Source organism: Ambystoma mexicanum, chromosome 2p, assembly GCF_040938575.1.
Source record: "Ambystoma mexicanum isolate Mex_15411 chromosome 2p, UKY_AmexF1_1, whole genome shotgun sequence".
Classification (NCBI taxonomy): domain Eukaryota; kingdom Metazoa; phylum Chordata; class Amphibia; order Caudata; family Ambystomatidae; genus Ambystoma; species Ambystoma mexicanum.
In genome coordinates this window covers 59,392,579-59,680,936 of record NC_090923.1, presented here as the reverse complement: position 1 = coordinate 59,680,936, position 288,358 = coordinate 59,392,579, and the positions used below count along the sequence as shown (strand labels likewise).

Here is a 288,358-nt window from a genome sequence, read left to right as displayed (position 1 = left end):
CCCCCAGCCACCCCCCCACCCCCCCACCACCCTCTCACCCCTCATACTCAACACATTTTAATTATATATATTTTTTTTTTCGAAAAAATTCTAAAAAATGTAGAATAAATTCGACATTATTGTTTTTTGACATTATTGTTTTCTAAAAAAAAAATCTACATTTTGACTTTCTACATTATTGCATTCTACATTATGACTGACCACCGGCATGGATCTATCTCCCTTTTTATAGACAGGGATTATATAGCTCATATTACATGATAATGGAATACATCTAGTATGGCCAATGTCTTCGAAAAGGAGAAAGAGAGTCTTTGACCAAATATCTGGATTCCCCTTAAAGAGAACATTCGATAGCCCATTAGGTCCCGCTGCTTGAGATGAAATAGATCTCATTATCCTCGCTCTGATCATATTAATCGAGAAATTGCCAGGCCATTGTATGGCCGTAGAGTTGTATAGCGCATATCCTGTATCCTCTATGTTTCCATACAGGTTCCCATAATGGTTTTTCCATGTTTGCTCATCAATGGGATTAAGATTATAAATTCTGACAGATTTAGATGATTTATTTATAAGCTGCCAGAAATGTTTAGTAGAATTATTTGTCAGTGAAGACAGCATTTCCTCGTTATCTTTTTGTAGTAACTTACTTTTGTGGTTTTTGGTCCAATTCTTGTATACTTGCTTAATACCTTTGATCCCCCTTCTTTTAAGATCTTCACATATATTTAGTAGATGGGCTTGTCTTAAAGTATGGCGTAATAACATTTTTGCTATATAAACTGTGGGGTCATATTTATGTAGATGACGTTTAGTTGGATAATTTCTCGTCTTTTTTGTGGAATTTTCAATAAGTGTTTTTATATAAGGGCCAAAACGGTCATGTGTAAACCTGACTTTTTTTTCCTCATAAGTAGAATCCGTGTGTTCTTTACAGAATAAATTATTACATGTTAGAACATTCCCAGGGTGCCAACTGATCCTGTTGTTCCCATTATTTATGATTAGATCCTGAAGCTTTTTCTAAGGTTTAGGGTTTCTTGTTGGTATGCAAAGGTTCAATTCAAGCATCTTATGGTCGCTTTTGAGAGAGGGTAATTATCTAAAGCTTTCAACTAGATTAAGAATATCAATGGAAACATATATGTAGTCGATAGCTGATGACTTAACACCCGATGCCCACGTTATATATGGGTCTTCCGAATTCAAATTTTCATGTACAGATTTCAGGCCCCAAGTTTTAAATAACGTTGACCATCCTAGTCGATCACATTTTTTATACATTAATCTTTTCAAATGCTGATCGGTCATTTCTCCGGGTTCCCCCAATAAATTCAGATGGGCTATATTCGTGGTGGCTACTATTTCATTTGTCTTCATTAGTAAGTTAGTATTCAAGTCCCCCATTATGAGGATTTGAAGTCCCGGGTACATGCAAAAATATTTCTCCATTATTTCTTCCATTTTGGAGATTGTTTCATAAAGATTTATTCCAGGTGACCAGTATATATTCCAAATTAGTAGATGATTAAAATTTTCGAATTTAAGGATCACTCCCAGTCCCACAGGTAGGATTGTAAAAATTTCAACTGTGCTAATGCCCGAGTCCAACTTTATTGCTAATAAGAGTCCCCTCTTGGGGCGGCCTATTCTCCCTTGGGATGCTAGAAGGTGGTGACATTCGAAAAACCATCTATCTGGGCAGGAGAGGCCATCCATGTTTCCTGTATACATAAGATGTTTTTTGTTCTTAAGTAGTGGCATAATTCCACACAGAAGGACAAATGAGAATTCCCTCTTGAGTTCCAAGATAGGATGGAAACATGGTTGCTTACAGTTGATTCTACTGTTTTAGGTTTTGCAATCAGACAATAGAGTCTCTCCGACTCAAGGCTAGCCATCTCCAGCTTGAGTCGTGCTCCTGGAGGATCTCTGACTCTTTTTTCTTTTGCTCTTGTTCACCCATGCCTCCCGATCTAAATATTTGAGCAGACTTAGGAATTTCAGATTGCAAGGTACCATCTCCAAAATTTAGAATATCAAAACCCCTCTTATTGAATTGATCCAGTTCTAAAAGGACATTCCGATAGACCAATTTAGAGTAAAATATGATTCTTACATGGTTATAGCAATAGGGATGAATAAAATCCATCCTTTTAATATCTTTCGAAGTCAGGTTAGCTAAATTAGGAATGTCATTAAGCAGCTGCAAAGTTCTGTTTCTGTTCATAGAGGGTTGATAGCCACAATCGAAGAGAGGGTAGATTAGAATACTTGGGGAGTCTAAAAAGCACAGTGTTCTCCAGGGTATGTGTTTAAGGTTGGTATCCATGTAATGTTTGGGTACCCTTCCTTCCGCTGCCTCCCTTTGCCTTCTGAGTGACCCTGCTGGAATAAGGATCGGTGAATCTGTATGTGTGGGCAGTGAATCCAGTGTCGTCGGAATGGGTAAAGTAGATTCCGCCGCCTTAGGGGCGGAGAACATTTCTCTAATCTCTTGCTGATTTTGAGGGGGCACTGCTTTGTCAGTTCCAACAATGGGGATAGGAGCCGGTGCTTCCAGCAAGATTCTGGCCTTCAATGCATCTTCTACCTCCGCACTGATCAATAATTTTACCTCCTTTTCGGTCAAAGAAGAATTGTTGGCGAGATTAATTATTAATTTCTTCGTCTTGACGGGACTCACCGACTCTTCTTCTTTATTTCAGTTCCCCAGCCCAGATTGTTTGCTCATATTTTGTATGTGCGGAGCCAATGGGCCTACATTTGTTTGAAGCTCCATTGTCAGTAACTTTTCAACTTCGGGGGGAGGATTCGAGACTAGGGGCTCATGAGGTTGTCTGGACTTCAATGCCGCTTCTACTGCGGCATTAATTAAGAGTTTTACCTCCATTTCACTCAGTGAGGATTTGCCTGGGGACCTATTTACAAGATCAATCTGCCCTGCCAAACCCTCTGCACAGTTTCCTAGGTCAGTTATTACAGAATCGCTTGGATTTTGGATCTGAGTAACCTGTGGGGTTGTGTTTGTTTGAAACTCATTTGCCAACGGATTCAAGGAAGTAGGAGTATGGACTTGCTTTTGTATTTTGGGTTTTATAAAGAGATCATATGTCTCTTTCGGATCTTTGGTAGCAGATATTTTGGTTTTTCCGGCTACTGTCGTCTTGTTGGGGCCCATGTTTAAGGGAGGATTCTGTCCTTTGTGTGACATTTCATCAGTCAAAGAATTTGTCGCATGACTGTATTCTCCCTCCTGTTGTTTGCTTGGATCTTCCAATAAGTCGATTATTTCAACCTCTTGATCGGATATCTCTCTGTCTTTTCGTCTGTAACTAACTTTCTCCAGGTGTTTTTAGTAATTTTGCTTCTTTTATTGAAGAAGGACGAATGTCCCTTCTTCCTGTTATTTTTATTATTTTGATAGTTTTTGTTTTTGTTAGCCTTATTTTTTGGCCCACTCCCATCTTCTTTCTCCACTGATTTTTTGTTCGTGAGTATAGGTGGAACTTCTGTAGCATTTAAAGCATAAGAACTCATTAAGGATGTGGGAGCAATTTTTGAGGCAGATTTACCAGACTCTTCCTTGCTAGGAAGTAATCCGATGGCCATCAATTTGGTTATGATTTTTGTAGGAAATAGTTTCAATGCTTCTATAAGATTGTTAGTCTGGGAGATCTGTCTTCCCGTCAATATACGTATTTCCATAAAGCCAGTAGAATGAACTTTCAATTTGTGAAGTATATCCCGAAGAAGCCCACCCGTCTCTGATGTATGGGCTAAATGTGGGTCATTAAAGGAGTTAGATGATTCATGTAAGTGCTGAGTTAGGTCTCTCAAATCTGTGTCTGCCAAAAAAAAATCCAGAGGAGTATCTAGGAAGGAGGATTCCGGAACTATTGCCGCCTCCTCCCTTGTCTCTACATCTGACAGGGGAGGATCTGTTACTTCCTCTTGTGGGGCCTGTGTGGGGCCTTTTGAGCACAGAAGAGACGAGTGGGAGATTGCTTCGGAGTCTAGTAGCATAGAGTCACTCGGCTCCAGAGGGGATAACGGTAATGGCATATTCATTGCCATTCTTAGTGTATTTTTTACTGGCGTAAATATTAGTGGGGCTGATAAGATGTCATCATACAGGCTGATTCCCTGTGCAGTAGCGCTCCTAGTAGAGCGCTACTGCCGCGCCCCTAGGTTAAACATACTCAATACTATTTCTACACCTAGACATTGTAAAGGCTGTGTGCAAATCAAATTTTCCCGTGAGTTCCCACAACCTTCAAAAAGTGTGGACGTATTTAAGTTTTATGTATCTAGTAAAAGGGAACGTTATTTGGTATATGCCAATGTATAGGCGTCTCCTAAACTAGGGTGTTTACAAATACGTGGTATCTATCGGGCCATCAGATCCTTTCCAAGTGCAGAAGAATAGTTAGTAGTACTTACTACTCCGGGACCTGTCCAAGGGCTCACAATCTATAATTCTTCCGAAACAAATTTTTATGCATTAAGACACAAGGAGTAATGCACCAACTGCATATGTTTTGTCAAGGCATACAAAGTCAGCACGAGCTGCTTAGTTAATGAGACCGTTCTACTGGATTAGTTATCAATTCTCTTCCAAAGCCCGAGCTAATACATTCCGTAATTCAAACCCACATCGACAGACTTCCGTGAAGTCCCCATTCCTCAGGCCCGCACACCCGCCGCCCACCCGAACAGCCAAACAGCTTTACTTGGCGTCCACTTCGGGTGCACGTGCGGGTGCGCAGGCACACCAGCAGAAGTAGCCGGGCGAGCTGGGAAAAGGGGGCGGGGCCCACGGAAAGTGCCGCGAACTAGGAGCTAAGAAACGGAGAGAGAAGCAGATGGAAAGTCGGGTAAGTTTGGTGAGTGAGTACCACAAACGGCCAGTAATGCAGAGTCCAACAAAAGGGCCAACAAAAAAGTCCAACGAAAAAAGTCCACCTAAGCGGCGGATAGATGTTAAAAAAAAAAAAAAAAAATCAGAAAAGGAATTTACTTCAATGTCCGCATCAATGCAGGTGATCCAGGGAGTTTCGCCACGTCGGCCCACGCAAACTTCCTTTTGCCGACTAGAGATCTCCAACGCTCTGCAGCAATTCAGGAAAGTAGCAAACAGAAGTCCGGACAGCCAAACAGCTTCACTTGGCGTCCACTTCGGGTGCGCGCGCGTGTGCGCTGGTACGCCAGCAGAAGTAGCCAGGCGAGCTGGGAAAAGGGGGCGGGGCCCACGGAAAGTGCCGCGAGCTAGGAGCTAAGAAACAGAGAGAGAAGCAGATGGAAAGTCGTGTAAGTTTGGTGAGTGAGTACCACAAACGGCCAGTAATGCAGAGTCCAACAAAAGGGTCAACAAAAAAGTCCAACAAAAAGTCCACCTACGCGGCGGATAGATGTTAAAAAAATAAAATAGAATAAAAATCAGAAAAGGAATTTACTTCAATGTCCGTATCAATGCAGGTGATCCAGGGAGTTTCGCCACGTCGGCCCACGCAAACTTCCTCTTGCCGACTAGCGATCTCCAACGCTCTGCAGCAATTCATGCAAGTAGCAAACAGAAGTCCGGACAGACAAACAGTTTCACTTGGCATCCACTTCGGGTGCGCGCGCGGGTGCGCAGGCACGCCAGCAGAAGTAGCTGGGCGAGCTGGGAAAAGGGGGTGGGGCCCACGGAAAGTGCCGCGAACTAGGAGTTCAATGTCCGTATCAATGCAGGTGATCCAGGGAGTTTCGCCACGTCGGCCCACGCAAACTTCCTCTTGCCGACTAGTGATCTCCAACGCTTTGCAGCAATTCAGGCAAGTAGCAAACAGAAGTCCGGACAGCCAAACAGCTTCACTTGGCGTCCACTTCGGGTTGGTAAAAAACGGTTGGTAAAAAACGGGTGCTATGTGTAATACCGCATGTTTTTACCGAACGCATTGTTGGGAACCAGGCACCCCTACAGTATATACCCTCTGCACAATGCTTAATGTCTCAGACTCAGTTTGAATTTGATCTTATTTTTTGTTAACTGTATAATTTTAGCTGTCAGTCACAACAAGTGGCATCAGTCTGCACTGGCCATGGTCTCTGCATCCTGGGCTGGCTCGCCGGCATCGGTGTGCACTGGCCAGGGTCTCTGCATCCTGGGCTGGCTCACTGGTCACCGGCATTGGTGTGCACTGGCCATGGTCTCTGCATCCTGGGCTGGCTCACCGGCATCGGTGTGCACTGGCCATGGTCTCTGCATCGTGGGCTGGCTCACCGGCATCGGTGTGCACTGGCCAGGTTCTCTGCATCGTGGGCTGGCTCACCGGCATCGGTGTGAACTGGCCATGGTCTCTGCATCCTGGGCTGGCTCACCGGCATCGGTGTGCACTGGCCATGGTCTCTGCATCCTGGGCTGGCTCACCGGCATTAGTCTGCACTGGCCATGGTCTCTGCATCCTGGGCTGGCTCACCGGCATCGGTGTGCACTGGCCAAGGTCTCTGCATCCTGGGCTGGCTCACTGGCATCGGTGTGCACTTGCCAGGTTCTCTGCATCCTGGGCTGGCTCACCGGGATCAGTGTGCACTGGCCATGGTCTCTGCATCCTGGGCTGGCTCACCGGCATCGGTGTGCACTGGCCAGGTTCTCTGCATCCTGGGCTGGCTCACCGGCATCGGTGTGCACTTGCCAGGTTCTCTGCATCCTGGGCTGGCTCACCGGGATCAGTGTGCACTGGCCATGGTCTCTGCATCCTGGGCTGGCTCACCGGCATTGGTGTGCACTGGCCAAGGTCTCTGCATCCTGGGCTTGCTCACTGGCATCGGTGTGTACTGGCCATGGTCTCTGCATCCTGGGCTGGCTCACCGGCATCGGTGTGCACTGGCCAGATTCTCTGCATCCTGGGCTGGCTCACCGGGATCAGTGTGCACTGGCCATGGTCTCTGCATCCTGGGCTGGCTAACCGGCATCGGTGTGCACTTGCCAGGTTCTCTGCATCCTGGGCTGGCTCACCGGGATCAGTGTGCACTGGCCATGGTCTCTGCATCCTGGGCTGGTTCACCGGCATCGGTGTGCACTTGCCAGGTTCTCTGCATCCTGGGCTGGCTCACCGGGATCAGTGTGCACTGGCCATGGTCTCTGCATCCTGGGCTGGCTCACCGGCATCGGTGTGCACTGGCCATGGTCTCTGCATCTTGGCTCACTGGCATCGGTGTGCACTGGCCATGGTCTCTGCATCCTGGGCTGGCTCACCGGCATCGGTGTGCACTGGCCAAGGTCTCTGCATCCTGGGCTGGCTCACCAGCATCAGTGTGCACTGGCCACGGTCTCTGCATACCGGGCTGGCTCACCGGCATTGGTGTGCCCTGGCCAGGGACTCTGCATCCTGGGCTGGCTCACCGGCATCGGTGTGCACTGGCCAGATTCTCTGCATCATGGGCTGGCTCACCGGGATCAGTGTGCACTGGCCATGGTCTCTGCATCCTGGGCTGGCTCACTGGCATCGGTGTGCACTGGCCAGGGTCTCTGCATCCTGGGCTGGCACACGCCAGTGTCTCTGCATCCTGGGCTGGCTCACTGTGGTTTATGAGCCCGATGACCCAGGTGGGCAGGACAGTACTAGTTATACTTTTTCATGCATTGAAATGAGTTGGAAGGAGACAATGCCTGGTGCTCGTGCTGGCTATTCAGACACACTGCTCCGGGCAGCCTGCATGGCATTGGGTAACAACGAGCAGCAGCACTACTACTGAAGAGTGGGCTGATAACAGGACAGTCACCAGCCAGCAGCACCAACACAGAGGGATTGTCTGGGGCACGTATAAGGCCACTGCTTAAGGAGAGCCCCTGTAATGAGTGCCACCCTATACAAGAAGATATTGCTGCCATGTTGGAAAGGAAAGCTCATCAGATCAATAGGGATTAGTCCTGCACTGGTGCTTCAGTTTCCCATTGGAGGAAAGCAGGTGTTCTCTTCTCTCTGTGGATAGATGGTTTTGCAACCAATAGTATCAGAGCAGAATATTAGCAATGAGGAAGTGTTTGAAGAAGCACCTAAACATTTCTCTTATTTCAAGACACACCTTGTTGTGTAATTTCATGCTTTCCTGGTTGGCACCTGTACATTGCACATCTGCTATGGGTAGTGCATCCATCACCCCCAATGAGCAGGTGGGTATTTCACATTTAACCCTAGTCCTGGGTGGTGTTAACAGGGGTGGGGCACTACAGAGACATCCTAGTCAGCTTTGGAAATGCTACATGGCGTGTTGACATGCTACAGTGTCCGTTTTTTGTGTGCATTTTACTCTTTATTGAAATTTCGAACTAATGAGAATTACCATCAATAAAAAAAACAGCAATCATGTACAGAGTCCAACGGTTGGGGTTCCATCGGTTTCACAATAAAAATGGGCGGACCCACAACCCCAGCACTGGTAAACCACAATCATATAGTGCCTCCTTATTATGATTATTGGTCTAAGCCCACTCGCGTTACACAGAAAACCGCGTTCTATAATGTTCTGATTTTGGGTTAACTTTGCCGCCATTTTAAGACTCATCCGCCATTTTGATTTCATCTCATGTCCCATGTCCTAAAATGGTGGAATGTGTTTTCAACTTGCAGCCAAGCTGAATGACCTTTGAGTTCTGTTAATGTTTAGGCTGACCGAGAGAAGACTGTTTGACCAATGCAAAAAAACCTTGTGCTTCATATGAACTGCCATCCAAGTGTTGTCTGCACCCACAAGCCTCATCCTTGTATAAACACTGAAACAATGTAGAGTAAACGTCGACCGTATGTTCTAGCTAAACTTCTTTGTAGTGACTCTTGAAACAAGGCTTACCGCAGATCCGAGAACCTACAGCACCATTGTATTTTCATGGAAATGTACACCTGTATAATCCTTTGCATAATATTGTAACATCTGTCATGTGAAATAGGCACGAACTCTAGCCAGTGAATGATTCGCTTGGAGAGAGGCTGGACAATGTTCTGAAAATAGTATAAATATGTCTGTTTTTTAGATGTCCAGCACACACACCCCTCACTGTGTTTGCTGGTACACACTGTGAGGTGTTGGGAGCCAGATAGCTATCTGTTTTGCTTTGACTGTACAGAAATAAAAGATACTTGTATCTTTTCAGCCCGTGATTGGTGTATTTCATTTTGTGGTACTAAGCCTCAATATTTATTTGGTCTTTCAGATGGCGCCTGAATATGGACCCTCAAGATTGATGCCACCTCGTTGAAGAGAAGACGCGGCTACCCTACCAGGATCGGACAGTGAGAAAAAGGGGACCCCCTTGTACGAGACGCAACACCTCAACAGTACTGCACCTTCTGATCCCTGGACCGTGAGCATGCGGTCCGAGAAGGCATCTTGACGAGGGTCCACATATCGAGGCGGGCAGTGTTGCTGAAATCACCAACCACGAGGGTCCTTTGTCCTTTGTAATCTGATCGAAACTCCTTTGTCCTTTGCAATCAGGTGAGTCGTGCCCCGATTCCTAAGTATCCTGATATTTGGTTGCAGATTTGCACTCGCGAGACCAAACGACGCCAGGTAACACCAGAGATCTGATATGCATGGAAAATTGACTGCCTGTTTCAGGGGATTATTCAGCAGAGACAGACAATCTTTGGAATTTGGCCGTCCGACGCCACAAGAGGGGTCGCTGGCATTGTCCTATGTACTGTAAGAGAAAAAAACAGGACATGATACATTGCCTCCATAATGTGTTGAGGTCCTCTATTTAGCGACAACAGAAGTATCACACGGTCTCAATGCTGTTAGAGACTTCTAGATGTTGTTGTTGCATGTTGTTCTAACATGATCTCACGCAAATACAACACAATCACGATTGGGACTATTTAAAACAAGACAGTCCAAAAATGAATAATGTTAGCTTTAAATAAGCAAAACATGGAATGTCACACGATAAGCCCATTTATATACCATAGCTAAAAGGATTTCTCCCTGCCATTTGTCAACAGGGAGCACCACAGTTTACAGCAGTGGACCAAAACAAGGAAGGTGTTTACCTTGTACCGTCACTAAATCAAGAGTGGCTCTGAAGATACACCTACACAGAGGGGCCCTCAATAAGTTTCTTAGTCTCTAAGAATCTTCTTTACAAAAGTAACAAACAGACAACTGATCAGGTCTTCATCATTTTGTGCTCCCTCTAATGTAGGGTTCCGGACACTGGAGTACAAATTACATACCCAGCAGTCCAAGCTCAGTGGTCCATATTAAAAAGTGCGGATCACAGGTGGGTGCAGAGCGTTTGTCTAGTATTTAATCAACTAGATATCACCTTTAAACAACCAAACTGGGAAAGATTTTGCTCATATTATAATATATGTATTATTTATGTTGTAGATCTGGCATTTTATGTAAAAGGGGAACGAATTTAAATTTCTAAGAAAAATGAATGTCCTGAAGATGGCCCACTTGTTTGATTGACCACCGCAGACAACGATGGTACTCCAGAAAGGGCCGAAACATATGTCGACCTATCAGGGAAACTAAATGTCTTTTCCTATGTCTTGCATAGTACAAACAATTAATATGCTAGAAGAAAACTTAAATTGTAGAACCCTGTGTTTGTAAAACGTATGAGTGGGATGAAAGGTATGATTGATATGCATAGAAGCTAATAATATGATTTAAAAGATGTTTTTATGAATTAACAATAAAGTGATTTATGATTGTGCTACATTGCATTTAGGTGCAATAATTCTTTCCCATGAGGAGTTCAGTCTGCGTAATAAGTAAGCATTCTCACTGCACCTTAACCTGTGTCTGCACAGGAATACTAGAGAGGGGTAGTCAGTCTGTACTTTATTTTTTCTCTTTGTGGACTCTCCCTTCCATCAGACTTGACCTCCCGATAACAAAAATAAGGGAGTACCCACTCATATAGCCAATGTACTGTAAGTACAGCATTGGTAGTATATTATTCAACGATATTTGGCACATACAAACTAGACATGCTTCCAAATTCCAGTGGCCAGTCAATGGTAGTTTTGAGATTGCCCATATAGAGTATGCACGTCGTCATATGTCAAATTCAGAAAAGGCATTATGGTATGATCAACAGAAACAGTGTGTTAGAAACATAGATAAGGCTTTCCAACTTGGTATACAGAAGATATATCTGTTTAAAGATTTTCATGCCTCAGATGAACTAACTGATACTTTTAAATGAACGTAGGCCTGGTGCCACTGCACCACCTCCTTATGTATCTCTTCCTGCTGTCTTACCTCTTCCCGTTGTTGCACCTCCTCCCATAGCTGTCCCTGTTCTTCCCGTTGCTCTTCCGCCACCAGCTGTTGCTCCTCTTCCTATCGTTGTTTCTCCCTCTGCATCTCCACCCTTACCGATACTTGCCATTCCCGTAATTCCATCTTTACTGCCAGCGGTAGTGTCTCCACATCCTGTTGTACAGGATTTGTCTTAACTCTCTTTCCCAAGTGGCTCTGCTCCACTTGAATCAATTGAAGGGGCGAGTGCCGGATCAAAGGTAGTGACTCGTAGTACAGTTTCTAAAGCTAGAAAGAGGGAATTGTATGTATGGGCTAAGAAATGTATAGATATTCCATTGTCAGGGTAGAATAATGTTTCTGTAGGGTTTTCTGGCATGACAGTGGTCAGTCTGGTTTCTCAGCCGGTACCAATTTTACTGGGGCCATTCACAAAGCATTGTCTATTTCTTCTAACAACGAATTGTGGTGAGAATTCGTTGGGGTTGAATCTGTTGAAAGAATTAAATCTGTGATTCATTGTTCTTCGGATGGAGTACATTTGACAATTTCACCACAGCAATTTGTTGCTTCACAATTTTTGACTAGGCCTTTACCGTCTGAATTTAGTAAAGTTCCAGCATGTCAATGGGCGGTTGATGACAATGATGTTGGCATTTTGTAAATTGAACCTGTTAAAATTGTTTTGAAACCAGGAGTTAAGTTGCCACGTATTCCACAATATAAGATTTCAGTTGATGGTGAGCATGCTTTGAAGAGTATAGTTTCCGATTTTGTACATCGTGGAGTAATTAAAGAAATTGCAGGAAGTTTGTGCAATAGCCCGATTTTACTGGTGTACAAGAAAGGGGATAATGCGATTCCTTTCCGTTTTATCATTGTGTGCTATCAATAAGATTGTTGCTCCACAATTTCCAATTGTGTCTGATGTGACCACAATATTAACGATGATTCCAGCTTCTGCTACTCATTTCAGTGTGGTGGATCTTAATAATGCCTTCTTTAGTATTCCCGTACACGTGAATAGTAGATAGTTGTTTGGTTGCCCTTAGGGTGACTCTCGTTTACATTTACTCATGTGCCACAAAGGCACACGGACAGTCTGAGCATTTACAGTAGGGCTTTGAAAGAGCAGCTTGATACACTTGAGTTGCCTCCCACTTGCACATTATTGCAGTATGTTGACGACCTTCTTTTAGCTGCAGACTCAGAAGTTTCTTGCAAGGAGGGCACCGTGGTGCTGCTTATTCACCTAGCAGAGCATGGGCATAAGCTTCATTGAAAAAGTTTCAATATTACAACAGGAGGTCGCCTATTGAGGCTATCTCCTGTCAAAGGAGGGAAGAAGACTGACACCTGAACGGATAAAAGGCATCTCTAGCATGTCCATCTCAAATACACAGAAATAGGTTAGAGCCTTGATAGGAATGGCTTCTTACTGTAGACAGTGGATTCCAAACTTTTCACTAGTGATAAAACCAATGTTGGCATTGACAAAGAAGGGCATTTCTTTGCCATTACCGTGGAACTTGGAACACCAGAAAGCTTTTGATCTGCTCAAGACTGCACTGTGTTGAGCACCAGTTTTGGGCACACCAAATTATGTTAAGGCCTTCATTTTATATGTGCATGAATGTGATGGATGTGCTTTGGCTGTATTAATGCAGGAACACGGGGGGAAGAATAGACTCTGTGGTTATTTTCCCTCCACGCTTGATCCTGGTGCATGCGCTTTGCCGAGATGCTTGAGAGTTGTCGCTGCTGCTGCTGTGTCCATAAAACAAAGTGAGGGTATGGTTTTTAGGTCACTCTTTAACCGTGATGGTACCCCACTCTGTAGACGTTCTATTGAACAGAAGGCAAATGCAACATCTTACATCAGCACGATTAATAAGATACGAGCTGATTCTATTTGCACCGGATATCAAAATTACAAGATATTGCGCATTAAATCCAGCTGAACTATTGCCTCTTCCGCAAGAAACTGCTTATAGTGAAGAAATGTCACATGACTGCCTCTATACCACAGAGCAAGAAACCAAAGGCAGAATTTACTTAAATGACACACCATTGAAAGATCCACAAGGAGAGCTATTTTGCGATAGCTCCTGCTTCAAACTTCTGGATGGATGCTGCTTATCCCATCACTACATTAAGCACTATTGTGGAAACCAAAAGAATTTCACAAAACTCTGCGCAGGCCGCAGAGATCATCGCATTGACTAGAGCTTGTGAACTTTCCAAAAGGCTTAGAGTAAATACATTTACAGACAACCAGTATGCCTTTGAAGTAGTTCACAACTTCGGTAGACTATGGGCAGAGAGAGGTTTATTGACCTCACACAGAACTAAAATCCAACATGGTACCTTGATAGTTTGGCTACTCTCAGCACTTGCACTTCCTAATCAACTAGAAATCATGAAGTGCACCGCACATCAGAAAGTAACAGACGATGTAGCGAGAGGAAACGCTTTTGCTGACAGGATAGCCAAACAGACTGCCACTGATTCATACTCAGAAATGTATGTCACAAAAGAAACCACGAACACTTGTATGATAGATGAGGGAAATGATTTGATAAAAAACATTCAAGCTGCTGCCACTCCAGAAGAGCTTAAACAATGGGCTGAGGGTTTAGCGAGTTTAGATGATGAAGGTTGTTGGATAGATAATGCTAAGAAAAGATGGATGCTACCCGATGCTTATGTCACCGCTATGGTTACAATGGCTCATGTCCCACTGTTATAGGTGCTAGAAAAATCTGTAAGCTTCTAGAACCTGTCTGGGTAAATGTATATATCTCAAAGACTGCTGAGCGTTTGGTCCAAAACTGTATGGTATGGTTACAGCATAATGTGGGAAAGGGTACATCGACAGTGAGGGGCAGTTTTGGTTCCCCCTCTGTGCCCTTTGAAGTGATACATTTCGACTTCATCAAAATGGAGCGCTGCCAAAATTACAAGTATGTTCTGGTAGTCATTTGTGCCTTTAGCAAGTGGGTTGAAGCCTTCCCTGTGAAAGATTCCACAGCAATGACAACGGCGAAAACCATGCTTAAGGAATATTTTCCTAGGTTTGGTTTGCCGAGGGTCATCTGGTCGGACAATGGTCCACATTTTATCGCTGCTGTTATCCTGCAAGTATGCGCAGGATTACAGATCAATAAACGGTTCCATTCAGCCACACATGCTCAGAGTTCTGGGCTTGTAGAACGTCATAATGGTATCCTGAAGAACAAGCTAGCAAAGGTCTGCGCTAGCAGTAACTTGCAATGGCCAGACGCCTTACCGGTAATTCTACTGTCCATGCACATGACCCAACAGACTAGAACTGGACTCTCCCCCTATGAAATTGTAATGGGGAGACCAGCTAATATTTGGAATTTGCCTAAACCCAAGAAACTAAAAGACATGGAGCATTTGCTTCTTGCTGAATACTGTGACCAGTTAACTCAAAACTTGTATTTGATTTATCAACAGGTGCGAGAAGCCCTCCCAGTTAAATACAAGGGGCCAGGTCACTGAATTCGACCAGGTGACTGGGTGCTTACAAAAGCATTTGAAAGAACATCCAGTCTCACACCGCGTTAGAGAGGACCGTTCCAGGTCCTGTTGGCCACACAGACCGCTGTACGAGTACCAGGAAAGTGACACTGGATCCACACGACACACGTCAAGAAGATACCTTTTCCTTTGCCACTTGACGAAGAAGACAAGGAGACTATTTGTTCTGTTCCGCACAACAAGTTGGTCTTGAACAATACCAAGGGTGTTTCGGAGATTCTTCCTGAGCATGTGGAGCCTGGGGAGACTGCTGCTTTGTTTTCAAATTCTTCCTCAGATCCTTCTGCACCCTTGAACAATCTTGCCTCTGTTTCACCACTTCCATCAGGAAGCCACAACACTTTTTTCGCAGATCATGCCGTACACAGAGTCTTGAGGTACGATCTGCGTCCACAGCACTAGGCTTACAGCACAACACGGCCCTGCCCACAGGAAACGACTGCTGAGCTAGTCCCTTGACACTCTCTCACTGAAACATAAGTGAGTGGCCGGGACCGGCAAAGCTATCTTCTATCAAGAAAAACCACATGGTCAGGAGATCACCAACGAACAAACTTAAGGAGTCTGTCGCAGAAACTTTTCAAAACTAACTTTGAGGAACAATGCCCGTCGCTAACTCTACTCGTACGGAGCAACCGATCAGTGGTGTGGCTAACAAAGACATTGAACATCGAAAATCATGGTCCTTGAGGACTTACTGTTTTCTTGTGATAATGTTTACTGGTCTAGCAGTTGTGATAGCGCATGGGTTTTGGTACATTGAAGGGGTGCTTCCACTTGAGACTTTGTTACCTACTGAAAGTATTCCCACTATGTCTTCACCTTTTTTGCAACTGCACACGCTACCTCCTAGGGATTCCCAACACAGACAGAGTTACCACAATAATACTCTTTTATTTATCATGAATGCGACTCATGCAATTCTCAATAGAACACATTGGTGGATATGTTCGCATTTGCCACAGCACGGGGAAAAAGGGTTGGGCTGGTATATTCATCCTCTTCCTTTGACTACTGCATGCTATGCATCTCTGAGGGCAATATTCTTTGGTCGTTGGAATGATAGCATCTCGGGGAACTTTGATGGGACTAATTTGAATGAATTTGAAAGACGGGTCCTGATGCCTATGGGATGTTCCCTTTTTGCAAATAGGAGCAAAATCAATGTTGCTTCTATTAGGCCTTCCGATAGACTTTTTAGACCTTTGCAATCATTAATTTCTTTCAAGATGGCTCCCGTAGGCAACCGGGATGCCATGCCTCCTTCTTACACTATCAATCATAGCCCCAACTCTGTTTCCTTCTGTATACAAAGGGATGGTTCTCAGCCAATGGGTACTTTTGAGGGTTGTACCAACATTGCAAATCTAACTAGTGAGGACAGACCTCTGTATGTAGGTGATCCTGTCTGTTTGCCTGTTTGTCTGTTGCAATGAAGCTTATCCTTGGCTACCTAGAGATTGGCAGGGAACTTGTTATTAGGATATCGTGCTACCAGGGGTATATGCAGCTAGCACCTCTGAGGTCTCTAGAGCTGGTCCAAGGCGGGACAAGAATGGTGATACTACTTCACAGGTCATGGGTGATGTAGCAAAATCCTCTGTACCATTTTGGGGACAGATCATGAATTCTGAGGATATTAGGAGACTGGCAAGAGTACTGGAGAGAACCATCAACAGAACCACCGATATACTATACAATATGACGTTGGAACAGAAAGCAATCAGATTAGTGGCTCTACAGAACCGGATGGTGTTAGACGTCACCCTGGCTGAGCGTGTTGGAGTATGTAAACTGGTGGCATCTGCTTGTTGTGTTTTCGTACCTCACTCCTCCCCTACCATATTCAAGGCAATACAAAATCTGCATGTCCTAAGTACAGAAGTACATATTCCCGAGGGAAATTGGGATCTTAGTGCTTGGTTCTGGGACTTTCTACATTCATGGGGATGGAAGCTCTTTTCAGTCTTAGTGCTAATCCTTGATATTCTATTGTTCTGTTGTTGTTGCATACAATGTCTTCCTGCCATATGTTCAATGTTAGGGGGATGTTGTGCGCTAACTATAGGTACATTAGGGCCAAAAATACATGCACCTGAGAAAATGACTAATGTCTTTGTAATGAAGGATATCACTATCAAGGATCTAATGGCAATCGACATTTCTGAAGAATGTGATTCAGGATGTACGGACATTGAGACGTGGGGTTTTGAGTAAAACGAATGTTTGGGTAATGCTCTTGGCTTAGGCCAAAAGGAGGGTTTGTTAAACCACAATGATATAGTGCCTCCTTATTATTGGCCTTAGCCCACTCGCGTTACGCAGAAAACCGCGTTCAATGATGTTCCGCTTTTGGGTTAACTTCCCCGCCATTTTAAGACTCATCCGCCCATTTTGATTTCAACTCATGTTCCATGTCCTAAAATGGTGGACTGTGTTTTCAACTTGCAGCCAAACTGAATGACCTTTGAGTTCTGTTAATGTTTAGGCTTACCGAAAGCAGACTGTTTGACCAATGTAAAGAAACCTTGTGCTTCATATGAACTGCCATCCAAGTGTTGTCTGTGCTCACAAGCCTCATCCTTGTATAAACACTGAAACAATGTAGAGTAAACATCGACCGTATGCTCTAGCTGTACTTCATTGTAGTGACTCTTGAAACAAGGTTTACCGCAGATCCGAGAACCTACAGCACCATTGTAGTTTCATGTAAATGTTCACCTGCATAATACTTTGCATGATATTGTAACATCTGTCATGTGAACTAGGCACGAAGTCTTGCCAGCGAATGATTTGCTTGGAGAGAGACTGGACAATGTTCTGAAAATAGTATAAATATGTCTGTGTTTTAGATGTCCAGCACTCACACCCCTCACTGTGTTTGCTGATACACACTGCGAAGAACAGTGGTAGAGAGCCAGATGGGGTCCCCTAATCACTGACCGCCATCGTCATCTACAACTGCACTTTAGGTCAGGGGTCTGCAGCCTATGGGTCTCCAAATGTCTTGCACTACAAATCCCATAATCCTTCACCTTTGACAATGCAGGCTAGAGGTAATGGGGGTTGTAGACATCAGGACATCCAAAGGCTGCAGACCACTGATCGAGGCACAACCGTATTCAAACGGTACAATCCTTTGCGGCACCATCCTTTCATCACGGTGCGTTTTGGTGCGGCTCTTTGGCTGCAGCGCCCATTTCAGCTTGCCCATGTCAGTGCGAAAGCCATTCCAGCCCCATTGATTTAACGCAAAGGGATGTTTAGACACGGGTGATATTGCAGCCGCATCTAAAAGCCCTCAGGCCCATGGGCGTAATTATCAGGGGTAAGGGGGGACAAGTCCCCCAACTTTTATCACATGCCAAATTGTCCCCCCCATCTTTTGGCTGGGGCAGAGCAGGGCCTGGGGGCCACATTGCAGCCGCTGCATCAATTAAGTAATTGGACAGAGCGAGCCTGCCTGTCCATTACATAAAGTGGGCGGCAAGGATACCCTGAGTGGCTCAGTTCCTCACCCTGGCTCAAATTCAGCAGCCACTGCCAGGGTACTGGACTCGGTGGAATTCATAGTATTCATCATTAGTATTCATATGTTTTGCAATTAGTGTGTTAAATGCATTTACTTTTTTGGGGGAAGACTGTATTTGTCAAAACATGCAAAAAGTTACCATTTCACATTATCTTTTGTTATGATTAGGTCTTAAAAGACAGCCTCCAAGCCATTCTTTATAATTTGGCAGAGTTGCATTCTGGTGTTTGTAGTCTTCAGGATGGGGTGAAAATAATGCATTTGTACTCTTATTGTTTCCCATATTTCAATAAGGATTCCTATATTGCTGGAGTGCTTTAAATATTGTGTGTACTTTTCAGGCCTGATTTATAAAACAGAGTATTGCTGAAATCCAAACATCATGGTGAGGAGGGGAAAGGATCAGATGGCACATTTGTTGTGATGATTTACCAAGTCCATGGATGTGGGAAGAGAGGTTGCTGGACTGAAGATGTTCTCCCTAGTCCTGTGTTGATTTTCAGGGTACAGGTTGAGATTACATGTGGGTTGACTGCGTCCGCTCACTTTTTTCATAGTGCCGACTCTATCCCCCATAGGTGTTTTTGAGGCCAGCAAAAAATGTTTTCTCAAGTTTTCGTTCACCCGGATTTGAACCCACAAAACCACACGAAAGTGTCCCCAAAGCACACATATTATATTGCTATTTTGCTTTCCATAAAATATTTCAATATAGAATGTTGGATTAAAAGGTGCTCACCTTTTGCACTTTGCCAGCAGTGTACTAGGAAAATCTCCTCTAGCTGTTTTTCTCTTCGGGTATTGATGGTAAAGGACAATGTTCATTTCTATTTTGAATTTTCTTCCATTAGGAAAGGCCAGTTGAATAAAATGTGCATATTTCACTGTAGGATACGTTCAGTCCCTGTGCATATGTTAATGAACCCACACATTTTTTTCTGGACTTGGCACCTACTTAAGAACTTTGAGAATGAGATGCCTGCTTTCTCCATGTCCTGCTCACTCCTCTGACATGCAAGTATCAAGTAACTTAACATGATTTCAGTTGCCAAAAAATGTATGCATACAAATTCATGTGCTAACAATGAAATGCGCTAAATTATTACTAATTGCCTGGCCTTTGTTAAAAGTGCACCCCTCCCCCAAGCACTGTTTGTCAGGTCCTGTCCTGCTATGGCATTGTAGTTCAGCCAGGTCAAGTCAACGTAGCCCAACATGTTGGTTGTAAGGGCCAGGGGAGGGGATAAAGCATGGTCTGTTCATCGGCTTTGCGCCACTGTTTGCATGTGTTATTGTGTATGTAATGTACATATGAATTGTGTGAGCATACACTGCATTGCCATGGAGATGTGTGTGTGAGTAGGTGAGTGTGTACAAGCATATGTGTGTTGATTTTTGTCTCTGAATGAATGATAAATAAAACATGGTTTGTTTGTTCTGGGTGGAATTAATTTTGTGAATGTTATGTTGTTGTGTCACTAGGTGGGTGGCAGGCAGGAATGAAGATGTCTGGGGACCCATTTTCAACATGATGGCTGGGCCCCAGCTTAGAGCAAAAACAGTCTGAAGGACCCGTGGGGTGCATACATTACAATGGTGACAAAGATAAGGTTAATAGCCACCAATTATCTTGATGCGGTCAGCCAGCTAGATGCCCACTGAAGAGCTCTAAACCCTTCTTTGACAACAAGTGGCTGATGTGGATGAACAAGTGTTAGAAGGCAAAGAGGTGATAACACTTCGGTGTATCACGTGGGAAGAGAAAACGCAGTTTGTAATGCAAGCGCTGCAAAGTGCACATTTTAAGCCCCAGAACTAAAACCGAGAGAAATTAATATAATGCTGTGTTAAAAGACCGCTGAGTGCTGACTGGTAACATGGGGCAGGTGCTGGGGGCCACCCTTAAGGCTCGAGGCCTCTTTTATTTGAAAGGGTTGAAATGCCCTTATGCCCTCCATGGTGAATGGGTGTAAATTGTGTGTGTGTGTATGTATGTAAGTATATGTGTGCACAAGAGGAGCTTGGCAGGTGCGGCACTTGTTTATGGGCATCAATAAGGCAAATATGAAATATTACATGGCTAGACTCAGACTGGGATTTTGGGGCAACCAGTCTAGCCATTTTTTACTGTGACATGACTTTATTCTGGGCATCTTGATAAAGCAAGCATGGTGTGTGTTATTAATTGGCTAGACTGGCATGTGTTACTGTTTTCAATGCAGTGAATTGTAAAGACACACTGTGGTGTTATAATATGTTTTAGAAAACTGGCTTGTCTTTAGAATTACATTTTAACGATGCGGCACAAGTCTTATGCAAGTTATAACAGAGCGTCGGCAAGGGACTCTTGTGGTGTCGTAGTTTAGCATTATCCCTCAGAGCCACCATCCACCGTTCCTCCACCCCGCCCCTTTCCTTCAGTTGTCATGTTCACCCCAACATTTTCAGTAAAGTTATTCCACTGCTCAGGCCATATATAATTGGATTATGGCTTGCAAATGCCGCACATTGACAGGTATTGTGGCACACACAGCCTGTTAATACGCTTCATTTGCAAACAGTAATGCAGCCACAAAGGACGGTTATCCAAATGGGCGGCAAGACCAGCTGCTAAATGCTGAGGTTTAGCAGCTAGTCCTAGAAGCTCTGCCCAAATGAGCGCATACATTAAATTAATTAAATATAAACATTAAAAAAACAGGCAGTTTTGAATCCTGGTTTGCCAGAGTTCTAGGCCCAGCACTTAATCACTAGACCAGAGAGAGGTTCATTTTTCAAGGTGAACCAGTTTTAGACTTGACCAATATCACAAAAATATGGTACTATAGCCCAGGTTTGAAACTTCTGCCTATTGCAACATTAAGCTCTTGTGTCCTTGTGGTTAAGAGCTAGGCCTCAAGGTCTGGTAGTCCAGGGTTCATGACACCACTATAATTTATTTATTTAACTTGGTAATGTTTATATATTTGGAAAATTCAACTGGGGCCGTATTTTTTTAAAATTCATGAACCTGCCCCTGTCACTCATTCACGCTGCAGGGGCAGGTGCATGCGTGCGATGTTGCACTTGCAGCATCTTCATTAATAGTGTAATCGCAGCGCATTGATTAATAGTGCGCTTGCAGTGCAGTTGCAGCATTTTTTTAATTCATGTACCTGCCCCTGTAACTCATTCCTGTTACAGGGGCAGGTTCACATGTGCTAAGTTCAGTGCCAAAACATCCTGGTGCCAAAAGGTCCCTGCGCCCTGCTGGCTGCGGTGAAATGGGCGTACCGAAAATGGTCCTGCGGACAAACAGCCGCGCCGAAAAGTCCCGCGCCGATCTCGTCGCGCCTAAACGTCCTGCTCCATGTGCAGACTCTTTAGGAGCGCTGTTCAACAGACACAACATACATGGTTTACACTTTCATAGCATTACAAAAGATGCTAGCTTTCAAGCCATGCAGGTAAAGGGCCCACGGCCATCCATGTTTGTGGAATAAATGTTCACTTGCCGGATTTCCCTTAACTACTGAGTCTCTCAGCAGCTTTGCTGGATTTCAATGATTTATTTTTTTCACCTGGTAAGAGTGTTAGCCTTTTTTTTCCCACTCGTACATGTGTTTTGCTATGTGTATTTCTACTTTCTGTGTGATCTTGGGCACTGAAGCCTCACCTACTCCAAGGCACCATATTTTGCACCAAAGGTGAAATTGTACTGTCACTTGTAGTCTTAATTGTGTGTAGTGTTCCCAAATGGTACTGCATATAATTCTGCCTACCACTGGTGTACAGCGGTGGGATAAAAGTATAGTAATTACACTTAGAGTGCTGCTATTACCTTGGATCAACTAACCACAAGGCTAACATCACTAAAAAGCAACATTAATCACGTCTGATATGGAAAGCCACAGTCAGGAGACCCTCCTGAGTTACACTGCTGATTATTTAAGAAACATGTGTAAAGAAAGGAAACTCTTTGCCAAAGGCAAAAAGATTGAATTAGTTGAACAGTTGTTAAAGAACCAAAGTCTAGGGAGTGGGTCTGAAATACATGACTCTCCAGCAAATGTGGAAAGCATTGAGGATGATAATGTGTCTGTTAATGACAAGTTGGAAGAAGCAGATATCTCCTAATGTAGGCCTCACTGCTCCCTAGCCTGCTCAACAACCTCAACCCTTGTCCACTGGGACCCCCACAGGCCCTACACTCAGTCCTGAATTCATTGCTCTAGAGAAAATGAGGCTTGAACTGAAATTCAAACGTTTAAATGCTCAAACTGAACAAAAACACCAAGAACTTAAGCTCAGAGAAATGGAGTTGAATCATGAACTTGAAATGAAAAGATTGTCTCTTGAAAATGCTTCTCTCCCAGAGTCTTCTAGGTCTTCCAGTCCTAAGAGACCCTGTATGCCTAAAGAAATTGTGGGTATGTATGAGGTTAAGCTTGATATTTTAGATTGGTTGGCAATGTTTGAATATAACCATGGTATTCAAGGTCTCACAGGGAATCAATTGCTTCCCTGGCTCTTCTCTAGGCTACCCACTGTTGCATCTGATGTTGTAATGGAGTTGGGGGAGGTGGATAGGATGAATTATGAGTGTGTGAAGCCAGCTTTAATTGCTAGATTTGGGAAGACCCCATCCCAGTACCTTAAGAGGTTTAGGACCCTCAAAAAGCATGATGGTACCCCTTGGGCTACCTGGGTATGTGAGTGTTTGAAAACTTAGATGGTTGGATTAAGGGTTACAGAGTAAACACTTATGAGGGAATGAGAAATCGTGTTATGTTGGAGGCTATTTTTGATGTCTGCTCTCCTGAGCTTAGACAGCACTTTGCTGATTCTAAGGAGATAGATCCAAAGAAGCTAGCTAAGGCTGCTGACTTGTGGGTTGCCAACATGGCTACTCACAAGGATTCTGGGGCTACTCAGAAAAAGGATGAGGGGAAACAGCCAAAGACAACGAAAATAATTCTAATACCTTCTATCCAGAAGAGGTCCCCAAAAATAACCAGGGTAAGCCACATGGGAAACCAAATAGGGCTAGTGAACCCTCTGGTGCTCAACCAGAGGGAGGGCAGCAGAAACCCCCATTTCAGAGAGCATTTGGGAGATGCTATGTATGTGAGTGAAGTGACCATGTGAATGGAGACCCCAGGTGCAAGGGCAAACCTGCAGGGATCAGCACTGCCTCCTTAGCCTTCTCCCCAGAGGAAGAAGTACAAATGGCTAGTGCTCACTTTGAACTATCTGCTGTCGCACCCTTGAGTCTTCAGGCAACTGTATACTTAGAGTCCATGGGTCGGGGTAAGAAACAGAAGTTAGATGTCTATAACTCCATTCCAGAAAACTCTAGAGAATATTATATGGACAGTGTTCTTATCAATGGCCAGGATACTCCTGCCAGGAGTGACACTGGGGCCAACAGAACAGTAGTGGATGAAAGCTTTTTCAAGCATGAGGATGTTGCTAAGGCACCCACAGGTCCCACTACATTTTCTGGAGGCCCTGCCCAGTTGGTTCCAATTCTGCCAGCTCTCGTTCAGTGTAATAATATGACAGTGAGGATCCCTGTCAGTGTCCAGAATGAGGTGCCTGGGAGAGTCCAGTAAGACAATGATCTAAAAACTCTAGGGGTAGTATCCAGTACCCCAGGCCTCCCAGTGAGAGAAAACTGAACCAAACCAAATTGGCTAGAGAGGCCACCTTAAGGGACCACTCTATGCCTGTGGGAACCTCTACAGAAAACCCTACTACAAGCCCTGGTGTTAGTAAGTTGACCTCTAACCCAGGCAAATCTGAGGCTAGTATAGTAGGGAAATGGGAGCCCTAACCAAGCTCCATCATTGCCCATCCAATTGTAAAGTCTTGGCCTCCCCCTGCTTCTGAGGAAGAGGTGGATAGACAAGTTGGACCCCTCTCTATGCCTAGGAGAACTGGTAATTCTCAAAGCTGGTGGAAAACCAGGAACAATAGGTCTATGGCTAAAAACCTTAACTGTTGGAGCTTCTACTGGAGACTCCAGTGAAAATCCTAATGTTAGGAGGGAAACTTCTAAAATAGGTAAGGTCAGATCTCAGAGGAAGTGGTAGCATGTACCTTGCTTGACCACAGCCCCTCCAACCAAGATACCTGAGACCCAACCTGCTATTGTAAGAGAGGTGGTGAGGAACCATTACAACTTCTGAGGGACTGTTAGAACAGATCCCCTATACAGTTAAAAAGAGAGATGTACCACAACAGGTTTGTAGGTCATATAGTCTACAAATGAAAAACATGGGGGAAAAAAATCCTTGCAAGGGTTACAAAAGGTTGCTGGTGTACTCAGCAGGCCATTTAACTGACTTGCAACAGGAGATCCATACTGGTGGGGATTAGATCCACCTGTCCCTTAGTCTGGGGGGGAGGGGCGAGTGTTAGGGAGAATTCTCATAAATGGTTAATTTCCCTTACCTACTGAGTCCCTCAGCAGCTTTGCTGGATTTCTAGGATTTATTTTTTTCCACCTTGTAAGAGTGTGAGCCTTTTTTCCCCACTCTTACATGTGTTTTGCTATGTGTATTTCTACTTTCTGTGTGATCTTGGGCACTGGAGCTTCACCTACTCCAGGGCACCATATTGTTCATGTGTTTTACACAGCACCTTCAGTACAGTGACACAGGGTTGTCTTTTAGACTTCCCACCGACTCCATTTTCTGGGCCTGACTACAGTCCCCCAGAAAAGGGTAAAGTTGCCATTAACTTTACTATAGTCACTTTAAACCACAGACCCAGTGCACCCCATCTTACATGGAGTATTGGAAAGGGTTAACTCTTATCCCTTTTTGTCTGTACCTCTTGGGGCATTGTTTCGCTCCCTTAACATTAAGACTTGGCTGGTGGCAGTGGTATCTACCCTAAGTTTTCTACCGCGATTATCTTATATAAACGTGGTAATGTTTTAGGCTATTACATTAGCCTCAAACATAAACCCACTTGACCAAATACATTTTATTTTGGTTCCAGCTGGGTTTATTCGGCATTTCTTTTTGTTAAAGTCTTTCTCGTGTTTCTCTCTGCGCGCCAAACCGGGGATGACTCTTTTGTTCGCTGTCTTTTCACGGGCTTCTGCACAGAAGCCTTCCTTAAGGCGCCTGATAGTCTAGGTAGGCAGGATGTGAGGGAGGGATCTTTGGACCCCTGCCATGGGATCCCTTGGTAACCCAAGTCGTACTCTTGTCTGATTGGCTAAGGGGACTGGCCTTGCCAGGCCAGCCACCGTGCTGTGTGATTGACAGCCAGGCTGTATGAATGGGGGAAAACTGCATAAAAAGCAGGTCTCTGGGACTGGAAGAGCAGAGTTGCCACTGGAATGAAAGAACCAATGAGGAACTGGAAGAAGAGGACCCCTACCATGACTGAACCGCCCGGTGAAGCCCTGCTGCAGATCTGAATCGCCAGAATCCGACAACAGAGAAGATCCTCCAGGAAACTTCTTCCCTTGAGCTGGTGGGACCAACCAGTTCGCCCAAACTACAAGCCAGGGCTCCTCCTCTGGACGAATTCGCTGTACAGAGCTACAGTGGGCCGGATAGCCAGGAAGGTCGGACCCTGCTTGGGTTTTAAGGAGCACAATTTTTATTCATTGTTTTGCTCTGCTTCTGGTTTCTTCCCTGGGTGGCGCAGGACCCTCCAGTCTTCCTACTTCGTGTCAGTCTGACAGTCGCTTCAGGAACCGTAAGCTTGCAGGAACCACCAGGAACATTGGCCTCAGCTACAGCTCCCTCTCCGTTTTAAGGTACTGTGCAAATCCGGTTGTCCGTTTCGTTCAGCCGCGGGGAAAATGTTTGAAATCTTTCTCCAATTCGAGGGCTTGGCCTTCTCTTCTCTTTGAACTAACTTTTCTACCAACCAACCTTGTCCGGAATCTTTGCCACGAACTTTACCGCGAACTACCCTGAACCGTGTGATCTTGAGCAAAAGACTTTTGACCCATTGACTTTGACCCTAAGCCTTTTCTAGCTGATCTCCTCACTGTAGTCTCTCTTGTTCAATTGCCCTGAGTACTTACCTGTTGGTTTTGTCCAATTTCTAATAACATTGTCTTACCACCCTTTTAAATTGCTGGAGTGCCATTTTGCTCCCACTTCATTTTGTGAGCTTAACTTGTCTGGATTTTAAGGGAAGTGGTGTGGTGTATTTATGATTTTTATTTTTACCTGGCTTAGAATAGTGAAATGTTACACAACTGTTGAGTAAATAAATATATATTATTTTACTTAGAAACCTTGAGTCAGTGTTTGCCTGAATCATAGTAATTGCTGTCCTTTGTGTAACTATTTGTACTGCTCACTTTCTCTTAAGATAAGTCTGGCTGCTCCGCTACGGCTACCACTATAACTGTGTAGTACAGGCTTGTACTGTTACTTGTAGTCTTAATTGTGTGTAGTGTTCCAAATGGATACTGCATATAATTCTGCCTAACAGTGCTATATAAAAGTTACTATTATTGAATTTCTACAGCACTCATGCACGACTGCCGGCCTTAACTGAGTGAGAAAACAGTGAGCAAAAAGAGAGATGTTTTAAGAAGCTTTCTGAAGGAAAGGAGCTGAGCTGTAGTATCCATGTGAAAAGGCAGTAGATGCCATACCATGGGAGCCAGCACAGAGAAGGACCTGGTACTCATATGGGCCAAGCGAAATCTGGGAACCTTAAGGAAGTATTGAGTCTAGGGGAGAAGGAAGCAGGAAGGGTGATGTCTGACAAGGAGATTAGAGAGAAACAAAGTGCCCTCCGAGTAGATCACCGAGTGATCATACACAGTGTTTGTATTGGGACTGGTTAATTTAGTGTTGTGCTGCTGAAGCTGGGATTCGAACCTAGGTTGAGACACTTACCCACAAAATAGACCACTTGATCATCTTATCTTTGCGAAATTGCTTATTAACATTGTACTCTGCAAGAAATCAGGAATATGTAGGTGCAGCTTTTTAGGTTTAAAGGATACACATCTTTTATACTTTGCTTGCAACATGATAGGAAAGCTCCTACCTCGGGTTCTTTCCTAGGTGTTCATGGTTAGTCTTCTGAGAGGCAAATGTTTATTGTTGGGTGGGGGGTGAGAATAACCCTTCTGTTTCTGTCTCCTCCCCCGCCCCGTCGCTGGTGGGATCCCACAGTAAAGCAATTCCATTTCCAGCACTGGTCATACAGAATATCTTGAAGAGCACCCACTGGCAGGTAGGTAACCTGAGCACCCTCTGACGGCTAGGTAACCTGAGCACCCTCTGACGGTAGGTAACCGGAGCACCCTCTTGTGGTTAGGTAACCTGAGCACTTTGTGGCGGGTACATAACCTGAGCCTCCTCTGGCGGGTAGGTAACCTGAACACCCTCTGGTGGGTAGGTATCCTGAGCACCCTCTGGCGGGTAGGTAACCTGAGCATCCTCTGGTGGGAAGGTAACCTGAGCATCCTCTGGCAGGTAGGTAACCTGAGCACCCACTGGTGGGTAGGTAACCTGAGCACCATCTGGCGGGTAGGTAACCTGAGCATCCTCTGGCGGGTAGGTCACCAGAGCGCCCTCTGGCGGGTAGGTAACCTGATTAAGTATTACTGTAGTGGGGTTCATGAATAGTGATTTATGCACTAGTCAATGGTGAGGGACCATGACATTCAAAGAACAAAACATATGGAGAGCTGCATGTTACAGACCCCAGAATTGGGCAAAGGCCTGGGGGATCCAGTAAAACCCACATCCGTAACCTCCTCCTGCTGTAACTAAGCCCCACCCATTATGACGGCTCCATTACAAGACAAAGCGTCAGTCTTAGTCAAGTAGGAGAAAAATGACAACCCTGTGCCCTAAGCAGCCAAACACAGCACATTGGCAGCCCATGGGTTCAAGCACCCTAGTAGGAATCTGGCCTCACCTCCCACCACCAACAACACTCAGTATCTACAGTATGGTCCTTTATGAAGTATTAGTGTATTCATTAGTCATTAGCACCTGATGTGCTCCCTCACAGATGGGGCTGGGAAGAGACAGAGAGTCCATTGGTAGAGCTGTGCCAGTGCCAAGTCTTCCATAGTGACAGCATTTATTCTATTTTATAGTTTAAAGAGCAGACCAAGCTCGAGAGCAGCGGAGCGCTTTACAGAGTGTGCATAGCCAGCCTTTGGGCTGCCATCTTTTAACTGTAGCGTAGTACTGTCGGGTCTGTGCGTCAATATGGACGTCCATTGGAATTAGTCCTTGGTCGGGTGTTGTTGAACGAGCCATATTTTGAGAGATTTGCGAAATTGGAGAATTGTGGGGGCATTCCGAGCCGACAACAGGATTGAGTTCCAGGGGCTCTGGGTGTGACAAGAGAAGGATTGTTAACGGGTCCTTTCTTTGCAGACGAGTTGTGATTCAAGCCGGTTGGTCGATTTGCTGCACGAGGAGCGTGTGCCACGAGATATGTGGAGCTCAGCATGGACCAAAGACGTGTGTTATTGTCACTGGATTTATTAGGTATTATGTGCACACGAAACTTAAACATAACTAGGGACTTCACACACAAAACAAACATCACAACAGCTAAAATAACAGACAGGATTGTCTTCTTCACGTAAGTGTCTCCCCTGCCAAGAGCAGGTGTCCAGAACCCTCAGCCTCCAAGGTCAAACTCTCAGTCCCCTGAATCGTCGGGTGATTGCTCCCTCCCTCTCGCTGCCATTGCAGGCACACTGGGTTCCCAAAGCCTTTTCTTCAAAAGTCCTTAGAGTTGAAGGGAGATTACACGACCTCTTCGTTCTCTAGTTCTGCAGGCTCATGGGGTGCCCGTATCCTCTTCTTGGCTCTAGATGCAGGATTTCTGGGGTCCCATAACCCTTGACAAACGCAGTTACCAGACTTCCTGAGGTCATTGGTTGTTGCTGCTTGTAGACCTAGAGAGGGGTTCCTCATGCAGGGGGCCTAAGCCCTACACTTATTCCCCTTCCCCTCTTTGAATTGGCCATACTCTCCCTGCCCCCATCTTGGTTCTATGTGATATTTCCGCATTTTATAGACCGAACACAAAAAAGCCGATTTGTTTCAGGCGTTTTTATGTTGGCTTTAAAATGCCGAAATATCACATACCGTGTCCCTCCCCCCCCTCGCAAGGTGATCCCTTCCCCACTCCCACCCTCCCGCAGGTTATAATTTTAATCTGGGGATTCTCAGCACATCATGTACTTACTACACACACGCATGCACACACTCACATACACACAGACACACACACACACACACACAGACCGACGTACACTCACCGGACACTCCCATACTGTAAGCCCCTGAGCGCACGTGTGTGCGGCAGGGGCGTGACATTCAATTTAGACAGATCACTCTGTGCGGTCACCGAGCGGTCTTTCTAAATCTATCTTTTTGGTATTCGGGAAAAGCGAAAACTCTCTTTTCACTTAATACCCTATCACCTGGGCCTGCCTACAGCTGACCGGGCCCGCAGGAGCCTGCCTATTCTGGCTGGGTAGACCACGGTCATCTTCATGCTCTTCCTCACTCATAGAGCTTCCTCCCTCCGTATCACTCTCTTCTGTTTTACAACTGCTTCTGCATCACTCCCGGGCTCAGCTGTTCACCCATTTTCCTTGCCAATGGATTCTGCCTCCTCCACCTGATCCAGTCTTCCTTTCGATCACACCACCTCCTCCGCTCCACTTCCCCATCTCCATTTCCAGCTCCTCCATAAACCTCTTCCATCACATCTACTTGTCAACGTTGGATTGCAAGTGTGACCTCGTCCTTGACTGCCCCTGCATTCTTCTTCTTCTCACTGATTGGCTGTCTAGTGTGGTGAATAAAAGTGTTCTGCAGCCTATGCATACAGCGTACAGGCTGCACCTTAGGAGGCAGGAGCCTCTACAACTTCCTCGCTAAACCTCCCAAGACCTTTGTGGCAGCATTGGATTTAAGGGGCCACCATTGAAGAAGACTTACTATCTGGTGAGACTTCAACGCGGGCAGACCACTGAGCTGTTTGGAAGTAGACACCTGTAGAATTTGCCCAGAATGGACGATTTGGCTGCGCGGGGTTCAGGAAAGAGGGAACATTTGTCTGATATGTTGAACTATGGCAGGCAATGTTGTGCTTGCCCTCCAGGAAGGGCATACTGCAAGGGATGGCAGATTTGTGGAGACTGGGGAAGCCTTTTAGCTGTGTGAACACTTTTCGGTTAAATGAAATAAATAGCAGTGGGAGGAACCTGGGATCTAGAACTGGTAGGTCAGAGTGGGGGGAAGAAATATTTAGGTGGTCGAAAGGACAGAAGTAAAAGGAAAGGAGGCTTGATAGTCAAGAAGAGGGTCTGATTCGCCCTGTTTCCAAAGTAATGGCCAGTTTATGAGACTGAGAGCCTTTGGAGTGAGAGTTATCCTTATATAGTTTGGAAGCCAGCATTGGCATGGTGCTTCTGGATAGGACCAAGGCGCACTGCACTGGTAGTCATGCATGAGGTATTGATAGAACAGCTACTCTGTAGTGTTTTGCAGAACTAGACGATGCTGGAGAGTTCCAAACCTGCAGTGAGATAGAGTTCTAGAGGGCCGAGGAATGGCAAGAGAAGGACTGACACAGGTATTCTCGTTGCAGACTGGCTTTGACCCCAACCTTTTGATGGATCTGCTACCGGAGGCACGAGAGCCTCCGGGAGGTACCCCGTTCATGACTGGTTTGTATATGATGCAAGCAGTTTTAAATAGAATCCCGGCAGAAGGGGGAGCAAGTGAAGCTTACAAAGTGAGGGAGAGATGTAGTCCAATTTGTGGCCGCTGCAATGAGGCAGGATGCAGCGTGGTGGACAGCCTTGAGGGAGAAAGATGCCGGCATGGCTCCGTTAATATGGGAGAATAGCAGGGATGAAGGGTTTGATTTTGCAGAGTGTGGTAATCTGTAACCAGGCCATTTGTTCTTTCTTGGCTATTTGCTTTTGGAAGGAGAGGCTGCTGTCAACAATGAACCTTACATATCTGACAGCTCTGGGTAGAAATCTTCCATTTGCATGACTGTCGAAATAGAAAGTTTACTGTGCCTCCTATTGTAACCAGGCCATTTGTTCTTTCTTGGCTATTTGCTTTTGGAAGGAGAGGCTGCTGTCAACAATGAACCTTACGTATCTGACAGCTCTGGGTAGAAATCTTCCATTTGCATGACTGTCCAAATAGAAAGTATACTGTGCCTCCTATTGTAATAAATATATTTAATAATGGCCTACGCCAAGCTGCTCGAAAGTCGCTTGCGAAAGAAATCTGTGTTGCAAGGTCCTGACCTTAAATCCATGTAGGCCGCCATTTTAGGTTAAGCCGCCATTTGAGGATTTGTTGTGTAAAAGTCATCCTGTGAGCTAAAATGGTGGACGATGTCATTCCAGAATACAACATGGCCGTCTTGACCTCTGTACATAGCTAATATGTCATTTGCCTGCAGGCCACTTGTTGAGGTCATGAACTGAGACCTTGTCCTTCACTGACCTATGTGTAGAAGGATTACTCGTACAATGAAAACTAATCCACGAGCATATGTTGAGACAATGTATTCAAATACTGAACGAAGAACATCTGTTTAACTACATTGTATTAATGTTTAAGAAAGCCTGTACCGAAAACTTTAGAATACACAGTTATTGCATACGCTTGTTGATACATGTATTAAAGGCAAACCAGTTATATGCGGTTATTTACTTGGCACAAACCCTAGATCGGTGATGTATTAAAAGGAATATTAACCCGAAGTGGGGCTGGGCATCGCGCCCACTAAAATGTATAAAAAGCGAATGCATTCTAATGTACAGGGTCTCTCACTGGACACACTGAACCACGCTGGAGTTCGTTGTGTTGTACTGAGGGCCGATAGCTATCCGATTTTGCTATGTTTTTGTAACTGGATTCAGTATAAAATAAAGTACTTTGTATGTTCCTTTGTAACCCGTGTTCGGTGCATTTCCTTTTGGGGTACTCAGCTTCGATATTCTTTTTCTGTTTTCACAGTTGGCGCCCGAATAAGGACCCTCAAGATTGATGCCGGATTGTTGAAGGTTGACACACGCTATCGGACCGGGATCGGATGGTGTGACATAAGGGGCCCCCTGAACGAGACGTGACACCTCAACAGCGCTGCACGACCCGATCCTTGGACAATAAGCGTGTGGTCCGAGACGGCATCTTGACGAGGGTCCACTTATCGAGGCGGGCAGATTTGCCGAAATCACCATACACAAGTTAAGATTAGTTAGGTAAGATTCTTAGAAGTATTGATCGGTCCTCCTTAGGTTTGGTCAGGTGAGTCATGACCTGATTCTTAATTTAACCCTGACAATTTGAATTTTGGCGCATTGTATCTGCAGACACAATTATTGACCAGGTAACACCAAGAATTTCAGATATGCCTGGGAAATTGTCTACCTGCTTTAGGGCATTATTCCGCAGTGATAGACAATCTTTGGAATTTAGCCGTCCCGCACCACAGGAGGGGTCATCGGCATGTACTATGTACTGTAAGTATGGCATTGGAAGTATAGTATTTAATGATATTTGACACAGACAAACCAGACATGCCTCCAAACTTCAGTGGCCAATCAATGGTAGTTTTGAGATCCCTCGTATTGAATATTTGGAGTCAGTCTTGTTAAAGAAAAAGGCTAGACCTGCAGCATTTGATGTTTTGCAGAATTGTAAAAAAGAAGCGTTGCAACAACTTAAAGGTAGAGAGAAACATGCACGTCGTCATAAAACGAACACTGAAAAAGCATTGTTATATGACCAAAACAAACAGTCTGAGGCGACTAAAAATATGGATAGGGCTTTCTTACTTGGAATTCAGAAAATCTATCCTTCTAAAGATCTTCATATTTCTGTTGAGTTTATTGACAAAATATTAAATGAACGAAGGCCTGGTGCCTCTGCGCCTCCTCCGTATGTTCCTCTTCCCACTGCTGTACCTCTTCCTGCTGTTATTCCTGCTCTTCCTGCTCAACCTGTTGTTCCTATTCCTCTGGTTTTTGTCCCTCCACCTGCTCCTCCGCCTCTTTTTATCGCACCAGTTATAGTACCTCCATCAAATTTGCCTGCTCCCTCTCTTCCAAGTGGTCCGGAGCCGCTTGTAATCGATCGAGGTACAGGAACAAAAGTTGTCACTCGTAATACTGTACCGCCAGAGAAGAAACGCGAGTTAATTGCATGGGCTAAGCATTGTATGGAGAAGGATGATCAAGCTAGTGTTTTTGCCACACTTTGTAATACGGATAATTTTCCTGAGAAAAAATGTTTTTATTGAAGGTTTAGGGATTCAGTTATGTATAATGTGGGGAAGATTAAATAATGTGGATGTACCGCAAGGGTTAAGGGATCTAAATACTCTAGCGCTTTCTAGAGACACTGTGGAGAAGGTAAATGAGCATGTCGAGAGATTATTTGGGTATAGAAAGGAGTTAGAAAAGTTACAGAGTGAGGATGATGAAGAGGAGAATATGTATGTACAGAAACGGTTCCTTCCGTGTCGCAAACCGATATCGGAGGAAATGCGAATTTGTAAGAAAGACGCGATTAGATGGATTTCAGACATAACGATAACTCCAGTTGAGGTATATGACACATATAGTCAATATACGTTGGAAATGCAGAGGAAAGTGATACAGGTAATGGAAGAATACCTGCAGGAAGAATGTGTAAAAAGGAAGATTAGTTGGCCCACAAAGTTATTGAGCATTTATAAGAGAGCTTTTTCACTTGACACTTCTTCGACTGCTTTAGCGCTCGACTTGGCTCTGTTGCTTTGTAAGCGTTCGGATTCGCCTATTTCTCAGTTGCCTATGAGAGAGAGGTTCCTCCGACATTTGTCCCGAAGGTTGAGGTTGCGGCCGATGCTGTAAATAATATAGTCGCTGTGAACATTCCTGCACATTATGTATCACAGTTTGTTCACGTCCCGTTCTCAAGACAGGAAGTGAATACTATTAGGCAATCTATCCCCGATATTAGGAAAAATCCGACAGGGTTCTATAAAGAGATGGAATCCGTTTTGCAGTCCTCAGTGCTCACCTTATGTGACATTGATTTGTTGTTTGCTCTACTCCAGCCCGTAGATATATGAAAACAAGTTAGAACTATTGACGATGTACCGGGGTTGGGAGATACATGGGCGAATATAACCAGACTCGATGGGGAAAGGCCAGCTGGCGAAAGACCGCAACAGGTGATATTAACTCTGCCTGACAGAATCATTGCTAAATTAAAAACCATAATTCCCGAAAAGAGAATTATTTGGGACAAGCTTACGGCCTGTGTCCAAGGAAAGTCTGAAGGTGCTACCGAGTTCTTTAATCGGTTCGAACAGGTATTCCCGGATTTCAGTGGACAAAACTTAGGCACAGAGTCTGGGAAAAGATTATTTGTGGACAAATTTGTACGAGGATTGCTGCCTGACATCCAGTCACAAATTATGTCTTCTAAGAGCGCTTGGCAGGCGAAATCACAATCAGAGGTACTGCACATGGCTCAGTACTATGAGAACCATGTCAATAATGAAAAAGATAGGATTGAAAAACGGAAAGGCGATTTAAAAACTAAAGTGCTATTGCAGAAAATTGTTAGGGGCCCCAGTGGGGATAGTTCTCAGGTTAGAGGTCAGTATGTCTCTCAGGGGAATGTGCCCTTGGGTCCTGTGAATATTAACCAGTGTGCTTATTGTCGTCGAGAGGGTAATTTTCGAGCACAATGCCCCGTCCTTCAACAAAGGTCGAATAATACATTTGGTAATATGGGTAGACGATCTTGAGGTCGCCCGAGCGTAGGGGGCCCTGGTAGAGGTCAGTTTACACAGGACCCTCAACAACCTTTTTCGCAGGACAATCAGACTCCGAGTGCGGACACCAGGAATATATTTGATCATCCTTCCGCTGCATATTTATCTGAAGAGCTTCCTTTTGATGATATTCTCTTTCGTTAGGATTGCCCGCAGCAGGGTTTGGAACGTACATCTATTCCCGTCAATCAGAAAGGCCCCTACGTTGAAATGGTGGTGGGAAATAGGAAACATCAGTGTTCCATTGATCATTTGCGGGTTCCAAACATTCCACTGTCAGGGCAAACCAATGTTTCTGTAGGGTTTTCCGGTACACCAGTTGTTTGTCCGGTTTCTGTGCCGGTACCTATTACCTTTGGGTCCCTTTACAGACCAGTGTCCATTTCTGTTGACTTTGGATTGCAGAGAGAACTTGCTGGGGTTGAATTTGTTAAAAGAATTAAATGCAGTGATTTACTGTTCTTCTGATGGAGTGCGCTTGACGATTTCACCACAGCAATTTTCTGCCTCGCAATTTTTGACTAGACCTTTGCCTCCAGAATTCATTAATAATAATAAATAATAATAATTGATGTACCAGAGAGCTTGTGGGCTGTCGACGACAATGATGTCGGCGTTTTACAGGTTGAGCCTGTTAAGATACTTTTGAAACATGGAATTGAGCTGCCATGCATTCCCCAGTATAAGATTTCGGTTGAGGGCGAGCAAGCTTTGAAATGTATTGTTTCTGATTTTGTGCATCGTGGTGTGATTGAAGAAATTTCAGGAAGTTTGTGTAATAGTCCGATTTTACCCGTGTACAAGAAAGGCGATAATGTAATTCCATTCCGTTTTATAATTGATTTACTTGCCATTAATAAAGTTGTGGCACCACAATTTCCAATTGTGCCTGATGTAACGACAATCCTAACCATGATTCCAGCTACAGCTACTTACTTTAGTGTTGTGGACCTAAAGAATGCGTTCTTTAGTATTCCTATACACAAGGATAGTAGATATTTGTTTGCATTCACCTTAGGGGGACGCTCGTTTACATTTACTCGTGCACCTCAAGGGTACACAGAGAGTCCTAGCATTTATAGTAGGGCTTTGAAAGAATAACTTGATACCCTTGAATTGCCCTCTACCTGTACTTTGCTTCAGTACGTTGACAATTTGCTTCTAGCTGCTGACTCTGAGAGCGCTTGTAAGGAGGGCACTGTGTTATTACTTATTCATCTAGCTAAGCATGGTGACAAAGCTTTGCTTAAATAATTTCAATATTGTTGTCAGGAGGTTGCCTATTTAGGCTATCTCCTGTCAAAGGAGGGAAGAAGATTGACACCTGAAAGAATAAAACACATTTCTGGCATGTCAACCCAAATACACAGAAGGAAGTTAGGGCCTTGATAGGTATGGCTTCTTACTGTAGGTTGTGGATCCCGAATTTCTCACTACTGATCAAACCGATGATGGCTTTGACAAAGAAGGGCATTTCTCCGCCATTGCCATGGAACGCGGTACACCAGCAATCGTTTGACTTGCTTAAGACTGCATTATGCTCTGCACCAGTTTTGGGCACACCAAATGATGAAAAGTCCTTTGTGTTGTTTGTGCATGAATGTGATGGATGTGCTTTGGCTGTATTAACGCAGGAACATAGAGGGAATAATAGGCCGTGCGGTTACTATTCTTCGGCCCTTGATCCTGTAGCATGCGCTTTGCCAAGATGTTTGCGCGCTGTCGCTGCTGCTGTCGCTGCTGCCGCTGCGTCTGTAAAGCAGAGTGACGGAATGGTCCTACGCCATGATCTAACCCTATGGTGCCTCAGTCTGTAGATGAACGAACTCAAATGCAACACCTCACTTCTGCACGGGTGACAAGATATGAATTGATCTTGTTTGCTCCTCACATTCAAATTAAGAGGTGTTGGGTCCTTAATCCGGCTGAACTCCTACCTTAACCGCAAGATACTACTTGCGGCGATGAAGAATCACATGTTTGTTTGTATACGACCGAACAAGAAGCAAAGGGTAGAATTGATTTGAAAGATACTCCTTTGGATAATCCGCAAGGAGAGCTGTTTTGTGACGGCTCCTGCTTTAAACTTCCTGATGGTGCATCCACAGCCGCTTATGCAATCACTACATTGAGCACGATTGTGGAAACTAAGAGAATTACGCATAATTCTACTCAGGCCGCAGAAATTATAGCATTGACCGGAGCTTGTGAACTTTCCAAAGGGCTTGCAGTAAATATATATTTTTTTTTTTTTTTTTTAACATTAGTTTATTACAACAGAAAGAAAAACTTTTTGTTACATTTGCGCCACATCTCCTCAAGACTTTTACTGACTAAAATCACTAATTATGTATCAAGTGTTTAACTGTAGTGCATCCATAAAGTTTATTATTGCGCAGGTTAACTGAGTATTTAGACCTGCGATCAGGTAACACCACCAGGAATCCATGTTTCCTGACGAGGGGGCAAAACGATCCAAATGCAGACTACGCTGCGCTGTAATGGCACCACAGTCCAATATTAGATGTCTCACCGATTCTTGGCCAAATTTACAGAATCTACATTTTGCTGTCTGCACCAGTGGGTCATTTCTCAGGAGCTGTAACTTGTAAATATATATACTGATAGTCAGTATGCGTTTGGGTGGTTCACAACTTTGGGAGGCTTTGGTCAGAAAGAGGGTTCCTAACTTCGCATGGCACCAAGATTCAACATGGCTCCCTAATAGTGCAACTACTCTCAGTGCTTGCGCTCCCTACTCAGTTAGCAGTTATGAAATGTGCAGCACATCAAAAGATTGTAGATGATATTGGAAAAGGGAATGCTTTCTCTGATCAGATAGCTAGACAAACTGCTACAGATCTCTTCACGGAGATGTATGTTTCAAGGGAGACTGTAGATGCCTATGTAATGGATGAGGGTGTTGGGTCTGTGTGGGATATCCAAGCTGATGCCACGTTAGAAGAATCCAAGAGGTGGGCTGAAGGCTTGGGGAAACTTGATGATGATGGGTGTTGGGTGGACATGGTTGAAGGAAAATGGCTGTTACCTGACGCCTATGTCATGATGATGGTTGTCATGGCACATGGCCCTACACATGTTTGTGCCCAACAGGTTACGAAAATGTTAGAAAAAGTTTGGGTAAATGACAAGATTTCGAAAATTGCCCAGCGCTATGTCCAGAACTGCATGATTTGCCTACAACACAATGTGGGAAAGGGGACATCAACTCCAAGGGGAGGGTTTTGGCCCACCTTCTGTCCCCTTCGAAGTGATTCACTTTTATTTCATTGAAATGGAATGATGCAACAATTTAAAGTATGTCCTTGTGGTCATTTGTGCCTTTAGTAAATGGGTTGAAGCTTTCCCTGTTAAAGATGCTACAGCCATGACCACTGCGAAAACCATGTTAAAGGAGTACTTCCCTCGGTTCGGTTTGCCGAGAGTTATCTGGTCGGACAATGGTCCACATTTTGTCGCTGCTGTAATTCTACAGATATGTACAGTGTTACGAATCGACAAACGGTTCCATTCGGCCAGACATCCTCAGAGCACCGGACTAGTAGAAAGACACAACGGTATCATCAAGAACAAGCTTGCTAAGATGTGTGCCGGCACCAAACTAAAATGGCCGGACGCCTTACCGATCGTGTTACTAGCCATGCATACAACCCCTCAAACTAAGACTGGGCTCTCTCCATTTGAGGTGGTAATGGGGAGACCTGCCAATATCTGGAATCTTCCAAAATGTCGAACTTTAAAGAATGTTGAAAATGTACTACTTTCAGATTATTGTAGGCAATTGACTAAAAACCTGTATTTGATTTGTCACCAGGTACGAGAAGCTTTACCTGTACGATACGAGGGCCCGGGCCACGGCATACGGCCTGGGAGTTTGGTGCTCGTCAAATCATTTGAGCGCACCTCCTGCCTCACGCCTCGCTGGCGTGGGCCATTCCAGGTCCTGTTGGTCACCCAGACAGTGGTGCAGGTAACTGGACGAAAGAACTGGATCCACGAGTCACACATCAAGACACTTCCTCGCCCTGTGCCACACGCTACAGAAGAAACAGAACCCCTCGCGGATACTGCAACCAATGATCCCAAAGCAGTAAGCAGCACTGAGAGTGTGTCGGAGAATATCTCTGAGCCCGGGAGGCTTGGGGAAGCTGCCATTTTGTCTCCACACTCTCCACAAATTTTGCACCCGGAAACGGCTCTTTCAGATTCAGCCTCTTCACTTGCCCAGCAGGAAGTGACGACATATTGTTTCCGGATAAATCAGTACCAGGAAAAGTACGATATAATTTGCGACCACGAAGATAGACTTACGGCACGGTTCAGCTGTGCATTTGGAGAAGGAAAAGAGTCATCAAGGGCTTGCTTTTGCCCAAATTTGAGGAAAAAAAGGGATTCTGTTGGCTAGGGTTGTGGAAGGACTAAGAAATTGCGCGACCAGGGGTCGCCAGCAACGAACATTGGGGTTTCCATCCGAAGACTACAATGCCTACTACCGCCACCGCTCATATTGGACTTATAAATAAGGGGGTGACCAACTGGGACAATGGACAAAATGCCTGGGCCCCAAAAACGTATTGCTGTATTGTTATAATGATATTTGGGTTTTTCATAGTCTCTGCCTTGTTTCTTTGTTGCTGTATTCAGTGTCTGCCTGGTATGTGTTCGATACTAGGGGGATGTTGCGCATAAGCGATAGGTTCGATAGGACATAAAGTGTATGCCCCAGATAAGACTTCCAAAGAATACGTATTGAAGGATATTTTAGCAAAAGACCTAATGGCAATAGATATTTCTGATAGTGATTCAGGGTGCATGGACAATGATGCATGGAGTAATTTGCAAGAAGATCCAAAGTAGTTTTAGCACTTGGCATAGGCCAAAAGGAGGGTTTGTCGAAATAGAAAGTATACCGTGCCTTCTATTGTAATAAATATATTTAATATTGGCCTACGCCAAGCTGCTCGAAAGTCGCTTGCAAAAGAAATCTGTGTTGCAAGGTCCTGACCTTAAATCCATGTAGGCCGCCATTTTAGGGCAAGCCGCCATTTTAGTATTCGTTTTGTAAAAGTCACCCTGGGAGCTAAAATGGTGGACGATGTCATTCCAGAATACAACATGGCCGTCTTGACCTCTGTACATAGCTAATATGTAATTTGCCTGCAGGCCACTTGTTGAGGTCATGAACTGAGACCTTGTCCTTCACTGACCTATGTGTAGAAGGATTACTCGTACAATGAAAACTAATCCACAAGCATATGTTGAGACAATGTATTCAAATACTGAACGAAGAACATCTGTTTAACTACATTGTATTAATGTTTAAGAAGGCCTGTACGGAAAACTTTAGAATACACAGTTATTGCATACGCTTGTTGATACATGTATTAAAGGCAAACCAGTTATATGCGGTTATTTGAGACTTGGCACGAACCCTAGATTGCTGATGTATTAAAAGGAATATTAACCCAAAGTGGGGCTGGGCATCGCGCCCACTAAAATGTATAAAAAGCGAATGCATTCTAATGTACAGGGTCTCTCACTGAACACACTGAACCACGCTGGAGTTCGTTGTGTTGTAATGAGGGCCGATAGCTATCCGATTTTGCTCTGTTTTTGTAACTGGATTCAGTATAAAATAAAGTACTTTGTATGTTCCTTTGTAACCCGTCGTCGGTGCATTTCCTTTTGGGCTACTCAGCCTCGATATTCTTTTTCTGTTTTCACATGACGTCAAGTGACCCTTGAACACGCCGTTGTTTGGCAGTGGGGCTGATGAGGATGAATTTGGCCTTGGTGGAATAAATCTTAAGGTAGGCATTGGACATCCAGGTTTGGATGGTGGCCAAGCACACACAGCGGTGGGTGATGACCTGGGAACCTTGTGGTACAGCTAGGTGCCGTCAGCATAGTGATGAATGGCTATGTTGGAGTCTTTTAGGAGAATTCCCAGAGTTTCCTCATAGAGGTTGAAGATGTTTGGGGAAAAGATGGAACCTTGGGGGAATCCACATGTGACTGATAGTCATTCGATTCTGAGAGGACTATATGGCTTGACACCTGCCAGATAGGGAAGAGGCAAACCATTTTAGGATGGTACCAGACAAGCCATCCTGTCAGCGAGGAGGGTGAGGAGTCTGATGGTCGAATTCAGCCAAGATGTCAACGAGGACTATGAGGCATGAGCTGCCCTTTTTCATGAATTGCAATGCGTCATCCACCACTTGGATGGTGGCTGCCTTGGTAATGCATTTGGCACGGAAACTAGACTGGTAGTCATGGACGAAGCAGAGTTCTTTAATTGTAACCAACAGTGTAGATGAGACAGCATTTTGTATGAGTTTATCTGTTAATGGGAGGCTTTGATGGGTCTGCAGTTAATCAAGATCCTCTGGGTCAAGTATTGTCTTCTTTAAGAGGGGTCCTATGAGGCCTGTTTTGAGTGCATTTGAGAAAGAGCCCTCATTGAGGGAAGCGTTCACGGTTCCGAAGACAGCAATGCTCGCTGGGGTTGTGAACTGTTTGATAAGGAATCCCGACACAACATTGTCCGTGCAAGTGATGTGTTTGACGGAGGTGAGTTTAGTGAGAGATCCTTGGGGGAGAAGAACATGAAGTTGGTCCACTGGAGGAGAGTGCTGGAGGCGATGGAAAGTGAACCTTTGTCCAACTAGGAGATGTCGAGGAGAGTTCTGATTTTGTTAATGTTGTTTATGAGGAAGGGATGGATTACGTGGTATTTTACTTATGATTGCAGTACCTCGGGGTCGAGTCTCGGTTGGTGCAGTGCTTGACTACTTTAAATAAGGCTTTTATCCTGTTAGAAGCTGTCTCGTTGGTGGAGATGTAGTAAGGAATCTTAGCCCCAAAGATCATGGGTCTCCCCTGGGTGTGCCAGGATTTGAGGGATGTAAGATCCTCCAATCTGGGGTGTTTGCCCCAACCTTTTTCCAAGGATCTGATCGACCATTTGGATTTGGTGCAGATGCTTTGGCTAGTCATTACGGGCACGTAGGTATTGACTACCTCATTGGTAGGAGTAACTGGATGACGCAAGAATGGCTGCGAAATCCCCCGTGAGGTAGGGGAATGTCAGATATTGCCTCTGGGGGAATTAGTATCTGGTGGGAAGATCTTGAAAGAGTGGCGTCCAGTCACTGGGTGTTTAGCCTGGCATTAATGTGGAAATTATGTGCATGATAAGAGAAGAGGGATTGCAGTGTGGTGCGTCTGGTCGACAGGGAGTGGGTCCATGCAGGAAATGATCTGGGAGAAGGCAAAGCTAAGGATGAGTGTGTGGCATTTGACATGTGTGGTGGGGTATTGGTTTGAGGTCCACGGGTTTAGTCAGGGAGAGTAGTGAGTGATGCAGGTGTTTTTCTGATTGAGACTCGGGATATTGAAGTCTCTGATAAAGATATTATTAGAAGAGGGGGAAATCATTATAGAGGAGAGAAGGTTGGAGAAGTCATTGATGAATTCACCACTAGCCGGAGGGGCCCTGCGGATGAGGTGGAGCTCATCGAATTGTAGTGTGTTAGTAGGTGCAGACACGCATGGGATTGAAAAGAGCTGTTAGCAGGTGTCGAGATTATTGTACACGACCAGTCGATCGTATGGACGTCTGCCACCACAGATATGATATGATATTTATAACGCACTTAATACCCAGTAATTTCTAAGCGCGGACCCAGGGATCAAACCTGTGTTTCTCCATGTCGTCTTACTTCCAAGGCGGACACGTTGCCGCTGAGCTATCCTCCCGAGACAATCCAGATTTACCGACGTGGTCAGTGTGTTGGATAAAGTACCATGGGGTAGGAGGACATGGAAGATGTTGGAGGATTTCTGTGACGAACATGGCATTGAGATCATTGTGGGATGTCGGTGGCATGAGCAACCTCAGAGTTGGTGTTTAGAAGCAGACGGGCAGAGTGCGGGTAGTTGGATCATGTTGTAGGGGTGAACGTGGGATGTTGATGTGGTTGGCCAAGGTATCTGTTCAGGGCTGCCTTGGGTGCTTGGGTGTGTGAAGCCCGGAAAGGATGGCAACGGGTTGTGATAGCTGAAGACACATGGTGTGAGGGGCAGAGTCACTGGTCCTTGGTCCAATCAGACCTGGACAGGCACAAACCGACGAGGTGCTTGTGCTCCTTGGTTCATTCTGAAAATGCTGACGATGAGGAGGCCTAAGGAGTACCGCTGAAATAGGTGGTGGTCGGTGTAGCTGCGTGTCAGGGCCTGGTCCCCTGACCAGCAGTCTTCTCAATGCATTCTGCTTGTAGTTGGCCGAAAGTCCCAAGTACTCACCAGGAAGGTTGGAAACTGGAGGTGGGCGTGGCAGTTGAGTGGCAGGGCCTGGCCACGTGGCCAGTAGTCTCCTCAATGATGGCTGCCTGGCGCTGGCCTTGAGTCACTAAGTAGCTCCCTGGAAGGTGGAAAACTGGTGGTGGGTGTGTGGTAGTGTGTGTCAGGGCCTGGTCACCTGACCAGCGGCCTCCTCAATGTTGTCTGTTAATGTACCATGGCAGTGCACTTTATTGAGAACCAAGATGATGTTGGATGGAGTCAACGTCGCATCAATGTGGTCTTTTATCAAAGTTAGAATCGTGTGCATCTACACATCACACAACTCACTCGGGAGGCCTTTCCCCAGGGACCTGTCTCTGTTGCCATCCTGCCAGTACTCGCGCCCTCAGGACGCGCCGATCCCCGGGTTCCCTGACCCCCACACTCATATTCTCAGCCCCCGTCATCACACACGCCTTTGGCTGATGAACTCTTGCAGCTCTCTGCAGCCCCTGAGCTCGCTCACAGGCTAAACACACTCTTCCCTTCACCCACCCCAGCATCCTGGAACGAAACAATCTTTTTTACCCAGAATCTCCAAGGAGTTTGAAGTGGACGCCTCGGTGCTTACGCTAATCCACATTGTTTTAATCAGAGCTTTCGGGGAGTTTAGTCCCAGGTCTCTCGACCGTGAAGTTTACATTTGCATAATGTTCACAGTTCGTCTCAAGTCGTGCCATCCACTCCCGTCCTTCTGCTGTTTGACTTAGCAGCCAGTCTAATGCTCTCCAGACATGGCCGCTCTCACTGGGGCCTCTGGCTTGCGGTGACTGGGCCAAGGGGTCCCAAAGCTCAACTATTGTCAGAAGCTGCCACCCAAGCAAGGGAGCCTGGGATATGATATGATGTGGCATTTACAAAGTGTTTCTAGGCAAGGCTCAGGAAACATTCGTGCACCGGGAGGTCAACCAGGAAGCCTTTCCATCCCACAGACTCCCTACACTGGGAGGTCACCCAGGAAGCACCTTTCCATCCCACAGACTCCCTGCACCGGGAGGTCACCCAGGAAGCACCTTTCCATCCCACAGACTCCCTGCACCGGGAGGTCACCCAGGAAGCACCTTTCCATCCCACAGACTCCCTGCACTGAGAGGTCACCCTGGAAGCACCTTTCCATCCCACAGACTCCCTGCACCAGGAGGTCATCCTCGAAGCACCTTTCCATCCCACAGACTCCCTACACCGGGAGGTCACCCAGAAAGCACCTTTTCATCCTACAGACTCCGTGCACCGGATGGTCACCCTGGAAGCACCTTTCCATCCCACAGACTCCCTGCACCGGGAGGTCATCCTGGAAGCACCATTCCATCCCATAGACTCCCAACACCGGGAGGTCACCCAGGAAGCACCTTTCAATTCCACAGACTCCCTACACCACTGGGAGGTCACCCAGGAAGCACCTTTCCATCCCACAGACTCCCTACACCGGGAGGTCACCCAGGAAGCACCTTTCCATCCCACAGACTCCCTGCACCAGGAGGTCATCCTCGAAGCACCTTTCCATCCCACAGACTCCCTACACCGGGAGGTCACCCAGAAAGCACCTTTTCATCCTACAGACTCCGTGCACCGGATGGTCACCCTGGAAGCACCTTTCCATCCCACAGACTCCCTGCACCGGGAGGTCATCCTGGAAGCACCATTCCATCCCATAGACTCCCAACACCGGGAGGTCACCCAGGAAGCACCTTTCAATTCCACAGACTCCCTACACCACTGGGAGGTCACCCAGGAAGCACCTTTCCATCCCACAGACTCCCTACACCGGGAGGTCACCCAGGAAGCACCTTTCCATCCCACAGACTCCCTGCACCGGGAGGTCACCCAGGAAGCACCTTTCCATTCCACAGACTCCCTGCACCACTGGGAGGTCACCCAGGAAGCACCTTTCCATCCCACAGACTCCCTACACCGGGAGGTCACCCAGGAAGCACCTTTCCATCCCACAGACTCCCTGAACCGGGAGGTCACCCTGGAAGCACCTTTTCATTCCACAGACTCACTGCACCGAGAGGTCGCCCTGGAAGCACCTTTCCATCCCACAGACTCCCTGCACCGGGAGGTCACCCAGGAAGCACCTTTCCATCCCACAGACTCCGTGCACCGGGTGGTCACCCAGGAAGCACCTTTCCATCCCACAGACTCCGTGCACCGGGAGGTCACCCTGGAAGCACCTTTCCATCCCACAGACTCCCTGCACCGAGAGGTCACCCAGGAAGCACCTTTCCATCCCACAGACTCCGTGCACCGGGTGGTCACCCTGGAAGCACCTTTCCATCCCACAGACTCCCTGCACCAGGAGGTCACCCAGGAAGCACCTTTCCATCCCACAGACTCTGTGCACCGGGTGGTCACCCTGGAAGCACCTTTCCATCCCACAGACTCCCTGCACCGGGGGGGGGGGTCATCCTGGAAGCACCTTTCCATCCCACAGACTCCCTGCACCGGGAGGTCACCCAGGAAGCACCTTTCCATCCCACAGACTCCCTGCACCACTGGGAGGTCGCCCAGGAAACACCTTTCCATCCCACAGACTCCCTCCACGGGGAGGTCCCCCTGGAAGCACCTTTCCATCCCACAGACTCCCTACACCAGGAGGTCATCCTGGAAGCATCTTTCCATCCCACAGACTCCCTGCAACGGGAGGTCACCCTGGAAGCACCTTTCCATCCCACAGACTCCCTGCACCGGGAGGTCATCCAGCAAGCACCTTTCCATCCCACAGACTCCCTGCCCCGGGAGGTCCTCCAGGAAGCACCTTTCCAACCCACAGAGTCCCTGCACGGGGAGGTCACCCTGGAAGCATCTCTCCATCCCACAGACTCCCTGCACCACTGGGAGGTCCCCCAGGAAGCACCTTTCCATCCCACAGACTCCCTGCACGGGAGGTCCCCCTGGAAGCACCTTTCCATCCCACAGAATCCCTGTACCGGGAGGTCCCCCGGGAAGCACCTTTCCATCCCACAGAAGCCCTGTACCGGGAGGTCACCCTGGAAGCACCTTTCCATCCCACAGAATACCTAGCACCGGGAGGTCACCCTGGAAGCACCTTTCCATCCCACAGACTCCCTCCACCGGCAGGTCACCCAGGAAGCACCTTTCAATCCCACAGAATCCCTGTACCAGGAGGTCACCCTCGAAGCACCGTTCCATCACACAGAATACCTGCACCAGGAGATCACCCAGGAAGCACATTTCCATCCCACAGACTCCCTGCACCCGGAAGTAACCCTGGGAGCACTTTTCCATCCCACAGACTCCCTGCACCGGGAGGTCATGCTGGAAGCACCTTTCCATCCCACAGAATCCCTGCACCGGGAGGTCACCCAGGAAGCATCTTGTCATCCCACAGACTCCCTGCACCGGGAGGTCACCCTGGAAGCGCCATTCCATCCCACAGAATCGCTGCACCGGGAGGTCACCCTGGAAGTGCCTTTCCATCCCACAGACTCCCTGCACCGGGAGGTCACCCTGGAAGCGCCTTTCCATCCCACAGAATCGCTGCACCGGGAGGTCACCCTGGAAGTGCCTTTCCATCCCACAGACTCCCTCCACCGGGAGGTCATCCAGCAAGCACATTTCCATCCCACAGACTCCCTGCACCGCGAAGTAACCCTGGAAGCACTTTTCCATCCCACAGACTCCCTGCACCGGGAGGTCAGGCTGGAAGCACCTTTGCATCCCACAGAATCCCTGCGCCGGGAGGTCACCCAGGAAGCGCCTTTCCATCCCACAGACTCCCTGCACCGGGAGGTCACCCTAAAAGTGCCTTTCCATCCCACAGAATCGCTGCACCGGGAGGTCACCCTGGAAGTGCCTTTCCATCCCACAGACTCCCTGCACCGGGAGGTCACCCTGGAAGCACCTTTCCATCCCACAGACTCCCTGCACCGGAAGGTCATCCAGGAAGCACATTTCCATCCCACAGACTCCCTGCACCGGGAGGTCATCCTGGAAGCATCTTTCCATCCCACAGACTCCCTGCACCGGGAGGTCACCCTGGAAGCACCTTTCCATCCCACAGACACCCTGCACCGGGAGGTCACCCAGGAAGCACCTTTCCATCCCACAGACTCCATGCACCGGGAGGTCACCCTGGAAGCACCTTTCCATCCCACAGACTCACTGCACCGGGAGGTCATCCAGGAAGCACCTTTCCATCCCACAGACTCCCTGCACTGGGAGGTCATCCTGGAAGCATCTTACCATCCCACAGACTCCCTGCACCGGGAGGTCACCCTGGAAGCACCTTTCCATCCCACAGACTCCCTGCACCGAGAGGTCACCCTCACCCTGGAAGCACCTTTCCATCCCACAGACTCACTGCACCGGGAGGTCCCCCAGGAAGCACCTTTCTATTCCACAGACTCCCTGCACCACTGGGAGATCACCCAGGAAGCACCTTTCCATCCCACAGACTCCCTGCACCGGGAGGTCCCCCTGGAAGCTCCTTTCCATTCCACAGACTCCCTGCACCGGGTGGTCCCCCTGGAAGCACCTTTCCATCCCACAGAATCCCTGTACCGGGAGGTCACCCTGGAAGCACCTTTGCATCCCACAGACTCCCTGCACCAGGAGGTCATCCAGGAAGCACCTTTCCATCCCACAAACTCCCTGCCCCAGGAGGTCCTCCAGCAAGCACCTTTCCATCCCGCAGACTCCCTGCACCGGGAGGTCACCCTGGAAGCACCTTTCCATCCCACAGACTCCCTGCACCGGGAGGTCACCCAGGAAGCATCTCTCCACCCCACAGACTCTCTGCACCACTGTGAGGTCACCCAGGAAGCACCTTTCCATCCCAAAGACTCCCTGCACCGGGAGGACCCCTGGAAGCACCTTTCCATCCCACAGAATCCCTGTACCGGGAGGTCACCTTGGAAGCACCTTTCCATCCCACAGAATCCCTGTACCGCGAGGTCACCCTGGAAGCACCTTTCCATCCCACAGACTCCCTGCACCGGGAGGTCACCCAGGAAGCACCTTTCCATCCCATAGACTCCCTGCACCGGGAGGTCCCCCTGGAAGCACCTTTCCATCCCACAGAATCCCTGTACCGGGAGGTCACCCTGGAAGCACCTTTCCATCCCAAAGACTCCCTGCACCAGGAGGTCACCCAGGAAGCCTCGTTCCATCCCACAGACTCCCTGCACCACTGGGAGTTCACCCAGGAAGCATCTTTCCATCCCACAGACTCCCTGCACCGGGAGGTCCCCCTGGAAGCACCTTTCCATCCCACAGACTCCCTTAACCGGGAGGTCCCCCTGGAAGCACCTTTCCATCCCACAGAATCCCTGTACCAGGAGGTCACCCTGGAAGCACCTTTACATCACACAGACTCCCTGCACCGGGAGATCACCCAGGAAGCACATTTCCATCCCACAGACTCCCTGCACCGGGAGGTAATCCTGGAAGCACCTTTCCATCCCACAGACTCCCTGCACCGGGAGGTCCCCCTGGAAGCTCCTTTCCATTCCACAGACTCCCTGCACCGGGTGGTCCCCCTGGAAGCACCTTTCCATCCTACAGAATCCCTGTACCGGGAGGTCACCCTGGAAGCACCTTTGCATCCCACAGACTCCCTGCACCAGGAGGTCATCCAGGAAGCACCTTTCCATCCCACAAACTCCCTGCCCCAGGAGGTCCTCCAGCAAGCACCTTTCCATCCCACAGACTCCCTGCACCGGGAGGTAACCCTGGAAGCACCTTTCCATCCCGCAGGCTCCCTGCACCGGGAGGTCACCCTGGAAGCACCTTTCCATCCCACAGACTCCCTGCACCGGGAGGTCACCCAGGAATCATCTCTCCACCCCACAGACTCTCTGCACCACTGTGAGGTCACCCAGGAAGCACCTTTCCATCCCAAAGACTCCCTGCACCGGGAGGACCCCTGGAAGCACCTTTCCATCCCACAGAATCCCTGTACCGGGAGGTCACCTTGGAAGCACCTTTCCATCCCACAGAATCCCTGCACCGCGAGGTCACCCAGGAAGCACCTTTCCATCCCATAGACTCCCTGCACCGGGAGGTCCCCCTGGAAGCACCTTTCCATCCCACAGAATCCCTGTACCGGGAGGTCACCCTGGAAGCACCTTTCCATCCCACAGACTCCCTGCACCAGGAGGTCACCCAGGAAGCATCGTTCCATCCCACAGACTCCCTGCACCACTGGGAGTTCACCCAGGAAGCATCTTTCCATCCCACAGACTCCCTGCACCGGGAGGTCCCCCTGGAAGCACCTTTCCATCCCACAGACTCCCTTAACTGGGAGGTCCCCCTGGAAGCACCTTTCCATCCCACAGAATCCCTGTACCAGGAGGTCACCCTGGAAGCACCTTTCCATCCCACAGACTCCCTGCACCGGGAGGTCACCCTGGAAGCGCCTTTCCATCCCACAGAATCGCTGCACCGGGAGGTCACCCTGGAAGTGCCTTTCCATCCCACAGACTCCCTCCACCGGGAGGTCATCCAGCAAGCACATTTCCATCCCACAGACTCCCTGCACCGCGAAGTAACCCTGGAAGCACTTTTCCATCCCACAGACTCCCTGCACCGGGAGGTCAGGCTGGAAGCACCTTTCCATCCCAAAGAATCCCTGCGCCGGGAGGTCACCCAGGAAGCGCCTTTCCATCCCACAGACTCCCTGCACCGGGAGGTCACCCTGGAAGTGCCTTTCCATCCCACAGAATCGCTGCACCGGGAGGTCACCCTGGAAGTGCCTTTCCATCCCACAGACTCCCTGCACCGGGAGGTCACCCTGGAAGCACCTTTCCATCCCACAGACTCCCTGCACCGGAAGGTCATCCAGGAAGCACATTTCCATCCCACAGACTCCCTGCACCGGGAGGTCATCCTGGAAGCATCTTTCCATCCCACAGACTCCCTGCACCGGGAGGTCACCCTGGAAGCACCTTTCCATCCCACAGACACCCTGCACCGGGAGGTCACCCAGGAAGCACCTTTCCATCCCACAGACTCCATGCACCGGGAGGTCACCCTGGAAGCACCTTTCCATCCCACAGACTCCCTGCACTGGGAGGTCATCCTGGAAGCATCTTACCATCCCACAGACTCCCTGCACCGGGAGGTCACCCTGGAAGCACCTTTCCATCCCACAGACTCCCTGCACCGAGAGGTCACCCTCACCCTGGAAGCACCTTTCCATCCCACAGACTCACTGCACCGGGAGGTCCCCCAGGAAGCACCTTTCTATTCCACAGACTCCCTGCACCACTGGGAGATCACCCAGGAAGCACCTTTCCATCCCACAGACTCCCTGCACCGGGAGGTCCCCCTGGAAGCTCCTTTCCATTCCACAGACTCCCTGCACCGGGTGGTCCCCCTGGAAGCACCTTTCCATCCCACAGAATCCCTGTACCGGGAGGTCACCCTGGAAGCACCTTTGCATCCCACAGACTCCCTGCACCAGGAGGTCATCCAGGAAGCACCTTTCCATCCCACAAACTCCCTGCCCCAGGAGGTCCTCCAGCAAGCACCTTTCCATCCCGCAGACTCCCTGCACCGGGAGGTCACCCTGGAAGCACCTTTCCATCCCACAGACTCCCTGCACCGGGAGGTCACCCAGGAAGCATCTCTCCACCCCACAGACTCTCTGCACCACTGTGAGGTCACCCAGGAAGCACCTTTCCATCCCAAAGACTCCCTGCACCGGGAGGACCCCTGGAAGCACCTTTCCATCCCACAGAATCCCTGTACCGGGAGGTCACCTTGGAAGCACCTTTCCATCCCACAGAATCCCTGTACCGCGAGGTCACCCTGGAAGCACCTTTCCATCCCACAGACTCCCTGCACCGGGAGGTCACCCAGGAAGCACCTTTCCATCCCATAGACTCCCTGCACCGGGAGGTCCCCCTGGAAGCACCTTTCCATCCCACAGAATCCCTGTACCGGGAGGTCACCCTGGAAGCACCTTTCCATCCCACAGACTCCCTGCACCAGGAGGTCACCCAGGAAGCCTCGTTCCATCCCACAGACTCCCTGCACCACTGGGAGTTCACCCAGGAAGCATCTTTCCATCCCACAGACTCCCTGCACCGGGAGGTCCCCCTGGAAGCACCTTTCCATCCTACAGACTCCCTTAACCGGGAGGTCCCCCTGGAAGCACCTTTCCATCCCACAGAATCCCTGTACCAGGAGGTCACCCTGGAAGCACCTTTACATCACACAGACTCCCTGCACCGGGAGATCACCCAGGAAGCACATTTCCATCCCACAGACTCCCTGCACCGGGAGGTAATCCTGGAAGCACCTTTCCATCCCACAGACTCCCTGCACCGGGAGGTCCCCCTGGAAGCTCCTTTCCATTCCACAGACTCCCTGCACCGGGTGGTCCCCCTGGAAGCACCTTTCCATCCTACAGAATCCCTGTACCGGGAGGTCACCCTGGAAGCACCTTTGCATCCCACAGACTCCCTGCACCAGGAGGTCATCCAGGAAGCACCTTTCCATCCCACAAACTCACTGCCCCAGGAGGTCCTCCAGCAAGCACCTTTCCATCCCACAGACTCCCTGCACCGGGAGGTAACCCTGGAAGCACCTTTCCATCCCGCAGACTCCCTGCACCGGGAGGTCACCCTGGAAGCACCTTTCCATCCCACAGACTCCCTGCACCGGGAGGTCACCCAGGAATCATCTCTCCACCCCACAGACTCTCTGCACCACTGTGAGGTCACCCAGGAAGCACCTTTCCATCCCAAAGACTCCCTGCACCGGGAGGACCCCTGGAAGCACCTTTCCATCCCACAGAATCCCTGTACCGGGAGGTCACCTTGGAAGCACCTTTCCATCCCACAGAATCCCTGCACCGCGAGGTCACCCAGGAAGCACCTTTCCATCCCATAGACTCCCTGCACCGGGAGGTCCCCCTGGAAGCACCTTTCCATCCCACAGAATCCCTGTACCGGGAGGTCACCCTGGAAGCACCTTTCCATCCCACAGACTCCCTGCACCAGGAGGTCACCCAGGAAGCATCGTTCCATCCCACAGACTCCCTGCGCCACTGGGAGTTCACCCAGGAAGCATCTTTCCATCCCACAGACTCCCTGCACCGGGAGGTCCCCCTGGAAGCACCTTTCCATCCCACAGACTCCCTTAACCGGGAGGTCCCCCTGGAAGCACCTTTCCATCCCACAGAATCCCTGTACCAGGAGGTCACCCTGGAAGCACCTTTCCATCACACAGACTCCCTGCACCGGGAGATCACCCAGGAAGCACATTTCCATCCCACAGACTCCCTGCACCGGGAGGTAACCCTGGAAGCACCTTTCCATCCCACAGACTCCCTGCACCGGGAGGTCACCCTGGAAGCACCTTTCCATCCCACAGAATCCCTGCACCGGGAGGTCACCCAGAAAGCACCTTTCCATCCCACAGACACCCTGCACCGGGAGGTCACCCTGGAAGCACCCTTCCATCCCACGGAATCGCTGCACCAGGAGGTCACCCTGGAAGTGCCTTTCCATCCCACAGACTCCCATGGACGATTCACTGGAGGGCATGGTGCATGGGCAGGGCCAGTGTAAGCATTCGTGGAAACCTATGCATAATGCCATGTTGGCATCCATACATTCCCTCCCCTGCCCTTCGAGTCAGACCCCGGGCAATGTTTATAGGGCCACCACGGCAGAGTGCAACCTCCAGTGTTCTCTGCTGATGGCGTCATAGGGAACTGCCTAAACCCGGCCCTTGCAGATCAAGAAGAAGGGGGCTCCCTTGCCATAGGCGCCCCAGGGGTGAAAAGTGGGCCAATTGACCTCCCTAATTGTCGATTTACGCTCCTCCCCAATCGGTGCTCTGCTCCCCACCTCTATCTTAGGATGCTTTCAGCAGCCTTAAAGGTGCCCCGTCGACACCCCCCCCCCGCCCCCAGTTGGTGCTGTGCTCCCCACCTTTAGCTAAGGAGGCTTTCAGTACTTTCAAAAGCGTTCCTTTGAACCCCCCCCCCCCTTATTGGTGCTCTGCTCACCACCTCTAGCTAAGGATGCTTTCAGCAGCCTTTAAGGGGCACCTTTCACCCACCCCCCCAAATTGGCACTCTGTGCACACCTCCATTTTAGGAGGGTTTCAGCGCCCTTAAATGGGCTCCTTCGACCCCCCTATTGTTGCTCTGCTCCCCACCTCTGCCTAAGGAGGCTTTCAGTAGTTTTAAAGGTGCTCTTTTGACCAATAGGCAATCACGTTTTTATTTCCCTTTTTGTCTTGATCTATGAGGTTTGCTCTCCATTTGAGTTTTGTGTGCTCATTTTATCATTTCTTTTACCGCAAAAAATGAACCCTAGCAGCTACTGGTAGTCAGAGTAGGTCCTTCCCAACCCTGGACACTTGCTCTCCCCTGGGGAAGTTCTTAAGAATACTAAATGCTTCGTTTTGTAGCCCTTGAAGTCTTTGAATACTGCCTTTACTAGCTCCATACAAATGTGCATTGCAGTAGGCAATTCTGGGCATGATTAGTGCCCTCACTAGTGTTTCACCATTTTTACTGGAGACAAAGGGTTTAATTTGTCTCAACAGTCTTAGCTGATATTGTGAGCACCTTGCAGTATTTTCAGGATGAAGCTCTGTACTCGGGGAAGACTCAAAAAAACACTCCCAGCGGTTTCACATTTTTCAATACTGCTACATTGCTGCCTTCCATATTGAAAATCGAGCACCCGGGGTCATGTTTGGCTCTGACCTGTAAGGATCTGAAAATCATAGGTTTGGTCTTTGAGCCATTCAGACACATCCAATTAGATGACCTCTATCGACCGACAGAGTTATAAATGAGAGTTAATCTATCCAAATCCTTGGTATAGTCCCCACTCAGCTCCATCAGTAACTGAGTATCATCTGCATAGTTAGTGAATTGTACCCCCAGTGAGCATATCACAGAGAGTTTTAATATATATATATTGAAAAGAGCTGGAGGTAAGCATGCACCCTGGGGGACTCCACAAGTTAGTGCCTCTAAATCAGATACAGCATTGCCCCATTACACCCTAGATTTCCTATTATTTAAGAAGGACTGGATACAGCTTACTGCCTTCTCTAGCAGCCTCCTGTTGTATGTCATGTTTCTAGGAGTCCCGCGTGATTGAGGAGATCAACCGCTGCTGATGGGTCGAACAGCCCATTTTTGCTTTTGTGATTGAAAGTCCCCCAAGGGGCTTTCTGTGCCATGATTCGACCGAAACCCGGATTGCTCTGAGTGACGAGTAGAATTACATTCCCGGTGTTCCTGAAATTGTGTGGCGGCCATCTTTTCACCAATTTCCAAAAGAAATGGAACATTTGTAATATGTCTTAAGTTAGTGGCATCTCTAGGGTTCAGATTAGATTTCTTTAGGTGAGTTGTTACCACCACCTCCTTGATGGTGTCTGGTATTGTGTTATGCGCAAACGTAGAATTCCCAAGAAAAGGGGCAAAGATTAGAATTACCTATGACCAGTTTGGATGAGATAGTATCGCCATTGCATGTAGTAGGGTGCACACTTTCCAGTACCTTTGTTACTTCCCTCAAGAGACTGGTTTAAATTCAAAGTTTAACCGAATGCCATTTTCCTGGATTTCTACCGACTGAGGTTGTATGTTGCAACTCGTGTTGCTGGCCTTTCTATTATGTGCCAGTGTGATCTTCTCTTCATTAGTTGGGGACTTTGGAGAATTTGGTCTCTCCAACTTGTTAAATATCTCGCAGAGCTTCCTTGTACTGTTATCTGCACTCCCCCTGTGATTGTTAAAGAATTTCTGTTTAGCCTCAAAGAAATTGCTGATCTACGAGCCTTTTCTATAGTCTTCCATTGTGCCTTGCTTTGGTCGGTTCTGGATTTGATCCATGTACGCTCTGCCTGCCTCTTTTTCTGATTTTCTAATGCAGGGGTAAACCAGCTATTATGGTTAACCCCGTCGCTCACCGTTTTAGTTTTCATAAGGGCTACCTGATGTAAAGGTTTCAGAAGGTAAGTTTTATAGGGGACAGCCAGGGCACATGGGAGAGCTAGGTCTGCAGTGGAGGTCATAGGAGTATCTAGGCAGTCGCTTAAAACATCAGGTGTAACTAAGTTAAGGTTCCCACTGATGACTTTTTCCAGTTTATCAAGTTTGCAGCGGGGGTCTCGCTGGTAAATAGATCCCAAACTACCATAGCATGACTGTATCTCCCTTGACTACTTCTGATTCTTCCTGATCCATGTTTTGTTGTATTGTCTTTGTTGGCGCCCCTATTCCTCCAGGCCTTGCCTTGTGCACGGTATAAAGTAAATAAATAAATAAATAAATAAATAAAACTCCACAAAATGGGGCTCAGGCCAGATGCAAGGCTTGGTTTCTATAGCACCAAGCTTAATCATCCTGGATGCCACCCAGTTCAAGAGGTTTCCCCTGGCATGAGGTGGTCCATTATTATGCACTGTAATATCAATGCTCTTAAGATTGTGTTCTAGGACTGGTGACACCCGATGTGGTAACTCATGATGTCGCCCCTCCCGACTTCCCACATGGACTTCCCCCGAGTCCTCCTGTACCACACCATACAGAATCCTTACTAGTGTTTGTAAATTTAGGTTCGATAAATATATATGTATTTTTTTTATCAAATTTTCAGGTAGGATAAATGCCTTTCATTAAAAAAGAATTCAAATGGAACTTGCCTTAAGTTGCAAGCAGTGTTCCGTGTTCCGCAAAATGATGAAAGCGTCTGGCGGCGCACTAGCTTTAGCATAGGTGCGCATGTGCTGTGCTACTCACAGCGCAGGCACACTCGTCGGATGTGTGTGTTCCTGCCGTGGGAGCAACATCATCTGATACACACGCATTGTTTTGTTGGGATTCATATTTAATAACTGTTTAGATCATTCATCTTGTTTGTGGAAACACATGGTCCTGTAAACACATATTATTGTATAATATATGTAAGCTAGGCTTTGCAAAAAACACGTTTTTGTGGTTATAACTAACAAAACAGATCTTTTCTTAATGATATAGTTCTGCCCCTTGGTTAAAACACTGCACATCAATTTCATAGAGTGACATAGAGAGTCATACTTTGCATGTTGGTGTCACCCCCGGTGATGGTGTCACCCGGTGCGGTCCAGACCCCCCGCCCATCAGCTAGTGACGCCACGGAGATGGCCCACTAGTATAGTGGAGCAGTTGGGTCCATTTGGTGAGGCTAGTAAATGAGTTGTTTCCTTATTAAATCTGGGTGAATCCATAGGGGGCGGCATACCCATAGGGCATTAACACAGCTATTGCTACTAGGGGTGACCTTAAGATGGATGATTTCACAACCACCACAGCTGCTAGGCGATTCAAAGGAGTGCAGGTTTTTTCTAGCAATGACAGCAACCCCTCCCCCATTACCACATTCCCAAATCTTATGGTAGAAGTTATAGTCTACTGGTACAGAAAGATCAATTTTGGGACCACTTGAGTCATTAAGCCATGTTTCGATCAAGCTTAGTACATCAATATTATTAAATCCTCAATGTAATTCCAGAAATCAATTGCATGTTTGTTCCAGGACAATGTATCCAGGAGGGGCATTGTGATGGGTTTGCCATTAGTCATATATGGGGAGGTTATCAGCGGTCGTGGGGCGTTCATCTTCTTCCCTAGCAACCAACGCTTTCGAGGATTTGACGTCAATGTTTGAGCTGCACATGGTATTATTATCCATCGGGCTCTTTAAAGCCATTGTTAATCACATTTCCCAAAGCCATACTTCCGTGTCTATCTTTAGATTGTTATTAAGGATTTGATCATTTATGATACCTGCTTTCTCCAGACTTAGTATGTGCTCTGTTACTAATGGGTGGAAAATAGGAATAAGAATGATATATAGGGGCAGCAGGGGTAATTAAAACCTGACTGTTGCTTGAAATTAGGGATACCGGATCCAAGACCCTTAAATCATACTGCGTGCTATTACTTGCCTCAAGGGGATGAACTATTGGATCAGACATTTTTTGATTCAAGTATCTGCTTACAATTGCCACACGTGCTGTCTTTTGTGCTAGTAACAGGTTAAGGCCAGGGTGTAATCCCATGATTAATGTGAGGAGAGATAATGGATGTCAGACTCCAATATAAGGCTTACTTGTGCTTTCCTGTGTAAAGAGATAGTGGCACCCACACGTCCGTCCAGTGCCCGTCTCACAGCGTCCAACACGGAACACAGCGCAGAATGGCTTCTCGCAGAAGCGCCAGCGCAGATGCGCGTGACATCCGCTTAAATAGCAATACTGGCATATATTGGCACAGCTAACACGGACAGCTTTGCTTATGTGAGTGTGTTATTACGTGGGCCTCCTGGCATATATTGTACAGCTAGCATGGTTATGACTTCTTGCAGTACATTACTGTGTTATAGGCAAAGCTAACATGAGTGTGTTTTTACATGGGTATACTGTCATATATTGGCACGTCCAGCATAGCCATGTCTTCATGCAGGCCATTGAAGGGGCCTTCATACACCTTCAGAATAGTGGCATTATGTTAATGATGCCCCTATGTGCTGTTGGTGACCTGGCACCTATTGTAATTGTTTGTGTTACAAAAACGACAGCAAAACATTTAACATCTACTATTTCAAGCCAATATTTTTTAAAGCTCCTGTTGGAGCCCCTCGTCAGACCCAGACACCCCTTGTTGGCCAGTGTCCCGTCACTATGCTCTGTCACTTTGGCACCTCTGTGAAAAATATTTACACCCTCCCCCGCCCCCCAGGGAAAGAATTTACCAGCCTTCTCTACTCAAATCTAAGCACAGGCGCTTACATGTTGGCCAGTTCTCACAGTGAAGTTTGTATGCAACAAATAAAGCCGAAAACAAATTAACAATTGAAAACACAGGGAAAGGTGACACTCCAGACAGGTTTCACAGCATGAAGACCTACCCCCTAGTTCAGGACTAGCCACAGCAGCATTAGCACAGGCCTCACAGTTGTGTTTTCATGCAGCAATTACAGCTGGGCCCATTGGAGTTTCTGACTACAGCAGGCTTGTGATTGGTGGATTGTGGGTGGCTGCTGATGTGTATGTTGAGCCGAGTCTGGACACTGCCACTTCAGGTGGAAGTACATAGATAAAGTAACAGTATAGGCCCAAGGCCTCTCTTGAGCCACAGCGACATGCCACCATCTGCTGGGGGCAATCAATAAGTGGCTGTCCATTAAATCCGGCACAGTTTCCACTTAGGTACTTGTTCATTTGGTGCATGTCCGTAGTCTATCCACCCCACCTTCCTGTCCAATTCTGGGGGGGGGGATTGGAGTAACTTTGCTGAAAATGCTGGGGGTTGGGAGAGTATGACATCTAAAGGAAAGAGGCCCCTGCCAAATGAGGGGGACAAAATGGTGTGTCAAGAAAATTAGGGGACACAAACACCCTTGCCCACCCCCCCCTAAAATTACGCCCATGCTGCGTTGGGGTGGGGGGGTACCTTTATGCCTTCTGGGCGGTGGGTGGAAAGCTTTGAGATGCAATCCTCATGGAAACTCATCGGATGAAGGTCCCAAGGCAGGACAATTTTACCAACAGTTGGTACCATTTTCCACCTAATTCAACAAATGTATCCTATTAGCACAGGGGCCTTCAACCCATGATTTTCTAGATGTTTTGGACTGCAAATCCCACGGCCCCTCACTATTGACTATGCTCGCGAGGGCTTCTGGGAGTTGTGTCCAAAAGATCTCAAGAGCCAAAGGTTGCAGACCCCAGTGTTAGCAGCAGAGGGGGCAGCTGAATGAGACTGGCATGGCTCAAATAATAGCATCAGCCCTCTTTACAGAATGCTTCTTCCAATGCTTGTGTCCCCTCCTTATCCTGGGGCTCCAGCTGTAGCTGGGGTTCCTCACAGTGGTCAGAGCAATGCATCGACGCTGAGGTCTCCTCCCTTCTGCTACTGAGGCTGGAACATGAACAGTGAGTTGTGCACTCAAGTCTACCTGTATACACCCCTCAGAACCGCTCCAGTGAAGTCCCCCCCACACATTGTATGCCTTGCCTGGCGCTACACCACATTGGGAGAGAAGGTGCGAGAGAGAACCACCAGCAAGGCTGTTTGGCACCCACAACGCTTTGCTCACGTGGCTGTTAATTGAAGTGCACTTGCAGTGATGGCCACTGGGTGGTGCTGTGGCATGTATGACTTGCCTGAAATTACTTATTTCATATGTATATTTTAAATAATCTTTTATAACATGCCTAATACCAGTGACCCAGTCTCCAAGTGCAGGACCGGGATTCAACCCTGTGTTGCTCTGTGTTGTTTTGCTCCCATGACAAACACGTTGCCCCTGAGCTATCCTCCTAAGAGAGAGAAAGAGAGCAAAAGAGCAAGAGAGAGAGAGAGAAGGAGAGAGGGAAAGAACGCAAGAGAGGGAGAGAGAGAGAGCTAGAAAGAGAGAGAGCGAGAAAGAGAGCAATAGAGGGAGAGGGAGAAAGGGAGAGAGAGATGCAGAGAGGGAGAGAAAGCAAGGGAGAGGGAAAGAGAGAGCAACCAAGAGAGGAGGCGAGAGAGTTAGAGAGAGAGCAAGGGAGAGAGAGAGCAACCCAGAGAGGAGGCGAGAGAGTGAGAGAGAGAGCAAGTGAGAGAGAGAGAGAGAGAAAGGGAGAGAGGGATAGAGACACGCAGGTGGCACTTCTCTGAACTTCTCTCAGAAACTCACAACTCAAGGTTTGTTAATGTGGAGGGTCGCGACGAAGCAGTGCAGAGCAGTGTTACGATTTGAGAGCAACAGCTTAAATGAAGTCTTTTATTGCTTTATTCCATTCTCAATTATCTACAGGTATCCGATACACTGCTACATCCATTAGCAAAAAAACACAGACATTGATACAAATCACAAGTCAACCTACTATGCATGCACGTTCTGTAGAGCAGGGAGTGGCTCTGGGTGGCAGCGTGGGCACATGAAATGACATGAGTCACAAGCCAGATACGCAGCCTTCTTCTTGGCACGTGTCCGGTGATGGCCCTATGACAGCGTTTCATCTTTTGCATCCTCTGGAGCAGCCGCTGGCACGTGTTTCGTGATTTCTGGCCATTATATTGGTTTTCAGCCAGTGAGAGCCATTCCCATCGCCTCCATAACGCCCTCTTGTTTCCCGGACACATAAGCACTCATCGTTTAGGTGCTTTTATCAGGCATTGAATCAGGGTCCCCTCCTCTCAGTGGCATCAATGACTTTAATGGGATATGCGAAGCTGGGCCACACCATATTTAAGCAATAAGCCCTGAGCAGGGGGGCCTTGGTGGCCCATAGTTATTGGCCCGAGCAAAGCCAGCGCCTTAATGCAGATCCCGGGCATTATCTGAAGTGGTAATACCCCCCTGTGTGAGGGTAATTGCTATTTGTACTCTGGCCCGTAAGCCTGTTGAACTAATTGTCTTTTTTTCAGTTGCGAGAGCCGTCAGCGTTTCGCAACAAAAAAAACAAAAAAACCTCAAAAATGTCTGCCACACAACGACGAGAAATTACTTCATGGAGTCCCTTCTCCCTTTCCATGGCGGCCATTGAAAAAACAAACAAAAAAAGTTCACAAAAAAATGGCCGCCTTAGAACTCGAGAAGAGACTAGATGTAGTCCCTTTGCCCTTTCCATGACGGCCAATGCAAGCATGAAAAAAAATCAAAACAAATAAAATGGCCGTCATGGAAAGGAGAGAAGGGAATACATGTAGTGCCTTCTCCCTTTCCATGGTGGCCACTCACAGAAGGCAACCCTAGGCCACGACAGTGAGTGGAGCCTTGTCGGGCAGCTAAGGACCCAGAGAGGGCCAATCAGATCATTTGAAACAATCTGATTGTCCGTCGCCGGGTACTAATTTCAAATAAAGCATTACATTTTAGTTCAAATCCCTCACGTCCTGCTCAAGTGTTCTCATAACTTGGATTTTCTTCTCTCTTCACTGGATATAGAGTCACGCATGCCAACAGTACCCATTTCCTTCTGGAGATGCTAATCCAGTCCTGGTTTTAACTTGCATTCTGTGATTTATAGCCCTGGAGTTTGCCATTATAAATCCACGACTAGAAGTCACAGAAAGCAAAGACAGAAGCAGACTGGACAAGCTTCTCCTGAATGCAAGGGATAAGCTTGACGTGTGTGAAGTTACCTCCTTACCACATCCTGGAGCCCATCCTCAGAACAGGATTGGCCTCAATATCAGAGAGGCGATATCAGAAGCACCGGGAGAGGTTAATATAAAACAACAGACTGGATTTGCATTTGGGTTTATTTAGCCCATACTTACATAGGAAGCAACGGAGCTATAGACAAGGATTTGGGGTTAACAACGGTCAGTGGAAGGGTAGGTTACAGGTTATAGTAGCTTGGATATCCAGCACTAGAAGGGTGGTCTATACCTAGGAGTGGCAGGTCCCAAGTGAGCCCTGGGCTCTCTTACTACCCCCATCCCCCATAGACACTGGGATCATTTTAACTCCTTCATTCCCATCTCCCACTTTTGATACGCTTGATGGAATGGTGAAAGACACCATTTTTAAAGGTAGTCCATGTCAAGTTTGTGAAGAGAACTTACAATATCTCGATGCATGTTTCTTTTTTTGCCCTTAAAGATGTTATTTTAGGGGGAAAAGTTCAAAAGCCTGTGACAACAGTGGAAAACATGATGCATACTACAGGCTGAAAGATGTAAAAAGAAATATATATAACCACCCACAGTGGGATCCAGACGAACTGTATACAACTGGCTAGGTTTGAGCAGGCTCCGGCACCACCAGAGCAGAGTATATAAAGAGCATCGCCTTGGGCATTTACAGAAGCGCCCAGAGTCACACAGTTTGAAGAGGCAGTATTGGAACTCACTGACAGCAATGTAACCAATCCTCTCTCAATCACCCTATAAATCCTTCAGGGCGTGTCACTTGTTTGCTCTTTTATGCTGGTCCCCACCAGCTCTAGGGTTGTCTGTGCCGTGGACCTCTTTCTGACTATCCGGTGGAGCGACTGCCATGAAGGCATCAGATGGAGGCTATGAAGGAGACCAGTCCCTTGCCGGGCATTGCGGCTATTGGACCTGTCCGCAATTGAAGGAGGTGTCCATAGGCATTGTTTTTCTTCCCTTCTTAACATGAATATCAAGTGGCCCTCTAAGAGTGGTTGTAGTAGAACACCAGCCAGCAGGCATGTGGAGTCCACCATCACAGCTCTCTATGCGGGGTCTTAGCATGTTCAAGAGACCCTCCTGGCATTCTTGGATGCTTATATTGGCAAGCGGTGCAACCAAGCTTTGCCCAAAAGGCTGCCCCGTGTGAGGGGCTGGGACTAGCACTGACTCTCGGCGCTGGTCCAGTCCAGCGGCCATTCGATAAATGCATTCATTCAGAGATAGCCAAAGTGGTGGTATTTGGCTGCCCTAATCATCAAAGCAAGAAGGGAGTCGGAAGGAGCAAATACAGCTTTATCACTTAAAGGCATTAAACAGGTCTAGTGATACCCATCCCTCAAATTTCAATCTTCTCTAACCAGGATAACTAAGTCACAATGAGAAGCCGGCAGGGGGCAAAACATGTCTGTGATTATTGAGCATCTATAATATGATATGATATGATATGATATGGCATTTATAACGTGCCTATACACAAGTGTTTCAAGGCGCGACAGAGGCATTGCATGGCAATATGACAGACGCATTGCATGGCAATATGTAACCCATGCTTGAGAGTTTTAGGGATTCATATCCGCAAGGAATAAGGATATGTATTGCTAAGAAACATACTTAAGAAGAGTGCATTCAATTGACATTTGAAATAAGTCTTAGTTTCTTAGTTTCTTAGTTTCTATAGATGTTAATTTGCCCCTGGGAGATACCATTGTAGTCACTGTATCATTGTAGCCATTGTATCATTGTAGTCACTGTATCATTGTATCATTTATATCATTAGATTGAGGAACCATTTGGATATTTTGCTTTAAATCATTTGAACTAAAAGTGGAGTTCCTCAGAAAATGGATGCCACCAGCCTCTGCTGGCGCCTTTCCCCTGAAGTAAAGACGAACAAATAAAGGAGTGCAGGGGGGTGGGCGGTAGTTATATCATCCCTGGGAATATTTACTTTCAACAACCCATTGCCCTCTTCTGTAGTGGTGACTCCAAGAGCCGCCAGGAAGCCTGTCTGGCAACCTCTAGCACTACTGTTTTACCGTCGCTGTGTTCTGCAAATAAAGTTAGGAGATTAAGAATGTACCTAACTTTCACTGACGCGCCATGCTCTAAATAATGTACGCGGTACAGGGGTCTGCAACCTGAGGCTCTCCAGATGTTTAGGACTATGACTCCCATGGTCTATCGCCATTCAATAAGATGGCTAGGACACATGGGAGTTGTAGTCCTAAGCTTCTCGAGAGCCAAAGATTGCTGGCCACTGCACTAGAACATCTGATTTATTTCAGGTTAAGTACATTTTTCAATCAGATTATGACACTAATCGAAGAAACTCTTGACGAAGCGGAAGAGATGGGGAAAATCTCGGAAAAAACACATACGTTTCTAAATAACAAACATCCAATCACGCCTGTCTTATACATATTGCCTAAAATCCATAAAAGACTACGGAAACCACCTGGCCGTCCAATAATTGCAGCTACAAACAGCATTTTAGAACCTCTTGCACAGTACCTGGACCGGATCTGACAACCACTGATTCAGAACACAGAAACTTATTTGAAGGACACAACAAGTTTTCTACAGAAACTACAAGTTGTCGAATTTGTAGAGGGTCGCGACATCCTTTTCACCATGGACGTGACATCGCTCTACACTTATATTACACATGAAACGGGTCTGGAGGCAGTAGAATGGATATTGCTAAGAACAGCACATTGCAAAGCAGACAGGGTGTTTGTTTTGACATTACTGAAATTGGTTCTAATGAATAATTTCTTTAAATTTGGAGAGCGCTACTTTTTGCAAGTATCAGGAACCAGCATGGGAGCCGCTATGGCACCATGCTACGCCAACATATTCATGTTCTATCTGGAACATGAGAATATCTTGACCTCCCCCAGATGGTCTCGGCATCTATCACTTTACACACAATATATTGATGACGTGTTTGGAATCTGGACGGGCCCAAGGGAAGAGCTGGAGGAATTCTTTGCCATGATGAACCTGATGAATCCTAGAATCAAGTTCACAACAACTACCAGTGAGTCCAAAATACACTTCCTGGACGTCGAAGTCTACGTGAAAGAAGGGAAATTGCAGACACGTATCTTCACAAAGGAGACAGATAGGAACAGCCTACTTCTAGCCACAAGTTTTCATCCACAAAGAACACTGGATAGTGTACCATTGAGTCAATTCTTACGATACAGACGCAATATATCGGAAATGGGAGAATTCTCGAGGCAATCATTATCCTTACAAACGAAATTCATCGAAAGGGGTTATGACAGAAATGTAATCTCTGAAATCAAAGAGAAAGTGAAATTGACCCAAAGAGAAACTCTCCTGACAACCAGGAGTACCCAGGAACAACTGGTATACGTAACGACTTATTCTACCCAGAGTAAGAGGATAAAAGGGATCTTGCAGAAACACTGGCACCTGCTACAAATGGATCCAAAATTACAACAACTCTTCCCGGAGATCCCAACATTCGCCTACAGGAATAACAAATCTCTACGCAACAGCCTGAACAGCGCAGACATAACAACCATGAGAACCGGAAAAATCACGTTCAAAGAGACGGTCCCATGCCACAACTGCCAACACTGTGGCAATATATTAAAAGGAAACACGATCAGTCACCCATATACAGGGAAAGCCATCCCCCTCAAACACTCCTGCACATGTGATGCATCAAATGTCATCTATGGACTCAAATGCCCTTGCGGCCTATTTTATGTATGCATAACCACCAGAAAAGCTAAAATCCGATGGTCAGAGCATAAATCCAACATTAGAACAAAAAGTCAGAAATCACCTGTTGCAATGCACTTTTCACAAGCCAGACATTCCGTAGCACAACTGAAATGTGTAATACTTGAACATGTGAAACTGGGCCCTAGAGGTGGAGATATTGTAGGAGCTCTCCACCAGAGGGAGATAACATGGATTGATACCCTTGACTGTCTTAGCCCTAGAGGCATGAATATAGAGTTCGATCTGATGTGTTATGTTTGATGTATCACAATGTAAAGTTGATCTGGAGTTCGATCTGATATGTTCTGTTTGTTGGATATGAACGAGAAGTAGATCTCTCTTGATGCCTGACCTTAAGGGCCCTTGACCTAAAGTCATATGATGATCTCTAAAATAATACACACTAAAAAATCCCTGTTACATGTTTCAAAACTTTTTGTTCGGGTTGAATTGTGAAACTAGGGTACAGAAGGAATCGCTGTAGAGTGTGAGCCGGCAGGTCAGCAGGGACAAATGTGAAATGTACATGAAGTAAGACTAAGTTTTGTCGTAATGAGTGAGACAGGAAAAGCCCCTACTAGATGAGAGCATGATACCACATTGGAGCTAGTAAACCCCATGGCCATGTAAAACATTAGGTATACAGTCAACAATGTACCCTCTTCAAAAGCCAGAATTGGAGGGACGGAGAATCATGCACCTTGGCTACAGCATAGGATAGACGGGGACCCAAGCAGACTAACTATCTGCGCTACTCCCCACTCACCTGAGTTGTGGCCCTATGACACGATTCCCCATTTAGCACTCAGAATCTCCTACACCTATTAATAACCCAGAATTAACGAGATGTTGTGGCCCTGAAATCAGGATCAACAGGATTAACAGGCATTTCTAAAAAATCAGGCTTAACAGGCATTGCTATCTGGCACATCGGTCTCCAGGTAGTGGGATAGAATTAACGAGATGTTGTGGCCCTGAAATCAGGATCAACAGGATTAACAGGCATTTCTAAAAAATAAGGCTTAACAGGCATTGCTATCTGGCACATCGGTCTCCAGGTAGTGGAATATGGAAGGGAGACACAGAGTTAGTAGAATTGTCCATGATCATATGGTTACATCAGTAAAAACAGTGGGAGCCCCCAATAGTCCGGTAATTGACATACTATTAGGACCTCTTAGACACCATCAGCATGGATATACTCAACACATTCTCGTTTCCCTGGCAGGAACGAGGAAGAAGCATGCACGCATGCGCAGGTCGGTAGTGTGCGTGCCTCAGGGTGGCGCGCTGCACACTCTGCGCACGCGCAGAAGGAAATGCGATCAGGACATGGGCGTTGCACTGATCAACCGCGCATGCGCAGTGGGTTCTGTTATAAACACCCCACATGCGCATGCGTGATTGGGAAGCGGCCTGGCCAGCCGAAACGCATGCGTAAAAGTACTTAAATAACACCTAACACAGTCTACATTCGCAAGTTCACGAACCGGAGGAAGCACCTCGAGATCCGGACACCTGACAACTCTGGGCACACACGCACCTTGCGTAGAGAGGTGAAGGATAGGTCACTACCCAACCAGCAAACCAGCTCCTTCTTTGCCACAGAGCTATCGAGTTACTCTGAACACTGTTAAGGTTAGAATTACCCCTGCCTAGCTTGCCAACTAAGGAGGGTGTGAGGGATGATTCAGTTCACTCCATTAATATTAAGGGTCTCTTTATAGGAACCAATTTTATAAATGATGGCATGCAAATGTATTTATAATCCCTCTAGAAACATGCACATAACCGACATTCTACTCTGTTTTTTCTCCAGAAGTTCTTCTTGTGAGAGTCTTCTCGAGGTGTAACTGACTACACACACAGCGAGCTACGCACAATCGATCCTACCTACAGGGTGTGTCTAAAGACCAAAGATAAAGGTGCTATTGGCACTATAAAAGAGGTACTTTGAGTATTATGTTTATAATTATTAGAGTTGCAACTCTTAAAGTGATAATTGGCTTAAAGATGAGATTGTCAAGATTGACCCAGCGTAATGACACTGATAGTCGAAAACCTTCTATGTTTTTTGCTTCAGGAACTGAAATCACGAATTTATAGAACTTTTGGAAACAAATAGTATCATTGGCCCTGAAGATGGACTGGCGCAAAGTCCGAAATGCGTTGGCAATACATTGAAATATCCTGATGCTACTTGGGATTGGTGACTTTGAACCAAAGAACTTTATCATATTATTTGATTTTGTTATTATCACATACAGGGAAAAGGGACTTTGCAAATGCAAATTTATGTGCAAATCTATGTGTGAAACAAAACACTTACAAATTGTGAATGTACTAAAACAAATTTTGTGAGACAACCAACTATGGTGGGACTTTGATTATGTTCACTCAAAAAGGTTTTTGTAAATTATACACTTTGGTTGATTAAAATAGCCCACTTAGGGTTTTCTGACTCTCTATGGTGTAAATTATTGTATGAAGGAATTGTTCGTTTCATTTTGTGAACTGAATTAAGTGCATGACAAACAATTAGTTGTCAAACTATAAGTTAACTAGAGGTTATACACCTATCTTAACTTCATTGAACATTTGTATTTTGAAATCCTAATAAAAAGCCTTTATAATAATACGCTAAACTTTGAACAGCAAGCAGTGGGACCTGTTTTTGACCCCACATGCCGGCAACATTAATGTTTTTGGGATTAAACTCCCCTTGGAGTGCACTAAGGGTTGGCATGCAGCAATACATGCCCTTTCCCTAAGGACATTTTTAGGACATTAGGCCCCCATTGGTGGCATTCGAACAGGCAGAAGAGGTTCGGGATGAGAATCACATTACACTTCCGGCAAAGAACTGCAGGACGAAGATGGCCCAATAAAATGACTTTAGTGGCAAGTTCAATTTGGTCCAAGATGGAACTGGGCAAATTGACTACAGCAGCCGGTAAGAAGGAATAGATTACCATCCTCTAATATCTACACTAGCCCCTGAACTGGCGAGGATGTAGACCAGGCTTGAACATTGATTGCCCAGCCCAGTGGCTACCGTGTCTCCCCAAAACACTGGGGTTTCTACCCAACACACTGGGGATATACAATCTCAAACTTTAAACTTCCAAGACTAGGCCTCGTCCAAGCTGCATTGGTTTTCCTAATGAACCCAGTTGGCCATGCCCAATTGCTTGTTGGACGCTTTCTTCCTCTCCTCTCCCTCCCTTGCGGCTTCATGGTGACGAAAACTTTCGCATCCTCCTATTGCCTCCATCTTGGGAGAAGCCTCCACTGATTCACGGTCAGACTTCTTGCATGGCTGGTGTTGTTCATAACACCACCTCCTGGCGGTTGGTCCATCTTTCCTGGTTGCATCACTTTCCCCATTTCCCCATTTACTCCATTTGCTCTTAGTTTGAAGCCAAACTAAGGTGTGCCCGCTGTACCCCGTCCCTCTATCCTTCAGATGATGTCAAACTACGCCTTCCACCCTACGGTCTCCTACCACCTCTTTCCTGCTAGTGTACATCGCTCTGTTGCTCACCAGCTAAGCTTTACATATAAGTTCAAACCAACCTGCATTGCCCATCAATCTCCCCCTCCTTACTTTTGTCCCCTCTTTAATATTTATGAGATTCCGTCGCTCCACCTTTCCATGCTGCCGCATCAGCTCCCCTCCTCCATGACGTACACTCTGGGCCGCTTGGATTGGTTCCTGATCCTCCAATACACCATCAGGAGGACATTGGAGAATTTCTCTCCCAATCAGAGGGCTGGGAAAGCCACTAGGAACTGAATCCTTGCCAATAATGAATGTGGATATTCCATGGTACCTTTGCGATCACTTATGGGGCTGTGTGCCCTAGAATATAACATAACATAAAGGAACATAACATAAGCAAAGTACATTTTTCAAAGCATTCCGAGTACTGCGTATCGCCATCCTTATGCATATAAAATGGATATTAAAGTTTATTGGTTCTTTTTATCATCCGGGAATATGGATTATGTGAGAAATGCTTACGTCCCGCGTAAACCAATCAAGCGCTAGTATTCAGAGTATTGGTTCCAATCCATTCGACATATCAAGTGATCAATGTTAATGAAAGCATTCAATCAACCAATCGGGTATGCCCTCTCTTGCGTCAGCCTCATCCTGCCCCTTCTCTCGACCAATCTTTTCCCAATATGTTGGCAATGCTTTCCTATATCGCCACCATATCCTGGAAGAGTTCCATGCATCCGATCGGCCTGTTTTAGGATACCGTATCCTTTTGCCAGGGGTTCCTTCACAAGCAGGTAGACGATGGGCAGGAAATTGCATACATCATCACGGCATTAAGACCCCTAAGGGGATCCAGTAGAGTTTCGACTGTATCCCCTAGTTCCAGTTTGTGAATGGACTCCTGATTACTATCTTCATATCTGTAGACAGATCCCAGACATACCCAAGTAACTCCACTCAGTGGGCAGATATACAGAGAGCAACCCCTGGTCATGTGATAAGCTTTGCAACAATGTTCGGGTCAGAGAGTTTGGCAGTGGTCCTCTCATGGTGGTTCCAGACACTATAGCGTGTTCTCAATGAGTTTCTTGCCGGGCTTGCCCAAGGCCTTCTTGTGAGTGTCGGGGTTTTGACCTTGCCGTTTCAGGTTCCTCTCCTCGTCCAGGATCCGCTGGGCCAGTAGAGCTTCCCTTTTGCTCTCCACCTTTGCAAGACGGAGGGAGCGCTTCAGCTTCTTCACTTTCTCCCTCAGGTGGCCGTTGGCTTTCTCCAAGATTCGGGCTTTCTGCAAGAGGGTCTTCACCCGCTCCTCCTCTTCGAAGAGGGCCTTTTGCACAGTGGAACACAGGAGCTGCAGAGGGGAACACAAGGAAACATAAGCCAGTTTCGTAAGCTTCAGAAGCAATGCAAACTGTGAAAACTGCACAGCGGGAAGTCATCTTCAACAAAGAGGGACTTTCAAGCAAATAATTCACTGATTTCTATGAATAGAGAGAATGTCACACACACGGCAAATATTTTCAAAATAACTCAACTCCAAATGGAACACCCACATTCCACACCAGCCTTGCGGGCTATTTACACTGTCAATTACTCCCAGAACAGGGTTCTCTTGAACCTGCACAGGGACCCACTGGGGACACTTCTTGCCAACCTCCACTTCAAGATCCACCAGCATCTTTTCTTTTGCACTCGCGTGCTATTGCCATTGTCCTCGCTAGCGTCGTGTGTGAATTGCAGCGGTAAACTTCCATATCTGTTTCAATTGCCTACACTTTCAATTCACTTATTGAGGCGGCTGCTAGGCATTTGCCTGGGAGTTGTGTGTCACTTTAAATTTAGAAGCTCAGCTCATAAATGCACACCATTGCCCGAATAGTCCCCAAATGTGCCCCTGTGATCTGAATAGAACAAAGGGTCAACGGAAGTGTGCCCACTTCGGGGCTCGAGCCCAATCCTCGTCGCCAGTGGCATGAAGAGTGAGGCAGGCTAAATAAACTCTTTATTGAACCTTCCTCACGGCGTCCACAAATAGTTAAGATAGAAAATGCCTTATGTGCAATTATTATAGTCTTAATATTTAAGGGTGACTTAATCTCACCCAGGCTCACAGAGGGGAGGGCAAAGGGGGTTCACTCGGTCGAGATGCCCGAACGCTAACATTATGTTTTCTGGGCCCAGCAATTTTTGTAGTGAACTTTTTAAAAGGAGACTGACGCCTGTCAGTTCTCTGTGGTGGGTATTTTGGTGAGTGCTGGCCATGCATGTCTGAAATCTGGGCGCCATCTTGCCGAGATGGAGGTTGCATTATCCCAGTTATGTGCACAGATGCTCGCCTGCAAGGAGCTAGTTAGCACGGAAAGGAACTTCACGGCCCCGAACGCCAATGCTAACTACCATCTCTGTGAATGCAAAACATATGGGCGGAGCTCGGGCCGAAGGTTTTATTGATCCGTGTATTGCATTACTTTTAGAGCTGATCAAATTATGGAACAACATATTAGAACGTGGACGTGCTGTTGCAAGCGGCTGTCCACCCCAAAAACAGGTCATCTGCACAAACGACTGTTCATGGGCTGCAAGTGGGAGGTCCACCCCAAAACCAGGTAAGCTACACAAACTACTGTTCATGGAACTAGAAAGACAACTTGAACTTGACCCCAGATTCCTTTTTTTTAATTTGCATTGGCTATAGCTTGTAAACAAACCTTACACATATTTTATCAGTACAAAAATACAAAACAATTTAAATATTCAGACAAGATTCATATAAAATGATACTAAATTCCATTGAAACATAGAAACCATCTTTAAGCTCTTGCTTCTCATTCCATCAAAAGTAATGGAACCCCAGAATTGTTCTTAACAGAATTAAAAATATAATTCAGACTTTTAATAGTTTCATGGGAGGGAGGGGGAAATGCCACCTTCTGCTAGTATCTCACTCCAAAAGTGCGATGGAACAGATAAATCCCTTTCCTTGAGAAACCCTCTGAAATATTGACATTGTTGGGGGTTGCTTGCGACCCCCGGCGTCTCCCGTAAGCCCCAGACCCCAAAGGACTCACTCTCACACGTCCTCTCGGTTCGGGCTTCCCGGTCGCTCTGACGTGGCCGGGAAACGCCCAGTTTATTTATGTTTCACGCGGCGGCGTGCAACGTCACGCTGCCGCGTGCGCGCCCTGTCATCAGGCAGCGCCACACTCCTCCTTTTTCGGGGAGAACAATAAACAATACTAACACTAGACACTTCCAACCAAACCAAAATATATGCATAGCATTCCACAAGGCCCCATGTTCAAAACACCCCTTTATTAACATCCCCCCGGGTCCCCTTACTTAACAGTTCTCATCATTAGGATGATCAGCCAGATGACCCAACGCGTAGTCGCTGAGGTGAGCAGGTTTCCCTCGCCCAGCCCTCTGGGGACACCTCCTGCTCACCTCCGGCACGGGTAATCTGTCCACGGGCATGCCCCGGGCCGGTGACTCAGGCAGACAGGGTGTTTCCCCTTCTTCCTCAGGGATCTCTCCTGGGTCTGGATCAGGAGGTGGATCAGTTCTTGGATCCCGCAGCTTCTTGAAGAAACTCACATTGCGAGTTACCGCAGACCGGCTGTCTGATGCAGTCACCATGGATCCCCGGACTGCGACAACGTCTAGCGGTTCCGGCTCATACGGTAGGGAGAGATTTCCATGGGGATGTCTATTTCGAATAAGGACCTCATCACCTGGCTCCAGCCGCTGCGGGCCAAGCCCTCTCCGAACGTTCTCTTGCTCGATTCTTGTTCGTCGGTCCATCTCGACTTGTTGGTCATTGATCACCCATGGTTCTTTCTCTCCTACCTCCGGCAGCAAACCTCGAGGGCACCGCTTAAAAAATGCCTCTGCCGGGGCCACTCCAGTGGATGCATGTTGCGTGGTGCGGTACACCCTCAGAAACTTGTACAGGGCTCTCTGGAGGGACTACCCTTGAGCAATTCTAAAGGTCTTATTTAGAGTCCTCATAAGCCCGGGGCCAGAGAGGCATGATCTTCCTGTGCACCACCCCATAGCTCTCCATCAGCTCCGAGAAGCGTTCGCTCTGGATTGGCGCCCCGTTGTCTGAGTAAAGCGTGCTTGGGAACCCATGGGCCGCAAACACCTTCTCCACGGCGACAACGACGTGCTCAAACACCACAGACTCCACAAACTCCACCTCGGGATACCTTCAGTATTCGTCGACCAGGACCAGGAAGTGGGTGCCCATCGTGGTGGACCGAAAGTCCGCATGAATAAATTCCCAAGGGCGCTTCCCCCTAGGCATCGTCTCTATGGCAGGCTTACGCTGCAGGGGAGATGCCGCCTGGCACCAAACACAGGCCGCCACAAAGTCATCCACCTTGCGCTCCAGCTCGGGGAACCACACCTTCAGCCGTAGGCGTGCCTTGGTCTTGGCGGCGCCCTGGTGACCACGGTGTGCCAGGGCGATCACCTCGTCCACCTTCGATTGGGGCACCACAATCCGATATCCACGGAGTAGAAGGCCGGATGCTGAAAACGACAACTCCTCCCGGACCTTCCATAGCTGCTCAAGTCCGGTCTTGGCCTCCTGAGTGCGCCCGGCCAGAGCCTCCAGAACTGACTTCCAGGAGCCCTGTTGCATAGAGTGCTTCAGGATTTTGAAGCACTCATAATCCGCTGCAGCTGCCTCCAGCTCCTGAAGAGGCATGGCATTCGGCGTGGCCGCATCCACCACCACCCGGACGTGCTCTTTGGCCTCCTCTGCATAGCTGTCATGGTCTTCCCCTCCGGACGCCCCAGGGTGTCTGGAGAGATAGTCTGCCGCGTTGTTCGCCCCCGGCCGGTATACCAAGGTGACTCCATATTCCAAAAGAGCGAGCATCCACCTCTCAATGCAGGCCGGTGGCTTGGATGACGACCCCGCTAGGATGGGAAGCAGTGGCTTGTGGTCTGTCACCACCGTCACCGGGTGTCCAAGGACGTAGAGCCGGAAGTGCCGGCATCCCCAAAGTACTGCCAGCGCCTCGCGTTCGATCTGCGAGTACCGTTGCTCTGCCTCAGATAGGGCTTTGCTGGCATACGCCACCGGGCGGACACCCCCATCACAGTCAATCTGCGTTAACACGGCGCCCAGGCCGAATGGGCTGGCGTTGACGATGATTTCTGATGGTAACGCAGGATCGAAAAATGACATGGTATCCTCAGCTGCCAAGGCACCCTTGATGTCATCAAAAGCTGCCTGTTCAAGCGGGCCCCAGTTCCAGATGGCATCCTTCCTTGTCAGTGCCCTGAGCGGGTCCGACCTGGAGGCAAGACTTTTTATGAACCGTCCACAGTATGTAACCATGCCCAGGAAACTTCGCACCTCAGACACGGACTCCGGAGGCTGCGCCTTCTTTATGTCCTGCACCTTCCTGGGATCAGGAGACGCCCCCCCCCCCCCTCCTTGAATACAAAGCCAAAGAATTCTATCGATGGTCGCAGAAATTCACACTTCTCTTTGTGGAGGGTGAGGCCCAAAGATTGCAGTCTTCCGAACGTCTTCGCCAACCGCCTCAGATGGTCTACCTCCATTCTTGCAAACACCAGGATGTCATTGCTTATATTCAAAACGCCCTCTAGATCAGCCAGGGCGCCCCAAATAATGTTCTGAAACACCTCCGCTGCCGAGGACACACCAAAACTCAGTCTCTTATAGCGGTATAGCCCTCGGTGTGTAGTAAAGGTGGTAATATACCTCGACTCGGGGTGGAGGACAACCTGGTGATAGCCCGCCCGGAGGTCCAGTTTCGAAAAGAAGCGATCACCCTGTACCTCCGCAATGATGTCATCAATTGTCGGTGTGAGGTGTCTCTCTCTCTCTTAATGGCTTTGTTCGGGAGCCTCATGTCGACGCAGATTCTAACAGCATCAGGTTGTTTAGGCTTCCGCGCCACCATGATCGGGGACACCCAGGAGGTCGGGCCCTCAACCTTTTCTATTATGTCAAGATTGACCAAATTGTCCAGCTCCTTGTCGACATGTTCACGGAGGTGAAACGGTACCCTTCGATGTTTCAGGGCAATGGGCTACACCGATTCATCAATGTGCAACCTCACTGGGTCACCGGCCATCTGCCCAATCCCCTTGAACAGTGCGGCATACTTCTCGAGCAAGCCATTAATGTCCTCTAAATAGACAGAGTATGCGAAGCTGACAATGCCGAGGGCCTCTGCTGCAGCACAACTTAACAAAGTATTGGTGCTCACCGGTGTTACATAGAATCGTGCTGTGATTTGGGAGCCCTCGTGTTCTACCTTTGCCACAAACACACCGTCCAGAGAGATAGGGTCCACACCACCAAAGGCAAAGATGCGGGCCTTGGGTTAAGCCAGCTTGGGGGCTGGTCCATAGCATCTTAGTGTCCACAGGCCATTACATTCACCGACGCCCCCGTATCCACGAGGACCGGGACTGGAGATCGATTCACCTCGACCACGCACCTTGGCTGTCTCCTGTTCTTACTTTTCAGGATCCCCACACTCGAGACAAAGAAAATGTTCTCTTCCTCATCTTCTTCCGCTTCCTCCACCTGGGCATCCTCCTCAGTCTGGTCCACCTGAGCGACGTTGGATGGTCGACCCTGCTGAGTGGAACCGGACCGTCCCGGGCCCCTTGGCACCAACACCGGCATTGCCGCCTTGCACACCCTCGAGAAATGATCCGGTAACCCACACCGTCCACAGGTCTTTCCAGCCGCAGGGCATTCTGCTGGGTGGGGCAGGTCATACCCACATTTTTGGCAGATTTCTCCTGCCCTCCCGGCTCTATCCCGGGGACCGCCGCCAGGTCTTCTGGTGCCCCTGCCACCTCCCCACATCGCTCCCACCTCTTCGGTCTTGATGGGGCGTGACCCAGCCTCCATTCTAGCTGCTCTCGCCTCCGACACCTCATGGCACCTCCCCAGTTTAAGGATGCGCTGAAGCGTGATTCCGGGCTCCCTTAATACCTGACGCCTGAGCTTGCCTGATGAACACGCCTGGATAAGCATAGTCCTGATCATGTCCTCTGCATCACCCCAAGCACAGGCCAGCGAGAGACGCCTCAGAAGCCCATAGAAAGTGTCCAGAGTCTCATCGTCTTTCTGTTTGGCAGAGAGCATCACAAAACGCGCATAATCCTCGTTGGCGAGAGGCAGAAAGTACGCCTGCAAAGCAGCCTTCGCCTGATCATAGGATCCATCCCCCGGCGGAAGCGATTCAAAGGTCTCTTGGACAGAGGGACCTGCCGAGTATAGCATGGTTGCCAGCCTAGTGTCATCATCAACCACCTGGGCAGCCCGAAAGTACATGTCCAGGCGGTCCACTCACCTCCTCCATCTGGGCCCCAAACTGGAAGGCGGGCCCGATACATCAAACTCCGGGATGGGCTGCAGAGCCGCCTGTGCACGTACCTGAGCCATGGCAGGGGGAATTTGCTGAACAACAGGTACTGCCGCGGGCTGTGCTGGAGGTAGAGGACCCAGAAGACCTGCCTGACCAACTGAAGGCTGCTGTGGAGGCTGCTGTGCCGGCTGCACTGGAGGCAGCAAACCTTGAAGTGCCACTGGCGCACGTGGAGGTTGCTGCACCGCCGCTCCGTCCAGGTCCTCAGTATCACTCATCAGTTCGAGCGCACAGGCACACCCAGTATGGAAGATAGGGGCCGCAACTCAAACACCAAGTCCAAATGACTCCAGCATGCACCATTGAAGAAACAGCAACTGCAACACACCTCTGTGATGATGAAGAGGATGAAGATTAGTGGGGCCACCAGTCTGATGATGAAGAGGATGAGAAGAAGCCTCAACTTCCAACTGCTCCAAAAATTAGGACAAGAAAGAAATGTGGGCTATGCAGGCCCAGCCATTGTAGCCCTCCTCCTTGCTTGCACTTGACGTAGGAGACCCAGGAAAATGAAAAATCACAAACTGGGCATATCCACGTGCAAGTATAACTGCCTTCTGACAGGATTCCCGAAAATTAGGCCTGGATTCACCGCCCTGCTCAAACCGGAGCACAGAGAAGTTTCACGGCCTGATCTGCAAAATGGCCGCCAGCCGCGTGGGTAACGCATGGCCTGCGGGCCGGAGCGAAGTCTCAGGATGACCGCGCTGCATCAAGAAAAATTGCTGGATAATTCACCGCTGGGCCCAGGCATCGTTTCCCACCTTCGTCGCCACTGTTGGGGGTTGCTTGCGACCCCCGGTGCCTCCCGTAAGCCCCAGACCCCGAAGGACTCACTCTCACACGTCCTCTCGGTTCGGGCTTCCTGGTCGCTCTGACGCGGCCGGGAAACGCCCCGTTTATTTATGTTGCACGCAGCGGCGTGCAACGTCACGCTGCCGCGGGCGCGCCCTGTCATCGGGCAGCGCCACAGACATCTTCAATGGCAGGGATTCAGGCGTTCCCTCAACAGATGTTGTAATGTCTTAATCAACCGCTCCATTTTCTCTTGGGACCCCCAGTTTCACCACTTCACACGCATTTTATGTGTACAAAAACATTAGATTTTATTAATGGAAAAGACACCGTAAGGAGATTGTAACATTTGCAGTTATGCGATAGTCTGTATGTATTAACATGTACCGTCCTGTCTGTTATGTGTGCGCCCTGAGGCCTACAGGCTAGTTGGCGTGTTAGAAAAAATAAAAATAAAAAATATTGCAGGCCTCATTCACAGAACGTTTTCCTATGGGATTGCGCTAAGGGCGAGTTGGCGCGTTAGAAACAGTAAAATAAATAAATAAATATTGCCGGCCTGATTCACAGGCATTTTCCTATGGGATTGCACCATTATAAACTCTTTCTGTGAATCAGGCCCAGTGCTTTCGGAAAAACACAGTTCAGTTCAAAGAATATATTCAGAATTAGAATTCGATTAACATAGTCATAAATAGAAATAACCCGGAAGCGTTATAAAAAAGAAGACATAAATATCCTAACACGCTTTGCCATCTGTTAAAAGCAGCTTTTGCACAGACCACACCCTCGCGCATAAACGGAGGATCCTTCGAAGTGATAACCCTGGAGAACAGACCCTTCTATTCTTTCTGATGAAATGTGGGCGAAGCCATTTCCTCCTTAGATCTAAAAATGTGCTACAAACCCGAAAAACATGCACTAAGTCTTCATCGCAGCCGGCACGCCATGCACATTTTAGATCTACGTGATATTTTCGAAAATAAAATAGCAAATCCCAAAATACTGAAATAATCTTTTTCTTTCACTGCAATTCACTGCCTATATATGAGGGTGGAGAACCCCCCTCACCGCTCCCCTTCCCCATCATACCCGTCCACATTTTCTATTAACTTTACGCCCCAGCCCCACATATATATGCAGTGAAATGGGTCATCCGAAATTCGGCATTTTGGGAGTCAGCATTTATTGCCACGGAATTGTGGGCCGATACATTTTGTATTAGTTTCCAACCGCGTCAGGCGGGCCTTTAGCGCTAGCACGTTTAATCGCATCATTAGCAGGGTCCTCCTGTACTCCGGCCACTTAATTTTCTCTACAGTGATTTTGGGTTCGGCCCCTATGTGCTTGCTGAACCGCTTCAGTAAGGATACATTTTTGGTACGATGCGACACCTCCCTGAACACTATATCAGTTGCCCGGCTTTTTAGCAGTGCCTTGCGTTGGGCTACTGGTAAACCTACAAGCGCTGCTATAGTTGTGATTCCTACACTTGTTTGAAAGAGTTAGAATACTTCTATACCTTGGGTATTTTTTCACTGCCTGTGGGGTCGTCAGCAATTTGTGGGTGCAGGCCAGATTACGGTTAGCATGGGAATCCAAATGAAGTCTCAGGACGAAATTAAGAAATCTCTTCTGGGCATGAATCTTAATACTCGCGATGCCCAGCACATGCCTCAGACCATCTCCCAGGGTGCTTTGGGGCAAGCCTATCAGCAGCCACCTCATACACTGCCAAACTTATAGCTCTAAGTCGTAAATTCTTGACCCCCACAAAATCGAATCACTCTTGCCCGTGCATTAATCTTGTTGAAATTAGATTACTGTAATGTGATCTAGGTTCCTCAAATACAAATTTGGCAAAACTTCAACTCTTACAAAATAAAGCCCTGAGAGCAGCACTTGGCATCAAAAAAACCTGACCATATGTCAAAGACTAGAAGGGAAGTCCATTGGCTTCCTATCAAGGCAAGTATACTCTTCTAAACCCTTTGCATCACACACAAATGTCTCGCCAAGATGGCGCCTATGGACCTCACCAATATAGTCACTCTGAATACCTTGACAAGAACTCTGAGATCTAACAATAGCTCACATCTCTGCATCCCATATTTCAAATTCACACGGGCAGGGGGGAGTAGTTTTCAGGTCTTAGCCCCAAAAACATGGTACTCCCTGCCCGTGATTTTGAGCAATGAGCCATCCCAACCAAGATTCAAGAAAACCCTGAAAACCACCTGGCTTTTCAATAAATAGTAATGCTCAGACGAATTGTACTACCAGATCCATCAAAGTACTAGCACTGCCTCCCCATTCTGTAGGGTTGACACTTTGACTGACAAAGTTATGTCTATCTGTCCTCTAAAATCTACTTTGTTAACCCTTAATCCTTGCTTGTAATGTAATATTTTATCTTTTGCCTGTGTAACAATTGTCTCACTGTAACCAGAGATCAAGTTTCTGTAACTTACGCCGTGATACCCCCGGGTTTGGGCATATAACAAATACAATAAATAAAATTAAAATAAATACAGCCCGCCACCTTCCTCAAGATAATGTTCTGGCCTTTATCCACGGAGCTGCCATTTGCAAGAGCCCAAATCTTACTACAATGGAGGAGTGAAGCCTGGGTTTTGCTCTCTATGACCTTGGAGCACTAATCTAGTCTCCAACCCCCGTATAGCCAATACATTGGAAAAAGCCCCCCGAACCCTTGCTCTGCGCGCTTTGCTATCCTCTTAATCTGTGGGATCTAGCTCCCCTGTTTGAAAAATATAACCCTGGGTAATTTAAATTTCTGACAGTGCAATACAATAGTGATGCCAACAAAAGAGGTACATCAATAAACGTTACAATGAACAGATGACACAGGTAGGTAGATGAAAGAGGCAGAAGAAGGTGATCTTTAGGACAGGAGTGGACAATGAGGAGCGACGGGGAAGAGTGGTTTCAGGGGGAAGGGAGTTTCAGACTTTGGGAGCACAAAGAGAAAAGAAGTGAAACCATGAAGGGACACATGGAGGCTTAGGCGAGGTGAGAAGATGTAGATGCTGGGAACAGAGTGAACGGGAGACATAGATGAAAATCAAGGAAGAAATATAAGAAGGAGCGAAACCGTGAAGGGACACATGGAGGCATAGGAGAGGTGAGAAGATGTAGATGCTGGGAACGCAGTGAACGGGAAAGTACAAAGGTGAAGATCAAGGAAGAAAGATAAGAAGGAGTGAAACCGTGAAGGAACACATGGAGGTTTAGGAAAGGTGAGAAGATGTAGATGCTGGGAACAGAGTGAACGGGAAAGTACATAGGTGAAGATCAAGGAAGAAAGATAAGAAGGAGCAAAACCGTGAAGGGACACATGGAGGCTTAGGAGAGGTGAGAAGATGTAGATGCTGGGAACACTGTGAACGGGAAAGTACAAAGGTGAAGATCAAGGAAGAAAGATAAGAAGGAGTGAAACCGTGAAGGAACACATGGAGGTTTAGGAGAGGTGAGAAGATGTAGATGCTGGGAACAGAGTGAACGGGAAAGTACATAGGTGAAGATCAAGGAAGAAAGATAAGAAGGAGCGAAACCGTGAAGGGACACATGGAGGCTTAGGAGAGGTGAGAAGATGTACATGCTGGGAACACAGTGAACGGGAAAGTACAAAGGTGAAGATCAAGGAAGAAAGATAAGAAGGAGTGAAACCGTGAAGGAACACATGGAGGCTTAGGAGAGGTGAGAAGATGTAGATGCTGGGAACAGAGTGAACTGGAAAGTACATAGGTGAAGATCAAGGAAGAAAGATAAGAAGGAGCGAAACCGTGAAGGGAGACATGGAGGCTTAGGAGAGGTGAGAAGATGTAGATGCTGGGAACAGAGTGAACGGGAAAGTTCAAAGGTGAAGATCAATGAAGAAAGATAAGAAGGAGTGAAACTGTGAAGGGACACATGGAGGCTTAGGAGAGGTGAAAAGATGTAGATGCTGGGAACAGAGTGAACGGGAAAGTACAAAGGTGAAGATCAAGGAAGAAAGATAAGAAGGAGCGAGATTGGGGTACCACTAAAAAACAATAGAGAAAAAATCGAATTGGAGGTGAGAGTCCAAGGGAATAAGGGAGATAGAAGGAAGAGAGTGAGTTATAGAAGATATATAAGGTGAGAGAGAAAGGGGGCGATTGGCAGAGTTATAAATGGAGTGGAGTGGAGCAAGGTGTAAAGAGCAAAGGCCAACTAGGAGAGTTGAGCAATAGTCTAGTGAAGAAAAAGTACAGGAGAAGATGAGGAGCTTAGTTGCCTGAAATGAGAGAAAGGGACAGATCTTATGATTCTTAAAGAGATGACATTGACAGTTTTGAGGAGTAGAAGAAATATGGTGTGAGAATATAAGGGCAGACTTGAAGGTAAGGCCCAGACTGCATGCGATAGAAAAGAATGAAACAAGGTAAGGGGGAATGAAAACAGACAACATGAAGGGTGGGGTAGAGGAGACGATGGAGGAAAAGAAGAGGATCTCTGTTTTAGATGGAGTAAGCAGAAGAACATCCAGGATTGGACGGCCAGAAAGCAGGATGAAATGTAGGAATGAAGAGAATCGGAAAAGGCAGACAGCAGAATAAGATCTGTGGTTCGTCCATGTAAATGTGGCATGATAGAATGAATGATTCAATAAGTGAGGCAAGAGGGATGGTGTAAATAAAAAATATCAAGGGACCGACAACAGAACCTTGTGGGACACCCTATAGAAGGGAAAGGGGGTGAGGAAATACCTGATCAGGAGACAGAGTAAGTACGAGCAGGGAGGTATGAGTGGAACCACTGAAGAACAGAGCCAGAAAAGCAGAGAGAAGAAAGAGCATAAAGGAGAGTTCGGTAGCTTGATGGTCAACAGTGTCAAATGCCACGGTGAGGTCCAAAAGTATAAGAAAGGAGGAAAGTGTATAATGCAAAGAGAAGTCAGTCAGTGGCGTGGAGAAGAGCAGTCTTGGTGGATTGTGTGGGACGAAAGCCAGATTGGGCTGGCGGGAAAAGAGAGTTACAATTAAGATGAGTAGAGTTTTGGAATAGACCACTCTGTCCAAGAGTTCGGAAAGGAAGGGGAAGAGGGAGGTAGGTCGAACGTTATACGGGGTAGAGGAATCCAGGGAGGGTTTCTTTATTATTGGAATGATAGTTTGAAGTTTGAAAGGTAGTAGAAAAGTGGGGAGAGAGGCATTTAAATGTGGTATTAGTAAAGGATAGACTTGGGCGAGGAGAGATGCATGCATAGGATCAAGAGGAGAAGCCAGTAGGTGGACATGAGAGAGAAAGTAGAAGGTGCCTGCATCATTCAGTGGGGAATAACAGGAGAACGAGGATGAGAAAGGAGGTTATTGGAAGACAATTGGGAGAGGCAGGGGAAAGGGTTACGAGAAAAGGAGGAACAAAGAGTAGAGACTCTAGAGTTAAAGTAAATATCCAAGTCAGATGCAGAGAGCATAGTCGAGGATTATGGATCAGGGATGGAGCATAGACGAGGATTATGGGTCAGGAAGGGGAGGGGAAGTAATTTATTGATAAGTTGAAATAGACAATGGGGTGGAGTGAAAGAAAGGTGCAAAGGGAAGAAAATTAAAGGTTTTGGGCAGAAGGAAGAAGAGATGAGTTATATGTAGATTGGACAGATGAAGGAGATCATTGTTAGAGCAAGATTGTTTCCAGCGGCGCTCAGCTTTACAAAGAAATGAAAAAAGAGAACGAATAGCAGGGGCGAGCCAAGGTCGAGAGGTTTACAAGACAGTATAAAAGGGGATGAAGGAGGGAGGGAGTTCAAGTTAGAGGAAAGATTGCTATTTAAGGTAGAGATGGCTTGGTCCGGAGAAAGTGTAGAGAGGAAGTCAATAGAGCATAGAGTGGAGGAGATAGCAGAGAAAAATATAGATTGGGAGAATGTACGCAGATAACGCTGGAGAAATAAGGGAGGGGAAAGGAGTGGAATTTCAGAAAGGAAGGAGCTGAAGGAAATAAGAAAATATTCAGATAAGTAAATGGGAAGGAGAGAGACTGGAGAGTTGGAAGGAACAGTAGAAAAAATAAGATTAAAAGTAGAGCCTGAGATGTGGGAGGGAGGGGATGGAAGAAGAGGTAGAGAGTAAGAAAGAAGGAGAGGGATAAGGAGGGAGGGGTCATGAGTAGAAGATACATGAAGATGAAAGTCTCCAATTAGGTAGAATAAAGGAAAGTCAGGGAGAAGGATCGACAGTTAAGAGTGTGGTTCATCAGAGAAACTAGAAGGTGGTTTGAAGAGATGGTAGATAGTAAGGAATGCCAGGGAATGAAGGACTAGAGAAGGCCGACAAATGGTAGAGTAGGAGGATAGAAGCTGGTTAGGTACAGGGGGGAAGGAGACCAAGAGCAGTGCTAGAGAATGCCTGTACCATCTCCATGAGAGCGAGGGAGGGGGGGTTTGGGAGAAACCAAAAGAAGAGTAAGGTAAGAATGCAGAAGTGGCACTGTTGGAGGGGGAGAGACAGGTTTCAGTAAGGCAAAGAAATTGAAAATGTAGACGATAGAATGGGTATTTTTGCAAATTTATCATATATTAAGTCGTCCAATAGATATGACCAGAGAGGGAGTTGCTAATATTGGTGTGCAGATACGATTCTAGAGACAACAGTGTTGTTGATAGCGGGGGGCATTCATGGAATGTAGAAAGAAGAGATGGTTGGTGCCAAATGATCAGATGGCAGTAAGAGTGTTGGGATGCATGTACAGTGTCCCAGCCAGGCAAAAAGGTTCAGGTTGAGAAAAACCTATTAGAGTGCTACATCATGGGAGCCATGAGCTCAAGTCTCAGCTCACATACACGTCAGAGAAACATTGCGGGCTGTCCTGGGAAACACATGGGGGTGAAACTGAAGCCCAAAATGGTGGTTCAGTCTTATGAAGCTTTGGTCCATCTTTCAAAGCCCAAATCCCACCCAGGTAAACCAGTTTAGAAATAACCAATCACTGCCCCTCACTCATTTACACTCACAGGAAGCACAACCACAAGGGTTGCTGAGCTGTATAAACATGGGTTCACATTCAAACTGCATGAATAGCTGGGGTAGGAGATGGTGGCACGAGTATGGGGGCGGTTTGATAGAAAGAAAGACGCTTGGAGGAGGTTTAAGCGAGAGGAAGCAGTTTGGAGAAAGGTGGGAGAACAGATTTTTGAGGGGGTTATAGAGTAGAAGGTAAGGGAAGAAGGGTTCTTAGGAGGGGCAAGAAAGTGAACATCAGGAGGTGGTAAGAGAATGTGAGGAAGAGGTGGTAAATGAGGTGGGAACCTGTGAGATATTGAAACAAGTTCTCTTGTTCCCAGCACCCAGTAAGGAGTGGGTTGTGCTCTCTCTGAGTTATAGTATTTTACTGCTGTAGTGCTAGCTATTAATTTTAGTATTGCACTTCATTGGCATTCGTTAGAAGAGTGGACGTTTTTCTGCTTCCGCTCCTGGACGAGTCAGAACCGTTGGGACTTGTAAGCACGCAACTTGCTTTAAACCTTGGCAGTCCTTTGACTGAGTTTTCCAGTCGATTGCCCGCCCACAAGAACCTTTTCATAGTGGTTTTTACACCGTGGTCGAGGCCATCCCTTATGTTGTTCCCTGATGAAGACGTGTTCAAATAGTTCCTTCACACCGAAACCGGTCGGTTACTGTTGTGACGTGAAGATCAAAATCCTGAAGCGTTAACTATTTATCCCGTAAATGCCAACTCTTGAGAATGTCTTTCCTCAATTTCTCTCTATTGCATTGATGTGGTCACCTGCTTTTTGTTTTGTTTCGTTTATTTTTACCGCTGCCTCCTTCTTCAGTTGTTTCCTTTTGTTAAAGCTGGGTCCCTACTTGGTTTTGTGAAGGGTTTTCCATGTATTGTCAATTGTTTTTTTCTTATTCACTGTCTCATCATTTAAATTCTTGTATACATTCTCTAATGCATTGTTCTCTTTCATGAATTGTATGAGTTGATTTATTTAGTAATAATGTGTTCTAGAATTTGACTCCCACATATACTAAAACATAATGGAGACAAAACCGAGGTTTTACTGGTCGTAGGTTTTAGTGGTCGGTCCTCCTGCTCCTCGTTCCCTCTGGTCTATGGACTTTTGGCCACCCTGCCTAGGTGAACTCCCTTCCCGGGTTGATTATGTTCAGAATCTGGGTGTAAAAATACCTGCTTCCCTCTCTCCGGATCTTCAGATCAGCACCAGATGCAGTGCAGGTTATTCCTTTTGTGCCTTCTGACCTAAGGGGACCTGTGGCTTTGTCGGCTGTTATGGGGATCCTGCACTATTGTAATGCAGCTCTGTTGGCTCAGCCCAAATTCTATCTTAGGAGACTTCAGATTTTACAAAACTCCGCAGATCAGTTGGTTGCCGGGTCACCAGGTTATGCTCATATGTCTCCTGTGCTGAACAAACTTGACTGGCTCCAGGTCGAGAGCGGGGTTAGGTTTAAGGCCCTCTGGCTGGTACACCAAGCTTTCCATGGGCAAGAGGACTTTTACCTTTGTGTGGAAATTGTCCCCTAGGTACCTACTAGATATCTCTGTTCATCTAACCGCCACCCTCTTCTCGTCCCAGGGGTTACGAATGAAACTGTTGGTGGCTGGGCAGCCCCTTCTCTTTGGAGTTCCTGTCCTTTGGCCTTAAGACTGCTGGATGCATTGATACACACACACATCGCCCCCTGTTGGCAGCAGGAGGGATCTTCATGTCTCCCACGCCTCAATGGTCCCTCCATGCAGAAGCACTCTGAATAATAATAAGCACTGCGGGCATGTGACTACTTGACCCGTAGATTCTCTAGTTTCATTCTAGGTGTAGCAGTCCTAACGTAGCAGGCCCCTGCTCTGGGCCCCTAGTGTTGCGGGCGGTAACCCGAGGATCTTTCCCATGCCACTCCTGGGTCCTGCATCAAGTAGCGGGTGGTGAGCCCACCCACCTGGGCCGCTCCGCGCAAACCTTGTGGGCCAGGCAGAAGACATTGTCGCAGACGGCTCTAGCAAACGAGCCCCTGACAGCGTTGCTTATTTGCCATAGAGAGAGAGGGGGAGTGAGAGAGTGAGAAAAGGAGAGAGGAAGAGAGATCGGCATATGATATCCCAAGTATAACTAGCTGCTAGAATTACAACTCTGCCTAAGGCCCACAGCCTAGCAGGAGCACTACCCTGTTAGAAAATCCCCAAATTTGCCTCTGCAATGTCTGCTTAGTCATGGCTGAGATCTTCGTCTCAAGCGAAGCAGCACAACCACCCATGCACCTCACCCGGTGGTCTTCCTGGACGTCCCAATCCGGGGTGTACATTTGCGGTTCCGTGCCAGCGGTACAGTTCGAGAACTGGAAGAGGCTTGAAAACATCCGGTGGTTCTCCGAAGACTCTGGAAAAATGGGGTCCTGGAAATTGACTCCGTGGGGGAGGAGGTTGTAGTTCTCGTCCATTCTGTAGATTAAAAGAAAACAAGTTATGACCATTGTGTGCCATTTTGAAACACACTGCACAGCTGACTACATTAACAACAAAGAGCAACAAAGCAGGGGCGGACTGGGGCATACCATCCATCCAGGCACCAAAGAAAAACGGACCCACAATCACACGTTGCAGTTCGTTACGTTCGTGAACAGACTGTTTGAGTACAATCCACAATAATGGATACACTATGTTGCCAATAATGCATTTGAAAACATATTTGCTTAGTAACATTGGTTAACACTAGTGTAGTAACTTATGAAACCGGCCCACTCTGGCCAAGAAAGTGGCGCATTCTGTCAGACAAACCTGACCCATTCTAGAATCATGGGCTGGCACTTCCGGCATTGCCCTATTGCCCTGTAGGCCGGTCGGAGCCTGCTTCGTCCATCCGGCTTGGTCTATTTCTAAATGTCATCCAATATGCTTTGAAACAGATGCTTATTTGGTTGTATACTAATTAACCTTTTCACAATTGACCTCGGAAGAATTGACCTAATTTTAAAGGTCAATTAGGACATATATGCGGGGGGAATCCCCCCGCAACTCGCCACCAATAAAAAAATAACCACAACCTTCCACCCAATCCCCTTATTTATAATCCAAAACCAACCCAATGCATATATAAAATAACTTGAATAATATAAAGCTCAATTGTGAAAAGGTCAATTAGGACAAAAGGTCAATTGTAAGAGGTCAATTTGGGTAATACCGCTTATTTATTTGTTGCTGTGTGATTTTTGTTGAATGCAGGAGTCGCATCAATCGTGGTGATAGCGATAATAACCAACTGTGAATGAAACGTGAGCACAAACTTGCGGGTGATGAACATTTCAGAGGGACCATCATGTGATTGTTATAGGAAAGGCATGTAATATGTAAGAGATCTTGATGACAGGATATCAAGAACACCACGGCGAATATTAGTCCTCCAGATTGTTCGATGTAAAACTCTAGCACCAAAACCCCCACCGTACAAGTGAGAGGCTCTATACACAGCAGACAATGGCTGTCCATGCCCGTCAGTCCACCCAGGCCGCTACACTGCGCTGGACACTATAGACCCCCCGGATCTGCTCCCCCCTTGTGGATCCAATAGCCAGTCTTCTGATGAATGTCCTTGTTCCTTGCAGAAAGCTTCCAATGTGTGCCAACAGAAGCCTGCAGTGACCCCCCCTTCTATTTCAAGTTGTCTGTACCCAAGGGTTCCAAACGGTCCCCCCTGATCTTCATTGTTTGCTTGGAGCCCTGCAAGCCCCACTTCAAAACAGAAACACTGGCATACCGTATGCCAGTATGTGGTTATAACACAACAGTACCTGAAGGTCTGGATCTTCAACCACACACTATCACCTCAAAGTCTACTTCACCACAATCCAGCTCTGGATGCATTGGGCATAACAGTAAGTCTTGTTCAGGGCAGACTCTCCCTACTCTAATTATCTTTGCCTTCTAGCTTCTAAGGAGCTGCGTTCCAGTATAAGATGTGACCCAGGTTCACATGGTGAAATATGACATGGGATGAAGTGTCATGGAATAAGGCACCACACCAGTTTTGGGAAAACAGGTGCAGGTATTATTTATTCAGCATTGGATGTTAAATAATTTAGCAATTATAATGGCAGTCACTGTTGATATTTTTCAGTGCTCATGTTGCATTTGCGATGCATTCCAACTGGAGGGTTAATGGAATGTTTGCTGGTAAAGCAATCTCTGTGTGTTTAGGAAAGTGACATTTGGAGATCAACCCTTCTCCTGGCTCCTTAATTGGTAAAAATGAGGGGAATTCTCCTCCCACTAGCACACTATTTTTGTTCCTGGTGTACTGATTTTTGGAATAATCATTTTGAGTTAATCTTGAAGTACAGTTGCGCGACGTCAGATCCTAGACGACGCGTCTGCATGTCAGTACGTATTTAAGCCTGCTTGTTGTCCCATACATAAAACAAAGTGAGGAGTAGGTGGGAATCACCTTACCTTTGCTGAAAAATGTAGTTTTATAAATACATTTATATTCTGGCGAAATGGCTTATGGTGATCGGAATACAGTGGTGAAAAAGCTCTAGGCACTAGAGTGTGAAATACAATAGAATGAATCCCAAAGTTGCCCTCGGAATAAGCACGTGTCCTCGCATGGCCCTATCTAGGGCTGCACATTTCAATAGCAATTTATAAAGGCTTATGTCCATAAACACTGACCAGTTCATATCTATGACTAAAATGAGGTCAGTGGACCTCCTCATGTATTGACAAGAGTGAAAAGGTTGGCCAAAAAAAGATTGCTGATGCCAACAATTTTGGCTTTTGAGTAGTTTTGAGAAAGGGATTTTTCCGACATTGCTATCATTTGTATTTATATTTTGGGGAATTTATAAATCACATTCACCCCAGCGCTGCATATGAACCAAGACAACACCCCATACATTAGAAAATGCAATAAACAGAACAGAGACAGGAGCGCTCATTTTGTCAAAGTAAATGGGGTTTTAAACAGGTACGAAGGTTTTGAAGAGTAGAAGAGGAGCAAATAGAAAGAGGGAGGGTGTCCAGAGTTTAGGGGCAAGCATGGAGAAGGAGCGGAAACGAGAAGAGGCACAACTAGGTTCAGGGACTGAGAGTAGACGTAAGGATTCGTGGCGAAGAGAACGGGGAAGAGAGCATAACGAAACAAGCAATAAAAGATATGAAGACATGCAAACATCTGAACACAAAGCAAAGAAAATGGTGAAGCGTAGGAGAGTTGAAAGAGAGGAGAAAATGTAAAGCAGCAGAGGTAATAATGTCCCCATGCATAATGTCCCCATACATAATGTCCCCATACATAATGTCCCCATACATAACGTCCCCATGCATAACGTTCCCATGCATAACGCCCCCATGCATAATGTCCCCATACATAACGTCCCCATACATAATGTCCCCATGCATAACGTTCCCATGCATAATGTCCCCATGCATAATGTCCCCATACATAATGTCCCCATGCATAACGTTCCCATGCATAATGTCCCCATGCATAATGTCCCCATGCATAATGTCCCCATGCATAACGATTCCATGCATAAAGTTCCCATACATAACGTCCCCATACATAATGTCCCCATACATAATGTCCCCATGCATAACGTTCGCATACATAATGTCCCCATACATAATGTCCCCATACATAACGTCCCCATACGTTCCCATACATAATGTCCCCATACATAACGTCTGCATACATAATGTCCCCATGCATAACGTTCCCATGCATAACGTTCCCATACATAATGTCCCCATACATAATGTCCCCATGCATAATGTCCCCATACATAACGTCCCCATACATAATGTCCCCATGCATAACGTCCCCATACATAATGTCCCCATACATAATGTCCCCATGCATAACGTTCCCATACATAATGTCCCCATACATAATGTCCCCATGCATAATGTCCCCATGCATAACGTTCCCATGCATAACGTTCCCATGCATAACGTCCCCATACATAACGTCCCCATGCATAACGTTCCCATGCATAATGTCCCCATACATAATGTCCCCATGCATAACGTTCCCATGCATAATGTCCCCATACATAATGTCCCCATGCATGACGTTCCCATAGCATAATGACCCCATACATAATGTCCCCATACATAATGTCCCCATGCATAACGTTCCCATGCATAATGTCCCCATACATAATGTCCCCATGCATAACGTCCCCATACATAACGTCCCCATACATAACGTCCCCATGCATAACGTCCCCATACATAACGTCCCCATGCATAATGTCCCCATGCATAACGTTCCCATGCATAATGTCCCCATACATAATGTCCCCATACATAATGTTCCCATACATAATGTCGCCGGGAAAAGCAGGGGAGGCAGGGATAGAGGCTCCAGGGGGGAGGCAGGGATAGAGGCTCCAGGGGGTAAAGACAAGCTAAGCCTTATGGAGGTGTTTTAGACAGACTGGAGAGGAACGGGCAGTCCAGCTAGGACAGTAGAGCCGCCTTATGGAGGCGTTGCAGACAGAGTGGAGAGGAGCAGAATGTCCACAAAGGAGAGGCGAGCCGGAAGCCAGGTGGGAGAAGCTGAAGGAGATGATAAGTTTGACTGCCTGGAAAAGGTGCTCCTGCCCTATCATGCCCCTGTTCCAGACATAGGGTAATGCCCCCTTCTCCGCTTGGCATTCCAAGCATAGCTGCTGGAACAGTTCACTCTATTGTGCCTATACGTTTCTGGGTCAGTGGTCGAATTGTACGATAAGAAGTAGTGGAACTATGTTTACTGCTTGCCCGTCCCCGCTCCCCATGAACCCCATCGCCACACATAATACACAACCCTAAACAAATGTGCCTGTAGTTTAAGGGAATGTTCAGTGCAGTGCACTGAATAGCAAGTTTCAACCTCTTTCTACACTTTTATTTTAAAACGAAACCATTACGGACCGGGTTGTTTTTAAGATAAAAGTATGGGAACAGTAACTCTTAATTTAAAAAAGTAGCGGAGCACCGCTCCCAACCGCTCCCGTCCACTCCGACCACTGACGTGGGTGCTCTGGGACCCGGTAACCACTAAATGTTTCCATACCTTAAATGTAACTTTCCTAAACTCTGTGCACCAGCGCACACCGGGAAAGTCAAAAGTTGGCTCCACTGTCTACAAGGTGGGTAGGTAAGTGTTTCCAAAGCACAAACATCTCGCCTCGCAAGAGCCATTGTGACGCTGAAATCCTAACACCTGACGCCCCCCAGACAAAAGCTAAGATCGTACATTATGTAGGGAACAGAATAGTTTTCAGGATGCTTCTAAATCCAAGGTGGTCTTAGAAAAGGCATAAATAGCATGGAAATGAATTCCAAAGTTTGGCTGCCAGGAGGGCAGAGGAACAGCCCCCCCATCTTGTACTTGAACCTGGGAATAGTCTGTACTCCAGCTGAGGCTGAGCTTGCAGGAATAGGATGTGCGAAGGATGGTCTGGTTTGAATACTTGTTGATTGTATGTCTATGTCAGGTGTGTATGATTCTGTTTCGTGGTCCCTGGCGTCATCCGGGCCCCGTATGCGTAGCTGCCTCTGCCTCTGACAGTTCTCACTGTGGTGTCGTTGCTCTTTTTAACCAATGCTCTGTGAACCTTTCTGCACGGTGCAGCAGTCGAAGTGGGTTGGAGAGTGCTCCTCTACTTTTACTGTTCCTATACTTTTATTTTAAAAAGAAACCGTTCCGGAATGATTTAGTTTCAAAATGAAAGAGTAGGAAGCAGTTGAAACCTGGAGTTCAGTGCACTGCACTGAACATTCCCTTAAACAGCAGGTGTGTTTGGGGGTTTGGATTGCACGTGGGAGGGGGTCTGGCGATGAGGTTTTTGGGGAGTGGGGGCAGGTCAGCAGGGAATATAGTTCCACTACTTCTTTTTCTACACTTCGACCTCTGCTGCGGTGTTAAAGGCTCTGAGGCCCTTTCCTTTGCGCCAGTTTTTGTGCAGCATTTGTGGGTAAGCATTTAATGTGGTGTGCATGTGACCAGGGGCATTGCTAGTGGGAGTTCTAGGGGGGATATAGCGCCAGGTCTTTGGATTGTAGCCCCAGATAGAAGCTCAGGGGCTACAACCAAAAGGCTAGCCCCGAGTCCCAACAGTCCCGACATTCCTATAGCAATACCCCTGCATGTGACTAGCCCATGCTAGCTGCATGTGGAGTGGCAAGGGCAGCCAGGGAACTCTCACTCTACCCCCTCCAGGCCCTGCATCACAAGGTGGGTGGCTGCACCAGGCCACCTTCCTGCTACCCACCTTAAGGAGATAGGCTGGGGTTCCATCACAGTACCCTAGGAGGCTCCAAATCCATTCTTCAAGAACTATAAGGCCTCCAGGTTTTCATGCCAACCCCGACTAAGTACAAAACACCTTTTTTTAATCAAATATATTTTGTGCAGATTTCCTGAAAGCATGAAATGGATTTAAGACTTGAAGGGCCCCTCTGGTGGGTCACAGCAATTACCTGCTCACATTGGGCTGTAGTTACTCAAGCTACTAAAACAATATTCAACAAAATAGACAGGAAATCAAGCCCGGGGGTTACAGTGAATCCACCTGGGATTGTCATTCATAACATACCCTCCTGAAGTGCAGCATTTCTTAGAAACAGTTCACCCACATGCGTCAATTTCATGACCTCCACACACGCTTTCTCTATTCTAAAGGTTCATTTCCTGCCCCAACCTTGTTTAAAAAAAACCTTAACGGGACTTTAATTCGGAGTGTTCTGTGTCCTTTCCCAGGTGGCATAGTATCCACAGTTACCAGGCCTTCGCCGACATGAAAATAAACCATGCACAATTACACCTCAACACTACATGACGGCTACCAACCGAAAACGCACCAACGCTCAGTGACCGGTTTCTCCAAACTGAAGCTGCCAACAGCACATCACCGCTCTCTTGCTTTTCTCCCTCTCAACCCCACTAACAGACCCCCAACCTGCTCCCATTGCAGTTCCGCCAGAGCGCCAAGAGGCCATGCAAGTGCCGACAGTGCGTCATGCAAGACCCGTTAACATTAACTTCTCCGATTTCTAGGCAGGCAAAGAGCCTCTTGAGTTACTCACAGCACAAGAGATGTGGAGGCTGCCATCGAAAATGGTATCATAGAGTCCTTACGCTACAAATCTGTAAATGTCACAGTGTCTACTCCCTAGATCAGGGGTCATCTACCTGGAGCTCACAAGATATTTTAGACTAAAATTCCCATGATCCCTCAACATTGACTGTGCTGGCTATGGCTGATGGGGCTTGTAGTTCATATGTGTCTCCGTGACCGGCCTGCACAGACTACTGTAGATCTTCCTCTAACCCCAAATTCAGCACTATTTGCGACTGGCAGAACGCTGAGGTCCAGGGTGTGACGTCATTTATTAATGTGCATGACGCATTGCACCAGTTAAGGACGTCTGCGCCGCTCCTCGATGCTGATGGCGACGTGGAGGCCAGAGCATTATCCTGTGCGACATAAGGTGCTGCACAGGTATTAGTGTGCTCTGCAGGTGTTATATAGATACCCTCTCACATACAGGCAACAACATACGCACCATTGTTATTTTACACCGATGTGTCATTTTACTGCAAATTTGGCAAAAGACTAAAATGGTACCAGACACAGCCTTTCAAAAATCTTAGACTACAAAAAAATATTAAAAGCACCAATCACATCCTTCACAAAACGACAACATGCACCACAGAAATAACAAACACCGGAGTAATAGCATGCACCATAGGAACAGCATGTACCATAGTAATAGCATGCAGCGTAGGAACAGCATGTACCAGAGTAATAGCATCTGCCAGAGTAGTAGCATGCAGCAGAGTAATAGCATGCACCAGAGGAACAACATGTACCATAGTAATAGCATGCAGCATAGGAACAGCATGTACCAGAGTAATAGCATCTGCCAGAGTAATAGCATGCAGCAGAGTAATAGCATGCACCAGAGGAACAACATGTACCATAGTAATAGCATGCAGCGTAGGAACAGCATGTACCAGCGTAATAGCATGTGCCCGAGTAATAGCATGCATCAGAGGAATAACATGCATCTAAGGAACAGTCACCAGAGTAGTAGCAGGCATCAGTAGAATAACATGCACCAGAGTAATAGCATGCAGCAGAGTAATAGCATGCACAGAGGAACAGCATGTACCATAGTAATAGCATGCAGCGTAGGAACAGCATGTACCAGCGTAATAGCATGTGCCCGAGTAATAGCATGCATCAGAGGAATAACATGCATCTAAGGAACAGTCACCAGAGTAGTAGCAGGCATCAGTAGAATAACATGCACCAGAGTAATAGCATGCAGCAGAGTAATAGCATGCACAGAGGAACAGCATGTACCATAGTAATAGCATGCAACGTAGGAACAGCATGTACCAGCGTAATAGCATGTGCCCGAGTAATAGCATGCATCAGAGGAACAACATGCATCTAAGGAATAACAGTCACCAGAGTAGTAGCATGCATCAGTAGAATAGCATGCACCAGAGAAAAAGCATGCTGCAGAGTAATAGCATGCACCAGAGTAATAATATGCACCAGAGTAATAGCAAGCACCAGAGTAATAATATGCACCAGAGTAATAGCAAGCTCCAGAGCAATATAATGTACCAGAGCAATAGCATGCACCAGAGTAATAATGTGTGCCAAAATGATAACAAGCACCAGAGTAATAGTATGCATCAGAGGAATAACATGCACCAGAGTAATAGTATGCACAAGAGTAATAATATGCACCAGAGTAATAGCATGCACCAGAGTAATAATATGCACCAGAGTAATAGCAAGCTCCAGAGCAATATAATGTACCAGAGCAATAGCATGCACCAGAGTAATAATGTGTGCCAAAATGATAACAAGCACCAGAGTAATAGTATGCATCAGAGGAATAACATGCACCAGAGTAATAGTATGCACAAGAGTAATAATATGCACCAGAGTAATAGCATGCACCAGAGTAATAATGTGCACCAATGTTCTAGCAAGCACGAGAGTAATAATATGCACCAGAGGAATAGCGAGCACCAGAACAATAGCATGCACCAGAGTAATAGCATGCATCAGGGGAATAACATGCACCGGAGTGAAAGCATGCATCAGTGTTAACGCATGCACAAGAGCAATAGTGTGCACCAGAGTAATAATATGCACCAGAGTAATAGCAAGCACCAGATTAATAGCATGCACCAGAGTAACAGCATGAATCAGAGGAATAGCCTGCACCAGAGTTAAGTGTGCACCACTGAATGCAACCACAATTCTCATCAGTCGCCCCCACTTGTTTGTTAGTGTAAGATTGCATATATTTTCACATTTTCGTATGAAAAGATGATAGCCAAAGAGAATCATATTGGAAAGTTCAAGGAACAATGGGGCTGATTCATGGAATTTGTGGGCCGAAAAAAGGGGATTTGGGCACCATTCTGCCCACAAATCCCTGTTTAACAAATGGGGATTTACGGGCAGAATGGCGCACAAATCCCTGTTTTTTGGCGCACAAATTCAATGAATCAGCCCCAATGTCTGTTACCTACTTGTGTTGTCAAGCCAGAAGGTGAGGGCCACCTGAGAGTCCTCAATCTCCAAAGACGTAGTGGACGTTTGGGTTTTACGTCGATTTGAGTGGACATCCCAATGGGGTGGTAAGTTGGCAAGTGATAATGGCTTGTGTCAAAGCCAATCCAGGCGAGCGGCACATGGAGTTCTCTAAGTGCACCGAAAGCTGTTTTTATTGTTGGGGTGAAGAGCACACATGAGTAACTTGTAATGTTAATTTAATGACCATGGAGATAGTGGCAATAAGCTTTACACAGATTGTGTTTCTTAGTTTGCAGTCAGTAAACTGAACATATTCGTCTCTGCCTTTACACAGCTGAAGACTATTGTTTCTGGGCTGGTTGCAGGGCTGCTGTACAAATCAGAATGTATGGAAAGAGGCCTATTCCGGAGGTTAGCACTGCTGCTTTCTCTCTCTCCTCTGCTGACCTATCTGTCTGCTGCGCCGACTGGTTGCTTGGTTACCCTCAGAGTCTCACTGGGAACCAGGCTCATCCACGATCAGTCTTCCCCGCACTGCCTCTGGCCCTACCACGAACTCAGGGGCAGTAACTGTAACCTCTACAGCCCCGGCCTCCTTGCACTTAACCAGAGCCGCGCTGCCCTGGCTGCACTCACTCAGAGCAATGCTGCCATGATTGTACTCCCCTTTCCCTCTGCTTGGCACTTCTCCCTTCCCCCTGCACTTTTATGCTGTCGCACTTGCACGATCTGAATGACACAAGGCCTAGTAAGATCGTTTGTCTCATCCACCCTCTGGGCCTCATTACGAGGGTGGAGGTAGTCATGGCGCTTTTAGCGCCATGACTACCTCCAATATCGGTACTGTGTCCGGTCCCGTTCAATGGGGACTTACCGGTCTATTCCGACCTTTGCGGGACCAGTAAATCCCTATTGAAAAATCCATTCCCCATTCCCATTTCAGCCCCCATAGGCCTCAATGGGAAGGGGGAAAGTGCTAATAACGGTACCGCAAATTGCAGTACCGTTATTAGCTCTGAAGTCCCTTAACGGGTCCCTTCCATAATGCCTGGTAAAACCAGGCGTTAAGGAAGGGACCCACTAAGGGACCTCGTAGTAGGGCAGTAAAGGATTACCGGCACCGGTGCCCTTACCGGTGCCGGTAATCCCTTACCGCCCACCTCGTAATGAGGCCCTCTGTCTTCCCCCCCTAGTCTGTCTTGTCACGCCTAGAAACAGTTGTGTACAGATGCGTTATAAATGACATATCCTATCATATCATGGCTGTATATGTCATTATAAGCCTCTGTTCTATGCGCGACTCCTGTTCCACTCCTGCCGGGTGCAATTTTCTTTCACAGTCCAGTGCCCTGGGTCCTCTCTCCTCCATCGCTCCACAGTCTCCCCACATCTTTGAATTACCACTTTCCTCTCTCCACCATCCCCGCCCAAACTCCAGCCATAACCCCATTAAACCACCTTGGTCAATTTCCAGGACAGCAAATGTACGGGTCCCTGCTGCTCACCTCCACATCAAGGAAATGGCAACGGGACAATGATAACAAAACTATTAACACGTGGGGCCCAGGGTGCTAACAGCGTTATTTACCCTATTCTATAGTGGATTCAGATAGTAACAGCGCAGAGCCCATCATCCAGGCCAGAGCAAAGCACCATTATAGATTGCATTCTGATTGGCTGATAAGACGTGTTACTATGGCATCCATACACTAGTTCCACTTTAGGCCGAATACAGTACTAAACCTGCAACCTTCCATGTCTTCATAAAAAAATGAAATCTTCAGATCCCCTTCTATTCATGGCAGGTTTGGGAGTTCCATCTTGTCACCTACCTATTCAGTTTAAATGTAACACCTCAGGTTGCCACGATCCCAAAAGGTAAAATCGCTATACATCTCTACGAAGACGACACCCTAACCCGAGGGTCGCTGTCTCTGAGAAGACTATCCTAGAGGCCCAGGGTTATGATATGATATGATAGTTTATTTATATAACTATACACAATGGCCCTCATTACGACCCTGGCGGAAATCGAAAAACGATGGCGGAAATGCAAGACCGCCATCGAATAGCGCTCGGTGCGATTATGACCCGTCACCGCAAAGTACGAAGCCATTAGCAACACCGTAGTGAACGCCAACGCTAACTGCACCAAGTACGCGCGCGCCATGCCAAACCGCAAAAACCACCATGGTGCAAGGGTACGCCAATTCTGACCCTAGCGGACATGTACCTAACGCCATCAAGCATGGCGGAATGTACCATACCGCCATGGTGAGAAGTACGGCATCGCGAATCAACCGTAAACGGCCCCACTGAGTGCCTGTACACCGCTCCCTGCCCACAAAGTACAACTCCCCGTAGGTGCAATGAAGTCACAATGCAACCAGTGAAATGCACAAGACACCCATGCATGCCAACGAACAAAAGAAACACAACAGGGGCCAATGGGAGCTGCAGGGCACAGATGGCACGAATACAGAAGCCATTCCAATGGACATGACCACAGTCCCCCACCAAGACATGCACGCAAACACAGGCACCTGTGACCAGCAACATTCCGAAAATCACATCATTCAACCAGTCCACCTGGCTGACCGGCATCTGTTACACAAAACCTAATCCCCCGCCCCTGAGCATGACATCATTCAAACAGTCATATTGGCAGCCCTCATCCCTGACCTCACTGGGCTTCGTAGGCAAACGCGCCCAGCACAGTACCACGCAACTATACTCCGAAGCTGGAACCCAATGCAGATCTCCTCACAATACACCGCTCCCCAAATAGGCATATGCCACATCACTTGCAAAGAAGAACGCTACACGGGCCAAATCAGAATAGAAAATTAATGCACAACAAAATCACCAAGCCCATACAGCCATTAGGCCATGAACTCCAAAACACATTTCACCATTGTGGGCTGCATCCGCAAGAAATGACCAGCCACTACTTGTGTGACGCCCTGTTCCCTCATGGTACACAGAGCCACATTCACGTACGAAAAGGCAACATGGAAGCGCACAGAACCGCAGGGCCGTCCCAATGGGGAGGCACTAGTCCAGCTGAAAGGCCGAAATGTTGCTCCGAGCCACCAGTACTGCGTAAGGGCATGTGGCCCATTGGCGATCGTCCCATAAGATCGTAATGCTGCTCCACTGATTAACACGAAGCAGCAGGTGTCGGGAGTAAAACCCATCGGCAGGAGTGGCATACAGATGGCAGTGGCAAAAGGGGAGGAGATACCTGTCAACCATAAGAAAAGAAAAAGAACAGAATGGCCATCAGAACTACATTCGAACAACTCACTTCAATGATCACACTAAATCCACAGCCATATGCATGCTAGCCCACTCCAAAGGATCATCACCACCCCAAAACCACTTGCGACTCATAACTATCTATATCGAGGTGGAAACACCATCACACACGAGTGTACCTGTGCATGCGTCTGTGAAAACACAATCCATCAGATGGGAATGGTAACCTGCATGGACACAAGTGTCTGAGGGCGCGTCGAGACAGGGAGGGCTCAACATGGCCAGATAGACGATGGTCCCACTATGGCAGCCCTGCATCACATAGCGCAAGGGAGGCGGATAGATCCCAAGAAGCCCTGTACATGGCAAACTCTGTATCAAATCACCTGCCCATGCATCCATGCATCATTCCCTCATCCCGGTATGAAAACGCCTGAATATTTACTCACATGACATTAGAAATATCCATTGAGTCTGTGCGTCATGCAGCCTGCAAAATCCACTGTGCCCCAGCCCGTAATTCCAGTGTAGTGAAGCAACATGTATTTGGGAACGTCCGGACTCATCGGCCACTTCTCTATTGCGCATCCCAAACTATTCATGTCAATCATTGCATCCTCGCCATGGCCCCTGTCCCAAGGACATTGAACAATAGAACGTTATATTTGCAGTCAGACCTGTGGGCATCTCCTCGCCGCTAGCTGATAACCGAAAGCGCCGGCCTTCGAATTCCTCATTTGCAACATCACGTCGAAGAGGCATCTGTGGCCGCTTGAAATCACAAATCAAACCATCTAGTGCGGCTGTGTGTGAAAATGGCAACTGCCTACACCCACAAATGGGACGCCCCGCCCGTCGGTGCAACTCGGTACAGTGATGCATGAGGGCCCACCGTTACCCGAGTACCACGTTCCACTGACCCTTCACAAGTCTGTCCGCGACTGCACTGATAGTATGTGAAACAATGGGACCACAGCAGAATGAACATGTCAACCAATGTTACACGGCCATCGGGTACAAATACATGATTGCAATAGCAAGATGCCATTCCCCGAATTGCAGCGTTGTGCGCGGGACGTGCTCGGCCAAAGGGGAGAGCAGTCTGCACAGGTGGAATGAATCACCACAGGTGGAGGCCATACAGCCTGAAAACACATAAATTGCACACCCAGTCTCCTCCCACACCCACACCGAAATGCTACCGGCAGGACTCGCGATGTTGGCCCTGGGGGACCTGATAGCACTGCAAGTACTCCAACTCCAAGAAGAAGACGAACACCAACTACAACCGGCCGCACGGAGGAGACGCAGGAGGAGGAGGAGGGCAAGGCAGGGCCAGCAAGGGCCGCCAGCACAGCCACTACCACCACGCAGGCAGCCCGCAATCCCACGCCTCCGAGCACATCCGTTCAACCTCACTGATGAGCAGATCCACACCCTCTACCGTTTGGACCGGGACACCATAGCCGCCATTGTGGCCATGACACAGGCTGACCTTGTCAGCATGATAGATAGCCCAACCGCCATCCCACCCCTACTGAAGGTGGTGTCTGTACTCCACTTCCTGGCCACAGGCACCTACCAGCACACAGTCGGACAGTTGCATGGCATTTCTCAGCCACTGTTCTCACGGACACTATTGCAAGTGCTCGATGCCCTCCTGCAGCACGCAGACGACTACATCTCCCTACCACGCTCGGAGCAGGAAATTACCAACACAAAAGTGGGATTCCATGCACTTGGCGGCATACCGGGTTGCATTGGTGCCATCGACTGCACCCATGTGGAATTGGTCGTCCCACATGCCATGGAGGCCCAGTACCGCAACCGAAAACAATTTCATTCTCTGAATGTACAAATGGTGTGTGACTCCAACAGGATCATTACACATTGTTGTGCCCGATTCCCTGGATCAACCCATGATTCTATGGTCTTGAGGAACTCTACAATACCACGCTACATGGAGCGACACGCAGGGAACAGATCCTGGCTACTCGGTGAGTCTCATTACATGCATGATAATGTGGGGTATGTGATTCGGCAATGACCTGGCAGGAAGGGGGGGGGCGTACGTAGCAATGGCATTCCACATCATACGTTTCTCGTCCACATACAGGTGATGCTGGATATCCACTGAAGAGATGGCTCCTCACACCAGTCCGGAACCCACGGGACCAGCATGAGGAGGACTACAACCATGCCCACTCACGTACCCGTGTAGTCATAGAACAGGCATTCGGCCTACTGAAGGCTCGTTTCCGCTGCCTCAGCAGGTCTGGCGGGGCACTCCTGTACCGCCATGAGAAGGTTGCAAAGATGGTCATGGCATGTGTCATGCTCCACAACATGTGCGTACGTAGAAATGTGCCCATGCCCCCTGACGCAGAACTGCATGCACCTGAAGATGGTCAGGATGAGGGTGGGGATGTGGCAGCACCTCAAGGAGTCGGCGAGGCACAGGAGGCCCGTGAAATTCGTCAGCATCTCATTGATGTATGCTTCTAGCACTCACGCCTGGTGGCTGATACATGGACACGGGACTCGTGGCACTGTGTGTGTCTGGGACATGCACAATATGGACTGTACGCCTATGATGGCCTAGTACACAAAGATCATTGTCCACACATCTCATTGGTTGGTCGTGCATTGTTTATGGCATATGTGATATCATGTTGAACACCCTATCGACCCGCCACCCAAGTGAGCCCAACACACCCCCTCCACCCTCCTACCTCCCCCCCGAACACCAGTGTCCAAAGATGCTCATTGTCAGTGGGCAGTCGCTATTGCAAGCCCCCTCTGCGGGTATCAGGGGCACCCCTGCCTGTGGAGCGCAGGTTCCTCCCAGATCTACGTTGGGGGCTGCCCTGGACGGAACTTGCAACGGATGATGTCTCTGCCTGCTCACGTCCATGCATGTCCCTAAGGGTTTGTGAGAGCTCAGTGAGCACACGGCGCACTGCGGCAAGTTCGGCACATACGTCTTTGGACGTCGCATGCAGTTCCCCCCTCAGGCTCTCGGTGCTTCTCTCCATTTGGACTCTCAGGCTCTCGGTGCTACTCTCCATTTGGACTCTCAGGCTCTCGGTGCTACTCTCCATTTGTGCCCTAAGTGTCTCAGTTGATGTTTCTATGTCTGCCTTAGTGCCCCCACATTCATCGGCATGGTCCTTGAGGAGCGTGGCCAGTTGCTGCTGTTGCACGATTAACTGGTCGAGGGACTGTTGCCTCTGCTGGGCCATGGCCATTTGCGGGGGTGTCACAGAGGGGCTGTTGTCCTCATGTTGCCTTGCCACAGGGCTTGTGGGGGATGGCCGGTCGTCGTCTTGTGGGTGCCCCTCCGTGGTATCCTCAGGTTGTACGGGATCGGACAGACAGGGGGATTGGGAGAGGTCATGGATGGATCTGACTTCGACATCCCCGTCTTCTGTGTCGGAGCATGCTGCCATCAATGGGGTGTCACCTATGGTGCTGCTGCCACCGGAGCCAGTGCCTTCTGTGGCATCCGTTGGGGGGACCTGTGGTGGTGGTGGTGTGGGCATGCTGGCTGCTGGGGTGCCTGTTGATGTTCCCTCCTCTGTGCTGCCACCTGATTTGTGCTGCTGCCGTGTCTTGATGCGTGCAGCTGAGGTGGAGGGTCTTTGGCCGTTGGTCTTGGCCCTCTTTGCAGGTGTGCTGGTAGGGGTGTCCTGGAGCTCGTCGTTTGGATCGGACCCTGTGGTGGAGTAAAGGAGGGCGAGGGTTATTGATGGGTCTGTGGGAATTGGAATGGCATTGTATCACATGCATTGGGGTGGTACCTGAGGGTGATTTGGGTCGGGGCCTTGGAGGTGGTTTCATTTGTGTGTGGAGTGAGGGTGCAGTTGTGTGGCAGCCTGCAGTTAGGGTGTGCCTGCTGCACGTGTAGTGCGTGTATTAGGGGTTTTTAATTATTTATGTATTTATTGTGGGTTTTAACGTGCGCTATCAGGCCGATGTGTGTGGACGTTCTCCTGGACATGTGTTTCTGTTGCACTATGTGGACGCATGGTACTTCACATGATTGGACATTGTGGATTTGGCATTGTTTTGTTAGGGCCACCTACCTGAATCTTCGGATGTCTGCACTCCTTTCTCCATCCCTCCGACTCCCTCTATGCTCTCCATTCCGATGGTGGAGGCACAGATTTCTTCCCAGGGGGTCAACTTGATGGGTGATTCAGGACCTCCCCCGGTGGCTGTGGCAATGTTGCGGTTGGCAGAGAGTATGCTGCGGACGCGTATCCGCAGGTCGTCCCATCGCTTACGGCATTGCTGTGAGGTGCGGGGTGCGGTCCCCACCGCACTTACCCGCAGTGCCACCAGAGCCCATATGGCCTTCTTGTTCGCAAGTGCCGTCCTGGTCATTTGCGTGGAGAAGACGGCTGCGGCATTCTCCTGGAGGGTCTCTGTTAGCACGGTGAGTTCCTCACGGGAGAAGTGGACCTGCCGCTTGCGGTCGCACGCTTTCTTCGCTACTTTTCCCATTTTTCTTGGTTTCGCTAGGGTGGATGATGGGTTGGGGTGTGTCTCAGGGTAGTGTTTATAGTGGTTGTGTGGATTTCGTGGTTTTATGGGTGTACGGCGGGATGTTTCCCGTTCCGGGCCCATGTTTTAACTTCCGTTTCCGTATATTTCCGGTCACCGTACTTTCCGGTAGGCGCACACTGCGGTGTCCGCTGAGATGGGTGGCGGTATTGCACCTAGGGCGCCGTACGGCGGCGGTGTGGGCCGTTTTGGGGTCATTTCCGCCATCGCGGACTTTGCACTTCCGCCATGCCGTGGTGCTCGTGCCCGATGGGTCGGAATGGGCCGCACTTTGCTCCTTCGTGCAATGGCGGAAACGCTAGTTACGCTGTGGCGGTCCGGTCAGTCACTTTCCGCCAGGGTCGTAATGAGGGCCAATGTGTTTCACAGCATTTCAAGGCAATGGAGGGAAAAAGGGAAATACAATGACATTCTTACAGGCCATGAACAGTAAGGATGTGAAATTAACTATTGTACTCGGCCTGACTACATTTCAGATAGTGCAAGAGCTAAGACATAGATAAGGAAGGGAGGCGGAGAGTGGGAAGGAAATGGAAACAGACAGGAAACAGACAGGAGACTCCCATACTAGGCCTGATGACATTTCTGACCGGAGAAAAGCAAAAGGTGAGGGAGAGAGGTGCAGAAAGGTAGGGGAGGAACAAAACAAGCAACTATGATACTAGACCTGATGACATTTCAGATAATGCTGGCGGGAGGGAACAATTAAGGGGAGGGGAGGAGCCAGACGAGGTTGCTATCATACTAGGTCGAGGGACAATTCTGATAGAGTAAGTGTATAGAAATGGATGATGTATGATACCTGTCCCTCAGATGAAATCCCTCATCCTCACTTCCCCCACCATCCCTCTGTCACCGTCATATACACTTATCACTTGTGGAAACCCCGTTGCCTCCTCTCTCCACATCATCCATCTCTAAGCTTCACGCTGGACGCGCACCTCTCCACAGTATCACATTAAGCAAATCTACTTCTTACCAGCTGCATCTTTCATAGAAAAATGAAGCTCCTTCTCTCCCAGGAAGACTTCCAAAATATAGTACAACCCCTAACCATATCTGCGACTGAAAGAGGTCATGCTCTTTTGGAATATTTTGCATAACCAGGACCATAATCCATTCTGCTCTCTTATCCCTTCCAAGACCATAATCCATTCTGCTCTCATACCCCTTCCAAGGCCACATTCCATTCTGCTCTCTTATCCCTTCCAATGCCACATTCCATTCTGCTCTCGTATCCCTTACAGGACCATAATCCATTCTGCTCTCTTACCCCTTCCAGGACTATAATCCATTCTGCTCTCTTACCCCTTCCAAGACCATAATCCATTCTGCTCTCTTATACCTTCCAGCACCATAATTCTTTCTGCTCTCATACCCTTTCCAAGGCCACATTCCATTCTGCTCTCTTATCCCTTCCAACACCATAATCCATTCTGCTCTCTTATCCCTTCCAAGACCATAATCCATTCTGCTCTCTTATCCCTTCCAGGACCCATAATCCATTCTACTCTCTTATCCCTTCCAAGACCATAATCGATTCTGCTCTCTTATCCCTTCCAGGGCCATAATCCATTCTGCTCCCTTACAAGACCATAATCCATTCTGCGATGTTACCCTTTCCAAGGTCACATTCCATTCTGCTCTCTTATCCCTTACAAGACCATAATACATTTTTATCTCTTACCCCTTCCAAGACTATAATCCATTCTGATCTCGTACCCCTTCCAAGGTCACATTCCATTCTGCTCTCTTAACCCTTCCAGGGTCACATTCCATTCTGCTCTCTTGTGCGTATTAAGACCTTAATCCATTCTGCTCTCTTACCCTTTCCAAGGTCACATTCCATTCTGCTTTCTTATCCCTTCCAAAACCATAATCCATTCTGATCTCTTACCCCTTCCAAGGTCAAATTCCATTCTGCTCTCTTACCCTTTCCAGGATCACATTCCATTCTGCTCTCTTATACGTATTAAGGCCACATTCCATTTTGCTCTCTTACCCCTTCCAAGACCATAATCCATTCTGCCCTCTTACCACTTCCAGTGCCACATTCCATTCTGCCATTTTACCCCTTCCAGGGCAACAATCCAATCTGATCTCTTGCCCCTTCCAAGACCAAACTCCATTCTGCTCTCTTACCCCTTCCACAGCCACATTACATCCTGCTCTCTTACCCTTCCAAGGCCATAATCCATTCTGTTCTCTTACCCCTTCTAAGATCACATTCCATTCTGCTCTCTTATTCGTATTAACGCCACATTTAATTCTGCTCTCTTACCCCTTCCAAGGCCACAATCCATTCTGTTCTCCTACCCCTTCTAAGATCACATTCCATTCTGCTCTCTTATTCATATTAACGCCACATTTAATTCTGCTCTCTTACCCCTTCCAAGGCCACAATCCATTCTGTTCTCCTACCCCTTCCAAGGGCACATTCCACTCTGCACTCCTACCACTTCCAAGATAATATTGCATTCTTCACTCTTACCCCTTCCAAGACCACATTACGTTCTGCTCTCTTATCTTCAGCAAGGCCACATTCCATTCTGCTCCCTAATCCTTCTCAAGGCCATATTTCATTCTGCTCTCTTATGCTTAACAAGGCCACATTCCATTCTGCTCTCTAATCCTTTAGAAGGCCACATTCCATTCTGCTCTCTTATGCTAATCAAGGACACATTCCATTCTGCTCTCATACCCCTTCCAAGGCCACATTCCATTCTGCTCTCTTACCCCTCCCAAGGGCAGATTCCCTTCTGTTCTGTCGCCCCTTCTAAGGCCACAATCCATTCTGCTCTCTTACTCATCCCAGGACATATTCCATTCCGCACTCTACCCCTTCCAAGATCATATTCCATTTCGCTCTCTTATGCTAATCAAGAGCACATTCCATTCTGCTTCTTACCCCTTCCAAAGCCACATTCCATTCTGTTCTCTTACCCCACTAAGTCCACATTCCATTCTGCTCACTTATTATAATCAAGAGCACATTCCAATCTACTCTCTTACCCCTTCTATGGCCACATTCCATTCTGCTCTCTTACCCCTTCCAAGGCCACATTCCATTTTGCTCTCTTACTCTTCCCAGGCCATGTTCCATTCTGCTCTCTTACACCCTCCCCCCACCACTAAGGCCACATTCCATTCTGCTCTCTTCTGCTGATCAAGGGCACATTCCATTCTGCTCTCTTACCCCTTCCAAGGCCACATTCCATTCTGCTCTCTTACCCCGGCTAAAACCACATTCCATTCTGCTCTCTTATCCCTTACAGGACCATAATCCATTCTGCTCTCTTACCCGTTCCAGGACCATAATCCATTCTGCTCTCTTACCCCTTCCAAGACCATAATCCATTCTGCTCTCTTATACCTTCCAGCACCATAATTCTTTCTGCTCTCATACCCTTTCCAAGGTCACATTCCATTCTGCTCTCTTATCCCTTCCAACACCATAATCCATTCTGCTCTCTTATCCCTTCCAAGACCATAATCCATTCTGCTCTCTTATCCCTTCCAGGACCCATAATCCATTCTACTCTCTTATCCCTTCCAAGACCATAATCCATTCTGCTCTCTTATCCCTTCCAGGACCATAATCCATTCTGCTCTCTTATTCCTTACAAGACCATAATCCATTCTGCTCTGTTACCCTTTCCAAGGTCACATTCCATTCTGCTCTCTTATCCCTTACAAGACCATAATACATTTTTATCTCTTACCCCTTCCAAGACCATAATCCATTCTGATCTCGTACCCCTTCCAAGGTCACATTCCATTCTGCTGTCTTAACCCTTCCAGGGTCACATTCCATTCTGCTCTCTTGTGCGTATTAAGACCTTAATCCATTCTGCTCTCTTACCCTTTCCAAGGTCACATTCAATTCTGCTTTCTTATCCCTTCCAAAACCATAATCCATTCTGATCTCTTACCCCTTCCAAGGTCAAATTCCATTCTGCTCTCTTACCCTTTCCAGGATCACATTCCATTCTGCTCTCTTATACGTATAAAGGCCACATTCCATTTTGCTCTCTTACCCCTTCCAAGACCATAATCCATTCTGCCCTCTTACCACTTCCAGTGCCACATTCCATTCTGCCATTTTACCCCTTCCAGGGCAACAATCCAATCTGATCTCTTGCCCCTTCCAAGACCAAACTCCATTCTGCTCTCTTACCCCTTCCACAGCCACATTCCATCCTGCTCTCTTACCCTTCCAAGGCCATAATCCATTCTGTTCTCTTACCCCTTCTAAGATCACATTCCATTCTGCTCTCTTATTCGTATTAACGCCACATTTAATTCTGCTCTCTTACCCCTTCCAAGGCCACAATCCATTCTGTTCTCCTACCCCTTCTAAGATCACATTCCATTCTGCTCTCTTATTCATATTAACGCCACATTCCATCCTGCTCTCTTACCCTTCCAAGGCCATGATCCATTCTGTTCTCTTACCCCTTCTAAGATCACATTCCATTCTGCTCTCTTATTCGTATTAATGCCACATTTAATTCTGCTCTCTTACCCCTTCCAAGGCCACAATCCATTCTGTTCTCCTACCCCTTCCAAGGGCACATTCCACTCTGCACTCCTACCACTTCCAAGATAATATTGCATTCTTCACTCTTACCCCTTCCAAGACCACATTACGTTCTGCTCTCTTATCTTCAGCAAGGCCACATTCCATTCTGCTCTCTAATCCTTCTCAAGGCCATATTTCATTCTGCTCTCTTATGCTTAACAAGGCCACATTCCATTCTGCTCTCTAATCCTTTAGAAGGCCACATTCCATTCTGCTCTCTTATGCTAATCAAGGACACATTCCATTCTGCTCTCATACCCCTTCCAAGGCCACATTCCATTCTGCTCTCTTACCCCTCCCAAGGGCAGATTCCCTTCTGTTCTGTCGCCCCTTCTAAGGCCACAATCCATTCTGCTCTCTTACTCATCCCAGGACATATTCCATTCTGCACTCTACCCCTTCCAAGATCATATTCCATTTCGCTCTCTTATGCTAATCAAGAGCACATTCCATTCTGCTTCTTACCCCTTCCAAAGCCACATTCCATTCTGATCTCTTACCCCACTAAGTCCACATTCCATTCTGCTCACTTATTATAATCAAGTGCACATTCCAATCTACTCTCTTACCCCTTCTATGGCCACATTCCATTCTGCTCTCTTACCCCTTCCAAGGCCACATTCCATTTTGCTCTCTTACTCTTCCCAGGCCATGTTCCATTCTGCTCTCTTACACCCTCCCCCCACCACTAAGGCCACATTCCATTCTGCTCTCTTCTGCTAATCAAGGGCACATTCCATTCTGCTCTCTTACCCCTTCCAAGGCCACATTCCATTCTGCTCTCTTACCCCGGCTAAGACCACATTCCATTCTGCTCTCTTATCCCTTACAGGACCATAATCCATTCTGCTCTCTTACCCGTTCCAGGACCATAATCAATTCTGCTCTCTTACCCCTTCCAAGACCATAATCCATTCTGCTCTCTTATACCTTCCAGCACCATAATTCTTTCTGCTCTCATACCCTTTCCAAGGTCACATTCCATTCTGCTCTCTTATCCCTTCCAACACCATAATCCATTCTGCTCTCTTATCCCTTCCAAGACCATAATCCATTCTGCTCTCTTATCCCTTCCAAGACCATAATCCATTCTGCTCTCTTATCCCTTCCAGGACCCATAATCCATTCTACTCTCTTATCCCTTCCAAGACCATAATCGATTCTGCTCTCTTATCCCTTCCAGGGCCATAATCCATTCTGCTCCCTTACAAGACCATAATCCATTCTGCGCTGTTACCCTTTCCAAGGTCACATTCCATTCTGCTCTCTTATCCCTTACAAGACCATAATACATTTTTATCTCTTACCCCTTCCAAGACTATAATCCATTCTGATCTCGTACCCCTTCCAAGGTCACATTCCATTCTGCTCTCTTAACCCTTCCAGGGTCACATTCCATTCTGCTCTCTTGTGCGTATTAAGACCTTAATCCATTCTGCTCTCTTACCCTTTCCAAGGTCACATTCCATTCTGCTTTCTTATCCCTTCCAAAACCATAATCCATTCTGATCTCTTACCCCTTCCAAGGTCAAATTCCATTCTGCTCTCTTACCCTTTCCAGGATCACATTCCATTCTGCTCTCTTATACGTATTAAGGCCACATTCCATTTTGCTCTCTTACCCCTTCCAAGACCATAATCCATTCTGCCCTCTTACCACTTCCAGTGCCACATTCCATTCTGCCATTTTACCCCTTCCAGGGCAACAATCCAATCTGATCTCTTGCCCCTTCCAAGACCAAACTCCATTCTGCTCTCTTACCCCTTCCACAGCCACATTACATCCTGCTCTCTTACCCTTCCAAGGCCATAATCCATTCTGTTCTCTTACCCCTTCTAAGATCACATTCCATTCTGCTCTCTTATTCGTATTAACGCCACATTTAATTCTGCTCTCTTACCCCTTCCAAGGCCACAATCCATTCTGTTCTCCTACCCCTTCTAAGATCACATTCCATTCTGCTCTCTTATTCATATTAACGCCACATTCCATCCTGCTCTCTTACCCTTCCAAGGCCATGATCCATTCTGTTCTCTTACCCCTTCTAAGATCACATTCCATTCTGCTCTCTTATTCGTATTAACGCCACATTTAATTCTGCTCTCTTACCCCTTCCAAGGCCACAATCCATTCTGTTCTCCTACCCCTTCCAAGGGCACATTCCACTCTGCACTCCTACCACTTCCAAGATAATATTGCATTCTTCACTCTTACCCCTTCCAAGACCACATTACGTTCTGCTCTCTTATCTTCAGCAAGGCCACATTCCATTCTGCTCCCTAATCCTTCTCAAGGCCATATTTCATTCTGCTCTCTTATGCTTAACAAGGCCACATTCCATTCTGCTCTCTAATCCTTTCGAAGGCCACATTCCATTCTGCTCTCTTATGCTAATCAAGGACACATTCCATTCTGCTCTCATACCCCTTCCAAGGCCACATTCCATTCTGCTCTCTTACCCCTCCCAAGGGCAGATTCCCTTCTGTTCTGTCGCCCCTTCTAAGGCCACAATCCATTCTGCTCTCTTACTCATCCCAGGACATATTCCATTCCGCACTCTACCCCTTCCAAGATCATATTCCATTTTGCTCTCTTATGCTAATCAAGAGCACATTCCATTCTGCTTCTTACCCCTTCCAAAGCCACATTCCATTCTGTTCTCTTACCCCACTAAGTCCACATTCCATTCTGCTCACTTATTATAATCAAGAGCACATTCCAATCTACTCTCTTACCCCTTCTATGGCCACATTCCATTCTGCTCTCTTACCCCTTCCAAGGCCACATTCCATTTTGCTCTCTTACTCTTCCCAGGCCATGTTCCATTCTGCTCTCTTACACCCTCCCCCCACCACTAAGGCCACATTCCATTCTGCTCTCTTCTGCTGATCAAGGGCACATTCCATTCTGCTCTCTTACCCCTTCCAAGGCCACATTCCATTCTGCTCTCTTACCCCGGCTAAAACCACATTCCATTCTGCTCTCTTATCCCTTACAGGACCATAATCCATTCTGCTCTCTTACCCGTTCCAGGACCATAATCCATTCTGCTCTCTTACCCCTTCCAAGACCATAATCCATTCTGCTCTCTTATACCTTCCAGCACCATAATTCTTTCTGCTCTCATACCCTTTCCAAGGTCACATTCCATTCTGCTCTCTTATCCCTTCCAACACCATAATCCATTCTGCTCTCTTATCCCTTCCAAGACCATAATCCATTCTGCTCTCTTATCCCTTCCAGGACCCATAATCCATTCTACTCTCTTATCCCTTCCAAGACCATAATCCATTCTGCTCTCTTATCCCTTCCAGGACCATAATCCATTCTGCTCTCTTATTCCTTACAAGACCATAATCCATTCTGCTCTGTTACCCTTTCCAAGGTCACATTCCATTCTGCTCTCTTATCCCTTACAAGACCATAATACATTTTTATCTCTTACCCCTTCCAAGACCATAATCCATTCTGATCTCGTACCCCTTCCAAGGTCACATTCCATTCTGCTGTCTTAACCCTTCCAGGGTCACATTCCATTCTGCTCTCTTGTGCGTATTAAGACCTTAATCCATTCTGCTCTCTTACCCTTTCCAAGGTCACATTCAATTCTGCTTTCTTATCCCTTCCAAAACCATAATCCATTCTGATCTCTTACCCCTTCCAAGGTCAAATTCCATTCTGCTCTCTTACCCTTTCCAGGATCACATTCCATTCTGCTCTCTTATACGTATAAAGGCCACATTCCATTTTGCTCTCTTACCCCTTCCAAGACCATAATCCATTCTGCCCTCTTACCACTTCCAGTGCCACATTCCATTCTGCCATTTTACCCCTTCCAGGGCAACAATCCAATCTGATATCTTGCCCCTTCCAAGACCAAACTCCATTCTGCTCTCTTACCCCTTCCACAGCCACATTCCATCCTGCTCTCTTACCCTTCCAAGGCCATAATCCATTCTGTTCTCTTACCCCTTCTAAGATCACATTCCATTCTGCTCTCTTATTCGTATTAACGCCACATTTAATTCTGCTCTCTTACCCCTTCCAAGGCCACAATCCATTCTGTTCTCCTACCCCTTCTAAGATCACATTCCATTCTGCTCTCTTATTCATATTAACGCCACATTCCATCCTGCTCTCTTACCCTTCCAAGGCCATGATCCATTCTGTTCTCTTACCCCTTCTAAGATCACATTCCATTCTGCTCTCTTATTCGTATTAATGCCACATTTAATTCTGCTCTCTTACCCCTTCCAAGGCCACAATCCATTCTGTTCTCCTACCCCTTCCAAGGGCACATTCCACTCTGCACTCCTACCACTTCCAAGATAATATTGCATTCTTCACTCTTACCCCTTCCAAGACCACATTACGTTCTGCTCTCTTATCTTCAGCAAGGCCACATTCCATTCTGCTCTCTAATCCTTCTCAAGGCCATATTTCATTCTGCTCTCTTATGCTTAACAAGGCCACATTCCATTCTGCTCTCTAATCCTTTAGAAGGCCACATTCCATTCTGCTCTCTTATGCTAATCAAGGACACATTCCATTCTGCTCTCATACCCCTTCCAAGGCCACATTCCATTCTGCTCTCTTACCCCTCCCAAGGGCAGATTCCCTTCTGTTCTGTCGCCCCTTCTAAGGCCACAATCCATTCTGCTCTCTTACTCATCCCAGGACATATTCCATTCTGCACTCTACCCCTTCCAAGATCATATTCCATTTCGCTCTCTTATGCTAATCAAGAGCACATTCCATTCTGCTTCTTACCCCTTCCAAAGCCACATTCCATTCTGATCTCTTACCCCACTAAGTCCACATTCCATTCTGCTCACTTATTATAATCAAGTGCACATTCCAATCTACTCTCTTACCCCTTCTATGGCCACATTCCATTCTGCTCTCTTACCCCTTCCAAGGCCACATTCCATTTTGCTCTCTTACTCTTCCCAGGCCATGTTCCATTCTGCTCTCTTACACCCTCCCCCCACCACTAAGGCCACATTCCATTCTGCTCTCTTCTGCTAATCAAGGGCACATTCCATTCTGCTCTCTTACCCCTTCCAAGGCCACATTCCATTCTGCTCTCTTACCCCGGCTAAGACCACATTCCATTCTGCTCTCTTATCCCTTACAGGACCATAATCCATTCTGCTCTCTTACCCGTTCCAGGACCATAATCCATTCTGCTCTCTTACCCCTTCCAAGACCATAATCCATTCTGCTCTCTTATACCTTCCAGCACCATAATTCTTTCTGCTCTCATACCCTTTCCAAGGTCACATTCCATTCTGCTCTCTTATCCCTTCCAACACCATAATCCATTCTGCTCTCTTATCCCTTCCAAGACCATAATCCATTCTGCTCTCTTATCCCTTCCAAGACCATAATCCATTCTGCTCTCTTATCCCTTCCAGGACCCATAATCCATTCTACTCTCTTATCCCTTCCAAGACCATAATCGATTCTGCTCTCTTATCCCTTCCAGGGCCATAATCCATTCTGCTCCCTTACAAGACCATAATCCATTCTGCGCTGTTACCCTTTCCAAGGTCACATTCCATTCTGCTCTCTTATCCCTTACAAGACCATAATACATTTTTATCTCTTACCCCTTCCAAGACTATAATCCATTCTGATCTCGTACCCCTTCCAAGGTCACATTCCATTCTGCTCTCTTAACCCTTCCAGGGTCACATTCCATTCTGCTCTCTTGTGCGTATTAAGACCTTAATCCATTCTGCTCTCTTACCCTTTCCAAGGTCACATTCCATTCTGCTTTCTTATCCCTTCCAAAACCATAATCCATTCTGATCTCTTACCCCTTCCAAGGTCAAATTCCATTCTGCTCTCTTACCCTTTCCAGGATCACATTCCATTCTGCTCTCTTATACGTATTAAGGCCACATTCCATTTTGCTCTCTTACCCCTTCCAAGACCATAATCCATTCTGCCCTCTTACCACTTCCAGTGCCACATTCCATTCTGCCATTTTACCCCTTCCAGGGCAACAATCCAATCTGATCTCTTGCCCCTTCCAAGACCAAACTCCATTCTGCTCTCTTACCCCTTCCACAGCCACATTACATCCTGCTCTCTTACCCTTCCAAGGCCATAATCCATTCTGTTCTCTTACCCCTTCTAAGATCACATTCCATTCTGCTCTCTTATTCGTATTAACGCCACATTTAATTCTGCTCTCTTACCCCTTCCAAGGCCACAATCCATTCTGTTCTCCTACCCCTTCTAAGATCACATTCCATTCTGCTCTCTTATTCATATTAACGCCACATTCCATCCTGCTCTCTTACCCTTCCAAGGCCATGATCCATTCTGTTCTCTTACCCCTTCTAAGATCACATTCCATTCTGCTCTCTTATTCGTATTAACGCCACATTTAATTCTGCTCTCTTACCCCTTCCAAGGCCACAATCCATTCTGTTCTCCTACCCCTTCCAAGGGCACATTCCACTCTGCACTCCTACCACTTCCAAGATAATATTGCATTCTTCACTCTTACCCCTTCCAAGACCACATTACGTTCTGCTCTCTTATCTTCAGCAAGGCCACATTCCATTCTGCTCCCTAATCCTTCTCAAGGCCATATTTCATTCTGCTCTCTTATGCTTAACAAGGCCACATTCCATTCTGCTCTCTAATCCTTTAGAAGGCCACATTCCATTCTGCTCTCTTATGCTAATCAAGGACACATTCCATTCTGCTCTCATACCCCTTCCAAGGCCACATTCCATTCTGCTCTCTTACCCCTCCCAAGGGCAGATTCCCTTCTGTTCTGTCGCCCCTTCTAAGGCCACAATCCATTCTGCTCTCTTACTCATCCCAGGACATATTCCATTCCGCACTCTACCCCTTCCAAGATCATATTCCATTTCGCTCTCTTATGCTAATCAAGAGCACATTCCATTCTGCTTCTTACCCCTTCCAAAGCCACATTCCATTCTGTTCTCTTACCCCACTAAGTCCACATTCCATTCTGCTCACTTATTATAATCAAGAGCACATTCCAATCTACTCTCTTACCCCTTCTATGGCCACATTCCATTCTGCTCTCTTACCCCTTCCAAGGCCACATTCCATTTTGCTCTCTTACTCTTCCCAGGCCATGTTCCATTCTGCTCTCTTACACCCTCCCCCCACCACTAAGGCCACATTCCATTCTGCTCTCTTCTGCTGATCAAGGGCACATTCCATTCTGCTCTCTTACCCCTTCCAAGGCCACATTCCATTCTGCTCTCTTACCCCGGCTAAAACCACATTCCATTCTGCTCTCTTATCCCTTACAGGACCATAATCCATTCTGCTCTCTTACCCGTTCCAGGACCATAATCCATTCTGCTCTCTTACCCCTTCCAAGACCATAATCCATTCTGCTCTCTTATACCTTCCAGCACCATAATTCTTTCTGCTCTCATACCCTTTCCAAGGTCACATTCCATTCTGCTCTCTTATCCCTTCCAACACCATAATCCATTCTGCTCTCTTATCCCTTCCAAGACCATAATCCATTCTGCTCTCTTATCCCTTCCAGGACCCATAATCCATTCTACTCTCTTATCCCTTCCAAGACCATAATCCATTCTGCTCTCTTATCCCTTCCAGGACCATAATCCATTCTGCTCTCTTATTCCTTACAAGACCATAATCCATTCTGCTCTGTTACCCTTTCCAAGGTCACATTCCATTCTGCTCTCTTATCCCTTACAAGACCATAATACATTTTTATCTCTTACCCCTTCCAAGACCATAATCCATTCTGATCTCGTACCCCTTCCAAGGTCACATTCCATTCTGCTGTCTTAACCCTTCCAGGGTCACATTCCATTCTGCTCTCTTGTGCGTATTAAGACCTTAATCCATTCTGCTCTCTTACCCTTTCCAAGGTCACATTCAATTCTGCTTTCTTATCCCTTCCAAAACCATAATCCATTCTGATCTCTTACCCCTTCCAAGGTCAAATTCCATTCTGCTCTCTTACCCTTTCCAGGATCACATTCCATTCTGCTCTCTTATACGTATAAAGGCCACATTCCATTTTGCTCTCTTACCCCTTCCAAGACCATAATCCATTCTGCCTTCTTACCACTTCCAGTGCCACATTCCATTCTGCCATTTTACCCCTTCCAGGGCAACAATCCAATCTGATCTTTTGCCCCTTCCAAGACCAAACTCCATTCTGCTCTCTTACCCCTTCCACAGCCACATTCCATCCTGCTCTCTTACCCTTCCAAGGCCATAATCCATTCTGTTCTCTTACCCCTTCTAAGATCACATTCCATTCTGCTCTCTTATTCGTATTAACGCCACATTTAATTCTGCTCTCTTACCCCTTCCAAGGCCACAATCCATTCTGTTCTCCTACCCCTTCTAAGATCACATTCCATTCTGCTCTCTTATTCATATTAACGCCACATTCCATCCTGCTCTCTTACCCTTCCAAGGCCATGATCCATTCTGTTCTCTTACCCCTTCTAAGATCACATTCCATTCTGCTCTCTTATTCGTATTAATGCCACATTTAATTCTGCTCTCTTACCCCTTCCAAGGCCACAATCCATTCTGTTCTCCTACCCCTTCCAAGGGCACATTCCACTCTGCACTCCTACCACTTCCAAGATAATATTGCATTCTTCACTCTTACCCCTTCCAAGACCACATTACGTTCTGCTCTCTTATCTTCAGCAAGGCCACATTCCATTCTGCTCTCTAATCCTTCTCAAGGCCATATTTCATTCTGCTCTCTTATGCTTAACAAGGCCACATTCCATTCTGCTCTCTAATCCTTTAGAAGGCCACATTCCATTCTGCTCTCTTATGCTAATCAAGGACACATTCCATTCTGCTCTCATACCCCTTCCAAGGCCACATTCCATTCTGCTCTCTTACCCCTCCCAAGGGCAGATTCCCTTCTGTTCTGTCGCCCCTTCTAAGGCCACAATCCATTCTGCTCTCTTACTCATCCCAGGACATATTCCATTCTGCACTCTACCCCTTCCAAGATCATATTCCATTTCGCTCTCTTATGCTAATCAAGAGCACATTCCATTCTGCTTCTTACCCCTTCCAAAGCCACATTCCATTCTGATCTCTTACCCCACTAAGTCCACATTCCATTCTGCTCACTTATTATAATCAAGTGCACATTCCAATCTACTCTCTTACCCCTTCTATGGCCACATTCCATTCTGCTCTCTTACCCCTTCCAAGGCCACATTCCATTTTGCTCTCTTACTCTTCCCAGGCCATGTTCCATTCTGCTCTCTTACACCCTCCCCCCACCACTAAGGCCACATTCCATTCTGCTCTCTTCTGCTAATCAAGGGCACATTCCATTCTGCTCTCTTACCCCTTCCAAGGCCACATTCCATTCTGCTCTCTTACCCCGGCTAAGACCACATTCCATTCTGCTCTCTTATCCCTTACAGGACCATAATCCATTCTGCTCTCTTACCCGTTCCAGGACCATAATCCATTCTGCTCTCTTACCCCTTCCAAGACCATAATCCATTCTGCTCTCTTATACCTTCCAGCACCATAATTCTTTCTGCTCTCATACCCTTTCCAAGGTCACATTCCATTCTGCTCTCTTATCCCTTCCAACACCATAATCCATTCTGCTCTCTTATCCCTTCCAAGACCATAATCCATTCTGCTCTCTTATCCCTTCCAAGACCATAATCCATTCTGCTCTCTTATCCCTTCCAGGACCCATAATCCATTCTACTCTCTTATCCCTTCCAAGACCATAATCGATTCTGCTCTCTTATCCCTTCCAGGGCCATAATCCATTCTGCTCCCTTACAAGACCATAATCCATTCTGCGCTGTTACCCTTTCCAAGGTCACATTCCATTCTGCTCTCTTATCCCTTACAAGACCATAATACATTTTTATCTCTTACCCCTTCCAAGACTATAATCCATTCTGATCTCGTACCCCTTCCAAGGTCACATTCCATTCTGCTCTCTTAACCCTTCCAGGGTCACATTCCATTCTGCTCTCTTGTGCGTATTAAGACCTTAATCCATTCTGCTCTCTTACCCTTTCCAAGGTCACATTCCATTCTGCTTTCTTATCCCTTCCAAAACCATAATCCATTCTGATCTCTTACCCCTTCCAAGGTCAAATTCCATTCTGCTCTCTTACCCTTTCCAGGATCACATTCCATTCTGCTCTCTTATACGTATTAAGGCCACATTCCATTTTGCTCTCTTACCCCTTCCAAGACCATAATCCATTCTGCCCTCTTACCACTTCCAGTGCCACATTCCATTCTGCCATTTTACCCCTTCCAGGGCAACAATCCAATCTGATCTCTTGCCCCTTCCAAGACCAAACTCCATTCTGCTCTCTTACCCCTTCCACAGCCACATTACATCCTGCTCTCTTACCCTTCCAAGGCCATAATCCATTCTGTTCTCTTACCCCTTCTAAGATCACATTCCATTCTGCTCTCTTATTCGTATTAACGCCACATTTAATTCTGCTCTCTTACCCCTTCCAAGGCCACTATCCATTCTGTTCTCCTACCCCTTCTAAGATCACATTCCATTCTGCTCTCTTATTCATATTAACGCCACATTCCATCCTGCTCTCTTACCCTTCCAAGGCCATGATCCATTCTGTTCTCTTACCCCTTCTAAGATCACATTCCATTCTGCTCTCTTATTCGTATTAACGCCACATTTAATTCTGCTCTCTTACCCCTTCCAAGGCCACAATCCATTCTGTTCTCCTACCCCTTCCAAGGGCACATTCCACTCTGCACTCCTACCACTTCCAAGATAATATTGCATTCTTCACTCTTACCCCTTCCAAGACCACATTACGTTCTGCTCTCTTATCTTCAGCAAGGCCACATTCCATTCTGCTCCCTAATCCTTCTCAAGGCCATATTTCATTCTGCTCTCTTATGCTTAACAAGGCCACATTCTATTCTGCTCTCTAATCCTTTAGAAGGCCACATTCCATTCTGCTCTCTTATGCTAATCAAGGACACATTCCATTCTGCTCTCATACCCCTTCCAAGGCCACATTCCATTCTGCTCTCTTACCCCTCCCAAGGGCAGATTCCCTTCTGTTCTGTCGCCCCTTCTAAGGCCACAATCCATTCTGCTCTCTTACTCATCCCAGGACATATTCCATTCCGCACTCTACCCCTTCCAAGATCATATTCCATTTCGCTCTCTTATGCTAATCAAGAGCACATTCCATTCTGCTTCTTACCCCTTCCAAAGCCACATTCCATTCTGTTCTCTTACCCCACTAAGTCCACATTCCATTCTGCTCACTTATTATAATCAAGAGCACATTCCAATCTACTCTCTTACCCCTTCTATGGCCACATTCCATTCTGCTCTCTTACCCCTTCCAAGGCCACATTCCATTTTGCTCTCTTACTCTTCCCAGGCCATGTTCCATTCTGCTCTCTTACACCCTCCCCCCACCACTAAGGCCACATTCCATTCTGCTCTCTTCTGCTGATCAAGGGCACATTCCATTCTGCTCTCTTACCCCTTCCAAGGCCACATTCCATTCTGCTCTCTTACCCCGGCTAAAACCACATTCCATTCTGCTCTCTTATCCCTTACAGGACCATAATCCATTCTGCTCTCTTACCCGTTCCAGGACCATAATCCATTCTGCTCTCTTACCCCTTCCAAGACCATAATCCATTCTGCTCTCTTATACCTTCCAGCACCATAATTCTTTCTGCTCTCATACCCTTTCCAAGGTCACATTCCATTCTGCTCTCTTATCCCTTCCAACACCATAATCCATTCTGCTCTCTTATCCCTTCCAAGACCATAATCCATTCTGCTCTCTTATCCCTTCCAGGACCCATAATCCATTCTACTCTCTTATCCCTTCCAAGACCATAATCCATTCTGCTCTCTTATCCCTTCCAGGACCATAATCCATTCTGCTCTCTTATTCCTTACAAGACCATAATCCATTCTGCTCTGTTACCCTTTCCAAGGTCACATTCCATTCTGCTCTCTTATCCCTTACAAGACCATAATACATTTTTATCTCTTACCCCTTCCAAGACCATAATCCATTCTGATCTCGTACCCCTTCCAAGGTCACATTCCATTCTGCTGTCTTAACCCTTCCAGGGTCACATTCCATTCTGCTCTCTTGTGCGTATTAAGACCTTAATCCATTCTGCTCTCTTACCCTTTCCAAGGTCACATTCAATTCTGCTTTCTTATCCCTTCCAAAACCATAATCCATTCTGATCTCTTACCCCTTCCAAGGTCAAATTCTATTCTGCTCTCTTACCCTTTCCAGGATCACATTCCATTCTGCTCTCTTATACGTATAAAGGCCACATTCCATTTTGCTCTCTTACCCCTTCCAAGACCATAATCCATTCTGCCCTCTTACCACTTCCAGTGCCACATTCCATTCTGCCATTTTACCCCTTCCAGGGCAACAATCCAATCTGATCTCTTGCCCCTTCCAAGACCAAACTCCATTCTGCTCTCTTACCCCTTCCACAGCCACATTCCATCCTGCTCTCTTACCCTTCCAAGGCCATAATCCATTCTGTTCTCTTACCCCTTCTAAGATCACATTCCATTCTGCTCTCTTATTCGTATTAACGCCACATTTAATTCTGCTCTCTTACCCCTTCCAAGGCCACAATCCATTCTGTTCTCCTACCCCTTCTAAGATCACATTCCATTCTGCTCTCTTATTCACATTAACGCCACATTCCATCCTGCTCTCTTACCCTTCCAAGGCCATGATCCATTCTGTTCTCTTACCCCTTCTAAGATCACATTCCATTCTGCTCTCTTATTCGTATTAATGCCACATTTAATTCTGCTCTCTTACCCCTTCCAAGGCCACAATCCATTCTGTTCTCCTACCCCTTCCAAGGGCACATTCCACTCTGCACTCCTACCACTTCCAAGATAATATTGCATTCTTCACTCTTACCCCTTCCAAGACCACATTACGTTCTGCTCTCTTATCTTCAGCAAGGCCACATTCCATTCTGCTCTCTAATCCTTCTCAAGGCCATATTTCATTCTGCTCTCTTATGCTTAACAAGGCCACATTCCATTCTGCTCTCTAATCCTTTAGAAGGCCACATTCCATTCTGCTCTCTTATGCTAATCAAGGACACATTCCATTCTGCTCTCATACCCCTTCCAAGGCCACATTCCATTCTGCTCTCTTACCCCTCCCAAGGGCAGATTCCCTTCTGTTCTGTCGCCCCTTCTAAGGCCACAATCCATTCTGCTCTCTTACTCATCCCAGGACATATTCCATTCTGCACTCTACCCCTTCCAAGATCATATTCCATTTCGCTCTCTTATGCTAATCAAGAGCACATTCCATTCTGCTTCTTACCCCTTCCAAAGCCACATTCCATTCTGATCTCTTACCCCACTAAGTCCACATTCCATTCTGCTCACTTATTATAATCAAGTGCACATTCCAATCTACTCTCTTACCCCTTCTATGGCCACATTCCATTCTGCTCTCTTACCCCTTCCAAGGCCACATTCCATTTTGCTCTCTTACTCTTCCCAGGCCATGTTCCATTCTGCTCTCTTACACCCTCCCCCCACCACTAAGGCCACATTCCATTCTGCTCTCTTCTGCTAATCAAGGGCACATTCCATTCTGCTCTCTTACCCCTTCCAAGGCCACATTCCATTCTGCTCTCTTACCCCGGCTAAGACCACATTCCATTCTGCTCTCTTAGGCTTATCAAGGGCACATTCTGTTCTGCTCTCTTGCCCCTTCCAAGGCCACATTACATTCTTCTCTCTTGCCCCCACTAAGGCCACATTCCATTCTGCTCTCTTATGCCAATCAATGCCACATTCCATTCTGCTCTATTGCCCCTGCCAAGGCCACATTCCAATCTGCTCTCTTATGCTAATTAAGGGCACTTTCCATTCTACTCTCTTACCTCTTCCAAGACCATAACCCATCCTGCTCTCTTACCCCTTCCAAGACCATAAACCATTTTGCTCTCTTACCCCATCCAAGGTCACATTCCATTCTTCTCTCTTGTGCATATTAAGGCCACATTCCATTCTGCTCTTTCACCCCTTCCACAGCCACATTCCATCCTGCTCTCTTACCCTTCCAAGGCCATACTCCAAGCTGTGCTTTTACCCCTTCTAAGGTCACATTCCATTCTGCTCTCTTATGCATATTAAGACCACATTTCATTCTGCTCTCATATGCGTATTAAGTTCAAATTCCATTCTGCTCTCTTACCCCTTCCAAGGGCAAATTCCATTCTGCACTCCTACCACTTCCAAGATCATATTGCATTCTTCACTCTTACCCCTTCAAAGGCTACATTTCGTTCTGCTCTCTTATCTTTAGCAAGGCCACCTTCCATTCTGCTCCCTAATTCTTATCAAGGTCACATTCCATTCTGCGCTCTTACCACTTCCAAGGCCATATTCCATTCTGCTCTCTTATGCTAATCAAGAGCACAATCCATTCTGCTCTCTTACCCCTTCCAAGGCCACATTCCATTCTGCTCTCTTACCCCACTAAGTCCACATTCCATTCTGCTCACTTATTCTAATCAAGGGCACATTCCAATCTACTCTCTTATGCCTTCTATGGCCACATTCCATTCTGCTCTCTTACCCCTTCCAAGGCCACATTCCATTTTGCTCTCTTACTCTTCCCAGGCCATGTTCCATTCTGCTCTCTTACACCCTCCCCCCCACCACTAAGGCAACATTCCATTCTGCTCTCTTCTGCTAATCAAGGGCACATTCCATCCTGCTCTCTTACCCCTTCCAATGCCACATTACATTCTTCTCTCTTGCCCCCACTAAGGCCACATTCCATTCTGCTCTCTTATGCCAATCAATGCCACATTCGATTCTGCTCTATTGCCCCTGCAAGGCCACATTCCAATCTGCTCTCTTATGCTAATTAAGGGCACTTTCCATTCTACTTTCTTACCCCTTCCATCCTGCTCTCTTACCCCTTCCAAGACCATAATCCATTCTGCTCTTTTGCCCCTTCCATGGCCACATTCCATCCTGCTTTCTTACCCTTCCAAGGCCATAACCCAAGCTGTTTCCTTACCCCTTCTAAGGTCACATTCAATTCTGCTCTCTTATGCATATTAAGGCCACATTTCATTCTGCTCTCATATGCGTATTAAGTTCACATTCCATTCTGCTCTCTTACCCCTTCCAAGGGCAATTTCCATTCTGCACTCCTACCACTTCCAAGATCATATTGCATTCTTCACTCTTACCCCTTCAAAGGCTACATTTCATTCTGCTCTCTTATCTTTAGCAAGGCCACCTTCCATTCTGCTCCCTAATTCTTATCAAGGTCACATTCCATTCTGCGCTCTTACCACTTCCAAGGCCATATTCCATTCTGCTCTCTTATCCTTAACAAGGCCACATTACATTCTGCTCGCTAACCCTCAAAAAGGCCACATTCCATTATGCTCCATTATGCCTACCAAGTCCACACTCCTTTCTACTCTCTTTTGCCTTCCAGAGCCACATTTCATTCTGCCCTTTTATCCCTTTGAAGGCCACAGTCCATTCTGATCTCTTACCCCTTCCAAGGACACATTTCATTCTGCTCACTTACCCCTTCCAAGGCCACATTCCAGTCTGCTCTCTAAGCCTTTACAAGGCCACATTCAATTCTGATATCTTATTCTAATCAAGGGCACATTCCATTTTGCTCTCTTACCCCGTCCAAGGTCACATTCAATGTTACTCTCTTGACCCTTCTAAGGCCACAATCCATTCTGATCTCTTACTCTTCCAAGGCCATATTCCATTCTGCACTCCTACCTCTTCCGAGATCATATTCCATTCTGCTCTCTTACCCCTTCCAATGCCACATTCCATTATGCTCTCTTACCCCTCCCAAGACAACATTCCTTTATGCTTTCTTGCTCCTTCTAAGGCCACAATCCATTCTGCTCTCTTACCCCTTCCCAGGACATATTCCATTCTCCACACTAACCCCTTCCAAGATCATATTCTATTCTGCTCTCTTACCCCTTCCGAGGCCACATTCCATTCTGCTCTCTTACCCTTCGCAGGCCATGTTCCATTCTGCTCTCTTACCACTTTCAATGCCACATTCCATTCTGCTCTCTTACCCCTCCCAAGGCAACATTCCTTTATGCTCCCTTGCTCCTTCTAAGGCCACAATCCATTCTGCTCTCTTACCCCTTCCCAGGACATATTCCATTCTCCACTCTAACCCCTTCCAAGATCATATTCTATTCTGCTCTCTTACCCCTTCCGAGGCCACATTCCATTCTGCTCTCTTACCCTTCGCAGGCCATGTTCCATTCTGCTCTCTTACCACTTTCAATGCCACATTCAATTCTGCTCTCTTGCCTACACTACGGCCACATTCAATTCTGCTCTCTTGCCCCTGCTAAAGCCACATTCCATTCTGCTCTCTTATGCTAATCAAGGGCACATCCCATTCTGCTCTCTCGTACCTTCCAAGGCCACATTCCATTCTGCTCTCTTACCCCCACTAAGACTACATTCCATTCTGCTCTCTTATGCTAATCAAGGGCCATTCCATTCTGCTCTCTTACCCCTTGTAAGGCCACATTCCTTTGTGCTCTCTTACCCCTTCCAAGGCCACATTCAATTCTGCCCTGGTATGCTAATCAATGCCACATTCCATTCTGCTCTCTTACTCATTCCAAGGCCACATTCCATTCTGCTCTCTTGCCCCTTCTAAGGCTGCATTTTATTCTGCTCTCTTACCCCTTCCAAAGCCACATTCCATTATGTTCTCTTACCCCTTCCAAAGCCACATTCCATTCTGCTCTCTTGCCCCTTCCAAGGCCACATTCCATTCTGCTCTCTTTCCCCTTCCAAGGCCACATTCTATTCTGCTCCCTTGCCACTTCCAAGGCCATATACTATTCTGCTCTCTTGCCCCTTCCAAGGCCACATTCTATTCTGCTCTTTTGCCCCTTCCAAGGCCACATTCTATTCTGCCCTCCTGCCCCTTCCAATGCCACATTCTATTCTGCTCTCTTAACCCTTCCAAGACTATAATCCATTCTACTCTCTTACCCCTTCTAAGACCATAATCCATTCTGCTCTCTTACCCCTTCCAAGACCATAATCCATTCTGCTCTCTTACCCCTTCCAAGGCCACATTCTATTCTGCTCTCTTGCCACTTTCAAGGCCATATACTATTCTGCTCTCTTGCCCCTTCCAAAGCCACATTCCATTATGTTCTCTTACCCCTTCCAAAGCCACATTCCATTCTGCTCTCTTGCCCCTTCCAAGGCCACATTCCATTCTGCTCTCTTTCCCCTTCCAAGGCCACATTCTATTCTGCTCTCTTGCCACTTCCAAGGCCATATACTATTCTGCTCTCTTGCCCCTTCCAAGGCCACATTCTATTCTGCTCTTTTGCCCCTTCCAAGGCCACATTCTATTCTGCCCTCCTGCCCCTTCCAATGCCACATTCTATTCTGCTCTCTTAACCCTTCCAAGACTATAATCCATTCTACTCTCTTACCCCTTCTAAGACCATAATCCATTCTGCTCTCTTACCCCTTCCAAGACCATAATCCATTCTGCTCTCTTACCCCTTCCAAGGCCACATTCCATTCTGCTCTCTTTCCCCTTCCAAGGCCACATTCTATTCTGCTCCCTTGCCACTTCCAAGGCCATATACTATTCTGCTCTCTTGCCCCTTCCAAGGCCACATTCTATTCTGCTCTTTTGCCCCTTCCAAGGCCACATTCTATTCTGCCCTCCTGCCCCTTCCAATGCCACATTCTATTCTGCTCTCTTAACCCTTCCAAGACTATAATCCATTCTACTCTCTTACCCCTTCCAAGGCCACATTCTATTCTGCTCTCTTGCCACTTCCAAGGCCATATACTATTCTGCTCTTTTGCCCCTTCCAAGGCCACATTCTATTCTGCTCTTTTGCCCCTTCCAAGGCCACATTCTATTCTGCCCTCCTGCCCCTTCCAATGCCACATTCTATTCTGCTCTCTTAACCCTTCCAAGACTATAATCCATTCTACTCTCTTACCCCTTCTAAGACCACAATCCATTCTGCTCTCTTAACCCTTCCAAGACTATAATCCATTCTGCTCTCCTACCCCTTCCAAGACCATAATCCATTCTGCTCTCTTACCCCTTCCAAGACCATAATCCATTCTGCTCTGTTACCCCTTCCAAGGCCACATTCTATTCTGCTCTCTTGCCCCTTCCAAGGCCACATTCCATTCTGCTCTCTTACCCCTTCCAAGGCCACATTCCATTCTGCAGCTCGTGTAATGAATTCTACTTTTCAAGCAGATTCTGGAACAATCTGTACCTGTATTTGACTATCCCGCATTGGCTGGTTCCGCTGAAGCCTGCCCTGCTTCCTTTCTGGTGTTGCCTGTTTCCAGCATTGCTCCCTCCTCTATAAACCACTGTGATGCACGTAGTGAGCTCAGCACTATATCATAGTTCAAGATAAAATCAAATGAAATAAATAAGAAAAAAAGAAATGTCCCGGTTCTATACCATCACAATAAACCTTAGAAAGGGAGGCAGGGCCACGAGGTACCAGTGAAATGTCAGGCATGGGAGAAAGGGTGCCTTGAAGCAATGCTGTACTCTGCTTGGTGCTATATCAGGCGTGCTCAGAATGGCTAGCGTGGAGTTCCCATCCAATGCCCATTCAATTCCTTGCCCCTTGGGTAGGTTTTAAAGAGGTGCTGCTACTACCGGGTTGGGCTGATATTGTTTGTGAAATACCGCCATCAGCAGTTCCACCTGCTTCAGTGAATCCACCCAAGAAAGAGTTTTGCACTCCCAGAGGCAGTGCTTCTGGAATATCTCCAGAGGCATTCCAGAAATACCATCTCCACAAGTGACACCGCTAAAAGGGTATTTTTGAAATATGTTTTCCTTCCCATTATACATATGTTTTAATTTAGAACAGGGACACGGCTGGCCCTTTTATTCATTACATGGGTATGGTTGTTAGTGGGCGCATCAGAGATGCCCAACCCTCCTTGCCATGGTCCATAACACAATTGCTGGCATAATTGCATTGAAGGGAAGCATCTGTGCTTTCCTTCTGTACAAACTTGTGATAAAATAATTCTAGGGCCCCTTTGCACAATAGGCAGACTTTCGGCTCAAGGGCGACCTTTAATTATTTTAGCGGTATTGCATTGGAACTCCGAAATGGTATTTAAACCAACCCTGAATTTGGTGAATGGTAAATCGAGCGGTATTTGGCAAATACATCTGGATTAACCACTACTGCCTAACGTGTACTGACCTCCATAGCTCTGCCCCAATAGATGTATGAGGGCACTGTCGGGGCATACTGGCACTGATAGGCTGAGCAGTGCCCTGCTGCCGTATGAGCCCTGCTGAAAATGACCAGCCCTGTCAGCACAGTACTCAGGCCAAGGCGTGCCGGCAATGGCACATTAAAGATGCTGCAGCCCAGATGAGTAGTGGGGTATTGCTGCTCTTCTCAGAAGTGTTGGCACTGCCCCATTACGTGTACAGCAATCCTACTCATAAAGGATGGCACTGTTCTATTACAGGTACAGCAGCCTAGATGAGTAGTGAGGTATTGCTGCTCTTCTCAGAAGTGTTGGCAATGCCCCATTAAGTGTGCAGCAATCCTACGGATACAAGATAGCACTGTTCTGTTAAAGGTACAGCAGCCCAGATGAGTAGTGGGGTATTGCTGCTCTTCTCAGAAGTGTTAGCACTGCCCCATTAAGTGTGCAGCAATCCTACGGATACAAGATAGCACTGTTCTGTTAAAGGTACAGCAGCCCAGATGAGTAGTGGGGTATTGCTGCTCTTCTCAGAAGTGTTGGCACTGCCCCATTACGTGTACAGCAATCCTACTCATAAAGGATGGCACTGTTCTATTACAGGTACAGCAGCCTAGATGAGTAGTGAGGTATTGATGCTCTTCTCAGAAGTGTTGGCAATGCCCCATTAAGTGTGCAGCAATCCTACGGATACAAGATAGCACTGTTCTATTACAGGTACAGCAGCCCAGATGAGTAGTGGGGTATTGCTGCTCTTCTCAGAAGTGTTGGCACTTCCCCATTAAGTTTGTAGCAATCCTACTGATACATGACGGCACTGTTCTATTACAGGTACAGCAGCCCAGATGAGTAGTGAGGTATTGCTGCTCTTCTCAGAAGTGTTGGCACTTCCCCATTAAGTTTGTAGCAATCCTACTGATACAGGGTGGCACTGTTCTATTACAGGTACAGCAGCCCAGATGAGTAGTGGGGTATTGCTGCTCTTCTCAGAAGTGTTGGCATTGCCCCATTCTATGTGTAGCAATCCTACTGATACATGACGGCACTGTTCTATTAAAGGTACAATTGCCATCCTGTTCAACTGAGAGCAGCCTTCCAGCCTCCCCGCAGTGCACCTGTGCAGCCTTGCTAAAAGCATTACAGCACTTCTGAAAAGTACACGTGCAGTGCTCTGGAAAAGCACTAATGTATCTCTGAGTGTGTAATAAACACAGTAAAGGAAATCATTAACTACATTAAACTGAATTGCAAAAATGGACACCAGCCCTGCTATTGTGTTGGTGTCTCGAGGAACATAGTACAGCTCATTTGAGAAGTCGCAGGATGAGTCAGTGTAGGGTGTATTTGACGCCCCCCGCACACACTTGCATTGACCCACTCAGCAATGAACCAAGAGTGGCAACTGGGACCTGAAGTTGAGCACAGATATCTGCATCATGGCCATTTACGATAGGCGCTCCCATTGGCTGCAGGCCAGTGCCTCTGCAAGGCGAATAGGGACCAGCGCCAGTCGCATATGATCTACTTCATACCTGAGTAGAGGCCGGTCCAACTCCAGCCTCGCAGCATCTACAGGACTTTCCCAGACAGAGAGTAAAATGGGGCAGTGCCATCAGATGGCTGGCAGGACTATAGCAGGGTCGCACATGCGCCAGGGACGAAGAGTCCATTGAAAGGGGCAGATAGAGGGAAGGAGTGCAGGCAGCTGGCACTGCCCACTCGTGCGTATAATTCCTACTTTAAAGGGCAGAACGTGAGTTGAGACACTATGTTCACGCAGTCCTTGGGAGCTCTGTTGAGACTGGCAACAAGGGTTAGTACTGTGCATTGGCTCCTCTCAGGATCTGCTATACTGTGATTGAAAAGACTATCCACGTGTGTGATGTATATAGCGCTAGAAAGCAACGAAGCGCTGTGAAATAGTAGCTCTTCTGAAAAGTGCTGATGATCTTCTATACCATACCATTAAATAAATAAATATATCTATTTCAGAAAAGCAATGTGCAGTGCCGATACAAGTACATTTTTTTTATTTTTTTTTTTTTTATTTTGATATAGCTGAATACAATCAACTTTTCAAAATTATGTAATGATTCGAAAAGAAGATGTCAATACATAGTTAACATACACTTAAAGCATATAATAAAAAAAAAAAAAAAAAGAGCAAAATGACACTAAGTATCACAATTTACAAGATAAAGTAAATGCATCAGCACACATTACCTTATTAAAAATGATCTTGAACGATAAAAATCTACATCAGCTCCTGTACATCGACCATTTGTTAATATCACTATTTATAAAGGAGAAGTTCACAAGGTAATATAGATTCCATAAAGTGCACTAGTGACTTCATGACCGAAAATCTAGTGCTGTTGACTAGAGCACTCCATATCTCCAGCTCATCCCGTTGCACATGTACATTCAGCAAATTCATGAAGTGTTTTACCCGTATGTGTTCCAGAGCGTGGCATGTAACTATCACATGTTGTAAGGTCTCTTTGACACTGTGACAATTACAAAACCGACAGAACTTTAGCTCAAAAGGAATGAGTTTCCGCCTTGCCAACACTTCTCTCGTAGGCCACAAATTCATTCTCAAACGCAAAAACTTGGACCGAATTTTCGCAGAGGGACATTTTAGTAAGTAGCTTGGCGCTTGACCCAGGCGTTTAATGCCAAAAATTTTGGGATTGAAATCTTTATATTGCCTACAGCGTTCGTAATTCTGGATCCACTCCCATTGATAATATTTAGTTTTAGCACGGTTTGGGTTCTCCATCAACAGCTGTAATGATATGTCAGCTTCAGACATGGTGTTTATTACAAGCCCCCGCCATCGACTAGGAAAAGCCAGTCCGGAAGTGGTCAGGTAGCCAGCGATCGTGCTCATTATGTTATTCTCACCACCACCAAGAATACATTTACGAAAAAAGGAACATAATCTCCATTTGACCCTACTCGCTAATGATTTAAGCCCTAATTCAAAACGCAGCATAGGCAAAGGTAAGCAATTTGGCAAATTTAAAACCTTTCTCCAAAATGATGCCTCAAGTTTATCCCAGGCTTGATCGTTAGTGTACAGCTTGGATTCTACGCCATATAACAAGATGGGGATGACTTTTTGCTCATAATACATAAACAGATGCCTCAGTGTAAATTTCCCGTACTTATAAACAAGCATTTTCGCCTGTGACAGCAGCATTAACAGTTTTGACTGTAGCACAGTCAAATATCTATTGTCGATGATGGTGTTTTGAATATATAGGCCCAGATATTTGTATTCTGACACAGTTTCTATTGGTTGCTGTTGTAGATACCACACTGTGTTTACACTCTTAGTTTTCCCTCTTGGCTTGCAGACAAGAATCTGAGATTTTTCCAAGTTGACTAGGAGTTGGTTCTCCTTGGCATAGTTGGTTAGTGCAGACAACAAGTTCTGGAGACCTCTAGGAGATTGCGATATTAAAACAAGGTCATCCGCATAAAGCAACCATGGTATGCGCTGACCACCAAGTTCAGGGGCGTCCGACAAAATATGCACGAAATGACTCCCTATATCCAGTATAAACAGATTAAATAATATCGATGCTAAACTACACCCCTGTTTGAGTCCCAAAAATGTTGAGAAGGAGGAAGATAAAAGACCTTCAAAAGAGAGCCTAACACGCATAGACGTGTTCGTGTGTAGTTGAATGATGATTGATAAAAGAGAAAGAGGACAACCAAAAATTTTTAACTTATGAAACAATAATTTTCTGTTAATAGAGTCAAAAGCAGAACAAAAGTCAATAAACGCAAAATATAAGGGTTGCTTCCTAAATGCATATTTTGACTTCAGCATATTTAATGTAATCATGTTAGGGAGTGTGCCAAGTCCACTTACAAAACCTGATTGAAAAGGATCACTCTTATGGCATTTTTTTGTCCAGTTTTTCAACTCACGCAAGATCAGCTGAGAAAAGATCTTGCCCGGGACATCCAAAAGAGAGATCGGTCTGTAACTTGTTGGGTTGGCGCGTTCACCTTTTTTATAAATCGGGACAACAATAGATTGCTTCCATGACAGGGGGATTTTCTGTGAGGTGTTAACGTGATCAAATACGAGACAAAGAATGTCAGCCCAGATATCTGGATGCCGTTTGAGGTGAGCATTGGATAAGCCATCCGGGCCTGGGGCTCTGGAATTATTAGCTCGCTTAATAAAATACAAGATGTCTTCTCTGTCAAAGTGTATGTGGAAAGGAGGAAGAGTATCAAATGAGGTTTTATAGGAGTGCACTGGAGGTTCAGCAAATAGTTTAGTATAATGCTGTATCCACCTTGCTTCAGACACATCGTTTGTTTGAACCGCCACCTGATGTCCTGCCGTCACCTGATTTATTATATTCCATGACTGAGCAGTGTTCTTTGAAGCCAAAGTTTTTAATATGCTGATTCCATCGATTTGATAGAGCTTTGCTCTCCTTCCTCTTGCCCAGTTTCGATATTTAGTTTTAATGCGGGACAAGACAGTTTGCCGCATATGCAGAGGGAGTTTAAGAGCAGCTCTCCTCTCAGACCGTACCCTAGCTTTCTCAAGTCTAGTTTGGTGATCAAATAAATGCAGGTGGGGGGTTTGCTTCTCTTTCTGTTTGATGGATCCTGGTTGGTAAGCCTGCATTAAGTCATAGTATGGTATGACTGGCAGAGAGTTTTGGGATGCTCCATCATTAAATTGAGCAAGATAGTGTGTTCTGAAGGCTTCCAAAGAAGACTCGGTCCATATTAATCTATTTCTAGCTGGATTTGTGTTATGCAAGCCCATAAGAAAAACAGGTTTTGGTTGATCGATGCTGGCATTTATAGACAGATGCATACTTAGCATATTATGGTCACTCGTGTCTGAGTCAATTATTTTGAATGCTGTTATCTTATTGAACATCTGTGCATTTACATACATAAAGTCAATTATGCCCTCGCTATTAGCACGATGCCAAGTAGGTTTTGGTGGCGTGTCTTGCGGGAAAGCACCGTTTAACATAAACAAATTTCGAGATTTGATTAATATTGACCATTTGCTCAAGCGGTTTTTTTCCAATTTACCTGGAGGGCCTAGACAATGCAGGTTTAGATCGCCAGCAAGAATAATAAAATGAGACAAACCCTCAAGCATCACAATGTCAATAGCCTTAACCACAGAATCCAAGAAGCACTCATCAGAGATACGCAACGGGTTCCAGTACACATTGATAGCGGCACCCACAAGACCCTTACCACCGATCTTCGTCATCTGTAGGAAAGCATTTGGAGAGAACCACGGTTCAATTTTCAGACCTACGGTCTGTTTCACCCCCGTCAGTAGACCAGAAGTAGGACGTCCCCAAAGACCCTTCTCAGCTGGTATCAGAGTGACATCGTAGTTGTTCCATGTGGGAACATTAGTAAGCCATGACTCTTGTAATATGATTACGTCATACTCTAATAGCTGTACACTCCCGTTATTTAGCAAATGTCTGTTCCCTCTCGAGTTCCAGCTTACAAATGATAAACAAGGTTCTGTAATTTCCGCATGCTAACGTTGATTGTTTTTAAGCTCGCAAGTGCATGTGGAATGAGACAACACTTGGTTTTTGTTTGATGTTTGTTTTGAATTAACCGATTGTTGTGAGTGTACGGTGGAGTCAGATAAGTCAGATCTAAGCTGAAGAGAGAAGCCCAGGTCCATCAGTTGAGATTTAACAGACCAGAGTGTATTTGCTACAAGCCTTGAATTAATCCAAAGAGTGGATGCAGTCCAATTAGAGTTTTCAACAAATTCAACGAGCTCAATATCAACCGTCCCGATATCGTCGAGCTCGGGGATCTCACTAAATATAGCTAGCACCGATGCACGATTCAGGTTATATTGCTTGACTGGTGCAGGCAGGCAGCTAAGTGTTAGAGCATGGAGCGCTGGCCGCTTAACACCCGTGCGCACACGTTTTAAAGTGTCGACCTGAGGCTGTGGATTCAAGATTGGTTGGACTGGTGGACAGACTTTATCTTGAGTCATGGGAGGGATCTCGAGAAATTTAATTAATGAGGACTGAATCATCCTTTCGATCTCACTAGCAGACAAAGGCTCAGGTACCGAGGTGTTTTGTATGTTAACGACAGATGCCTGAGACACAGCTAGAGCTCTGCTCGCTTTAAAAGGAGTTTGTGAACTAGCTGTTTGAGGTGATTGTGTCAACATTGTTACAGGTTTATGAGGGAGAGCTATCTCACAGGGTGCAAAGGATAGACTTTTGAGAACAGGTTTAGCTACCATATAGTCATCAATTGCTTGCCTTAGTACTTTAAGCCGTTCATCCCTCACCCCCGCTCCTGACAAAGTAGCAGATGTAAGAGTAAGATCACTAGATGTTCGATTTTTGGGATTATTTTTAGATATATCAGTGGCCGCATGTATCAATTCATTTAGGGGACTGTGGTCTACAACCGGGGGAGCTACCACCGGATTTGGTTTTGCTTTTTTTAACTGTGCCTGAAGAGCATATTTCTTTGATATTGCTTTAGCTGCGGCTAGAGTAGTTGCAGCTGGTATAGACAGATTCTTCACAAAAGATTTAGTCTGTGAGGCACATTTAGCCACAGATTTGATGTTTTTTGTCTTTTTCGGTTGAAAAACAACTTTGTTCAACCCTGTTTTCGCTGAATCAGCTAGGTTTGTATTGACATCAAACAATGGGTATAATGTTTTTTTCTGCTGTTTAGCTAGAGTTTGGCTTGTAGGGATGAAAGGGTCAACTAAAGGTGCTGGGAAACTTGGTAAGGATTGATATGCTTGTTGAGGGTTACATGACAATTGAGCCAAGGTTTGAGACATTACAGACTTCTTTTTTTTTTTTTGTTAAAGACGGAGTCAGCAAGTTCTAAATTAGTTAATTTGTTAGAAAATGCAAGTTGTTCAGCTAATAGCTGGTTCAGCAGATCTGAATGAGCATCGGCTTTTGTAACTAAGACTTCAAACAGCTTTGCTAACGCTATGATTGCCGTGTTCAGAGAAGTAAGCGCAAATCCTATGTTTACACTCTGTGATTCAGCCCGTCCACACTCTGGCATGTTATGTGAGGGTATTTTCCGTGGAGTTGGAGCTAAAAAGGATAGATTCGCTACAGAATTTGCCACACTAATGTTCGTAAATAAGATGGGTGATTTAGAGAGGTTTTCAGGCAAAGTGTGATTCGATAGGCCAGAAACATTTATATCAAAATCAGATACTGGCGCCTCGCCCTCCGAAATAAGTGTCTTAAAGTTTGATGCATCACTTATAGATATTACAGGACTATAAGGTGTTTTGTCACACGGCGCACCAGTCAGTACGTTGTTGAGCAAGATGCTATCTGTAAGCGAGACATTTTCTTTGGCAAACTTTACTGTAGGTTCAGTTAAAGGGACAGTTTTTGCCACCTCTGCCGTCAGAACATCATCCATTACACTAGTCTTGTTTTGTTGGCCATATGACGAATTTTTCTTTGTTTTGACAACTGTGATAGGTTCAGCCAGACAATCAGTTACTTTCAGAGTGTTATCCCTGTTGTTGGGATCACAGGGAGTCTCGTAAGTGGGTTTGGAACAAAAGGGTCGGATGTCCATCCCATCGGATACCACAGCTCTGCTTTTGGCCATCACTTTTTGAGTCCTCACACGGGGAGTTGAACTCAACCTTGTTTTGTTCAAAGGTTTCACAGCCCCGTTTGACATGGCATGTATGCTATTCGTAAAATAAGCAGCAGTGGCAGGAGGCATTCCAGTTTTTAAAGAGTTAAAGCCTTGTTTCATTTTTGCAGGCACTAACAATCAGGAACAGATGTGATAGCCAGGAGTGGCTTCTATACAATGGGTGCACGAAACAGCTGGGCACTTACCACGCTCTTGCACTGTAGACCTAAGCGGAAACGCGTGATGATTTGGTTTGCCCTTTCACCCTTCAACCGCCCAACAGCCTAACAGATATGCAACGCCCTTATCGCTGCCGGGCTTAACGCCGCAAGGGTGGCTCTGTCGCAGGGATAAGGCCTTGGGTGGCTCACGTGACCACTCACGTGGGCGGTTGTGACTCCGCCTCCTCCAGGAAGCGGATCGCGAAAATGTAGATCCCGGCAAGAGCTTCGCTCCTTAGCTCGCAGTGCCGGGATCGAAGAAGCAGTTCCAGAGAGCAGGCACAGAAAAAGTAGCAGCGCTTCCGTCTGCAACACACGCGCCACTCGGGCGACTCTGTCGCAGGGATAAGGCCTTGGGTGGCTCACGTGACCACTCACGTGGGCGGCTGTGACTCCGCCTCCTCCAGGAAGCGGATCGCGAAAATGTAGATCCCGCCAAGAGCTTCGCTCCTTAGCTCGCAGTGCCGGGATCGAAGAAGCAGTTCCAGAGAGCAGGCACAGAAAAAGTAGCAGCGCTTCCGTCTGCAACACACGCGCCACTCGGGCGACTCTGTCGCAGGGATAAGGCCTTGGGTGGCTCACGTGACCACTCACGTGGGCGGCTGTGACTCCGCCTCCTCCAGGAAGCGGATCGCGAAAATGTAGATCCCGGCAAGAGCTTCGCTCCTTAGCTCGCAGTGCCGGGATCGAAGAAGCAGTTCCAGAGAGCAGGCACAGAAAAAGTAGCAGCGCTTCCGTCTGCAACACACGCGCCACTCGGGCGACTCTGTCGCAGGGATAAGGCCTTGGGTGGCTCACGTGACCACTCACGTGGGCGGCTGTGACTCCGCCTCCTCCAGGAAGCGGATCGCGAAAATGTAGATCCCGGCAAGAGCTTCGCTCCTTAGCTCGCAGTGCCGGGATCGAAGAAGCAGTTCCAGAGAGCAGGCACAGAAAAAGTAGCAGCGCTTCCGTCTGCAACACACACACTGCAAGTACATTTGCCCTTGTGATAGGTGCTAGGACTGCCGCATTTAAAGTAGTGCAGTGCAGTGGTGCTGAGACGGGACAGTGGTGTCCCATTGAAACAAAATGTCTGACCCTGCTGAGAATTCTGTAGTTTTATTAAATGGGACAGCGTTTCTGCGGGCGCTGGCAGCTTCTATCAATCCCCACTAGATCAAGGCCAGACCGCATGCCCAGCCATTCCTTGCCATTTCGGCTGAGAGTGCCGCCAGGTGCCTCCACACTTTTCACACGAAGCATAATTTAAAATGCGATCCACACTATGTACACGCAGCCCATGTTCATAGTCAACGTGCACAGCTTGTCGCTTGAACAAGCATTCATTGGTTTGGCCAATGGTTTCTAAGTCACAGTGTTTTAACCTTTCATAAGGCCTTTTCCTTTATCCTCTTCTGGGCCCCCAGTAAGTACGCCCTCACTCTGCAGCCAGGCCGACAGAGGTACCTTGAGACCGCTGTGCCATGGACTCCGCTTCATACCATGTGACAAGTGACCCCCTTTGCCCACTCTGCAGAAACCAACCTTGAAACGCAGCTTCAATGCCCATTCTGCCACAGAACGTCTTCCTAGAGGCCAGGTGGGTGGTAAATCACCTCTGGTTTCAGTGTCACGCCCACGTGCCAGTGTCGGGCGGAAGTCTCACTGCACAGAGGATGCTTGATCTGTGGAAGCAGGCGGCAAAGGGTTAATTAGGTGGCATGTCAGGACACGACCTGGCCCTAGGCAGCCTGGACTTTCCCACCTAAGATTAGTCGGTGGCGCTGCACCCCCTGCCCCGGCGTCAGCTGCCAATGAGCGGAGAGGAAGCAGCACTTGATTAGTGTCGGGGTTGCACCAAGTCATCCGTGGGGGGAGTGGGGGCACACATGGTTCCAAACCAACAGTGGAGGCTGATAGTCAAAGCCAACTGGCATATGGACACATCTCCCGCATCACCAACAGGCGGGTGTCTCCAAAAGGCCAACCTGTGACTGACCTCGACCCAGCCCAACATGCACATTTCTCTGCAGCCTTTCATGACTCCTGTGGCCCCCTCTTGTTTTGCTTGGTACTTCCTGCAGGAATACTGCACGCCTCGCAGACCCATCTGTTCATGTGCCCATCTGCATGCATTTAAGAGGTTGAGAGTGTGGACGTCAGCAGTGAATTAAGATGTCCCCTTCGGCTGCATCTGAGTTCCAAAGCAGGAGCAAACTCTTCTCTGTTACTCGTGGTTTTCACTGCAACATGTCAGAAAATAACACTTCATTAGTTGCCATATTTAAGCAATATGCCCCGAGCGGCGGGGGCATTACCGAGTCAGGTAATACCCTGGGGCACATAGTTATAGGGCTCAGCGAAGCGAGGGCACATGGGCGGGTGCTGTTGGTGGTTTAGGATAGAGTAGTAGTGCTGGAGATTCAATGTGTGCCCGGCTAGACCGAATGCATTTTGTAGGTTGTCGCTGTATACTAATGGCAGAGGTGTTGAGGTACGTCAGGGGTTTCAGTGTGGACGCTCTGTGAGCTGCTTGACCGGTATAGCATAGCCATAGCTGCTTTCTATGGTGCAGGGACGGGTGGCCGTGCCTGTGGCCTGTGTCCACAGACGTGGTGCAAGGTATACGTACCGTACGCTTGGATGGAGTTTTACGGCAGTGCTTTTTTTCTTGGTCCAATGCGATTTGCTGGTCTCGCTATTGTTGGTCTCCCTGGAACGCAGTGGGAGAGCGGCCCGGAGCGACCTGGGGATGAGGGGAGAACGATAGTGTGTTCCAGTGTGCCGCTGCGAACACTGCTGGCATCAGTGAGTTATTGGTGAATAGGATTGTTGGGTTTAATCTATGTATGTCCACTTATTTATTGTCCCCAGTGACTGATCCATTTACTCCCCTCCACAACCAGGCCAGAATGTCCCTCAAACTCACCCCATTGTAGGAAGCTCACTGCTTCCCGTCAAATCTGCTTTCTTACCTATTGTACGTTCTTTTGTGATCAAGAGAACATTGTTTCTCCTGTAAATATAAATAAATAAATACAAATCTTCAGATCCCACTTGATGGCAAATGTGTTATTCAACTCCTCTTTTTTGAGCCCTCATTATTTCGTGTAAGAAGATTGGTCATAAGGTGAAGTCAAATAAGTTAATGCAAAAAAGGTAGCAGGCGCCCCTCTCTCGGAAGAACAAGGCATGATAACTTGTTCAGTCGTTGATAACCACATTGAGAGTTCGCAGCCATCTGCTTTTTGCTCACTGTACCTTTCACAGATGGGAAATACCATTTGCATATCGGTCTTCGTCCCGCCAACATGGGCAGTCCAGCACCAAAATGATATGGCAATTCCTCTCTGAACAAGAGTACCAACAGTAACCCCATACACGTGTTTCAGCCTTGTTGGGCCACATTAGTGAGGTGAAGCTGTGCCTCTCTGAGCACAGTGAGCAGGGAATCCACGTCTGGTTAATCCCCAGGTAACTTAGGGTGACCAATCGCAAGTTCCTTCTAAAAATACAAAAAAGGTCGCAGGCGCCCCTCTGTCGACAGAACACGGCGAATAATTTAATGGCTGCATTTCTTTTTCTCATGGGATTTTTGTATTATGGCACATGCAATTCAAGATGCTTCAGAGCGCTGGAATCCCATTTGAAGCCACCCACAGCATTTGTGTGATCTCCTCCCTGCAGTGTTTATTTGGAATCCAACATGGCGGCGCCTTGATTGACAGGGTCATCCACGCTGCTTACTGTTGACGCTTGGCTTTTAGGTGGGATGCTCGGTGAGCTGCAGGAGACTAGCAGGGATCAGGGGGCCCTGCAGAGGCCGGGACAAGGCCTTCATCCGTGCTATGATTGGCGTAGGTCGGATTAGCCCGCATTCCAGCTGGATTTGGCGCTCTGTCGCCCTGTACATTGTGCGCCTTTGTGTCTAAGCCTGGATATGAACACTGCTGCTTCTTCTGTCACTTCACGTCAGTGTTGATATTCCGAGCGCCGCTTGCCTTGGCACGCCACCCACTCTGCACAAGCCGCACTCGCCCTCCTTGCATATGTATATGGCCTCGGGAGCTAGCTCTCCCTCTCCTTGTCCCTTCTTGTGTACTGCTGTTAGCGTCGCCAAGTTGGTCTAAAAGGCGTTTTCTCTCTGCTGCCCTTCAGACCAAACAGGTCACTGTCCGAGATGTGAGTTCCTACAACACTGATTGGGTAATATGCAACGTAGCGTAAGCACAAGGCTACATTATTATGATATGTTATGATATGTATTTATGATATGGCACTAAAGAGTTTCTGCATCTTATTAAGTGTTTGATGCAGTCACAGAAGAGTTCAGTGGCTTAGACAATAATTCAAAAGTTAAAACGGACGTGATGTCGGTGTTCCACTTCTTAAATAAGAGACTAAGCCACACTCTGGTAGACTGGCATCCTACCACCTCCTTACCCATCTGCTGCCTCTGGAGAAAACATTGGGGCAGCCACAATCCAACCAGAAGTCCAAATCAACTCCAACGACCTCCTGCGCGACAAGCAGCCCCGCTTCAGAACGTGGTACTGAACCAGCGACGATCCACGACCCCTTTACAGACCACGGTAATCCGTCCCTTCAAGTCTTGCATGAACGCATTGATAAATCGGTCCTATCCTGCTTCGCATTCTACCACCCCGACCTGAGATTGGATCGTGCAGATCTCAGGTAGTGTCAGGGACGTGCAACCCTACAAGGTTTGGCCCTCACACCTATTTTCATCAACCTGTACACGGAGCCCTGTTAGGACTGCTCGCCAACCATGGAGCCGGTAGATCGTTGAGCTATATTTAAATGTCTTGATAGACAAGGACGTACGATGACTGAAAGAATGACGCACAACCCACCAAACATGGGTGTCAAATCAAAATCTCACCCTCACCAAGACCATGTTCTTCCTTATTGGAACAGCACAAGACATCCCCACCTTTAAACTGGCTCACAGATGTAAAACTAGATGACTCTGCATTCTCGCTTGCCGTCAACATCAAAGCTCTCGGCTTCTTCATCAACATATCTGAGACAGCAGTTCATTCAATCATCGCACCAATCTCCTGGTCTCCCGCCACTGATATTCTGCCCAAAGGCTCCAACAATTCTTGAAGCAAAGAAGAACTCAGCTGGAGATGCTCAACTTTCAAAAGACTCTGAACACCTACCTCAGGCAACTACCCCGGCAATCCTGAGATGTGTGCTGCATGCTGCAGCAAGACTCATTAAAGCACGCCGCAAAATTGACCACATCACCCCAACCCTCATCGAACTGCACTGGCTCCCGCAGCAAGCCCTTATCTTCAAATCCCGTTGCATCATCTACAAGGCTGTCACCCTGAAATCCCCAAGCTACCTCACTGAGAAACCCAACATCTCCAGAGGCCTACGATCCACCAGAAGTAAAGACATGTGCAGACTTGAACTCTGCTGGTGCAGAAAGGCAAAAAAAAGAAGACAGACATTCTCTGTCTATGGGCCAAGACTCTGGAACCTCCTCCCGTCAGCATCAGATTTGCCACATCACACCTACAGTTCAGGAAAGAGCTGAAAACCTATCTCAGCAAAGAATGGCTCTTTATTAACACTTACGTCCACACACCCTGTACCCCCCACCCGAGACTAGCTGATCCCATGCCAACTGTTTCACCCCTGGTTGATAGTAGATCCCTTGTTGCCAATTGCCCACCCTGCCTTGTTAGCTCCCTGCTCCCTTTTTCTCTGCTTCCCGCACTGTGTTCTTCCCACTATGATTGCAAAGTGGTCTGTTGCTTCAGGAAGCAAGGTCCATGTTCAATAAATACCCTAATGATAATAAAAATAAGAAGCCTTTCTTTTAAAGAAATAACTCACAGACAGGAGGTAGAATTTGAACATGCTGCTTAGTGGGATTTACCTGGTGTAACAGGAGCAGGTACTGGCCAGTGATTCTTTCCATCCTGCCATGCTTCATCAGCTCTGATGGTGGGATTTCTCCCTGCTGCATGTCAATGTGGCTATGCTTCTCTACGTTATCTGTCATGTTAACCCCTCTCTCCCTGCTTCTCGCTCCAATACCGCCCTTCCCCTTCCATTCTTCATCCATTTCCATGCCTTTTGCCAGTACCACCATCTAGGGGCTGTTTGTAGGTCTCTGAACCACCCTGATAGACCAGTGTAAACCCCCCACTTCTTCATTGTAGAGCAGGGCCCTCTGCTTTCCTACTTGACACAAGCTGCCTCAAGATCTTACAACCAAGGCTACCCACAGAACTGCCCCAGTGATCTGACTCTGCAATGAAATCTGTGCTCTGAATCTGTGATGAAATCTGTGCTCTGAATCTGTGAGGAACTATGTGCTCTGAATCTGTCATCTGAATCTCCTACCATTTCTGTTATTGTATCATGAACAGTTATGTTATTGTTGCCAGTGACAATAGTTATACATGTGTTAAGTACTATCAACCTCATTACCAATTTGGCTGTAGTTTGGGGGCAAATCTGCTGAATTACTTGCAAGATTGATTACCTCTAATGCTACTCCACCCCGCGGGTTTACCACGCAATTACATGTGGTGGCAGGGTGATGCAAATCCATAGGCATCGGAATAACTGTGAGAGGTCATTGCAGTGGAGTAATTCTGCCGAATTTTAGATGTGAAACCTCCACTTTAGCTCCTGTGAGGAATTCGACCATCAGCATGGTGGGCGTGCCCTCGCCTGGGCTTTTTGAAATTTGTAATTAAATGGAAGGATGATAGACCAACCTCGGGAAAATGGGGCTAATCCACACACATTTTCCTATGCTCATACCACCACAAACATATAGACCTGTGTATTCTTAGTGGACACAACCTACAGGCACAGTCCACCCTATCATACTTAGTTGAAATGTGTCAGCCAGGATTACACCACGTCCTCTCCAGGAAGGGGGAGGACCAACCTCTCCTGGAATGGGGAGGACCAAGCTTCCTCCTGCCATGGCCAGCCTGATTAACTAACAAAGGCTCCATGGATCTGGTGTCAGCGATTAACATATCAATTAGAGGGTACTTCAAACATGCCCACATGGGATCTGGCTGCAGATGTTCACAAAAAAGACCAGAAACTCAACAACTTCATATGTAACTGTGTCAATGAAGCCAGCTCCTGCCCTCAGTATCAATGACAGTGTGCTGTCATGTCTGGGACTGTTTGTTTACAGCAGACCACCGTGGCAGGGGGACCCCATTCATAAGGTACAATAATGTGGTTTGCAGGAGCCAGAGAATCTAGCCTTGCCACAGCTTCAAGGGAGACCTGTCCCTTTAATCAGGAACCACAGAGAGAACAAGTAACCAGAGAGACTCTTGGTTCAACAATGGGCAGGAAGATGGGTGGGGTATGTGTCACATGTTTTCACCCCTTTACCTTTCCTGTTGCAAAGCACTCTTGTTATGACCTCATGCAGATTGTTGGTAGGGACCCCAGAGCTAGTTCATTAAGGTAGGCTTAGCCGACATCAATCACTGCCACCCACCTGGATTTAAAAGAGGGATGAGCCCCTCTTTTGGAAGATCATCTGAAGACTTTGCATGAAGCAGCAAGAAGAACTCACCCTTGGACCCTGGCTGAAGATATATTCTGTTTTACATCTTCCACCAGTGAAGGAAGGCCAGGATAAACAAAGAGAGATGCAATATCCTTTTCCTAAACATCTCCCAGGAAATAGAGGGAGATACAGAACTCAGGGAACCCTCCAGCCGCTCCGGAACTGGTACCAACCCAGCACAGAGCATCCCCTGTTAGGCTCTGCACCAAGCTTCCTGGATAGGAAGTGCCAGAAGGTCTATGAAGGTCTATGAACCTACAACCAAGGACAAGGCAGTTGCCTGCAACACACTCCTTAGCAGTGGGCCGTCTACCTTAAAGAACGACAGAAGCCCATTGAAGAAGCTGGGAGAAGTGCCTCGATAAGCAACTACCAACGTCTGCCTTAAAGGACATTTTTTTTTTTTTATTGAAGCGTCAGCCTAAAATACCACATTGTGAACAACGTGGCATCAGACTTTTGCAACAATGTAACAACATTCATTAAAAATTCGTCAAAATTCGTCAGAATTCATCTAACCAAAAACCAGTTCACGGTATTACATGGGATTACATAGGATAATGTGAAGGATTCAGTTTCGTGAGGTCAGTCACAGGACATCAAGCTTTAGAGCATCTATATAGTTTATTACCGCACAGCTTAATTTTATGCTGTGACCGGCTGCTACGTAGGACCACCAGTCTCGGGTGTTACAATCTGCTGGGGTAAATTCTCCCAGATGCTGAGTCCTCTTTGAGGTGGTCTTTGTGCATTTGGTGATGAGATGCTCTAAGGATTCTATTTCGCTGTTACAGAAGCGACACAGATTATCCGTAGCTTCTTTGAAGTGGCGACCCCACATCATTTCCTTTGTTTTGATTGCATTTAGTCGTAATCTTAGAAACTGCTCACGGTGATGACGGGATGGACAATGCGTTAGGTATCTACTTGTTACATTTAGTTTGTGTTCTCCGATTCCAGAGTCTAAGGTGGTTTTCAACTGCAGACGTCGCTCGTTATTCTTTGTCCAGCACCATTGTTCAAATTTTGTTTTTGTGGATTGTGGTCTCGTCAGCAGGTCATGCAAGGTCAGATCGGCATTCGTTAAAGTAGATATCATTAATAGTTTCCATTCGTCTAACAGTTTCAAGCTTCCTGGAATTTTTTCCCCAGTAAAAATTTCAAATGCTGGCGCTATAGGTATCAAATTCATTTTGCGTAGTGCCGTTAGTGATTTCCACATTACATGGGTATGTAGGGAATTTAGGGAGAGTTCATGTCTTATGTGGATCATCGAGATGTATGAAGGAAGCTTCAGCACACGCCGCCAGTAGATGCCTTCAAGTTTTTGCCAATACAAGGCGTCGATGTTCCAACCAGACTCCGAGCCAAAGGTAATTGCAGGGATCACCTTTTGATTATAAAAGGTCAGGACTGGTGCTAGACTGAATTTTCCAAAGTTTTTGTTCAGCAGCTGGGCTTGAATGCTATATTGAATCATTCTGTTGACCATCTCAACCTTCCAGTGATGTTCGTGCACTGAGTTATTGAATGTTATTCCCAGGTATCTAATCGAATTGACTACGTCAAGTCGATTATCGTCAATTTTCCACACAAAGGCTTTTTGTTTGTTGGTACATCGTTGACCAATGATGACAATCTTGGATTTTTCGATGTTTAGTTCCAGGTCGTTTTTTTTTAGATAATTATGAAGATTTGTTAGCTGGCGTTGCAGGCCTATCTGTGTTTGGTCCAACAAGACCACGTCGTCAGCATAGATTATACATCCTATTTCGTTGTTATTCAGCTTCGGTGGAAAACAGCGAACATCTTTACGATATGATGGGAGGTCAGAAATGAATAATTTAAAAAGTTCAGCTGCTAGAGGGCATCCCTGTTTCACACCAGAATTTGTTGCAATCGGCTTGGATAGTAAGCCTTGATTATTCAATCTTATTTTGATGGTGGTTTCTGAGTATAAGGCTCTTATTGGTGCAACCAGTTCAATTGGACATTTCCAGTTTATTAATTTTTGCCACAGTTTACTGCGGTTTACACTATCAAAGGCACCCTTCAGGTCGATGAATGCCAAGTATAATCTCGACTTTGCTTTTAGGCATTCGAGTTTTAGTATGTTTATTAGCAGCAGGTTTACCTCCACACCTACGCCTTTTGTAAAACCTGTTTGCCGGATGTCAATTATTTGCTCTTGTATGGACCATGCGGTTAGCCTTTGGCGTAAGAAGGAGGCGAAGATTTTTCCTATAGTGTCCAACAGGGCAATCGGGCGATAGTTGGTTGTGTCAGCCCTGTTGCCCTTTTTATAAATTGGCACTATGATCGCCACGCGCCAAGAATCAGGTATCATCATTGATTTGGACAGGCGTGCGAATAGTTGTTCAATAAAGATAGCCCATTGTTGTTCATTTTTTTTCAACATCATATTGGATATTAGATCTGGACCTGATGCATGCGAGCTTTTTAGGGCCCGTATGGCAACTCTGATCTCTTCCGCAGTTTTTCGGAAATTCCAAGATGTTGGCTCTTTTGTGGATATTCGTGACTCTTCGTGAGATGGTTTATTGAAGATGCTAGTGAAATGTTGTTCCCATGTATCTGCATCAATCGTATTAGATGGTATTCGGTGATGCCTTGAATTGCCAGTATTCAGAATTATCCAGATTTCTCGTGAGTTCTTCTGGATTAGATGTTTCATCAGATGTTCGGCTTTGTCTTGCTCAATTATTAGTTTCTGCGATTTCAACCAGTTGCGGTATGCTTGGCGACGCGCACGTATTGCAACTTTGATTGCAATTGTTGCGCTGGCTGTCTTACAAGATTTCTTTATGGCGCTAATGTCACGTCGCATGGCCTGTTTTGCCTGAGTCAGGATTGAGGACGAAAGATGTTTGTGAGATACGCCCATTATACGATTGGCAGCTTTTGATGTGGTAAAATCCAGAAGCAAGGGAGCATAGTTTACAGACAGATCACTGTCCTGACAAAATTGCTGGCGTAGTTTTTCAATCTTAGGACTGTCGATTCTAAGACGATTTCCGCCGGTGTTCACAGAGATAGTAGGTTCATAAGCTCTCTGTTCGAATGACCATTCTACCGTGCAAGCCAGTCTGAGAAGCTTGTGATCACTACTTGGCATAGTTTTAATTGACAATGTCAGATCGTTTTCGAATAGATGTTGAGATATCCAAAAATAATCAATTATTGACTGCGCTTTCTGTGATGACCATGTTGACTGAGGGGGTTGATCCCCTGTAGCTTGGCCATTTACCATAAAGCAGTTTCGATTCCGTAATGCCTGTCTCCACTTGAACTCTCGACTTTTTTCTTCATCGCAAAGTAGTTGTTTAAACGTCTTTGTGGCGAGATCGTGTTTAAACCATGAGCAGTTTAGATCACCTGCACAGATTATGGATAAGTTCTTGTTAGCAGTTAGTGATTTGTCAATGCAAGATGTTATAGCGTTTATAAAGTTTTTGGTGCTGATTTTATTCGGATTCCAATATCCATTCAAGACAAGCAAATGTTTCCTTGTGTCTAAATTTTCATCTGTTGTCTGAAGCAGTGCACATTGCACAAAAGGATTAGGATTAGAGGACTCAACCAGGCGCCACCTAGTGTTTATTTTGATCATCATTAGTAAACCTGAAGAAGGTCGCCCCTTTGGATTTTTGATTGCTGGATTTAATAGTGTCAAAAAGCCATCACGTGACGGAGGGTCACGTAACCAGGTCTCCTGCAGACAGATGACAAAGACATTTTCTAAGTCAACGTCAAATTTGTTAAATAGGTGGACAAATCCTCGAGTGTTCCAAGAGATGAATTCGCGAGTACACTTGTTTCCAAGCCCTAATGGCTAGCGTCGCTCACCATCCTTGTTGTGGTTTGTGAATTTGGCAGAGTGTTTGGTGTTTGACCTTGGGTTCTCCTTTGTGATCATGGCTCTGTGTAACTCAGCACCTCTTTGCTTTTGCATTTCCGGAGAGGTTTTATTGCCACTTATGTTTGACCATTCAAGTCTTGAGCTCATAGGTTCCACTGACATGTCGAACCCAAACGCTAACAGCTCCTCTGAGGCTTTCATAATAGTATTTCGAACTGAGACCGAGGTAATGTGTAATAGCACCTGGTCACAGCATTTTTCTGTTGCATACTCAACAATTCGTATGTCTTCCGACAGGATCGTTCGTAAAGATGGGATACAGGCAAATAATTTCAGAACATTATTACGATTCAGGTTCAAGTCTCGATCTTCGCGATTTAAATTTTGAAGTCTCAATTTACAGATTGTAGGCCTTGAGCCATTCCTTAAAGATGAGGAGGCATGGGAGATGTAACGAGCTTGTTTCTTTTCTTGGAAGCGTGTGTTTTTGGGGTTCAGCCGAGCTTGCCAGGTGGATGGCCTCAAGTTCGGTAGCCCATTGTTATGATTCCTATCTTCGTCCACTTCAGAAATTATTCTGTGTGGGTTTTCACAATGAGCATCGTCAGGCACCACAGTAGGGACAAAAATGGGGTTTTTGGCGGCAGCATCATCAGAGTAGGTTGAAAGATTGCAGAGATCGATTTCTTCTTCCGATGATTTACTCATACGGCTTTCACAATCTGATTCCACTCTTTGTCGTTTGCTCGCTGGAGCATTAAAGCACCCATGACCTCCAAGGTCTTTGTCTGTGTGAGCAGTAATTCCTTTGCTGGACTTTGGCAAGTCTGTTCGGCTAGATGGAACTGCCCTATTTTCTGGCATAGCATTTCTAATGAATTTCTGTGACTTCGCGTTGCTAGCGCGTTTGTTAGTGACATGTGTTCTCTTCCCAGCGGCTGATTGTCGGCCCTGTATTAGCAAGGATTTTTGGTCGAAAATGGAGGAGGTCTTTATGGCTTTTGCCGCACCTTCGAATATTCCAAAGGAAGTTAAATCGGGTTGCGCACTTGTGACTGCACAAAGTGCTTGATCGCTCAGCGTTGACACGGCATCAAGTGCTAGCAAGGGCGCAGCCAAGTTCCTTTCTCCACCATTAACAGCCGCGGCATTGGAGTTTGTTTCTGCGGCTGTTGACTTCAAGGGTAAAACAGGATCATTTATCTTTTGTGGTCGTGATTGCGATAATTTTGAGGCCTTAGTTGGTCGTAGGGATGCTTGAGAGCTTGATGAGACGGTGTTTGAACTCATCATAGTTGATGAATGTCTCATCCATTTCACAGCTTCAAGTAACCCATCAGATAAGGTGTCATTTTGACAATGATGCCGTGCTGCAAGGTCGCTTAGGCGTTCTTGCCAACGCATCGTATGTTCAGCTTCTTGGGACAATTGTAATTTTAAAAAGTTTGTCACACTGTCAAATTTGTCCATCTTTTCCTTGAGAGATATAATCAGTGATGTCTGATCTTTGTAGGCCTCCTGCAGTGACTCGTACATCTTCAAAAACGGAAGCAGGGCTGCAGAAGAAGCTGCTAGTACGTTGTTGTAAATCTGCATTGCTGCAGCTGAAGAAAGACTTGGTTTTGGGTCAGTAGTGGTTTTGTCCACCGAGGATGAATGGGAGTGGCTTATGTTTTCTATTTGGTGCTCACTCGAAGACGACGTATTCTCGGTTGCAGTAACAGAAATATTCAATGGAGGTTGTGACGATTTTGACCGAGGATTCACAATTCTAGGAGTACTAAAAGAGGCCGTGTTGGAAGTGTGAAGTCTCTTCTTAATGTAAGATGTGTTGGTGGTATTATCGTCTGTGCCACCAATGTTACTTTTGTCGCATGATGTTGGGAATGTTTGATTTCTTTTCCCCATCAGATCACGATCGAGAGGATCACGCGATCTGTGCAAGTAAACCCCTGAAATGTCAGGATTGCGACTAGGTTGATGAGTTACTTGACTTTGATTAGCACTAAAGTTTACGAACCCATCAGGGGACAGAGTGCTTCCTGGCATCACATATTCCTTTGCTTGTTCTGTCAGTGTGCAGTCCGGGAGACTATGCAGCGTCGTTTCTTTCCTCGTCCTGGGATTGACAGATAGGTGTTTGGATTCTAATGAGATACTCGAGTGAGTTTTATGTATATGATGAATTTCAGTTTCAGCAAGCAGAAGATCGTTTTTCACAGCCTCAGAGTCTTTGATCAAAGGTAACGCAGTTTGCGTCGGCCTATCGAGTGCAATCGGGTTGTTAATTCCTTCCTCCTCTTGCGAGGCTTCCATGATTTCTGCATCAGTAATTTCGAATGGCGTAAAAAATTCCTCAGTGTTTTCTAATGCATTTAACATTGGCTGGAATGTATAATTAGGCTGAGATGCTCGTGAGGAATCTAGGGGGATTGGAAGTAAATTGGTTAAAGTTAGTAATGGTCGTTGTGAGAGAACGTCTGAATGCCCGACCTCATTCGTGAGGGAAACACTCACTTCTGAGTCGTCAGGCACGGACACCGCCACAAGCGTTGTTTCCTTTGTATTAGCTTTGGGCGTGATTTGTGCCGCCACGGGAGCTGTTTGATTAGTCATACGATCAAACAAAAGTACGGATTGCTCACAATCATTGGAGTCTTTGTGAGCATAATTGGATTGTGTGTTAGTGCTCACTGACTCAGCAAAAGTCACGTCGCAGACTTTCTTTGTCCGTTCCGTGCTCTTCGCTCTATCGTTTGAGCGCGACGGGCTTGTGATCAGAGTCTCAGGATCAGCAAGGGGGGAGGTGGTCGCTACGGTCGCCGTAGACTCAAACGGGGTCACAGTGATAGGCGTGGGAGACACAAGAAGCACCGGAGTAGCTATTTGGTGCATATCAGCGGTTTCTTCAGATTCAGTTTCAAATGTTACTTTGGGCGCAGGTCGCTTTAAAGTAGAGCTTACCTTTGAAGACATGGGGGCAGAGTCAGCTTTTAAGGCTGTCCACGGGTTCTGCATCCGCCGTTGTTGTATTGTTTTGTGTCTTGTTTGGGGCCCCCCTTGGCTGGTTTGAGCAGTCATATCGCAGAATTCGTGCGCTCTGCGGCCAGTCGCGGACTGACGCAGACTGACTCTGCGCACGACTCCGCGCGCGCTCCGCGCTTGACGTGGAATTAAGTAGTCACCGCCCTTGGCCCGCAGCCGGCAGGTTTAAAGCGGCAGTACTTCAATCTGGTGTTCGTAGCAAAACACACAGTAAACAGTTGGTCTCACACGTAGCTGCAGCTCCTCGCAACACTAAAAAGGCAAGTGGACTGACGCAGACTGACTCTGCGCACGACTCTGCGCGCGCTCCGCGCTTGACGTGGAATTAAGTAGTCACCGCCCTTGGCCCGCAGCCGGCAGGTTTAAAGAGGCAGTACTTCAATCTGGTGTTCGTAGCAAAACACACAGTAAACAGTTGGTCTCACACGTAGCTGCAGCTCCTCGCAACACTAAAAAGGCAAGTGGACTGACGCAGACTGACTCTGCGCACGACTCCGCGCGCGCTCCGCGCTTGACGTGGAATTAAGTAGTCACCGCCCTTGGCCCGCAGCCGGCAGGTTTAAAGCGGCAGTACTTCAATCTGGTGTTCGTAGCAAAACACACAGTAAACAGTTGGTCTCACACGTAGCTGCAGCTCCTCGCAACACTAAAAAGGCAAGTGGACTGACGCAGACTGACTCTGCGCACGACTCCGCGTGCGCTCCGCGCTTGACGTGGAATTAAGTAGTCACCGCCCTTGGCCCGCAGCCGGCAGGTTTAAAGCGGCAGTACTTCAATCTGGTGTTCGTAGCAAAACACACAGTAAACAGTTGGTCTCACACGTAGCTGCAGCTCCTCGCAACACTAAAAAGGCAAGTGGACTGACGCAGACTGACTCTGCGCACGACTCCGCGCGCGGCTCCGCGCTTGACGTGGAATTAAGTAGTCACCGCCCTTGGCCCGCAGCCGGCAGGTTTAAAGCGGCAGTACTTCAATCTGGTGTTCGTAGCAAAACACACAGTAAACAGTTGGTCTCACACGTAGCTGCAGCTCCTCGCAAAGGACATTTTAGAGCCAGTCGAGTTCGGCGATCTGCAACACTGGCCATTGTCTTAAAGGGAACGATGTTGTTTCATCGCCTGCTGTTACATCGCCAGGCTTTTAAACGTGCACATTACATCGTATGTGCTCATCGAATTTTTTAGGGGGGGTGGGAAAGGGCAAATAAGGGTTATGGCGGGTGGGCAATAGTAAAAAAAAGTGTGGATGCAGGGTTTGGGGGCTTCCCCCCCCCAAAAAAAACAAAAAACGATGAGCACATTCGATGGAATGTGCACGTTTAAAAACCTGGCGATGTAAAAGCAGCCGATGAAATCACATGGAACTGTTTTATAGAAATCCAAGACATCTCAACCTTTTCTTAATAAAGCTTTTTTAATAAGTATTCAACCAAAGTAGGTGCAGAACAACATCCAGAGCAATCCCTGTCACCCCCAAATCCTGTGTGAAGTGCCACTGTCCCCCATCCATTAATCTCCTGCCATTTCCCACAGAATTGCTCGTGTTTGCAGGGACAACCTCGGTCTCTGTACACCCACTGCTCCATCTCACAGCAATGGACCATTCCCTCCAGCCAGCTGGAAAACCCTGCGGCTGTGCCACTTCTCCAATTTGGGACAATGTCTCTCTTGGCCACCATTAATGCATAACTCCTTGCTAGTGAAGTCTGATTGCCCCCATATGTGTAGCAGACAAAACCTTGCACAGATTGGCATCGGTTTCCCCACTGCTTCCCCGACTGAATCCTGTACTATCCGCCAGAACCGCGGTAGTCTAGGGCAAGCCCATGCAGTATGGAGAAAGGTGCCCACCTCCACCCCGTACCTAAGACAATTGGGATTCGCTGACCTCCCCATCTTGTGGATCCTGAACATGGTGAATTATACCCTGTGCATAAACTTTACTAGAGACCCCAGCTTCCTTTGCCGAACTCAACACCCCCACCCAGTCCTCCTCTTCAATTGCTCCCAGGTCCCTTTCCCAATGTTCCTTCAGCTTGTTCATGGGTGTGGCAGGGAAGTTGTTGATCACCTGGTAAAGTGGAGTGACCACTTTCCCCAGCAGTTTCCCATCTAAACGGTTAGCCTCCAGCAGGGATCGTTCACAGAGGTCCCACTCCTCACTACCGTCAACTTTACCAGCATCATCAATGAAAGGGTGTTCCAATGAAGGAAGTCTGTCTTGGCTCTGGCCAGTACCGGGTCCAGGTTATTCCAAAGGAAGGCGCGATCGTCCGGGCCTATATGGAGTCCCAAGTATTTGATCATCCCCCGAGCCACTGTTAGTCGGCAGTTCTGTGGCACCACCTACCCCACCCCCTCACCGGCAGCAGTTCTGATGTATCCCAGTTCACCTGTAAGCCACTGAACTTACCACTGGGCCAGATACTCTGGGCTCACCCAAATAGACAAGAATCTCCTTCCTCTCTGCTGACCACCATCGGAATCCCCTAATCTTGGCTCTCCCCGGATCTTGGCTGCCAGTGGCTCCACTGCTATGAGGAACAGTAGGGGAGAAAGCAGGCATCACTGCCTAGTGCCCCTTTGTAGTGGGAAATCCCAGGACAGCGCCCTGTTCCATCTGACTCTAGTGTGGGGCCGCTTGCTACAGTTTCACCCAGTTCTGAAAGTTCGCGCCGAAGCCCATCTTATTTAGTACTGTCCACTGGACGGAGTTGAAGGCCATCAGGGTGTGTGGCCTCTCCAGCGTATTCACCATTCCCAAAGCGTTCTACGCCCTTCGGAGGTTCATCCGTGTGGCCCTTCCTGGTAGGAAGCTGCATTGGTCGTTATGAATTAGTTTACCCAAAATCCCAGGATTCTATTGGCAAGCACCATAGTCAAAATGTTAGATTCTCCATTGAGTAGGGAGATGGGCTTGTAAGCCCCACAGCTCTCTTGGGGTTTCCCTGTCTTATGAATTACCACGAAAGTGGCCTGCCGCAGGTCCTCTGGCATCCTCAGCAGAGCAGGAGCCTGTAGCTGAGGCCACAAGAGTTGCCGGAGCAACTCCACCTCTACCGGCACACTGCTAGATGCTAATCTAGCACCAGGGTATTTTATCCAGCTGCCCCCAGACGTCCGCGCGGAATATCGCTGCTATTTCTCGTTATTTACTTCAATTTTAAAGTAAATAGCATTTGAGCCACTTTTGCCAAAAAACAAAATCCTTCTGGCCACTTTTGACCGTAGTAAGGCGCCTCTGCCTCTGCTTCTGCTTCCACGTGCTGTCCCCCCTCCAAAATGGCCACCCTGCACCCGACGACCATCACCCACTAGAGGCCTCATACACTGGCCTGACTGGATTGGTTGTGCATCTTAAGCCAATCCATACTCGCCGGCAGGCGAGAGCCGGCCTCCGGTAGAAGGCCAAGGAAAAGGCTGCAGGCAGAGCTGACCGAGTGTGCCGTGCTGCGGGCTGCACCGGTTCTCTTAGGCTGTCTTCCTGGAACCAACTGCTACCAGTGCCGACCACTGCAAGGTGAGACTGGTAGAGTGACACTCTAATGCCCCTTATAACTCGATGTACCTGTACCCCTGTTGCATCACCGCAATGAGACTTGCTTCAAAACTCTGTTACCCAGAGCTGCCACCTGTGTTGCCTAAAGTCCATTGGTAGGCTAGCACATTCTTGACACCCCAGCTGAGTGCATATGCGTTTGAAAGAGCAACGGAGCTCCTCTAGCGTTGCATGCCGGTACTTGCTAACTGCCCATTACCCTCTCCCAGGCCTATTCCTAAGCCTGCCTCCTGTCTGCATTGCATACCTGGCACATCCTATCCTATGTAATTGAAGTTGCTTCTGTATCATAACAATGCATGCTTATGCTTATATAGCACACCTCACTCTAACAGCCTTTTTTGGATAATTGAATCTAGGCACTGTAATTATTGCTGTACTGCTACCTACCTGTGCCCTACCATCTCCTAGCCTTTGCCTGTATATTTTGGATAATTGAATCTAGACACTAATTATTGCTGTACTGCTTTTGATGCTCTGCTTTTCCTATCCAACACATCATGACACATGTACTTTACATCAAGTTTAGCCCGCATTGTGATATTTGAAACTAGATTGACCCTGTTGCCACAATTGCTGCTACATGCTGGTATATTGTATTCTAGCCCAAATTGTGATATTTGAAACTAGATCGACCCTGCTGCCACAATTGCTGCTACATGCTGGTGCATTGTATCCTAGCCTAAATTGTGATTTGCCACTCAGGCAAACCGTTTGCTGCTAAACTGCTCACATACGTGCATTGAATGTCAAATCTAGATGTTTGCACTTCCCAGAGTTAGTACTCGAAAACGTTTGCTGCATCCCTGTAATTAGCTATCAGCACATAGCACTTAACCACAACTAGCACCTGCTAGGTATAGCACAGAAGCTCCTCCCTCCCACCTACACTGAATTAACACTTAGTTGTTAGTATGACCCTAGCATAGCTTGACAATGACCTTTGCCCGTTCGACTAAACTAGCCCAGACTGCACTACTTACCTGTGCCATCATAACCATTATGGCCACTGCCATCAAATCTAACCCGCCCAAGGATAGAAACCTGAGACTTAGGTCTAGATTGTCGCCTATCTATGAACCTTATAGAAACCATCCTAACAACGCTAATAAACGAACCATTACCCGGTCTAAGAACCCTTCCTCCACACTAACGCAAACTACCAATACCATTGGCCAAACTCCTACCAAGAATCACACTTTCCGAAATACCCTCTCTCACAAAACCTCACTAGCAGCCAACCCTGACAGCACCTTAATGCTAACAGGGTCCCTCATTAACTCGAGATCAGTGGTAGCCCATGTTACTGAAATTGCAGACATCTTAAATAATGACAACCTCGATTTACTGGCCATAACTGAGACTTGGCTACATGAGGCCGCAGGACCAACTCTCATGCTAGCAGTACCTGACAACTACCAAATCATTAGAGTGGACCGGCCTAATGCCAGAGGTGGTGGCCTAGCCATCATCTTCAAAACAACCTATCCTATTAGACCTGCCACCTCAGCTCCCCTCACATCTTGTGAAGTACTCACCGCCAAATTGCCCTTTTCCAACAACCGCACTCTCACCATCCACTTGATATATAGACCTCCTGGGCCATTAGGTACCTTTGAAGACGATCTAACCAGTCTCCTAGCCGACAACACTAAAGATCACTCTCAAACACTACTGTTGGGAGATTTCAATCTAGGCTTTAATACTACAGACAACAAACACGCTGAATCTATTGCAGTCTTACAAAATGACCACGGTTTTACGCAAAAAGTCCTCTCCCCAACGCACATCAAAGGAAGGACCCTTGACTGGGTATCCAAACTAAATTGCAATATCAACATTATCGATATTGTCCCACAATCTTGGACAGATCATCACTTTAAACTTCTCTGCCGCATTAGACCTGCTTAGCCCTAAGTCTTAACAACATGGCACAGCCTCTTCCAACCAGAAGTAAGAAGGATATTACTGCTGAAAAACGTATCCCTCTCCTCCTCCCTGCCATATCTGGTATGGAAAGTAACAACCCTGACGCATTGGTAAATACCTTCAATAATGCTATGACTAAGGCACTGGACATGATCGCTCCTGTCAAATTGCGCAAAGCTAGGCAAGTAGCGCACCTGAATGCCTGGTTCACTCCCCATCTCAAATCCTTAAGATCACAAAAAAAGTAACTCCAATCTATTTGGCGTCACTCCCCCTCTGAAAATAACAAAATTAATCTAACGGAATTTTCAAAAATGTACAAAAAAGAAATAACCAAAGCCGAAAAGAACACCTTCAATGACAGGATCGAGAAAGCTAAATCTAACACCAAAGAATAATTTTCCATCCCCGTGAACTAGAATCCCCAATCCAGCCAGTAGACAATGCCCCAAAGGATAAAGCATGTTGTACGAACATCCAAAATCAAAATTTCGTCCTTACAATGTAAAATTGCTAAAAAAAAGTCTGCACTAGCACCCACTGACCAACAAACCACTCAACCCACGGCGACTAGGACAACTACACCCTTTAGATTAAAGACCATCTCCACAATTGAAACAGAAAAAATAATACTTTCTCTTAAACCTTCTAACTGTAAAGGATGCAGCCAGAGACCTCGCCCCCTTTATCTCCAAGCCGATAAACTCCTCATTCAAATCTAGTACAGTACCGGCCAATCTTAACCCTTTAAGTGCCAAGGACGAGGTATATCGTCCTTGGGATTACCTTCCCAGTGCCAAGGACGAGATAGCTCATCCTTGGCACTTAAGAGGTTAATGAAGGGCTTTGCATGGTGAAATCCTGAAATCACAAAAAAGGCCTTGGCACTGGGGGGGGAAACCCATGGCAGTTAAAGAATCATGGGTCCTCCCGTTACTTAAAGAACAAACTCTGGACCTCTCTGTCCCCACCAATTACAGACCTATCACCACCGTGCCATTTCTACTCAAAATCTTAGACAGAGCTGCTTACATACAAATCCAGGACTATATGGAAGTAAACCACCTACTTGTCTCACGACAATCGGCTTCCGCCCCCTCCATGGTACTGAAACAGCGTTGCTAGACCTTAAGACACAAATTGAAGAATTAAAGGATAACGGAAAAATAGCTTTGCTACTCCTACTGGACTTGTCGGCAGCGTTCGACTTGGTGGATCATGCAGTTTTATGCAACCACCTCCAATCTGCTGCCAACTTCACCAAATATGCTATAGCTTGGGTCTAATCCTTCTTAGCTAACCGGACCATGAGAGTCTTCTCTACTTCAGCCGCTGCCGACCCTATCAAAATAACCTGCGGGGTCCCACAAGGCTCCTGCGTCTCCCCTACTATGTATAACATATTCACCAAGCCTTTCTTTGACAAGTTGCACAGACTGGGTGTCACCTACACTAACTATGCAGATGACACTCAGATCCTCATACCCCTTTCGGGCAACTTCGAGGCAGACTCAGCCTTGGTGAACAACATTTACACCCTCATTCAGGCATGGATAGCATCCCATAACCTCTGCCTGAATGACGAAAAAACAGAGTTACTAATCTTAGGTTCTGAAGCCAACATTCAAAAACTCAGCCCAAACTACACATCCTTTAACATTGATAACAACCCTATCAAGGTGATGTCTGTAGTTAAAACTTTAGGATTCTATCTGGACTCCTCTCTCACTGTCAAAAAGCAAGTCAGCTCCCTCGCCTCATCCACAACTTATACTTGCAAACTCATCAGAGCTTCCAGACCACACCTCTCGAGTGCTAGCTGTATTACACTAGCCAATGCTCTTATCATGTCAAGATTAGATTATTGTAATGCCCTGTACTCGGGAGACAACAAATATATCACAGACAAAATTCAAAGACTGCAGAATAACGCCCTGAGGGCAGTGTTGAACATCCCTTACAGAGAGCATATTACCAAATTCAGGAAAGAGGTTAACTGGCTGAAAATAACGGACAGAATTCTCCTCAAAACAGCATCCCTTACGTCCAAATGCCAGAATAACCTAGCACCTCCATACCTAGCGGATACAATTACTAGGAGAACAGCTACCCGTCCCACGAGATCTGCCAACTCATTTATGTTGGAGATTCCCAGGTTCAAACGTTCGACAGCGGGAGGAACCAGTTTCCCTGTTAAAGCTGCACAAACTACCAGTTGACCTTAGATTAGAACAACCCTACCCTAAATTCAGACATAAGATACTCAATTGGCTACACACCAATGACACCTAACTGACGATTTACACCTCTACCTCTCTGGCCCCTGCATGACCCTTGCTTCTGCTAAATCATACTGTACTTTGGTTAACTGTGCACGCATGGTTATCTGCTCTGTCATATATGTATGTACCATGGATACACGACGACGTAGACATGTAAGGTAGTATGTACATATGTGTATATATGTATGTGTGCATATACTGATACTCATGTACTGCTTCCTTGACTTACCAAGACTACTGTTATGTATTTGATGTATTTTGTATCTTGTTCCTATTGCAATCACTTGATCCATGTATGTAACTAAGTTATAAGATTTCTTGTTTCTGTTGCGCCCGTCTATCTAAGTGTTTGGAGCGCATTACCAAACAAATAAATAAACAAACCAACAAAATCTGTACAGCCTCCCGGCTACCCCAGAACATCCCTACCATGGCCCCCCTCACTTTTTGACTAACTGCTTTCCAAAATTCTACAGGAAGGCCGTTTGGTCCTGGGGTCTTGCCCGTTTGCAGCTGCTCAATTTTGATCTGTATCCTTGCATCAGTGGTTCTACCTCCAGGGCCGCCCTCTCTGTGTTCCCCACCGAGGGCAGGTTAATGGCCCCTAGATAGGCCACTGTCTCGTCCACCCCTTTCCCATCCCGTTCCCCATACAAGGTCTGATAGTACCTTGCAAAGACCTCTAGTATGACCGCTGCCTGTGTTAGATTGTTCCGTGTGTCTTCACGGATTTCTCTGACCCATCGGTTCACTTCGTCCCTCCTCTACAACCCCCCTGCCAAAGATAACCTGTCCCACTCGGGTGAAATCGTATCGTTGAAGTCGCCCCCCAATATCATAAGGTCCCCCGCATGGGCTGCCAGCAGGGATTGAGGGCATGCATATGTGCCAGCCTGTAGGGAGGGGGCATATTCCTTCTTGGGCTTGGTACGGGCATTGCCTGTCCATTTGCCCCTCTGGGGGGGGGCTTCTCTGTCTGCCTCCTCCCCCTCCCCACTTCCCTTGGCGTCGTCCGAGCTTCACTTGGCACTCTGCTGTTTTTGGAATCGCTGATCTGTGGAGGGGGGGTGGGGTGGGTGCCCCTACAGCACCTCCCGGCACTGCTATAGCCCAGGGGTCCCCCCCCCCCCCGCAACCACTGCTGCTGTGCAAGTCTTCTGGTGGTTCTGGGCCTCCTACCTTTTGTGCCGGTGGAACAGCCACACCGCTCCCTGCAGTTCCAGGCAGGTGCCCTCTGTAGCCTGCCGGCGGGGACCCGCTGCACCCTGCTACAGCTACCAATTCTTCCTTGCTCTCGGGTAGCCAGCCAGTCAGGCTTTCTCTGATCTCGCTTGGAGAGGGCCGCAAAGGAGCCTCTCCGGGCCCGGGCTCAAACCCCTACCTTGCTCAGTGCTTTAAGTGGGGTAAGAAATTGAGGGGGGGCCCTCGTTTGGGGGCGTGGCTTTCATTGTGGGCGTGGCCTAAAAGTGCACAAATCATAGTAAGGTGCGCAAACAAATATATAAATGTATGTGAGCATTTATATGTTTGTATGCGTACTACTATGGTGTGTGTACTTTTCAAGCCATATTTTATAAACATAGCAATGTTACATATTTCTATGTTTATAAAAGGTGGCTTGAAAAGTGCACAAACCATAGTATTTTACGCACACTTGTGTGCTTACCTTACTATGGTTTGTGTACTTTTCAAGCCACCTTTTATAAACATAGATATTTGTAACATGTTTCTATGTTTCTAAAAGATGGCTTGACACGTAAACAATTCAAGGCATCTTTTATAAAGAGTTGATGACGACAAAACAAACCGCAAAGTGGCTTTGTCCGTCGACAAAGCTTTATAAAAGATGCCTTGAATTGTGCACGTTTCAAGCCGTCTTTTATAAACATAGAAATATGTCTACCTTTATAAAAGATGGCTTGAAACGTACACGGTTCAAAGCATCTTTTATAAAGCTTTGCCGACGGAGAAAGCACCTCGGGCTCTGTGATCTATCTGCTCAGAGCACATAGCTCACTGAGCCCAAGGCGTCTTTCACCCTCTGTGAACCCGCGGGCTCCGTGATTTAATCTGCATATTAGATCACGGAGCCTGCGGGGGTCAGTGAGCTGGGGAGGAAAAACAAAGGGACAGTAGTAACTCCCTCTGATGACCCTGATGAGGGGTCATCAAAGGGAGTTACACTAACTGACAGAAGTGCCGCCAGCCTCAGCGTCGCTCTGGCTGGCTGGCACTTCTGTCAGCTTGGCCGACATAATGACGGGCGCATCTCCCGTCGCGGCTGCGGCCGCGGCGGGATAATGCATCCCGCCAATGTTGTGTGGGACGGGGGCCCCCGGCTGGGCCCCGGCTCAACCCCACTTTCTGGAGACTGCCGGGGCCGGCCCCGGCCCACTTTAAGCACTGAAGTAAGGTCCTTACTCTTCCCTCGTCAGCTGCTGATCTCTACCGCCATTTTCCAGCCGCAGCCGCTGGTCATACCGCAGGGATTTCGCCCCAGGGAATTGGTTGTCGCACCCTTCCAGGGGGTCGGTCTCTGCCCCAACTTTTCTGGCGCTACTCCCTGGTCCAAGCCCCAGTAGTTTGCAGTCTGGGGTCTCCATATGGCCCTGCCAACGGCTTGCAGGAGCAACACCGCCACCTAGACTTTTGAATCTGCACTAAATATCTTATCCAGCGTCCATAGACCCTCCAGAATGCTGCAGCCCATATTGTGACAAATAGCAGCAAACGAGACCACAGCACCTGGGATCTGAAAAGGCTACCCTGGCTTCCTGTACAGACTAGAATTAAATCTAACCTCCTGACAAAAATCCATAAGACCCTGTATGGCCTTGCCTCAAGGTAATACAGGCTATGAGCCGGCGTTCTTCTTGGTACAGTTCTACGCGAGCCCTCATTCGTCATTGTGCCTCTCTCTATCAGTCTCTATCAGTCCACAGGTTATAAGATCTAGAGCCTTTGGTAGATCCTACACAGTGATCGGCAGTAAGCTTTGGAACACTCTCCATCAAAACGTTAGGGACTTTTCTGACCTGATCCAGTTTAGGAAGAGATTGAAGACTCCCCTGTTCCGATTTGGATCTGTGATCTACCAGGGAAGCTCCTCATCGCCTTCTCACTTTCTTTATCGGACGAGCGCGGAGAAACTAAGTGCTCGATCCCTAGAATTTTTTTGCAGGCTGGAAAGTGACTTTGCACACTTTTCAGCACGCAACACTCTTTTTCCCCCATACATGAGTCAGACTTTCCTTGTTTTTCTGGGACTCTGCGCTGTTCCATCATGTCTTTGCGTGCAGTCAAGCGCTTTGCGCGAACTCCACGCAAAGTGTGGGATAAAGAAATAAATAGGGGGCGGTACATGCATATTCCCCATTCACCCAGCAAAATGAGGAAGAACGTGGGCGTGTTGAGGGACGGGCCATGCAAAGAAATGGTACTTCCAGTCAAGCGCAAACCAAATTGAATTCATGGAATCCAACGCACAACTTCTAGTCGGAAAAAGTTACACACAAACCTCGTGGACTCACTGCCACATGATAGGAGGCGCAAAGCACTGTGCGCACAGGATCCAACGCGCAAACACAAGGTGTACATAGCAATTTAGGGGTGACTGAACGGAGTTGAGGTGCTGCTTGGAGGTAGGGGTGATCGCATGCAGATTAGCAGGGTACAGCCTTGAATTGCCGGGTTCGCATGCAAGTTCACCCGCCGCTGGCTTCAGTTACGTGAAATGGTAAGCAGATTATCAGGGTGCAGTTTTGGGTTACGGGGGTTCATACGCAGTGTTGCAAGGGTACTGCCTTGGTTGCGGAGGGATGCCCTGCAGCATTGCCGGGGTGCTTGATGGTGAGTATAAGTTAGCACAAAGGTTGGTATATGTCGCTGGTTTTGGTTTGCGTGGGGGCATGAAATGCGTGTTGCGGGCGCTACTTGCGCCGCGGTTATTTTGCGGTTATAATTGTATGAAAGCGCAGCGTGCGCAAACAAACATTTGCGCAGAAGTAGGCACAAAATTGTTTTACGTGCACAATTCTTTGCAGGGTCTTTGCACTTTTTCTATGAATTGGGTCCCAAGACTGGTAGATGCGCCGATCGCCGTTGACTAAAGTCAACAAAACTACTGACCGAGGTAGCGCCTACTGAAGTACCACTGCAAAGGTGCGCTTTACACCTTTGATGCTGTTATCGATCTACAGTGCATTCTTCCAGACCTGCTCTTTTGTCACTTTATGTTCCAAAGGTTGAAGGTAGTTCAAAAAATTAAAGCACTACCTAAGTACATTAGTAAATAATTAATTGCTCGTGAAAATAAAATGGGTTGAAATAGAATCCGAATAAGCTTTATTTCAGATAACAGCATTTCCATAAAATCTTCAAAACACAAATCTCATAACTTCATTCATATAAAAATGTCAGGAAATATAAATTAATTTTATAACATTGTCGCAAATGAATTTATTTATGTTTTTATTGTGTTATAATTCCATCAAAAACTTTTCACAATTTATTTAACATTTGCGTTAAAGTATTTACCAAAGATAGACCCATATAACTGACTTACTACTTCATAGCAGGACGGATTGAAATGTTTTTTTTATTTATTTAAATGAAAAAATGAAGACATCATCAACATATACAAAAAAACGACTAGAATACTCGCATGTGAACTGCGGGTTGCCGACAGATCTCTGCAGCACATACACTAACCTGCTGAGAGCTCTCTCACAGGCTTCCGCCGGCCTAGGATGCGCGTCTTTACTGCAGGTCTCCTTTGTGGAAGGTCTGTGAGAAGGCACCGCTTTCATCCTTCAATGTCCGGGTCACAGGTCACCATCAGTGAGTTATGCTGAGCTGTTGAAGATTAACATGACACAAACACTTGTAGGAGCTCTGACCTATGATCTCTCCTGGCATTATAGTCTGGGGATGACTGGTAAAGCGAGCCCAGCTGGTACGGATAAAGAACTCCAGGTGCCAGCAGCACTGGTATTATATGATATGATAAGTCATATATAACGGCGCCTGTAGAGAAGTGTTTCTAGGCTCAACAAGGGGAGGACAAGACAAACGATCTTACTAGGCCGTGCGTCATTCAGATTGTGCAAGTGCGACAATGCCAAGTGCAGGCGGATGGGAGATGGAGAAGTGCAGGCAGAAGAGAGTAGGAAGTGCAATCAGGGCCGCATTGCTCTGAGTAAGGGCAGCCAGGGCGCGCGGCTCTGGGTAAGTGCAAGGAGGCCACGGGCTGTAGAGGTTATAGTTACAGCCCCTAAGTGCGTGGTAGGCCATGAGGCAGTGGGGGGGAGACTGATCATGGAGGATCTGGTACCCAGTGATTCAGAGGGTAACCAAGCAAACATTCGGCGCCACAGACAGGTCGTCAGCAGGGGAGGGAGAGAGAGAGAGAAGAGGAAGGTCTTGAGCTGCTTCTGGAACTTCAGTCAGTCCAGCTCAAGTTTGAGGGAGGCCATTCCAGAGGGAGGCACCTGCAGAGGAGAGATATCTACCCCCCACTCTCTGCCTGGAGAACCTTCTGCTCACCGAGAGTTGGAGGTAGCTGAGCGAAGGGCTTGAGGAAGGTGTTTTAGAAGAGAGAGTTAGATCTACTGTGGGCACAGCCCAAGAAAGCCTTGTGGACGGTGCAGAGGGTCTTGAAATTGATCCTTACAGCCACCTGGAGCCAGTGGGGAGATTTAAGGGATGTAGAGATACGGTTCCTCGGCTTGAGGCCAAGGATAATCGTGCTGCCCTGTTCTGGATTAGTTGCAGAGGGCAGAGAGTAGAGGAAGGAAGATTGGGAAAGAGGCTGCTGCAGTAGTCCAGGCTAGAGAGAACCAGAGCTCTAGCGACCGTGAGCTTCTGGGGGAAGGAGAGGAAAGGAAGAATACCTCTGAGGAGGTGCATCTGGTAGTGGGCCTTCTTGGGAAGGTTTGTGATGTGCAGAGAGAAGGAGAGGTTGGAGTAGAAGATAATACCAAGGTTTTTTGCCTCACAGGAAGACAAAGGAAGAGGGCATAAGAAGGGCAGCCAGCGTGAAAGAGTGAAAGCAGCAGCAGGGGTCTCAATGAGAAGGATCTCCGTCTTACTGGCATTATGGCAGAGGTTGTTGGAGGTGCATCAATCCTGAATCTCGGATAGACAGTCAGGAATGAGCGTGAGAGTAGAGGAGGCTGAGGGTAGCGTGAAAAAGAGCCGAGTGTCATCCACATAACATTGAAAGTTAGAGGACAAGGTAGACATCAGGTGGGCCAAGGGGACTACGTAGACATTGATGAGCCAGGGTGAGAGGCTGGAGCTTTATCAGAGCTTTCTGGAAACAGGCAGGAAACGGCAGACAGCCTCATCTCAGATTGCAGATTGTCCAAAGTCAGGGGCTGAGCCATTAAACTGCACATGCACACACTCCAGGGTATGCTGTGGTGCTATTAAACTCTAGTTTTCTGCTACTCATTTTCTTCACGTCAGCACAGCAGTATTCAAACCTGTCACTGTTCAAATCGCACCATAGAGAGTAATATTGCCTTTTTCCATACCGCTGAATGCTCAGATTACTTACTGGTCATCTTCATTGCCCTGAGTCCTACTTTTCTCGTCCCTTTCCTTAATAAATTAAGTGATCCCACCTCCCAGACTGGTCTTACATTGAAAATAACCAATCCAATCACGTGACCGGATAAGAGGAACCTCGTCCCCTTAACCTACCTGCTTATCCAAGCCGGTGACAAGGCCCAAACCTCCAGGAGGGTGGGTTGGGAAATAGGACTGGGATGAGGAAGAGTAGGACTCAGGGTAATGAAGATTACTGGTCACTTTGGGTGAAAATTAAAACCTCCCCACACACAACTCTTAACGTACTTACTATCTACCGACCACCCAAGGACATGCCCCTTTTTGAAGAGCAGTTTATCGATCTTTTGGCTCAAATCTGCACTACTAAAAGCCCTTTGGTCATCATGGGTGATCTTAACCACTGGGCCAATGACCAACTTGACAAAGTGGGCCTTAGCCTTATGGACTCCATTACTTCAGTTGGACTCACACAATGGATCAAATCTCCCACACAAAAAAGTGGGCACACTCTTGATTGGCTCATATCGCAAAATACTAACATCTCAGACATTACGGTCACACCAAGCATATGGTCTGACCATTCCCTTATCCAGGCCAAGATTGCTTTACCTTATTCTCCGCCCAAACATAACACCCACCCGCGTGTACGAAAGATGACTCGTAATTAGGAAAACATAACAGCCCCCAAACTATCTTCATTGCTATCATCTAAGCTTCAACCCTTATCCAACTTTGCTGACTCTTCTGCCTTAGTTAACCACTTGACTCTCATCATCAAAGGAGCAGTTAATGACCTTGCTCCCATGAAAATAAATGAAGGTAATCAAGTCTGAAGCCACAAAGATCACATGGTTCTCAGAAGATATTGTCACTGCCAGACAAACCAAAAGAGCTCTAGATAGATCCTGGAGAAGGGACCCCAATGACGAAGCCACACACTACAACAGAAGAATCCTAAACGCCCAATCTAATGTTGGTGAGCTGTTTAAAATTCAAGCTGAATTTCAGGATCAGCCACCACCATCCAATAATATGACCAAAGATTCCAAATGGTGCCAAGACATCCACAATGCATTTTTATCTAAAATTGATTCCCACAAGGAAAAAATCAAAGATGCCCTTAGCAACATGGCACCTAGGTCACCTATAAAAAAGAACAACCCCTCTCAAATACTCCGATAGTAGAATTCCTCAATTCTCCTTCACTCATTACTCTGAAAAGGAGGTACTTAAAGTAATACGAGACCTTAAGGCTGCATCCTGCCCAGCAGATGACTGTCCCACAAACATCTTCAAGGAATCAGTACTGACGTACTGGTGCCTTGGATCACCAGGCTGATAAACCTATCTTTTGATGAAGGTGTGGTACCTGATGCGCTCAAATCCGCCTGGATAACCCCTTTATTAAAAAAAGAAAATTTGGAACCTACTTATAAAGATACCTACAGGCCAATAAACAATGTGCCCTTCATTTTGAAGATATTGGATAAACTAGCTATATGCAATTGCAGGCTGATGTCGAAGAACACAACATCCTTGGCACTCAACAGTCAGGCTACAGGGCTCGTCACGGGACAGAGACGGCCATGCTCGACTTAAAGTCCACTCTTGCAGGCACAGCGGACAAAAATCAAGCCACGTTGCTGATGCTACTTGACCTCTCCGCAGCCTTCGATCTGGTTGATCACAGTTTAATAGTGACAAGGCTTGGAGAGGTCGCAAATTGCTCCATGCTATAATCAAGATGGATAGCCTCCTTCTTGGGACCTCGAATGATAAGGGTATTCGTGGGAAGCAATCAATCCACTCCCATCTCTCAAACTTGTGGAGTCCCACAGGGTTCTTGTCTGTTGCCACTGCTTTTTAATTTGTATATTCATCCCCTCCTTGATCTTCTTAGTAAACTTGGAGTTCAATATACAAACTGCACAGATGACACTCAGGTCGTCATAAAACTAAGTGGCTTGTATAAGAACGATGTTGAAACTATCAACAGCATCTACAAAGCCATACAGCACTAGCTGGCCTGCAACTCCCTAGCTTTGAACAACAAAACTTAGCTCATGATAGTGTCCTTTAAGAACACCCAGAACAAACTTGATTCTGACTATGCCAACTTCCCTATTGCAGACAATACCATCACTGTCCAAAGGAAACTACTAGTCATGTTGTGTGTCTTGTCTTTGTTTTCTGTGCGCCCTGAGGCCTACTGGCATGTGGCACGTAATTAGAATTAAAATAAAATAATTTAATTAATAAATAATACTAGTAAGTAATCCAGGCATTTGTGAGGAATTCGACCATCTGCACAGCGCTGGGCTTTTTTAAAATTTTTAAATGAAATTGAATGATGGTAGATCAACCTCCGGAAAATGTGTGGGGCTAATCTGCATACATTTTCCTATGCTCACCACATGGCATACACATAAACCTGTGTACTCTAGGTGGACACAGCCTATTGGCGCTGTCCCCCATGTCATATTTAGTTAGAATATGACAGCCCAGAGTACATAGAGGCATCTCAGGAAGGGGAAGGCAAAACCTTCCTCCTGCCATGAACTGCCTAATTTACTAACAAAGATTCCATGGATCTGTCCTTTCCTTTGTTAGCTGCTGGTGGCAGCCTCTCATACTAATATTTCATTCAAACAGGCCCACAGGAGGCCTGGTCGCAGAACTAACAAAAGGAAGGAAAACCCCAACAACCTTTAACATGCACAGTGTCAACCTGATGCCAGCTCCCGCCTCTCAGTATCAAGGGCAGTGGCATGTCATGTCTGGGACTATGTGTTGGTAGGCGACCCCCACAAGGGGAACCCATTCAGAAGGTACGAGTATGTGGTTTGATGGAGACAGAAAGTCTGTTCTCGACGCAGCCTCAAGGGAGACCTGCCGTTTTAATCAGGAACTTACATCTCTTCTATACCGAATGGTATATTTTGACATCATTCCATCAATTCAGTATGAGGGTACATTCGATATGGTTGCCTGAGGGCATAACATGTCTCATACACTCGATACAGTACTGGGACAATACCAGGTGTCACACGTAGAGCTCTTCTACTGTTGTTCGGCCAGTATGACCGGGGTCAAGGGATGGGCACAAGAGATGACGTCACCTGCTCGTCTAAACATCACTTCCGTTTTGCATCGGTCAGCCTAGCCGGTAGGGTTATGCACAAATGGGGGTCCAGAGTCCCCTACGCCTAGAGACCCAGCAAACCACACTAAGGATGCCCAATATGGCTGAAACATGTCTGGCGTTGCTTGTGGTTTCATGTAGAATGCATGTGATTTAGCATTTGGGGCTGGATTGACTCTTTTGGTGTAGGACCAAGCCTTATAGGAATTAGGTCTTTCCCCTTCTGTAATGGTCTGAACATGATGGCCTGTAGGGTTGCCCAGAATAATTTCCTCTGGTTGCCTTTCAGGTGTGTGGTTGTGCCGAGGAGAGCCTCCTAGCAGAGCACAAGTTGATGGAACGCACACAGGTGGACTGTGTTCGCTCACTTTTTTCAAGGGTGAATGCTGTTCCCCTGAATTGAGATTTGCCTCCAAGACAGTGCAAGATAAGCAGCAGGACTCCTATGTGCTGTAAGTCAAGGACCTGCATCCGAGGAGTTGGGAAGGAAGAGTGGAGGGAAAAGATGGAGAGATGTACATAACCTAGGGGTGTAAATATACTTGAGAAGATCCATCAATTCCATCCGCTGTGTGGCCTGCGAAGATGGGGTCATGAGGTAAGTCTCGGGGGTGTCAAGGGCAAGATCTGCTTCATAGAAAGGATGGAAGATGTATGGAACATTCTTGTGGCAAGGGTGGTGGGTGCAAAAAGACTAACATATTTCAAAAGGATTTGGGACACACACAAGGAAGTGATCCTAGTTTGAGAGCAAAGACCGAGAGACATACTAAGTAGGATTTAGGCCCGGTGCTGCATTAAACAGCTAAATAGGCATTAGTTGGTTAGTGCTCTTTTTCTATGGAAGGCAATGTCATACTTTTTCTATGCACTTACTCTATCAGAATTGTCGCTGCAACTAGTATGATAGCAACAAATGTTGTCTCCTCCCCCCTCCCATTACTTGTCCCCCTCCCCAGCACTATCTGAAATGTCGTCAGGCATAATACAATAGTCGCTTGTTTTGTTCCTCTCCCTCCTTTCTCCTCCCCCTCCCTCAGCTCAAATCTCGGACTCTACCAGAAATGTTGTCAGGCCTTGTACGGTAGTCGCCTGTCTGTTTCCCATTTTCTTCCTATCTGTGTTTTAGCTCTTGCACTATCTGAAATGTCGTCAGGTCGAGTACGATAGTTAATTTCAAATTCTTGTTGTTCATGGCCTGTATGAATGTCATTGTATTTTCCCTTGTTCTCTCCCTTGCCGTGAAGCGCTTTGAAACAAATTGTGTATAGGCGCTATATAAATAAACTATCATATCATACGATACAGTGCTTTGTAGTTCAAAATCAACTTTTCGCCATAAGCCCTGCATGTACCGCCAGCAGCCCCTCCCTCAATTATCTTCTAACAGTACCTATATGTTTGTATGCAGGAATCCTCTTGTTGCAGTGTCTGCTGCTTACCAGCTGTATTTGCCCTTCATTCAACCTAATAAATACATGCATGCATACATTACATACATGATGTCTCAGTCACATTTCAGCATGGCCACTGGCCTGCCCTGCAAGGAATTAAGGGCACAACCAGAAAACATCAGGCATTCTCACTCCAGACAAACACCCCCTGGAAACATTAATCTTTACTTCCTTCTAGCACTGACAGAAACAAAACAAATAGTTTACATGTCCCCTTTGTGTCTCCTAGTACTCAGCTAATTTATCATCTCTTAAATCTGGCTTTCAAAATGCATGTTGACTCTGGCTGGTGTGTTCCCTCTCCTCTTCAGTTGGACATCCATTTAATACATTTGGATCACGTTCCCACACCAAAGTTTGTGACATGCATCCCAGCGCCCTTTCTAAGAAGAAGGAGACCTGTAACAGCTGCATGTTAAAATATCACTTACCTGTTTTCGTCCTGAAGAAGACCATAACAATATTTCGACCTACCGAAACTATATTTTCACTAGCCTAAAAGATATTGAAAACCTCTACCATCTAGACCTCTGTGACCCCTACACTACAGTTCAAGTAGCCATGGCCACAACTGGATATGTTACCACTTTTTTCCTCTTACTTGATATTCACCTCATACACAAAATAACACAATGCTTGCTAGCTTTCATATCATTATAAAGGCCTGCACTGGTTTAATAATCAAACCCTGTGTCACTTTTTTATCTTTGATGTTACTGGTTGCATAACTTCTCATTCTAGATGAATAAATACTGGGTTTTGGCATGCTCCAAGCATGCTAACAGTCCCACTACAAATTTAAGGAACAAGTAGTTACACCAAATCTAAGGATAAAGCCCTTTTAACCTAAGAACTTCTCATGGATGAAACAGGAGACCAAGACAGACTGCAACAGAAACCAAGACATTTCTATCTAAGAGGACGAAGAAAAGATCACAAAGGCAGGAGATGACCTAAAAGAATAGAGGAAATAACTCCAAAGAGTATAGAGGGAATCAATCCTCTCAGATGGACACAAGTAAAACAGGACCACGACACATTGGGACATGATGATGCTATGCTGTGATTCCCTGGAGGACTCAGAACCCGTCCTTATTAAACTCAGATGTGGGAAAACTAGTTGGCAGACATCTTAGTTTGGGATGAGGCCAGGCTAGTGTAAGAAACACTTATGGCAACCGCCATCTTTTTTTGGGTCTCAACGTTGAGTGCCTGGGCCAATAGTGTAAAAGCAAAAGAGAAATATCGAGGCTGAGTACCACAAAAGGAAATACGCCAAACACGGGCTTATAAAGATTCACAGATCTTTATTCTATAACTGTACAGTTTACAAAGAAACAAAGTATCAGATAGTTATCTGGCCCACAGTACAGCACAACGAATACCAGCCCTTTCGGTGTGAGAAGTGAGAGGCACTGGACGTTTAAATATTCACATCTTTTATACAGTTTTCAATCGTGATGTCCAGCCCCTCTGCAGGTTAATTATTCTCGGTCTAGGGTTCGTGCCGAGTTCACCTTTCGTTAGTCCAACTATAAGCATGTGGATTACTTCTAGTTTATACAACAACAAGTCACAATGGCAACAGTGTATCTTCGGATTTTACATTAAGCCTTACTACATGTCTTATACAATGTAGTTCAACAAGTGTTCACATTTAGTATTTAAACAACGTTGTATTCAATGTATGTCCGGGGATCGGACTTGTTGGTGCGAGTAATCCTTTGATCTACAGGTCAAACATAGGACATGGTCTCATTACACGATCCAAACATTTAGCCTACGGGCAATTCAGGCCTTAACTTATGTAAAGGTCAGGGCGGCTAAGGTTACGAGCAGGAGAACACTGACCACCATTTTAGAATACAGAGTGACTTTGAGATGGAAATCAAAATGGTAGATAGACCTAAGATGGCGGCTAAGTCAATCTAAGGTCAGAACTTTGCAACGCGGATTTCTTCGCAGAGCAACTGGGCTTAGGCCAATATATACAATAAAGGAGGCATAATATGATATCCCGTTAACAATAGGATAACGTAGAATAAGCTTGTTCATGAATGTTCTCCATGGAAACCGGTGCTATGGATAGCCACCACAAAAATATCTTCAAGGGAACTCTGAGCGCCTAGGGCAGAGTTCATTGCAGCTGTCATCAGTAACACGCGGGACGTGTGAGCTGCCAGTCTGGCAACTTTATATCTGTGATAATGGTGCCAAGTTGGCAGAGGTGAAGTTGAGCCCAACCAAAGAACTAAGGAACCCGGTGAAGGAAGTGTGCCAGAAATCAGTAGATTATGCACCGGACACTGGTTCAAAGAAGAGCCTGGGACGTTGCCCATCCCAAATGATTTACAAGGCTATCGGTGCCCTCAGAACTCCAGGTCAAACAAAACCTGGTTTATTCTCATATCGCCCCACATCAGATATATCTATTCGAGAGCCCTTGGTAATTCCCTCTTATCCTGGTTTAGCATGGCGTGCCATAAAATGTCTCCTTAATCGCTTTCGTGGTTTGCTCCTTTTATCCGGTATCAATAATGGGCAGGTCTGATCACTCGGAGGCCGGCTGCCTTTTGGCTGATGGGAAAGAAGTGACTGTGATGGCATTCCTTGCTCTTTGGACATTGACAAAGAATTCTGGTAGACTTACGATCTTAGACCTACGAAGAGGATATCATTTTTAGGATATGCGCAATTATCATGTATGAGAACATATTATATACAGAGATTGTTTGCTCATTCGTTCTTTCTGAAAGGTTGGCAGGATTTTGCTATTCAGTGGGTCAGCAACTCAAGTTCAGATCGGAAGGCCTGCTCTGGGACTTAAAATGTTCTAAATCAGGGGTCCCAAGATCCACACTTTTAGGATAACCACTGACTATATCAATAACTCACTTTTAGATTGAGTGTATTCAAATGTATTTTGAGCGGATCCCTCAAATACATGGGGTGCATTTGGCTCTTAAGGGCGGGACTTTTGATCACATTTTCTAAACCAATGCACATCAGGCCCAGTCTCAAGCTGAACCACTGGAAATAGATGAGGTTGGGCACAGACATCCCAGTTTATTTATAGTAACTAGGAGGCAACTCAGGTTTAAGTGTTGCTCGCTTCGAGCACTACATAAACTAGAAGGCCATGATCACATCTTCCTGCCTATGCAAGACGCGTTAGCGGGTCAGCGTAATATCGTCTAGGGAAGTGAGCCCGGCTCAACCATCTAATGTGTTGTGAAATCATCACAGGAATGTAGAATTTTGACAATTCATAGTTTTGAATGAAAAATAAAACAATTTTATTAAAATGAAAATGTAATTTAATTTTGTCCAGTATATAAACCCCTGGGACTTGACTAAGGGCACCACATAAATAACAATGCCTTTGCATTTGAGGAAATGTAGCTGGTGGCCTTGATCAGACTTCTGGTAGTCTCGGCTATGCTACTGATGCGCTTGAGAAGACTTTTGGAAGTCTGGCGGCTCTCTTGGTAGGCTTGGGCGGTCTTCTAGAAGTCTGTGCTGTGCTACTGGTAGGCTTGATAGGATGTCTGGAAGTGTAGCCAGCTCTCTTGATAGGCTTGGGTGGTCTTCCCAAAGTATGTGCTGTGCTACTGGGAGGCTTGAGAGGATGTCTGGAAGTATAGATAGCTCTCTTGGTAGGCGTGGGTGCTCTTCTGAAAGTCTGGGCTGTGCTACTGGTAGGCTTGAGAGGACCTCTGGAAGTCCAGCCAGCTCTCTTGGTAGGCTTGGATGGTCTTCTGGAAGTCTGTGCTACTGGTAGGCTTGAGAGGACTTCTGGAAGCCTGGACAGCTCTCTTGGTAGGCTTGGGTGCTCTTCTGAAAGTCTGTGCTGTATTACTGGTAGGCTTGAGAGGACTTCTGGAATTCTGGGCAGCTCTCTTGGTAGGCTTGGCTGGTCTTCTGGAAGTCTGTGCTACTGGTAGGCTTGAGAGGACTTCTGGAAGTCTGGGCAGCTCTCTTGGTAGGCTTGAGTGCTCTTCTGAAAGTCTGTGCTGTGCTACTGGTAGGCGTGAGAGGACTTCTGGAAGTCTGGACAGCTCTCTTGGTAGGCTTGGCTGGTCTTCTGAAAGTCTGTGCTGTGCTACTGGTGGGCTTGAGAGGACTTCTGGAATTCTGGGCAGCTCTCTTGATAGGCTTGGGTGCTCTTCTGGAAGTCTGTGCTGTGCTACTGGTGGGCTTGAGAGGACTTCTGGAAGTCTGGACAGCTCTCTTGGTAGGCTTGGCTGGTCTTCTGAAAGTCTGTGCTGTGCTACTGGTGGGCTTGAGAGGACTTCTGGAATTCTGGGCAGCTCTCTTGATAGGCTTGGGTGCTCTTCTGGAAGTCTGTGCTGTGCTACTGGTAGGCTTGAGAGGACATATGGAAGTCTGGGCAGCACTCTTGGTAGGCTTGGCTGGTCTTCTGGAAGTCTATGCTACTGGTAGGCTTGAGAGGACTTCTGGATGTCTGGGCAGCTCTATTGGTAGGCTTGGGTCCTCTCTGAAAGTCTGGGCTGTGCTACTGGTAGGCTTGAGAGGACTTCTGGAAGTCTGGACAGCTCTCTTGGTAGGCTTGGGTGCTCTTCTGAAAGTCTGTGCTGTGCTACTGGTAGGCTTGAGAGGACTTCTGGAATTCTGGGCAGCTGTCTTGGTAGGCTTGTCCGGTCTTCTGGACGTCTGTGCTACTGGTAGGCTTGAGAGGACTTCTGGAAGTCTGGGCAGCTCTCTTGGTAGGCTTGAGTGCTCTTCTGAAAGTCTGTGCTGTGCTACTGGTAGGCTTGAGAGGACTTCTGGAATTCTGGGCAGCTCTCTTGGTAGGCTTGGGTGGTCTTCTAGAAGTCTGTGCTGTGCTACTGGTGGGCTTGAGAGGACTTCTGGAATTCTGGGCAGCTCTCTTGGTAGGCTTGGGTGCTCTTCTGGAAGTCTGTGCTGTGCTACTGGTAGGCTTGAGAGGACTTCTGGAAGTCTGGAAAGCTCTCTTGGTAGGCTTGGGTTCTCTTTTGAAAGTCTGTGCTGTGCTACTGGGAGGCTTGAGAGGACTTTTGGAAGTCTGGACAGCTCTCTTGGTAGGCTTGGCTGGTCTTCTGAAGTCTGTGCTACTGGTGGGCTTGAGAGGACTTCTGGAAGTCTGGGCAGCTCTCTTGGTAGGCTTGGGTGCTCTTCTGAAAGTCTGTGCTGTGCTACTGGTAGGCTTGAGAGGACTTCTGGAATTCTGGGCAGCTCTCTTGGTAGGCTTGGGTGGTCTTCTAGAAGTCTGTGCTGTGCTACTGGAGGGCTTGAGAGGACTTCTGGAATTCTGGGCAGCTCTCTTGGTAGGCTTGGGTGCTCTTCTGAAAGTCTGTGCTGTGCTACTGGTAGGCTTGAGAGGACATTTGGAAGTCTGCACAGCTCTCCTGGTAGATTTGGGTGTTCTTCTGGAAGTCTTTGCTACTGGAAGGCTTGGGAGGACTTCTGGAAGTCTGGGCAGCTCTCTTGGTAGGCTTGGGTGGTCTTCTAGAAGTCTGTGTTGTGCTACTGGTAGGCTTGGAGGACTTGTGTAAGTCTGGGCAGTTGTCTTTATAGGCTTGGCTGGACTTCTGGATATCTCCCCTGTACTACTGGTAGACTTTGTAGACTTCTGGAAGTCTGGTCTGCTCTCTTAGTGGGTTTGGATGGACTTCTGAACATCTCAGCTGTACTATTGGTAGACTTGGTGAACTTCTGGAAGTCTGGGCATCTCTCTTGGTAGGCATGGGTGCTCTTCTGAAAGTCTGTGCTCTGCTACTGGTAGGCATGAGAGGACTTCTGGAAGTCTGGCCAGCTCTCTTGGTAGGCTTGGTTGGTCTTCTGGAAGTCTCCACTGTGCTACTGGTAGGCTTGAGAGGAATTTTGGAAGTCTGTGCAGCTCTTCTGGTAGGCTTGGGTGGACATCTGGAAGTCTATGCAACTGGTAGGCTTGAGAGGACTTCTGGATGTATGGGTAGCTCTCTTGGTAGGCACGAGTGGTCTTCTAGAAGTCTGTGCTGTGCTACTAGTGGGCTTGAGAGGACCTCTCGAAGTCTGGGTAGCTCTCTTGGAGGCTTGGGTGGTCTTCTGGACGTCTGTGCTACTGGTAGGCTTGTGAGGACTTCTGGAAATCTGGACAGCTCTCTTGGTAGGCTTGGGTGGTCTTCTAGAAGTCTGTGCTGTGCTACTTGTAGGCTTGAGAGGACTTTTGGGAGCCTGGGCAGCTCGCTTAGTAGGCTTGGGTGGTCTTCTGGAAGTCTGTGCTACTGGTAGGCTTGGAAGGACTTCTGGAAGTCTCCACTGTGCTACTGGTAGGCTTGATAGGAATTTTGGAAGTCTGTGCAGCTCTTCTGGTAGGCTTGGGTGGACATCTGGAAGTCTATGCAACTGGTAGGCTTGAGAGGACTTCTGGATGTCTGGGTAGCTCTCTTGGTAGGCACGAGTGGTCTTCTAGAGGTCTGTGCTGTGCTACTGGTGGTCTTGAGAGGACCTCTCGAAGTCTGGGTAGCTCTCTTGGTAGGCTTGGGTGGTCTTCCGGACGTCTGTGCTACTGGTAGGCTTGTGAGGACTTCTGGAAGTCTGGACAGCTCTCTTGGTAGGCTTGGGTGGTCTTCTAGAAGTCTGTGCTGTGCTACTTGTAGGCTTGAGAGGACCTTTGGAAGTCTGGGCAGATCGCTTCGTAGGCTTGGGTGGTCTTCTGGAAGTCTGCGCTACTGGTAGGCTTGGGAGGACTTCTGGAAGTCCGGACATCTCTCTTGGTAGGCTTCAGTGGTCTTCTAGAAGTTTGTGCTGTGCAACTGGTAGGTTTGAGAGGACTGGGCAGCTATCTTGATAGGCTTGGCTGGACATTTGGATATCTCGCCTGTATTACTGGAAGACTTTGTAGACTTCTGGAAGTCTGGGCTGCTCTCTTGGTGGGCTTGGATGGACTTCTGGACATCTAGCCTGTACTACTGGTAGACTTGGTGGACTTCGGGAACTTCGGGAAGTCTGGGCAGCTCTCTTGGTAGAGGCTTGGGTGCTCTTCTGAAAGTCTGTGCTGTGCTACTGGTAGGCGTGAGATGACTTTTGGATGTCTGGCCAGTTCTCTTGAAAGGCTTGGGTGTTCTACTGGAAGTCTCAGCTGTGCTACTGATAGACTTGGGTGCACTTCTGGAAGTCTGGACTGCTCCTTTGGTGGGCTTGAGTGGACTTCTGGACATCTCGGCTGTGCTACTGGTAGGCTTGTGGGGACTTCTGGAAGGCTAAGATTCTCTACTCGTAGTCCTGGGGGGACTTCTGCAAGGCTGGGATTCTCTACTGGTAGGCTTGGGTGGACTTCTGGTAGGCTGAGATACTCTACCGATAGGCTTGAACCTTTTTCTGGCAGGCTTGGCTTTGCTCCTTCTTTGCTTAGTTAGATTTCTGGCAGGCTTGTCTGCACTCCAGGCATGCTAGCATAGAGTTCTGGAAGACTATGTTGCAGTCCTGGTAGGCATCAGGAGAGTTCTGGACTTGTGGTAGGCTGGGCTGTATTCCTGGGTAGGCTTGGGTGGACTTCTACCTGGTTGGCTTTCGTTCTAGGTAGGCTTGGGCAGACTGCTGACGGGTTGGGCTATGCTATTGATATGCTTGGGCAGAGTTCTGGCAGGAATGGCTGTGCTCCTGGTAGGCTTTGGCAGACTTCTGATGGGGTTAGATGCCGTCTTGCTAGGTTTGGCTGGCTTCTAGCAGTCTGGGATGCACTCCCAGTAGGCTTCAGTGGACTTCTGGCCGTCTGGCCTGAGTTGTAGAAGTTTGGGCTGCAGCACCTGCAAGCTTCGGTGGACGTCTGTTCTTAGGCTGGGCCTATGGCGGTCTATGCTGCGCTCCTGTTATATTGGGTTAGAGTTCTGCAATGCTGGGCTGTGCTCCTGGTACGGTTGGGTAGACTTCTGGTATGATGAACTGCACTCCTTGTAGGCCTGGGTGGACATGTGCCAGGTTGAGCTGTGTTGTTGGTAGTCTTCGGCAGACTTCTAGCAGGGTGAGTTTGTTCTTCTGCTAGGCTTGCATGGAGTACACATAGGCTGGGCTGCGCTCCTTGTAACCTTAGGTGGACCTCTGGCAGGCTTGGCGGTGCTCGTCATAAGCTTGGGTGGATTTCTGGCAAGCAGGGCTGCGCTCCTTGTAAGCTTGGGTGGACCTCTGGCAGGTTGAGCTGTGCTCCTGGAAGCAGTCTTCTGGCAGGTAGGGCCTGTACTTCTGATAGGCTGCCTGGACTTCTTCAGAACCTTCCTGACCTGATAGCTCACAAAAGATTTCCTGCTTCAGGAATTTGTCGCCAGTAACTCTTTGAATGAGCTCTTCGCAATGCAAGTATGTCCTACCCACAACCCACCGCCAATGGAAGAAAAAGCTGCACAATGTTGTGGGGGCCACTCCAGCCTATAAAACCAGTTATATTAGGGAACGCACTGTTAAAGCCGGAGAATCCGGCAGAAAGACCTCAACCATATGCGCCGCTTTGGTCATTATACCTTATGATGAACCTCCTAATTATCCAACTGGAGGAGAGTGGGACATGGGAATCTGCATGGACCACAGATTCCCACACTTGTTGCAGCTCCATGTGAGTGATTCCAAGCTCTCGGGCGTGAGAAATCACGCTTGGGCGGGAACAGTAATGAGGCCACCATGGATAGACATGGTGGGCGTCCAATCGAATGGGGGACTGATGCGGATGCCAAAACCTTAGCGAGTAAACCTGTGCTGCGGAGTCCCCGCTGGGATTCCCACTCCACGCTGTCAACACACGTAGATACACCTTTTACATGGGTGTGGCAGGATCCATCTCCACCCTAATGAGGGTTTTGCTGTAGCGCTTTGTGTTGACGCCACAGCCACAAACAAGCCACGCCTATATTATGTCAACAGCCACTCCCATACCGAGAATGTCTGATCCTCCTATGGGAAGACACAGCCAAATAAAATCAATAAGGCGAATGGTTGATATGTTTCAGCCAGTTTTATCTAGCCAGAGTTTTAGGAGTGACATTCAGCGGAGAAAGAGTATTTCATTGGATCCCTCAGAAGGCCCCAGCCGCTCCAGGGACAGCTCGACGCAAACATATAGGAAACATATGACTCCCTGCCTGAGGTATAATGCCAACTGGAAAAACATTTTCATGTTCATTTGGGTGTTTACATACATGGGAAAGTAGAACAGACTCCACTTTTGAAGCCAAGAAAATTGAGCTATCTGGCAATCACGCAAACCACATAAATCGAATTTTTGCAAGCTTAAAGCAGTGGTTTACAAATCTTTTACTCTGAGCCCCCCATCCCTCTCCCTTGGGCAACAATACTGTTGTAACCCTCCCAAAAAGCCAAGAACTGCTTATGTTTTCTATTAAATACAGTTTCTGTCTTCCCATTTGAAAGAACCTCACACTCCCCGCCCACGTCCCCAGACATTCTCTGCTCCCCACACATTTTGCATATCACTGCTTTAAAGAAAGCCATAGCTGTGAGGAAAATGATGAATTATATATTTTTATTGTAATTGATTGCCATTTACAAGGGTGTAAACCCCTTTTTTATTGGTATTAATTCAAATGATATGGTTAAATCTGTTTCTGAAAGGGGGGTCTGCTAATCAGACTCCCCTTTCATAAATGCTCAGTGCTAAAAGTATATGGCAAACATGTGCCTTTGTTCAGATAGACTACTGGCACCCTCAGCACTAGTGCTGAGGTGGCACAGGGCTGGTTTACAGGTCACAGTTGTATTCCTCACAGCTGCTGCTACTGTTACGCTCACCTGGCTCCTACAGGGGCGTCGGTCGGACCCGGACAGCTGTGGTCTCCACCCACGTGATGCGTAGTGCAGCGATGACTGACTGGATCTGCCCTCCTAATCTTGTCTGCTTAACCCGTAGAAATATTCGCCTGCAAGTGGAGAGATGGATTTAGCCACTTGTGGATTCAAGTGATGGCACCCCCACAGTCCTCCCCAACTAATCACCTCCGAAATGCCCTCACAGCAATCTCACCTTATATTCTTGAAAGATGAGCTCTCCATCCTGCGTGGATTTGCAGGGGTGCGGGGATTCCAGTTACTTCACTGGTTTGAAGGCTCGGGAGAGTTCCGGAGCGTATTGACTCTGAGGTTCAATATGTCCGATGTTCACTCTTGTTCCCCCCTTCCTTTCTTGTCTTGCAGCTGGCTAGTGAAAAGATGCTCTTGTGGCAGCTGGTGGCGCTCAGGTAAGAGTCTGTATTACCCGGCGCTGTCCGGTAAATGTTGCACGAGGAAAACGTGTTGTTTTGTCTCTCTTTACAGATGCGGCACGTGAAAATATGGAGAGTCACAAAAGGATGCCTCCGGCGGTAAATCAGGTAAGTCTATGGTGGTAAGAATTATATTTGTTGGTTCCCTCGGCTCACCTTGTGGTTTTCTTTTGTCTCCTAGGTGCCGAAGTTCGGCGAAGAAATGATGGCGGCAGCGCCGACCCGAAGGATGCTGTGAAGACTGGTGAGTATGGCGTGGCGCTGCAGCTGGAGGTGCGGCGCGTGCAGAAATGATGTTCTTTACAGGTCCGGAGACAAGATGGATCCAGAATCAGGTGTGGAATAGGAATAAGGTCGTTTTCTAACCTTGTCCCTTTCTTTCCTCTTTGTTTTAGGAGCTCTGGATTCGAGGCGGGCGTGGCAGAAGACTGGATGCAGGCTGCAGGCATGGTGAGTGTTACGTTGCTGGATGCAGAATAACGCGAAGCGTGTGTTGCTGGTCGGGTGTGGTTTAAATAGCCTCAAAAGTAGTCCCAGGTAAGAAGTCCCTGGAACCACACCCGAGTAAAAAATAGTCCCTGTAGAAAAATAGTCCCTTTCAGGCTTCATGTTGGATTGGAGTCATTTGCAGCATGGTCTGCCTGAGGAAGTAATGACTATGAGCCTGGCGCCTTAGGCGCCAGGACTGATTCCTACCATGAGCCTGGCGCCTAAGGCGCCAGGACTGAACCCAGATAACCCCTAGCCGGGGCTGCTGAGGTTTTATTAAAGCTCTAGATGCCTGCTCCCGGGGCTGATGGGCTTGGTCCGGATGCCTGGGGGTAGGCATCATGACAGCTACACAATGTGACAGCAGGTAGAGGCTTTTTAACTGCCGGTACCACTGATACAAAGTATACAAAGTGTGTAACCTAGGCTGCCTGGTTGCACATTAGGTTTTAAATATAAACATTGCCTGGTTGTGACATGGTGGCTGCTAGTGTCACACAATTATAAATCCACAACAATTTAACATCAAACCAGTGTCAGCTTTTCTAGCAGTGCTCAGCTATGACACAATTGCCATGTGGAATAATGGCAAGTAATCTGCTCCTTCTTTGATCCTACTGCAGGAAGAGTACAACCTTCCTCACAGGGCACAGGAACTTAAAAGCTTAAAGGCACCACTGGCATAACAAAGCCACAGTCACACCCGGATGCTGAAAGCTGGAGCGCATTTCACATCAACAGACATGGGAAGGGGTCGGAGATATTATAGCCAGATTATAAAGGAAGACTGGGAAAGGGGTACCACAAACCTGATTTCTAATAGGGGTCTCAACACCTTCCTATCACCCAATTTATTTCAGGATAAGGCACTTTGGGTATGATGTCAGAAGTTAAAGGGGGCTTGCTTCAACAGCCTCAATTGGACCCCTTACAGCATGTTTGATTTTGGACCACACACCCGCCTTCATTGATTCATATGTTCACCCTCAAAGACAAGAAAAAGGCCCTTCGTTGGGAATACCATCTATTCCAAAGTCCTCCCCTTGAGAGCTGAAGACAGAAGGCAAAAAAGGCAAAGGCAAGCACTGCACTATAACCATCCCCAGGGTACAATGGGGGTGAACTGCTGTGGAACATGGCCTCTCTGCTGGCTGTTGCAATGGAAGTGTGATCCTTCTCACTGGGGGTGCATGAGCTCCTGTAGGTGCCAGCCAACGCCCAGGAGTGAAATGGCAGCACTGAACAACTCACCTTATCCTGGGAAACCTGGATTGGACTTCCCAGTAACCCAAAAGGCCAGAAGCAGCTTGGACCCTGTTTCAATGCCTCCAGATGACTGCGAGCAGGCTTGATAGCGCGCAGCACACTTCGAACTGCTATAGCACCTGTATGGATGATACTGGTACTCTGTGAACTTTCAAACTGCTTGCTGCACTTCAAGGCATCCAGACGCTGGTTGGACCCATTACCAAGGACCACAGCAATCAACCTGATCGCTGGCTTGATTCCATGGAGGTAACCGATTTGCAAAGTTACCCAGCCTGCTGAAAGCCATTGAACTTGCCCACCTCGCATTCTGCCGGAAGCCAGCAGGAGGATTATTTTGTTGCTAACTCGACTGTCATCCTGAACTGTTGGAAGCCATCAAATCGACCTTCTCAAACTCTGACTCGACATATCGGGAGCCCGTCCCTTTGAACCTACTCAATGCCGACCTGCCAGTAGGTCGGCATTGACTCAAAGGTCAACATCAGCGAAAGCGCCTAGGTGCCCGGCTCGATGCCATCTGCCACCTAAAGACAGAAACTAAGGTATGTTTAAGAGACCCTGTCCCCCTGGTCCAGTTTAAGGAACAAATGTGACGTTTAAGCCCCACCATTCTACATCTGCCAAAGACATTTCTTTGAACAATTGACACTGCTGCTAACTATCCTTCCCAAACACTCCTCTTATAAACCCGGAGTGTCATATTACATCAAGAGTTTGGATGCTCAGTGTTTCTTTCACAGGAGTGGGTCTTAGTGTTTTTAATTGTTATTTGTTTTGCTGCATTGATTGTTTTATTCAATACCCTCTATTTATAGAAACTTGATTGTATTTTATTTTATTTTGGAACCATTGTACTAATGCTGTTTGGGTTGCAACTGTTATTCGCTGACACCCCTCCTGAAAACAAAGCCTGGTCCTTCCAGGCTGTGCCTGTTTCACCCTTGTGACGAGGTCACTGTTATTTAGTAGAAATGTCTCGGGAGAATAGCTCAGGGGCAACGTGCTTGCCTTGGAAACAAGATGACATGGAGCAACACACGTTCAATCCCTGGGTCCGCGCTTAGAAACCTCTGGGTATTAAGCGTGTTATAAATAACATATAATATCATGTGGGGCTCGCTTATCCACTACTCACCCCTGTTCTCCTGCAGGGTAGCAATGCCATTTGAGAGTTACCAGGGGTCGAACCTGTGATCCCTGAGGTCCCCTTGTTATCACGGAGGTCCCCCTTGCTATCCATAAAAAGTATTGTTTCTTTTGTTTTTTGTTTTTAAATTGAAGCTCCTGGGCTGCTGCCAGTGCCATGAGGCTCTTTGTTTCTGGAGTGGCTGGCTTTCTTGTCCAGGCCTCTTAAAAAACCAGGGGGTTCCACACATTGAGCAGTGACCCTAAATAAGAAAGAATAGGAATAACAAATCATTTGTCTTTCTGGAATTCTATACAATAATTACTAGACTCATTAAAGGTTTATTTCAGGTGCACTTCAGGGGGTGAGTCAATGATTTAGTCTTTTCTTAAACTCCTCAAATTTACAATGCAGACAAAATCTTCCAAAAAGCATTAAGAGTAGAATAAGCATCCATTTCGGACTATGTACTTTGCTTTTTTGCAAGTTGCAGTTATAGCATGTATTTTTTCCGCCGTTGTCTCTGTTACGACCATCACAAGACATTCCATCTCAGTGTTCTCGGTCACTTGACAAAATCCTTGTGCCTGAAAGATGTGTACAGTGAAGAAATGTTTGACCATAGCACATAAAGTGGCCCTTGATTTCATTGTGCCACCATTAATGCTTTGTTGTAATGTGTCTATCTTTCCTATCTCCCTGGCATGCTGTTCAGGATGTTTGTTTGCATGTAGGCGGTAACGAATGCTCATAGTACGGAATGCTGTGTGAGTGCGCTGCTTTCCATGCACTACTTTAAATGCTTTACTACACAGTTATGAACCCTCCCAATGGTAATTATGTTGCCAACCTCTGAAGCCTGAAAAGTAGATCCATGCAGCCTTGGATTGTGACCAACCTTGCACCAGACCAGCAGATGAACTGGCCTGCTGTTAAATCTGTTACCAGTTTAATGGCATCGACTACAGAGTGCAATTTGTTTTCTGACTCTGAGAACATTCAGACATGTAATTGTTCATTGTGCTACAGCAGGTAAGATAGCCAAACCCAGTAAGATAGCTCAGTGGGCTGAGCTCTTACTGCTGCAATGTGTGTGTGATCTGCGTGTTGCAGGTTCGAATCACAGCAAGGTCAACACAGCCTTGTTATCCTTCTGTGGTTGAGTGCTGTATAATAACACATCATTATCGCTTGGCCTTGGACCTCTGCTTGCCTTCCCAGCAATTTGGTAATGTGGGTCTATACACACTGATAGTAACAATACATATGGTGATCCATTCTTGTATGAAATATATATCATCACTCGGTCATCAAACTTTTATCCGGTATCAGACCTTCAAGGCATTACTTAATCTTACATACATAGCGTAATGTGATTTAAAATCCATCTACACACAATGTGCATTTCTAAAGATGAGGAGAGCCCCGCTCGCAGCCTCATGCAATAATTGCACATCCTTGCACTTAACTGGTAATTAAAGACAGTGGTTCTTTTCTTAGCAGCCAAGCCCTTTGGATATGTTGTGCAGTTGCAAATACAACCTGGGGTTGGAGATTTTGTCTCAGGTATCGCCAGGGCCGGTCTTTGTGTCAGGGGCGTTGCACCAGCAGTCCACAATGCCAGTGATAGAATACACGTGTAACACGTTCGTTTCTTAACATTATAAAAATGAATGTGCCTGTTCATTTTTATAATGTTAGGAAACAAACGTGTTGCATAGTAAAATAATAATAAATAAACAGGTTTGTAGCTTAAAGAATATTTACTCAGCAACACTGGTCAAAACTATTATCCGCATAGTGAAGTAACTCATCACCAGTGCCATGGAAGTGGTTTAAAGTGTAATTGATGTATAGTTTGGAAAAGAAGTGGCTTGAAAGAAATAGTGCAGCTTTAAACTATTATTTTGGCCATTTTCTGGGCTTGCAGGGATGCACCATTGGCCCAAACAGGTCTCTGTTTGTACCAGGTCGGGGCCCAAGGTGCGTCCCTGCAAGGCACGCACATCCCCACAGCCCACTGCACCTCCCCTCCCATCACAATGCCAGCACGAAACCATTTAGTGACTAATGGGCCACCATTAGCAGTTTCCTGCCGGCATTGTGATGGAAGGGGCTGGTCTTAGCTGCATGGGGACCTAAAGTGTTTTTATTGGTGTGCTTATTCCCCCCACCCCAAGTGGTGCAAAAGTGGTCAGAAGGAGCCTGTGACATTACAGTTGGAAGGGGCAGCGCCAGCACCTGACCTGCGGAACTTTCCCCACGTGAATGCGCCGCCCTACAAACTGGGGAATTCCATCCCCTCCAGAGGCACAAGGGACCGGGGCAATTGCGCCCCCCGGGGCTATTGCACCCTGGCAGTTGCCCGCCTCGCCCGTGCCAAGAAACAGGCCTGGCCTAGGCCCTCAGGCAGGGCAGGGCAATTGGCAAATAAATTAGCCACGTTTGTTGCTTTATTACCTTCCCACGGCCCCGGGTGGCGCCGGCACTGCTGGCGCCGGCCAGACCCATGGGCGCACGTGCAGTGTGCCCTCCTCCTGGCTATGGGCGCGCACTGACACTGAAGGGTGGATCGATTGGGGCTGGCTGGTGTTGTCGGCCCCGGCCATTACAGAAAAGAGGAGCGAGTGGGTCACTAAATCCTGAAGTTGTTTCCATCACAAGCACACACTGCCAATCAGCAGCAGAATCAGCAAATACAAACAGTTGCCGCATCCTGCCCTCGCTGATTGGCCTTGTTTCAGGAAACCCGGCAGTAACTACAGCCTGCCGAGGGAAGCACACTTCTTTCCTCACGCTCCCGTCCTCGCAGGCGAGGCCTATTGCTGCATAGGCGTTTTATTTATTTTAAAATGGTATTGTGGAGATGACTGGGCCATCCAAGAACAGCCTCTGGAGGCCACAAAGCTAGAGACTTTTGTCAAAGCTCAAGTAGTCATGAAAAAGGAAGCGAGTAGTCATGAAAAAGGAAGCGAGCACTGGTGGTTGACTCTCCTCAGGAGATCAAAAGGCCGGTTCTCGGAAGACCTGGGCAGAGTGTCACCGTCTGCAGATCTTAGACAGTTGCACGTTCCAGCGGGGTTGGATTGGTCGGTCCGTTGGCCAGGCCAAAATCACTTCAAGGGCGAGGCCCTGAGGGCCGGTACCACGCTTGGGCTGGTTTGGGGGTTACTACGGCCCCCTAGTTCCCGCTCCCGAGCATATTGTTTGTCGTTCCCTCTTCCCTGGGCATGCACTGCTGACTTTACTTTAGTGCAAGAGTTTCATACATTTCACTGTTCGCTCAGACTTTTATACTCTTCTTTGTCGTTGTGCTTCTTTTGTTTGGAATAGCAATCACGCTAGTCTAACGAGATAAACACACACCTACACGAACGCGCCTTGGAATGATGGTGTGAAGGATGGAGGCAGGCGCTGGACCAAAAGCTGAGCGAAGTCTGCACAGTAGCTGGCTTGGGAAAGCGACTCAGCAACTACAGTAGAAACCGTCTCCAGGGACGGTTGGCTCGTCTTCTGTATAATGCAAATACCCAGACTTGCAGGATGCATGCTTCACTTTCTTTGTTCCATTGGGGGCAACATGCTGTAGCATCAATTCATGGCCTTTAAAATACCCTGTGCGGTGCAGCTTCCGATTTCCTTTAACACAAACGCTGGGAAATGGCCATGACTAGCTAATGCCACATTAATCAAAGCCAGGTCTCTAAAGAATGGTTCAAGTGTTGGGAAATCACCTGCTCACACTTTCTGTCGTGTGACCAACCAGTGCGCAAAAAGATGTTTCAGAGCGTGGGGACCTTGATGCCACCCATTACTGCATTTGATACATCAGCAGCTAAACACACCCTGGGAGGCAGCTCTTTCTGCATAGTCCATTTCTCTCCCAAGCTCGGGACAATGTTCTTTACCATAATGGAGAATGCGAAAAAGCGCAGGGCTGCAAGGCTGGGGGGTGAGGGTGGAGGGCAAAGCGCACTACGATTGCGGTACACTGGAGATGCTTCCCCTGATACCCGCAGTACTCCAAGTGCAAGGGCCGCTGTTATTCAAGCAGCACGCGACTAGTAATTTACAAAAAGTAAACTTACCGGGTCCCAAGAAAAGGTCATCTTCCCCCCTTTCAGAATTTAATTGTTTTTGTTTTTATGTTGGGATGGTAGACATAATTTTTCTTTGCGATCTTACAGTTTCATGGTGCTGTCGGGAGCTAAAATGAGTGATCACGAAGGAAACATTTAAGCATGAGCGAAACAAACCCCAATATTCTAACTGCCATTTCTCTGCCGCGGTAATGCACGGCAGTGTGTTTCAATTTAAGTCCACATTGTAATGTCATAATTTTAGAACGCCACCTCTCCAACATTAACATTGGGAGCTATGTTGAATTGTACATGCATGTTAACTCTCTGCATATGTTTAAAGTAGACTTTACCACTCACATGGAGTAGTGATATTGTTTACGTGTGTCCCTCCTAAATATATTTAACTTCCCGTGAAATATTTGATGCAACACATATTGCATAAATGCATGTATTTTCATGCTGAGGTAGACGGACTCGTACAGCTATCGGTGGGTGAGTTGCTGGTGCTTGTTCTTGGAGGTTTGAGTAACACTGTTGGTGCTGGTGCTGGTGCTTGTTCTTGGAGGTTTGAGTAACACTGTTCAAGACCAGTTCATCGCCTTTTAAGAGTGGCTAAATGTTTGAGGTCATACGAATGGCATTAGTGTAGATCTGAACTAGAACTGGTCATTGTTACTAAAAATGAAGAGCAAAAGCAGACTAACATAACCAGGCCTGTTCGGGTTTGACCCTCTTATTGCTGTTTTCTGAGGTTCATGAAATTCAGCAGATGCCAGCATTGACAATTTTGTTAACTCATAGTCCCCACTCCTGCTGCTCAGGCCATGACACATGCATGAGATCACAGGTCAGGGGAGGGGGTGCCAACGATGCTTCCCGCCTGGGGTGCAATCTGTTGTAAGACCGGCCCTGGGTACCGCAGAGCAGATCCTGTGTCCCTGATCCCAACCTCTTTTAGTATTGGTTTCAAATACGTGCACGGAAGGTGTGTCGTCTTTGCGCAAGTCAACATAACATGCAATGTCGTCTCCCTTGACAGCTCACACATTGGACATTGGTTCGAGTTCAGGTCATTCCACGATTGTGTGAAAACAGCCACCGGGAGAATTCCCAATCGCCACCTCATATATAGAGATTCTTCGAATGGTGGAGAAATGATGTCCAAATAATATTTTTTATCATGCAAGATTAAATTCACCTGCACAACTTCAGCTTTATCGCCTCAGCCGCCAAAAAGTCCCTGGCTCTATGAAACGTATCAAACTTTATTTCTCTCTTCATTCTGGTGGGCTCATACCATAGATCCCATAGCCTGCCTCTCCCCACGCTATTAGGCGTTTTTCTAACATGTCGGAGTCAATCGATTGGTTTCCCTCAGTCCAGTGACATCACATTGCATGGGGCTTCTCTAGATTATTCCAGCCCTTCCTGATTCCACAGTCTTAACCAGAAAGGAAATAGGTCTCAGTGTTGCTAAGACCCTCACTGGAAGAACATCAAATTCCAAAATAAACAGGGCTGATGGGGCGATCCTGGGTAATAATGCCAGTTCTTTCAGAAACTTAAATTCACATGTTATAAGCTTGGCCATATTAGCATAGCCCCATAACTCAGCCCCATACATGTTGCTAGGATGGCCTGCTTCGCATACATGTCCAGCGCAGGTGAAAGCGCACCTCGACCATGTTCTGCAAGGAAAGCATTAATGTACCCACTGATTTTTCCCACGGTGGTAGCTGAGCAGTCCACCTGCGCAACCCAGCCTTCAGTCTCCTGGAGTCATATCCCCAGCTAGTCAACATTCTGAACCTGTTCAAGCCGAGCACCATTCACCCTAATGGCCAGGGAACTAGATTTTGCAAAACGTGGTTCGAATCCCAGCCAGGCCAACTCAGTCTTTCATCCTTCTGAGGTTGACAAAAGAGTACCAACACAGGTTGGGTGATATTGTATATATATTTGTTCTATATAAAGCGCTTAAGCGTAAGTGCTATATAATACCACATCATTATCATTTGGCCTTGGACGTCTGCTTGCATTCACAGTAATTTGGTAATATTAACACTATTAACAATACATATGGTGATCCATTCTAGTACGACGTATATATAACATTACAGTGATATCATAATCATATATTTCATAGTGTACTTAGGAAAAATGCTATGTGATGCCACTTCCTGTTTTGTCAAGGGGTGAAAGGTTGTGTTCCATTGCTTCCCGGAATGTCATTTTGGGGTGGAGTCAAATAACATCACTTCCTATGATGTCATCAGAGGTCAAGGATCGTTTTATGTCATTTGCGCTACCCCTGGCATATTGGTGAAATGACATTCCTTCTGCAGGGCAGTAGTTATCTCATCACATTTGCAGAAAAAGTTGAAAAGCTGAAGGGGGAGAGCGCAGAAGTGAAAATTCAACAATAAAATGAAGCCATCATTTAAAGGAATTGTCTCACTGACGCTGACCGAGAAGTTCGCTTTGTACTGCTTTAGTGGTTACGGTATAGTGACCCAGTCTTTGCACATCCCACCATACTCTGAGAAGGCACAATTGGGGAGTCTTCTCACCCTGAACAATGGGCATAACTACATGTTGTCCTTCCTTTAAAATGAACTGCAGGAGTGGGCGGAGCCTACAATGATGTCTTATGGGAATTCATGACGAACATAGACACCTTAAGCACTAAACCTGCAAAGAATGCAGTGCAGTTAGAGATCTGAGGGGGAATTCGCAAGTGAGTAAGAGTCTATGACAACCCACGTATGTGAGTAACTGGGATTTGATGAGCACCCAGATATTAGAGTAACTGAGAGTCCTTCGGATCCTATATATGAGAGTGAGTCAGACTCTATGGAAACCCAGATGTACAAGTGAGTTACATTTAATTGGAACCCAGATATGAGAATGAGTGAGATTCTATGGAAACCCAGATATGAGAGTGAGTGAGACTCTATGGAAACCCAGATGTACAAGTGAGTTACATTTCATTGGAACCCAGATATGCGAGCGAGTGAGATTCTATGGAAACCCAGATATGAGAGTGAGTGAGACTCTATGGAAACCCAGATGTACAAGTGAGTTACATTTCATTGGAACCCAGATATGCGAGCGAGTGAGATTCTATGGAAGCCCATATATAAGAGTGAGTGAGATTCTATGGAAACCCAGATGTACAAATGAGTTACATTTCATTGGAACCCAGATATGAGAGTGATTGTGATTCTATGGAAGCCCAGATGTAAAAGTGAGTTACATTTCATTGGAACCCAGATATGAGAGTGAGTGATGTTCTATGGAACCCCAGATGTAGAAATGAGTAACATTTCATTGGAACCCAGATATGAGAGTGAGTGAGATTCTATGGAAACCCAGATGTACAAGTGAGTTACATTTCATTGGAACCTAGATATGAGAGTGAGTGAGATTCTATGGAAACCCAGATGTACAAGTGAGTTACATTTCATTGGAACCCAGATATGAGAGTGAGTGAGATTCTATGGAAACCCAGATGTACAAGTGAGTTACATTTCATTAGAACCCAGATATGAGAGTGAGTGAGATTCTATGGAAGCCCAGATGTATAAGTGAGTTACACTTCATTGGAACCCAGATATGAGAGTGAGTGAGATTCTATGGAAACCCAGATGTACAAGTGAGTTACATTTCATTGGAACCCAGATATGAGAGTGAGTGAGATTCTATGGATGTACCCAGATGTACAAGTGAATTACATTTCATTGGAACCCAGATATGAGAGTCAGTGAGATTCTATGGAAACCCAGATGTACAAGTGAGTTACATTTCATGGAACCCAGATATGAGAGTGAGTGAGATTCTATGGAAGCCCAGATGTACAAGTATGTTACATTTCATTGGAACCCAGATATGAGAGTGAGTGAGATTCTATGGAAGCCCAGATGTACAAGTGAGTTACACTTCATTGGAATCCAGATATGAGAGCGAGTGAGATTCTATGGAACCCAGATGTGCAAGTGAGTTACATTTCATTGGAACCCAGTTATGGGAGCAAGTGAGATTCTATGGAAACCCAGATATGAGAGTGAGTGAGATTCTATGGAAACCCAGATGTACAAGTGAGTTACATTTCATTGGAACCCAGATATGAGTGTGAGTGAGATTCTATGGAAACCCAGATGTACAAGTGAGTTACATTTCATTGGAACCCAGATATGAGAGGGAGTGAGAATCTAAGGAAACCCAGATGTACAAGTGGGTTACATTTCATTGGAATCCAGATATGAGAGTGAGTATTTATGGAAACTCAGATGTACAAGTGAGTTACATTTCAATGGAACCCAGACATCAGAGTGAGTGAGATTCTATGGAAACCCAGATGTACAAGTGAGTTACATTTCATTGGAACCCAGATATGAGTGTGAGTGAGATTCTATGGAAACCCAGATGTACAAGTGAGTTACATTTCATTGAAACCCAGATATGAGAGTGAGTATTTATGGAAACTCAGATGTACAAGTGAGTTACATTTCAATGGAACCCAGACATCAGAGTGAGTGAGATTCTATGGAAACCCAGATGTACAAGTGAGTTACATTTCATTGGAACCCAGATATGAGTGTGAGTGAGATTCTATGGAAACCCAGATGTACAAGTGAGTTACATTTCATTGGAACCCAGATATGAGGGTGAGTGAGATTCTATGGAAAACCAGATGTGCAAATGAGTTACATTTCATTGGAACCCAGATATGAGAGTGAGTGAGATTCTATGGAAGCCCAGATGTACAAGTGAGTTACTCTTCATTGGAACCCATATGAGAGTGGGTGAGATTCTCTGGAAACCCAGATGTACAAGTGAGTTACATTTCATTGGAACCCAGATATGAGAGTGAGTGAGATTGTATGGAAGCCCAGATGTACAAGTATGTTACATTTCATTGGAACCCAGATATGAGAGTGAGTGAGATTCTATGGAAACCCAGATGTTCAAGTGAGTTACATTTCATTGGAACCCAGATATGAGAGTGAGTGAGATTCTATGGAAAGCCAGATGTGCAAGTGAGTTACATTTCATTAGAACCCAGATATGAGAGTGAGTGAGATTCTATGGACACCCAGATGTACAATTGAGTTACATTTCATTGGAACCCAGATATGAGAGTGAGTGAGATTGTATGGAAGCCCAGATGTACAAGTATGTTACATTTCATTGGAACCCAGATATGAGAGTGAGTGAGTTTCTATGGAAACCCAGATGTTCAAGTGAGTTACATTTCATTGGAACCCAGATAGGAGAGTGAGTGAGATTCATTGAAAATCCAGATGTGTCATTGAGTTACATTTCATTAGAACCCAGATATGAGCGTGAGTGAGATTCTATTGAAACCGTGATGTACAAGTGAGTTACATTTCATTGAAACCCAGATGTGAGAGTGAGTGAGATTCTATGGAAACCCAGATATACAAGTGAGTTACATTTAATTGGAACCCAGATATGGGAGCGAGTGAGATTCGATGGAACCCCAGATATAGAAATGAGTTACATTTCATTGGAACCCAGATATGAGAGTGAGTGAGATTCTATGGAAGCCCAAATGTACAAGTGAGTTACATTTCATTAGAACCCAGATATGAGAGTGAGTGAGATTCTATGGAAACCCAGATGTAGAAATGAGTTACATTTCATTGGAACCCAGATATGAGAGTGAGTGAGATTCTATGGAAACCCAGATGTACAAATGAGTTACATTTCATTGGAACCCAGATATGAGAGTGAGTGTGATTCTATGGAAGCCCAGATGTACAAGTGAGTTACATTTCATTGGAACCCAGATATGAGAGTGAGTGATGTTCTATGGAACCCCAGATGTAGAAATGAGTAACATTTCATTGGAACCCAGATATGAGAGTGAGTGAGATTCTATGGAAACCCAGATGTACAAGTGAGTTACATTTCATTGGAACCTAGATATGAGAGTGAGTGAGATTCTATGGAAACCCAGATGTACAAGTGAGTTACATTTCATTGGAAACCAGATATGAGAGTGAGTGAGATTCTATGGAAACGCAGATGTGCAAGTGAGTTACATTTCATTGGAACCCAGATATGAGAGTGAGTGAGATTCTATGGAAGCCCAGATGTATAAGTGAGTTACACTTCATTGGAACCCAGATATGAGAGTGAGTGAAATTCTATGGAAACCCAGATGTACAAGTGAGTTACATTTCATTGGAACCCAGATATGAGAGTGAGTGAGATTCTATGGAAACCCAGATGTACAAGTGAATTACATTTCATTGGAACCCAGATATGAGAGTCAGTGAGATTCTATGGAAACCCAGATGTACAAGTGAGTTACATTTCATGGAAGCCAGATATGAGAGTGAGTGAGATTCTATGGAAGCCCAGATGTACAAGTATGTTACATTTCATTGGAACCCAGATATGAGAGTGAGTGAGATTCTATGGAAGCCCAGATGTACAAGTGAGTTACACTTCATTGGAATCCAGATATGAGAGTGAATGAGATTCTGCTGGAAACCCAGGTATGGGAGTGAGTGAGATTCTAGGCACCCCAGATGTACAAGTGAGTTACATTTCATAGGAACCCAGATATGAGAGTGAGTGAGATTCTATGGAAACCCAGATGTACAAGTGAGTTACATTTCATTGGAACCCAGATATGAGAGTGAGTGAGATTCTATAGAAACCCAGTTGTACACGTGAGTTACATTTCTTTGGAACCCAGATATGAGAGTAAGTGAGATTCTATGGAGGCCCAGATGTACAAGTGAGTTACATTTCATTGGAACCCATATATGAGAGTGAGTGAGATTCTATGGAAACCCAGATGTGCAAGTGAGTTACATTTCATTAGAACCCAGATATGAGCGTGAGTGAGATTCTATGGAAACTCAGATGTACAAGTGAGTTACATTTCAATGGAACCCAGACATCAGAGTGAGTGAGATTCTATGGAAACCCAGATGTACAAGTGAGTTACATTTCATTGGAACCCAGATATGAGTGTGAGTGAGATTCTATGGAAACCCAGATGTACAAGTGAGTTACATTTCATTGGAACCCAGATATGAGGGTGAGTGAGATTCTATGGAAAACCAGATGTGCAAATGAGTTACATTTCATTGGAACCCAGATATGAGAGTGAGTGAGATTCTATGGAAGCCCAGATGTACAAGTGAGTTACTCTTCATTGGAACCCATATGAGAGTGGGTGAGATTCTCTGGAAACCCAGATGTACAAGTGAGTTACATTTCATTGGAACCCAGATATGAGAGTGAGTGAGATTGTATGGAAGCCCAGATGTACAAGTATGTTACATTTCATTGGAACCCAGATATGAGAGTGAGTGAGATTCTATGGAAACCCAGATGTTCAAGTGAGTTACATTTCATTGGAACCCAGATATGAGAGTGAGTGAGATTCTATGGAAAGCCAGATGTGCAAGTGAGTTACATTTCATTAGAACCCAGATATGAGAGTGAGTGAGATTCTATGGACACCCAGATGTACAATTGAGTTACATTTCATTGGAACCCAGATATGAGAGTGAGTGAGATTGTATGGAAGCCCAGATGTACAAGTATGTTACATTTCATTGGAACCCAGATATGAGAGTGAGTGAGTTTCTATGGAAACCCAGATGTTCAAGTGAGTTACATTTCATTGGAACCCAGATAGGAGAGTGAGTGAGATTCATTGAAAATCCAGATGTGTCATTGAGTTACATTTCATTAGAACCCAGATATGAGCGTGAGTGAGATTCTATTGAAACCGTGATGTACAAGTGAGTTACATTTCATTGAAACCCAGATGTGAGAGTGAGTGAGATTCTATGGAAACCCAGATATACAAGTGAGTTACATTTAATTGGAACCCAGATATGGGAGCGAGTGAGATTCGATGGAACCCCAGATATAGAAATGAGTTACATTTCATTGGAACCCAGATATGAGAGTGAGTGAGATTCTATGGAAGCCCAGATGTACAAGTGAGTTACATTTCATTAGAACCCAGATATGAGAGTGAGTGAGATTCTATGGAAACCCAGATGTAGAAATGAGTTACATTTCATTGGAACCCAGATATGAGAGTGAGTGAGATTCTATGGAAACCCAGATGTACAAATGAGTTACATTTCATTGGAACCCAGATATGAGAGTGAGTGTGATTCTATGGAAGCCCAGATGTACAAGTGAGTTACATTTCATTGGAACCCAGATATGAGAGTGAGTGATGTTCTATGGAACCCCAGATGTAGAAATGAGTAACATTTCATTGGAACCCAGATATGAGAGTGAGTGAGATTCTATGGAAACCCAGATGTACAAGTGAGTTACATTTCATTGGAACCTAGATATGAGAGTGAGTGAGATTCTATGGAAACCCAGATGTACAAGTGAGTTACATTTCATTGGAAACCAGATATGAGAGTGAGTGAGATTCTATGGAAACCCAGATGTGCAAGTGAGTTACATTTCATTGGAACCCAGATATGAGAGTGAGTGAGATTCTATGGAAGCCCAGATGTATAAGTGAGTTACACTTCATTGGAACCCAGATATGAGAGTGAGTGAAATTCTATGGAAACCCAGATGTACAAGTGAGTTACATTTCATTGGAACCCAGATATGAGAGTGAGTGAGATTCTATGGAAACCCAGATGTACAAGTGAATTACATTTCATTGGAACCCAGATATGAGAGTCAGTGAGATTCTATGGAAACCCAGATGTACAAGTGAGTTACATTTCATGGAAGCCAGATATGAGAGTGAGTGAGATTCTATGGAAGCCCAGATGTACAAGTATGTTACATTTCATTGGAACCCAGATATGAGAGTGAGTGAGATTCTATGGAAGCCCAGATGTACAAGTGAGTTACACTTCATTGGAATCCAGATATGAGAGTGAGTGAGATTCTGCTGGAAACCCAGGTATGGGAGTGAGTGAGATTCTAGGCACCCCAGATGTACAAGTGAGTTACATTTCATAGGAACCCAGATATGAGAGTGAGTGAGATTCTATGGAAACCCAGATGTACAAGTGAGTTACATTTCATTGGAACCCAGATATGAGAGTGAGTGAGATTCTATAGAAACCCAGTTGTACACGTGAGTTACATTTCTTTGGAACCCAGATATGAGAGTAAGTGAGATTCTATGGAAGCCCAGATGTACAAGTGAGTTACATTTCATTGGAACCCATATATGAGAGTGAGTGAGATTCTATGGAAACCCAGATGTGCAAGTGAGTTACATTTCATTAGAACCCAGATATGAGAGTCAGTGAGATTCTATGGAAACTGTGATGTACAAGTGAGTTACATTTCATTAGAACCCAGATATGAGAGTGAGTGAGACTCTATGGAAACTCAGATGTACAAGTGAGTAACAATTCATTGGAACCCAGATATGAGATTGAGTGAGATTCTATGGAAACCCTGATATGGGAGTGAGTGAGATTCTATGGAACCCCAGATGTACAAGTGAGTTACATTTCATTGGATCCCAGATATGAGAGTGAGTGAGATTCTATGGAAACCCAGATGTACAAGTGGGTTATATTTCATTGGAACCCAGATATGAGAGTGAGTGAGATTCTATGGAAACCCAGTTGTATACATGAGTTACATTTCTTTGGAACCCAGCTATTAGAGTGAGTGAGATTCTATGGAAACCCAGATGTACAAGTGAGTTACATTTCATTGGAAGCCAGATATGGGAGCGAGAGAGATTCTATGGAAACCCAGATATGAGAGCGAGTGATTATCTATCGAAACCCAGATGTACATGTGAGTTACATTTCATTGGAATCCAGATATGAGAGTGAGTGAGATTCTGCTGGAAACCCAGGTATGGGAGTGAGTGAGATTCTAGGCACCCCAGATGTACAAGTGAGTTACATTTCATAGGAACCCAGATATGAGAGTGAGTGAGATTCTATGGAAACCCAGATGTACAATTGAGTTACATTTCATTGGAACCCAGATATGACAGTGGGTGAGATTCTATGGAAACCCAGATATATATGTGAGTTACATTTCATTGGAACCCAGATATGGGAGCGAGAGAGATTCTATGGAAACCCAGATATGAGAGTGAGTGAGATTCTATGGAAACCAAGATGTACAAGTGAGTTACATTTCATTGGAACCCAGATATGAGGGTGAGTGAGATTCTATGGAAAACCAGATGTGCAAATGAGTTACATTTCATTGGAACCCAGATATGAGAGTGAGTGAGATTCTATGGAAGCCCAGATGTACAAGTGAGTTACTCTTCATTGGAACCCAGATATGAGAGTGACTGAGATTCTATGGAAACCCAGATGTAAATGTGAATTACATTTCATTGGAACCCAGATATGAGAGTGAGTGAGATTCTCTGGAAACCCAGATGTACAAGTGAGTTACATTTCATTGGAACCCAGATATGAGAGTGAGTGAGATTGTATGGAAGCTCAGATGTACAAGTATGTTACATTTCATTGGAACCCAGATATGAGAGTGAGTGAGATTCTATGGAAACCCAGATGTTCAAGTGAGTTACATTTCATTGGAACCCAGATATGAGAGTGAGTGAGATTCTATGGAAAGCCAGATGTGCAAGTGAGTTACATTTCATTAGAACCCAGATATGAGCGTGAGTGAGATTCTATTGAAACCGTGATGTACAAGTGAGTTACATTTCATTGAAACCCAGATGTGAGAGTGAGTGAGATTCTATGGAAACCCAGATATACAAGTGAGTTACATTTCATTGGAACCCAGATATGAGAGTGAGTGAGATTGTATGGAAGCCCAGATGTACAAGTATGTTACATTTCATTGGAACCCAGATATGAGAGTGAGTGAGATTCTATGGAAACCCAGATGTTCAAGTGAGTTACATTTCATTGGAACCCAGATATGAGAGTGAGTGAGATTCTATGGACACCCAGATGTACAATTGAGTTACATTTCATTGGAACCCAGATATGAGAGTGAGTGAGATTGTATGGAAGCCCAGATGTACAAGTATGTTACATTTCATTGGAACCCAGATATGAGAGTGAGTGAGATTCTATGGAAACCCAGATGTTCAAGTGAGTTACATTTCATTGGAACCCAGATATGAGAGTGAGTGAGATTCTATGGACACCCAGATGTACAATTGAGTTACATTTCATTGGAACCCAGATATGAGAGTGAGTGAGATTGTATGGAAGCCCAGATGTACAAGTATGTTACATTTCATTGGAACCCAGATAGGAGAGTGAGTGAGATTCATTGAAAATCCAGATGTGTCATTGAGTTACATTTCATTAGAACCCAGATATGAGCGTGAGTGAGATTCTATTGAAACCGTGATGTACAAGTGAGTTACATTTCATTGAAACCCAGATGTGAGAGTGAGTGAGATTCTATGGAAACCCAGATATACAAGTGAGTTACATTTAATTGGAACCCAGATATGGGAGCGAGTGAGATTCGATGGAACCCCAGATATAGAAATGAGTTACATTTCATTGGAACCCAGATATGAGAGTGAGTGAGATTCTATGGAAGCCCAGATGTACAAGTGAGTTACATTTCATTAGAACCCAGATATGGGAGTGAGTGAGATTCTATGGAAACCCAGATGTAGAAATGAGTTACATTTCATTGGAACCCAGATATGAGAGTGAGTGAGATTCTATGGAAACCCAGATGTACAAATGAGTTACATTTCATTGGAACCCAGATATGAGAGTGAGTGTGATTCTATGGAAGCCCAGATGTACAAGTGAGTTACATTTCATTGGAACCCAGATATGAGAGTGAGTGATGTTCTATGGAACCCCAGATGTAGAAATGAGTAACATTTCATTGGAACCCAGATATGAGAGTGAGTGAGATTCTATGGAAACCCAGATGTACAAGTGAGTTACATTTCATTGGAACCTAGATATGAGAGTGAGTGAGATTCTATGGAAACCCAGATGTACAAGTGAGTTACATTTCATTGGAAACCAGATATGAGAGTGAGTGAGATTCTATGGAAACCCAGATGTGCAAGTGAGTTACATTTCATTGGAACCCAGATATGAGAGTGAGTGAGATTCTATGGAAGCCCAGATATATAAGTGAGTTACACTTCATTGGAACCCAGATATGAGAGTGAGTGAAATTCTATGGAAACCCAGATGTACAAGTGAGTTACATTTCATTGGAACCCAGATATGAGCGTGAGTGAGATTCTATGGAAACCCAGATGTGCAAGTGAATTACATTTCATTGGAACCCAGATATGAGAGTCAGTGAGATTCTATGGAAACCCAGATGTACAAGTGAGTTACATTTCATGGAAGCCAGATATGAGAGTGAGTGAGATTCTATGGAAGCCCAGATGTACAAGTATGTTACATTTCATTGGAACCCAGATATGAGAGTGAGTGAGATTCTATGGAAGCCCAGATGTACAAGTGAGTTACACTTCATTGGAATCCAGATATGAGAGTGATTGTGATTCTATGGAAGCCCAGATGTAAAAGTGAGTTACATTTCATTGGAACCCAGATATGAGAGTGAGTGATGTTCTATGGAACCCCAGATGTAGAAATGAGTAACATTTCATTGGAACCCAGATATGAGAGTGAGTGAGATTCTATGGAAACCCAGATGTACAAGTGAGTTACATTTCATTGGAACCTAGATATGAGAGTGAGTGAGATTCTATGGAAACCCAGATGTACAAGTGAGTTACATTTCATTGGAACCCAGATATGAGAGTGAGTGAGATTCTATGGAAACCCAGATGTACAAGTGAGTTACATTTCATTAGAACCCAGATATGAGAGTGAGTGAGATTCTATGGAAGCCCAGATGTATAAGTGAGTTACACTTCATTGGAACCCAGATATGAGAGTGAGTGAGATTCTATGGAAACCCAGATGTACAAGTGAGTTACATTTCATTGGAACCCAGATATGAGAGTGAGTGAGATTCTATGGATGTACCCAGATGTACAAGTGAATTACATTTCATTGGAACCCAGATATGAGAGTCAGTGAGATTCTATGGAAACCCAGATGTACAAGTGAGTTACATTTCATGGAACCCAGATATGAGAGTGAGTGAGATTCTATGGAAGCCCAGATGTACAAGTATGTTACATTTCATTGGAACCCAGATATGAGAGTGAGTGAGATTCTATGGAAGCCCAGATGTACAAGTGAGTTACACTTCATTGGAATCCAGATATGAGAGCGAGTGAGATTCTATGGAACCCAGATGTGCAAGTGAGTTACATTTCATTGGAACCCAGTTATGGGAGCAAGTGAGATTCTATGGAAACCCAGATATGAGAGTGAGTGAGATTCTATGGAAACCCAGATGTACAAGTGAGTTACATTTCATTGGAACCCAGATATGAGTGTGAGTGAGATTCTATGGAAACCCAGATGTACAAGTGAGTTACATTTCATTGGAACCCAGATATGAGAGGGAGTGAGAATCTAAGGAAACCCAGATGTACAAGTGGGTTACATTTCATTGGAATCCAGATATGAGAGTGAGTATTTATGGAAACTCAGATGTACAAGTGAGTTACATTTCAATGGAACCCAGACATCAGAGTGAGTGAGATTCTATGGAAACCCAGATGTACAAGTGAGTTACATTTCATTGGAACCCAGATATGAGTGTGAGTGAGATTCTATGGAAACCCAGATGTACAAGTGAGTTACATTTCATTGAAACCCAGATATGAGAGTGAGTATTTATGGAAACTCAGATGTACAAGTGAGTTACATTTCAATGGAACCCAGACATCAGAGTGAGTGAGATTCTATGGAAACCCAGATGTACAAGTGAGTTACATTTCATTGGAACCCAGATATGAGTGTGAGTGAGATTCTATGGAAACCCAGATGTACAAGTGAGTTACATTTCATTGGAACCCAGATATGAGGGTGAGTGAGATTCTATGGAAAACCAGATGTGCAAATGAGTTACATTTCATTGGAACCCAGATATGAGAGTGAGTGAGATTCTATGGAAGCCCAGATGTACAAGTGAGTTACTCTTCATTGGAACCCATATGAGAGTGGGTGAGATTCTCTGGAAACCCAGATGTACAAGTGAGTTACATTTCATTGGAACCCAGATATGAGAGTGAGTGAGATTGTATGGAAGCCCAGATGTACAAGTATGTTACATTTCATTGGAACCCAGATATGAGAGTGAGTGAGATTCTATGGAAACCCAGATGTTCAAGTGAGTTACATTTCATTGGAACCCAGATATGAGAGTGAGTGAGATTCTATGGAAAGCCAGATGTGCAAGTGAGTTACATTTCATTAGAAGCCAGATATGAGAGTGAGTGAGATTCTATGGACACCCAGATGTACAATTGAGTTACATTTCATTGGAACCCAGATATGAGAGTGAGTGAGATTGTATGGAAGCCCAGATGTACAAGTATGTTACATTTCATTGGAACCCAGATATGAGAGTGAGTGAGTTTCTATGGAAACCCAGATGTTCAAGTGAGTTACATTTCATTGGAACCCAGATAGGAGAGTGAGTGAGATTCATTGAAAATCCAGATGTGTCATTGAGTTACATTTCATTAGAACCCAGATATGAGCGTGAGTGAGATTCTATTGAAACCGTGATGTACAAGTGAGTTACATTTCATTGAAACCCAGATGTGAGAGTGAGTGAGATTCTATGGAAACCCAGATATACAAGTGAGTTACATTTAATTGGAACCCAGATATGGGAGCGAGTGAGATTCGATGGAACCCCAGATATAGAAATGAGTTACATTTCATTGGAACCCAGATATGAGAGTGAGTGAGATTCTATGGAAGCCCAGATGTACAAGTGAGTTACATTTCATTAGAACCCAGATATGAGAGTGAGTGAGATTCTATGGAAACCCAGATGTAGAAATGAGTTACATTTCATTGGAACCCAGATATGAGAGTGAGTGAGATTCTATGGAAACCCAGATGTACAAATGAGTTACATTTCATTGGAATCCAGATATGAGAGTGAGTGTGATTCTATGGAAGCCCAGATGTACAAGTGAGTTACATTTCATTGGAACCCAGATATGAGAGTGAGTGATGTTCTATGGAACCCCAGATGTAGAAATGAGTAACATTTCATTGGAACCCAGATATGAGAGTGAGTGAGATTCTATGGAAACCCAGATGTACAAGTGAGTTACATTTCATTGGAAACCAGATATGAGAGTGAGTGAGATTCTGTGGAAACGCAGATGTGCAAGTGAGTTACATTTCATTGGAACCCAGATATGAGAGTGAGTGAGATTCTATGGAAGCCCAGATGTATAAGTGAGTTACACTTCATTGGAACCCAGATATGAGAGTGAGTGAAATTCTATGGAAACCCAGATGTACAAGTGAGTTACATTTCATTGGAACCCAGATATGAGAGTGAGTGAGATTCTATGGAAACCCAGATGTACAAGTGAATTACATTTCATTGGAACCCAGATATGAGAGTCAGTGAGATTCTATGGAAACCCAGATGTACAAGTGAGTTACATTTCATGGAAGCCAGATATGAGAGTGAGTGAGATTCTATGGAAGCCCAGATGTACAAGTATGTTACATTTCATTGGAACCCAGATATGAGAGTGAGTGAGATTCTATGGAAGCCCAGATGTACAAGTGAGTTACACTTCATTGGAATCCAGATATGAGAGTGAGTGAGATTCTGCTGGAAACCCAGGTATGGGAGTGAGTGAGATTCTAGGCACCCCAGATGTACAAGTGAGTTACATTTCATAGGAACCCAGATATGAGAGTGAGTGAGATTCTATGGAAACCCAGATGTACAAGTGAGTTACATTTCATTGGAACCCAGATATGAGAGTGAGTGAGATTCTATAGAAACCCAGTTGTACACGTGAGTTACATTTCTTTGGAACCCAGATATGAGAGTAAGTGAGATTCTATGGAAGCCCAGATGTACAAGTGAGTTACATTTCATTGGAACCCATATATGAGAGTGAGTGAGATTCTATGGAAACCCAGATGTGCAAGTGAGTTACATTTCATTAGAACCCAGATATGAGCGTGAGTGAGATTCTATGGAAACTCAGATGTACAAGTGAGTTACATTTCAATGGAACCCAGACATCAGAGTGAGTGAGATTCTATGGAAACCCAGATGTACAAGTGAGTTACATTTCATTGGAACCCAGATATGAGTGTGAGTGAGATTCTATGGAAACCCAGATGTACAAGTGAGTTACATTTCATTGGAACCCAGATATGAGGGTGAGTGAGATTCTATGGAAAACCAGATGTGCAAATGAGTTACATTTCATTGGAACCCAGATATGAGAGTGAGTGAGATTCTATGGAAGCCCAGATGTACAAGTGAGTTACTCTTCATTGGAACCCATATGAGAGTGGGTGAGATTCTCTGGAAACCCAGATGTACAAGTGAGTTACATTTCATTGGAACCCAGATATGAGAGTGAGTGAGATTGTATGGAAGCCCAGATGTACAAGTATGTTACATTTCATTGGAACCCAGATATGAGAGTGAGTGAGATTCTATGGAAACCCAGATGTTCAAGTGAGTTACATTTCATTGGAACCCAGATATGAGAGTGAGTGAGATTCTATGGAAAGCCTGATGTGCAAGTGAGTTACATTTCATTAGAACCCAGATATGAGAGTGAGTGAGATTCTATGGACACCCAGATGTACAATTGAGTTACATTTCATTGGAACCCAGATATGAGAGTGAGTGAGATTGTATGGAAGCCCAGATGTACAAGTATGTTACATTTCATTGGAACCCAGATATGAGAGTGAGTGAGTTTCTATGGAAACCCAGATGTTCAAGTGAGTTACATTTCATTGGAACCCAGATAGGAGAGTGAGTGAGATTCATTGAAAATCCAGATGTGTCATTGAGTTACATTTCATTAGAACCCAGATATGAGCGTGAGTGAGATTCTATTGAAACCGTGATGTACAAGTGAGTTACATTTCATTGAAACCCAGATGTGAGAGTGAGTGAGATTCTATGGAAACCCAGATATACAAGTGAGTTACATTTAATTGGAACCCAGATATGGGAGCGAGTGAGATTCGATGGAACCCCAGATATAGAAATGAGTTACATTTCATTGGAACCCAGATATGAGAGTGAGTGAGATTCTATGGAAGCCCAGATGTACAAGTGAGTTACATTTCATTAGAACCCAGATATGAGAGTGAGTGAGATTCTATGGAAACCCAGATGTAGAAATGAGTTACATTTCATTGGAACCCAGATATGAGAGTGAGTGAGATTCTATGGAAACCCAGATGTACAAATGAGTTACATTTCATTGGAACCCAGATATGAGAGTGAGTGTGATTCTATGGAAGCCCAGATGTACAAGTGAGTTACATTTCATTGGAACCCAGATATGAGAGTGAGTGATGTTCTATGGAACCCCAGATGTAGAAATGAGTAACATTTCATTGGAACCCAGATATGAGAGTGAGTGAGATTCTATGGAAACCCAGATGTACAAGTGAGTTACATTTCATTGGAACCTAGATATGAGAGTGAGTGAGATTCTATGGAAACCCAGATGTACAAGTGAGTTACATTTCATTGGAAACCAGATATGAGAGTGAGTGAGATTCTATGGAAACCCAGATGTGCAAGTGAGTTACATTTCATTGGAACCCAGATATGAGAGTGAGTGAGATTCTATGGAAGCCCAGATGTATAAGTGAGTTACACTTCATTGGAACCCAGATATGAGAGTGAGTGAAATTCTATGGAAACCCAGATGTACAAGTGAGTTACATTTCATTGGAACCCAGATATGAGAGTGAGTGAGATTCTATGGAAGCCCAGATGTACAAGTATGTTACATTTCATTGGAACCCAGATATGAGAGTGAGTGAGATTCTATGTAAGCCCAGATGTACAAGTGAGTTACACTTCATTGGAATCCAGATATGAGAGTGAGTGAGATTCTGCTGGAAACCCAGGTATGGGAGTGAGTGAGATTCTAGGCACCCCAGATGTACAAGTGAGTTACATTTCATAGGAACCCAGATATGAGAGTGAGTGAGATTCTATGGAAACCCAGATGTACAAGTGAGTTACATTTCATTGGAACCCAGATATGAGAGTGAGTGAGATTCTATAGAAACCCAGTTGTACACGTGAGTTACATTTCTTTGGAACCCAGATATGAGAGTAAGTGAGATTCTATGGAAGCCCAGATGTACAAGTGAGTTACATTTCATTGGAACCCATATATGAGAGTGAGTGAGATTCTATGGAAACCCAGATGTGCAAGTGAGTTACATTTCATTAGAACCCAGATATGAGAGTCAGTGAGATTCTATGGAAACTGTGATGTACAAGTGAGTTACATTTCATTAGAACCCAGATATGAGAGTGAGTGAGACTCTATGGAAACTCAGATGTACAAGTGAGTAACAATTCATTGGAACCCAGATATGAGATTGAGTGAGATTCTATGGAAACCCTGATATGGGAGTGAGTGAGATTCTATGGAACCCCAGATGTACAAGTGAGTTACATTTCATTGGATCCCAGATATGAGAGTGAGTGAGATTCTATGGAAACCCAGATGTACAAGTGGGTTATATTTCATTGGAACCCAGATATGAGAGTGAGTGAGATTCTATGGAAACCCAGATGTACAAGTGAGTTACATTTCATTGGAACCCAGATATTAGAGTGAGTGAGATTCTATAGAAACCCAGTTGTACACGTGAGTTACATTTCTTTGGAACCCAGATATGAGAGTAAGTGAGATTCTATGGAAGCCCAGATGTACAAGTGAGTTACATTTCATTGGAACCCATATATGAGAGTGAGTGATATTCTATGGAAACCCAGATGTGCAAGTGAGTTACATTTCATTAGAACCCAGATATGAGCGTGAGTGAGATTCTATGGAAACTGTGATGTACAAGTGAGTTACATTTCATTAGAACCCAGATATGAGAGTGAGTGAGACTCTATGGAAACTCAGATGTACAAGTGAGTAACAATTCATTGGAACCCAGATATGAGATTGAGTGAGATTCTATGGAAACCCTGATATGGGAGTGAGTGAGATTCTATGGAACCCCAGATGTACAAGTGAGTTACATTTCATTGGATCCCAGATATGAGAGTGAGTGAGATTCTATGGAAACCCAGATGTACAAGTGGGTTATATTTCATTGGAACCCAGATATGAGAGTGAGTGAGATTCTATGGAAACCCAGTTGTATACATGAGTTTCATTTCTTTGGAACCCAGCTATTAGAGTGAGTGAGATTCTATGGAAACCCAGATGTACAAGTGAGTTACATTTCATTGGAAGCCAGATATGGGAGCGAGAGAGATTCTATGGAAACCCAGATATGAGAGCGAGTGATTATCTATCGAAACCCAGATGTACATGTGAGTTACATTTCATTGGAATCCAGATATGAGAGTGAGTGAGATTCTGCTGGAAACCCAGGTATGGGAGTGAGTGAGATTCTAGGCACCCCAGATGTACAAGTGAGTTACATTTCATAGGAACCCAGATATGAGAGTGAGTGAGATTCTATGGAAACCCAGATGTACAATTGAGTTACATTTCATTGGAACCCAGATATGACAGTGGGTGAGATTCTATGGAAACCCAGATATATATGTGAGTTACATTTCATCGGAACCCAGATATGGGAGCGAGAGAGATTCTATGGAAACCCAGATATGAGAGTGAGTGAGATTCTATGGAAACCAAGATGTACAAGTGAGTTACATTTCATTGGAACCCAGATATGAGGGTGAGTGAGATTCTATGGAAAACCAGATGTGCAAATGAGTTACATTTCATTGGAACCCAGATATGAGAGTGAGTGAGATTCTATGGAAGCCCAGATGTACAAGTGAGTTACTCTTCATTGGAACCCAGATATGAGAGTGACTGAGATTCTATGGAAACCCAGATGTAAATGTGAATTACATTTCATTGGAACCCAGATATGAGAGTGAGTGAGATTCTCTGGAAACCCAGATGTACAAGTGAGTTACATTTCATTGGAACCCAGATATGAGAGTGAGTGAGATTGTATGGAAGCTCAGATGTACAAGTATGTTACATTTCATTGGAACCCAGATATGAGAGTGAGTGAGATTCTATGGAAACCCAGATGTTCAAGTGAGTTACATTTCATTGGAACCCAGATATGAGAGTGAGTGAGATTCTATGGAAAGCCAGATGTGCAAGTGAGTTACATTTCATTAGAACCCAGATATGAGCGTGAGTGAGATTCTATTGAAACCGTGATGTACAAGTGAGTTACATTTCATTGAAACCCAGATGTGAGAGTGAGTGAGATTCTATGGAAACCCAGATATACAAGTGAGTTACATTTCATTGGAACCCAGATATGAGAGTGAGTGAGATTGTATGGAAGCCCAGATGTACAAGTATGTTACATTTCATTGGAACCCAGATATGAGAGTGAGTGAGATTCTATGGAAACCCAGATGTTCAAGTGAGTTACATTTCATTGGAACCCAGATATGAGAGTGAGTGAGATTCTATGGAAAGCCAGATGTGCAAGTGAGTTACATTTCATTAGAACCCAGATATGAGAGTGAGTGAGATTCTATGGACACCCAGATGTACAATTGAGTTACATTTCATTGGAACCCAGATATGAGAGTGAGTGAGATTGTATGGAAGCCCAGATGTACAAGTATGTTACATTTCATTGGAACCCAGATATGAGAGTGAGTGAGTTTCTATGGAAACCCAGATGTTCAAGTGAGTTACATTTCATTGGAACCCAGATAGGAGAGTGAGTGAGATTCATTGAAAATCCAGATGTGTCATTGAGTTACATTTCATTAGAACCCAGATATGAGCGTGAGTGAGATTCTATTGAAACCGTGATGTACAAGTGAGTTACATTTCATTGAAACCCAGATGTGAGAGTGAGTGAGATTCTATGGAAACCCAGATATACAAGTGAGTTACATTTAATTGGAACCCAGATATGGGAGCGAGTGAGATTCGATGGAACCCCAGATATAGAAATGAGTTACATTTCATTGGAACCCAGATATGAGAGTGAGTGAGATTCTATGGAAGCCCAGATGTACAAGTGAGTTACATTTCATTAGAACCCAGATATGAGAGTGAGTGAGATTCTATGGAAACCCAGATGTAGAAATGAGTTACATTTCATTGGAACCCAGATATGAGAGTGAGTGAGATTCTATGGAAACCCAGATGTACAAATGAGTTACATTTCATTGGAACCCAGATATGAGAGTGAGTGTGATTCTATGGAAGCCAAGATGTACAAGTGAGTTACATTTCATTGGAACCCAGATATGAGAGTGAGTGATGTTCTATGGAACCCCAGATGTAGAAATGAGTAACATTTCATTGGAACCCAGATATGAGAGTGAGTGAGATTCTATGGAAACCCAGATGTACAAGTGAGTTACATTTCATTGGAACCTAGATATGAGAGTGAGTGAGATTCTATGGAAACCCAGATGTACAAGTGAGTTACATTTCATTGGAAACCAGATATGAGAGTGAGTGAGATTCTATGGAAACCCAGATGTGCAAGTGAGTTACATTTCATTGGAACCCAGATATGAGAGTGAGTGAGATTCTATGGAAGCCCAGATGTATAAGTGAGTTACACTTCATTGGAACCCAGATATGAGAGTGAGTGAAATTCTATGGAAACCCAGATGTACAAGTGAGTTACATTTCATTGGAACCCAGATATGAGAGTGAGTGAGATTCTATGGAAACCCAGATGTACAAGTGAATTACATTTCATTGGAACCCAGATATGAGAGTCAGTGAGATTCTATGGAAACCCAGATGTACAAGTGAGTTACATTTCATGGAAGCCAGATATGAGAGTGAGTGAGATTCTATGGAAGCCCAGATGTACAAGTATGTTACATTTCATTGGAACCCAGATATGAGAGTGAGTGAGATTCTATGGAAGCCCAGATGTACAAGTGAGTTACACTTCATTGGAATCCAGATATGAGAGTGAGTGAGATTCTGCTGGAAACCCAGGTATGGGAGTGAGTGAGATTCTAGGCACCCCAGATGTACAAGTGAGTTACATTTCATAGGAACCCAGATATGAGAGTGAGTGAGATTCTATGGAAACCCAGATGTACAAGTGAGTTACATTTCATTGGAACCCAGATATGAGAGTGAGTGAGATTCTATAGAAACCCAGTTGTACACGTGAGTTACATTTCTTTGGAACCCAGATATGAGAGTAAGTGAGATTCTATGGAAGCCCAGATGTACAAGTGAGTTACATTTCATTGGAACCCATATATGAGAGTGAGTGAGATTCTATGGAAACCCAGATGTGCAAGTGAGTTACATTTCATTAGAACCCAGATATGAGCGTGAGTGAGATTCTATGGAAACTGTGATGTACAAGTGAGTTACATTTCATTAGAACCCAGATATGAGAGTGAGTGAGACTCTATGGAAACTCAGATGTACAAGTGAGTAACAATTCATTGGAACCCAGATATGAGATTGAGTGAGATTCTATGGAAACCCTGATATGGGAGTGAGTGAGATTCTATGGAACCCCAGATGTACAAGTGAGTTACATTTCATTGGATCCCAGATATGAGAGTGAGTGAGATTCTATGGAAACCCAGATGTACAAGTGGGTTATATTTCATTGGAACCCAGATATGAGAGTGAGTGAGATTCTATGGAAACCCAGTTGTATACATGAGTTACATTTCTTTGGAACCCAGCTATTAGAGTGAGTGAGATTCTATGGAAACCCAGATGTACAAGTGAGTTACATTTCATTGGAAGCCAGATATGGGAGCGAGAGAGATTCTATGGAAACCCAGATATGAGAGCGAGTGATTATCTATCGAAACCCAGATGTACATGTGAGTTACATTTCATTGGAATCCAGATATGAGAGTGAGTGAGATTCTGCTGGAAACCCAGGTATGGGAGTGAGTGAGATTCTAGGCACCCCAGATGTACAAGTGAGTTACATTTCATAGGAACCCAGATATGAGAGTGAGTGAGATTCTATGGAAACCCAGATGTACAAGTGAGTTACATTTCATTGGAACCCAGATATGACAGTGGGTGAGATTCTATGGAAACCCAGATATATATGTGAGTTACATTTCATTGGAACCCAGATATGGGAGCGAGAGAGATTCTATGGAAACCCAGATATGAGAGTGAGTGAGATTCTATGGAAACCAAGATGTACAAGTGAGTTACATTTCATTGGAACCCAGATATGAGGGTGAGTGAGATTCTATGGAAAACCAGATGTGCAAATGAGTTACATTTCATTGGAACCCAGATATGAGAGTGAGTGAGATTCTATGGAAGCCCAGATGTACAAGTGAGTTACTCTTCATTGGAACCCAGATATGAGAGTGACTGAGATTCTATGGAAACCCAGATGTAAATGTGAATTACATTTCATTGGAACCCAGATATGAGAGTGAGTGAGATTCTCTGGAAACCCAGATGTACAAGTGAGTTACATTTCATTGGAACCCAGATATGAGAGTGAGTGAGATTGTATGGAAGCTCAGATGTACAAGTATGTTACATTTCATTGGAACCCAGATATGAGAGTGAGTGAGATTCTATGGAAACCCAGATGTTCAAGTGAGTTACATTTCATTGGAACCCAGATATGAGAGTGAGTGAGATTCTATGGAAAGCCAGATGTGCAAGTGAGTTACATTTCATTAGAACCCAGATATGAGAGTGAGTGAGATTCTATGGAAACCCAGATGTACAATTGAGTTACATTTCATTGGAACCCAGATATGAGAGTGAGTGAGATTGTATGGAAGCCCAGATGTACAAGTATGTTACATTTCATTGGAACCCAGATATGAGAGTGAGTGAGTTTCTATGGAAACCCAGATGTTCAAGTGAGTTACATTTCATTGGAACCCAGATAAGAGAGTGAGTGAGATTCATTGAAAATCCAGATGTGTAATTGAGTTACATTTCATTAGAACCCAGATATGAGCGTGAGTGAGATTCTATTGAAACCGTGATGTACAAGTGAGTTACATTTCATTGAAACCCAGATGTGAGAGTGAGTGAGATTCTATGGAAACCCAGATATACAAGTGAGTTACATTTAATTGGAACCCAGATATGGGAGCGAGTGAGATTCGATGGAACCCCAGATATAGAAATGAGTTACATTTCATTGGAACCCAGATATGAGAGTGAGTGAGATTCTATGGAAGCCCAGATGTACAAGTGAGTTACATTTCATTAGAACCCAGATATGAGAGTGAGTGAGATTCTATGGAAACCCAGATGTAGAAATGAGTTACATTTCATTGGAACCCAGATATGAGAGTGAGTGAGATTCTATGGAAACCCAGATGTACAAATGAGTTACATTTCATTGGAACCCAGATATGAGAGTGAGTGTGATTCTATGGAAGCCCAGATGTACAAGTGAGTTACATTTCATTGGAACCCAGATATGAGAGTGAGTGATGTTCTATGGAACCCCAGATGTAGAAATGAGTAACATTTCATTGGAACCCAGATATGAGAGTGAGTGAGATTCTATGGAAACCCAGATGTACAAGTGAGTTACATTTCATTGGAACCTAGATATGAGAGTGAGTGAGATTCTATGGAAACCCAGATGTACAAGTGAGTTACATTTCATTGGAACCCAGATATGAGAGTGAGTGAGATTCTATGGAAACCCAGATGTGCAAGTGAGTTACTTTTCATTGGAACCCAGATATGAGAGTGAGTGAGATTCTATGGAAGCCCAGATGTATAAGTGAGTTACACTTCATTGGAACCCAGATATGAGAGTGAGTGAAATTCTATGGAAACCCAGATGTACAAGTGAGTTACATTTCATTGGAACCCAGATATGAGAGTCAGTGAGATTCTATGGAAACCCAGATGTACAAGTGAATTACATTTCATTGGAACCCAGATATGAGAGTCAGTGAGATTCTATGGAAACCCAGATGTACAAGTGAGTTACATTTCATGGAAGCCAGATATGAGAGTGAGTGAGATTCTATGGAAGCCCAGATGTACAAGTATATTACATTTCATTGGAACCCAGATATGAGAGTGAGTGAGATTCTATGGAAGCCCAGATGTACAAGTGAGTTACACTTCATTGGAATCCAGATATGAGAGTGAGTGAGATTCTGCTGGAAACCCAGGTATGGGAGTGAGTGAGATTCTAGGCACCCCAGATGTACAAGTGAGTTACATTTCATAGGAACCCAGATATGAGAGTGAGTGAGATGGTATGGAAACCCAGATGTACAAGTGAGTTACATTTCATTGGAACCCAGATATGAGAGTGAGTGAGATTCTATGGAAACCCAGTTGTACACGTGAGTTACATTTCTTTGGAACCCAGATATGAGAGTAAGTGAGATTCTATGGAAGCCCAGATGTACAAGTGAGTTACATTTCATTGGAACCCATATATGAGAGTGAGTGAGATTCTATGGAAACCCAGATGTGCAAGTGAGTTACATTTCATTAGAACCCAGATATGAGCGTGAGTGAGATTCTATGGAAACTGTCATGTACAAGTGAGTTACATTTCATTAGAACCCAGATATGAGAGTGAGACTCTATGGAAACTCAGATGTACAAGTGAGTAACAATTCATTGGAACCCAGATATGAGATTGAGTGAGATTCTATGGAAACCCTGATATGGGAGTGAGTGAGATTCTATGGTACCCCAGATGTACAAGTGAGTTACATTTCAATGGATCCCAGATATGAGAGTGAGTGAGATTCTATGGAAACCCAGATGTACAAGTGGGTTATATTTCATTGGAACCCAGATATGAGAGTGAGTGAGATTCTATGGAAACCCAGTTGTATACATGAGTTACATTTCTTTGGAACCCAGCTATTAGAGTGAGTGAGATTCTATGGAAACCCAGATGTACAAGTGAGTTACATTTCATTGGAAGCCAGATATGGGAGCGAGAGAGATTCTATGGAAACCCAGATATGAGAGCGAGTGATTATCTATCGAAACCCAGATGTACATGTGAGTTACATTTCATTGGAATCCAGATATGAGAGTGAGTGAGATTCTGCTGGAAACCCAGGTATGGGAGTGAGTGAGATTCTAGGCACCCCAGATGTACAAGTGAGTTACATTTCATAGGAACCCAGATATGAGAGTGAGTGAGATTCTATGGAAACCCAGATGTACAAGTGAGTTACATTTCATTGGAACCCAGATATGACAGTGGGTGAGATTCTATGGAAACCCAGATATATATGTGAGTTACATTTCATTGGAACCCAGATATGGGAGCGAGAGAGATTCTATGGAAACCCAGATATGAGAGTGAGTGAGATTCTATGGAAACCCAGATGTACAAGTGAGTTACATTTCATTGGAACCCAGATATGAGAATGAGTGAGATTCTATGGAAACCCAGTTGTACACGTGAGTTACATTTCTTTGGAACCGAGCTATTAGAGTGAGTGCGATTCTATGGAAACCCAGATGTACAACTGAGTTACATTTCATTGGAACCCAGATATGAGAGTGAGTGAGATTCTATGGAAGCCCAGATGTAGAAGTGAGTTACATTTCATTGGAAGCCAGATATGGGAGCGAGAGAGATTCTATGGAAACCCAGATATGAGAGTGAGTGATTATCTATTGAAACCCAGATGTACAAGTGAGTTACATTTCATAGGAACCCAGATATGAGAGTGAGTGAGATTCTATGGAAACCCAGATGTACAAGTGAGTTACATTTCATTGGAACCCAGATATGAGCGTGCATGAGATTCTATGGAAACCCAGATGTACAAGTGAGTTACATTTCATTGGAACCCAGATATGAGCGTGCGTGAGATTCTATGGAAACCCAGATGTGCAAGTGAGTTACATTTCATTGGAACCCATATATGAGAGTGACTGAGATTCTATGGAAACCCAGATGTGCAAGTGAGTTACATTTCATTGGAACCCAGATATGGGAGCGAGTGAGATTCTATAGAAACCCAGGTGTGCAAGTGAGTTACATTTCATTGGAACCCAGATATGGGAGCGAGTGAGATTCTATGGAACCCAGATGTGCAAGTGAGTTACATTTCATTGGAACCCAGTTATGGGAGCAAGTGAGATTCTATGGAAACCCAGATATGAGAGTGAGTGAGATTCTATGGAAACCCAGATGTACAAGTGAGTTACATTTCATTGGAACCCAGATATGAGTGTGACTGAGATTCTATGGAAATCCAGATGTACAAGTCAGTTACATTTCATTGGAACCCAGATATGAGGGTGAGTGAGATTCTATGGAAAACCAGATGTGCAAATGAGTTACATTTCATTGGAACCCAGATATGAGAGTGAGTGAGATTCTATGGAAGCCCAGATGTACAAGTGAGTTACTCTTCATTGGAACCCAGATATGAGAGTGGGTGAGATTCTATGGAAACCGAGATGTACAAGTGAGTTACACTTCATTGGAACCCAGATATGAGAGTGACTGAGATTCTCTGGAAACCCAGATGTACAAGTGAGTTACATTTCATTGGAACCCAGATATGAGCGTGAGTGAGATTGTATGGAAGCCCAGATGTACAAGTATGTTACATTTCATTGGAACCCAGATATGAGAGTGAGTGAGATTCTATGGAAACCCAGATGTTCAATTGAGTTACATTTCATTGGAACCCAGATATGAGAGTGAGTGAGATTCTTTGGAAAGCCAGATGTGCAAGTGAGTTACATTTCATTAGAACCCAGATATGAGAGTGAGTGAGATTCTATGGAAACCCAGATGTACAATTGAGTTACATTTCATTGGAACCCAGATATGAGAGTGAGTGAGATTGTATGGAAGCCCAGATGTACAAATATGTTACATTTCATTGGAACCCAGATATGAGAGTGAGTGAGTTTCTATGGAAACCCAGATGTTCAAGTGAGTTACATTTCATTGGAACCCAGATAGGAGAGTGAGTGAGATTTATTGAAAATCCAGATGTGTAATTGAGTTACATTTCATTAGAACCCAGATATGAGCGTGAGTGAGATTCTATTGAAACCGTGATGTACAAGTGAGTTACATTTCATTGAAACCCAGATGTGAGAGTGAGTGAGATTCTATGGAAACCCAGATATACAAGTGAGTTACATTTAATTAGAACCCAGATATGGGAGCGAGTGAGATTCGATGGAACCCCAGATATAGAAATGAGTTACATTTCATTGGAACCCAGATATGAGAGTGAGTGAGATTCTATGGAAACCCAGATGTACAAATGAGTTACATTTCATTGGAACCCAGATATGAGAGTGAGTGTGATTCTATGGAAGCCCAGATGTACAAGTGAGTTACATTTCATTGGAACCCAGATATGAGAGTGAGTGATGTTCTTTGGAACCCCAGATGTAGAAATGAGTAACATTTCATTGGAACCCAGATATGAGAGTGAGTGAGATTCTATGGAAGCCCAGATGTACAAGTGAGTTACACTTCATTGGAATCCAGATATGAGAGTGAGTGAGATTCTGCTGGAAACCCAGGTATGGGAGTGAGCGAGATTCTAGGCACCCCAGACGTACACGTGAGTTACATTTCATAGGAACCCAGATATGAGAGTGAGTGAGATTCTATGGAAACCCAGATGTACAAGTGAGTTACATTTCATTGGAACCCAGATATGAGAGTGAGTGAGATTCTATGGAAACCCAGTTGTACACGTGAGTTACATTTTTTTGGAACCCAGATATGAGAGTAAGTGAGATTCTATGGAAGCCCAGATGTACAAGTGAGTTACATTTCATTGGAACCCATATATGAGAGTGAGTGAGATTCTATGGAAACCCAGATGTGCAAGTGAGTTACATTTCATTAGAACCCAGATATGAGCGTGAGTGAGATTCTATGGAAACTGTGATGTACAAGTGAGTTACATTTCATTAGAACCCAGATATGAGAGTGAGTGAGACTCTATGGAAACTCAGATGTACAAGTGAGTAACAATTCATTGGAACCCAGATATGAGATTGAGTGAGATTCTATGGAAACCCTGATATGGGAGTGAGTGAGATTCTATGGAACCCCAGATGTACAAGTGAGTTACATTTCATTGGATCCCAGATATGAGAGTGAGTGAGATTCTATGGAAACCCAGATGTACAAGTGGGTTATATTTCATTGGAACCCAGATATGAGAGTGAGTGAGATTCTATGGAAACCCAGTTGTATACATGAGTTACATTTCTTTGGAACCCAGCTATTAGAGTGAGTGAGATTCTATGGAAACCCAGATGTACAAGTGAGTTACATTTCATTGGAAGCCAGATATGGGAGCGAGAGAGATTCTATGGAAACCCAGATATGAGAGCGAGTGATTATCTATCGAAACCCAGATGTACATGTGAGTTACATTTCATTGGAATCCAGATATGAGAGTGAGTGAGATTCTGCTGGAAACCCAGGTATGGGAGTGAGTGAGATTCTAGGCACCCCAGATGTACAAGTGAGTTACATTTCATAGGAACCCAGATATGAGAGTGAGTGAGATTCTATGGAAACCCAGATGTACAAGTGAGTTACATTTCATTGGAACCCAGATATGACAGTGGGTGAGATTCTATGGAAACCCAGATATATATGTGAGTTACATTTCATTGGAACCCAGATATGGGAGCGAGAGAGATTCTATGGAAACCCAGATATGAGAGTGAGTGAGATTCTATGGAAACCCAGATGTACAAGTGAGTTACATTTCATTGGAACCCAGATATGAGAATGAGTGAGATTCTATGGAAACCCAGTTGTACACGTGAGTTACATTTCTTTGGAACCGAGCTATTAGAGTGAGTGCGATTCTATGGAAACCCAGATGTACAACTGAGTTACATTTCATTGGAACCCAGATATGAGAGTGAGTGAGATTCTATGGAAGCCCAGATGTAGAAGTGAGTAACATTTCATTGGAAGCCAGATATGGGAGCGAGAGAGATTCTATGGAAACCCAGATATGAGAGTGAGTGATTATCTATTGAAACCCAGATGTACAAGTGAGTTACATTTCATAGGAACCCAGATATGAGAGTGAGTGAGATTCTATGGAAACCCAGATGTACAAGTGAGTTACATTTCATTGGAACCCAGATATGAGCGTGCGTGAGATTCTATGGAAACCCAGATGTACAAGTGAGTTACATTTCATTGGAACCCAGATATGAGCGTGCGTGAGATTCTATGGAAACCCAGATGTGCAAGTGAGTTACATTTCATTGGAACCCATATATGAGAGTGACTGAGATTCTATGGAAACCCAGATGTGCAAGTGAGTTACATTTCATTGGAACCCAGATATGGGAGCGAGTGAGATTCTATAGAAACCCAGATGTGCAAGTGAGTTACATTTCATTGGAACCCAGATATGGGAGCGAGTGAGATTCTATGGAACCCAGATGTGCAAGTGAGTTACATTTCATTGGAACCCAGTTATGGGAGCAAGTGAGATTCTATGGAAACCCAGATATGAGAGTGAGTGAGATTCTATGGAAACCCAGATGTACAAGTGAGTTACATTTCATTGGAACCCAGATATGAGAGTGAGTGAGATTCTATGGAAGCCCAGATGTACAAGTGAGTTACTCTTCATTGGAACCCAGATATGAGAGTGGGTGAGATTCTATGGAAACCGAGATGTACAAGTGAGTTACACTTCATTGGAACCCAGATATGAGAGTGACTGAGATTCTCTGGAAACCCAGATGTACAAGTGAGTTACATTTCATTGGAACCCAGATATGAGAGTGAGTGAGATTGTATGGAAGCCCAGATGTACAAGTATGTTACATTTCATTGGAACCCAGATATGAGAGTGAGTGAGATTCTATGGAAACCCAGATGTTCAAGTGAGTTACATTTCATTGGAACCCAGATATGAGAGTGAGTGAGATTCTATGGAAAGCCAGATGTGCAAGTGAGTTACATTTCATTAGAACCCAGATATGAGAGTGAGTGAGATTCTATGGAAACCCCGATGTACAATTGAGTTACATTTCATTGGAACCCAGATATGAGAGTGAGTGAGATTGTATGGAAACCCAGATGTTCAAGTGAGTTACATTTCATTGGAACCCAGATAGGAGAGTGAGTGAGATTCATTGAAAATCCAGATGTGTAATTGAGTTACATTTCATTAGAACCCAGATATGAGCGTGAGTGAGATTCTATTGAAACCGTGATGTACAAGTGAGTTACATTTCATTGAAACCCAGATGTGAGAGTGAGTGAGATTCTATGGAAACCCAGATATACAAGTGAGTTACATTTAATTGGAACCCAGATATGGGAGCGAGTGAGATTCGATGGAACCCCAGATATAGAAATGAGTTACATTTCATTGGAACCCAGATATGAGAGTGAGTGAGATTCTATTGAAACCCAGATGTACAAATGAGTTACATTTCATTGGAACCCAGATATGAGAGTGAGTGTGATTCTATGGAAGCCCAGATGTACAAGTGAGTTACATTTCATTGGAACCCAGATATGAGAGTGAGTGATGTTCTATGGAACCCCAGATGTAGAAATGAGTAACATTTCATTGGAACCCAGATATGAGAGTGAGTGAGATTCTATGGAAACCCAGATGTACAAGTGAGTTACATTTCATTGGAACCTAGATATGAGAGTGAGTGAGATTCTATGGAAACCCAGATGTACAAGTGAGTTACATTTCATTGGAACCCAGATATGAGAGTGAGTGAGATTCTATGGAAACCCAGATGTGCAAGTGAGTTACATTTCATTGGAACCCAGATATGAGAGTGAGTGAGATTCTATGGAAGCCCAGATGTATAAGTGAGTTACACTTTATTGGAACCCAGATATGAGAGTGAGTGAAATTCTATGGAAACCCAGATGTACAAGTGAGTTACATTTCATTGGAACCCAGATATGAGAGTGAGTGAGATTCTATGGAAACCCAGATGTACAAGTGAATTACATTTCATTGGAACCCAGATATGAGAGTCAGTGAGATTCTATGGAAACCCAGATGTACAAGTGAGTTACATTTCATGGAAGCCAGATATGAGAGTGAGTTTCGATTCTATGGAAGCATAGATGTACAAGTATGTTACATTTCATTGGAACCCAGATATGAGAGTGAGTGAGATTCTATGGAAGCCCAGATGTACAAGTGAGTTACACTTCATTGGAATCCAGATATGAGAGTGAGTGAGATTCTGCTGGAAACCCAGGTATGGGAGTGAGTGAGATTCTAGGCACCCCAGATGTACAAGTGAGTTACATTTCATAGGAACCCAGATATAAGAGTGAGTGAGATTCTATGGAAACCCAGATGTACAAGTGAGTTACATTTCATTGGAACCCAGATATGAGAGTGAGTGAGATTCTATGGAAACCCAGTTGTACACATGAGTTACATTTCTTTGGAACCCAGATATGAGAGTAAGTGAGATTCTATGGAAGCCCAGATGTACAAGTGAGATACATTTCATTGGAACCCATATATGAGAGTGAGTGAGATTCTATGGAAACCCAGATGTGCAAGTGAGTTACATTTCATTAGAACCCAGATATGAGCGTGAGTGAGATTCTATGGAAACTGTGATGTACAAGTGAGTTACATTTCATTGAAACCCAGATATGAGAGTGAGTGAGACTCTATGGAAACTCAGATGTACAAGTGAGTAACAATTCATTGGAACCCAGATATGAGATTGAGTGAGATTCTATGGAAACCCTGATATGGGAGTGAGTGAGATTCTATGGAACCCTAGATGTACAAGTGAGTTACATTTCATTGGATCCCAGATATGAGAGTGAGTGAGATTCTATGGAAACCCAGATGTACAAGTGGGTTATATTTCATTGGAACCCAGATATGAGAGTGAGTGAGATTCTATGGAAACCCAGTTGTATACATGAGTTACATTTCTTTGGAACCCAGCTATTAGAGTGAGTGAGATTCTATGGAAACCCAGATGTACAAGTGAGTTACATTTCATTGGAAGCCAGATATGGGAGCGAGAGAGATTCTATGGAAACCCAGATATGAGAGCGAGTGATTATCTATCGAAACCCAGATGTACATGTGAGTTACATTTCATTGGAATCCAGATATGAGAGTGAGTGAGATTCTGCTGGAAACCCAGGTATGGGAGTGAGTGAGATTCTAGGCACCCCAGATGTATAAGTGAGTTACATTTCATAGGAACCCAGATATGAGAGTGAGTGAGATTCTATGGAAACCCAGATGTACAAGTGAGTTACATTTCATTGGAACCCAGATATGACAGTGGGTGAGATTCTATGGAAACCCAGATATATATGTGAGTTACATTTCATTGGAACCCAGATATGGGAGCGAGAGAGATTCTATGGAAACCCAGATATGAGAGTGAGTGAGATTCTATGGAAAACCCAGATGTACAAGTGAGTTACATTTCATTGGAACCCAGATATGAGAATGAGTGAGATTCTATGGAAACCCAGTTGTACACATGAGTTACATTTCTTTGGAACCGAGCTATTAGAGTGAGTGCGATTCTATGGAAACCCAGATGTACAACTGAGTTACATTTCATTGGAACCCAGATATGAGAGTGAGTGAGATTCTATGGAAGCCCAGATGTAGAAGTGAGTTACATTTCATTGGAAGCCAGATATGGGAGCGAGAGAGATTCTTTGGAAACCCAGATTTGAGAGTGAGTGATTATCTATTGAAACCCAGATGTACAAGTGAGTTACATTTCATAGGAACCCAGATATGAGAGTGAGTGAGATTCTATGGAAACCCAGATGTACAAGTGAGTTACATTTCATTGGAACCCAGATATGAGAGTGAGTGAGATTCTATTGAAACCCAGATGTACATGTGAGTTACATGTCATTGGAACCCAGATATGAGAGTGAGTGAGATTCTATGGAAGCCCAGATGTACAAGTGAGTTACATTTCATTGGAACCCAGATATGAGCGTGCGTGAGATTCTATGGAAACCCAGATGTGCAAGTGAGTTACATTTCATTGGAACCCATATATGAGAGTGAGTGAGATTCTATGGAAACCCAGATGTGCAAGTGAGTTACATTTCATTGGAACCCAGATATGGGAGCGAGTGAGATTCTATAGAAACCCAGATGTGCAAGTGAGTTACATTTCATTGGAACCCAGATATGGGAGCGAGTGAGATTCTATGGAACCCAGATGTGCAAGTGAGTTACATTTCATTGGAACCCAGTTATGGGAGCAAGTGAGATTCTATGGAAACCCAGATATGAGAGTGAGTGAGATTCTATGGAAACCCAGATGTACAAGTGAGTTACATTTCATTGGAACCCAGATATGAGTGTGAGTGAGATTCTATGGAAACCCAGATGTACAAGTCAGTTACATTTCATTGGAACCCAGATATGAGGGTGAGTGAGATTCTATGGAAAACCAGATGTGCAAATGAGTTACATTTCATTGGAACCCAGATATGAGAGTGAGTGAGATTCTATGGAAGCCCAGATGTACAAGTGAGTTACTCTTCATTGGAACCCAGATATGAGAGTGGGTGAGATTCTATGGAAACCGAGATGTACAAGTGAGTTACACTTCATTGGAACCCAGATATGAGAGTGACTGAGATTCTATGGAAACCCAGATGTAAATGTGAATTACATTTCATTGGAACCCAGATATGAGAGTGAGTGAGACTCTCTGGAAACCCAGATGTACAAGTGAGTTACATTTCATTGGAACCCAGATATGAGAGTGAGTGAGATTGTATGGAAGCCCAGATGTACAAGTATGTTACATTTCATTGGAACCCAGATATGAGAGTGAGTGAGATTCTATGGAAACCCAGATGTTCAAGTGAGTTACATTTCATTGGAACCCAGATATGAGAGTGAGTGAGATTCTATGGAAAGCCAGATGTGCAAGTGAGTTACATTTCATTAGAACCCAGATATGAGAGTGAGTGAGATTCTATGGAAACCCAGATGTACAATTGAGTTACATTTCATTGGAACCCAGATATGAGAGTGAGTGAGATTGTATGGAAGCCCAGATGTACAAGTATGTTACATTTCATTGGAACCCAGATATGAGAGTGAGTGAGATTCTATGGAAGCCCAGATGTACAAGTGAGTTACACTTCATTGGAATCCAGATATGAGAGTGAGTGAGATTCTGCTGGAAACCCAGGTATGGGAGTGAGTGAGATTCTAGGCACCCCAGATGTACAAGTGAGTTACATTTCATAGGAACCCAGATATGAGAGTGAGTGAGATTCTATGGAAACCCAGATGTACAAGTGAGTTACATTTCATTGGAACCCAGATATGAGAGTGAGTGAGATTCTATGGAAACCCAGTTGTACACATGAGTTACATTTCTTTGGAACCCAGATATGAGAGTAAGTGAGATTCTATGGAAGCCCAGATGTACAAGTGAGATACATTTCATTGGAACCCATATATGAGAGTGAGTGAGATTCTATGGAAACCCAGATGTGCAAGTGAGTTACATTTCATTAGAACCCAGATATGAGCGTGAGTGAGATTCTATGGAAACTGTGATGTACAAGTGAGTTACATTTCATTGAAACCCAGATATGAGAGTGAGTGAGACTCTATGGAAACTCAGATGTACAAGTGAGTAACAATTCATTGGAACCCAGATATGAGATTGAGTGAGATTCTATGGAAACCCTGATATGGGAGTGAGTGAGATTCTATGGAACCCTAGATGTACAAGTGAGTTACATTTCATTGGATCCCAGATATGAGAGTGAGTGAGATTCTATGGAAACCCAGATGTACAAGTGGGTTATATTTCATTGGAACCCAGATATGAGAGTGAGTGAGATTCTATGGAAACCCAGTTGTATACATGAGTTACATTTCTTTGGAACCCAGCTATTAGAGTGAGTGAGATTCTATGGAAACCCAGATGTACAAGTGAGTTACATTTCATTGGAAGCCAGATATGGGAGCGAGAGAGATTCTATGGAAACCCAGATATGAGAGCGAGTGATTATCTATCGAAACCCAGATGTACATGTGAGTTACATTTCATTGGAATCCAGATATGAGAGTGAGTGAGATTCTGCTGGAAACCCAGGTATGGGAGTGAGTGAGATTCTAGGCACCCCAGATGTATAAGTGAGTTACATTTCATAGGAACCCAGATATGAGAGTGAGTGAGATTCTATGGAAACCCAGATGTACAAGTGAGTTACATTTCATTGGAACCCAGATATGACAGTGGGTGAGATTCTATGGAAACCCAGATATATATGTGAGTTACATTTCATTGGAACACAGATATGGGAGCGAGAGAGATTCTATGGAAACCCAGATATGAGAGTGAGTGAGATTCTATGGAAACCCAGATGTACAAGTGAGTTACATTTCATTGGAACCCAGATATGAGAATGAGTGAGATTCTATGGAAACCCAGTTGTACACATGAGTTACATTTCTTTGGAACCGAGCTATTAGAGTGAGTGCGATTCTATGGAAACCCAGATGTACAACTGAGTTACATTTCATTGGAACCCAGATATGAGAGTGAGTGAGATTCTATGGAAGCCCAGATGTAGAAGTGAGTTACATTTCATTGGAAGCCAGATATGGGAGCGAGAGAGATTCTATGGAAACCCAGATTTGAGAGTGAGTGATTATCTATTTAAACCCAGATGTACAAGTGAGTTACATTTCATAGGAACCCAGATATGAGAGTGAGTGAGATTCTATGGAAACCCAGATGTACAAGTGAGTTACATTTCATTGGAACCCAGATATGAGAGTGAGTGAGATTCTATTGAAACCCAGATGTACATGTGAGTTACATTTCATTGGAACCCAGATATGAGAGTGAGTGAGATTCTATGGAAGCCCAGATGTACAAGTGAGTTACATTTCATTGGAACCCAGATATGAGCGTGCGTGAGATTCTATGGAAACCCAGATGTGCAAGTGAGTTACATTTCATTGGAACCCATATATGAGAGTGAGTGAGATTCTATGGAAACCCAGATGTGCAAGTGAGTTACATTTCATTGGAACCCAGATATGGGAGCGAGTGAGATTCTATAGAAACCCAGATGTGCAAGTGAGTTACATTTCATTGGAACCCAGATATGGGAGCGAGTGAGATTCTATGGAACCCAGATGTGCAAGTGAGTTACATTTCATTGGAACCCAGTTATGGGAGCAAGTGAGATTCTATGGAAACCCAGATATGAGAGTGAGTGAGATTCTATGGAAACCCAGATGTACAAGTGAGTTACATTTCATTGGAACCCAGATATGAGTGTGAGTGAGATTCTATGGAAACCCAGATGTACAAGTCAGTTACATTTCATTGGAACCCAGATATGAGGGTGAGTGAGATTCTATGGAAAACCAGATGTGCAAATGAGTTACATTTCATTGGAACCCAGATATGAGAGTGAGTGAGATTCTATGGAAGCCCAGATGTACAAGTGAGTTACTCTTCATTGGAACCCAGATATGAGAGTGGGTGAGATTCTATGGAAACCGAGATGTACAAGTGAGTTACACTTCATTGGAACCCAGATATGAGAGTGACTGAGATTCTATGGAAACCCAGATGTAAATGTGAATTACATTTCATTGGAACCCAGATATGAGAGTGAGTGAGACTCTCTGTAAACCCAGATGTACAAGTGAGTTACATTTCATTGGAACCCAGATATGAGAGTGAGTGAGATTGTATGGAAGCCCAGATGTACAAGTATGTTACATTTCATTGGAACCCAGATATGAGAGTGAGTGAGATTCTATGGAAACCCAGATGTTCAAGTGAGTTACATTTCATTGGAACCCAGATATGAGAGTGAGTGAGATTCTATGGAAAGCCAGATGTGCAAGTGAGTTACATTTCATTAGAACCCAGATATGAGAGTGAGTGAGATTCTATGGAAACCCAGATGTACAATTGAGTTACATTTCATTGGAACCCAGATATGAGAGTGAGTGAGATTGTATGGAAGCCCAGATGTACAAGTATGTTACATTTCATTGGAACCCAGATATGAGAGTGAGTGAGTTTCTATGGAAACCCAGATGTTCAAGTGAGTTACATTTCATTGGAACCCAGATAGGAGAGTGAGTGAGATTCATTGAAAATCCAGATGTGTAATTGAGTTACATTTCATTAGAACCCAGATATGAGCGTGAGTGAGATTCTATTGAAACCGTGATGTACAAGTGAGTTACATTTCATAGGAACCCAGATATGAGAGTGAGTGAGATTCTATGGAAACCCAGATGTACAAGTGAGTTACATTTAATTGGAACCCAGATATGGGAGCGAGTGAGATTCGATGGAACCCCAGATATAGAAATGAGTTACATTTCATTGGAACCCAGATATGAGAGTGAGTGAGATTCTGTGGAAGCCCAGATGTACAAGTGAGTTACATTTCATTAGAACCCAGATATGAGAGTGAGTGAGATTCTATGGAAACCCAGATGTAGAAATGAGTTTCATTTCATTGGAACCCAGATATGAGAGTGAGTGAGATTCTATGGAAACCCAGATGTACAAATGAGTTACATTTCATTGGAACCCAGATATGAGAGTGAGTGTGATTCTATGGAAGCCCAGATGTACAAGTGAGTTACATTTCATTGGAACCCAGATATGAGAGTGAGTGATGTTCTATGGAACCCCAGATGTAGAAATGAGTAACATTTCATTGGAACCCAGATATGAGAGTGAGTGAGATTCTTTGGAAACCCAGATGTACAAGTGAGTTACATTTCATTGGAACCTAGATATGAGAGTGAGTGAGATTCTATGGAAACCCAGATGTACAATTGAGTTACATTTCATTGGAACCCAGATATGAGAGTGAGTGAGATTCTATGGAAACCCAGATGTGCAAGTGAGTTACATTTCATTGGAACCCAGATATGAGAGTGAGTGAGATTCTATGGAAGCCCAGATGTATAAGTGAGTTACACTTCATTGGAACCCAGATATGAGAGTGAGTGAAATTCTATGGAAACCCAGATGTACAAGTGAGTTACATTTCATTGGAACCCAGATATGAGAGTGAGTGAGATTCTATGGAAACCCAGATGTACAAGTGAATTACATTTCATTGGAACCTAGATATGAGAGTCAGTGAGATTCTATGGAAACCCAGATGTACACGTGAGTTACATTTCATGGAAGCCAGATATGAGAGTGAGTGAGATTCTATGGAAGCCCAGATGTACAAGTATGTTACATTTCATTGGAACCCAGATATGAGGGTGAGTGAGATTCTATGGAAGCCCAGATGTACAAGTGAGTTACACTTCATTGGAATCCAGATATGAGAGTGAGTGAGATTCTGCTGGAAACCCAGGTATGGGAGTGAGTGAGATTCTAGGCACCCCAGATGTACAAGTGAGTTACATTTCATAGGAACCCAGATATGAGAGTGAGTGAGATTCTATGGAAACCCAGATGTAGAAATGAGTTTCATTTCATTGGAACCCAGATATGAGAGTGAGTGAGATTCTATGGAAACCCAGATGTACAAATGAGTTACATTTCATTGGAACCCAGATATGAGAGTGAGTGTGATTCTATGGAAGCCCAGATGTACAAGTGAGTTACATTTCATTGGAACCCAGATATGAGAGTGAGTGATGTTCTATGGAACCCCAGATGTAGAAATGAGTAACATTTCATTGGAACCCAGATATGAGAGTGAGTGAGATTCTATGGAAACCCAGATGTACAAGTGAGTTACATTTCATTGGAACCTAGATATGAGAGTGAGTGAGATTCTATGGAAACCCAGATGTACAATTGAGTTACATTTCATTGGAACCCAGATATGAGAGTGAGTGAGATTCTATGGAAACCCAGATGTGCAAGTGAGTTACATTTCATTGGAACCCAGATATGAGAGTGAGTGAGATTCTATGGAAGCCCAGATGTATAAGTGAGTTACACTTCATTGGAACCCAGATATGAGAGTGAGTGAAATTCTATGGAAACCCAGATGTACAAGTGAGTTACATTTCATTGGAACCCAGATATGAGAGTGAGTGAGATTCTATGGAAACCCAGATGTACAAGTGAATTACATTTCATTGGAACCTAGATATGAGAGTCAGTGAGATTCTATGGAAACCCAGATGTACACGTGAGTTACATTTCATGGAAGCCAGATATGAGAGTGAGTGAGATTCTATGGAAGCCCAGATGTACAAGTATGTTACATTTCATTGGAACCCAGATATGAGAGTGAGTGAGATTCTATGGAAGCCCAGATGTACAAGTGAGTTACACTTCATTGGAATCCAGATATGAGAGTGAGTGAGATTCTGCTGGAAACCCAGGTATGGGAGTGAGTGAGATTCTAGGCACCCCAGATGTACAAGTGAGTTACATTTCATAGGAACCCAGATATGAGAGTGAGTGAGATTCTATGGAAACCCAGATGTACAAGTGAGTTACATTTCATTGGAACCCAGATATGAGAGTGAGTGAGATTCTATGGAAACCCAGTTGTACACGTGAGTTACATTTCTTTGGAACCCAGATATGAGAGTAAGTGAGATTCTATGGAAGCCCAGATGTACAAGTGAGTTACATTTCATTGGAACCCATATATGAGAGTGAGTGAGATTCTATGGAAACCCAGATGTGCAAGTGAGTTACATTTCATTAGAACCCAGATATGAGCGTGAGTGAGATTCTATGGAAACTGTGATGTACAAGTGAGTTACATTTCATTGAAACCCAGATATGAGAGTGAGTGAGACTCTATGGAAACTCAGATGTACAAGTGAGTAACAATTCATTGGAACCCAGATATGAGATTGAGTGAGATTCTATGGAAACCCTGATATGGGAGTGAGTGAGATTCTATGGAACCCCAGATGTACAAGTGAGTTACATTTCATTGGATCCCAGATATGAGAGTGAGTTAGATTCTATGGAAACCCAGATGTACAAGTGGGTTATATTTCACTGGAACCCAGATATGAGAGTGAGTGAGATTCTATGGAAACCCAGATGTACAAGTGAGTTACATTTAATTGGAAGCCAGATATGGGAGCGAGAGAGATTCTACGGAAACCCAGATATGAGAGCGAGTGATTATCTATCGAAACCCAGATGTACATGTGAGTTACATTGCATTGGAATCCAGATATGAGAGTGAGTGAGATTCTGCTGGAAACCCAGGTATGGGAGTGAGTGAGATTCTAGGCACCCCAGATGTACAAGTGAGTTACATTTCATAGGAACCCAGAAATGAGAGTGAGTGAGATTCTATGGAAACCCAGATGTACAAGTGAGTTACATTTCATTGGAACCCAGATATGACAGTGGTTGAGATTCTATGGGAACCCAGATATATATGTGAGTTACATTTCATTGGAACCCAGATATGGGAGCGAGAGAGATTCTATGGAAACCCAGATATGAGAGTGCGTGAGATTCTATGGAAACCCAGATGTACAAGTGAGTTACATTTCATTGGAACCCAGATATGAGAATGAGTGAGATGGAAACCCAGTTGTACATGTGAGTTACATTTCTTTGGAACCCAGATATGAGAGTGAGTGAGATTCTATGGAAGCCCAGATGTAGAAGTGAGTTACATTTCATTGGAAGCCAGATATGGGAGCGAGAGAGATTCTATGGAAACCCAGATATGAGAGTGAGTGATTATCTATTGAAACCCAGATGTACAAGTGAGTTACATTTCATAGGAACCCAGATATGAGAGTGAGTGAGATTCTATGGAAACCCAGATGTACAAGTGAGTTACATTTCATTGGAACCCAGATATGAGAGTGAGTGAGATTCTATTGAAACCCAGATGTACATGTGAGTTACATTTCATTGGAACCCAGATATGAGAGTGAGTGAGATTCTATGGAAGCCCAGATGTACAAGTGAGTTACATTTCATTGGAACCCAGATATGAGCGTGCGTGAGATTCTATGGAAACCCAGATGTGCAAGTGAGTTACATTTCATTGGAACCCATATATGAGAGTGAGTGAGATTCTATGAAAACCCAGATGTGCAAGTGAGTTACATTTCATTGGAACCCAGATATGGGAGCGAGTGAGATTCTATAGAAACCCAGATGTGCAAGTGAGTTACATTTCATTGGAACCCAGATATGGGAGCGAGTGAGATTCTATGGAACCCAGATGTGCAAGTGAGTTACATTTCATTGGAACCCAGTTATGGGAGCAAGTGAGATTCTATGGAAACCCAGATATGAGAGTGAGTGAGATTCTATGGAAACCCAGATGTACAAGTGAGTTACATTTCATTGGAACCCAGATATGAGTGTGAGTGAGATTCTATGGAAACCCAGATGTACAAGTGAGTTACATTTCATTGGAACCCAGGTATGAGAGTGAGTGAGAATCTAAGGAAACCCAGATGTACAAGTGGGTTACATTTCATTGGAATGCAGATATGAGAGTGAGTATTTATGGAAACTCAGATGTACAAGTGAGTTACATTTCAATGGAACCCAGACATCAGAGTGAGTGAGATTCTATGGAAACCCAGATGTACAAGTGAGTTACATTTCATTGGAACCCAGATATGAGTGTGAGTGAGATTCTATGGACACCCAGATGTACAAGTGAGTTACATTTCATTGAAACCCAGATATGAGAGTGAGTATTTATGGAAACTCAGATGTACAAGTGAGTTACATTTCAATGGAACCCAGACATCAGAGTGAGTGAGATTCTATGGAAACCCAGATGTACAAGTGAGTTAGATTTCATTGGAACCAAGATATGAGTGTGAGTGAGATTCTATGGAAACCCAGATGTACAAGTGGGTTACATTTCATTGAAACCCAGATATGAGAGTGAGTATTTATGGAAACTCAGATGTACAAGTGAGTTACATTTCAATGGAACCCAGACATCAGAGTGAGTGAGATTCTATGGAAACCCAGATGTACAAGTGAGTTACATTTCATTGGAACCCAGATATGAGTGTGAGTGAGATTCTATGGAAACCCAGATGTACAAGTGAGTTACATTTCATTGGAACCCAGATATGAGGGTGAGTGAGATTCTATGAAAACACAGATGTACAAGTGAGTTACATTTCAATGGAACCCAGATATGCGAGCAAGTGAGATTCTATGGAAACCCAGATGTACAAGTGAGTTACATTTCAATGGAACCCAGATTTGCGAGCAAGTGAGATTCTATGGAAACCCAGATGTACAAGTGAGTTACATTTCAATGGAACCCTGATATGAGAGTTGGTGAGATTCTATGGAAACCCATGTATGGGAGTGAGTGAAAATCTATAGAAACACGTATGTTATGTGTCTAGCCTGAGAGCTAACACTGTCAGAGAGGTCCAAGAGGAAAGCAGTCTTCAAGGGTATCCATAAACTGAATGTTACCTAAATCCAGATGTGCACAGCATTGGCTAGACCTCCTGATGTGCTGTGCTCCCGAGAAGAAGCATTGATTGTCCTATGAATGCGGCATAAGGGACCGGACATACCTCATCTTACGGGCAAGCACGCACCGCCCAAGGCATCGATCATCGATATGAGGAAGTGTTTGAACTCTAGGTTCCACCATGTGGTGTGTTCCGACCACTGGTAGAAACACTATCCAATGAGTGGAGACAATGATTGATGGCGAGGTGTTGAAATGCAGTTGCATTTAATGAGAAGTAATAAATTGCACAAGAGACTTTGGGGTCAACTCATAGTGTTTCCAAGTACAATCATAGCCCCCCCGGGAGCCCTTTACCATTCTACCAAGAATTCAACAAGAGGAATTGATGACACCCTGAGGCACCTTCGCATTCGATTAAGCATTCCATAAGGGCAATGAGGACACCTTGGGACACCCTGGCATTTGCCTGAGCCTTCGCATGGGCAATGAGGACATCTTGGGGACACCCTGGCATTTGCCTGAGCCTTGGCATGGGCAGTGAGGACACCTTGGGGACACCCTGGCATTGGCCTGAGCCTTCGCATGGGCAATGAGGACATCATGGGGATACCCTGGCATTTGCGTAAGCATTGACATGGGCAATGAGGACATCTTGGGGACACCCTGGCATTAGCTTAAGCATTGACATGGGCAATGAGGACATCTTGGGGAAACCCTGGCATTTGCTTAAGCATTGACATGGGCAATGAGGACACCTTGGGGACACCCTGGAATTTGCCCGAGCCTTCGCATGGGCAATGAGGACACCTTGGGGACACCGTGGCATTTGCCTGAGCCTTCGCATGGGCAATGAGGACACCTTGGGGACACCCTGGCATTTGCCCGAGCCTTCGCATGGGCAATGAGGACACCTTGGGGACACCCTGGCATTGGCCTGACCCTTCGCATGGGCAATGAGGACATCTTGGGGACACCCTGGCATTTGCTTAAGCATTGACATGGGCAATGAGGACATCGTGGGGACACCCTGGCATTTGCCTGAGCCTTCGCATGGGCAATGAGGACACCTTGGGGACACCCTGGCATTTGCCTGAGCCTTTGCATGGGCAATGAGGACACCTTGGGGACACCCTGGCATTGGCCTGAGCCTTCGCATGGGCAATGAGGACATCTTGGGGACACCCTGGCATTTTCTTAAGCATTGACATGGGCAGTGAGGACACCTTGGGGACACCCTGGCATTTGCCTGAGCCTTCGCATGGGCAATGAGGACACCTTGGGGACACCCTGGCATTGGCCTGAGCCTTCGCATGGGCAATGAGGACACCTTGGGGACACCCTGGCATTGGCCTGAGCCTTCGCATGGGCAATGAGGACATCTTGGGGACACCCTGACATTTGCCTTAGCTTTCGCATGGGCAATGAGGACACCTTGGGGACACCCTGGCATTGGCCTGAGCCTTCGCATAGGCAATGAGGACACCTTGGGGACACCCTGACATTTGCCTGAGCCTTCGCATGGGCAATGAGGACACCTTGGGGACACCCTGGCATTTAACTGAGCCTACGCATGGGCAATGAGGACACCTTGGGGACACCCTGGCATTTGCCTGAGCCTTCGCATGGGCAATGAGGACACCTTGGGGACACCCTGGCATTGGCCTGAGCCTTCGCATGGGCAATGAGGACATCTTGGGGACACCCTGGCATTTGCTTAAGCATTGACATGGGCAGTGAGGACACCTTGGGGACACCCTGGCATTTGCCTGAGCCTTCGCATGGGCAATGAGGACACCTTGGGGACACCCTGGCATTTGCCTGAGTCTTCGCATGGGCAATGAGGACATCTTGGGGACACCCTTGCATTTGCTTAAGCATTGACATGGGCAGTGAGGACACCTTGGGGACGCCCTGGCATTTGCCTGAGCCTTCGCATGGGCAATGAGGACACCTTGGGGACACCCTGGCATTGGCCTGAGCCTTCGCATGGGCAATGAGGACACCTTGGGGACACCCTGGCATTTGCCTGAGCCTTCGCATGGGCAATGAGGACACCTTGGGGACATTCTGGCATTGGCCTGAGCCTTCGCATGGGCAATGAGGACATCTTGGGGACACCCTGGCATTTGCCTGAGCCTTCGCATGGGCAATGAGGACACCTTGGGGACACCCTGGCATTTGCCTGAGCCTTCGCATGGGCAATGAGGACACCTTGGGGACACCCTGGCATTGGCCTGAGCCTTCGCATGGGCAATGAGGACATCTTGGGGACACCCTGGCATTTGCTTAAGCATTGACATGGGCAGTGAGGACACCTTGGGGACACCCTGGCATTTGCCTGAGCCTTCGCATGGGCAATGAGGCCACCTTGGGGAGACCCTGACATTGGCCTGAGCCTTCGCATGGGCAATGAGGACACCTTGGGACACCCTGGCATTGGCCTGAGCCTTCGCATGGGCAATGAGGACACCTTGGGGACACCCTGGCATTGGCCTGAGCCTTCGCATGGGCAATGAGGACATCATGGGGACACCCTGGCATGTGCGTAAGCATTGGCATGGGCAATGAGGACATCTTGGGGACACCCTGGCATTTGCTTAAGCATTGACATGGGCAATGAGGACACCTTGGGGACACCCTGGAATTTGCCCGAGCCTTCGCATGGGCAATGAGGACACCTTGGGGACACCCTCGCATTTGCCTGAGTCTTCGCATGGGCAATGTGGACACCTTGGGGACACCCTGGCATTTGCCTGAGCCTTCGCATGGGAAATGAGGACTCCTTGGGGACACCCTCGCATTTGCCTGAGTCTTCGCATGGGCAATGAGGACACCTTGGGGACACCCTGGCATTTGCCTGAGCCTTCGCATGGGCAATGAGGACACCTTGGGGACACACTGGCATTTGCCTGAGCCTTTGCATGGGCAATGAGGACACCTTGGGGACACCCTCGCATTTGCCTGAGCCTTCGCATGGGCAATGAGGACACCTTGGGGACACCCTGGCATTGGCCTGAGCCTTCACATGGGCAATGAGGACATCTTGGGGACACCCTGGCATTTGCTTAAGCATTGACATGGGCAGTGAGGACACCTTGGGGACACCCTGACATTTGCCTGAGCCTTCGTATGGGCAATGAGGACACCTTGGGGAAACCCTGGCATTGGCCTGAGCCTTCGCATAGGCAATGAGGACACCTTGGGGACACCCTGGCATTGGCCTGAGCCTTCGCATGGGCAATGAGGACATCTTGGGGACACCCTGACATTTGCCTGAGCTTTCGCATGGGCAATGAGGACACCTTGGGGACACCCTGGCATTGGCCTGAGCCTTCGCATAGGCAATGAGGACACCTTGGGGACACCCTGGCATTTGCCTGAGCCTTCGCATGGGCAATGAGGACTCCTTGGGGACACCCTGGCATTGGCCTGAGCCTTCGCATGGGCAATGAGGACATCTTGGGGACACCCTGGCATTTGCTTAAGCATTGACATGGGCAGTGAGGACACCTTGGGGACACCCTGGCATTTGCCTGAGCCTTCGGATGGGCAATGAGGACACCTTGGGGACACCCTGGCATTTGCCTGAGCCTTCGCATGGGCAATGAGGACATCTTGGGGACACACTTGCATTTGCTTAAGCATTGACATGGGCAGTGAGGACACCTTGGGGACACCCTGGCATTTGCCCGAGCCTTCGCATGGGCAATGAAGACACCTTGGGGACACCCTGGCATTTGCCCGAGCCTTCGCATGGGCAATGAGGACATCTTGGGGACACCCTGACATTTGCCTGAGCTTTCGCATGGGCAATGAGGACACCTTGGGGACACCCTGGCATTTGCCTGAGCCTTCGCATGGGCAATGAGGACACCTTGGGGACACACTGGCATTTGCCTGAGCCTTTGCATGGGCAATGAGGACACCTTGGGGACACCCTCGCATTTGCCTGAGCCTTCGCATGGGCAATGAGGACACCTTGGGGACACCCTGGCATTGGCCTGAGCCTTCACATGGGCAATGAGGACATCTTGGGGACACCCTGGCATTTGCTTAAGCATTGACATGGGCAGTGAGGACACCTTGGGGACACCCTGACATTTGCCTGAGCCTTCGTATGGGCAATGAGGACACCTTGGGGAAACCCTGGCATTGGCCTGAGCCTTCGCATAGGCAATGAGGACACCTTGGGGACACCCTGGCATTGGCCTGAGCCTTCGCATGGGCAATGAGGACATCTTGGGGACACCCTGACATTTGCCTGAGCTTTCGCATGGGCAATGAGGACACCTTGGGGACACCCTGGCATTGGCCTGAGCCTTCGCATAGGCAATGAGGACACCTTGGGGACACCCTGGCATTTGCCTGAGCCTTCGCATGGGCAATGAGGACTCCTTGGGGACACCCTGGCATTGGCCTGAGCCTTCGCATGGGCAATGAGGACATCTTGGGGACACCCTGGCATTTGCTTAAGCATTGACATGGGCAGTGAGGACACCTTGGGGACACCCTGGCATTTGCCTGAGCCTTCGGATGGGCAATGAGGACACCTTGGGGACACCCTGGCATTTGCCTGAGCCTTCGCATGGGCAATGAGGACATCTTGGGGACACACTTGCATTTGCTTAAGCATTGACATGGGCAGTGAGGACACCTTGGGGACACCCTGGCATTTGCCCGAGCCTTCGCATGGGCAATGAAGACACCTTGGGGACACCCTGGCATTTGCCTGAGCCTTCGCATGGGCAATGAGGACACCTTGGGGACACCCTGGCATTTGCCTGAGCCTTCGCATGGGCAATGAGGACACCTTGGGGACACCCTGGCATTTGCCTGAGCCTTCGCATGGGCAATGAGGACACCTTGGGGACATTCTGGCATTTGCCTGAGCCTTTGCATGGGCAATGAGGACACCTTGGGGACACCCTGGCATTTGCCTGAGCCTTCGCATGGGCAATGAGGACACCTTGGGGACACCCTGGCATTGGCCTGAGCCTTCGCATGGGCACTGAGGACATCTTGGGGACACCCTGGCATTTGCCCGAGCCTTCGCATGGGCAATGAGGACACTTTGGGGACACCCTGGCATTTGCCCGAGCCTTCGCATGGGCAATGAGGACACCTTGGGGACACCCTGGCATTTGCCTGAGCCTTCGCATGGGCAATGAGGACACCTTGGGGAGACCCTGGCATTGGCCTGAGCCTTCGCATGGGCAAAGAGGACATCTTGGGGACACCCTAGCATTTGCTTAAGCATTGACATGGGCAATGAGGACACCTTGGGGAGACCCTGGCATTGGCCTGAGCCTTCGCATGGGCAATGAGGACATCTTGAGGACACCCTGGCATTTGCTTAAGCATTGACATGGGCAGTGAGGACACCTTGGGGACACGCTGGCATTTGCCTGAGCCTTCGCATGGGCAATGAGGACATCTTGGGGACACCCTGGCATTTGCTTAAGCATTGACATGGGCAATGAGGAAACCTTGGGGACACCCTGGCATTTGCCTGAGCCTTCGCATGGGCAATGAGGACACCTTGGGGACACCCTGGCATTTAACTGAGCCTTCGCATGGGCAATGAGGACACCTTGGGGACACCCTGGCATTTGCTTAAGCATTGACATGGGCAATGAGGACACCTTTGGGACACCCTGGCATTTGCTTAAGCATTGACATGGGCAATGAGGACACCTTGGGGACACCCTGGCATTTGCATGAGCCTTCGCATGGGCAATGAGGACATCTTGGGGACACCCTGGCATTTGCTTAAGCATTGACATGGGCAATGAGGACACCTTGGGGACACCCTGGCATTGGCATGAGCCTTCGCATTGGCAATGAGGACATCTTGGGGACACCCTGGCATTTGCTTAAGCATTGACATGGGCAATGAGGACACCTTGGGGACACCCTGGCATTTGCCTGAGCCTTCGCATGGGCAATGAGGACACCTTGGGGATACCCTGGCATTTGCCTGAGCCTTCGCATGGGCAATGAGGACACCTTGGGGAGACCCTGGCATTGGCCTGAGCCTTCGCATGGGCAAAGAGGACATCTTGGGGACACCCTGGCATTTGCTTAAGCATTGACATGGGCAATGAGGACACCTTGGGGACACCCTGGCATTTGCCTGAGCCTTCGCATGGGCAATGAGGACACCTTTGGGACACCCTGGCATTTAACTGAGCCTACGCATGGGCAATGAGGACACCTTGGGGACACCCTGGCATTTGCCTGAGCCTTCGCATGGGCAATGAGGACACCTTGGGGACACCCTGGCATTGGCCTGAGCCTTCGCATGGGCAATGAGGACATCTTGGGGACACCCTGGCATTTGCTTAAGCATTGACATGGGCAGTGAGGACACCTTGGGGACACCCTGGCATTTGCCTGAGCCTTCGCATGGGCAATGAGGACACCTTGGAGACACCTTGACGTTTGCCTGAGCCTTCGCATGGGCAATGAGGACACCTTGGGGATACCCTGGCATTTGCCTGAGCCTTCGCATGGCCAATGAGGACACCTTGGGGACACCCTGGCATTTGCCTGAGCTTTCGCATGGGCAATGAGGACATCTTGGGGACACCCTGGCATTTGCTTATGCATTGGCATGGGCAATGAGGACACCTTGGGACACCCTGGCATTTGCGTAAGTATTGACATGGGCAATGAGGACACCTTGGGGACACCTTGGCATTTGCCTGAGCCTTCGGACACCCTGGCATTTACCTGAGCCTTCGCATGGGCAATGAGGACATCTTGGGGACACCCTGGCATTTGCCTGAGCCTTCGCATGGGCAATGGGGACATCTTGGGGACACCCTGGCATTTACCTGAGCCTTCGCATGGGCAATGGGGACACCTTGGGGACACCCTGGCATTTGCCTGAGCCTTCGCATGGGCAATGAGGACATCTTGGGGACACCCTGGCATTTGCTTGAGCATTGGCATTGGCAATGAGGACACCTTGGGACACCCTGGCATTTGCTTGAGCATTGGCATTGGCAATGAGGACACCTTGGGGACACCCTGGCATTTGCCTGAGCCTTCGCATGGGCAATGAGGACACCTTGGAGACACCCTGGCATTTGCCTGAGCCTTCGCATGGGAAATAAGGACACCTTGGGGACACCCTGGCATTTGCCTGAGCCTTCGCATGGGCAATGAGGACACCGTGGGACACCCTGGCATTTGCATAAGCATTGGCATGGGCAATGAGGACATCTTGGGGACACCCTGGCATTTGCGTAAGCTTTGGCGTGGGCAATGAGGACACCTTGGGACACCCTGGCATTTGCGTAAGCATTGGCATGGGCAATGAGGACACCTTGGGACACCCTGGCATTTGCGTAAGCATTGACATGGGCAATGAGGACACCTTGGGACACCCTGGCATTTGCTTGAGCATTGGCATGGGCAATGAGGACACCTTGGGGACACCCTGGCATTTGTCTGAGCCTTTGCATGGGCAATGAGGACACCTTGGAGACACCCTGGCATTTGCCTGAGCCTTCGCATGGGAAATGAGGACACCTTGGGGACACCCTGGCATTTGCCTGAGCCTTCGCATGGGCAATGAGGACATCTTGGGGACACCCTGGCATTTGCCCGAGCCTTCGCATGGGCAATGAGGACATCTTGGGGACACCCTGGCATTTGCGTAAGCATTGGCATGGGCAATGAGGACACCTTGGGACACCCTGGCATTTGCGTAAGCATTGGCATGGGCAATGAGGAGACCTTGGGACACCCTGGAATTTGCGTAAGTATTGACATGGGCAATGAGGACACCTTGGGGACACCTTGGCATTTGCCTGAGCCTTCGGACACCCTGGCATTTACCTGAGCCTTCGCATGGGCAATGAGGACATCTTGGGGACACCCTGGCATTTGCCTGAGCCTTCGCATGGGCAATGGGGACATCTTGGGGACACCCTGGCATTTACCTGAGCCTTCGCATGGGCAATGGGGACACCTTGGGGACACCCTGGCATTTGCCTGAGCCTTCGCATGGGCAATGAGGACATCTTGGGGACACCCTGGCATTTGCTTGAGCATTGGCATTGGCAATGAGGACACCTTGGGACACCCTGGCATTTGCCTGAGCCTTCGCATGGGAAATGAGGACACCTTGGGGACACCCTGGCATTTGCCTGAGCCTTCGCATGGGCAATGAGGACACCGTGGGACACCCTGACATTTGCATAAGCATTGGCATGGGCAATGAGGACATCTTGGGGACACCCTGGCATTTGCGTAAGCTTTGGCGTGGGCAATGAGGACACCTTGGGACACCCTGGCATTTGCGTAAGCATTGGCATGGGCAATGAGGACACCTTGGGACACCCTGGCATTTGCTTGAGCATTGGCATGGGCAATGAGGACACCTTGGGAACACCCTGGCATTTGCCTGACCCTTCGCATGGGCAATGAGGACATCTTGGGGACACCCTGGTATTTGCTTAAGCATTGGCATGGGCAATGAGGACACCTTGGGACACCCTGGCATTTGTGTAAGCATTGGCATGAGCAATGAGGACACCTTGGGGACACCCTGGCATTTGCTTGAGCATTGGCATTGGCAATGAGGACACCTTGGGGACACCCTGGCATTTTCCTGAGCCTTCGCATGGGCAATGAGGACACCTTGGAGATACCCTGGCATTTGCCTGAGTCTTCACATGGGAAATGAGGACACCTTGGGGACACCCTGGCATTTACCTGAGCCTTCGCATGGGCAATGAGGACATCTTGGGGACACCCTGGCATTTACCTGAGCCTTCGCATGGGCAATGAGGACACCTTGGGACACCCTGGCATTTGCTTGAGAATTGGCATGGGCAGTGAGGACACCTTGGGACACCCTGGCATTTGCTTGAATGGTGGCATGGGCAGTGAGGACACCTTGGGGACACCCTGGCATTTGCTTGAGCCTTTGCATGGGCAATGAGGACACCTTGGGGACACCCTGGCATTTGCCTGGCATTCGCATGGGCAATGAGGACATCTTGGGGACACCCTGGCATTTGCTTGAGTATTGGCATGGGCAATGAGGACACCTTGGGACACCCCGGCATTTGCGTAAGCATTGGCGTGGGAAATGAGGACACCTTGGGACACCCTGGCATTTGCTTGAGTATTGGCATGGGCAGTGAGGACACCTTGGGACACCCTGGCATTTGCTTGAATATTTGCATGGGCAGTGAGGACACCTTGGGGACACCCTGGCATTTGCCTGGCATTCGCATGGGCAATGAGGACATCTTGGGGACACCCTGGCATTTGCTTGAGTATTGGCATGGGCAATGAGGACACCTTGGCACACCCCGGCATTTGCGTAAGCATTGGCGTGGGCAGTGAGGACACCTTGGGACACCCTGGCATTTGCTTGAATATTGGCATGGGCAGTGAGGACACCTTGGGGACACCCTGGCATTTGCCTGAGCCTTTGCATGGGCAATGAGGACACCTTGGGGACACCCTGGCATTTGCCTGGCATTCGCATGGGCAATGAGGACATCTTGGGGACACCCTGGCATTTGCTTGAGTATTGGCATGGGCAATGAGGACACCTTGGGACACCCTGGCATTTGCTTGAGTATTGGCATGGGCAGTGAGGACACCTTGGGACACCCTGGCATTTGCTTGAGCATTGGCATTGGCAATGAGGACACCTTGGGGACACCCTGGCATTTGCCTGAGCCTTCGCATGGGCAATGAGGACACCTTGGAGATACCCTGGCATTTGCCTGAGCCTTCGCATGGGAAATGAGGACACCTTGGGGACACCCTGGCATTCGCATGGGCAATGAGGACACCTTGGGGACACCCTGGCATTTGCTTGAATATTGGCATGGGCAGTGAGGACACCTTGGGGACACCCTGGCATTTGCCTGAGGCTTTGCATGGGCAATGAGGACACCTTGGGGACACCCTGGCATTTGCCTGGCATTCGCATGGGCAATGAGGACATCTTGGGGACACCCTGGCATTTGCTTGAGTATTGGCATGAGCAATGAGGACACCTTGGGACACCCCGGCATTTGCGTAAGCATTGGCGTGGGCAATGAGGACTCCTTGGGACACCCTGGCATTTGCTTGAGTATTGGCATGGGCAGTGAGGACACCTTGGGACACCCTGGCATTTGCCTGAGCCTTCGCATGGGAAATGAGGACACCTTGGGGACACCCTGGCATTTACCTGAGCCTTCGCATGGGCAATGAGGACACCTTGGGGACACCCTGGCATTTACCTGAGCCTTCACATGGGCAATGAGGACATCTTGGGGACACCCTGGCATTTACCTGAGCCTTCGCATGGGCAATGAGGACACCTTGGGACACCCTGGCATTTGCTTGGTATTGGCATGGGCAGTGAGGACACCTTGGGACACCCTGGCATTTGCTTGAATATTGGCATGGGCAGTGAGGACACCTTGGGGACACCCTGGCATTTGCCTGAGCCTTTGCATGGGCAATGAGGACACCTTGGGGACACCCTGGCATTTGCCTGGCATTCGCATGGGCAATGAGGACATCTTGGGGACACCCTGGCATTTGCTTGAGTATTGGCATGGGCAATGAGGACACCTTGGGACACCCCGGCATTTGCGTAAGCATTGGCGTGGGCAATGAGGACACCTTGGGACACCCTGGCATTTGCTTGAGTATTGGCATGGGCAGTGAGGACACCTTGGGACACCCTGGCATTTGCTTGAATATTGGCATGGGCAGTGAGGACACCTTGGGGACACCCTGGCATTTGCCTGAGCCTTTGCATGGGCAATGAGGACACCTTGGGGACACCCTGGCATTTGCCTGGCATTCGCATGGGCAATGAGGACATCTTGGGGACACCCTGGCATTTGCTTGAGTATTGGCATGGGCAATGAGGACACCTTGGGACACCCCGGCATTTGCGTAAGCATTGGCGTGGGCAATGAGGACACCTTGGAACACCCTGGCATTTGCTTGAGTATTGGCATGGGCAGTGAGGACACCTTGGGGACACCCTGGCATTTACCTGAGCCTTCGCATGGGCAATGAGGACACCTTGGGGACACCCTGGCATTTGCCTGGCATTCGCATGGGCAATGAGGACACCTTGGGGACACCCTGGCATTTGCCTGGCATTCGCATGGGCAATGAGGACATCTTGGGGACACCCTGGCATTTGCTTGAGCATTGACATGGGCAATGAGGACACCTTGGGGACACCCTGGCATTTGCCTGAGCCTTCACATGGGCAATGAGGACACCTTGGAGATACCCTGGCATTTGCCTGAGTCTTCACATGGGAAATGAGGACACCTTGGGGACACCCTGGCATTTACCTGAGCCTTCGCATGGGCAATGAGGACACCTTGGGACACCCTGGCATTTGCCTGAGCCTTCGCATGGGAAATGAGGACACCTTGGGGACACCCTGGCATTTGCCTGAGCCTTCGCATGGGCAATGAGGACACCGTGGGACACCCTGACATTTGCATAAGCATTGGCATGGGCAATGAGGACATCTTGGGGACACCCTGGCATTTGCGTAAGCTTTGGCGTGGGCAATGAGGACACCTTGGGACACCCTGGCATTTGCGTAAGCATTGGCATGGGCAATGAGGACACCTTGGGACACCCTGGCATTTGCTTGAGCATTGGCATGGGCAATGAGGACACCTTGGGAACACCCTGGCATTTGCCTGACCCTTCGCATGGGCAATGAGGACATCTTGGGGACACCCTGGTATTTGCTTAAGCATTGGCATGGGCAATGAGGACACCTTGGGACACCCTGGCATTTGTGTAAGCATTGGCATGAGCAATGAGGACACCTTGGGGACACCCTGGCATTTGCTTGAGCATTGGCATTGGCAATGAGGACACCTTGGGGACACCCTGGCATTTTCCTGAGCCTTCGCATGGGCAATGAGGACACCTTGGAGATACCCTGGCATTTGCCTGAGTCTTCACATGGGAAATGAGGACACCTTGGGGACACCCTGGCATTTACCTGAGCCTTCGCATGGGCAATGAGGACATCTTGGGGACACCCTGGCATTTACCTGAGCCTTCGCATGGGCAATGAGGACACCTTGGGACACCCTGGCATTTGCTTGAGAATTGGCATGGGCAGTGAGGACACCTTGGGACACCCTGGCATTTGCTTGAATGGTGGCATGGGCAGTGAGGACACCTTGGGGACACCCTGGCATTTGCTTGAGCCTTTGCATGGGCAATGAGGACACCTTGGGGACACCCTGGCATTTGCCTGGCATTCGCATGGGCAATGAGGACATCTTGGGGACACCCTGGCATTTGCTTGAGTATTGGCATGGGCAATGAGGACACCTTGGGACACCCCGGCATTTGCGTAAGCATTGGCGTGGGAAATGAGGACACCTTGGGACACCCTGGCATTTGCTTGAGTATTGGCATGGGCAGTGAGGACACCTTGGGACACCCTGGCATTTGCTTGAATATTGGCATGGGCAGTGAGGACACCTTGGGGACACCCTGGCATTTGCCTGGCATTCGCATGGGCAATGAGGACATCTTGGGGACACCCTGGCATTTGCTTGAGTATTGGCATGGGCAATGAGGACACCTTGGCACACCCCGGCATTTGCGTAAGCATTGGCGTGGGCAGTGAGGACACCTTGGGACACCCTGGCATTTGCTTGAATATTGGCATGGGCAGTGAGGACACCTTGGGGACACCCTGGCATTTGCCTGAGCCTTTGCATGGGCAATGAGGACACCTTGGGGACACCCTGGCATTTGCCTGGCATTCGCATGGGCAATGAGGACATCTTGGGGACACCCTGGCATTTGCTTGAGTATTGGCATGGGCAATGAGGACACCTTGGGACACCCTGGCATTTGCTTGAGTATTGGCATGGGCAGTGAGGACACCTTGGGACACCCTGGCATTTGCTTGAGCATTGGCATTGGCAATGAGGACACCTTGGGGACACCCTGGCATTTGCCTGAGCCTTCGCATGGGCAATGAGGACACCTTGGAGATACCCTGGCATTTGCCTGAGCCTTCGCATTGGGAAATGAGGACACCTTGGGGACACCCTGGCATTCGCATGGGCAATGAGGACACCTTGGGGACACCCTGGCATTTGCTTGAATATTGGCATGGGCAGTGAGGACACCTTGGGGACACCCTGGCATTTGCCTGAGGCTTTGCATGGGCAATGAGGACACCTTGGGGACACCCTGGCATTTGCCTGGCATTCGCATGGGCAATGAGGACATCTTGGGGACACCCTGGCATTTGCTTGAGTATTGGCATGAGCAATGAGGACACCTTGGGACACCCCGGCATTTGCGTAAGCATTGGCGTGGGCAATGAGGACTCCTTGGGACACCCTGGCATTTGCTTGAGTATTGGCATGGGCAGTGAGGACACCTTGGGACACCCTGGCATTTGCCTGAGCCTTCGCATGGGAAATGAGGACACCTTGGGGACACCCTGGCATTTACCTGAGCCTTCGCATGGGCAATGAGGACACCTTGGGGACACCCTGGCATTTACCTGAGCCTTCACATGGGCAATGAGGACATCTTGGGGACACCCTGGCATTTACCTGAGCCTTCGCATGGGCAATGAGGACACCTTGGGACACCCTGGCATTTGCTTGGTATTGGCATGGGCAGTGAGGACACCTTGGGACACCCTGGCATTTGCTTGAATATTGGCATGGGCAGTGAGGACACCTTGGGGACACCCTGGCATTTGCCTGAGCCTTTGCATGGGCAATGAGGACACCTTGGGGACACCCTGGCATTTGCCTGGCATTCGCATGGGCAATGAGGACATCTTGGGGACACCCTGGCATTTGCTTGAGTATTGGCATGGGCAATGAGGACACCTTGGGACACCCCGGCATTTGCGTAAGCATTGGCGTGGGCAATGAGGACACCTTGGGACACCCTGGCATTTGCTTGAGTATTGGCATGGGCAGTGAGGACACCTTGGGACACCCTGGCATTTGCTTGAATATTGGCATGGGCAGTGAGGACACCTTGGGGACACCCTGGCATTTGCCTGAGCCTTTGCATGGGCAATGAGGACACCTTGGGGACACCCTGGCATTTGCCTGGCATTCGCATGGGCAATGAGGACATCTTGGGGACACCCTGGCATTTGCTTGAGTATTGGCATGGGCAATGAGGACACCTTGGGACACCCCGGCATTTGCGTAAGCATTGGCGTGGGCAATGAGGACACCTTGGAACACCCTGGCATTTGCTTGAGTATTGGCATGGGCAGTGAGGACACCTTGGGGACACCCTGGCATTTACCTGAGCCTTCGCATGGGCAATGAGGACACCTTGGGGACACCCTGGCATTTGCCTGGCATTCGCATGGGCAATGAGGACACCTTGGGGACACCCTGGCATTTGCCTGGCATTCGCATGGGCAATGAGGACATCTTGGGGACACCCTGGCATTTGCTTGAGCATTGACATGGGCAATGAGGACACCTTGGGGACACCCTGGCATTTGCCTGAGCCTTCACATGGGCAATGAGGACACCTTGGAGATACCCTGGCATTTGCCTGAGTCTTCACATGGGAAATGAGGACACCTTGGGGACACCCTGGCATTTACCTGAGCCTTCGCATGGGCAATGAGGACATCTTGGGGACACCCTGGCATTTACCTGAGCCTTCGCATGGGCAATGAGGACACCTTGGGACACCCTGGCATTTGCTTGAGAATTGGCATGGGCAGTGAGGACACCTTGGGACACCCTGGCATTTGCTTGAATGGTGGCATGGGCAGTGAGGACACCTTGGGGACACCCTGGCATTTGCTTGAGCCTTTGCATGGGCAATGAGGACACCTTGGGGACACCCTGGCATTTGCCTGGCATTCGCATGGGCAATGAGGACATCTTGGGGACACCCTGGCATTTGCTTGAGTATTGGCATGGGCAATGAGGACACCTTGGGACACCCCGGCATTTGCGTAAGCATTGGCGTGGGAAATGAGGACACCTTGGGACACCCTGGCATTTGCTTGAGTATTGGCATGGGCAGTGAGGACACCTTGGGACACCCTGGCATTTGCTTGAATATTGGCATGGGCAGTGAGGACACCTTGGGGACACCCTGGCATTTGCCTGGCATTCGCATGGGCAATGAGGACATCTTGGGGACACCCTGGCATTTGCTTGAGTATTGGCATGGGCAATGAGGACACCTTGGCACACCCCGGCATTTGCGTAAGCATTGGCGTGGGCAGTGAGGACACCTTGGGACACCCTGGCATTTGCTTGAATATTGGCATGGGCAGTGAGGACACCTTGGGGACACCCTGGCATTTGCCTGAGCCTTTGCATGGGCAATGAGGACACCTTGGGGACACCCTGGCATTTGCCTGGCATTCGCATGGGCAATGAGGACATCTTGGGGACACCCTGGCATTTGCTTGAGTATTGGCATGGGCAATGAGGACACCTTGGGACACCCTGGCATTTGCTTGAGTATTGGCATGGGCAGTGAGGACACCTTGGGACACCCTGGCATTTGCTTGAGCATTGGCATTGGCAATGAGGACACCTTGGGGACACCCTGGCATTTGCCTGAGCCTTCGCATGGGCAATGAGGACACCTTGGAGATACCCTGGCATTTGCCTGAGCCTTCGCATGGGAAATGAGGACACCTTGGGGACACCCTGGCATTCGCATGGGCAATGAGGACACCTTGGGGACACCCTGGCATTTGCTTGAATATTGGCATGGGCAGTGAGGACACCTTGGGGACACCCTGGCATTTGCCTGAGGCTTTGCATGGGCAATGAGGACACCTTGGGGACACCCTGGCATTTGCCTGGCATTCGCATGGGCAATGAGGACATCTTGGGGACACCCTGGCATTTGCTTGAGTATTGGCATGAGCAATGAGGACACCTTGGGACACCCCGGCATTTGCGTAAGCATTGGCGTGGGCAATGAGGACTCCTTGGGACACCCTGGCATTTGCTTGAGTATTGGCATGGGCAGTGAGGACACCTTGGGACACCCTGGCATTTGCCTGAGCCTTCGCATGGGAAATGAGGACACCTTGGGGACACCCTGGCATTTACCTGAGCCTTCGCATGGGCAATGAGGACACCTTGGGGACACCCTGGCATTTACCTGAGCCTTCACATGGGCAATGAGGACATCTTGGGGACACCCTGGCATTTACCTGAGCCTTCGCATGGGCAATGAGGACACCTTGGGACACCCTGGCAATAGCTTGGTATTGGCATGGGCAGTGAGGACACCTTGGGACACCCTGGCATTTGCTTGAATATTGGCATGGGCAGTGAGGACACCTTGGGGACACCCTGGCATTTGCCTGAGCCTTTGCATGGGCAATGAGGACACCTTGGGGACACCCTGGCATTTGCCTGGCATTCGCATGGGCAATGAGGACATCTTGGGGACACCCTGGCATTTGCTTGAGTATTGGCATGGGCAATGAGGACACCTTGGGACACCCCGGCATTTGCGTAAGCATTGGCGTGGGCAATGAGGACACCTTGGGACACCCTGGCATTTGCTTGAGTATTGGCATGGGCAGTGAGGACACCTTGGGACACCCTGGCATTTGCTTGAATATTGGCATGGGCAGTGAGGACACCTTGGGGACACCCTGGCATTTGCCTGAGCCTTTGCATGGGCAATGAGGACACCTTGGGGACACCCTGGCATTTGCCTGGCATTCGCATGGGCAATGAGGACATCTTGGGGACACCCTGGCATTTGCTTGAGTATTGGCATGGGCAATGAGGACACCTTGGGACACCCCGGCATTTGCGTAAGCATTGGCGTGGGCAATGAGGACACCTTGGAACACCCTGGCATTTGCTTGAGTATTGGCATGGGCAGTGAGGACACCTTGGGGACACCCTGGCATTTACCTGAGCCTTCGCATGGGCAATGAGGACACCTTGGGGACACCCTGGCATTTGCCTGGCATTCGCATGGGCAATGAGGACACCTTGGGGACACCCTGGCATTTGCCTGGCATTCGCATGGGCAATGAGGACATCTTGGGGACACCCTGGCATTTGCTTGAGCATTGACATGGGCAATGAGGACACCTTGGGGACACCCTGGCATTTGCCTGAGCCTTCACATGGGCAATGAGGACACCTTGGGACACCCTGGCATTTGCTTAAGCATTGGCATGGGCAATGAGGACACCTTGGGACACCCTGGCATTTGCGTAAGCATTGGCATGGGCAATGAGGACATCTTGGGGACACCCTGGCATTTGCCTGAGCCTTCGCATGGGCAATGAGGACATCTTGGGGACACCCTGGCATTTGTTTAAGCATTGGCATGGGCAATGAGGACACCTTGGGACACCCTGGCATTTGCGTAAGCATTGGCATGGGCAATGAGGACACCTTGGGACACCCTGGCATTTGCGTAAGCATTGGCATGGGCAGTGAGGACACCTTGGGGACACCCTGGCATTTGCCTGAGCCTTCGCATGGGCAATGAGGACACCTTGGGGACACCCTGGCATTTGCCTGAGCATTCACATGGGCAATGAGGACACCTTGGGACACCCTGGCATTTGCGTAAGCATTGCATGGGTAATGAGGACACCTTGGAGACACCATGGCATTTGCCTGAGCCTTCGCATGGGCAATGAGGACACCTTGGGGACACGTGGCATTTACCTGAGCCTTCGCATGGGCAATGAGGACACCTTGGGGACACCCTGGCATTTACCTGAGCCTTCGCATGGGCAATGAGGACACCTTGGGGACACCCTGGCATTTACCTGAGCCTTCGCATGGGCAATGAGGACACCTTGGGAGACCCTGGCATTTGCGTAAGCATTGCATGGGCAATGAGGACACCTTGGGACACCCTGGCATTTGCATAAGCATTGGAGTGGGCAATGAGGACACCTTGGGACACCCTGGCATTTGCCTAAGCATTGGCATGGACAATGAGGTCACCTTGGGACACCCTGGCATTTGCGTAAGCATTGGCATGGGCAATGAGGACACCTTGGGACACCCTGGCATTTGCATAAGCATTGACGAGGGCAATGAGGACACCTTGGGACACCCTGGCATTTGCTTAAGCATTGACGTGGGCAATGAGGACACCTTGGGACACCCTGGCATTTGCTTGAGCCTTCGCATGGGCAATGAGGACACCTTGGGACACCCTGGCATTTGCTTGAGCCTTCGCATGGGCAATGAGGCCACCCTGGCGACACCATCTCGATGCCAACCTCCACAATGGATCCTACACCTCCACCAATGAAACTCAGATTTTCTTAATTAACCGTTTCAACCACCCTTGACAGTTTCTTCATCCTAAAACCATTGGTCGCAAACTACTTGAGTCTCACCAGTGGCAATACAGCACATATTGGCCTCAAAAGCAGTCTCCCAAAATAAACGCCTTGCTATGGACTGCCCATATGTATCAATGCCTCATTATAGCCCTAAACACCCATCAAGATTAGCCCCAAAATGTACACTGGCAAGATGGCCAATCAGGCAACGCAATCTGCGCTATTTCTAGGCTCCAGCAACAATACGAGAGTTCTCCTTGGCAATGGACGTGGCCCCTATAGAAGGGTGATGGGCTGCTGGGTGTACTAGGTATGGAGCACTCCCAGTGAACTGGTGGGGAGTGGGTAGAGAGCTGCCTAGGCAAAACCTTTGCATTGTAAGGTCTGTCTTCTAGTAAGGTGGTCTCTCATATAGGAACGGAACCAAATGAGCCGTATTACTTGTTGGGTTCTCAGTTTTGATGCCAATAAACATCCTGCAGTGTGAGCTGAGCTTGCCCAACGCTCTGCCCAACGCCCTGCCCAACTCCCTGCCCAACGCCCTGCAACGCCCTGCCCAATGCCCTGCAACGCCCTGCCCAACGCCCTGCCCAATGCCCTGCAACGCCCTGCCCAACGCCCTGCCCAACGCCCTGCCCAAAGCCCTGCAACGCCCTGCCCAACGCCCTGCCCAACGCCCTGCAACGCCCTGCCCAACACCCTGCCCAACGCCCTGCCCACTGCCCTGCCCAACGCCCTGCCCAACGCCCTGCCCAACACCCTGCAACGCCCTGCCCAACGCCCTGCCCAACGCCCTGCAACGCCCTGCCCAACGCCCTCCCAACGCCCTGCCCAATGCCCTGCAACGCCCTGCCCAACGCCCTGCCCAACGCCCTGCAACGCCCTGCCCAACGCCCTGCCCAACGCCCTGCAACGCCCTGCCCAACGCCTTGCCCAACGCCCTGCAACGCCCTGCCCAACGCCCTGCCCAACGCCCTGCAACGCCCTGCCCAACGCCCTGCCCAACGCCCTGCAACGCCCTGCCCAACGCCCTGCCCAACGCCCTGCAACGCCCTGCCCACTGCCCTGCCCAACGTCCTGCCCAACGCCCTGCCCAACGCCCTGCCCAACGCCCTGCAACGCCCTGCCCAATGCCCTGCCCAACGCCCTGCAACGCCCTGCCCAACGCCCTGCCCAACGCCCTGCAACGCCCTGCCCAACGCCCTGCCCAACGCCCTGCAACGCCCTGCCCACTGCCCTGCCCAACGCCCTGACCTACGCCCTGCCATGGAACAGGTTGACTTTGGCGATTCATATCTTCCATACATTCAAAATATTGTGTCCTTTTTAAAAATCACAAACTTAGGTGGCTCTGGTGTGGAGGGGGTCTGGTGAGGCGGCCATCCCATGGTTCATGCTATCGTACTGGCCGCTTGCTGCCATACCTGTGAGCTTGAGTTTCATCCAAGGTCCATGTTTAAAGTACATATGAAATAGCATTCAGGAGTTATTGGCAAAGCAGTTGGCGACTGCGATGTCCTTGGTCAATTTCTGGGTTGGCACTTATTATCCAGACACACTCCTGGTGTTAAAACAAGCCCACCTTTTTAATGTGTGTGCATACGTGTCTTGGGATACACACGGAGGTATACTCTGCATTTCTGTGTAGCTTTGAGAAGAGTGTAAGGCAATGTCAATAATTACTATTTGCATAAACTGATGAAACCTGATTTAGTGCAGGAACCTCAACTTTGAATTCTACTTAATAGCTAATTCCTAAATGAACCTGAGAATGATTGCCAGGCAGTCGTTTGCTTGGATGTCTTAAGGTGTCCCTGTGGATCGCCTCCTTGTTGACTGTTTCTGCGGCCGCCCTCTGAAGGAACAATTCTAATACGTAAAGCTCAACACCGAAATCCACGCCATGGTTTTGGGATATCCAATCAGCCTGCATGTCTGTTTTATTTTATTTATTGTGTATTTGTAATGCGCCTACAGACAATGTGTTTCGAGGCCCAAAGTCTAAATGAGAGTTTGTTGCATGGTCAGCTGTTAGCCTGAGGAGCGAGTGTGTTTGGCAAATGTCTTGGACTGCAAGAGTAACCCAGAGAGTAACTGGGCACTGCCTAGTTCCAGATCTCCTGGGAGGCACCATGAAGTGCCCGCCCACCCAGTGGTATTTTGTTTGACCGTGTACAGCCATCCTACCAAGGAAGGTGAATGAGACCTCAGGTGTTGTGCACTAGGAGTCCAGCTACATGCTTAAGGCGCGTTCCACACCTGATCTTTGCTGGTTCCTTCACCACGAGACTGCCCGACTCTTTTTGATCTGGCTTTTTCATTTTTTTTTACTTTGTTTAGACTTGGTTTGTCTCTCCTAGGTTTGTGGTTGCACTGTGCTATATCCCAAGGATACATCAGCATTCCCGCAATATTGCACTCACGCTCCACCTGATGGGATTTGCAATGCAGTGTTCTCCCTACACATGCTTACCTTTCAGCCACTCTGCGCCTGCTCCCTGAGTGAAACCCCTCTCTTGACGTTATCAAGTGGCCTCTTCCCAATCTCAGGTCCAACGTTTCCTGAGTTCATCCTCTAATGCAGTTCAGGGCCATTGCATAACACCACCCACAATAACCGCTGGCCGCTCTTTCAGCAGATGCTCGCAGTAAGCCTCCCTCTGACATGCCCACACAGCCACACAATAGTTGCTCACTTCAGAGTAAGGGAGGGGAGGAGCTAAGTCCAGCCTCATCTAATGTCCAAGCCTTTCGTTCGTCTCAATTCTCACAACACCTATCAACGTAGGGGGGTGGGGAGGGGTTGAGTATTTTAGAAAAAGTCAGGAGGAAGTGATATGGACCATTGTCAAGCAGAATCCTCTGTACCCAGCCAGTATCATAGCGTTCAGAACTTCTAATTCTGGCAGCCGTCTTGCTCTTGGCCAGCAACCCGCCACAAGTGACACTTCTGAGGCTAGCTAGCTGGCTCGTGTTGACAAGAAAGGGGGAAGCGCTATAGAGTTCTCCAGAGGTCAAGCATCCAGGCCGAACGGAACCGCCTACACAAACCGATGACTCTACCTAAATTCAGACTGTGTAAACCCGGAGGCTCTAGCTTCCCGGTCACTGCAGCTAAACTGTGGAACACCCTACCCCCCCCCCCCCCCCAACCTGAGAGTGGATCAATCGTATTGGTCATTCTGCAAAAGACTAAAAACATGGCTCTTTACCTAGAGCAACTATGTCGATTGTATGTCCAATGTATGTACTACTATGTTCATGCACGCAAGGTTTAGCCCAGCTAATGTACAGTGCTGTGATGCTCCCGGGTGTAGCGAGCTTTATACATGAAAAAAATAAATACGATAAATATGGTTCTTAAAATAGCAGCAATTTACGTTTGCATGGAGGCCCATCTTGTACTCTTTCTGGGAGTACCGCACGTGCACTTACTACTTAGCAGAACGTACTTCATCATGAAAATAAAATAGCTCCTGTTTGCACTTGACAAGTGCAGCGCATAGTTATAACTTTATCTGCCTAGCTGAGAGGGGATAAGGGAGAAAGATTTCCGTCCACGTCATCACTCATTGTCATAAGAACAAGGTTGCTTTGTTCATTCTTAATTGACCTCAGGATAGGGTTACCTGTTGCAAGCGCTTGCAAGTCTTTGAGAGCCTGGGCGTCTTTTCTCACTGTTACAACCCTATGGAAACCAGGACACTCTGTTGGGTATCCAGGATCCAGGATCCTGCATCGCCAATCAACACCAACAATGAGGAACTCAGAATCTTCCTTTGTTGGGTGATGTTTGGGTGGAAGTTGAAACCTACTGTGGCATCATCGGCAACAGCCATTAGTGCCCCCGGGTGGTATGGTGCACCCAATCAGATGCGAGACTCTACGCAGCCTGCTGCACCACCGTCCGCCATTTTACCCTCATCCCACTCGTGTAGGCTTCTCTGCCACTCTCTCGCCTTCGACCTTTACCTTCTATGCCCCATGCTCATCCCTCCACCTCCTCCTTTCGCCTCCAGCCCACACCGCGCAGGTCCTTATGCCTCCCGCTTTAGGATAGGACAGCATGCATAGTGTACTGTGCCACTCCACCCGCCTCTGCATTGCGCACATGGCTACTGTGCGCTACATCTTCTTTTCTTCAGCTAAAAACAAAAGTAGTCAGCATTAAGGGCTGATTTTGACAATAGTGGCCACCTCAGCGAGCCATTCCAGGCTGGTGATGGAGCATAGGCCCAGGAAATGCCTTTGCTTTGCTAGGGTTAATGCCCTGGGCAGCGGGCCATTACCAGCTAGTGCACGAGGCCAAAGGTTCATTATAAACATCATTAAGACCTAGCCAGAGGGCTGTATCAGAAGCTATAGGCACTCAAGGTCGAGTTAAAAGCTCGAGCACAGCCTTTATGTGGGATACAGGGGTGTGTATAAAAGGAAAAGGCCAATCTGCCTGTAGTGATTGCAGGGAACTGGCTGGTTTCCAGCAGTCACAAGTCAAGGAGATGGGGAAGTATGGGCGTGGTTTAGAAATCAGACGCACCGTGTCTCATTTTCCTTTGGATTTCTCCATTAACAGTGAAGTGCATATGCACAACAACAACCATACATAAAACAAGCTTAAATCATGAGCGTCCCCTCCACACAGTTACAAATGAAAGAGATGACGTTAGTTGAATCAAGTACGAGTGAGTTGCTTGTAATAGCGGGGGTCCTCCGCCTCAGTCTCAGATCTACAGCTCTATTTATAAGCCCAGCTCCTTTATATAAATGCTGGGCTTCCCCAGAGTTAATTACAGCAGACGTAGCTCCCTTGCACGACCTAACATGATGGCCTCATAAGTAGGGGGTTTGACCATTCCTTCCGCTGCTGCCTGGTGGCATTGAGGGCAGATTAGAGAGCCAGCCGCCCAGCTCCATGCCACACTGGCATGCTAGTGGAACCCTCAGCCAGCTCGTCCTTTTGAGTGGGTGGAGTGCGTTCAAACGGGCCATAATTAGCCACCTCCTACCCGCTGGTGGATTCATCTTTGCAGTGGGCCCTGCGCTCGGAGGAACACTCGTCAGGCCTGCGGGCAGGACTGGAGAGCACAAAGATTAATGTTCTTCAATTTCAAATGCCAAGGCCTTTCTTCTGACCGTGTGGCTTGCTTCAAGGTGCCCTTGGCTAAGTTGGCCCCACAGCTATGCAGGCACGCCAAAGCCTACACCCATTCCTGTGCCATGCTCACTTGCCCATGCTCCCGGACGTCTCCATCTCCGGGGGAGTCCTGTGCGCATGTTGTGGTTAATCGCGTGCAGAACAAGATGCAAACCTGGACTCTGCCAGTAGCGCCACACTCTGCAAGTAACTCCTCAATGCGCTGCTGGACTACCATGTGGGAGGTCCAATAACTGTCTCACAAATGTAGTCTGTGCTGCCTCCAGGGCTATACAGTGCGGGCGTCCCCATACTTTACATCCACACAGCATTATTGCTGGTACTGTCAACTTAAAACATCCATGCTCCCATATAAATGATAGAGCCTCAGGAGCTCCTTTAGTCGATGGGCAACCCCCTCAGACTGATGTTTTATGTGACCGGTCCATTGGCCGTTCCTAGAAAACCACAAGCCTTGGTACAGGTAGGATCCACTACCTAGAGTGTTACCCCTTTTATATTCCAGCTGCTTGCCAAAAATCATAATTTTGTTTTACTTTTATGTAGTTTTAGTTTGTTCTTTTCTTGGACGTTATTGGTGTATAGTAATCCCTGGTTGAGGCCACCTGGGGATAGTGCCAAGATCACAGGATTGTCTGCGTACAGTAGAGCACTGTAATCGACATACCCGAAACTGCAGAGAAGAAGCTTGTTGTCGGCCCTACCTGTCTGATACAAACAGGATGAACAGCAAGGGGGAAAGTGGGCAGCCCTCCCTAGTTGCTGTCTAAATAGGGGGTGACGCCGCCTAAACCTGCATACCTTATCGCAATCCTGGTGTCCCTGTAACAGATTTGGATCAATTTCTACTGTCCCTGCGGGACCAGCATGAATCAAGTGGACAACAAAGTGTACACCGGTCCATGGAATCGAATGTCTTCTTCAGGTCAAGGCGTGCTGCATTATCGAATGCCTTCTTCAGGTCAAGGCGTGCTGCATTCACAGTGCCACACCTGACCCTGCGGGACCAGCATGGAATCAAGCTTACACCAAAGTGTACATCGGTCTATGGAATCCAATGCCTTCTTCAGGTCAAGGCGTGCTGCATTCACAGTGCCACACCTGACCCTGCGGGACCAGCATGGAATCAAGCTTACACCAAAGTGTACATCGGTCTATGGAATCCAATGCCTTCTTCAGGTCAAGGCGTGCTGCATTCACAGTGCCACACCTGACCCTGCGGGACCAGCATGGAATCAAGCTTACACCAAAGTGTACACCGGTCTATGGAATCGAATGCCTTCTTCAGGTCAAGGCGTGCTGCATTCACAGTGCCACACCTGACCCTGCGGGACAAGCATGGAATCAAGCTTACACCAAAGTGTACACCGGTCTATGGAGTCGAATGCCTTCTTCAGGTCAAGGCGTGCTGCATTCACAGTGCCACACCTGACCCTGCGGGACCAGCATGGAATCAAGCTTACACCAAAGTGTACACCGGTCTATGGAGTCGAATGCCTTCTTCAGGTCAAGGCGTGCTGCATTCACAGTGCCACACCTGACCCTGCGGGACCAGCATGGAATCAAGCTTACACCAAAGTGTACACCGGTCTATGGAGTCGAATGCCTTCTTCAGGTCAAGGCGTGCTGCATTCACAGTGCCACACCTGACCCTGCGGGACCAGCATGGAATCAAGCTTACACCAAAGTGTACACCGGTCTATGGAATCGAATGCCTTCTTCAGGTCAAGGCGTGCTGCATTCACAGTGCCACACCTGACCCTGCGGGACCAGCATGGAATCAAGCTTACACCAATGTGTACACCGGTCTATGGAATCGAATGCCTTCTTCAGGTCAAGGTGTGCTGCATTCACAGTGCCACACCTGCGGGACCAGCATGGAATCAAGCTTACATCAAAGTGTACACCGGTCTATGGAATCGAATGCCTTCTTCAGGTCAAGGCGTGCTGCATTAACAGTGCCTCACCTGACCCTGCGGGACCAGCATGGAATCAAGCTTACACCAAAGTGTACACCGGTCTATGGAATCGAATGCCTTCTTCAGGTCAAGGCGTGCTGCATTCACAGTGCCACACCTGACCCTGCGGGACCAGCATGGAATCAAGCTTACACCAAAGTGTACACCGGTCTATGGAATCGAATGCCTTCTTCAGGTCAAGGCGTGCTGCTTTCACAGTGCCACACCTGACCCTGCGGGACCAGCATGGAATCAAGCTCACACCAAAGTGTACACCGGTCTATGGAATCGAATGCCTTCTTCAGGTCAAGGCGTGCTGCATTCACAGTGCCACACCTGACCCTGCGGGACCAGCATGGAATCAAGCTTACACCAAAGTGTACACCGGTCTATGGAATCGAATGCCTTCTTCAGGTCAAGGCTTGCTGCATTGACAGTGCCACACCTGACCCTGCGGGGCAAGCATGGAATCAAGCTTACACCAAAGTGTACACCGGTCTATGGAATCGAATGCCTTCTTCAGGTCAAGGCGTGCTGCATTCACAGTGCCACACCTGACCCTGCGGGACCAGCATGGAATCAAGCTTACACCAAAGTGTACACCGGTCTATGGAATCGAATGCCTTCTTCAGGTCAAGGCGTGCTGCATTCACAGTGCCACACCTGACCCTGCGGGACAAGCATGGAATCAAGCTTACACCAAAGTGTACACCGGTCTATGGAATCGAATGCCTTCTTCAGGTCAAGGCGTGCTGCATTCACAGTGCCACACCTGACCCTGCGGGACAAGCATGGAATCAAGCTTACACCAAAGTGTACACCGGTCTATGGAGTCGAATGCCTTCTTCAGGTCAAGGCGTGCTGCATTCACAGTGCCACACCTGACCCTGCGGGACCAGCATGGAATCAAGCTTACACCAAAGTGTACACCGGTCTATGGAATCGAATGCCTTCTTCAGGTCAAGGCGTGCTGCATTCACAGTGCCACACCTGACCCTGCGGGACAAGCATGGAATCAAGCTTACACCAAAGTGTACACCGGTCTATGGAGTCGAATGCCTTCTTCAGGTCAAGGCGTGCTGTTTTCACAGTGCCACACCTGACCCTGCGGGACAAGCATGGAATCAAGCTTACACCAAAGTGTACACCGGTCTATGGAGTCGAATGCCTTCTTCAGGTCAAGGCGTGCTGTTTTCACAGTGCCTCACCTGACCCAGTAGTAATTGTGCTTGGAATAAAGCAGTGATGGTGAGTCGAGAAGCCATGTATAAAACTTGCCTGGGTTGGCTGCAGCATATTCTGCTCAGCCACCCATTACTCCAACCTGGTTAAGATACTTTTAGAGTAGATGTTCAAACTTATCCAGTTAGGAGATGGGTCTGTAGAAACAGGGATCTAGAGCACCCTTTTAGAATATTGGTACAATGATGCCACTTCTCCAGCACTCGGGGGCCCTAGCACCTTCAATGATTGCCTCAAACAATTTACCCAGAATCAGAACCCCACCAATTGGAAAAACCAACAAAAATATCAGATGTCACCCCATCTGGACCAGCCGCTGTCCCGCGCAATTGGTTAATAGCTGTCGTCATTTCTGACTGTGAGAAAGTTACTTTGCTTCAGTTACTGTTGATGGGCTGAGACTCTTCCCGGTGCTCATCGAAGAAAATCCCCCGGAAATGTGACATCCTTGCATTCTTGGTAATCAGTGTAAGGCCGCATTGTGAGCAGCATGTCAGCTGTGTATCCTCACCCTGGGAAACCGCTTCAGCCGTTCCCCTGCTTCCCTCTCCTGTAGCTACATTAGCACCCACAGTGTTCTGAGGTGGGTGATAAAAGCATAATTAACTAAAAAAGTGGACTTACCATCTTTCCCACAACGACGGACTTCAGGCAGATGAAGTCCATTTTCAGTGTTGATGAAAATCACCACCAACATTGAGAATGGACTTCATCTGTCACCAACGCAGCGTGGCTGGAAGAAAGTTCGGTTCTTAATAAAATCTCACATTTAGAACCCACGCTGTCATGTCTTGGGAGCTAATAGCAATATTTACCAGCCCGGCAGGCTGGCCCTGCTGGTAACAGCATCACTACCCGCATTATGGGAGTTACACTTTGCTCTGGCCATTAATGTGAGCTGGAATCCAAGAATGGCAGGGTCAGCATTTATCTCCTCAGTGGGACCTAACAAGAATAAGGCAAGTGCCTCTACATTGGTAGTAGGCGCAGGTGCGATTGAGTGACAGTTTATATACTATTACCATATCCCAGTGTCATAAGCAAGCTACCGGCCCTTTGAGCGAGAAATGTCATGAGGGGTGGAACGTCATGGGAGAGGGGCGGAGCAAGAAGGGGCAAAGCGGAACGGAATGGAGAGGGAGGTGAGAAAGAATAAATATATAGGTTCTTCCATCCCTGTTGTCGTGCCTCTTCTATTCAGTAGAGGGTAAGAACTGACGACAAAAGGAAATGAGCAGCAACCAGCTGGTAGATGATCCCCCGTATGACCAAATGGACATTACGTTATCCACGTGATCCACGGGGCATTCAAACAAAAACTTCTGCGCATTTGCGCTGTCCACAGTGCATCCACAAGAGAAAAAAAAAGGGAAACACTTGCCATCCACCGCGGCTCCAGCCTGCATCCACAATGGCTCCAGCCTGCGCATCCGGGGAAACAAAGGGAACACACACCCACGTCATGGGTGAAGGTGAACCTGGGCTACACGTCGCGCTGAGTGCAGATTCCAAGTCCGGGTTCCTAAGAAAACACATTGTTGCCTATACCAGCAGGGCTTCATCACCCCAGGAATGTGCATACTCGCAAGCTGAGAAGGGGAGTTTAGTTTGCAGAAACAGCAAAATGGCTTTGCTGGCTCCTGTGAGTGCCATGGCCTCAAAACTGCATTTTGCAGCAACAAAAAGATGGCTGCACCTTCTTGCCAATCATATATTGGGCAGGATAGAACAAGGGGACTCAATGAAAGAGCGTGCCAGTGTGTTCTGACATATACAAAAGGAAGACCGTGACAAGGCAGCACTGCTTTTCTGAAAACCCCCAAAATCCCCATTGAAAAAGAAGCTTTTCACCTTTTAAAAAAATGGCTGCTTTGACGCTAATACCCCCTGTTCTTTCTTAAACCACTGTTATCAATAAGGCTCTGCCATGCCCACGATATCTCATTGTGCTTCAGCAAAACCAGGCATGATTTCCGGATGACATGCCCTCTCAAATTTACTTTGAGAAAAATCAACAAGGAGCTTCACTTTTCCTGGGGAAAATGCGTTCATTTCTTTAGAAATGTATCGAAGCTCAATAGTTCAAAAGAGACTCCAGCTATCTGAGCCATGTCAGTTTCAATGCAGCTGTGCTTCAGACAAAACCCTACACTCAGGAAACTAACCATGGCTGCAAGTTAATATTGGGAAGTCAGGTGGCAAAATCGAATTTGAAAGGAAATGCTAGCAGTTTTCACCACATGTGTAAAAATGGGCTTTGCAAAACTAAAGGAGAAAAATGCCTGTTTAAAAAGTAAACTGTTGAATGAAAGCCTGCCATTACCTAGCAATGTGAAGGGGATTGTGGCTGGTGAAAATACATACATGGGCTATTTTATTCCACAGGCTTGTGCTAATTCAGGACTATATATCAGAAAATAAAGGTTTTAAACCGCCTTTGCTGGATTTGCAAGCTGTCAAAAACAGGATATTCTAGTTGGAAGAGTTAAAGCTTCCCCCTAGGAAGGGAGCCACACCATAAACTTCCAGGACATGAAAGTGATAATTGCTAGCTTGAAAAACTTTGAATGGACCAAGACAAATAAAAGTTCACACGCTCGTCAGCCATTCGTCTGTGCTCCAGGCTGGGACAATAGAAGTTCTGGGACACTAACCTGTGAAGTGGAGGGGCCATAAAACCGTCAATAAAACTGGGAACCCCCACCCCACACAGGGCGGAAGTGACAGTTGGTGGCAGCTGAAGAAAGAAAAAAATGGTCCAATGACAGACAAAGGACTGCTATTTGCTTCCAAAGACTATTTTATAAATAAGCTTTAAAGACTTTTATCTCTGCAGAAAATGTTATACTTTAAATTTGACTTTATCGGCTTTCATTGAAGGCATGGTAGAATTCACTGAGACTTTGGGGACAGAAATGGCAAAGTATTGCGGATTACAAGAAAAGCATCCATATTGCAAATGCAAATTTTTGTACAAACATCCTTTATGATAATCCACACCCATGCATAAAGTTTTAGAATTTTGAGTAATAGAATCCAATTGAAAAGCGCGAAAAACTAAAAGAAGGGTGAAACAAGATCTCACAAACTGGAGGATTAGACTGCCATATGCTGCATAAAATATGTAACCTGCTTATGGCAGTGTTTAGATGTTTCCACTGTATGAAGGTGCCATTTAGGGCAATAATTGAATTTAAGTAAAGTAATTGTGGGAAGTTTTGGACATTGTAAAACTCACATTATAAATCTGACATCATTTTCTGGATATCCAACCAGCTGAGAGCAAGACGTATGATATGATATGATAGGTTATTTATAACGCACTTAATACCCAGAGGCTTCTAAGCGTGGACGAGGGGATCGAACCTATGGTGCTCTGTGTCGTCTTACTTCCAAGGCGAGCACGTTGCCCCTGAGCTATCCTCCTGAGACATATCACCCTTGTCCAATCCGGTTGTTAGAGATGTGTTTAGTTAAGCCTGCCCCAGCCATATACTTTGACGATGTCAGTATGCATTATAAATAAGAATCCCTGACAAGACTCTAGACAGTTACTCTTCCTGATGTTCACTGCATGATATCCTGCCATCCTGCCATTCAGATGACCTTTAGTATCCAGTGGCCAGAATTACCATTCCAGTCCAGTGCTATCCGGTGAACAGAACTGCCCAGCTGTTTACCAGGCATGCCACCGTGTGGTGACCAGAACCTATTGACGGTCCAAAAATCTGAAAACTAAAAAGTGAACTGTGAGTATAATTGCTACCCCATAGAAACCCATAGCCTATCTTGTCTTTGTCCTTATCCCACTCTCTAAGTCATCCTATCCTTATCCTGATAACTTGTTAAAACTGTCAGAATTATCCCTGCAACCTCGCCCTTGATTTCTAGTGCCTGCGCCATCTCTTTAGTAATTTTGTCTTGTGTAATCCTAAACCATTAGTACTATTTCGAGTGATCAGACTGGTTTCTGCCAGGGTAGGGCACTGGGGTGGTAGGGTTGAAGTCGCAAATCAACCTTGGTGCTTACTGTGTCCCTCTTTGGTGGCCTAGACTGAATACTCTAGTGTAAAGTAAAACTGTTCTTGTCACAACTGATTTCCTTTCATATTTCACGGCTTCATTTTTCTCAACGCGCACCTTTTAATATCTTGTACAACCAATCCAGTTTCATAGCTAGACAGCTATTTTCAGCTCTATATTGTCCCAGATATATATATATATATCCCAGCCCAAAAACCGCACTCCAAATCAGTGTATTTCACCCATTTTTATTAAAAATCGTTTGGGTAATTTCAGGCGGGAATTGGAAAATTTGCAAAGTTTCCAACTTGTCATTTTGCTGCAATCTGTTTTAAACGTTCCACTCATTTTCAAACTGTATATTTTTGGTAATCCATCCTTTGGGATTGTTCGTGTCTTTGCATTGTTGCTTTATTGAGGAATTATATTTGATTCAAGGTTTTTAACACACATTAATTATTTATTTTTCCATTTTCCGAGTGTCATTTCATCACATTGCAAGTGGTTTCTTATTTCTGATTACCTGCTGCTTCTGTTTATCCACTCAGAATGGATTACTTGTGGGTTGAGAGACCATTGCAGGGGGAAATCCTAACTTGGGTGCTATCTTTCATAAACTAAAAAGTGCTCCTTTTCCACTGTGCTGTGTATCTGTTCCACTAGAAGGTTAAACCCAGTGCATTGCTCACATTCTCATTGTAATTATCACCCATTGGTGATTGCTGCCCCATATTAAAAAGTGTATGATTTCTTTTGAATGTTAAAATAAATAAATAAATATTGCATTTTACCAACCAGTCTGGTTCATGCTCCATTGCGACCCGGGGTATTTGAAAAGGGGGTGTGATATGAGTGGTGTACCATCTCAATATTGAAAGTATATAATATAGAGAGTTAAGTATTTCAGTCGTGGCTGCATACTAGGCCGAGACCAAGGTGTGTGTCGCCTGATTGAAATCCTTAACAGAAAACAGGAATGGCTAACAACATAAAAGAAGGACGCCCCCTTCAGAATCCTCCCCAAACCCTACATTGCACCCCCCCAAACCTCCCCCACATCCACCCCCCACACCACAGTATTTCCACTACTGCTCCTGCATATAACTTGCCGGTTTTCACCGTCAATATAAGCATAAAACAGATTTTGCTCTGTTAAATATTACAGGTCTAGATTTACCATCTGCTCCGGCAGCACAACCAGTTAATGCTTGAGGTTGGTACCTGTGAGGTTGAGGGTGTGAGCCCTGCCTGTCATGGCAAAATTCTGTGTATAGTGTATGTTTACTTTATAATTGTTGCCTAAATTAAAAATACTGTAGGGATGGGGGATTCTGGGACTGTCCTGGCAAAACCGGGACGTCTAGTTACCCTAATACAAAAGTACAGTACCGTACCGTTTAAGTACCGCTTGGCCGCGGCATGCTGTTCGTTTCCTGTGGATTTTAAAGACTTCAAGGATTTACACACTGCAAGAACTATCTTTACCAGCAGGTGAACATTGGACAAGGAAATAACTTTTACAACTACTTAATAGTGTTATAAGCGCTTACAACTATCTTTGTTTTCATTGTTTAGGCTTTTCACAAGCTGCTGACACGCCCATTTCTAAAGTGTGTATATATTCAGGAACGCGCGCACACCAATTGCAGCCAAAAATGGGTGTTAAGTTGGCACATTTACCCCCAGTTTAAAGAGGTAAATGCTGCCAGACTCGTGATTGGGCGAACCCTTAAATGCGGCTGTAATAGCATTTATGGGCTACCGCTCAACTCGTGATGAGGCCCAAAGCAAGATGGCCGCTGGTTAGCAAGGTAGGCGATGTACGGGTATAATATGACTCCCGGTCTTCATCTTGTTGCAATTTGTGAGCATTGTAATTTTAAAATGAGGACAATAGTTTGGAGGTGAGGTTGACTTTTGCCTACAGTGGCCGATGCTGCCTCCTTCCAGAAAAGGTGCGGCTACCCCAGCCATTCTCCACCTCGTGCCCTAGCCCTCATCCTATGACCGCTTACAGAAGCTAAACTCAAGCCCTCTTGGCAACGTGTGCTCTGATCCGGGAAGCGCACGGCCTGGCACACCTTGCGGGTGTGCAGTACAACACTGGTGCAGCCCTGCAGCCTCCCCCCCCCCCCCCAATCCAGGGTGAACAGCAGGTTCTGAGCTGTCAGCTCAAAAAGAGAAGGGCCTGACTCCTGGGCTGAGGTGGCCAGGCAGCCGGAGGGGGGAGGGAGCTGGGAGGGCAGAGGCAGAGGCCTGCTTACCACAACAATGGCCGCTTATCTTCGCTCAGCCTCCGCCCGGAAATGCCGCCGCTTTTCACCTCCAGCTTCCGGTCCAGCTTCACATTAGCGCTAACTAGAAACACGTGACACCTTCACACCACGATGCCTTCAGCAGAAGTTCCTGCAGCAGGATGAGGTGGCCGTGGACGCCTAGGGGCCACACTATAGAGGCTGTGTGTGGCCACAAAAAAACGGAACCTTGGAAAGAAAGAAACCTCAATATCTTGAGTGTAACGAGCACGTCATGTTTTCTGAGGACGAATCTCTTTCACCCACTTCTGAGCGCGTTTGTGAGAAATGCTATTATTATCTAATGTGTTGATGATTGGTTTGTCAACCTGGAGGGTTGAAAAGCTGAAATGATTTATTTATTTATTTGAACATTTATATAGCGCACAAAACCCAGAGGTATCTAGGCGCTTACATTTTAAGAGATTGGTTACAGGCATAACTTTCACTTGATGGTACTCAGACTCGAGTCAATCACTGCATTAACCCTATTCTCACAGTTGAGGATCAATTGCCCTGAGCACAATGGCTCGCCCGCCCCTTCTCTCTAGCACAGGGATTGCTAAAGTTGCCCTTTCAGAGTTTTGGGACAAAGAAGGTATTTTACACATCTTAAGGAGTAAACCAAAACAGTGAGAACATGTGATTGTTCTTGCTGTTTACACCAACATGTTAAATGTGGTGTTGTATTCCCAAGTGTTGCTCACCCCAATACCTGTCCTTTATGCAGGAATATAATATTTGCTTTTTTATGTAGCCCCCCTCATATAAGCATGGTCTAGAGGCACACACTATGTGTAGAGCTGTCTGCTCCCCCTTATATAGGCATGATCTAGAGGCACACACTATGTGTAGAGCTGTCTGCCCCCTTATATAGGCATGGTCTAGAGGCACACACTATGTGTAGAGCTGTCTGCTTCCCCCTTATATAGGCATGGTCAAGAGACATAAACTATGTATAGAGCTGTCTGCGGCCCCTTACATAGGCATGGTCTAGAGGCACACACTATGTGTAGAGCTGTCGCTGCCCCCTTATATAGGCATGGTCTAGAGGCACACACTATGTGTAGAGCTGTCTGCTCCCCCTTATATAGGCATGATCTAGAGGCACACACTATGTGTAGCGCTCTCTGCCCCCCTTATATAGGCATGGTCTAGAGGCACACGCTATGTGTAGAGCTGTCGCTTCCCCCTTATATAGGCATGGTCTAGAGGCACACACTATGTGTAGAGCTGTCTGCTCCCCCTTATATAGGCATGATCTAGAGGCACACACTATGTGTAGAGCTGTCTGTGCCCCCTTATATAGTCATGGTCTAGAGGCACACACTATGTGTAGAGCTGTCTGCGCCCCCTTATATAGGCATGGTCTAGAGGCACACGCTATGTGTAGAGCTGTCGCTACCCCCTTATATAGGCATGGTCTAGAGGCACACACTATGTGTGGAGCTGTATGCTCCCCCTTTTATAGGCATGGTCTAGAGATACATACTATGTGTAGAGCTGGTTACTCCCCCTTATATAGGCATGGTCTAGAGAGACACACTATGTGTAGAGCTGTCTGCGCCCCCTTATATAGGCATGGTCTAGAGGCACACACTATGTGTAGAGCTGTCTGCGCCCCCTTATATAGGCATGGTCTAGAGACACACACTATGTGTAGCGCTCTCTGCCCCCCCCCCCCCTCATGTAGGCATGGTCTAGAGACATACACTATGTGTAGAGCTAGTTCCTCCCCCTTATATAGGCATGGTCTAGAGACACACACTATGTGTAGAGCTGTCTGCTCCCCCTTATATAGGCATGGTCTAGAGGCACACACTAGGTGTAGAGCTGTCTGTCCCTCCCCCCATATAGGCATGGTCTAGACACACACACTATGTGTAGAGCTGGTTACTCCACCTTATATAGGCATGGTCTAGAGACTCACACTATGTGTGGAGCTGTCTGCGCCCCCTTATGTAGGTATGCTCCAGAGGCATACATGTTATGTGTAGTGCGATCTGCTCTCCCTTGTAGCGGCATGCTCCGGAGACACAGGCGCTATGTGTAGAGCTGTCCAGTCTACTCATATGTTACACAGCTGTGTAACCGCATGCATTTTGGGGAGGAGATGCGGTTTATAAGCAACATGTCCCACTGTGAAATCAGAAGGAGCGAGTTCTTTTGCACCCCAGCACATCGTGTGATGCAAAGAAACTCTGCCGCAGCAGCCATGTCAGGATAACGTGAGAGCGCCTAGAAACGGGCTCAGTGCCAGCGCGGCGGGCTGCTTGCAGCACGTGGGGGCGTGACTCTCCTCACAGCTGGAGCAGCTGGATGAGATGGATAGGGCTGAGCTCTGTACCAGACAGAATAATGGATGAGACGGTGGCGAGGAACGGTCCTTACACGCTGTACGAATTAATCCCGCAACATGTCGGCATCACAGAAGCTTGGTCCAATTACAGCACAGACATTTGACAAATCCCACATTTCAACAGAAAACTATAGCACGTGTGCGCGAGTGATGTAGAATTATCTAAAAATGAAGTACAATCCTGGCACCTTTTCAGGCCTTTCCCGAGTGGGATGGGATCAGACGCAAGAGGCCCTGACACACGCGCCGCATATCGTTATTATAGTGTATTGTGTACATTGCAGCTGGTGGAGGGGCGGGGCCAGGAAATAGACGAGGGAAGATGCAAGCATGGAGTCATTTAAGGGGGGCAGGGGTGTTAGTCCCCCCCCCCCAACCTTTGTGGCACACCATTTTGTCACACTCATTGGACAGGGGCCCCTTTCATTTCGATGTCGGTCCCCCCAAGAATTTAAAATCAGTGCAGCCTGGAAGAGAGGAGGGAGGGGGAGATACGAGAGAAATATTTGAATACCACATGGTTAATGAGGGGGGCGAGGCAAATGTGTGAGAGACACTTACATAACACACGGGTATAGTGGGGATAGGGGCGATGTGAGAGAGGCGCTGAAATACCACAGGTGGGCAAAAGCAGTAGTGGGGTACAGGCGAAAGATGGCAGGGACAGTTAAATACCACAGGTGGGCAAAAGCAGTAGTGGGGTACAGGCGAAAGATGGCAGGGACAGTTAAATACCACAGGTGGGCAAAAGCAGTAGTGGGGTACAGGGGAAAGATGGCAGGGACAGTTAAATACCACAGGTGGGCAAAAGCAGTAGTGGGGTACAGGGGAAAGATGGCAGGGACAGTTAAATACCACAGGTGGGCAAAAGCAGTAGTGGGGTACAGGGGAAAGATGGCAGGGACAGTTAAATACCACAGGGTATTAAAAAGGCACAGGATGGAGAGAGGACGATAAAATAACACCCGAGTACTACAGGAGTACCAAAGCAGTAACAAGAGGGCAATGGAGATGTGAAAGAGACACCTAAATACCGCACAGGTATACACGCAGTACCGAGAGGGTAGGGGGCACGTGAGTACCCCCTTAGATACCATATTGTATTAAAAAAGTATAAGAGGGAGAGAGAATATGAGAGAAACACTTAAATACCACAGTACACAAAAGAGACAGGGGAGCAATGAGAGATCATTTTAAATACCAGAGGGTATTGAGAAAGTACAAGAGAGAAAGGGGATGTTATGAGAGGGATACTTAAATACCTCAATTGTACAAAAGCAGCAACGTCAGACAGTAAGCTATATACCTTATATACAACACCCCGCTCCTAGCACAGCACCTGGGCTCACCCTGCTCCTACCACAGCACCTGGGCTCCCTCCTCTCCGCTCTCAGCACAGCCCTTCAGCTCCCCCCCAACTCCACTCCCAGCACAGTCCCTGGGCTCTCCCCACCCTGCTCCGAATACAGCACCTGGGCTTGCTCCTCTCTGCTCCCAGTACAGTCCCTCGGCTCCCCCCCTCTCCGCTCCCAGCACAGTCCCTGGGCCCGCCCCACCCTGCTCCTACCACAGCACCTGGGCTTGCTCCTCTCCGCTCCCAGCACAGTCCCTCGCACCCCCCACTCTGCTCCCAGCACAGTCCCTGGGTTCTCCCCACCCTGCTCCCACCACAGCACCTCGGCTCGCTCCTCTCTGCTCCCAGCACAGTCCCTTGGCTCCCTCCCACTCTGCTCCCAGCACAGTCCCTGGGCTCTCCCCACCCTGCTCCCACACAGCACCTGGGCTCGCTCCTCTCCGCTCCCAGCACAGTCCCTCGGCCCCCCCCCACTCTGCTCCCAGCACAGTCCCTGGGCTCTCCCCACCCTGCTCCCCCACCACAGCACCTGGGCTCGCTCCTCTCTGCTCCCAGCACAGTCCCTTGGCTCCCCCCCCCACTCCGCTCCCAGCACAGTCCCTGGGCTCTCCCCACCCTGCTCCCACCACAGCACATGGGCTCGCTCCTCTCCGCTCCCAGCACAGTCCCTCGCCCCCCCCCACTCTGCTCCCAGCACAGTCCCTGGGCTCTCCCCACCCTGCTCCCCCACCACAGCACCTGGGCTCGCTCCTCTCTGCTCCCAGCACAGTCCCTTGGCTCCCCCCCCACTCCGCTCCCAGCACAGTCCCTGGGCTCTCCCCACCCTGCTCCCACCACAGCACATGGGCTCGCTCCTCTCCACTCCCAGCACAGTCCCTCGGCCCCCCCCCACTCCGCTCCTAGCACAGTCCCTGGGCTCTCCCCACCCTGCTCCCACCACAGCACCTGGGCTCGCTCCACTCCGCTCGCAGCACAGTCCCTCAGCTCTCCACACCCTGCTCCCAGCACAGCACCTGGGCTCACCCCACTCCTGCTTCCTCACTCCCTGATGGGAGGGAGGGGGACAATCAGCAGGACTTGTGTCCCTTTAGAAATGTGAATGTGTTGTGTTAAGAAGTGAGAAGGGAGCATAACGTTGTATACTTTTTGAAATAATGACTATGCCTTTAAAACCCAAGGGGAATTTGTTAGGCTCACATTAATCTGCATGATGCTATTGTGACTTTGCATGCAGGATGGGGAGAGTAAAACTAAAGCCATAATCGCATTGCTCAAGATAGTTCATGGCAATGTATCTAGTGTATGGTTAGTTTATTATGAAAGGCTAGATTATTATGTAATGTGGTTTTCGTTCAAGGCTTTGCTATAAATAAAGTATTATTTAAGCACATGAAATGTAAAGGAAAACCTTAATAAATCTATATAAACCTGGGAAGATGTGTTCAGTTGCTTAAATTGTCCACATCCCGGTTTCACCATTTAACCAAAGTGTGTGATCCGGGCACATCATTTAATTGCATTGTGCCTTATCTGGAGTCCCTGTAAGTGATCCTGATTCACTTCAAAGCTTATGTTAATATGTCATGCTATTGTAATAAAAAAAGCCTAATGACTATAGGGTTGGTCCATATATATATATATATAATAGTCCAGTTTAGGTAATTTACACGACAAAGTAATTTGCCACTTGGCTTACCAATTGCAACGTATTCTAAAGTCACTCCCATGGGGCCTCCAAATATCAAAGATTGAGATACTCCTTGCAAAGTCCCTTTCTGTGAAGTCACTTCTGTTGGTGCATTCCATATGCAAATTAGGAGGTTTGCATGTAACTTGCCCCACAGAGCCTGGACAAGCTCTAATAGATGAGAGTTCTGCATCTGTAATGCTCCTACAGTTTTATATATTTATTTGTGTGTATGTGTTAAGATGCCATTTGCCACTAATGTTACCAAAAAAGTAGATTGGGGTTGTGAATGATACCGTATGGAATTGCACTTAAATACCACAAATGTACCAAAGCAGTGGCATGAGCCAGGGGAGCTATGAGGACACGCTTAGACCCCATAGGGGTCTAGAAGCCATATTGAGGGGCCAGGTGAGATTTGAGAAAGGAACTTAAATACCACAGGGTCACAGGAGAAATAAAAGGGCCCACGGGATATATGAGAGAGGCACTTACATAAAACAGAGTGTTTGACCGAGTACTTCAGGGAGAGGGGAGACATGAGACAGAAAGAGGGAGACACTTACATACTGCAGATGTATAATAGAATGGTCTGGGGACAGGGGACCTAGGAGAGAGAAAGTAATACGCCACAAAGATATTCAAAAATAACAAATGGAGCGGTAGATATAAGAACATTACTTAGAAAACCCAAGGGATATTGAACAAGTACAGGGGGTGAGGGAGGATAAAAGAGATATCAAAACAGAAGAGAAGGATCAGGGGAGACATGGCAGACGCACTTAAAGACCAGATCGGTGTTTACAAACTAAAGAAAGGAGATGGGAGATTGTAGAAGGCAATTTAAATACCACAGGGGCATAACTACAGTAAGGAACTGGGATGATAGGTGTGAGAGGGCAATTTAAATACCACATGTTTATGAAAATAGTGCAGGAGGGAGAGTGGGGATATGAAAAAGATATTTAAATACCACAGGGATAGAACTACAACACAGATGGGAGATATTAGAGGGTAATTTAATTACCACAGGGGTTTGAAAACCGCACAGAACAGAGAGTGGGATATGAGAAAAACATATACATTCCACAGTGTTATAACCAATGGTAAAGAATGGAAATGGGAGATACTATAGGGTAATTTAAATACCACAGGGGTATAACTACAGTAAGGAATGGAAATGGGAGGTATTATAGGGCAATTTAAATACCACAGGGGTATAACTACAGTAAAGAATGGAAATGGGAGATATTACAGGGCAATTTAAATACCACAGGGGTATATCTACAGTAAAGAATGGAAATGGGAGATATTACAGGGCAATTTAAATACCACAGGGGTATAACTACCGTATAAAATGGAAATGGGAGATATTACAGGGCAATTTAAATACCACAGGGGTATAACTACAGTAAAGAATAGAAATGGGAGATATTACAGGGCAATTTAAATACCACAGGGGTATAACTACAGTAAAGAATGGAAATGGGAGATATTACAGGGCAATTTAAATACCACAGGGGTATAACTACAGTAAAGAATGGAAATGGGAGATATTACAGGGCAATTTCAATACCACAGGGGTATAACTACAGTAAAGAATGGAAATGGGAGATATTACAGGGCAATTTCAATACCACAGGGGTATAACTTCAGTAAGGAATGGAAATGGGAGATATTACAGGGCAATTTAAATACCACAGGGGTATAACTACAGTAAAGAATGGAAATGGGAGATATTACAGGGCAATTTAAATACCACAGGGGTATAACTGCAGTAAAGAATGGAAATGGGAGATATTACAGGGCAATTTAAATACCACAGGGGTATAACTACAGTAAAGAATGAAAATGGGAGATATTACAGGGCAATTTAAATACCACAGGGGTATAACTACAGTAAAAAATGGAAATGGGAGATATTACAGGGCAATTTAAATACCACAGGGGTATAAATACAGTAAAGAATGGAAATGGGAGATATTAAATACAGTAAAGAATGGAAATGGGAGATATTACAGGGCGGTATGAAAACAGCGTGGGACGAATACTGGGGATATGAGAAAGACATCTAAATACCACAGGGGTATAACTACAGTAAGGAATCGAGATGAGCGGTATAAGGGGGCAATCTAAATATGACAGGAGTATAACTTCAGTAAAGAACAGAGATGGGAGCTTTTAGGGGGCAATTTAAATACCACAGGGGTATGAAAACAGCACAGGGCGGAGAGTGGGGATACATAATGAGGAGGCGGAGAGTGGGGATATGCGAAAGACCTAAATAGTTCTGTGGTAAATAAGAGTGAAGAAGGGAGATTGGAGAGATGAGGTGACATTTAAATACCTTATGGATTTCAATGCATTGCAAGAGCGAGACACTTAAATGCCCCAAGAGTAGAGCGACAGTAGGGCAGAGAGGGGTAGATCCGACAGAGGCATGTAAAGCTCTAGGGGTCTAAGGGGTCTATAAACAGTGCTTAGGGGGGGGGGTGTGAGGATAGAGCCCAGCACCTCAGGTGTATACAGGCAACTCAGCAGGTGGGGGGAGATATGAGTGAGACTGTTAAATGCCTACATGAGAGAGAGAGAGAGAGAGAGAGAGAGAGAGAGAGAGAGAGAGAGAGAGAGAGAGAGAGAGAGAGAGAGAGCACAGATATGGGAGGGGCATTTAAATACCTCACTGGAGATAAGCAAGACCCGTGTAAATACCGTGAGCGCGATGTGGGCCATTTAAATACGGCAGACGTATACATACCGTAGAAGAGGCGGGGGGAGGGTTGGGAGGGGGGGCGTTTGAGATAACCGTGTAAATGTCCTGGGATTTGAATATGGCCTAGGAGGTGGGGGTCCAGAATAACCTTTCGTGAGGTAACACTTGTGGAAGAGAGTGGGGATCCGGTTATCCAGTGGCAACCATAGAAAGGCTGCTCCAGAATAGCCGCTGCAATCATATTCAATAATACAGACTATGCCGACAAAAGCCACCGTGACACTACCACGCAGAGCTGGAGACTAAATAGAGTATGTGGTATTGAATTAGGCAAGGGCATGAGGACACTAAATTGGCCCAGATGATGTCACCTGCCACAGGTCTCTGCAAGCCATGGTGCACCTCAGACAGCAAATGGCACCGTCTACAGGACAATGACGGACATGCTGTCAGGGGGCAGTGCATAGCATGAGCAGTCGGTGACCTGCCATACACCGTGGGCACCTTGATGAATGAGGAGGTGATGGTGTGAAGTGTGACAATGAAAATGACATACAGTATGGCAAGGAGAGGAGGTCCACTGTGTGACGGTGTTCAGCCGCAAAGAGACAAGGCAGCCACGCGCAGTGTGACAGAGTGGCGAGTAAATAATGCACAGCGTGGCAAGGAAACAATGGACAGTGTTACAAGGAGAACAAGTACATTGTGGCAAGGCTCGGCTAAGTGAGGTGATGCTGAACAGCGTTACCAGCCTGTCCCACAAGATCGTGACAGGATGAGGTAAGTAAGGACGTGCCAATAATGCATGGTGACCAATTACAGCATAACAGTTGATGACGTTTAGTATTATAAGGGGGTAAGTACATAATGAGGAGGAGCGGACGTACAACAGCACAAGGAGACGACGCATGACATGACAAGGCTCCAAGGTACAGAACGACAAGAAGACAAAGAACTGTAAGAAAAGGCATGGAAATACGTTATTATAATGGGGCACCGTATAGTGGGAATAACGTGGCATTTCAGCGAGGAGACAAAGAACGGTAAAACAAGGCATCGACATAAGCTATTATAATGTGACGAAGTATAGTGGGAACAGTGTGGCATTGCATCGAGGAGACAAAGAACTGTAAGACAAGGCATCGACATAAGCGATTATAATGTGACGAAGTATAGTGGGAACAGTGTGGCATTGCATCGAGGAGACAAAGAACTGTAAGACAAGGCATCGACATAAGCGATTATAATGTGACGAAGTATAGTGGGAACAGGGTGGCATTGCATCGAGGAGACAAAGAACTGTAAGACAAGGCATCGACATAAGCGATTATAATGTGACGAAGTATAGTGGGAACAGTGTGGCATTGCATCGAGGAGACAAAGAACTGTAAGACAGGGCATCGACATAAGCGATTATAATGTGACGAAGTATAGTGTGAACAGGGTGGCATTGCAGCGAGGAGACAAAGAACTGTAAGACAGGGCATCGACATAAGCGATTATAATGTGACCAAGTATAGTGGGAAAACGTGGCATTGCAGCGAGCAGACAAAGAACTGTAAGACAAGGCATCAACATAAGCGATTATAATATGACGAAGTATACTGGGAACAGTGTGGCATTGCATCGAGGAGACAAAGAACTGTAAAACAGGGCATCGACATAAGCGATTATAATGTGACGAAGTATAGTGGGAACAGTGTGGCATTGCATCGAGGAGACAAAGAACTATAAGACAGGGCATCGACATAAGCGATTATAATGTGACGAAGTATAGTGGGAACAGTGTGGCATTGCATCGAGGAGACAAAGAACTATAAGACAGGGCATCGACATAAGCGATTATAATGTGACGAAGTATAGTGTGAACAGGGTGGCATTGCATCGAGGAGACAAAGAACTGTAAGAGAAGGCATCTACATAAGCGATTATAATGTGACGAAGTATAGTGGGAACAGTGTGGCATTGCATCGAGGAGACAAAGAACTGTAAGACAAGGCATCGACATAAGCGATTATAATGTGACGAAGTATAGTGTGAACAGGGTGGCATTGCAGCGAGGAGACAAAGAACTGTAAGACAGGGCATCGACATAAGCGATTATAATGTGACGAAGTATAGTGTGAACAGGGTGGCATTGCAGCGAGGAGACAAAGAACTGTAAAACAAGGCATCGACATAAGCTATTATAATGTGATGAAGTATATTGGTAACAGTGTGGCATTGCAGCAAGGAGACAAAGAACTGTAAAACAGGGCATCGACATAAGCGATTATAATGTGACGAAGTATAGTGTGAAGAGTGTGGCATTGCAGCGAGGAGACAAACAACTGTAAGACAGGGCATCGACATAAGCTATTATAATGCGACGAAGTATAGTGAGAACAGTGTGGCATTGCAGCGAGGAGACAAAGAACTGTAAGACAAGGCATGGAAATACGTTATCATAATGTGACCAGGTATAGTGGTAACAGTGTGGCATTGCAGCGGGGAGACATAGAACTGTAAGGCAAGGTATGGAAATACATTGTTATAATGTGCCAAAGTATAGCGGGAACAGTGTCAGGTATTGCAGCCAGGAGACAAAGAAATGTAAGGCAAGGCATGGAAATACGTTATCATAATGTGACAAACTATAGTGGTAACATTGTGGCATTGCAGCGAGGAGACACAGACTGTAAAACAAGACATGGAAATGCGTTATGATAATGTGAAAAAATATAGTGAGAACACTGTGGCATTGCAGCGGCTTACAGCATGAAAAAAGACAAAGCAGACTATACCAGGGTCTCGACAAACAAACTGAGAAGGCGTCAATGAAATGACAGGCAAAGACACACAGTAGGAAAACGCCACAGAGTGCAGAGGATAACTGCATAGCAAGGCAGCAGCCTACAATAGGACCAGGAGACAACCTGTAGCATGACACAGTGACAATCACAATATGACAATGCAACAACGTGCAGTAACACGAAGAAAGAGAGGAGCTAGAGTAGGACATGGCAATGATGTCCATGAAGCCCAGGGCGTGTGCCTTGGTTACCTGAGGAAGAAGTAGTAGGAGTTGTTCTCCATGACGGTGTAGGAGTGGCACGGGAAGTAGCCCAGGCCACTGACGTTGAGCCGGGACCCGGCCGGCACCTCCAACATGCTGCCCCAGGCCTGGTCACAGAGCAGTTCGATCTCGGCCGAGTAGAAGAGCTCCGAGTCGTACTGCCAGGGCAGGTAGTTGTAGACGCTGTAGGTGTCTCGGTGTAGGGCCAGCACCTTGGCAAACACAATGATCTCCACCAGCTCGGCGCGGCAGGCTTCTGTCTGGGGGCGCCAGTCGTGGGGCAACTGGCATCCCCAAAGCAGACCAAAGACAGTGGCCAACACGCAAGGGATGAGGACCTTCATTCTGCGACAGAAGAGGCAGCCGAAACAGGGGCAAACGCAGGGGTCTGATCTCAGCTTTTATGGGGGTAGGCACAAGGGCCTGAGGTTCTATGGGGGTTAAAGGAACAGGTCTGATGGTTAAAAGGGGAACATTTATAAATCCAAGATTCTACGCAGCGAAGACATAGCTCCAAACGATGGCCAACACACTGGTCTGATCTTCTAAATGGGGACATCCATGGATCCGAGGTTCTGCAGGACCGGTCCAGGTGCCTCTTGGCCCAGCATTGCTAGAGCGGAACAGATTCTGCTCCTGGGGACATTTGGGGCTTTCCTTTCTCAAAGCATCCGCTTTCTCCGGGAGCAAAGCCGGGCGAATTCGCACACAGCCCAGTTGGCAGCGATTCTGTGCCGCGTTCACCACTGCTCTCCCCTTCCAAGAGCCGCAGAAGCACCCAGGGTCCCAGGCTTCAAATATCCATCAGTGCAAATGAGAAACAGACTTCCAAAGAGGGGAAAAAAAACGTCAAACATTAATGTGGCGGAGTAACCCCTTCCAGTCGTGGCGAGTGCCCAGCCTGTGCGAACTCAACTATCGCAGAGTCGATGTGGGCTGTGCATGCACTCTGCTAGGGAGTGAGGGACGCCCCAATCCTCCAGGAGAGCCAGTGTATTGTTCGCTGGGTACCCTAAGGCTCGCTGCCTCCTGCAGGATGCGGCCCACCTCTCAGCATCTTCCCGGGGGCGCAGCCCTTCCTCTCTGCAGGACAAAGGCGAGGCTTGTGGCTATGGGGTGCCCTTTGCGAGGCTGCAGGAGGAGGCTGGGGGCTGCGACTGAAGCCCATTAGCCCCTGGAAGGCTGCAAATTCCTAAAAAAAACACACACAGGATCGGTTTTCAGAGCCCAATGTGTAGGAAAGGAGGTGGGGGTTCTTTGGGGGTCTTGGTCGGTCTCAGTGGCGTGGAAAGCCGTATTCCGGAGTCAGCATGTTCACAGGCACGAGACCGAAGAAGAACAATGCCTTTTTTTAAGAGCTAGCTGGGGCAGAGTGGGGCTTGGTAAGTTTGGCTGGCGGGGGCTTGCATGACTGGTAGTGAACATTGTGGGCCTTCTCTAAGTACTTCCGCTATTGTTGGCATAGTTGAAGGACGATACAACAGCCATATATTATTGTTTCCTACTCTCTTAAGTCTGAGCAATTCCAATATGAGATTCATACGAAGGCGCAGAAACAGTGATGGCTTCTGCCTACAAGGTCACGTTACTTCCCGCCCAAAACGTCGCCATAAGAGCTTCATCTGTCGCCCCTGCAAAAAAAAGTAATATCAACATCCCCCACCCCCCGCTAAGATCTCATCCAAACTGGGCTTGAATTCACTGATGGAGGTTGGACCTAAAGGGAGCCTGCTCCAGAGTGTAACTGTTCGCAGCGCAAAGCACCTTCCCTATGGCAGAAATGGCGCGTCTTTCCTTCCCGCCATAGCGGTTGGCCACGGGTCCTCACGGTTGATTGGGTTGCAACTGCGGCGCCAAATGTTTTGGACTACAATTCCCAAGATCCTTCACCAGTGACTATTCTGACTGCGGCTGATGAGAGCTATTGTCCAGAACAACAGATGAGTCACATTTTTTGCAGCCTCCTGATATGTGGCACGAACTCCCGATAGGACACTGACTGATCCAGCGGTAGAAATGACATCCTCCTTGGCCTCGAAGGAAACAATCACAACTAACTGAGCTGCTCATCAGCAGTCCTTTTTCATTTTATACAACCATTTCTGTCTTAGTTTTATAAAGCAGGAAACGTTCCCTGCGACAGGCCATCTCAGTATATCTAATCTCCAGGGATCAAGTAAACGTTCCCTGCGACAGGCCAACTCAGTATATCTAATGGTCACGGATCCAGTAAATGTTCCCTATGACAGGCCAGCTCAGTATAGCTAACATCCGGTGATCCAGGAAACGTTCCCTACGACAGGCCAGCTCAGTATAGCTAACATCCGGTGATCCAGGAAACGTTCCCTACGACAGGCCAGCTCAGTATAGCTAACATCCGGTGATCCAGGAAACGTTCCCTACGACAGGCCAGCTCAGTATAGCTAACATCCGGTGATCCAGGAAACGTTCCCTATGACAGGCCAGCTCAGTATAGCTAATCTCCAGGGATCAAGTAAACGTTCCCTGCGACAGGCCAACTCAGTAAATCTAATGGTCACGGATCCAGTAAATGTTCCCTGTGACAGGCCAGCTCAGTATAGCTAACATCCGGAGATCCAGGAAACGTTCCCTATGACAGGCCAGCTCAGTATAGCTAACATCCGGTGATCCAGGAAACGTTCCCTATGACAGGCCAGCTCAGTATAGCTAACATCCGGTGATCCAGGAAACGTTCCCTATGACAGGCCTGCTCAGTATATCTAATGTCCAGGGATCCAGTAAACAATTCCTGCTTTAGGCTTGCTCAGTATATCTAATGTCCAGGGATCCAGTAAACAATTCCTGCTTTAGGCTAGCTCAGTATATCTAATGTCCAGGGATCCAGTAAACTAACCCTGCGACAGGGCAGCTCAGTATATCTAATGTCCAGTGATCCAGTAAACGATCCCTGTGACAGGCCAGCTTAGTATATCCAATGTCCAGGGATCTAATAAGAGTTCCCTGCAACAGGTCAGCTCAGTATATCTAATGTCCGAGGATCCAGTAAAGGTTCCCTGAAACAGGCCAACTCAGTATATCTAATGACCGAGGATACAGTAAAGGTTCCGTGAGAGGCCAGCTCACTTTATTTCATATATGGGGATCCAGTAGACGTCACCTCTGAGAGGTCAGTTCAGTATACCCGTTGCCCAGAATTCTATCAGATGTTCCTTGTGATAGGCCAGCTTGATGTAGCATACTTTATATACAGAATGCATCATGCCTTCACTGGGGTGGGCCAGCTCAGTATATGTTGTGTCTGGGTATCCAGCACACTTTCCTCCTGATAGGCCAGGTCAGTATACTTCATACCAGGGGCAATACAATCCCAATCTATTCGCAAACTTTAAATGGGTAAGATCGTGTCTCGGGGGAGTGGAGCTGGTGTTACGCTCACCTGGCTCCCACAGGGGCATCGATCTGAACTGGACAGCTGCTGAGATGACGGACTGGACTGGCCCACCTAGCTTTGTTTGCTTGGCCCGTAATAATATTCTTCTGCAAATGGAGAAAGGGAATTAACCACCCGTGGAGTTGAGCGTTAACCCTCCCCCACTCCCGCTGTTCTCCACACTGATCACCTTTGATGTCCCCTCTTATAGTCTCACCTGATGGTTTGAAAAGATGAGCTCTCCATCCTGCATTGAGGGCAGGGGCGCGTACATAACCAGTTGCTTCACTGGCTCGAAGGAATTGGTGAGTTCCAGAACAATATTGACTCTGAGATTCCCGGCAAGGCGCCGTAAGTATGTAGTTCGTAAGAGTTCAAATGTATGACTTTCACTCTTGTCCGATTCCTTGCAGGTTGCAGCTTAACCCTAGCGAAGAGTTCCTCGTGGCAACCAGTAATGTTCTGGTAAGGATTTGTATTATCCAACACAGTTCGATAAAATAATTTCAATATGTAACCTGTTGCTTTCTCCCTTATTCAGGCGCTGAGAGAAAGTATGAAGTCTCGGGGATAATGCCTCCGGCGGTAAAATCAGGTAAGTCTATTGTGGTGATGAGGTTTCCCCTTGTTTGTCCCTTTGTTTCACCTTGCTGTCCTTTTGTTTCCCCTTAGGGGCCGGGGATCGGCGAGGATGCAGTGGAAGCTGCACCGACCCGTGAAGAGGAATAATACCCCCGGTGGTAAAATCAGGTATGTCTATGGGGGGTAACTAATATTGCCTCTGTGTATTCCCTTGGCTCACCTTGCTGTTCTTGTCTTCCCCTTAGGTGCCGGAGTGCGGCGGGAACATGCAGAAGGATGCGGTGGAATGTGAAGATGCTGCGAAGGCCGGTGAGTTCAGCGTGGCGCTGCAGGAGGCGAGGCGACGCGCATAAAATAACTTCTTTCTTCCAGCTCGAAGGCGCGATGGATCGAGAATTCCGGTAAGGATCAAAGGTATTGCTCTTGTTCTAACCTTTTCTCCTTCTTTCTCCCTTTTTCTAGAAGCTCCGGACTCGAGGCTGGCGTGGCAGAAGACTGGATGCAGACTTGCAGGCACGGTGAGCGTTACTCTGCTGGATGCAGAATAACGCGAAGCGTGTGCTGCTCTTTGGGCGTGGTTTAAATAGCCTCCAAAGTAGTCCCAGGTAAGTATTCCTCCCCTTGCCCCACCCGAGTAAAAAATAGTCCCTAGGTAAAGTAGTCCCTTCCAAGCCTCTTTTGGCTTGGAGCTCTTGCAGCATGGTCTGCATCAGGTAAGTTTGCAGCATGGTCTGCATCAGGTAAGTTTTAATCTATGAGCCTGGCGCCCATGGTGCCAGGACTGACACTCCATATGAGCCTGGCGCCATAGACACCAGGACTGCACTCAAATAGCCCCTAACAGGGGTTGTTGGGCTTGCTTGGAATAACTTGATGCCTGCTTCCGGGGTTGCTGGACTTGGTCTGGGTCCCCGGGGGTATGCATCATGACAGCTGGGCATAGAATGTCAGGGCCTGGTGAGCCACTTTTGGCAAGCAGAACTGATACTGCAGAACGAGTCGAACACCGGGGTAAGAAACTCAATGCTGACACTCATCAGACCACATAAGTTGCCAGCTGATACAGACAGTAGAACATTGGACATGAAAGTATGACTCCACTAAGCAGTGTGCAACAACTCACTTGCCAAATAAACATGCTCTAAAAATGGATGTCGCTGGAGCGCCGGATCCATACTTGGCCAATACCACATCCAGGGCTAAGCTGCGATGAGTCAGAGGGGCACTGTGGTGAGTGAGGAAGCCGAGGAGGTGATGGCCCAGGAGGGGCCATTGCAAGTATGAGATGATATAAGCCATTGGTAATGCACCCGTACACAAGTGTTTCTAGGCGCGACAAGACAAGGAGGGGAAGACAGAAGGAGGACAAAACAACAATCTTACTAGGCCTTGTGTCATTCAGATTGCACAAGAACGGGGAAGAGGGAAGGGAGAAGTGCCAGGGGGTGGGAGAAGTGCAGGTAACTCAATAAGTGCTGCCGGAGGGTGGCTCATAAGTGCAGCGAGAAGGGACTTTAGGGTTGCAGATACAGAGCCTTAAGTCCTGGGGCAGCCAGGAGGCAGTGCCAGGGCAACTGGACAGTTGGGAGCCTGGGCCCATATTAAGTGGGTGGCCAGGTGACCAGTGTGCGGAGCAGTCAGGGACATCAGCAGAGGAGAGGAAGAGAGAAAGAAGAAGCAAAAAGGAAGGTCTTGAGTAGCTTCCGGAACCGGCGGGGGTTTTGCTCAAGTTTGAGATAGGCAGGGCGGCTGTTCCAGAGGGAGGCCCTAAACGAGGAGAGGGATGTACCCCTCACTCTCTGCTTGAAGAAGCATATTACCCTCAGCCCGTTGGAGGTGGATGGCCGGAGAGCTCAAAAAGGAAGATGTTTAGGAAAAGAAAGTTGGAGGTAGTATGTTCCCAGGCCCCAGAAAGCCTTGTGGATGATGCAAAGGGTCTTGAACTTGATCCTTACACTCACAGGGAGCCAATGCAGAGATTTCAGAGCTGGGGAGATACAATCCCTGGGCTTTAGGCCAAGGACAAATCTCGCAGTCTTGTTCTGGATATGTTCGAAAGGTCGAAGAGTAGAGACAGACAGATTTAGAGAGGTCCTGAGCTCTGGCGACAGTGAGCTTCTGGGGGAAAGTGAGAAAATCCAGAATACCTCTGAGAACGAGAAGCTGATGGTGTGATTTCTTAGAGACGTTGGAGATATGAGGAGAGAAGGAGAGGGCGGAGTCAAAGATGACACCAAGGTTCTTATCTTGCAGCAAAGAGCAGGAAGAAGGCCCAGGATAGGCGGCCATATTGAGAGAGGAAAGGATGGAGCAGGTGTCCTAATGAGGAGGATCTCAGTCTTACTGGGATTAAGCATTGATCGTTGGAGGCACATCATTCCTGAATTGCGACCAGACCGTGGGGAGATGCAGTGGGCAATGGGGAGGGGGACAGGGGGAAATGCAGTGGGCAAGAGCTACCAGGTAGTGGTTGAAGAGCCAGGGAGAAAGGTTAGACCCCTGGGGAACACCACAGGTAGAGAGAGAGAGAAAGAAGAGAGTGCAGATCTTGGAGGAGCAGTAAATATTCTAAATGTACTTCATTTCCAGGGACCCACCAAACATTCCCTATGATTGGCCAACTTGAGTTACTTTATGTCCAGGGATCTTTTACATGATTTTTTTTGTGTGTGTACATTCCTTAGTTTATTACAAACTTTACTTTACATATACATCCTTTCCTAAAATTCCAGACCCCATTACCCTTTCATCCACGTTTGTCAAACAACGCTGATTATCAGAATCTTGCCAAGAAAATCCATTACTGCACAGACTAGCATAACGTTTTTTCCAGACAGGATTTCCAGCCACCACATTTCCAAGTCATCATTTTTAGGTGCAATTTTCCCCAGAAACAGGGTTCCTTGGGATCTCGACATTGAACATTGTTGAACTGATTTTGACTGATTGCACAGCATTCACACAGAATCGTCAATGATTGTTTTGAGTCTCTCCCTGGTTTCTTTTAAATAGAAACTCCTCTAAAGGATAACGATTTAAACGCAGCTGCAGAAATTGGTCACGATGATACCTACAAGGAAACCTGTCTAAGTATTTTACAGTCATATTCACACCCCTGGCTTCACAGCCCACATGATCTCCCTACGCCCCCATGCTGAGTTTCCAGGTGCTAGCATTTTGGACTTTAAGGCCTGGTCCCTGAGTTCGGAGGCAGAGGAGAGAGGAAGTCCTTACTGACGCATCGGTCCAAATGCCTGCTTGAATGCATTATTTCAGGTCCGGCCTGTGCTTACGCAAAAGTGATTGGCTACTCATATTGTTTGCACCTCTGTTATCAATTATCAACGCCATGGGCCATACTCTCCAAAAGTAGTGAAAATGAAAGGAGCGCAGAGAAGGCACTCGTTTCGTGTGCGCTACTTTCAGAATGTCCAGGTCACCTTATTCACAAAGGTGACCTCTGCTTTCGGGAGGGGCTGGAGAGTGGTGCAAAGATGCGCTGTCCAGCCCCCTTGCAGACATTAGAGCTGGTGCGCACTCCCGACGCGAGTGCGTGGCAGGCTGCAGCTGGCCACACGGCTGCTGCGAGCGCAGTTCACAGAGAGGGCTCCTTAAGGTGCCCGTCTCTGTGAAATGCTCTAGAAAATGATTTCCATTCCTGTTTGGGTGATGAAAACGCATGAGTGACAGTTAAGCCTGAGGACAAAATCATGCCTAACCCATTGTCCCGGGAGGATAGCTCAAGCAGCAAGGGGCTCGGACACGAAGCAACACAGGTTCGAACCCCAGGTCCGCGCTTAGAAAACTTTGGGGCATTAAGCGCGTTATAAATACGCAACTAAGACATATTCCTGTAACAGGGCCTCGATGCCACTGGGCTGGGTGAGCCTTTAGAAAAAAAAAAATAATAAATAAAAATGCCAGGCTCAGAAATGACGTGTCATGATTTGCTGCTCACCCTGCACCTGTTGCCAACAGTCAACAAGGAATAAGGCCCATGCCTGCGCTTTTCACATCCGTTTGTGAATTCGGGGTGCGCATTTAAAAGCGCAGAAATGCCCCCGGTTATCGCAAAAAGAGGTGTAAAGGGGGCTTTGGAATGCGAGTGTCTAAGCTGCGCCCACTCTTTTGTGGTGCAAGTGATGGCATGCGTGAGTGTAGCTCAAATGTTCTGGTGTCAAGGTCATGGTTGGAAACTGACGTGTGGTTTCTTTCTGAAGTTATTTGAAAACACTTCCTCAGAAAAACTAAGGGCCTCATTACGAAGGCGTTAGGGGGTTAATGGGGCCAGTACAGCTGCCGGCCCCGTTAACCCCCTAGCGCCTCATTACGAGGTCCGCTCGCGGGACCCGCTAAGGATGCCTGGTTTACCAGACGTCCTTAGCGGCCCCGCGAGCAGTCCAGCATGCTAACAACAGGCCCGTCATTAATGGACCCGTTGTTAGCATTGTCCCCATTCCCATTGAGATGAGGTGGGAATGGCCCAGTAATTCCCCATTCAGGGAACCCAGACCCGGTACCCGGAATGGGGGTAGCCATGCCGCAAAAAGCGGCATAGTTACCTCCTTCCTCGTAATGAGGCCCGAAAGCTGAGCGAACGCAGGATAGCACAGATCCAACGCGCAAGACCACATAGAGCAGCAGAGGTTTGAATCCCCGAACAGCGCTTAAAAACCGAACTCGGGTACGGTATTAGGCGCGTTATAAAAAAAAACAAATAAATAAATAGTGCCCACATTGTCCTTCCTTGACTAAAAGCTCACTAAGGTCCTCTAATTGGACTCTTGTCAGCAGACAGAGCCTCGCCACCTGACTCCACTGATGCTTGCAAAGAGCGGCCCAGCTGTATCTGATGTCACGTGACCCTACACACAGTGAGTTCAGGGATTAATCCATGCTCTGCCTGGAGCAGCACGAGCAGCTGAAAACGCACGTTTATCCGGAATCCAAAAGACATCTGGGTATCAAACGTTCACACTAGGTTTTAAAGTTTCTTTTCCTTCATAGTGCGGCCGGCTGGAAGAAATGGACTCACAGAAAAAAAGCAACGTGCTACTGCATTGGCCCCTAACCGTAGGCATCTCTATGTTTGCTCCAATCGTTCTTTCACAATAAGGCCTATGTGTTTCAGACACTTGCGTGTCTTGGGTCAGGACTCAGGGCCTTCCATCCACCGGAGATGAATGTGTTTGTCCTCTGCAGACAATGGAACAGAAGGTGGTGGGAACTGATGACCTGGGCCGCAGTCGTGTGCCCGAGTGGAGTCTTGTGGAACGTGGCCCTTTTAGTAATGGTTTTGGACTTATGAGAACAGTCTGTAGTAGCCCAGTTCATCATCCCTCTGATTAAGTCAGTGGGCTTTTGGGGTGAAGGTGGGAGCCATCTTGCCCGTGAATCCCAGGATGAGGTCCTGTGCCACAATAAAGGCATTTCAGAAAAGGCCACCACTAACAGAGGGGACAGCATTTTTGGGACAAAAATTAGATCTATGTTTTTTTGGATGCTTCCCACCCCCATCAGCCGATTCACAGAATCCTACCCGCCGTAGTTCCATTCTGCGACCCCTCCCCTGATTCAGATCTTCCCCTGCCCCATGAGGTCTCTTCTGCACCCTCATCATTGACCTCCTGCCCAATACACCCCCACATGCTTCTCTAAAGCAGGGGCTCACTCACTCTGAAGCCTATGTCTGCTAACCAACAAACCGCCCTAATTCCCCCTCACCCTCCTCACCTTGTCTCCTATCCAACCACAGCACCGCCTCGTCCTTCTCCCTTACTGAGAACCGTTGCTAAGTGGAGGCACTAAAATAAACAGGGTGTTGCGGTGGTCTCCGTACCAACAGCAGTGCTGTCGCAGAGCACCACACTGGGGAGAAAGGATGTAGCTTCTACTTTCCTGGATTCAGCGGACTGGAAGGCAGGCTATCCACAAAAATAGTATATAATCTTTAGAGCATTGTGAGGGCTTTAAGTGGTACGGGGCTGGCCGGGGTGGAGCCCCGGCAGTCGCTGAAAACATTTTCTGAGGCGCTTCCTAAAGTCGCCTGGTAGCCCCAGCTGGTGAGGCCGCTTGCAGCCAAGGCCTTTTTTTCTAAGGCCAGCTCTTGCTCATGTGCGAGAGCATCAGGCGGTTTAAAGAAAATGCCTTGGCTTTGAGCGGTCTGATCAATTCATCCTTAATGGTGACATTGTCTGCCTCCAGGCATCCCTTTAACTAGGAGATGCAGCCAAGGGTTATTGCAGTGTCTCTTCGTTAAAGGGACATCAAACGGAGTCCTGTCAAGGGTCGGCGACACCATTAATGAAGACAAGGTGTAACACTGTTCCCATTGCACGCCGTGACGCGCGCCGTGACTGGAGAGAGACAAGACGGCTCAAGAATCACCAATGAGAAGCAAATGTGTGACGGTGTGACATCGGAATCGTGGAAATGACCAGGGAATTGATCTAACCCAGTACGTCACAACACGCAGTAATACAAGCAGAAAGTGATAGAGATCTGCTATCGCTCACATAACCGCTCACATAACCGCTCGTCCTGGAAGTAACCTCATTGCCTGAGCATTTTGCATTTGAACCATCTGTTTGGACTGCCTCCAAGATAGGAGGTGGAGATGCTGTCTCCTACTCCCTGTACCCCAAAGTGAGACATAACGTGTACTCAGCTTCTGTCCTGAGGAAGGTTGGGATAAGAAAGGGCCATATTTTGTAGCCCCGAATAACCAACAGAAACACGTGTCGATGAAAAACTTCTGTTGTTGAAACAGATACACAAACGAACATAAGAAAGGGGTGTTATTATACGTTGTGAATAACATTTGTTATAAGGTCATATACATTATGATGTCGTATGTAAATATGGAGAAATAGGAATATAGTATGAATGATTGAGTGCGTGAATGCGAGGGAGTGAATTTGGAATAGGAGTTGTATTTTATCATGCCATTGGAGCAATTATGTTGAAAAACTATGGCAATTGAGTATTACAAAATGTTTATTTTGTGCTTAGAATAAACTTAATTTGTTTTGTATAAAGGATTTATTTTTTTATTTGCCAAACTCGACCTAACGGTCCACATTTGTGTTATATGAATTGATCTTACCTGGAGGGCCGTACAGTATCTCAGGTACCCCTTTCATTTTCTAATTGTAACATTGTCTCCGCCAGGCATTCCGTTATCTAAGAGATGCAGAGATCGTCACCCTCATACGAGTGGTGTGAGTGTGATGATCACTGCATCTGTTAGTTAAAGGGATGCCTGGTATGGGTCTGGAGAACAATTAAGAAAGAAAATGTGTGGTGCAGATGCCCTACACCTAGGGTGACCAGATTTCCAAATCGAAAAACCGGGATGACCAACAACATAAAAGAGGGACTCCCCCATCGCAGCCCACCAATTATCGCACCTCCCTCAACACGGCCAAAAAACCACCACCCAATCATATTTCCAGCACTTCTCCTTTCTATAAACCGTATATGATCTCATTTGTGCAATTTTGTCTGTGAATCTTGGCATGTTAATTCAAAACAGGCGTTTGCTCTCATTGATATTACATGGCTTGCTGTACAGTCATTTCCAAGCCAGTCTCTGTGGCACAGTCAGTATGTGTTGTGACTTGTACCTGAAGTGTTGGGGGTTCGAGACAATCCTCCAACATCAAAATTCTGAAAGTGCAGACTACACGAGTCCAAGCATCGCTGCAAAGGGATGCTTGGTGGGGGTCAGCAGCACTTACCTTAGCCAACAGCTGCTGCTAGACCACGCCCCCTTTTTAGGCATCGCCCCCTTCAAGAGCACCACCTCGATTTCGAAAACCGCTTAAAGCACTGGGCATTAGTCATCGCACCTGTCCTTCTAACCAAGGCCACCCAAGGGAACACAAGATACGTTCTCCAGAACCAAGTGGAGGCGGCAGTACTGCTAGAAGCCTGTTGATAACGAGTCCAGCAGACACTCAATACACTTCCAAGGGGTGGTGACTCGGCTGTATCCACTGAAGACCGAGACTTCTTGGCCATGCAGTCAATTCAACCTTATGACAAAGCAATAATTGACAACTGGAAGAATCATAACAACTTTGCATTTTTGCCTAGCTCTTCATGTCAGATTCCTGCGCTCTAAGCGCTGTAATGCGCGTGCTTGTTACACAATTTAATAGGTTTAAGTTTACCGACTATAGAAGAATGAAGAACGGTGTCAGTATTTTATTGTGTGTCCTACAGGCTTAATAGAGATGCTTGGTGTGAGCGCTTCACCCGCTGAGCTATCCTGTGTTGTGTTGATGACGAATGTCTCTACACATGAGATGTGCGAGTGAAGACAAATTCATTTGGAGTTTATTAGTAAAAGACTGCTGCTCCTGGGCAGAAGTGCAGAGAAGGGAGAATGCCAAATCTGTGAAACTTCACCTTGAAGGATGAAAGCATGCATGTAGATTGTATGTAAATAATTCACATAAACATATGTGCAACCTGCGGCTCTCGAGATATTGTGGACTACAATTACCACGATCCCACACCATTGACTATGCTGGCAAGGGCTGATGGGAGTTGAAGTCTGAAACATCTCAAGAGCTTAAGATTGCAGGCCCCTAATATAGAGGAAACCTAGCTATAAATCATTGAATTGCCACCACGAGGAGAGTAGACCACGGGTATATGATATACAAGTCCTTAGAGGAAAGCGCTCATTTGCACTATTTATGATTGCCGGTGGTTAGAAAACCACGTAAATCATAAATACAACAATGTTGTTGTATTTATGATTGCAGTGGCTTCAGCTTTGAGTCTCCCGGGCTCCCCCACGATGGAGGAAAGAAAGAAAACCACAGCATTTATAAACACAACAACGTTGCATTTATAAATGCCGGTACTTTTGCTTTGAGTCTCTGGGCTCCCCCATGATGGAGAGACTCAAAGATGAAGCCACTGCATTCATAAATACAACGCGGTTGTATTTATAAATGCCTTGGTTTTCTTTTTAATTTTCCCGTGCTCCCCTGGCCTGGGGGAGCCCGGGAAACTTAAAAAGAAAACCACAGCATTTATAAATACAACAACGTTGCATTTATAAATGCTGGTACTTTTGCTTTGAGTCTCCCGGGCTTCCCCGGCTCTGAGTTTTGTGGGGGAAACTGGAGTTTTGTAGGTGAAACATAATAGGCATTGCTTTTGTTAACCCCACATCCTGTTTTTGTGAGCAGTGATTTTTTTTCACTTTTGCTTTTTAAAGACTTTTTTTTGCACACACATGTGCAGCCCGTTTTTGTTTTCAATGTTTAAAGATCCTTTTTTCCATGTGACAGTAATCGTTGATTCCTCCTTCTTTAGTAATGAAAATGCTTCTTGTCTGTTGCTAATGGCCCCTTTACACAAGGCTCTTTAACTTTGCTTGAAAAACAGAAACGAATGCCAGGCCGTTTTTGTTTCAGTGTTTAAAATCGTGCTTTTCATGCGAAAGGGACTTCTGTTTCGGGGACTTTAAATGCCCCCCACACTACGATGCCCCCATTTTGCATACAAGTGTTTGCAGCCATTCCCTTAGGGTATGACAGAACAACTGCAAAGTCATGCAAACACCCTGTGCAGGCAAAACATTTAAGAGGGCTCCTCTAACTTTGTTAGAGGCAGAATGCATATGTTGAACAAAAGGGATGAGATTGCTGACCCATGAGGGAGCACACAGGTAGTCCAGCCACACTTCCACCAGAATGCCGGGATATCTCGGTTTGCGAGAAACAATTTGATCCAACCTTGAGCTGTGCCCATAATTCCGGCTTGGTCCAATCTTTTCAGAAGGGTCTGATGGTTCACGGTATCGAACGCTGGTGAAAAGCTTCTACAGTATTAGTACCCTGACAATGCCAGTCTCCACCAGTAGCTTCCATCACCTAGCATGGTTGCAATCACCAGCCAAGCTCTACGGAAGGGCCGAAACGTGCCTGATTTGGACAGAGAACATGATTACTCTGCTCATGGCCCTTCATTTGATTCAAAGCCACTTTCTCCATCGGCTTACCTATGTACAGAATAATAGAGATGTGTCCATTAAGAATGATTTATAATCTGTGGATTGGCTTGGGGAGTTATTGTTACGCTCACCTGACTCCCACGGAGGCGCTGGCCAGGATCGTGCTGCTGTGACCTCTTCTAAGGTGTTGCGCGGGGCTCAGAAGATGGACTGGACCGGACTCCCAACTCCTGCTTGTCCGGCTTACAAAAGTATCCTTCTGTAGGCGAGAATAAGGGATTAACTGTCTGCGGGGAATGCTACCAGCCTCCCCCTTTCCCCTCTCACCCTCCTCGAAACCCTTCTGTGCTTCCCGTGGCGTCTCACCTTCGGGTCTTGAAGGGCAAGCTCTCCTTCCTGCTTCTGATGCAGGGGCGCGTTGGTATCCAGTTACTTCACTGGATTCTTGGTTTTATGAGAACCAAACTTGCTTGGCTTCCAGGTAAGTTCCTTGAAAGGTTCCCCTTTTGTCCTTGCATCAATATGCTAATGTCAATGTCTTTTTCCCCATAGGGGCCGGGGTACGGAATGCCGGGGAAAAGGCACCGACCCGAGATGCGAGGTGCAATCCCTGTAGAAATCAGGTAAGTCTTGATGAGCGTTTTTGGGTAATGTCTTTTCATTCGCTCATTGACGCTAATGTCTTTTTCCCCATAGGGGCCGGGGTCCAGAAACACCTGGATGCGGCGCGGACCCGAAATGAAGAGGGAAT

General features: G+C 46.7%; 1 protein-coding gene across 1 annotated transcript; it reads right to left on the bottom strand.

Annotated features, from left to right (window-relative positions):
* Nucleotides 1-60,268: 60,268 nt before the first annotated feature.
* LOC138566201 (coiled-coil domain-containing protein 3-like) lies at nucleotides 60,269-274,831 on the bottom strand. The gene is made up of 3 exons (XM_069643252.1): nucleotides 273,629-274,831; nucleotides 86,420-86,594; nucleotides 60,269-70,276 (listed from the first exon to the last, which is right to left on the bottom strand). Exons 1-3 carry the CDS (start codon nucleotides 273,982-273,984, stop codon nucleotides 69,989-69,991), a joined length of 819 nt encoding a protein of 272 aa, XP_069499353.1. The 5' UTR covers nucleotides 273,985-274,831; the 3' UTR covers nucleotides 60,269-69,988.
* Nucleotides 274,832-288,358: the final 13,527 nt, after the last annotated feature.

Coding starts and splice junctions, on each gene's coding strand:
- LOC138566201 (XM_069643252.1), bottom strand. CDS start 273,984: ATGAAGGTCCTCATCCCTTGCGTGTTGGCCACTGTCTTTGGTCTGCTT. Junction 86,595..273,628: donor TCCTACTACTTCTTCCTCAG/GTAACCAAGGCA, acceptor TTTAATCTACAG/AATGGACGAGAACTACAACC. Junction 70,277..86,419: donor ACGTCCAGGAAGACCACCGG/GTGAGGTGCATG, acceptor TCCCCTCTGCAG/CTCCTGTGTTCCACTGTGCA.